Source organism: Saccoglossus kowalevskii, chromosome 17 (genome assembly GCF_978046115.1).
Source record: "Saccoglossus kowalevskii chromosome 17, keSacKowa6.1, whole genome shotgun sequence".
NCBI classification, from domain to species: domain Eukaryota; kingdom Metazoa; phylum Hemichordata; class Enteropneusta; family Harrimaniidae; genus Saccoglossus; species Saccoglossus kowalevskii.
Window position 1 is genome coordinate 14114435 of NC_140657.1, and position 288358 is coordinate 14402792.

Consider the following 288358-nt stretch of genomic DNA (forward strand, 5'->3'; position numbering starts at 1 on the left):
CGAAGTAACTGACCAATCCCTAAATTATCATCGCAAAAGATTCCTACCAGTGATAATGCTAATTTAATATGTACAGGAACCAATTACCTTTCACCTCAACAAAAATGACAAGACAAACATGGCAAACGAATTGTGGATAAAAGTTCATATTGTATATTATTGTCGATGCAAGTTTCAGTTACATCAAAGAAAAGTTGTATTGCACAGATAAGTGTTCTTTATACATTTCTTTTATGTCAACACTTACTGGTAATAATAAACAACATCATGGCATCTGATGAAATTTCTTATTTTCTCATTTATAACCAGAATAACAATCCATTTTGGATGTGTTTTAGAAATAATTACTGGATATAACTGCAAGATCAAAATCTTGGTGGTACATCACACTGAGCGTGGTATGAGTGTCATATATTGTGACTTTTCATATCATACAACTTTACTTTATATAGTAACCAATCACAATACCAGTTATGTATAAACCAGTAAAGTATGTAAGGTTATCTGTGATTGGTTATGAATAAATATTTCACTATATGTAACACAGATGAAGTGGAACAAGGATAATATTATCCTGTAACGCGAGTATTTTTGAAATGAAATGAAAGAACCAGTAACTCGTTCAATTTCTTCACATCAAATTTAATTTAAACTCAACATAATCATATAGGGTACGGAAGCACTAATCAAGAACCAAGAATTACCATATGTGACAGGGTTAACATAATATCACTAATTCAAAACATTCATCAATTAATTTTACCATTTAGCTCAGTTATTCATTCATCGTATCGTGAAGCAGTTAAGTTGACACACTGGTTCAATTAGTATGATACAGTTAACGATGGTGTTATCTAAAACATAGCATCTAATTACATGCATTAGCCACTTCCAAACCATTAAATTATATTAATTATATATTTAATCATAGACCCTCTAGAGGGTCTATGATTTAATGAATTTTTTAAGCAAAACAATTTTGCGAAAGTAACTGTGACTTTGTGTCCTTAGAACCCAAGATTAGCCGTCACTGCACTGCAAATTATATAAAAGCAGATTACAGTACATGACAATTTGTTTGTCTAGCATAAGTAAAAAAAAAATGATTAGAAACAGATTATCATTTCAAAAAATGATCAAGCTATGAATTTAGGTAATTTACTGAAACTATTAAGTTAGCCAAAAGTCTAATTCCATTCCATGCAGCGCTCTCTACAGTCAAATAACTATAGAGATACATTGATATCCAAGACGATGACTCATCAACTTACAAAATCTTAGAATAAAATAGTCACCGAATAATACTCAAACTGGTTCAAATCTAAAAAAAAAAAGTTTTTGAAACATGACGCAAATTGTAAATTTTTTGAACTACATCCAAATAAAACTATAAATAAAGCAATTCATATTCTTATAGCATTTGAAACAAAATTTAACATTGACCAAATAAAAAAAAATTACAATTCATCAAAATTTACAATATCAACGAATAATTTTGAAAATTATTCAAAATAGTTAATAATAGAGGGGTCATCATTTGTCGTTAACTTGTATTTAAACAATGATCATTTTAAAAGCAGTTTAATAAGTAAATAAATTAAATCAAAATAAGAAACAAAATAAAACTTAGATGATATGCTTCAAATGCTTCCGCCGTCTCCTTTTGCAGAAAATGACATACAAGAGCAGAACTAATGCTACACAGAATGAGTAAAGTAGGAGACACATACTCATGTCCATGCCATTGATTCCTAATCCCCATAATCCCATCTTGACATGCCGATCTTGCACTGTCTCTAGTCTATCATTTATAAACTCCTGACGCATTTCCTGTCGGTATTCCCGATCCAAAAATTTGGGGTTATGCCTAACGTCCACTTGTCGATCTGCAATTCTACTCAGTCGCTGGAGGGCGATGTTTTTTTGATGATAATACTCTTTTAAGAATCCCAGTACCTCATTTTGTTTCCATTCGTCCTCGGCGTACTCTCGACAAGATGGACAATGATCCGATGGTGGAAACTGAATTTTAGGGTGTTTTGGATCTTCGGAAGGGTCGTTGTGAAGTCGTTTGTTTGCTTGATTATGAGCCCGCCATAACCAGAGAAGAGCCTCATCTGGTGTTGCCACAGTGGATTTGATAGTTACGGCCATCTTGTCGAAGTTTGTCGCACACTCTCTGCATCCAAAGAATTGTACAATGTAACCCCTCATCGCATGTAATACTTGTAATTTCTCCTCATAGGTATCTATGATTATCCAAAATATGGAAAAAAGAGAAAAATAAACGAGAAATTGCAAACTGTGTGTCAGGATCAGGATATGTTGGAGCATTAGAGCATCGAAAATGATTCGTTACATCACATCTACGAAATATAACTTGTAGATTGAGTTTAATATGATTTATTATACATCTGTCACCGTAACGCCATAAGTTACAGCGTGCCATATTTTACAGGGTATTTTTATCCTACCATATTAGGAAATGCAAATTCCATATATGATTATGCGTGTAAGCTTCCTCTAATAATAAAAACAAACATGACTGCCACCATGGCTGCGCATCGGTCGATACTCCAGCTGTACTGTCTTCGTGCATACTTTGAGGTATTCTCGTAATAACCTTATAATATATCAAATTATTTTTGTGTCAGGTGACAACTGAGGGTTTAATTTCATTATTTTAAAAGTACCCAATTTTAACACCTAAATTTGCATGCCTTGATTGATTGCAATTATATGTTACAATTTTAATCACATTAAGACAAAGTGAGGCATTTTACAAACAATGGCCTGTATAACAGGTTTGTGCAACTATTTTACATAAAGACATTATACGAATCAAATACTGTAAAATATTTTAGCTGGAATTAATTTTCACTAAAAAGACATTTTGGCTAGTTTGTATAAAGTTTATTTTCACTGATATTGATAGGATGTATGTAAAATATAGGAAAAAAGGGGATTTTCACTTGATTATGTTTTCACTGATTTATTCCTTCAGCGATATAGCTAAAAATAAATTCCAAGTGAAAATAAATTGCACAGCTTTACAGCATACAGTAAACTCGGCATCAAACTAGTTGGCCACTTTAAAATAAGTTCAAATTACACACACTGTGAAATTAACTATCTCTCTTTGCATAAAATACATGCAAATATAATTTTTGTGTTATTTTGATTTTTTAATATACTTACAGTCTTTATTGGTGGTAGCAGCGCTCACTGTCAATGTATGGAACAGGATCCATAGTCCGCACGGATACCCTCTGTATCTATCCTGACTTCCCTGACATCCAACCCATTTCAACCGTGAAGGTAAATAGGTATCTGGTGACTGAAATAGGAAAAACAAGATTATACAGGGATCAACTATTTAATATGTGAAAGGAGGTTTGAAAGGCAGATTGGTGAATTTAAAGTCTCTGCTTAACTATAATTGACTGACTACACTTTTGTCGATTGTGGGTTGATTTTCTTTTTCAGAAAATTCTCAATTGTTAATGCCTAAAATTCTCCCTCCCTAATTTATAATGGTCCCACCCTCATTCATTTCTTGTTTCCATTTCAGGAGCTCAGTATGTGATACTCAGAACAAAAATTACATTACACTTTGAACTAGAGAGGGAGCCACCTGTATTTGATTGACAAGCCCAGTGTGTTAGGTATGCATTTTTACCTTTATTCTTAGAATAGCGCCCTCATGTGTGAAAAGTTTGCAATTATTTTGTTTTTCATTTTAACCTTAATACAACATTAACCCAAAAGTTTTCTATGATCAAGCTTCAGTGAGTTAAAATTTTGAGTGATTCTGTGAAAAAATGTTGCACGGCATAGTGTCAAAGCTAATATCGGTAGTTAAGAAAAAAAAGTGATTTAATTTTCTTTTGTATTATTATTATTATTCAATACCACAACAAGAATTTATAGGTTTTATTTTTAGTATTTAACATTTATTAAACAGTGCTTTTGAATACATGCATTATAGGCTGACTTTAATCGATAAACCATCCTCTGAAACTGAAAATAAACATTTCACCAGTATGCAGAAAAATATAAAAAAAAAAAATGTGAAAATGCGCAGGATGACAAGAAGCAACATTTTTTTTTTGTCTAAACTTACTGAAACATTTTAACCACTAAATTTGCCTGCAACATTTCTAAATTCATAAAGATTTTTTAATAATTTCTTTTTATTTTTGGACCCTGCTTACAGACAGAATGTAGATTTAATTCGTAAAATGTAACAAGTTGTCACATTCACCACCAGACTTTCTCACCCAAATTTGTCTGCACTTTTTTCTTATATTCTTCAATATTCCTGGGAATGAACTCTATTTTTGGAGCCAACAGAAATTTTTGTGTGACTATTTTGTGAATTTGTCATGAAAAGAACGAACTGGTGGTGAAAAGATTAAGAGGGTGCATAATTTTATGTATTATTATACATCTGTCACCGTAATGCCATAAGTTACAGCGTGCCGTAATTTTCCGGGGTATTTTCATCCTACCATATTAGGAAATGGGAATTCCAAATATGGAATGATTACGCGCGTAAGTGTCCTCTAATAATAAAAACAAACATTGCTGCCACCAGGGTTTGACCGGACTCCATACAAAGAAGTTCGCAGATTCTGTTCTAAACTTTTTGGATTTCGGCATTCCCATGATGTATCCTTGGAAAGATGTATAATAATAAGGTTATTATGAAGATATCTCAAAGTATGCACTCAGACAGTACGCTTTCACATCGACCTCTGCTGTGCGTCGGTCGATACTGCCGCTGTACTGTCTTTGTGCATACTTTTGAGGTACCTTCATAATACCCTCATATTATTCAGTAGTTTCCTAATAATAATTTTGGACCAAATGGACGTATTGAAAAAAAAATGTGTGGATTATTTCATGTTAGAAATTAACTTTGGTGCTAGAATCCTTAAAAAGCCTTTCAATGAAGAACTGACACCTGTATGCAAACTGTATTGATGGTGTTTACAAATTATTCTGTCATCATCAGATGTGACAGCATCCACTCAACCCTGCACAGATAGAAACAACAACAGTCTTTAGACAAAATACTGAAAAGAAGTCATCCTCATACCTTTTCTGGGTCGTACTTTTCATTGACGTATTCCAACCAATCATCCGATGTGATCTGGCTGCTGTCATTGTCTTCTAACCAATAGTTTAATTCTTCTAGGTAACTCGTAATTTGTGATCGTCCGGGGAAAAACTACAGAGGAACAAAAAAATGTAAAAATGAGTTACAAGGAGGTGAAGGAAGAAAGGTGTTGTGGGGCTTGGAGACAAGTGAAACAAACACGAAAGGAACTGAAAGACAATTTTAAAACTTTAAATCAATTATAACTTGTAGAATACTGTAAAACATGTCTTTTCAGCAAGCATGTCTTTTTAGTGCATTTAGCGAGAGAACTGATTCAAAATGTCACTAATGACTTTATTATAAATTCAAAATGGACTTGTATACAGTAATCCAGAACATAAAAATCGGGGGTTGCTTCCTAATTACACTTGACAGTTTTTCATTGTTTTTATGGAGGTGATAACTGTGCATTTGTTTCGACATGTGACAGACAAGTATTGTGAAAACAGGAAATCAACAATGACAAGAGAGATTCGCTAAATCAACATTTCGCTATTACGTCATTTTACCACAATCCGCTAAAATTGAATGTTGCTTTTTCAACATGTTTTACAGTATTCTAAGTATCTCCATGGTTACAATATTCTCAGTACAGCTAGTATATATTCTAATGATGTTTACAGTCTACGAACTAAATTTGTTTCCTTTATTTATAGAGGTGTTTGGTTTATGCAAGCAAGTCAATTGAGAAAAGTTGGTGTAGTTGAAAAAAAAACTCCAGTAAACAGGTCACTGGTACCAAACTATAGAACATAGCTGAACTCTGGTAACCTTGCCCTTTGTTATATAATATTAATTCCTTTATCATAGTTTGTTTTAATAGGAATATTTTCTCAATTTTTGCATATTTTCACACAGGACATCTATCGTTCATACTAAGGGAAGATTTTATACTGATGAATAAGGTGACCAAGTTTGAAAAAAATTGGAATAGAATTAGTAAAGTTATTGTGCACACAACAATTATTAACAACGACGCCGACAACATCGATGACATTTTCCCCTTAATATACCTTTCCCTTTCATCTTTGGTGATATAGGCAAGGTAAAAATTGAATTGAAATTACTAAAATACAAATTGTAACAAACTCAGATTCTATGTGGAAAATCATATATAAAATACATTTTTAACATTAAAATAGCTGAATGGCCATTGGATTGTGAAACAAGTGCACGTGTAAAGAGATATGTATGACATGCTGAGTGAAGCATTTTTAAAGTTTGAACATTGATCAAGGCATGTCAGAAATGTAGCTCTGAACCAGCATTGATTAAATCAGAATGGCCACCTGTCGTCCATTCGGATCTGAAAAAACAAAATGATGAGCCTCAAGGTTCCATAATGTCTAATGTGCATACCAAGGTTGAACCAAACTCATCTATACGCCACCGAGATCTAGCTTCAGAATAGCAGAAATGCTTGATTTTAATGAATTTTGAACAATAAAATGGCTGCCATTCAGCCATCTTGTACACTATGAGTACACAATGTATGTTGTATATATAAAGTTTGAACATGATCAGTCTAAGCTTTATATGTACATGTATGGACATACTGAAATCAAATAGTGCCATCTGACAATTTAAAGATATCTCACCTTTGCTAGCACATCAACAAATTTCTTCACAGCATCCAGCTTTTCACCTTGTAGAATGGAATGCATGGGTATTTCATGCCGGAATGAATAGTGTAATGTACTCTCTAAGTCCTGCATGTATACAGGTGAACTGAAAATAGAGAACAATCTCATTGTTAAAATTTAAAATCTTTGTTTTGCCTTTTCAAAAAAAAAAATATCTTTATATATTATTTGACCAGGATAGTGCATCAAATTACCATTTGATAGAGAGTTTGCCACACAGTACTTTTGTGTAGTTCCAAATATGAATATGGCTTCTGTGTCAGCACTAGCACTTTCAATTTGCAAATAATAAAAAAACAAATTGGGGGAGACAACAGTGACATTCAACATCCAGAATTGTCTCACACTAATACATTATAAACAAGCCATGCATGGCACAGTCCCAGTTATCAAATTTAAGATATATAGTTTTGTTTATAGTGATATAGCTTGAACATAAACATGTCAGAGATATGGATCCAGAAGATGATGCTTGATTATGATGATTTTGTAACATTAAAATGATTGACGTCTTGTATCTGATCATCAAATGAGGACTTGTCCATATTGAGAAATATTGCCCTGGAACAGCATTAATTAAAGCAAAATGGCCACGAGTCAGCTATTTTTAATACATCTATATATCTATAACAGGATGTAAAACGAATATATAAAATTTGAACATAATCAGTCAAAGCATATCATGAAACATGACTCTAGAAGTGCATTCATTTAAACAAAATGGCCACCAGTCAGCCATTTTGAAACCGATCTGAAAAATAAAATGATGTGCTCCAGGAAACCATAATCTCTAATGTATGTATCAAGTTTGAATGAAATCCATCCATAAACGCCAAGATCCAGTTCTGGAATGCCAGAAATGCTTGTTTTTTATAATTTTTCAGCACAAAAATGGCAGCCATTTGGCCATTTTGTATCAGATAGTCAAACCAATATATCTATTTCATGATGTATAATGAATATATAAAATTTGATCATAATCAGTCAAAGCATGGCAGAGATATAGCACACTAGAACTGCATTCATTAAAACAAAATGGCCACCAGTTGGCCATTTTAAATTGGATCTGAAAAATATAAACATAGTTGAACTCTGGTGACCTTGCCCTTTGCTATATAATATAATTCCCTTTACCATAGTTTATTTCAATATGAATATGCATTGTCATAATTAATTTTGAATACAAACAAGTTTTGGGGTTGAACCAACAGTGGGGAATCAGTCTACCGAATGTCCTTAAAAGATGTAAATATCTTACAAAAACATTGGTGCCTTATTTGTTTAATTATTTTAAGGAACATAATTTCCAGCTTTATTGAAAGTAATTGAGATATTTAGAATAAAAACAAATGTCTCATTGCAAAAAAAAGTGCTGCATTTAGATGTGAATAGATTCATAAAACATGCAAGATAACAGAACATTTTAGCTGGCTTTGGTCCAAGTATTTTGTACAGGTGTCTGTCAAAAATTAATGATTCACTGAGACAAATATGAACTGCCTCATTGTGTGACTATGAAAAGTAAAAAAAAACACCCTTTATGAATAGCTATCATGTTGCAAGCTCTACTTTGTATGCAAATCAACTTAAATAGTTAGTTGGTGTCCAGTGGAGGGAGAAGTCAACAGTACTGTTGCCTCCTGAGAATCTACATCTTCAAACACTGCAATCTTTGAAATGCGTTTTTAAACTAGCATTATAAAAAGTCTATCATTCTGTTCTAATAGCTGAAACATATTCCTGTGAGTTTTCATTTGTCGAATGAACTGTTTGTCAAATACAGAGTACATATATTTTAGAATAATTTTCTTTTTAAAATGTGGATGAAATGTTTTGCTTTTAATGTATTTTTTATGTATTGTTTTTGATTTGATAACTTTGAACTAAACAGATTTTCTATTAGCTTCAGATCTTGATCAAAGTTAGGCACCCATTTCATAGGAGTGCTTATATTGATTTTCTGACATCTTGTTTTCTGTAACGATTTTATTGGTAGGTTTGCAAATGTGTATCAGACTGTGCAATCTCTCCATAAGTTGGTTTTGAAACCCAGTATGGGATTCTGAGATACATTACCAAGGATATTATTACAAGATAAATCATTTGCTTCATTGAACACATACAACAATGCATATTTCCACTGAGATCAGTGACCTTTGATGTGTATCACCAGTGATCAGTCAAGTAGAAACAGTCAAAATATTTTATCAGATTTTCTCAATTTTTGCATGATATTTTCATACAGGACATCTGTTGTTCAAACTCAGGGAAGATTTTATACTGATGAATAAGGTGACCAAGTTTGATAAAGTTTGGAATAGAATTAGTAAAGTTATTATGCACACAATAACAATTATTAACGACGACGACGACGACGACAACAACGACAACGCCGGACAAAATTTTTCCCTTAATTAATATACCTTTCCCTTCCATCTTTGATGGTACGGGCAAGGTAATGATGTGCATCAAGGTCCCATAATGTACAACGTATGTACAAACAAAATCCATCCATAAATGCTTGATTTTGATGACTTATTAGCACAAAATGGCCAGCATTCGGCCATCTCGAATCAGATCGTGAAACAAATTGATGTGCATATGTATAATATTATCCTGCTGTGCGATTTTAATTTCTAATGAAATTGTCCCATGCAATGTTCAATTTCATTGAAACATCAAATAAAGTAATGGGCATGTGCAAAAATAACATTTTGTGTTTCGCAGGGATTAGAAAAACAGACATATAAGTCTTTCATGTCTTTGAACCAACTTTAAATAAAATCATCCAAAGTGTTTTAATACAAGAAATAATAAACAGATGGACCCAAAATAAAAGTCTTGATTTTTAAACTACTACATGGACTAAAATAATCACATTTTTAATGTCTACATCTCACTACAATCCCATGGAGTCCAACATGAGTAAACAATTTTAATTCAGGTGAACCAACTGTATAAACAAAATATCCATGAATTGCGAAAAAAGTACATACATGGTGTTATACGTCTCCTGATCACCCAAGTGTATTGATATGTAAAAAGTAGTGCGGTTGAGTAACTGAAAATGGCAGAATAACAAGAAGTGCTCTTAGGTTTCTTTTATGTTTCGTGTGTTCTTGAGTCAACACATCACAGTATACTTTGATCCAATTCATTATTTCACTCAATCAACACTTACTATTTTTTGACATATTTCAGATTTTTCAGAGCAGCAAGGCCCACAGCTTCATCTTCATCGGTCTTGTCGAAATCATCATACTCTTGTTCTTTTTGTAAGTTCAACCTCTCTGCCTGATTCGGGTAACTATCATCGTGACCCATAGCCGCACCTTGTCCCTCCAAATTTGGATCAAGTTTGAAGTTGATGCGTTTTTCAAAGTCTATCAACGACTCTCGGAAATGCTTTCTGTCAGCCTCTTTTCTGGAATCAATCAAATTTACTGTGAATCATTATTATTCTTTGCTATAAATCATCATAATGTGATACAAAACTTTTAATAATAGATCAGCAAAATGAAAACAAATGTATATGTATGCTTTCATGTCTTGTCTTCATACCAAATTTGGAAAACATTGGTATCATTGAAACTACCATAGGTGTTGACTGATATTCCATTATTTAATTTAGTACACAGTCATTGATTGGTTGACCTCCGTCTGTGTGGAAAACGCCTTAATGTTCTATTCCCTTTAAAAGTAAAATGGTAGTTCTGTTCTAGTTGTTAGTCCGTGCTCAATTGTGGGCCAGTTTAGTTCATCATGTTTTATGGTTTTTATACAAGTTTACTTATTTATCCGAAGTTTACACTTTCGTTTGAATTGTTTCGTTCGCCAATAAATGCAGTTTATGTTAACAAGTGATTCGTGGGAGTTCAAGTTCAAGTTGTTTCGCTGAAAACTCAAGTTGGAATGTGGCCAACCGAACCCAACCACAATTAGTCGAGACAAGCCTGAGATATAATATAAAGGGACAGACGCACACACAGAACCCAAAAACAAGTCCCTCTTTTAGACTACACACATATTCATTAGGAACTACATGCACATATAATAATGGAATTCGCACTGTACATTATTACAAGATAACGGGGCTAGGATAAAGATGTTTTACATCTCATGCGCATCTCTGTTATAACTCATTGACTCATGACTGCACTTTCAATCACTTACATATCAAATCGGTGATACGTTTGGTTAGGAAAGTATAGGTACATTGCTGGGAATGACTGCACCTCAAATTTCTTAATTACATCATCATTTGCGGTTTCCTTGACGACCCGCCTGATAACTAGGTTGTCATATTTCATCATATCTAAAATCACCTGAAACAAAAATCAAAGTTATTTATTTCAAAACGCTATCATTAAATAATGAAAACCGCTATGGTCACGACCATATATGCACTGCCATCATGATTTATACTTCAAAATATTGCTTAGAGATTTTTTTCCAATTTTGAAAAATAATAAAGGAAATTAAAAAACACATTTTTAATAAGGCTATTTTGTGACAGTGGCAAAAGGTCACACCATCTTGACCTATATACGACCTCTAAAGGTTGAGTTGTTTTTCTAAACCTGAAATAATTCAACTTACTTCAAATAAACCTCAAGGGTCAGGCTTTACATCTATTCATAATGTGTTAAAGGTGCTTATAAGGAAGACCCCTTAACCCCAGCCAATTTCAGCCAATTTGGGGTTTCTGGAGAAAAAGTCAGTTCAGCTAAAAACTTCACACATAGATGAAGTAAAAAAAAAACTTCAAAGTCAAGATTTTAATATTCCTGTTATTATATATTTTCAGTCATTCAAATTTGGTGTAAACAAAATAAACCCACATCATTTTTTCAATAATTTATAAAAAAAATGATCAAGACTTATGAAGAAAAAATCAATAAATAAATTATAGAAAAATACATAAACACGAGATACCAAAATTTGAGGGGTTAAATTTGAAAAATGAGTACCACTATGCAACATACCACGATACATGAAATGAATGATAGAGGGAACAGCGCCCTCATACTCACCTGTCTTCCAATGTACGAAGTACTATCTTCAAATATTACCACCAAGTATTGTACAGTTTCCTTCGATTGTTTTGAAGAATAATATCTTAATATGAAGTCTAGACTGAAATGCAACAAGTGCATTGTGGGTAAGTATAAACAAAACAGAAAATGTAAAATGAAGATTCTATTCTGCATGTACTCAACTCAACTGATTTCTGACCAATGACATCACAGAATGCAGTGACATCACAGAATGCAGTGACATCACAGAATGCAGTGACATCACAGAATGCAGTGACATCACAGAATGCAGTGACATCACAGAATGCAGTGACATGGCAGAATGCAGTGACATCGCAGAATGCAGTGACATCGCAGAATGCAGTAACATCGCAGAATGCAGTGACATCGCAGAATGCAGTGACCTCACAGAATGCAGTGACATCACAGAAGGCAGTGACATCAAAGACTGCAGTGACATCACAGAAGGCAGTGACATTACGGAATGCAGTGACCTCACAGAATGCAGTGACATCAAATACTGCAGTGACATCACAGAATGCAATGACATCACAGAATGCAATGACATCGCAGAATGCAATGACATCAAAGACTGCAGTGACATCACAGAATGCAGTGACTTCACAGAATGCAGTGACTTCACAGAATGCAGTGACATCACATAATGCAGTGACATCACATAATGCAGTGACATCACAGAAGGCAGTGACATCACAGAATGCAGTGACATCACAGAATGCAGTGACATCACAGAATGCAGTGACATCACAGAAGGCAGTGACATCACAGAATGCAGTGACATCACAGAATGCAGTGACATCACAGAATGCAGTGACATCAAAGACTGCAGTGACCACACAGAATGCAATGACATCACATAATGCAGTGACATCACAGAATGCAGTGACTTCACAGAATGCAGTGACTTCACAGAATGCAGTGACATAACAGAATGCAGTAATATCACATAATGCAGTGACATCACATAATGCAGTGACATCACAGAAGGCAGTGACATCACAGAAGGCAGTGACATCACAGAATGCAGTGACATCACAGAAGGCAGTGACATCACAAAAGGCAGTGACATCACATAAGGCAGTGACATCACATAAGGCAGTGACATCACAGAAGGTAGATGTGCTTCCAATAAAGCAATACCCAAATCCAAATTAGGACAAAGACATTTTGCAGTTAAAGAAGTCAATTAAGGTAGAGATGCATGTTTGTGGGCACTTGGAAGTGAATGTTTTTTTCTTTGCTTTTTATTATCCAAACAGTCTTGGCTATAGACTGTTAAAATTTTGTAGAATTGTGAATCGTGGAACATACTCAAAAAACGATTTTAAAATATAGATAACAGATGCAAACATTCTCCTATTTGAATGCTTAGCAAGATTTAGCAAGACTGTACATAAATAATAAAAAAGAAACATAGTGAAAACATAGTTGAACTCTGGTGACCTTGCCCTTTGTTATATAATATAATTCCCTTTAACATAGTTTGTTTCAATATAAATATACATTGTCATAATTAATTTTGAATACAAAAAAGTTTTGGGATTGAACTAACAGTGGGGAATCAGTCTACCGAATGTCCTTTAAAGATGTAAATATCTTACAAAAACATTGGTGCCTTATTTGTTTAATTATTTTAAGGGACATAATTTCCAGCTTTATTCAAAGTAATTCAGATATTTTAGTATAAAAACATGCCTCATTGCAAAAAAAAGTGCTGCATTTAGACGTGAATAGATTCATAAAACGTGCAAGATAACAGAAAATCTTAGCTGGCTTTTGTCCAAGTATTTTGTACAGGTGTCTGTCAAAAATTAATGATTCACTGAGACAAATATGAACTGCCTCATTGTGTGACTACTGTATTATATGAAAAGTAAAAAAAAAACACCCTTTATGAATAGCTATCATGTTGCAAGCTCTGCTTTAAATAGTTAGTTGGTGTCCAGTGGAGGGAGAAGTCAACAGTACTGTTGCCTCCTGAGAACCTACATCTTCAAACACTGCAATCTTTGTTTGAAGTGAGTTTTTAAACTAGTATTATAAAAACTATCATTCTGTTCTAATAGCTGAAACATATTCCTGTGAGTTTTCATTTGTCGAATGAACTGTTTGTCAAATACAGAATACATATATTTTCGAACAATTTTCTTTTTAAAATGTGGATGAAATGTTTTGCTTTTTATGTATTTTTTATGTATTGTTTTTGATTTGATAACTTTGAACTAAACAGATTTTCTATTAGCTTCAGATCTTGATCAAAGTTTGGCACCCAGTTCATAGGAGTGCCTATATTGATTTTCTGACATCTTGTTTTCTGTAAAGATTTATTGGTAGGTTTGCAAATGTGTATCAGACTGTGCAATCTCTCCATGAGTTGGTTTTGAAACCCAGTAAGGGATTCTGAGATACATTACCAAGGATATTATTAAGATAAATCATTTGCTTCATTGAACACATACAACAATGCATATTTCCACTGAGATCAGTGACCTTTGATGTGTATCACCAGTGATCAGTCAAGTAGAAACAGTCGAAATATTTTATCAGTTTTTCTCAATTTTTGCATGATATTTTCATACAGGACATCTGTTGTTCAAACTCAGGGAAGACTTTATACTGATGAACAAGGTGACCAAGTTTGATGAAGTTTGGAATAGAATTAGTAAAGTTATCATGCACACAATAACAATTATTAACGATGACGACGACGACAACGCCGGACAAAATCTTTCCCTTAATATACCTTTCCCTTCCATCTTTGATGGTACGGGCAAGGTAAAAAAGAAATGACGGGATCTCCATATTATGCACTATATTTAACTTTTAACAAAACAATAATACATCTAAATTTGGAACTGTTACAGCCATTTTAATTATGAGCATTAGCAAACTTCATACCGAGTGAATTGTTATGCAAATTAGCAATTATCTCAGCTTCTTTTTAGTGCACATCCCAGAACTTTAAAAAATATAGCTCCTAGACACTTTGACATTTTGTTTTGAAATTTTCACAAATGATTGACAATGTGTTTATCTTCAAAACGCCGTCGGGACATTGTTTTTGGTTGAACAGTGTTACAACAATCGTACAGACAACTAGCCTGGGTGTTAATTTATGCATAAACTTGAAGTAATGAAATTTGGAGGTATGTATGGGGGTCTAAAAAACTAACTCTGCGACGCGATTGTACGACTCGCCGAATGTCGATTATTGCACTCTGCGACAGGATCGCAGTGTCACTTTGCGAAGAGCACGATTCCCATTGGTTGGTTTGCCAAAAATTGTGAATCTCAATGGTCGATCGATGTAAGGGTACATAGCATGCCTTATAGAAATGTTCAGTTTTAAATGGTTATTTCGCCGACTGCTCGCGAACTACGATAAACAAGTATTTACCGACGACATGCCGCACGGTTCGGTAATCAGCAAGTATTTAACATTGATTTATAAACATGTATAACATCCCCCCGGAGGGGATGAGAGGGGTTACAAAACACATGCACGTTGGTGTTGGGTGCCTTATTACGGTGTAACACCAGGGAGCTGGTAACATTAACGCCATCTTGAAGTTGCAAGGCTTTGTCCGCAACTATGCTCATTAGCATAGGCGGCAGCTTAAAAGCAAGTAGAGCGCGAAGTACGTTTCACACGATGTTACTTCTTTTTTTTGTCATTAGCAAGTATAATTTGTTATGACTATATTCATCACTTTGAATTCCCAAATAAAGCGTGTAGCGGGTCAAACTGTTTCTAGGCAATCAATATAGTTTTATTAAGAATATTAAGAGAGGAAAAACGTAAAGCTATGTGAATGGATTGAAACTACTGCTGAAGATGGAAAACTACTACAGCAGTGTCAACGGAAAATTAGATGAGTGCACGCTCTCTGCATAAACGGAAACGATGGCTTTGTTTATTTGGCCGATGTCGACGAGCAACAGATTTTCTGTACTCACTTCCTCGTCTGATAACCGGCCCTCAACGCTCTCACGTATCGGTGTCGTCATCTCGCGTTGATGCGAATACTTCAGCCTAATCGTCCCCTTCAAACCACTCGCGAGGTTGGTCATAATATGACCTAGACGTGCTTGCTATTGCGATTCCAATGAAAAATTCTTGAAAAATAAATACAAATTGCATAAACGAGGGGTGAACGCGAAAGTCCTGTAATTTTGCATCGGAATCACAACAACGCTGCAGGCAAGTCTAAATTAGTAAATATGACCCTGAGTTGCAGATTTGTCTTTGCCTCGTCTGTCATTGGCGTCTTTGCTTTCTTTTTTATCGCCATTACGTTAGTAAGACGGTGTTATTAAAATAGAATATAGACTTAGAAAATAAAACGATTTCTCAGACGAAGTCTTGACAATGAACGTTAGATTAATATGCATTGTTTGCGACAGGAAGCTTGTCACCCGTTCTATCAGAATCGTCAACAACAGAGTATAACCGGTAGTATACATATACATGGTATAAACATTGTGCAAATATTAACGAAACGCGTACGGTAGTAGTGTTAGCGTTTGAGCACTGGTCTCTCCGCAACATTTTAAAAGATCAATATGGACCATCGAAATTTGGCGTTGATTTAAAAAAATAAACCATATCAGTAATACTGACTTCAAAAATTATGATACAAAAATAATTACATTCATACCACAAACCAACGCCGTTTTTGTTTACTTTTCACAACTGTTACAAAGTATTTCATTTCTGGTGGTTAAAATACCAGCTGATCGATCGTAAACCATAAGTTTTGAGTCCGTTTATGATCTAAACGAAGGCAGACGATTGCAAACTGCTACCATGGCAAACGTTGCACGTCGTGAATGATTTTTTTTTTTACTGCATGCAAATTATTTTCCTTGATGCACTCAACAAAGTCAAAGCTGACGTACAACATTCGTTGCAGAACGCGTGAAAAGTACTTCGCGTTCCACTCGCTTTGAAGCTGCCGCCTATGCTAATGAACATAGTCATCAGGACGAAGCCTGGCGATAAGATGGCGATAACGTTACACCGTAAATAGGCAGCCAAAATCAACGTGCACGTTACACTGTTTAATTTTTCTAGCCAGCGGTGTGATGTGTCTAAAAACCGTAAACCATGTGTCATTTGTTTGGTCTCACAATTTGTCTTCCATGTGCTTGCCGATCACCGAACAGTGCGGCATGTCGCCGGTACATAGTGTTTACACACTGTTTTTACCGTACCTTTTTTACCATTTAAAACTTAATTTTTTATAAGGCCTGTGGTGAACATCGACCATTGGGATTCGCGCTGTTCGACCAACCAACCAATGGGAATTGTGCTCTTCGCAGAGTGACACTGCGATTCTGTCGCAGAGTGCAATAATCGACATTCGGCGAGTCGCACAATCGCGTCGCAGAGTTAGTTTTTAGACCCCCATACATACATGAAATTTGGACTGCTGCCCTGCAAAATTGGTAGACAGTTTTCAAGACGGCGATTTCTTCATAGTAAACAGATGTACCCATAAACCAATTTTGACAGGAAACAGAAGCATGGTTTAGGAGCTAATTTTTTTAAATCACTTTTGACCAAAAAAGCACATTTTTGTGCATATTAAATACTAAAAAAAAAATTAAAATTCATACAATAAGCTTTCCGAAAATATATAGTTTTGTGGACAAGGGAGGTCATCTTGGTTTCCTAATTAACTAATTAAAATACCTGTCAGGTAAACTGCATCTCTACCTTAAGACTATAAAACAAAAAGATACAACACATTGGACACACAGACACACTTACGTGGGACTTGTAAAATCTGGCCAATGAGATGGCTTGTTGTCGTGCTTCTCTACAAAATCAACGATTTCGTGCCGAAAATCCACAACCATGCGTGAACCTACAGAAAAGTAAATGATTTAGAATTTATTCTAAAAGTGACATTTCACCAGACTGTTACTGTCGCAGCCATATTGCTCCTAACACCAACACAGCAACATGAAATGTCAGGACATGGAAATTCTCCCTGTCAGGTATAGTTTACTACAAATACAGTACACAGCGGTCCTACTATTTAACGCCCGGACACGCGAGGGAGTGTCCGGGCACGCGCGGAGGCGAACAGGGGGGAATACCTAACGCGCGGGGCAGCCGCAGCAATCCTTGTACTGTATAATATTCGTTTATGCTCAAAATTTGAACCGGAGTGGCGAATTCGAGCAGCTAACCACACTTTTTATGATCGACGCCCGGGCATTCCGGCGAGTCGAGTCCGCCATGTTGTTTACTAATTTTGGTTAGCGTTTAACAATAGGACAATACCATTCGATCCATGGGGGTGACGGTACGGTAAATATCGTGAACGGTACAGAGTTCGGTAAATCTCGTGTACGGTACAGAGGGGATATGTTCGTCCAATGTTTTTATACTTTGTAATGTAATTCAAACAAATAAATAAAAAACGTATATTCGTAGCCATGGACAAGACTTAAAATGTAATCAACCGTTTTATTCATCCATGATTTGTACAAAGATCGTATATTTTGTAAGTGTATAAAGCATTTTCCACATTAAGCTTTCAATATAGATTCTTAAACACAAAATATCAAATATATCTTTAAGTGTAAAAATCGATTTTTTTATTGTAAATGGTAACTTCCTGTAAAAACTTAAGATGCCTTTTTTATTTCCTGTACCAGTCACCCACCCCCTGTCCCCACTCTTACAGCATGCGGTAAATTTCTTAATGTACACGCAGTTTACGGTAAACCTCGTTTATACCTCTTGTCGAAAACACAGAGTTTGGTCAATCTCGTGCACAGTATAGCGTACGGAATATGTTACGTTTCGTCCACATATTTCAAAGTGTTGACGCCGCGACACATATTCAGCTGTGATTGACACTCTATTGTACAACTACAACAGAGAGGGGAACATACACTGTCCCTAATTCAGTTCAACCACGGTCACTATTTTTTAGTAACCGTGGTTCAACCCAAGCAAGGCACGTTTTTTTTTCAAATAAACATGACATACCAAATATGATGAACTTGTGTAATTCAGAAAAAAAAAGGTTGTCATTTGTTCCGGCTTGGAGCCTGATGGTAAGGGAAAATATTTACATAACCAGGGCGAGTTGCGTCGAGAGACAAAGCATTTTTTTTTTTTAAATCAGTGTATGACGTTGCTTTTAGTTTGAACAATTTAACTTGCCGACATGATAACACCTTCTTTTCAGAACTATTACAGAGTTATGACATTGTCTTCGGTGTGGACGATTGAACTTGCCGACATGTTAATGTTTTTTTTTTCAGAACTATTACAGAGTTATGCCATTGTCTTAGGTGTGAACGATTGAACTTGCCGACGTGTTAATGTATTTTTTTCAAAACTATTAGTGTTATGCCATTGTATTCAGTGTGGACCATTGAACATACCGACGTGATAATGCCGTTCTTTGGAACTAATGGGAGGCATGCGCAATTGTACTTCCCCGTTAATATTTTAACTTGGAGTTCTGATACTGCATTATAGCGACAACGAAAAACACGTTTATCATAGCATTGTCAATTTCGAATAATTTTGAATACAAATATTTTCCACTAGGGCGGGGTGTCTGTCTATTTACTATACATGTTTTAATTTTCGTTTTAGTTGACTTGTACTTATTTTTAATAAAAATATTTTCTAAAAGGGCGGTTTGTTTACTATACATGGTTTTACAGTGGGCGCAAACAAAGCGAGACTTTCTCAGCGGCACTGTTTTGAAAACGATTTGCTACATTTTGCGACAATCTCACTTTTTCTTGCAACACTCGATTATCGACAAATTATGTTTGGTCTCGATACGTATTATGGCTGAGTGGTTGTCTGTTTTCACATTGTAACATTATAACATTATATAGACGACCCCACCACAGCCCGGCGTACCTCCATAGACTGTACGCAGGACTACCTAGATCCATGATACGATACAATATAGCACAACAATGAGAAACATGTTTTTTTCACATGAGGTAAATAATTTCCGCGTAACTACGGGAGTCTCGCCACACTTGCACAAACTTTTCCTGTCCTTGTCCTTCGACAATGTCGGCACATTCGTAGGACTGTCACCCCCATGGATCGAATGGTATTGTCCTAGCTGCGTATAATTCTTATTTCTTTAGTTACGTTTCTTGAGTACCTGTCGCGTATTGTACTCTGCGAGCTACATGTATGTATAGAGTTGGTGCATGTATAATTGAGCAGAAACATGGCATTGTGGGAAAATTCAAATGAAGATAATATTTCTCAATACATATTTAAAGTTAAAGTGGAAGAGTATTATTTTTAATCTGCTGTATCAGCAGATGATCCAGTCATGTGATAATTCAAATAAAAGTTTTTACTATCCACCCAACAAACCCATTTCCTTCATTATAAAAAATTCAAATGCAGTTGAATCTAATCAGCCAATCAACAAGCTCAATTCATATTGTTCGAAAATCTTTGAATCAATCGGGGTTTTAACTTCTGAATTTTTAAATTATAATTATTCATCAAATTGAAAAGAATGGTTTTGTTGTGTTGATAGTATTATCATGAAGTCAACCTTGCAATGGTTTCAAATGCACTCTTATGATATAGTTTAAAAAAATATTTGAAATATTAAATCTAAAGATCTTGATTAATTCATTTTAATTTTTAATATGAATAATTATGGTTGTCGTATTTCCTTGATACAAAATGTACATCATTTCACATTAATGTCAATATTCGCACAATTTGATATTAAATACACTGGAGAAAGGAATGAATGATTTGTTCCCACGGAAAGACATCACAGATTAAAAATAAAAAAAAAATAAAAAAATATGACCATATGTTGCAAGCAGCACTGCATTTAACATCAAAGAAAGCTTAGAAAGAACTCCCGTGTGCTGAGAGTATTGAAGACACATTAAAAATTAATTCAAAATTACTTGTACATGAGATATTGATGGAAAAGCTGAAAACTAATTATATAAATCAGGTAACTAATATGAACAGAACAAAACAAAAAAATTATGAATTATTATGCTAATTAGAGAATTAATATTAATCAAAATTAATCAGGCCTGTCTATTGTCCTAGAGCATTTATGTACCAAATTTTATTCAAATGTGATGATCAGTAATTGAGATATCAGTGTTAATTAATTATGTTGATTAGGTGATTAATAGAAATAAATATTTACCAAAAACTAATTGGGTTTCTGCATAGTTCTCTTTAAAAGTTTCATTAAAATCCAATTTGTGGTTCTTTATATATCAGTGGAACATTATGCTTATTAGGTAATTAATATCCAATTAAAACTAATCAGGTGACTGCATAATCCTAGACTATCTATGTAGCAAGTCTCATTGAAATATGATGATTACTACTTGAAATATCAAAAGCTGAAAATTAATTAGTTATGCAAATTAGCTAATTAATATGTACTCATATTACCTTAAAAACTATCAGGTCTGTTCAGTGTCCTATGACATCTATGTACCAAGTGTCATTGAAATGTGATGATTACTACTAGAAATATCAAAAGCTGAAAATTAATTAATTATGCAAATTAGCTAATTGATATATACTGATATTACCCTAAAAACTATAAGGTCTTTGCAGTGTCCTATGACATCTATGTACCAAATTTCATTGAAATGTGATGATTACTACTTGAAATATTAAAAGCTGAAAATTAATTAATTATGCTAATTAGGTAATTAATATATACTCGTATTACCCTAACAACTATCAGGTCTGTGCAGTGTCCTATGACATCTACGTACCAAGTGTCATTGAAATGTGATGATTACTACTTGAAATATCAAAAGCTGAAAATTAATTAATTATGCTAATTAGGTAATTAATATATACTCGTGTTACCCTAACAACTATCAGGTTTGTGCAGTGTCCTATGACATCTATGTACCAAGTTTTATTGAAATGTGATGATTAGTACTTGAGATATCAGTGGAAAAGCCGAAAATTGATTAATCATTATGCAAATTAGGTAATTAATATTGCACAGATGTTTACCCAAAACTAATCAAATCTGCGCATTAGTTTGGAGCATCTGTGTGCCAAGTTTCATCAAAATCCAATGAGTGGTTCTTTAGATATCAGTGGAACAGTCATGGAACAGCTAAAAATCAGCTAATTATCATGCAAATTAGGTAATTAATATGCATGGATTTTTACCAAAACCTAATCAAATCTGCGCATTGGCCCAGAGCATCTATGCATCAAGTTTCATCAAAAACTGATGTATGGTTCTTGAGATATCAGTGGAACAGACAGAGACACACACACACACACACACACCCACACATACACATACAGACACACTAACTGCAAAGACTCCCTTTTTGACAAGTAAAAAAAAACATGCAACCCATACATATGTATATGGATATCACCATTCTGTTTTCAGGGAGAACTGAATGTCAGTGTCAGCTTTTTTGGCTCCGTTTGCCAATGTGAAAGGATGTTCATTTGGTCCCAAACAGAAATAACACAGAAATAATAAGGAAAATGTGAAAAAATGTGCAAACTGTTGAACTAACATTTTGATGGGAAAGAATAAAGCACCCAAAGTGTTAAACCACTGCATAGTTGAAGAGATATTTTATTATTCAAAACACATTTCAAACTGAATCAAAATAACAAATATTTTGAAAAAAATAAATAAAAAAACGCCTACAAGATAAAGCATATAAAATTGTTAGGTAGCACGGCATACAGGTGATATTGCTTTTACTAAAAATTGAATCATGGGGAAATCATGCAGGACAAGTATATTCTATATTAAACCCCTAAATACCAGTGGAACTGTCCAATTCCTAATGAGTGGGTTCTACCATGTACAAATAATGGGGGTACTAGCCTATAGATTGGGAGATATACAGGGTACTTATAACTGTAGGGACATGCTGCAAGATTTATGTACATGTTATCACAGTACATTTTCTGTAAGTCTAATGTCATTTTCAGAGGTTTGATGCTTTCATTGAATATAGAAAAAAGGATGAGAGCTGAAATGAAACATGGTCACATGCATCATCAACTCTATTGAACTTAGCTTAAATCGTATGCTACGTTCAAGTTATGGGATCTTGAAATTTTTAATCCTTTGTGTTTGCAGAAGGATTACAGCAGTTGTGTTCATGTTAGTCGGGATCTACTTGAGACCCACTCGGCTCGTGCCGAAATCATGCCCTCATTCTTCGATCAGTTATTTGATCCAAACATGGAAAACGATACGCATATGATGATAATAATAACTGCTATATTGAAATTATATCCATTTGCTGTTATGGTATTTATTACAAGTCGTCGTGCACATACACGGCAAAGAATATTTGAAAAAAAGAATATATTTCACATAGATGTCGTTTTGCAAGACAAAACCTGTTGCCGCAGCAAATAACTATGCGTTGCTGACAATGTTCTGCATTCATTTCATTCATTACTCCATGTATAGCATCCAACCATATTAAGCTGCACTTCCCAATATTGTCATCTTATACTAGTACATATAGACAATACATTAAGTATGCTATACTTGAGTTATCTTGGACACAAGAAACTGTTGTTGATGACGATGACGACGACGACGACGACGACTACGATGACGCCAGTCAGACAAGCTAACTTCTATACTTTCCCATTCATTTCATTACAGGCAAAAAAATTATAATGATATTAACTCTTGCCATATATCAACATTTCAAACATGTACCTTACAATAATTTGAATGCTATCGTTTTACAATTTACGAATCAAAGCATCAAACCTCTTCAAGAAACAAGTTAGACAAGGTGTGAATGGGCCACCACCAGAACACCACACTCGTAGACAAGTTGGAGAATTCCAGAAAATTGTTCATGTAAGGAAGGGGTCTAAAAACTAACTCTGCGGTGTGATAGTACGACTCGCCGAATGTTGATTATTGCACTCTGGGGATAGGGTTACAGTGTCACTCTGCGAAACGGCTTATTTTGATTGGAAGACCACTTGTCACAGTGTAATCATGTGTGGATGCGATATGCATGTATTGTTCATATTGATATCAGTTCTCAACATTTTGGAAACCACTTTATTCTGAATTTTGAGTTGATCCGAGTCAACATTTAATTTTCGTGGGTTTGAGCTGTCCAAGCCTTTCGCGGTGTTTAAATCTTGTGGATTGTCGAAAAATAAAACAAAGGGTCACACCACATGGAGCAGTGAGAAAATAAATCAATATTTGCATGAATTTGTGTATCATTTATCCATTGGAAATGTGTGACAGTGGGACAACTGGAAGTACTGTACTGAGAGAATTTTCATTGTTATTCACCTTCTCCTTTGTCGTGATGAAAACACTGGGAAATTGCTGTGTTTTCAAAATGTGATAGACCGGGAAATCATATATTTAGCTTCATGGACAGTGAAACTGCAGGTTTACACTTTGTAACTTCTACAGATTGTGGATAGAGACACTGTAAGATATGGCATCAAATGGCCTGACTACAGAAGTGGTCGACGGTCATTCCAGGTTGGTTTTTGTCACATGCACATTCACAGTGCATGTAATGATATTGTCTTTTTTGAATAAGTCGATTATAACCTTGTTCTGTTTGTTTCAAACTTACCCAAGGTCAGAAATACATGGAAGTGCCACGCTGTTCTCTAATTCTATTTATCAGAATAAACTAAAGTTTTAACGACACATGTGAAAAACTCGTACAGGATCACATATCAGAAAGTTGCATACCCTAATATATTTAATACCTTCTAATAATGCAATTTTAAATGAAAATGTGAAATGAGAATAAATATTCATTCTCAATTAAATTTTGTGAAAATTCTGGAATTCTCCAACAACTCTGAAAGCAGTTTCAATAATTTTTTATAAACATAACCATTTTGCAGACTTGCAGCTAAGGGTCATGTCACTTACCAAACAATGATTCTTCTGCATATTCAAGTTCTAGTCCGTAAACAAAATAAATAAATGCAAACATTTTCAAATCTCAAGACACAAAATACAAGCATGACAGACTTCAAGGCCATGCATATATTCTAATGAATCACTGAGCACTACTAATAATAGGTGGACAGCTAACACATTTAACACCAGTTAGTTTCAGAGCTGGTCAGCTAACTCAAGTGAGGTTTCAGAGCTGGTCAGCTAACTCTCATGTTAGAGGTTGTCAGTTGACTACAGTGAGTTTCAGAGCTGGTCAGCTAACTCAAGTGAGGTTTCAGAGCTGGTCAGCTAACTCAAGTGAGGTTTCAGAGCTGGTCAGCTAACTCAAGTGGGATTTCAGAGCTGGTCATCTAACTCTTGTGTTAAAGGTTGTCAGTTGACTCAAGTGAGTTTCAGAGCTGGTCAGCTAACTCTAGTGTTAGAGGTTGTCAGTTGACTCCAGTGAGTTTCAGAGCTGGTCAGCTAACTCTAGTGTTAGAGGTTGTCAGTTGACTCAAGTGAGTTTCAGAGCTGGTCAGCTAACTCTAGTATTAGAGGTTGTCAGTTGACTCAAGTGAGTTTCAGAGCTGGTCAGCCAACTCTAGTGTTAGAGGTTGTCAGTTGACTCAAGTGAGTTTCAGAACTGGTCAGCCAACTCTAGTGTTAGAGGTTGTCAGTTGACTCAAGTGAGTTTCATAGCTGGTCAGCCAACTCTAGTGTTAGAGGTTGTCAGTTGACTCAAGTGAGTTTCAGAACTGGTCAGCCAACTCTAGTGTTAGAGGTTGTCAGTTGACTCAAGTGAGTTTCAGAGCTGGTCAGCTAACTCCAGTGTTAGAGGTTGTCAGTTGACTCAAGTGAGTTTTAGAGCTGGTCAGCTAACTCTAGTGTTAGAGGTTGTCAGTTGACTCAAGTGAGTTTTAGAGCTGGTCAGCCAACTCTAGTGTTCGAGGTTGTCAGTTGACTCAAGTGAGTTTCAGAGCTGGTCAGCTAACTCTAGTGTTAGAAGTTGTCAGTTGACTCAAGTGAGTTTTAGAGCTGGTCAGCTAACTCCAGCATGTGTAAATCATGCAAGCAAAAGGGATTCTCTGTTGTTCATCGGGAATAAGACCTCTAAAATTGTTTTTTTTTTTAATTAGAAAGAATAAACCTAGAAAACAATACATGTACAAATGAACATGTTGCTCATCGTGAACTCAGAAAAAAAATTACAAATCATTCCACCCCTTTAATTCAAACCAAGCAACCCCTAGCACACCTATGGGAACACAAATATTCAGTATTAGGTATATGTATACATGTATTGAACATATTTAACCCTTTGAGCACCAAAATCAATTTTTGTCACTATTCAAAATAATAAATATTTTTTTCAGTTTTTCCCTAAAATTTTGATCACGACCTGCAGCTATTAGAAAATAATTTCCATTTTGTTTCAAAAATTATCAAAAGAATTATAGAAAAATACTTAAAATAGACAAAATGGAGCATCAAAATGCGGGCAGGAAAAATATGGTACCCAGTTATAATATATGGGTGATACAAATTATACTAGGGGGGTGTCCAGCTCCTATATTATTATTTAAAATTAACTTGCAATAACAATGAATTAAAAAAATTCTAACTATTTAGATTGCATAACATTCACATGTTTAATTTGCATAACATTTACATATTTGATTTGCATTTGATTTGTGTTATCCATCAGTTTTAAAAATAAGACTTAGTGATACTTTACCTGAATGCTTAATTCCTGTTATATTTTTTGTGATGAAGGTGTTGAAGAACTAGAAAAAAACACACAAAAATCAGTTAATTAAAAAAAGGCATTGGAATATCAATCCTTCAGTACTTTTCCTACATGGAGGTAGGTAACAATTATGTTCGACAACATATTACATATCAAACATGTGACCACCAACCAACCAATCATAGAAAAGGTTACAAACCAGACTTTTGTGGAAATAAAGCATACATGTATAAACATCAAGATCAGTCACAAAATTAAAAATAATTGCATTACATAGTCACTGTGAGTTCTCAAGTTTAAGAAATATAAAAAGTTTCAACATGAACTGTACGAGATGTGGCTTCACTTAAATACATTTAATACACTTAAACAAAATGGACACCAGTCGGCCTTTTTGAGTCTGATCAGACAAACAAAGCGACATGCATAAGGGTCCTATAAAACAGAACAAAATCTGTCTATGCTATGATTTAGATGGATTTTTAACATTGAAACAACTGCATATTAAATACATGATGTATATGCAGTGTTTGAACATGATCATTCAAGAAATGTCAGAACTGCATTCACCAAAACAAAATGGCCACCAGTCTGTCATTTACAATTCGTTCTGAAAAACAAAAAGACAGGCATGGGGGTTCCATATTGTCCAATGTTGTACCATATTTGAATGAAATCCATCCATACATAACCGAGATTTGGTTCTGGAATGACAGAAATATTTGATTTCAATGAATCAAAAATGGCTGCCATTCAAGCCATCTAAAATTGAATAATGAAACGAATGGACGTGCATGTGCAGCCACAGATATGTGATATTTGTGAAGTTTGAATCTAATCCAACAAGACAAGTCCGAGTTACAGATGGAGACGCATAGACGTACATGTGTATGCATCAGATAAACAAATACATGTATATACACACACACAGAGGTCAAAACATAAATTCCCTGTTGTTTGATTGCATTTGAACAGGTTTTAGTGAAATACCTGCTGATACCATTCTTTTCTCATTCACTGCAGTTATCCTTTCAATGTGTGAAAAATACATGTTTTTTGAACATTACATTATATAAATGTACATATAGTTGCGTAAAACACGTTGCTAAGGTTAAAATAACTAGCCCATTCATCACATTGGTACAAGTAGTATACTGAAATTACGGGTATTTATAATAATACCTGTAAAGCTAGTTGCTACATGATTCTACATGAATTAAAATTATTATACATGTCAGGCAAACACTCTGTATGTTTACTAATCTCGTTATAACTATAGGAACGACAACAAACATTGATCAGCTGAGTCTAATTAACAACACGTTCCTCCAGGGTCCGCGTTGCTACATTGTATGAAAGTATACGTCCACGAGCATTATTACAAACCACGCTGTAATCGCTTTAATTTTAAAAGATTTTCATGAATTTCACGATGTCAAGAATAGTTGGGAAATGTTTAGAGAAGTGAATATTTCACTCGAGTACTAGGGAGTTACTGAGAATGTTAGTAGAGTCCTATAAAAGAAATCAAATACTAGTAGTAGACAAATAATGCATTGCATTTCAACTACTGTAAAACATATCTTTTTCACAAGCATGTCTTTTTAGCGAATTTAGCGAGAGAACCGATGTCGCTAATGTTTTTATTATAAATCCAAATGCGTCCTGTGACCCGCAAGTGATCCTTTGTCATTGGTAATTAACATAAAATGGCGTGCTTTTTGTAAGTCTGCGACCACCACTGTCGTCCTAGATATTTGACTTTTTTTCTCTTATGGTGAGATAATAACACCATCGATTTGTTTCATTCTACATTGTGTAAGTTACAAATGTAGATGTGTGTTTGTGTACCACTACTGCTTTTCATAGGTTTCACTGACCGCGTCTCGTGATCCTTTGTCGTTGGTAATTAACATAAAATGGGGGGCTTTTTGTAAGTCTGCGTCCACTACTGTCGCCCTGGGAATTCGACTTTTTTTCAGATGCGTGTTTGTGTACCACTACTGCTTTCCTTGGGCTTCGGTTATTATTTCCTATCTCTGATCTTTATTTTTAAACCTAGAAGCAGCCTATCTCTGATCTTTATTTTTAAACCTAAAAGCAGCCTATCTCTGATCTTTATTTTTAAACCTAGAAGCAGCCTATCTCTGGTCTTTATTTTTAAACCTAAAAGCAGCCTGTAAAATAAAACAAAGACAGCATGTTACTAATTGGCCTGTCACTCAACCACATCATGCTAACTATCCCGCAGCCACCTCCCCCACACCTAAATGGTATAGTCCGACACGCAAGTTATGGGCAATTCAATTGACCACATCCTCAAAATGGCCAAGGTTTGGGGATTTGTATACAGTAATCCGGAATATAAAAATCTGGGGCGCTTCCTAATTACACTTGACAGTTTTTCATTGTTTTTATGGAGGTGATAACTGTGCATTTGTTTCGGCATGTGACAGACAAGTATTGTGAAAACAGGAAATCAACAATGACAAGAGAGATTCGCTAAATCAACACTTTGCTATTACGTCATTTTACCAAAATTGCATGTCGCTTTTTCAACATGTTTTCCAGTATACAGTATACACATATAAGTACACCGCTAAAGGTAGCGACACAATATGACAGCTGTTGTTACTAGGACTATAATGCTATTAGGAGTGTCTAATAAAGTCATCGTAGTCAGTGTATGGTCTGTGTTTTATTGGTGATTAGGAGCAGACCATTATAATCTGGGGTGAGGCGATGACAGAAAACTGTAAACATTTCTTTTTTCTAAGATGTGTTCACATAATTTTGTGTAATAATGAGATTTTTTTTTCATTTATATACTGAAAAGTATATTTTTTGGGTGTTTTGTATGAAATTTATTTTCACCGATTTTTGACAAATTGAATGTAAAATATAGAAAAAAAGGTATATTCCATGGATTTTATTTTCACTGAACCATTCCTTCAGCGAAAATAGCGAAAATAATTCCAAGCAAAAATATTTTCACAATATCTTTTTTCAGCAAATTTGTTTTCCATCCAAAACACTTCACCCCCGAGTTTCTAATGGTTTTGTCCTTAGGATATTTGGTTCTCCTATTGAGCGAGTGGCACAGACTGAGACTGCATGTGTTTCTATCACACTAGAATAAAAGCACACTATCATGACTGACCAACAAACAATAATTATAATCCTGTGGTTAAATGAGCACTGATACTGCAACCAGAGATAACATATGGCAGTCATGGCAACATTGTCAATATATACACCGACACCTTGTATGCATCTCTGCAACATTTCTTGAAATCACAGTGAACAGTGTATTTATAATAAAGTTCAATGAAATAAGAATTTCTTTTATCCAAGTTTTTTTTTTATTTTAATACCCTGGCAATTAAAATGTATATACCGTATTGTACAATTATCAATTTTCCCTGACACAAGAAGCAAAACTATTTGAAAAATTATTCTATTTATTATTCTATTTTGAAATCATTATCACATGTCCTAATATCCACATGCACAAAATATGTTTTGAAGAAATTATCTGTATGTACGTTTTGTGAATATCAATAAGAACTATAAAACAATAGCAGGCATAATTCACTCCTACATGTGCTGTAAAATACTGGTTTTCAGCTGAAATTGATTTTCGCTGAAAAGACTTTTTGGGTGTTTTGTTTAGAATTAATTTTCACTGATTTCTGACGAGTTGAATGTAAAATATAAGCAAAAAAGGTATATTCACTGTATTTTATTTGCACTGAATCATTCCTTCAGCAAAAATTAATTCCAAGCAAAAATAAAATATTTTATAGTATTACCTTGATTGTGGGATATCCACCAATGTCATAGTCTCTACACACATGAAGATTGGGTTCCAGGGAACAATCCATAGCTGCGATATTAATGACATCATGCCAATCTACGAATAAATAAAATAAGAATATTTAGGTGATTATAATTGAAAGAATTCTTAGGAGTCTGCTTCTGTTAATTTATATTTGTATAGTGACTTTGTAATTGACATGATTTCCAATGGAAACTTACATGCATCACATCCAATCCATTCTATATATATTATCTTTTAAAATCAAGTTTAAAACTATTTCTCTACGCTAAATAAATTATCTTTACGGAGGCAGTAAATCAGTTAAAAATAAAGCCAAGCAGAAAAGTTCTTCCTTCTGGTTTGCAGGACTAAGGACAAATTTATAATTTTCAGCAAATAATAAAAGGCAGTCATGAGAGATTTAAATTGAACACCAAACTTGAAACCCCAGCAGTACACAATAAAATCTGTATTTGAAGCCGTGACTTCTACTAGTATGGTACAATGCAACAGAGGGGTTGTAGCTACACATTTTGAGTGTATATTATTGGTTCTCAATTGCTCAAAAAGAAAGGGTGTGGCTTTTTTAGTGATGCAGCTTCTAATACAGTTTTTGCTGTGTTTTATATTTAGAATCACTGTTTTTAGTCGCATTATATTGTCATGATTTGTTTTTAATATGTCTTATTCACTTCAGTCTTTGACAACATCTGTTTATACGTGTTGGGGACGAGACGTCTATTAAAACAGATATGCATTAAAAATAAGACCCATTGAATGTCAAATAATTTTTTTCAACCCACAAATCTATTTGATTTTTGTTTAAATAGATGTAGCCGGTCGTTGGCAATGACATTGTTTGTCATGCTCTAAATGACACAGCTGTGACAGGGGTCGAAATACTCTGGTGCACACTGCACTATGCACATAGATTATTAGCTAGTGCATGTAAACTCAAAATATAATGTGCACGCTGTGCATGTAGAAATTAACACAACATTTTCTCATTATATTCACTAAGCCTTAATTAAGTTCAACTAACATTGTAAGACAACTGAAAAAAAAGCAAATTCGTTTGTGATTGCGTCAATCGAGAATCCGTAAATTTTATTTAAACTTTAAAAGTGGTGCATTTCACAACAAGTTAGTGCAGGTAAATTTCAAATATAATATGCACACTGTGCATGCAGAAAACAAATTATATTTCAATCCCTGTGTGATTAAACTGCCGACTCACAGATGAAAATAAATTGCTATAAAAAAAAAAAAACTCGAGGGCAATGGCTGAAAAAAATAAACAAAATATTTTTTTCCCTCACTTAGTTTAGTGCTAATGTTTGTTTCATGACGAATCTGCTGTAGTGTTTTTGTTTTCACTGTGAAATTTTTTTTGAAGATTTATGCGTGCAAATTTTTTTTTCATTACTTTATTCTGTTCCAATTTGTTACCTTCTAATTCTGTCCCCCCCAAGTTTCTATTGATCCACCCCTTAGCAACTAACACTAACAATTTGAGTAGAGAAGATTTATTTCAATATGAAAACAGTAGTCCATCTAACATATGGTGGTAATCACACAAATCAATAATCAAAGAGCCGTTGATGAGCTGTAAAACCATCTGTATTTTGTATTCAAACATTTTTCAATAAAAAAACAACATAAGGTAAGAATGATAATTGGTGCTTTGCATTGATAATTATTATACATTCCAGTAAAATATCTTCATGTTTCTATTTTAACGACGTTCGATTTAGGTCACTAGAATCATTAGTCTGTTTTTTTAACTCCTATTTCTGATCCTAAAACACAGGTATTAAAACACAACAACAAATCTCGCTTGGCTCATCGTCGATTTGATTTCTTACTACGTGTAACTCACCCCAGGCATTGTAGACTTGTTTATGATCGTCAATAAAGCAATAACAAATCCTTCCCTCCCATATCGACATTAGAAGTCGAGGATAATAAAAAACACGAGCATGACAAAGATACTGTATCAGACAACCAGACACACACACACATTCAGTTCAATTTTGTTCGAATAACAAGACATGGCGAATATTTTCTTATTTTTAGAGCATTTTGAGGTTACATTGTTTGAACAATTTTGGAAGATTCCATTTCCATAATAGGTGTGATTTCATGATGTACTGTATAAATGGTGAGATCGGAAATTGATCAAGAATTTTCTGTCCATAGAATAGATTAGAAAATGTTATATTTCTTGATTCACCTGTTCTTAGCAAGATAGAGCATGATCCCTGCTAAAATCTTCCTGTCTGGGATAGGTGGACAGGCTTTAAATAATTAATTTAATTTCAACCCCAGTATATAATATATATATATATACAACATACATGTACATACAGGTTTATACCTGTATATGGTGTTCGTTTGCAAATTTTACATGTAAATGTATAAATATAGTATAAACATGCCTACACATGATTTAAGAGAAATGCTCCCCCATGGTTGGCACGCTATTCTGCATTTAATAATATCCTCATTCAATAAGATATGAGCCTAGTACGATATGATTCTCAATCATATGCTCTATTTCACAATAGCTCTGTCAAATGTTCAAGTTGTAAAAATACATTTAACATTTATCCGGCCAGATACGTGTACTTTTATAATTACTAGATCAGATAAGGGTGAAATCAATAAATTCAGTTATGAAATATTCCAGTGCTCAAAGAATAAGGTCTCTTAAAGTGATGTGCTTTGATCCCTGGGATTGAAACGTGAAATAATGGGATATCAATTCAGGCTTTTCACATTACTAAATAAATTAATTATTTGCCAGTTAGTAGCACTTCTCAAATAGAAGCACACGTAAACCAAATATTTTGTTTATTGTATACTGGCTTTTTTAAATATAACTTCTTTTCACCATAGACACATCTCTGCCATATACTTAAAAGCGGAGGAGTCGTCACCTGCACCATAGTGTGTCGTTGTTCACAAATAAACAAATACCCATGAGCCTTTGCAATTTTAGTATGTGATATCACTTAGAACTCAATTCCCACGCATGTGCAGGTGATGACCCCTCCCTTTTGAATAATCATATGCGCTACTAATAGAGCAAATATAGTATTGAAATAATCTGTCTTTTATTGTAATTGTTAATCAGCAAGTGGATTTTCAGAGGGATTCAGAATATAACACTAAATGATGTCAACAAAACCATGTTTATTATGAAGTAGAAACAGAAATATTTGTAAAATCAACGGGCGAGTAAAATCACATATACGAGTATGCAGTGACTTTGGCTCATCTAATTGCCGTCTGATTGAAGCACAAACCTTAGCCAATCAAATCATTTGGATTTAAATGAGACCGATTTCAAATAAAAATTTAAAGATTTGATGATAAGATGATATGTCTATGATTGCCCACTTATTCAAATTAAAGGATTTCCTGATTAGATGACACTGACCTTACATTGACCTTACATTGACCATGGATTCACTATGATGTCACAACACTATAGCAGGATTGGAATTCTAACAGCCATATCGATTTTATAAAATGTTATATTTATAAAACATTAATTACATCCACATGCCATTTACAGTGTGTGTATTTATTTTATTGTCAGTGACTTCCAAATCGTATTTCCTTTGTTTCTGTTCTTTTCAACTGTATTACAATTTAAAGAACTTTTTGTATATTTTTATAATTGGTGATGATATAAAATTACCTCCTGACCTCAATTGTTGACATTTTCTAATTTGTCATTGTTTACTATATTCAATTAATTGTTTGTTTTTAAAAAATATTAAAAGTAAGTAAGTACTAATATGACTGCAGATATTATTTATTTTCAATAATGTTTTTTTTTTCATGTATTTTTAAACTGTAGATCTTGTTTTCTAATGTATACATTTAACTATAGACCCTAGGGTCGATGGTTTAACTAGTATTGACGTTCCAATGACTGTTCTCCGGCACGTAACGCTTACGTGACAGCCGTCAGTTTAAGTCTGTGAAACAGACATCATGCGATGTTTCATGGAAATACACAAATGGGACCCCATATCTAGCTGCGACGATAGAGCTAACGATGGACAACAGTCGTAGTTATACAATCGTGATAATTACCTATTTTCACTTACCTTGAATATCATTTGCTAACTGCCTCCACGTCGGGGCAAAGCGAATGCAATGTCCACACCAACTCGAGTAGAACTCGATGATCCAAGCATTAGGCTTGTTGTAAATTAATTCGCGTATATTTTCTGAATCGAGAACAGTTATATGATGACTACTGTTGTAAAAGGGCGATTCAATAATTGATTTTGATAGTGTTTGGTTTAACACGGAATTTAACAGAAATAAAAACAGCACTATTGACAGCATGGACATGTTATGAAAATCCGCCATTTCTGAACTCCTCAAGTTTTATAATAAAGACATCGGACGTGGCATGGGCTCCCCTAGTTTGTTCGCAAGCCGTGCGGCTAGCCTGGAGGTCAAAGGGAGGTCATCTAAGGTCAGTCAACTTAAGATCTCGTATACCGACACTAGGACAACTCGGTGTTTTTCAGGGGTCGACTATTTGAAATGATGGGAGGCTTGTCTGACTATACTTATTTTCTCGTAATTTTAAAGATGTTACTATAATATTTGAGATGTGTATTGTTTTAACGATCTTTAGATTTACATATGAAGGGCCGGTGGTGTAAATTATGGTGAAACAAAAAAACAAAACAAAAACTCTCACACTCACACATAAAACTGCAAGCTTGTTGACTGAATATGGAGGGGGAGGCTAGCTGGTACAGGTTACAGGAAATAAAAAAAAAGGCATTTTATGTTTTTACAGGAAATAAAATGAAAGTTCCATTTACAGTAAAAAAAAATAGCTTTTTACACTTTACATTTTTATAATAATATATTTGATAATTTGTCACGGTGTTTAAGAATCAAAATTGGAAATTGCGTAAGAATTACGACATTTAATGTGGAAAATGCTTTATACCCTTACAAAAATTAAGAACTTTGTACTAATTATGGACGAATAAAATAGCTGATTACATTTTACACTTTTGTCATGAATTTGTTTTTGCGTATCTGTTAACCGACTTAATTAGTTGATTATTAGCTGAATTGCTGTGTTATGTCTGTCATCGTTTAGGCCTATTTGAAGTTTTGGACGGAACTTGGCTCAGTGATTTGGAACTAATTACCAGATAACCGTCGCGATTCTGACAGTTGGTATCTATAGTTATTAATGTAGTGAACGATTAATCAAAAGATATGACGTATTCAGTACTTAGTGTGATTGGCTTTATGATTGAAGGTTACGCCCTAGAGTCTTTTTACTGCTTTGTAATTGGTTAGGGTTTTGAAAATGAATAAAGAGAGTTTGAGTTGGTCTTGGGGAGCAGAGCACGATAGACGCAGTCTAAGTCGAGGGAGCAGTCCTGGAGAGACTTGGGGCGAGCCTTGACGCAGTCCTGGAGAGTCTTGGGGCGAGTGTTGACGCAGTCTAAGAGAGTCTTGGGTCAGCCGTGTGATGGTCTTGGGGATTTTTCCCCAGGGCGCTGTGTCTTATAGAGTGCTCGATTGACCGACTAAGACGAGAGCTGAAACGTATTTCGTTGTGTGTGTCTTATTTGACTGTAAAGTATAAGTGACTTTCCCGATCCCGTACCTCAAGGGAACGCGATAGAAAGACGAGACGAGATCCCCCCTGACAAGTGTGGAGAACCCCAGAGAGAAGAGTTTTCCCCCTTGATACTTTGCCCATGTCTACGAATTTACGTTTTTTATTTATTTAAATTACATTATTACGTAAATAAGAACAATTGATTACAGCTTACGAAAATATCCCTTGCCGACCCTCTAAATATACATGTATATATACATGTAACTTGTAAATTGAAGGGCGACAGTCGTCGCGCCGCGTCCTGTTCGATACGAGACTCATAGCGACTTATACAACGCGTGTAAAATACATTAATTTTACATGAAAATCGAACATGCGCTTGACGACCTCGGCCCTTTAAACATTTTTTATTGCACGACTAAAAGGTAGAATGCTACTCACTGATGATGTACGCAGATTTTAGCGTAGACTTGCTTGCAGGCTGTTGAGATTCCGATGAAAAATTCTTGAAAAATAAATACAAATTGCGTAAACGAGGGGTGAGCGCAAAAGTCATGTGACTTCATCGGAATCTCAACAGACTGCAAGCAAGTCTACGTGTATAACAATTATTCGTGATAGTATTAATCAACAGTATGTGAACTTAGTAAGACATTATATATCGTTTTTTACATCATATATGTCATATCATATATATCATCATATGTCACCGAGCAAACTTTTGAGATATTGTAGACATATCCGCCCCATTGGAAACACCGGTGAAATTCTATAAAACATACAAAACAAGCCGTTTTCACTCTATTTTGTACATTAATTTTCTTCGAACCGAGTACGGTGATCACACATTTTTATTCCATGTTCTTCACTCTTGTGCAGCGTTCTATCTGAAGAAGGGAAGTCGTCACCTACGCATGCGGCATGTTTACAAACAAGCGTCTACCAATGAGCATTTGCGTTTTAGTCGCGTTGTTATCATCGCTTGGGACCAAATTCTCGCGCGTGCTCAGGTGACGACCCTCTCCGCTTTAAGTTTAATCGTTTGCATGTTAACGCCCGTGATTTCTCCAAAAAAAAAAAAAAAAAAAATGCAAATCAATGCACCCTTTGTACCAATGGTCATTACATGCACTAGATAGTTCGCGATGTGCGTCTTTCACAATCAATGAAATATTCTCTAAAATTGTGTTATATGTATAATCTCTGTGTACACTGTCTTTGACTTTACCTAATGCCATCCGCTTCCATCTTGCTAATATATTACATTTTAGTGGAACACGTGGTTGAGAACCCCATTGTATTAAAGTTAATAGCTGGCGATTGTTCAATCAAGCTCTTGAATCCACTAAATAGGTTTATAAATAGTTCTATATTTCGAGTTTAATTTAATGGTGAATAAAGACAACTATTTTGATTGTTCTGGTACGTGACAATGAGAGTAATTTTATATATTAGCTTTACTTTCAACAACACGTGATAAATAAGAGTGGATTTGAAAACGCGATGTTGGCACTGAAACGTTCTGAAATTTAAATACAGTATCAATCTCCGTAACTCAAGCTCGTATGAGATATCATAAAATCAGTATTGCATGCCGTTTTTTTAGGTGTTATATGGTCGTAGGTGGCGCAATTCACCAATAGTGAACATGCCCCCTTTTGTATTTCTCATCTGTGTATTTTTGTGCGTATGTACTGCATCACGGAGATACTTTAATTATTCGGGATTACATGACACGTACCTTATATCGTGAGGTCATGCGTCACTGTAGAGTTACCATATTCGTACGTAGAGAATTTATGAGACTGGGGACAAGGCATGTTCGCCAGCCAAGGTTCAATTATTCGGCCATCGCCTCACGGGAGAGTACATTTACATCGAACAACAAATCGACATGTATATGTTTACCAGCATTTTTAGTCTTTGTAACTTTTAAAAAGTCGGTCACGGTACATCAAAGATATGGTAATATATGAAAATATACAAAACATGGCCGCCAAAACGTGGCCAAAGTTGACCTCCGGTGGGCTAAGTTTGTCAATTGATTTGTAAATTTTGTTTCCGCGTGTGTTCAAATATTGTTTGTTTTGGGCAAAATTGCCACCTGTCATTTAGAGGTCATTAATTTGAAAACAAAAAAAAACAAATCAGTATGCATGCATAACTGAAGATTACTATGCTCAGTCTGTGTACAAAATCGGTCAAAGCGTGCCCGAGAACTAGTTAAGAGCACATAAAAGCAGAATATGGCCACCAGTCGCCCATTTTGAATCAAACCACAAAACAAAATGATGAGGATCAGTAATAAAATCGGTCCAGGCATGTCTGAGGTCTGTTGATAATTTGTACAGATTTTCGTTCTTTTGACAAAAAAATGGTCGCACGTAAAAAAAAATCGATGTGATTATGTATACCATTATGATTTGGTTTTGTACAACCTCAAAGCATGTACAAGAAATGGATAAGGGCACATGAAAATAGCACTGCCACCAGACGACAAACTGACGTGCATCAATAACCAATCGTCAATTATGCAAAGTTGGAATAAAATCGAACCGGCATGCATGAGAAACTGTTTTCATGTTCAAATTTGGTGATTAACATTTTAAAAGACAAAAATGGGCGCTAGTCTGCAAAATTTTATCGAAATCTAAAAATAACTGAAAGCAACATTTAACCCATTATATCTTACTTTTGTACTCAATTCTGAGTAATGGATAGAATCAGGGAGTGAAACATAACTATGTGCATCACTAAACTATCATGAGCGATGTCAATGTCACGCTTGAAAGAAACCAGAACAGACATACCCAAGAAACAGTTGATGACATGTTCAAAAATAGAGGGACTGCTTCAGCTATTCCCTTGTCTTAGCAGTGGCGGGGGCATCATGGGGGCAGTGGGGCGGTCGCCTCCACGATAAAATAAGGTGAAACACTTATCTATATTTGTCACTAAAATCCACCACAAATGTCGGTAGAAATGCACACCATGCGGCCCTTCAAAATGCAAGAAACAGCGTTTCAGAGGATCTAGATTTCAAAATTTTCCCAGGAGGAGCATGCCCCCGGACCCCCAAAGAAAGGTCGCGATTTGTTGACATTCACATAAAATCTTCGCCCCCACTGTCAAAAAAAGCTGCCACCGCCTGATTAGTCACTCCAATTTCTCACAATAATTGTTCAAGTTAGACAAAGTGAGTCCTTTTTACTGCCAGTAAGGTATCACCCACCAGGTGCACAGCACCTGCATGAATTATGGGTAATACCTGTAGAATATTTAAGTCTCACTCTTCCACACCGAAGCACATCAACTTCTTTAGCGCGGTACGCCAGTACCTGGGGAGGTGGACGGTTAGTGTAAGTAATTTGGGTGACTAATAAACAAAGGAGCGAGCTGAATAAACCATAGTTTATGGCGTCACTTCAATTAATACAACTATAACTGTTTAAGTTGAGATATTTGTCTAAACTAGACAAAATAAGTTCAAGTTCGAATATATAAGAAGCGACGCCACAGGCATTGCAGTTTCCTAATCCCAATGTGTGAATTCAAACACTTAATGCACAATAGTGAAGGAACATAAACCTGGGTCGGTACGAGATATGTTATTCTACATAAATATACAGAAAGCGATCTCGAAGTGAACAGAATAACATGTCTAAAGAAGCCTCCTTGCAAATGAAAGAAGTAAATATTTACATTATCCTCGGGGGCGGAGCTACGTCACGGACGTTCTACGTTGCTAAGACGCGCACCACTGTACCACGTATTTCTATGGGCTTTGTGTGCGCTGCTGTGGAACGCCTGTGGAGACGGTGAAAACTCGAGAAAACAACACAAACTCAACTTTGAAGTAATCCTGAACAACCAAATTCATATATGTTACACACGTAGGGCTAATCTGGTTACACTGTTCAGGGCACTCTCAACAACCATCGCAAAATACCGTTTTCTGTGAGTTTTTGATCTTTGTTTTCACCGCGAAGGTTGCCAGGCAGTAGAAAATGCCCGGATGACCGCCCCCGAGGATAGAAAACTCAACCTAGCTAAGTTAAGGGCCACCACAGGGTAAAGGTAAACTACCTGCAAGCGCCTGGTAAATCCCTAAGCCCAATTCCACAACAGAAAGTCCAGTAGCAGGTCACTGTGGGTATATACAGGTGAGTTTGCCACCCTCTGACCAGCAATGATAGCGTAGAGGCAGTAGAGAGGTCTCATGGTAGAACATCATAAATGCATGGGAGTTAGCTAGCTCTCAGAACATACATTTTGGCTGTAAACCCCCCCCCCCCAATAGGGCATCTGCATTTGAGTATGCAAAGCTGATCATCTCTTGGACCTGAAAAGTGTGGCACAACTAGCTGGCAATTGTTGTTTCTCCTCTGTGTAGAAAGAGTAAATTTGAGCCCTCAACACCAGTGTTTGCTTCTGGTAATACAAGATTGTATCGTCAGTGGCTCGGATATAAGCGGATAGCGGTGCATTGTGTTTGCCAGGTCCTCAGAAAAAAACTCATGCTGATCGGAGCACGAGGATAACCTGTACATGTGTATAAGTAGAACACCTCTGGTGTGATGCAGACATGTTAACAACCATGGTAAAGACAGTAGTCTTGACTCATCAATCTCTACAACTGGTCAAACAAGGATGGGTGTCCATCCTTAACTCGTCCATAATATCGCTATAGTGTCCCGTGTACCATTCAACTTCCTGAGTGTTGCTAATATCAGTCGAAACAAGTTGAACACATACACATCAATATTGACCTAGTTGATGAACCTTGCGTTCCATGCCAGTGCTGTGTCAAACGCTGTTCTTTGGGTGTTCAGTTGTGAGGCAAAGAGATTGATGGACAGTTCAGGCCAAAGATTGAAGAGTTCTGTGGCAATTTGTGACTCCGTGCCCACAAATTCCGGCTGGGTCCACAATAGTGTGTCAGCTATTATAGCGTTGTGAATAGACCATTTTCCGTACACTGCGAGAATCACGCGTTATGGTGAAATCGAACGTAAAAACAGGACAAACAAAGGTCATAGCGTCGTAGTCGCGTCAAACATCGCGTGGGATTCGACAAACGCGAAAGTATTTCGGGGACATTTCCATGCTTAATAATGTTCTGTTCACATTTGATGATAGGCAATTTTGATGAAGTAAGGGTATTCGGAAGCAATATTCCTCTGTCGAAGATGGGCCGGTCAATGTAAGCTGCGAAATAAAGAAATTCTAGTTCAAAATCAAATCGTTCGATTTTTGCGGCAGACGTTCGACGCGCGTCTTTCATGCATCTCGCGAGATCTCACAATTGTTCGGAAAATCACCTATTCTCCTGATGTGCTTGTACTCTAAGGCGATCTTTTCAAGAATCATGACCTTGTTCCCTGTTGTTGTTGAAGTAGGTCACTGTCGATTTGTTGCCTCACCTGTCTGCTTCTGATGTATAGGAGAAAAGGACACCTGGACCACGTTCAACTCCTTCCAGTTGATGTGTCTGGTAGGCTAACTGAGCAGTGTTCCAAAGACCTTGGGTCTGAAGATCTATCATGCATGTTCCCTGGCCACTCCTGAGGCATCTATCAAAATGGACACGGTTGGTAGGGGTTGTATGAAGACCATTCTGACCACTAGGTGTTCAGCTGTCCACCAGAAAGCTGTATTGATATGGTGTGCAGTGAGGCCAGAGGAACCAGAGTGTTCAACTGATGTCATCACGCTGACCATGTTTATTAATTAGTCACTTGAAAGTACACTCTCACAGTTTCAATGGGAGTACACTGTGTTGGCAAACTCAGCTAGAATTTACTCGTGACTTATTAGTTTAACCAAAGGCACCTTCTTCGTAATAGACTTGTGACGGAATTGACAAGGTAAAAAGCAAACCACAGATAAAAACACTACTGGTGCCACCTACAGTGGAGAAAGGAATCAGTATCAGAACCAGCGTTGGCATAAATAACAAACGCACACACATATTTCATTTTTTTTTATTCATTCTAAAAAAGGTGAAAGTTCACAGGTCCAGAAGACAATATTTTAGTATTTGTTTACAATATACAATTTGGTTGAATTTACAAAGACAATTTGTATTTCAGTGCAGGCATCAGAATCTTATGTCATAGAAAGTACAAGGGCTAGGGAGGCTAGGGTGTTCATTGACTAATATTTAAATAAGACCCTCCAGGTTAATACAGGAAAATAACAAGGCTGGCTTTACACTATTAATAAACTTCACGCTTATTGGTTGGTTAAAATTTCAAGAGTAACAAAAACAGCAACTTGAGAAGCTATCGTCTACTGTATAAGATTTGTTTTTACCGAGTCAGGTTAAACTGTACAAAGATTTCAGCTTTTTTTTTTTTACTTTTCTTAAAAAAATTGAAATGTTATTTTATGTTGAATGTACGGAACATAACTCTGATATATATGAAAGTTGAAACGATAAAGTTCTAGATGCTTTCTGTGATTATCAGTTCCATGTATGTCATTTCATTATGATGTACATGTACACAAAATTTTTAAACAACAACACAGAGAACACAAGTTTACCTGGATTTTAAATTCCTCAAAAAAAAAATTATAGTGAGTCTCAGTCAGGTGATCAATGTAGCTGCTCAGGTGAGTCATTGTACAATTGTGATTCGCTACAGCTGTTCAGGTGATCAATGTAGCTGGTCAGGTGAGTAATTGTACAACTGTGATTCGCTACAGCTGATCAGGTGATCAATGTAGCTGGTCAGGTGAGCAATTGTACAATTGTGATTCGCTACAGCTGGTCAGGTGATCAGTGTAGCTGGTCAGGTGAGCAATTGTACAATTGTGATTCGCTACAGCTGGTCAGGTGATCAGTGTAGCTGGTCAGGTGAGCAATTGTACAATTGTGATTCGCTACAGCTGGTCAGGTGATCAATGTAGCTGGTCAGGTGAGCAATTGTACAATTGTGATTCGCTACAGCTGGTCAGGTGATCAGTGTAGTAGGAGATCATCATTTTTAGATAACATTCTTTAGAAGAATAGTATAAGATTATATTTATGTAAAATCAATCATAATATTTCTGATTATGTTTTCAACTCTTGTATAAGAAATTAATAGAAATATATTTTGCAAATTTTGATATCTTACTAATTTTGTTTTTACAAGGTTCTTATAAATGTAGTTTTCAAATTTGTATACGGTCAGCAAATTCAGAAGAAAAGTAAGTTATCTGCTGAATTTGAACATACCATTGGCAAGATCAGGGACTGACCATTAGAAATCAAGGGCAAATAAATGCTTTTCTTTACTTAGTTTCAAATTTGATTTTTATCTATTGTTTTTTGATTTATTTGTAATCTGTCATTTTCCCGGTAGGATTTCGTCTCCAAAAATTCCACCAGCCGAGAAAAAAAAATATTACCAAATTATAAAAAAACAAAATCACACTGACATCATCCTGGAAAATAAATCTAGTCCAAAACTAAGTGGAGATAGAAAATAATTTGCACCCCTCGCAGGTTTTAATGATTCACCATTATATAAAACCTTGTAAAGCATCACCCTCAAAAGGCAAAAACAGAAATTCTCACTATAAATATAAACAGTGCCCTCATGGGGTTTAATGCTGGAACTGCAAAACTATCAGTAAGTAAAGATAGAAAATAATTAACACCCCCCCAAAGTTCTGATGGTTCACACTTTATATGAAACCTTGTAAAACAGCACCCTCATGAGGCTAAAAACAGAAATGCTAACAATAAATATAAACAGCGCCCTCATAAGGGTTTAATGTCAGTAACAATAAATACAACATAGCGTAACTATAACAACCTTATCCATTGAGAATCTAGATTAAACAACAAATGTATGGATAAATAACAAAACAAAAATGCACTCTTTCTTTGCATGGCAAAAGCGCGTATAAAAGTCCTAAAACAATGCAATAATGAATCTAAACATTTTGCATGAAAAAAATACTGGCTAAAATTCAGGTGGGAACAAATCTCATCAAAAATGGACAAGAACAATAAAGTCATCACAATTATATAAAAAAATTAATTAATATTCATGTTCCTCAAATAATACATATACTGTATTAATCTCAATTTCCTTTACAGAATAACCTAACATGAATTGTATAAAAGTTCCTAAAAAAAAATAGTACAGCAACATATTGAGAGAAAACATGGCAAGAAAAATACTAGCCAACATGTTCCTCAATTAATACTACATGTACTGTATTAATCCTAATGTAATATAACATACACCATATAACATGAATTGTAAAAAAGTTCTCAAATAATAGTGCAGTTTTATATATACTGATATATATATAAGCAAAATAAAGCAAAATAAAATCCTAGCAAGATTTGACAAAGGTGGGAAACTACACTTGTCACTTTTTTCATCTATAATGAAAACAAAATATCTTATTTAAGTGACAGATCTTGGAAAGCAAATTATTAGCATTTGGTTCAGGGTTCTCATTATCAGCAGTATAAATATCTCCATAGTGACCACTTATTTCCACGTCAAAATATGTTTTATTTCAGCCACATTATACTCCATTACTTGAAAAGTACACTTGCTAGTTACACCGAAACTGTGCATTTGACATTTCATGGTGATCAATAAGATTCCCAAATTTGAAGATGATCATATAAAAAAATTTTGAGTTATGCTGACCACAAGAAGAAGACAATTTTAAGTGAAATTTAACAAATATCTTGAAAAATATACACAGAACATGAAGCATAATCGAACTTGGCTGAGATGCCAAACTTGTAAATATAATATCAAAGTTTGAAAGAAATTGGATAATAATCTTTTGAGATATTGTAACCACAAGAAAAAGTTTTACAACGGAGTCAACGACATTAACAACAACGAGGACAGACATTTTCTTTCATACACCTTGACTTTTATCAATGATGATAAGCACGAGGTAAAAATGTGACCCCCCCACCTCCTGTTAAAAACAAAAGTGAATAAATACAAACAACTTCCTCATGAGGCCCAAACATCTCCCTTGTGAGACTCAAATAAGAGTAGGAAAACAAATGCAAACTAAAAAAAAGTCTTGTTCTATGAAAATAACCTGTGCCTCTCCAATTCACAAACTCTGAGATGTCAAATCACGTCCTGATACGACAAACTACTGCATGTCTCGCATAAATCAGTGAAATGGAACAAGTCACAGAGATATTTTGAAGTCCGCTAACCATGCATTCTGTGAGTTTGTACCGAGTTATGAGAGACACGTCCAGGTTTGAAAACTCAACGTTTGTCGTTCAACAGTCTGATATCTCAGTGAGAGTGAATACTGTGCTTTAAACTGAACTGAATTCTGTCAAGAATCATGTACTGGGACACAAGGGTAAACGGCTAAATTGTGGTTGTGGTTGTGATTTGATAGTAATTTGATAGTGTTAGTGATTTGTTAGTGTTTGTGGTTTGATTGTTACGTGACAGTGTTTGTGGTTTGATTGTTACGTGACAGTGTTTGTGATTTGATTGTTATGTGATAGTGTTTGTGATTTGACAGTAATTTGACAGTGCTTGTGATTCGATAGTGTTTGTGGTTTGACAGTCTTTGTGATTTGATAGTGTTTTTGATTTGACGGTCTGTGATTTGATTGTTTGACAGTCTTTGTGATTTGAATGTTTTTGATAGTGTTTGTAACTTGACAGAGTTTGTGATTTGAGAGCATTTGTGATTTGATAGTATCTGTGATTTAACAGTTTTTGCGATTTGATTGTGATTTGACAGTCTTCGTGATTTGATAGCACTTGTAATAACTAAAGTTCATGAAAGTCACTGTTCTGCCTAAAGAACTACATGTATTATGAAATTTTGACTTGCTCGAAAAATGTCATATCTCACAAAATTATATTACTGGTTATGCAGATCACAGTATTTGAAAACAGCAAGAAGCTGAACAGCCCCCCCCCTAAAATAATTTGGGGCAGATCATATGTAGAATTCGTTCCAGCCCAAAATTGTGCAAATGTTCAAAATTTGTTGTAATTTCGCAAATTTTAATAAAAATTTGGACCAGACAGACAGAACATGTTATTGTTTACAAATTTTGATCAACAATTTTAAATTTTCTTAATGGAAAGCAGATTTTGAAGAAGGTGACAAAAGTTGACAATGATAATGACGACACAAACACAATAACAAACAGAAACAACAGTTTACACAAATATTACAGCCATCAGGTGTAAGAAATGAAGTATGCAATTAGATAAATCCATAGAACAACACTTTTTTTTTGTTACGCAGTTATACAAGTTGCTTAAAGACAACAATTTGTAAATGTATTATAAAGCAAAAATAGACCATTTTCCGTACACTGCGAGAATCACGCGTTATGCGTGAAATCGAACGTAAAAACAGGACAAACAAAGGTCATAGCGTCGTAGTCGCGTCAAACATCGCGTGAGATTCGACAAACGCGAAAGTATTTCGGGAACATTTCCATGCTTAATAATGTGCTGTCCACATTTGATGACAGGCAATTTCGATTAAGTGAGGGTATTCGGAAGCAATATTCCTCTGTCGAAGATTGGCCGGTCAATGTAAGCTGCGAAATAAAGAAATTCTAGTCCAAAATCAAATCGTTCGATTTTTGCGGCAGACGTTCGATGCGCGTCTTTCATGCATCTCGCGAGATCTCGCAATTGTTCGGAAAATCACCTATTGAGAAGACTGCAAAGATTCTGTTGTCAAGTAATTAGTCCTATATATGTAGATGCAGAAAACAGATCACAGAAAAACAAAACAATATTGAGAACTGCAAGACAAAAACATACAGAAAGTTTTTTTTTTTTATTTCATTTTCTTAGGAAAAAAATCATACTAACATATTCATATACTTACTTTTCTAAAAAGTTAAATGAGTATATAAAATAATATTAAAATATTTTGATATAAATAATAAAAGTTTGGGCTATAAGTTAGATTCTTGTATTACACTATTATATTTTTGTCTAACTTCTTTTGATACATTGTTTGTGTTCGTTGTGCCTCTTCTTTGCATCTATATATAGGACTCGGAAAACTCCTCGTCAGAACCCGCCGAGTTACGATAACTTCTATTAATCGTGACAGGCACTGAAATTGATGTTGAGGTGACGACAATAGCGCTGTCCTCCACTACGTCTACTGGTGGGGTTAGCGTCGCTCCCAGACTATGGCGTGAGCGTTCAGGTGACGGAGCTCGGAGATGTAACGAACTGCTCGGTTTGTTCTGCATTCTTGTTGATAAAAGGTTGTTCAGTTCTCTTATTCGTCCTTCCCGCTGCAATGAACATACAACAAATATTTAGCTATTGTGCATTTCATTAGCATAACAATACAACAAATATTTAGCTATTGTGTGTCTACATTAGCATAATAATACAATAACAGTTTAGTTATTTTGTATCTACATTAGCATAATAATACAATAACAGTTTAGTTATTTTGTATCTACATTAGCATAATAATACAATAACAGTTTAGTTATTTTGTATCTACATTAGCATAATAATACAATAACAGTTTAGTTATTTTGTATCTACATTAGCATAATAATACAATAACATTTTAGTTATTTTGTATCTACATTAGCATAATAATACAATAACAGTTTAGTTATTTTGTATCTACATTAGCATAATAATACAATAACAGTTTAGTTATTTTGTATCTATATTAGCATAACAATACAACAAATATTTAGCTATAGTATGTCACTGTGTGTTTCATTAGCATAACAATGCAATAACAAACTTATAACATCTTCAACGACAGACATTTTTTGTTCACATTTATCAACTTTGTGCAATAAAAAATGTCAAATAAAATATATTCCAAAGATATCATCTCAGATTTTCAAATCAAAGATTATAGTAATGCTTATGTTTATGTATGATCAGAATAAGTCGGTATACTATAATTACAATAAATGGATTACTCAGTTTATGTGGACATCTATTGGAGCTTTACTTTTAATATTTTCTCTAATAATAGAACATGTAAGCGAGTAAAAGAAGGCTTTGATTCGACAAAGGGTGGTGGGTGATGGTTCTGAGAGGGCGCCCTCATTCATGCACATACAATTAACATTCATATCTTGTTTCTTGCAAGCGTATGAATAAAATTTAACTGTGACACGATATTTAAATCTTAGTCCCATTTTAGACAGATAAATATAGGAGTGAGATGATACGTTTTCTGAAAAGAAACATTGTCTCACCTCTGCTATTTGTTTTTTAATATCTTCATTTTCAGTTGCTAACCTCTGCTGCCGCTCCTCGTCTTCCTTGGTTGGCATCGCGGCACCGGTCAGCGTACTATTGTCGCACCCACGAGGATTACGCTTAATTTCTACAACCTGCAAGAGAAGATTTCAGATTTGATCTATTTGACGACTATCAACAACTAGAAGTATATTTATCTTGATGTGACGCAGCCTAATTCGCATAAGTAGCAATCAGACAAACATGCCCCTGGTATATGTCTTCGCACTGTGACATTATATGCTTACATTGATGCCGACCAGCATGTGACTGTACTAGCTCAAAAGCGCCAGTGACAACATTGCCCCAAAAGTTGTTTTTTTTAACAGAAACACATATGTAAATACAACAGAAGTAAATAACACTCTTTATCTGCAGCTGCAAACAACCGTCTCTTAGCAACCAGTCCCTGTGTACACACATGCATGCAAAACATAAAAAAAGTTTGCCTATACATTTATGACCATAATGATTATTTGAAAAAAAGTTTTTTATAAGCATAACATTTCTGTTCCATATGTCATTATTTACTTGTTAGCACAAGAAAAGATGTTAACAACGCAGACGACAATGACAGGGACGACAACCAACATTTTTACTTCCATACTTTTCTCTTCGAGATATCAATATGATTAATTATTTTTTAGACAACATCTGTAGTTTTAAGTGTTCATGGTCACAGCAGTCATTTTGCCTTTTAGTAAAATCATTGTTGATACAGGCGAGATCAAAATGGTGTGTGTGAAAAACTTACCTTAGGAATGAATATAAGTACTAGTGTAACAACACAGCAGAAGATTATAGCTAATGATACAAAGGCAAATGTTGCGTTCTGCTGTGTCCGTATTATCAACGTGACTGGAGCTGTTATGATACATAACACCTAGAAGACACATCAATAAACCATAATCAGTCAATTGTATTAATTAATTAATTATTCATGCAATGTTGTTTGTGAAAAAAAAAACTAGTATACAGGTTCAGTAATTTTCTATTGACAAAGTTGACCGTATAGAGCTATACATCGCATAGAAACCAGATTTCCCGATCTGCAAAATTTCATGAATACCTTATTGCTCTATTAGAAGCACATATCTCTAATAGAAATGCATATGAATAAAAAATTACATAAGGCTATATATTACTTATTTTTCATTAAAATATCACTTATTAAGATCATAGAACAATATCTGTAATTTATGCGCATGCGCTACTAATAGAGTAAATACAGTATCTTCAAAAACAGAACACATTGGCAAAATAGATTGACTAGGTGTAACTGGTAATCTGGACTTGTATCTAAGGTGTATAATTATGTCATTTTAGGTAGTGATTGGTTGAAAAAAATCATGTGATATGGCAATGTATTATGCAAATTACATCCATATATGGAATGCAGAAACAATGATTTTAAAGCATTGTGGGTAGTATATTCAAATAACAGGACTTAATAATAGGAAATATTGAGAAAGTAAGAACAATCTTAGCTGTCATAAATTACAGATTGAAACGGGCATAAAGAAGGGATGATAGTGAGAAAGTAGACCTAAAAATGTTTCCAGTCAACTTTTGAAAATAAGCAATATCCATATCTCCCAATCAAACAGAAACAATCAGCCATTATTTCATACAGGAGCCTCTTTGAATTTTTTCACAAGATGGCCCCCATTTTGGAATACAAAACAAGTAAAGAGACATTTTTTTTTTTTCATAACTTTGTTTCCATCTGTGGTTTTGAAGACTTACCGGTAATATTATATTCCAAATCACAAACAATTTCACACACAGATTTAAATGACATCGCTTACATTTTCGTAGCTAGAAGGGACTACTTTTTGGAAGGCGTATTCATAAATTACAAATACTTACCACTACATTATAAATACTCATACCAACAAATCTAGAATCGTTGAGTTCCTTCACCGACATGTTACGTGTTTCGTAAGCAAGGAAGAGACCAAATATAAGTAGAAGACCCTTAGCACCAAATATCACACCTGATGTAAAAAAAATATAAGACAAAAAATTATTTCAATAAATTATAAAAAACTGCAGCTGTTTCATTATGATGACTTTCGTGGAATAATCATTTTATAAATATGACAAAATCTGTCTAAACCAATCCCTAAAACGAGTGAGAGTATACAGTGAAGGTGTTCAGTTAAAAGAGATGTTCAGGAGACAGGTGTTCAGTTTATATGAGGTGTACTGTTTTGCAAAAGTGTTCAGTTTCCATGTGTAGTGTGTATGTTTTCAATAACACAGAGGAATTTTATAAAGTAAACAAAACAGTAATTGTAATTGATGATTTATTTATTTAGGATACATTCCATAAATTCTGAATTATTATTTAATAATAAAGTTTACAAAATGTCACCCAGACAACAGTGCTTACAGGTCACATTCATGTACCTACAAAATAAAATGACTTTTCATAATAATAATAATGATAAATAAATAATACTTGTTAGAGAAAAGATTTAGTTATGTAATTTGTTAAGTTATTACAACAATTTTTCTGATGTATCAAATGTAACAAATTCCATGAAATTTACAGTACTTCGTAACTTACCAAATGATATACATATTGACAAATCAGCTTATCACATTAGAGGGCGACGATTTAGAAATAATTTGGATGTTCATCATGAAATATATATCAAAATTGAATGAATTTCATTCATAACAGTTTGAACAATAAGAATGTAATGTTATTTAGCCACAGATAAGTAGGATGCTTTGAAAAAAATATTCAAAAAAAAGACAAAAAAAGTTAATATATGCATTTTTCTTGTTACTTATTTTTAGCAATGAATCTGATTTTCATAAATCCCACTAAAAAATCGTCTTGACTACTCTCTATTTTGAAAACTGCCCAAATACTAGCACTCAGAATTACCTTTTTAAACACAATATTTTCTCCGGCATAAATTTTGTGCATTATGTTGCACATTTTTTTTGTATTTTTCAACATTTTTTTGTGTTTTTTAATTTCTTCTTGTTTTGTTTTTTTAAAAAAAAAAATTTGATTTGCGAAAAAACGTTAACTTCGTTGATAGTTTTGTAAATATATTGTTTCATTCATTTGAGAATGTGTAAATTTTACAAAAATATACATAAATTGTAGTTTTTGGCAATCATAATTCTTGCTGCAATAAAGAATTCATGTAATGTAAAATAATGCTCTTCAACATTATCGACCTTTGACCTCACCTAACCAGACAGCACTTTGACGTGAATCACAGTATTCTAAGAGAGGTAAAATTTCCACGTCTTCTTTCCCGACTGGTTCTATTTTCTGTAGCTCCTGGATTGACCTATACTGCGGATCAAGAACAGTCCACACAGAGCAGATGACCACGTCTACCAGTATAAAAATAACTACAACTATATACAAATGCCAATCTTCAACTTCCTGTAAAAAGACATTGAATAAAAGATAAATAAATAGTGAACGACGCGGACAAGCAGACGAAGACAGAATCAATCCTTTAAAAAAAGCACTGTTGTCAGAACTGCACCTGTGTGCATTCCACTATTAGTGTCCTCCTCTTCTCCTGTATTATGTGCACTATATACAGTTCATTCAAATACAATAAATATGAACATTGTCAATAGTTTCAAAAGTGCTTCATCATCTCAGCAAAACCATGAACTATGACCAAGTTTGACACAATCATGGAATTTACAAGCTTGCTTATGAATGTGCAAATGACTTTGAGCAGAACTGCTTACTATAAATTAACCTTTTCACCACCAGTTCCATTTTTTCATCACAAATTCACAAAATAGTCCCTTTTATAGTCTGCACTTTCCTACAGCGGATTGAGATAAAAATAGCCAAATTTTTTGCGTCAAAAATGAAAATTGACTCAAATTTTGTCTGTTAGCTTGAAAATTAGGGTTCTTTTCTAGAAATATTGAAAAATATAAGTAAAAAGTGACGAAAAATTTGGAAAATCTGGTGGTGAAAAGGTTAATATGTAAACATTTATTGTTGTGTGTGCCTATGCATGGGTGTAATTCTGATGACAAAGCCTCTCTTACCCTTTGACTGTTTTTAATGCTGCAATATTTTGCCAATTTTGAGGTACATTTCTAATGTCTGTTTATTTTGAACCTTATAAACGATTTTCAACAGGTCTTGATCAAACTTTGTTACAATCAAAAATATTCTGTGAACAGCATTTCATACCACCACAATTTGGGTAAGTTCAAGTTCATGTTGGTTTAAAATTAACTAAAAAAAGGAAAAGAAAAAAGGCCAGTGAAATCAAAATTTGTGTTCGAAATGTTGCTACATCAGATTAATATTCAAGTATTTTAATTGTTATACATGTATGTGGTAACAGTGCCCTCTATAGGTAACATTTAAACACAACTATTAAACAAAACTTGAAAATCAAACACTTAATTTATGAGATTAATAAAATATGATTATGATTAGATAAAAAAATAAAAAGTGAATTTGAAGCATGAAAGAAACAGAAAACCAGACCATGACTTTTCAAAAGCTAACTTGAATATAAAATATCTAAAAAAAATATGATTGAACATTTTAATTTGTTAATATATCTACGGTACATTACGAATTATGGAATGATTCAAATGATTGGATGCATTGCATCATGTGATCACATTCAAAGCTGGCCAATCACAATCATGATTGTACAAATAAAATAGTTCAAAATCATCCAAAGAGGGCGCTCTAACCAAGTTATAATGTATGATGAAGCAAGTGTTTTCACCTATAGCTGTTCGTTATTCCAATAAATTTCACCTAATTTTTTTTTTTTTCGGTAACCCTTTTTTTTGACATCTAATTATGTGAGATTTGAAAATGAGAAAAATAAAAATGGGTCACTGAACTCACGATTCTATCAAAAGATTATAATTATATTATCCCTGCAGTGTTGAAGCCCAAAATGGCAGCCATTTTGAATGAAAGCTGTTAAATCAGGGACATTCATGAGGATGAAATAACATTGGTGTTGCCAAAATATAATACAAGGATTATTCTTAAAATTAAAGAGCTTATAATTAGCTGTATTGTGTGTGAATTACGTAGATTAGCTGCAGCTAAAGAAGAAAAAAATATGAGTTTAGTCTATGAACAGTAATTTTGAAATAACAGAAGGAATGTACCAAGTAAGGTGGGTTGAAATGGCAGTGTGGTAGGACCAGTGGCTGCATGGCTCCATGTGGGATAGGGAATGGAGGTTAAGTGGTAGTGAGAGACTGATTGTGAGTGGAGAGGGAGTGGGTTGGGCTGATTGTGAGGAGAGAGGGAATGGGTTGGGCTGATTGTGAGTGGAGAGGGAGTGGGTTGGGCTGATTGTGAGTGGAGAGGGAGTGGGTTGGGCTGATTGTGAGTGGAGAGGGAGTGGGTTGGGCTGATTGTGAGGGGAGGGAGTGGATTGGGCTAATTGTGAGGGGAGAGGGAGTGGGTTGGGCATATTGTGAGGGGAGAGGGAGTGGGTTGGGCTCATTGTGAGGGGAGAGGGAATGGGTTAGGCTGATTATGAGTGGAGAGGGAGTGGGTTGGGCTGATTGTAAGGGAATGGGGGTTAGGCTGATTGTGAGTGGAGAAGGAGTGGGTTGGGCTGATTATGAGTGGAGACGGAGTGGGTTGGGCTGATTGTGAGGGAATGGGTTAGGCTGATTGTGAGGGGAGAGGGAATGGGTTGGGCATATTGTGCGGGGAGAGGGAGTGGGTTGGGCTGATTGTGAGGGGAGAGGGAGTGGGTTGGGCTGATTGTGAGGGGAGAGGGAATAGGTTGGACATATTGTGAGGGGAGAGGGAGTGGGTTGGGCTGATTGTGAGGGGAGAGGGATTGGGTTGGGCTGATTGTGAGCAGCAATGGCAAAAGGAGAGCGGGTTAGGTTAGGTTACTCACAATTTTGTCAGTGGTTTATTTAAAAAAAAAAGTTATAGTTTATGTTACTCTTTATTTAAACAAAAAAATATTTGCACCAAAAATATTACTATACTTAATACCCCTTTTTATATTCTAATGATTTGAATGGCATTTCTAAGTCAACACTAATAACACCAAATAATTAAATATTTATCACTAGTTTTTGATTATTACTTAATCAGACACAACATTGCAAGACCTAAAAAATATTATTTGTTAATGTGCACACTACCTAATTGTGAGTTATAATCTTTTATTTCACTCACTGTAGAATACTTTATTATAGCTTGAATTCATTTTCGCTGAAAAGCTTTTTTAGAGTGTTTTGTATGGAATTTATTTTCACTGATTTTTGATGAGTTACATGTGAAATATAAGAAAAAAAGTATATTCGCTGGATTTTATTTTCACTGAATCATCCCTTCAGCGAAAATAAATTCCAAACGGAAATAAAGTATTCCACTTATATCGCCACTGCACAGCGCCCTCTGTTCACAAATTGATTAAACCTACGAAATTTGTGCGTTGTCAAATATTTTAGCAAAAATGTTTTTACAAAACAATTTTACCAGAAACATTTATTTTGTGACGCCAACATGTATACTTCTAAAGTTTTGCACTAAAATTGTTTTTTTTTATGATTTTGATGATTTGAAAAATTTGCGAAGACGAAATATGATGAATGTCAGTTATAAACATGTGACACTTGCGAACATAATTATGAAAGCAGTTAACTTATTCACCACCAGTTACCTCTTTTCATCACAAATTCACAAAATAGTCCTGTTTATAGCCTGCACTTCCTTCAGAAATTTGGACAAAAATAGCCAAATTTTTAGAGTAAAAAATACTAATTGACTCCAAAATTAGGGTTCATTTCCTGAAATATTGAAGAATACAACAAAAAAATGCAGAATGAATTGGGTGAGAAAGTCTGGTGGTGAAAAGGTTAATAGGTAATCTGCACACAAGTTCCAACAAAATACGATTTGTAAAAAAAGAGCTGAATGTAACTGATGGAAACATGGCATATAATGTGAATAAATGGAAACCACAGAAATCTGATTCTAAAATGCATTTAAATATTTAAACATGGAGATAAGAAGAGGGTACTGTCATCAACTTAGAACAGCTGAATGAGACGCTTCAATGGTTTGCAATTGCTACTCAGTTTGTGATAAAACACTTGTAGCGATACAATTAATGTAAATATACAGGGGGCCAAGGATAGAGCTGTCCGTCACACGCAGAATCCATTAGTGAACCGTGTTTCATACGATAATCATCAACGTTATTCAAAAGAAAATGCTTCCTTCGCTACTTTAAACTAAGTTTATGCTTTATGAATAAACCCGGTGCAACATGATTATTGTAATGGTAATTGGACGTTTATTATAGTCATTAAAATCTGAATATCGTAGCATTGTGAAATAGAGTACGTCTGCCTTTCTGTCAATCGTGCCGATACATCATAAAAAAACCTGATGTGAAATGTATGAAACAACTTTAAGTAGCAAACTGCAGTATTGGCAATAAAATAAGATATAAAAGTTCAAAGTTCATGCACGCCACAATGCCGTGATGAGAAGTCACGATATAAACTATTTGAAAAAGGATGAATAGCAGATTACTTTGCTAGGAATTTTTAAGGAAAAATGTCAATTCTGGTTCAAGGAATTAGTTTTAGCATCAAAATTTGCTTCAAATATCTTATTTTGTCAGTATTAGTTAAGAACATGCACACGTCTTGTTATTGATACACTACGGATAAAAACATATATTGTTGTTTGAAACTCCATATTGGAGACCAAATCGAATTATGATTCATCATAAAAACATCATTTATTATACTTAGTATTATAACCAAAACCACTTAATTATGCATGTGTAGTAATTATGATGCGTACCAAACAACCAGCACACAAGCGTATTTGAGAATATCTTTTGATTATTCAAAAATTACGACAAAAAAAAAGTATTTTTAACTCACGTGTGCAATAAGAAGGAACATGTTTGTTTTTTTCTGAGCCAAAACTGACCAACAAAAATCCAAACGAAATTTCTTTCATGACTAACTACAGTATATGTAAATATTTGTTTACACTTTTATCTCAGATATCTTAAATCAGGATAACTCGCTGTGATATTCATGAAATTAACTTTTTTTTTTAAAAACAAAAAAATAACCAGGTTTTATAATATGGATGACCCCCCACCCCCACCCTCTATGTACTTTAAAATGACTAATTTTCACTGGGTTTAAATTTAGCTGATTTATCAATTCAGGCATATTCAGTGGGTTTTAAATTCACAGTTTTATCATTTAGATAATGTGTCCTATGCTCAATTTGACATATTCAGTGCGTTTTAATTTCGCACATTTTCCAGTCAGTGAAATAAGCAAAATTAAAACCCAGTGAATAATTAAACCTTTTACAGTATTGAAGAAATCTGAATTCCAAACAGCGCCCTCTATTTAGATTTGTGATTGACACCCGTGCTCACTAAAAGAGCGGTGTACAGAGTTATCAGTGGAAAGCAGAGAGAATGAAAGCACTATTCAGCAAATGGCATGATTGAGGAGTTGAAATATCAAAAACGATTACCTGAGATGACAGAAATTAATGAAAAAAAGATGTTTTAGTAATCCCAATGTCAAACCATATTATGTATGAGATGAAGAATATAAAACAAGGAGGAAATCAGAATCAAACGGAAACAAAATACGAACAAAAACTTAACACTACCTGGCAAAGATTTAACATTCTCGAACAAGGCAAGTTACAAACACACTGAAAATAAATAGCTACAGTTAACTAAAAAACAAACATCGCAAATACAAGATCAGAGGTCACTACTCCGATAGTAAAACTGGATACATGCATTCTAAGAATCACAATGGCATAAAAATTTGTCAATTATATTTCTCAGTCACTGATACAACTTGGCAGTCAGTAACTGTAATTGATTGCCAATGTGCGAAGCTGAGTACTTCAATAAGAACTAAATGGCCACCAGTTGGCCATCTTAGATCAGATTATAACTGAGCCCATACATGCATAGGGTTGAGCTGACATGCATTAGAAGAGTGCTTTTAGGAGCATGTAAAGTTTGAATCTGATTGGTCAATGTGCTTTTAGCAGCAGGTCAAGTTTGAATCTGATTGGTCAATATGCTTTTAGCAACAGGTCAAGTTTGAATCTGATTGGTCAATGTGCTTTTTGCAGCAGGTCAAGTTTGAATCTGATTGGTCAATGTGCTTTTTAACAGCATGTCAAGTTTGAATCTGATTGGTCAATGTGCTTTTAGAAGCGTGTCAAGTTTGAGTTTGATTGGTCAATGTGCTTTTAGCAGCATGCCAAGTCTGAATCTGATTGGTCAATGTGCTTTTAGCAGCATGTCAAGTTTGAATCTGATTGGTCAATGTGCTTTTTAAGCAGCATGTCAAGTTTGAATCTGATTGGTCAATGTGCTTTTAGCAGCAGGTCAAGTTTGAATCTGATTGGTCAATGTGCTTGTTGCAGCAGATCAAGTTTGAATCTGATTGGTCAATGTGCTTTTTAAGCAGCATGTCAAGTTTGAATCTGATTGGTCAATGTGCTTTTAGCAGCAGGTCAAGTTTGAATCTGATTGGTCAATGTGCTTGTTGCAGCAGATCAAGTTTGAATCTGATTGGTCAATGTGCTTTTAGCAGCAGGTCAAGTTTGAATCTGGTTGGTCAATGTTCTTTTAGAAGTGTGTAAAGGTTGAATCTGATTGGTCAATCTGCTTTTAGCAGCTGGTCAAGTTTGAATCTGATTGGTCAATATGCATTTAGAAGTGTGTCAAGTCTGAATCTGATTGGTCAATGTGCTTTTAGCAGCATACCAAGTCTGAATCTGATTGGTCAATGTGTTTTTAGTAGCATGTAAAGTTTGAATCTGATTGGTCAATGTGCTTGTTGCAGCAGATCAAGTTTGAATCTGATTGGTCAATGTGCTTTTAGCAGCAGGTCAAGTTTGAATCTGGTTGGTCAATGTTCTTTTAGAAGTGTGTAAAGGTTGAATCTGATTGGTCAATCTGCTTTTAGCAGCTGGTCAAGTTTGAATCTGATTGGTCAATATGCATTTAGAAGTGTGTCAAGTCTGAATCTGATTGGTCAATGTGCTTTTAGCAGCATACCAAGTCTGAATCTGATTGGTCAATGTGTTTTTAGTAGCATGTAAAGTTTGAATCTGATTGGTCAATGTGCTTTTTGCAGCAGATCAAGTTTGAATCTGATTGGTCAATGTGCTTTCAGCAACAGGTCAGTTTGAATCTGATTGTTCAATGTGTTTTTAGTAGCATGTAATGTTTGAATCTGATTGGTCGCTGTGCTTTTAGCAGCAGGTCAGTTTGAATCTGATTGTTCAATGTGTTTTTAGTAGCATGTCAAGTTTGAATCTGATTGGTCAATGTGCTTTTTAAGCAGCATGTCAAGTTTGAATCTGATTGGTCAATATGTTTTTAGCAGCATGCCAAGTCTGAATCTGATTGGTCAATGTGCTTTCAGCAGCATGCCAAGTTTGAATCTGATTGGTCAATGTGCATTCAGAAGTGTGTCAAGTTTAGATGTGATTGATCAATGTTAAAAATAAAAAAAAATCTAGCAAATAGTGGCAAATATCACAAATAAGCTGAATCACAACAGTGTATGCAAGGCAGTCATGTTAAGCAGAACACCATACGAACACAAATTGCATATGTGGTGCACACAATCATATATTTATATGCAGTGTTATTTCATCAATACTCCATCATTTTGAAATATGAAAATATGCATGTGATAAATATATAATATATTACTGTATGTGAGTAGTGTTACAATACTTTGTATGTTACTGAACATTACTGTATGTGAGTAGTGTTACAATACTTTGTATGTTACTGGACATTACTGTATGTGAGTAGTGTTACAATACTTTGTATGTTACTGAACATTACTGTATGTGAGTAGTGTTACAATACTTTGTATGTTACTGGACATTACTGTATGTGAGTAGTGTTACAATACTTTGTATGTTACTAGACATTACTGTATGTGAGTAGTGTTACAATACTTTGTATGTTACTGAACATTACTGTATGTGAGTAGTGTTACAATACTTTGTATGCTACTGGACATTACTGTATGTGAGTAGTGTTACAATACTTTGTATGTTACTATACATTAATGTATGTGAGTAGTGTTACAATACTTTGTATGTTACTGGACATTACTGTATGTGAGTAGTGTTACAATACTTTGTATGTTACTGGACATTACTGTATGTGAGTAATGTTACAATACTTTGTATGTTACCTGACATTACTGTATGTGAGTAGTGTTACAATATTTTGAATGTTACCTGGCATTACTGTATGTGAGTAGTGTTACAATACTTTGTATGTTACCTGACATCACTGTATGTGAGTAGTGTTACAATACTTTGTATGTTACCTGACATTACTATATGTGAGTAGTGTTACAATACTTTGTATGTTACCTGACATCACTGTATGTGAGTAGTGTTACAATACTTTGTATGTTACCTGACATTACTGTATGTGATTACTGTTACAATACTTTGTATGTTACTGGACATTACTGTATGTGAGTAGTGCTACAATACTTTGAATGTTACCTGGCATTACTGTATGTGAGTAGTGTTACAATACTTTGTATGTTACTGAACATTACTGTATGTGAGTACTATTACAATACTTTGTATGTTACTGGACATTACTGTATGTGAGTAGTGTTACAATACTTTGTATGTTACTGGACATTACTGTATGTGAGTAATGTTACAATACTTTGTATGTTACCTGACATTACTGTATGTGAGTAGTGTTACAATACTTTGAATGTTACCTGGCATTACTGTATGTGATTACTGTTACAATACTTTGTATGTTACTGGACATTACTGTATGTGAGTAATGTTACAATACTTTGTATATTACCTGGCATTACTGTATGTGAGTACTGTTACGATACTTTGTATGTTACTGGACATTACTGTATGTGATTACTGTTACAATACTTTGTATGTTACCTGACATTACTACATGTGATTACTGTTACAATACTTTGTATGTTACCTGACATTACTACATGTGATTACTGTTACAATACTTTGTATGTTACCTGACATTACTACATGTGATTACTGTTACAATACTTTGTATGTTACCTGACATTACTACATGTGATTACTGTTACAATACTTTGTATGTTACCTGACATTACTGTATGTGATTACTGTTACAATACTTTGTATGTTACCTGACATTACTGTATGTGATTACTGTTACAATACTTTGTATGTTACCTGACATTACTACATGTGATTACTGTTACGATACTTTGTATGTTACCTGACATTACTACATGTGATTACTGTTACGATACTTTGTATGTTACCTGACATTACTACATGTGATTACTGTTACAATACTTTGTATGTTACCTGACATTACTACATGTGATTACTGTTACAATACTTTGTATGTTACCTGACATTACTGTATGTGATTACTGTTACAATACTTTGTATGTTACCTGACATTACTGTATGTGATTACTGTTACAATACTTTGTATGTTACCTGACATTACTACATGTGATTACTGTTACGATACTTTGTATGTTACCTGACATTACTACATGTGATCACTGTTACAATCTCTTTGTTTCCACCTGCCTGCCATGAAGAATGTGAACCTGGGAATTCGTTCTGGGAATTGAAGTGATATAAGAAACAAAAAACAGAAAGTATTAAATTTACCTTTTTTGTATTTTTTTTGGAATCTGTTCTTCTCTTTTTGTCATCACTCTCGGATGCTTTTTCATTGGTGCTGAGCCTGTGTACTCGCCATACTTTGCTGAACATAGCACCATACGCTAAACTAAATCCAATGCATAACACCCATGCATTTAGCTGGGAGACAAGATAAAGAGGAAAACACATGAGTTGCCATGGAATCAACATCACAAATAATTGAAATTGAAAATTACCTCCTTTTGTTTGGATACCAAGCTACATGAATAAAGGAGTGTGGGCTATCTGAAACAGGTACAAGGTAATTAACTGAAAAGTACCAAAATAAATCCACAAAGAATTGCAGTTGAAGCGTATACATGTACATTATACAAGGCAGAATTTGATAAAATGAAATAAACAAACTGCTAGCTGACTGTTGAGTGTTAGGGTTGGGTAGCCAATCAGGTACAATCTTGTGAGTAGCTTCACATTGACTTGAGAATTGTGGGTAATACTAAGTAATAAATGACCAAGGTACATCAACATAGAATTGTGGGTAATCCCGGTATACAACAGAAATAGGGTAATCAACTGAAAACACATTTTCGGAGACCAAAAAACATGTTCATGCAATCAATTTCTGGAGATTTACAAGCTTTTCGCAGTTGTAACGAGTTCCCAGTTCGTTACAAAGTACCCATCATCATATCGTGGCAGAATCTCCTGAGATACATGTAACATCACAAACATAGTTATCAGATACTGTGGAATACTTTATTTTCGCTGGAATTAATTTTCGCTGAAAAGGCTTTTTGGGCATTTTGTATGGAACTTATTTTCACTGATCTTTTATGAGTTTAATGTGAAATATAGGAAAAAAAGTATATTCGCTGGATTTTATTTTCACGGAATCATCCCTTCAGCGAAAATAGCGAAAATAAATTCCAAGCGAAAATAAAGTATTCTACAGTACGTTATAATAAACCATGTTTCCCATGGGATAACCAAAGATTGTTTCATTTGTTTTCATTTCAAATGTTGTTCATGTTGCCATGGTAACTATACACGATTCTAGATCATTGCTTTGTTGTCATAGATAGAAAACGGTCGCAATAACGCATTCTTTCCTTCCAGTCACCGCGGAGGATAATATCCTGACTTCATTTGGAACAAATCTGGAGCAATTTATTTGACCTTCTGGATAAGTAGTATATAGCCTTAATTCATTTTTGTACAAATTTTATAGATTTATTGCCCTCTTTAGGATGATTTCATAAAAGTTTAATAAGACCCTAACATATTTCATTAGAATGCTACCAAATAAAGTTACATTCACATTTTGGAAATCACTCCAAGATCAAACAAACTGAAAACATAAAATGTGTGAAAACGATGTTGTTTTTGTTAAAAAAAAAAAATATTAATAGTAGATTTACTAAATAGTATCACAAATTTTGAACTCAGAAAATTGAAAAAAGAAAAGCCAATAATAGAGTAATAAGGTAAACCAGCAGGTTATATACTTATTAGGTAATTTGCATATCTTGATATGGTAATTAGAATTTCCTTATAAGGCATTTGACATATAAGATGGTTTACTTGGTTAGAGTTTAAGCAGTCCTTTAGAAGGTAATTTGCATACATTCATACGGTAATTAGAATGGCCTTACAAGGTAAATCAGCAGGTTAGGTTAACTTACCTGGCAAATGACTGGATAAACATCAGGAGATACAAACTTGCCATCAAGACCCAATAAAAAGACACAACTAAGACACACTATACAGCCAACAATGATGAGATTATTAAGACTTGGGTGAGACAGCTGAATGTACCTGCAAATAAAGTGAAATAAACAAGTTAGTTCACAGCTATGGGGAACAGCAAGCTTGGGAGATCAGAGGAAAGAGTCATGTGCAAGGACCAGACGCAAACAGGTTATTATTTTGAAAGGCATTGATCAAAAGTGCACAAAACAATGTATTTGACATGTGTTGTACATGTCACACTAGACTCTAACAATACATGTCATATTTGTAAAAAAACTCCAGACCTTTTGCTCTTTCCGTGTATGTTGTCAATTTCCTCTGTCACAAAAAAACCATTGTCATATGATTCACTTTTTTTTTATGCTCCAACTTTATTATATTTTCATCTAGATTCCAAATAAGAATATGATTTCAATAACTTATTTATTATTATTATTATTATGATAATGACCATGTGCAAATATAGAATATAATTATTGAGTGTTTATAATATTAGTTGCCATGGAGCAGGTATTAAAATTTCATGTATCTAGACGCATATCAAATATGTCGTGTTGTATGCGTTGCAAGACACCTAAACTGAATTTAACGCATTATATATGTTGTATGGGACCAATATGGAAGACACATTGTAAACATCACATGGGACCCACACTGAACTTGACGCAGTGTGACTGACATGGTTCAACACACAATTTCAGACAGATTAATCTAGGGCTTGACCATTATTTTTGTGGGGGGGGGGGAGAAATTTGTGCTAACTTTATTTTTTAAGCTAATAGTGTAATATCAGAAAAAAATGCATTATATATTAGGCCAGACTTTTATTATCCCTTGTTTCGCGAACCCGCCGAATGTACATGAGCCGAAAATGAAATAAAAATAAAATTTTATTTCAGCGTAATTTCTCGCGCCTGCCGACTTGTTAAGCACAAAAAAAATGCTAAAAAATGTTATTTTTATGTTCATTTTTTTACCGCCCGTCGCATAACAAATCCAAGTTGCATTTTCGTTAGAGTATCATGATCAAAGTACCGAAGTGTCACGCAGATGAGAAACAAGGTTGTACATGGAATAAAATTGTATTTCATTTCTTCTCTCCGATCAATGATCTCACTTACAATTCTTTGAGAATCACAAAAATCTAATGGAAATTTTTTTTCCCGCCCTCCTCAAAAAAGTTGCCTTATAAAAACTCGAGAAACAATGAATAAAAAATGTCTGGCCTTAATAGCAATTTTTGCACATTTTATCAATATTAACATTTCCCACCCCCACCAATCTAATTTACCCCCTTTCTAACAGAAATAATGATTCATCTTTGTACAAAAGTACCTACCTTGTTTTTCTAAACCATATATTAAAAGTAAGGGAGGCCACGGCTGCAATAATAGCCAAGGATGCTAGAGCACACATGGCGGCGTACAAATTCATAGAAATGACGTTTAATTGTTCTTTCACTAGTGTCTGATCAGCAGGGGGACTTCCACCTATGGAAACACAGAACAAGAATATTATGCACACAAACAGATGACTTGGTTTCCACTGTCAATGCTGTTGTTCAATAGTAAACAACACTAAAATGAGTCAGTCGTTAGAATCAAAACAAAATAATGCATGTTAGTATGTGTAACATGGTATACAATGTAATGGCTCTAAAACAGCATCTGTTAGTACAAAATGTCTGTCGTTTGGCCATTTTTAATTCAATTTGAAAAAAAATTATGGTTCATGATTTCCAATGTACGAAGTTTGAATGAAAACCATGCATACACGACTGAGATCCGGTTTTGGAATGGCAGAAATGCTTGATTCATAAAAATGGCCGCCATTTGGCCATCTTGGATTATGGATCCATGACACAAATACCGGTAGATGGACATACTTCTCTCAATATGTATAATGTATGTGTGAAGTTAAAATGTGATAAGCACAGGCATGGCCAAGATAGGTTAGAATGCATGTTCGCGAAACACAATGAGGTCATCTATAAGTTCCTGTCTATTTTTCGATAATTTTTTTGTCAATTTGGACCAAAAGGACACTGACTACAGCTCTTGATAAACATCTTTGAAATAATTGTGCCAGTTTGTTTTCAAGAAATTTGATTTTGGTGTTCAATGGTTAGTATTCTAATATTAAAGAATAATTTCATCTTCAGTATGTTTTCCATTAGTCCCACATGAATGTATAATAAAAATGTTGTGACATTATTTTAAAAAGTAACAAATATTTTGCGTTTTTCTTAAAAAAATGAGCTTTTATGAGTTAATGTGTTCCAAACTTCATGAATACTCAATCGCAAACAACTAAACAGAAATGTCTCAAGTGGGCAGTCAATCACATTTTTATGAATTCCTTTCAAGGGTTTGTTCAAAATATGCACTCCTGCTACATAACAAAGAACTTAAAAATAAGAGCTTCGGGAAATCTGATGAAGAATCTCTGATCATTTCAAGAGCAACAAAAATAAATGAGTTTCTCTGAATTCAATACTTTGGTTGGCTATTAATCACTCTACAGAGATAGCTATAATATTGATGGATTGAACTCGTAGCATTTCCCCACCATCATCTATCAAAATCCAATTTACTAATAACTTATTTCAATCTTCATCTACCGAGTATTAGAGACATGTATTTTGATTGGCTAGTGATCTACTTATTTATAACCCTCGGCCAATAGCAGAGGTTGTTACTTACCTATCCATTTGACAGGTCTGACCCATGTTAAGTTATCACTTCGACTACCATAAAAACCTACTTTATGATATGTGCCATCTGTAAGATGAAAAAAAAAGAAGATAAAATAACTAAAATTAGAAAATGCAAAATTGCAATTTCAGTGTCTCCAAAATAAAAATTATGAAATGCATGAAAGCACAAAGGCGATCTCATACAGCTCGAGTGCATTATTTGAATATCGGGCATCAAAATAAACCGATCAGGAAAACTGATATCTCAATATTATCTCCCTTTAGCAACATAGCAATATTCTTAAGAATATTTTCAGCTATTATTTTGTTTTATCTTCAGCACTTTCAATCGCAATGAGCAGACGCTCGAGGATACGACCATTTTCAAATGACATTTAAAGATTTGGATTAAAATTGAAAAATTTTTAGGCAATCATCACAATAACCAAAAAAGCCTGATTACTGGTTAAAACGTATCATGTGATTTCTTACACAGGCAATGCATCATGGGATATTCTGTAAAACAGTTCATGAGATTTCAATAACCACAGTTGAGGGACTGTGCAATAACTCAATACATGCATCAGACAGTTCAACGATGAATGGTTCAGTTTCATTTGACGTTATAAAAGCAACTTTTTGAAAGTAACACATCGCCTATTGTAGCTTTTTCATATAATAGATATGACTATGACTACACATGTATCTCTGTTGAGGCTTTCAGAGGTTGATTTGTTAAAGGAAACTTTTTTTTAAATCATACTCGCTTTCCCCCAACACAATACGAGTTTAATACGTACTAATCATTTGTTCAATCTGCGTCCACGCTAATCTGTCTCCAGTAGCCGAGAATGCGACCGGACCCTGAAATAAAACAAAATGTAGACGTAAAGACAATTAGACCTACAGTTTAGCTAACATATTTGAGAAAAAAAAAATTCAAGGAAAAAACTAAAATCACTGTCTTCATGGCAACAAGACTAGCTATGATTTTTTTTCTAGGACTGAAACTAATTTTGTAAAACCTGAAAGTTGACAAAATACCAATGACTTTATAGAAGCAGGAAAAAGATTAATGTTTATTTTATTACAGTACACGCAACCGCGAAACTACACAGGATTACGTGTGACAACACAAGCTAAATATTATCAGAAATATATCCAATCATGACGGTATTACTTTTTATTGAGTTTTCTAACGTGCTAACTTAAAAATCTTTTTTCCTGACTTCCTTTTTAAGTCTATCATAGAGAATTCAACACAAAACAAAGAATATGTACCATGCATTGAATTCTATAATTAGATTCCCGACCTCAGGGCGATTAAAATTATCTAAAATTGTGACAATATCACACTATGCACACAGGAAGAGGTCTAAAAATAGAACCCTTTTCAAATCAAAAGAATCGGGTAAAGATACAATAATTTTACCGGTTCTTAATTTCCTGGTAACAGTGTATTAAATTTCCTCATAAAAATGCTGGCAATATTTGTGTGCACATGTAACAATTACAATTCCTGACTAATTTTTAATATTATATACACATCATCAGAATTTTGTTATATCAAATGTTTTTTTTAAATTATCAGCGCACACAAATTAACGTCAATAGAGTGAATATAGAAAGATAAAAAAAACTTTGCAATCACCGCAAACATGCATTGTTAAAGGTCACGATAAACTGCCTTCTGGAGAAAATTAAACGCTCACCGAAACTCCAAAAAAATCTGTTTCATTCATTGCTTTATAGATCTCGGCTGCTATTGTCTCGTCATAATTATAATCTTCAAGTTTCATTCCTTTTTTAGCAAGACGTTTCATAGTTCTAAAAAAGAAGTAATAAAGTTAAAGTGAAGTAATTTTATAGAAATGTATGAAACAAATATTCTGTAAATTTCCATGAATTTTGAGATGAACGAACGCATGTAATTATGAAATTTTTTAGCATTGGACAATTAACCTTTTCACAATCAGATTATCTTGCCCAAATTTTTCTGCACTTTTTTCTTAAATTCTTTATATTTTTGGATATGAAACCCAATTTTGGAGCCAACAAACAAAATTTGAGTCAATTTACAGTTTTTACTCAAAAAATTGGGCTATTTTTGTCCTAATTTTCTGAGGCAAGTGCAGACTATAAACAGGACTATTTTGTAAATTGTGATGAAGAGTTAACAGTATAGCATAACTAAGAGTGTATTACACATGATTTCTGATTCATATTTATAGAAACAGAAATGATAATTGTAGCAACAAAGCAGATACACTGAGAGTAAAGTTCAATACACCAAATTTGATTTCTTTCAGTTTTCTATAAAATAGATGTAAATTTTGATTTTTTTGCTGCGAACGAATATTTTAAAGCACTAGATCATGCAGGGCAAATTGTTGAAAAAAAAACATGAAATTTGTTAATGATACAGTACAATTTTTGGGTTATGTGTGTTTCTAAAACTATTACGGTATAATTACATAATTACGTTTACTCACTTGTCGAGAGCAAGAGCCAGGGACCAGACAGCATCATACGCCAGAGGAGCCTCAGGATAACCAGATACATTTGGATCAGGAATCTTTGTTTTGAATTCTTTTAAGAACTGTTGAGATGTCTGAAAAGATAGATATAAATGATAAAACGACACGCACAGTTGTCGCAAAGTACGGTGTTTGATATGGGTCGCTTGCAATGTATAAAAACACATGTAAAAAGCTTTGTGTGTGAATGTAACATTTTAAACATGATACAGGTGTATAATGAAGATTGGATAAAAGATGAGTTAGGTAACTGTGATGACACCTATTAACAATCCTAGGACTGATCTCAAGATCGTACCAGACATATGTATATTTCTAGAAACACTAACGCTTATTCTCATGTCCTTATGTATTTGTATTGAATTTTTTTTACATTCTTGAATACAGTCGTATGTTACTACAAACAAACATTTTCACATTGATGAACAATTTTCTGCAATGTTATTGGTTAACACACTGTTTGATTGACATGTGCATGGAACTCACATACCATAAGGTAATAAGAATTTCATACCCTCTCGAACAATTTTGAGTTTGTGCGAGGTTATTTTCGACATGGATGTTGGGAATCCTCATCAGATACACTTATCTCTTGATCACCATAGATACAACTCAATCTAACCAATACTAAATTGCCAATATTCTTTATTTTTTAATAAGATACTTCTCTAACTTTACTTCATAAAAAGAAAACACAATTATTGACCAGATTTAAGGTACATGTAGCAGCTGGCGTCGAATTAAAAATTGAACTGCGATTCATAAATTCTTTGAAAGTTACTAAGCATACTACTTCAACAACCTATATACTATCTAAAGCTTACATATAAGATCATTCACATAATTAGAAAAAGATGGTGTTTTAAATAATTTGAAAAAAGAAAAAAAAGGCAGTTTTGTATAACAGTGCAATTAACTGTCAAGTAATCCCTTAAACATCATCGTTACATCATACATATATGTAATACTGTATTCGCCTATATCTAAGCTTTCAGATGATATATAGGTTGTTATAGTACTATAAAGGGGTTAATTATTCACTGGGTTTTAATTTTTGCTTATTTCGCTGACTAGAAAATGCGCTAAATTAAAACCCAGTGAATATGTAAAATTTAGCATAGAACACATTATCTAAATGATAAAACCGTGAATTTAAAACCCACTGAATATGCCTGAAATGCTAAATCAGTGAAATTTAAACCCAGTGAAAATTAATCATTTTACAGTAGCTTGCTTAGTAACTTTTAAGTAAGTTTTTAACATATTTCACCCATGTTGTTACCAAGGAGATTGACTCACTGCAAACTGCTTTAATTAACTTTAATTATGCCATACATGTATAATTTAGAAGCAATATTGAAATCAATACAAGTATCTTTTAACTGTGTACAATCAAAACTTGATTCCCCATAACAAATATTGCAAGCATGCATCTGACTGGCCATCTTATTGCTACCAGCCAAAAAAACACACAACTTTAAATCTGAATGACTTTTCAAGGACCCACTAGCAATTCTTTTTGTGACTTTGTATTGTTAAATTATGCAATCAATCCAGCTCAGCCAAAAAATAATTGAGATTTGTCTGAAGATATTTTAAAGAGTAGAGCGCCCCCAACGTTGAGTTAATAAACTATTATATTATTGTTAATGTCACAAGAAAAACTTTTGAAGGGCGATCGTTGTCATGTAACGCTTGTTCAAATTTTGTATAAATAAACAATGTATTTCTATTCTTTGTCACATGGGACTCGAACACAGCGCATCACGACATAGAGGAAACATACACTACCCATATCAGTCCTGACTATCAACTTATTATAATGCCATTACGGCAATTTAATCCACTATTCACGTAGGCACATTTATATCCGTGACATGCTCTACCAGTTTACACAAAGTATGCAAGAGACTATTATAACTCCTATTATGATGTGTTTAGTCCAAGAACTTTTGGAGCCTAAACCACAAGATATTTGGTACACTGACTTTTTTATTTTTGGCTAGCAATTTATTTTTACTAAATGGATGAATATATACATATGGATGCAAAAAAATGGAATAAATAAATATGGATAAAAATCTGGTGACATTTTTTTTTTGCTTAATCAAAAACTATAATATCCTTTTTTTTCATGATAAGTTTTTAGCAGATTAGATTCATATAAGTTACTGCTTTTCAACCAGAGATGAAAGGTAAATTTTAACATTAAGTGGCAATAAATTTTCATGTGTCAAACCGATTTACAGCTTTCAGAGAAACTTATAAGTAATCTACAGTCTTAGTGCGGACTTCATTTAATAACGTGAATGGCCGAATATCATCAGTTGATAAAAACACAAGAATGTATCATAATTCAAAAGTAGGTTACACCACAGAGACATATGAAGTCACGACTTGTGTTTATCATTATATGTTTTTTTGTTTTGTTTTCAAAAATATTTTTTGTGCCAGGCGACAGTTCTAGACATTGAGTGTTACTGTTGTCTCTCCTGACATTTTTTTTTAAGTGCAAATTGCAGGTGCTAGTGCTGACACATAGTGCATTTTGCCACAGAAGTCATATTCATGTTTGGGACGACATGACAGGGCTGTGTGGCCATCTCTCTCTTTTTTAATGCGCTATCCTGGCGTCAACCAGGCCCGGTCAAACACAAGCACCTGCGGACCTTAACCAAGGTTCCCCCAAAGTCGCATTCGTTAGTGAATGAATCTTGGCCAGTGGAATTGGCCTTCCCATTGAGTCTGTGGCACACTCACCCAGGGTAGGGGTTGACCCCTATCATTATATAATAGGGAGGGGGTGGTGGTATATAAAATTAAAACTGCTGCTAACCGCCATTACTTGTTGACGAGACATGTCAATTATTGCTTCCTTCATGTTTGATGGATGACACAGCTGATATCATATGATATGGGAGGCAGGGCAGACACTGTGATTAAGACACGATTTCAATTCCCATAACAACTTTTTTGTTTGTTTTCATTCAACAGTTTTCACAGCAGTCACAGGATGATTTCATTTCATTGCTGTAACTTGTAGATTGATTGAACGTAAAGTTCAAACTACTGACCTGCTTTAAAGTTGACGAGAATGAGGTTTTAAATTTGCTTTTTTAAAGGGGAAGGCCAGCAAATAACATAATGCTCTACGATGAATGAGCTTCAGAAATGTAAGAGAATGAATTTTACATTTTTTTTTTATTTTTTCATTTCATTCAACCTTTCATTTTCTTGATATTCAACTTTTCATCAGTATTATTTAGTCCACCATCTTGATTCTCCAGCAAAGTATTATGGGTAAAGTAGCCACAGCTGTGAATAATTAAAATTTATATCCTTTTCACAAAAATACAAAAATATTTAATTATAACTTCACAAGTTGATTTTTAGAACTGCCCTAGCTTGATAACTTAATTTTAACCATAATCTTCGCATTGGAAGTGACAGGGTCGAAAATATACCCAGAAATAATGTAAAAAAACGATGCAATCTGCAACAGGTTAAAGGAGTCGATGACCCACAATTCAATATGTCAGGAAAAACATATTCTTCTTATTATAGCAGTTTTTCATCATACGTTAAATTTCTTAATCTTTGAAATTCTTAAAACCCTCATACATGTACTTTACTGTCACTTGTCAAATTTTCTTTTAACAGCTTCAGTAACCTTTTTACCAACCAGTTCCCTCTTTTCATCAAAATTTCACAATGTAAAAACTGAAAATTGACTGCAATTTTGTCTGTTGGCTCCAAAATTGGAGTTCATTTCCAAAAATATTGAAATATATAAGAAAAAAAGTGCTGACAAATTTAGGCACGAAAGTCTGGAGGTGAAAAGTATTTTACCCTGATGGAGTCATGATACTTTTTTTCCTTCACTTATTGTATTTAAACCTGTTGGCACTCAGCATAGAAACTACTTAAAAAGTCTATATTGGGAACATTTATTCAATTTACAAACCTAACATCGGAGACGTTTTTTGAAGAATCTTAATTATCCCCATCAAGCTCCTTTAGTACCATAATGGACACATATCCTAACGGTGTTGAAGCTGGAAACACACATTGTCTCTGAATTACAAAAAACTAATCTTAAGAAATTTTAAACTTGTCAAGTAATTGCCACAGCAATCAAGGCAAATTACTAAGATGTTTGTACTCAAGAGGACAAGCTAAAATTGAAATTGAAATTACACATGTTAAATAAATTTTAGCAAGCAGCCTGTCAGCCGAGATAGCTTCGCTGTTAGCAATGCACATCACGAAGATATCATCACAAAATGAACAAATCTGAGAAAGGTCCACATGTAGTACCTATAAATGTAATATCAAAGCAATTGCACTTGCAGTTTTTAAAAAGAAGTCGACAAATTATATAACTTTTTACCAAAAATGACAAAATATTCACCAAAATTTGAGAATTGAAGATGTCATCATAAAATGAACAATTCTGACTCAGAACTACCCCCAAGAATCTATGTTTAACGGTTTTCAAGAAGAATACAAAAATGTAAAAAGTTGACAACAGACTGCATACTACAGTACATACGGCACACGACGATGGCCAACCAGTATTATGAAGAGCTCTGCGTCATTGACTTTGCTGACAGCGGAGCTAAAAGTAGAGACACATTGTAAACGGTTTAGATTTAGCTAAATGATATTTTGAAGACATCTTTGGGAATCTGTGACATGCTTGAAACTCACTACAACAAAATTCACAAAATTGAAGTGGTTTATAGTATTAATTATATCTATATTCAGCGCCTGTTTCAAAAGATGTTTAATTCAGACAAACAAATCAGTGAACAGAAACTAAAATAGAGACATATAAATTACAGTAATGCAGTCTTATCTCTTACACATACTTCCAAATTTGATTATTTTAAACACTGAATGCCATTATATGATTACATCTTTCAGTGCTGTTTTTAGTAACGTTTTGTATTCATGACAAATGCTGTTGCAGTTATTTTCAGAAACTGTGTCCATCTGTGTAGCTGTGACAATTAAACAGTGGGTTAGACTTCTCTGCAAACTCCTTGCATATTGGCACATACTCAGCTGACTCAGTCAACCAGACTTGACCCAACCCAACCCAATCCGACTAAATACTCACTCTCCCTGATATAGTAGGCGAGTCGTCAGGATTCAACATCATCACTTCTGTTGTGAGATGTCCCTCCAATGCTTCTTTCAACTGTTCAGCTGTACAGTTGATTTTATCATCTTGAACTGTGTACCAGTTATCCGGGTACCAACCAATGATGAACCAGACATACTTTGGTCCATACAGCTTCTCTTTGTAAACCTGGAACGATCAGAGTCACCAATTAAATATGACTCACCTCACATTTCAAATCTGGCTCACCACACATAGTGTTCAAATCTGGCTAACCCTACATAATGTTCAAACTGGATCACCTCACATAATGTTCCAATCTGGCTCACCACACATAATGTTCAAATCTGGCTCACCTCACATAATGTCAAAATCTGGCTCACCTCACATAATATTCAAATTTGACTCACCACACATAATGTTCAAATCTGGCTCACATCACATACAGTATTTGGCTCACCCCACCCACATTCAAATTTACCTCACCTCACCTCACATGAAAAACCAAATTTGACTCGCCTCATATCACATAAAAACCAAATTTGACTCACCTCACATCACTCAAAAACCAAATTTGACTCACCTCACATCACATCACATCACATAAAAACCAAATTTGACTCACCTCACATCATATAAAAACCAAATTTAACTCACCTCACCATCACATAAAAACCAAATTTGACTCACCTCACATCACATAAAAATCAAATTTGACTCACCTCTCCATCACATAAAAACCAAATTTGACTCACCTTACCTCACATAAAAACCAAATTTGACTCACCTCACATCATATAAAAACCAAATTTAACTCACCTCACCATCACATAAAAACCAAATTTGACTCACCTCACATCACATAAAAATCAAATTTGACTCACCTCACCATCACATAAAAACCAAATTTGACTCACCTTACCTCACATAAAAACCAAATTTGACTCACCTCACATCACTCAAAAACCAAATTTGACTCACCTCACATCACATCACATAAAAACCAAATTTGACTCACCTCACATCATATAAAAACCAAATTTAACTCACCTCACCATCACATAAAAACCAAATTTGACTCACCTCACATCACATAAAAATCAAATTTGACTCACCTCATTCCACACAAAAACCAAATTTGACTCACCTCACATCACATAAAAACCAAATTTGACTCACATCACATAAAAACCAAATCTGACTTACCTCACATCACATAAAAACCAAATTTGATTCACCTTACCTCACATAAAAACCAAATTTGACTCACCTTACCTCACATAAAAACCAAATTTGACTCACCTCACATCACATAAAAATCAAATTTGACTCACCTCAAGCAAAAACCAAATTTGACTTACCTCACATCAGATAAAAACCAAATTTGACTAACCTCACATCACATAAAACCAAATTTGACTCGCCTCACATAAAACCAAATTTGACTCACCTCACATCACTCAAAAACCAAATTTGACTCACCTCACATCACATCACATCACATAAAAACCAAATTTGACTCACCTCACATCATATAAAAACCAAATTTAACTCACCTCACCATCACATAAAAACCAAATTTGACTCACCTTACCTCACATAAAAACCAAATTTGACTCACCTCACATCACATAAAAACCAAATTTGACTCACCTTACCTCACATAAAAACCAAATTTGACTCACCTTACCTCACATAAAAACCAAATTTGACTCACCTTACCTCACATAAAAACCAAATTTGACTCACCTCACATCACATAAAAAACAAATTTGACTCACCTCACAAAAAACTCTTCTCGCCATATTCTCATAGAAAACACCAACTATAATCCGTGCATCCTGTCTCTTTAAATTCCTAACTGCATTTGCTGGATTTGTTAAAAAACTCTGACGCATCGCAATCTCAATCCCGGCTGTCTTGACACGTTTCTCGAGATCTTCAATTGTCTGTAACAAAATTCATGAAACATGTAGCTTACATATAAATAATATATTTGTGCCAGTTCAGGACATTAGAATGTCATTTCTGAGGTTCAAAGTTGCACTCTAAATTCATTCAAGGAGACTATTATGTGAAATTATAACATTTTAATATGCACTAATTGTGGGAATTATGTAATAGAAGTTCAATGATTTTCAGTCCTTCCAATCACAACAATTATTAAATTCACTTCCCATTTGATAATTTGTTTGAATATTCATTGCAAATTGTTTTTGAAAAATGTTCTGAAAAAGAATGATTCACTAAAAACCACTTGCTTTTTTTTCTACTGCGATCCTACAGTACTCTAATTTAAAAACAATGCTGAAAATCTTGAATTTCTCATATTCTCTCTCATTACACATCAAAATCCCAAGACCTGGATAATTACAGACTGTTCAAAGCTAATATTTATATATGTATTTTTATACATAGTCCCCATAGCGTCACAGTTTCTAGCAGAGATTTTTATGAAATATACATGTCACTGTTTAAAATTGTTATAAATCACTGAATTATTAATATCTAACAAAAATCAGCATAAATATCCGACCCAGATTTTCACTTTTCAACTGGATGCATTTATTGACAAAGTAACACACCAATCGATTAATTGGCGAATAATTGGTGAATTTGCACTATTTTTAATGGTCACTGCAGACACCCTGCCTGTTCATATCCAATATTTAGCAAATTTCCAGTAACACATGTAATTGTTATTGTGTGTGTGATTTGAAGATTATTTCTGTTGATGACATTCCACAACAATTGTACGAACCAGCAGGTGAACATGTAAACGGCAGATACAGGGCAGACGATAGTGAATTCTTGATATGACAGAGATGCTCAAAATAATTAATATACTGTAAAATACTTAATTTTCACTTGGAACTAATTTTCGCTGAAGGAATGATTCAGTGAAAATGAAATCCAGCGATTATACCTTTTTTCCTATATTTTACATTCAACTCGTCAAAAATCAGTGAAAATAAATTCCATACAAAACACCCAAAAAGTCAGACTACATTCACCATTAAATACAAATTGATAATCGGACAGTAGTATTGCATAGCAGTTGGTTGCCGGGTGGGTGTAAACAGATTTTACAAATGCACCTCATTTGACGCACAAATTTACACTCGAACCAAACCATTTTTCTGTTTTTTTTCCCCTTTTCGGTTATTTCTGTCCATGATTGGATAGAAAAAAACGAACTACAAATACTCCAAGATTTTTTTGACTTCATTAAAAAATAAAATCGTTTTTGTAGGATGGAAACTTTTTGAGGTCAACCCCCCACCCCCACCCCCAAACTAAAGGATATAAGTTTTTTATCCGACATCGATCTTTTGACGTCGTCCCTAAGTTTTACTGGATACATTATATCTTTTGTGTTGTACACACCACATTTTGAGCATGCCCCAAAACATTACCATGCAACTTGTTTCAGTTGAGCAAATTCAACTCACCACACACAGAAACTGAAAAGTAAATAACCAAGATAATAAGAATAATGTATATAAAAATACTATGTTATGAATGATCCAAGAGTGCTTTATTAAACCATTTTAGCGGCCAAAATCAACTTCAGTCACCATCCACGAAATAGTTCCATTTACAGTCTTTAAAAATACTGACGAAAATTTTCAAATGTTTTGATCAAAAAGTAAAAGCAATATCATATTTAGTCTGTTTGGTCCAAAATTAAGACTGAATTCAGTGAAAATTACAGAAAATTTGAACAAATTTACACCAATTTTGAAGCATGAACAATTTGGCGCACAAAAGGTGAAAGTGCTATTATAATATAGACTGTACATATAATGCATTTAATTGCAGGAGAAAACCCCCGGAAACTATATTCCATTGAAGCAGACGTGTATCTTTCTATCATATTGGCATTATGGTGATTTAATGCTTTATATCGCACTATGTCTGCGGTGAATGCATGCAATCACAAACTGTTTTATCATATGTGTCAATTACTCATAGATCCGGTTTCAAGACATGGAATGCTAGTTTTGTTATTGTATTGCTAACATAATTGGAATGATTGGTGGCTGGATTGCTGGTTGCTTTGGTGCTATGTGAATGTAGATTTGAGTCATACACACGATATTTTCATTTTCTTTTATACCTAGGAGTTAATTTTTTGGTATAAACTAATTACACAGTGTTCATTGTTTCTGCCAAATTCCTTAATTTGGTCATATTTTTGACCAAAACGACTTATATGATTTGGCAGTTTTCGATCAACATTTGAAATTTGTAACTAAATTACCAGTTTTAAAAAAAAATGGAAGTAGCGAATTAATTGCTATAAAGATAACATTAAGGAAGGTTCATGAACTAACGTTACCACAACACGGTGTCAAAGACATTTTAATTTGCCTTATGATCCTCATCATCCCTAAAAGCATGGAGGGGGCAAATTAAACTTTCAATGACCAATTTACCCCATTAAACAAGCGAGAGAAAACGAACCTCGGTAAAATTAGCCACACACTCTGTAAATGTTAGAGGTTAGACACAGACGACGGGGAATACCCACAAGTAGAAACGATAAGGTCATATGTATGTGAAGTGATGGAAGACGATGTAAAACACAACCAGTTCAGTGTCGTTAAACATCAAGCGCAAACATATGCTCGTAACCATAATGAGCCAAACAACGCCTTGACTGAACATCTGCATTTCCCAGCAGACTTTAATAACACTTTCTTATACACTAGAAATTCGTAGAAATTAATACCTCTATCATTCTATTGAGTATTAGGTTTCTAAGTACGTGTATTTTAATTTTTCTCATACACTCATCTCGAGTGGGTTGTTTCATTTAATGCACTAAACGCCTTCATTTTTCACCAACATTACTGCACATATTCGTGTATTTCATTGTCAATTCCAGACGAAATGGGCATAATAGCTTGGTCATTGTGTTTAAAAATGAGCAGGTTTATTTTGCGAAGGGTACATGACAGACGTTGATGTTTAGGCGTTCAAAGGTCAAAGCATTATTAGTCGTTTAAACATTTTTTTTCCAGCAAGGCTGTTGTCTCTTGATTTTATATGTGCAAATTGTAAGTACACGTGCTGAATCCATGTTCAGTACTGTGTAACAGTGTCATGTGATCATCTGAATTATATTGGCATCATGCATGAACATTCAGAAATTATGTGAGATTCAAATTATGCAAATTTCACAAACCCTCGATATTAGTTGTCATACAATATACTAGTACATCATATCTAAATACATATACCGTACTCGACCGCGTTAGTGCCAAGGATCCTCAACTCAGAAAATCATGATTTTTTAGGGGTGGGCACTTACCCGAGCACCCCCCTCAGAAAAGAGTGCAAATGACAATTTTAATACATACATGTGATGCCATATACTGATTCGCACAGTGTGGATTTTATGAACGTAAACTAGTTAAATGCACTACCAAGATCTGTAATTCATATTTATTATGTTTCCTGAAGATAGAATAAACAAAATTACAGTGAAATTTAAGCCAAATTCAAATTTTGTACTTCTTAGCATGTTACTGCACATATATGCAATGCATTATGGGATATAACTTATTGTATAATGGAGGTTGATGTGACTGTGTACTTCATACATACCTTATTATTATACATTATACAAGGATACATGGGAATGCCGAAATCCAAAATGTTTATAACAGAATCAGCGAACTTCTTTGTGTGAAGTCCGGACAAAGCCTGGTGGCAGCCATGTTTGTTTTAATTATTAGAGGATTACATGCATAATCATTCCATATTTAGAATTTGCATTTCCTAATATGGTAGGATGAATATACCCCCGTAGAATACCGCGAACATTATGACACGTTGTAACTTATGGCGTTACGGTGAGAGGTATAATTATAGCTTTTATACTTGTCATTGCGCAACATTTTGAGATATGAAGAAATAATTCAATGACGTGCGTTGACTTACCGATGTAAAGACTTCTTGTGTTTCTTGTATCGTTGCTATTTGAGTCCACTCCCAGTCTTTGAACAAACGCACTCTGGTTGGATTATGTACTGTAGCCGACGGGTGGGTACGAAAAAATGTCGGAAACCGGTCTCTATTGGAGAGTGCTGGTGAACTGGAACCATATGAAAGCTGAAAATGCAGAAAATAACAAATATCAACTAACTGTCTTCAGAGCTGTAATGTCAGAATTGTACATTCAACTGTTATACCATAACATTGCATGAACATATTTGAACATTGCACATTTTTAATTATGCAAGCCAAGGTTTAAATAAATGATTAACCACATTTTTCATTCAAAAGAAGGCCCTAAACATGAATAATGTATACTTGTGCATATAATGGTAATGTTGTGAATTGTGCAATATCTCTTGATATCCCAGCATGCAACATTGGTTTATTCTATAATCGTAATTTTTTTGATTAGTGTTTATCTACAATACATGATTTTTTGTTTGTTCAGAAGAAGGCCCCAATAGCTCCGTCACACCATAACGTTTTGGTCAGCGTTCTCTGAACGTTCCAATCGTCCAATTTCCTAGTGTTCTGAAACGAGGTAGACACATCCAGCGTTCGATTAACGAGTGCCTAACGTATGACTAGCGTGTTCCTAACACACGAGAAGCGTGTAATGAGCGACCAAGTAAGATACCCATGGAAATCATTTATGTGTGCTAACGTGTCACTAGCGCGCGACGAACGACTTTAAAACGTTAAGTGAGCATGTTGACCGTGTATCTAATGTTAGGTCGTTAATTTGACGTTAGTCGCACGCTTTATGTGCGCTAGGGGTACGTTCAGCGGTCGTTGACAGGTCGCTAGTGAGTTGTTCACTGCAAAGCGAGCGATTGGTAACAACTAAGTAACGCTAGAGCAACGACTGACTAACGATTGTCGAACGCATTGAACGTTAGCAAAACGATCGAAGAACGTTATTGAACGTTTAACAGCGTTTAAAAATAAACGTTGAAGAACGCTGGTCTCAAATGAGAACTTTTGTGCATGTTCAAAACTTTTTTTTGGGATCAGCGTTCTCCGCCGATTTCCGACGATCAGCAACGATTACCGACGTTCACTAGCGTTCTCACAGCGCTCTTCTGGCGCTGTCCCAGCGACTTTGGGTGACTACCAACGTTTACTCAAACGCCAGAGAATGCTAGCCAGAACGTCATGGTGTGACGGGGCCTTAAACATGAATAATGTCTACTTGTACATATACTAGTAATGTGAATTGTACAATATCTCTTGATATCCCAGTATGCAACAGTGGTTTATTTCTTAATCGTCATTTATCTGATTAGTGTTTATCTACATCATATGATTTTTCGTTTGTTTTAAGAAGGCCCTAAACATGAATAATGTCTACTTGTGTTTATACTTGTAATGTTGTGAATTGTGCAATATCTCTTGATATCCCAGTATGCAACGGTGGTTTATTTCTTAATCGTCATTTATCTGATTAGTGTTTATCTATATCATATGATTTTTCGTTTGTTCAGAAGAAGGCCCTAAACATGAATAATGTCTACTTGTGTTTATACTTGTAATGTTGTGAATTGTGCAATATCTCTTGATATCCCAGTATGCAACGGTGGTTTATTTCTTAATCGTCATTTATCTGATTAGTGTTTATCTACATCATATGATTTTTCGTTTGTTCAGAAGAAGGCCCTAAACATGCATAATGTATACTTGTGCATAAGGTGGTATGTTGTGAATTGTACACTATCTCTTGATATCCCAGTATGCAACAGTGGTTTATTTATTAATCATCATTTTTCTGATTAGTGTTTATCTTCATCACACGATTTTTCGTTTGTTTTAAGAAGGTCCTAAACATGAATAATGTCTACTTGTGTTTATACTTGTAATGTTGTGAATTGTGCAATATCTCTTGATTTCCCAGAATGCAACAGTGGCTTATTCCTTAATCGCCATTTTTCTGATTAGTGTTTATCTACATCACATGAATCACAAGCTGTACATAGTTTATTCAAATGAGATACAATCAACCTTGAACTATCACAAAAGTTTAGTTTGAATATATTCGTTTTGATACGTGCAAAGCATGACAGGTCGAAACTTACCACGATTAGATTCCACATACGAGCCGCTTCAGCAACACGGGTGGACACAGTACTACACCCTGCACCAAGCAGTAAAATTTTCTTGGGTTCTTGGTAAAGTAATTTATATAAAGCATTGGTTCCACGGCCAGGTTTACACTGCAATTTTATAAAATAAAATAAGATTGTAAATTACATGTACCACAGAATCGTAAATTTTGATATTCAACAAAAAAATGACATAACGCACTTTAAATTTATTTTTGTGAAATTACAAGCGGGGCAAACAAATCTCACGGCCTATAGAATTATTTTACAGGCTCCAAATAAGAAGGTCATCATAACCGCATTCATTCAACATTTTATCCATGTGCATATATTGCGACACATGGGACAAATATCAAACGCACATATACAACATGTAGTTCGAACGTACAACACCCGGCAGTTTCATCAGTTTTAGCGCCTTGACATTTGGAAATCAAAGGAAGTCACTGATAATAAGCATAAAAGTATACATTTGAGACAGTGATTTTGATAAAGAGAAACATATAGGGACAACATGGCCAACAGTCAGCCACAGTATTGTTATCATACTGTGTTTAACTGAAAAAAAAAATTGTAGACAAGTATTAGAAGTTACCCTATTTTATATAATTATATAATGTCTGCCAGTCAGCCATACTTGACCAAATCAAACAACAAAATTGATATGTACACATATAACATTATGTGTTATCTATGCATCGGTCAACTGCATGTCTGAGAAATGGCACAGGCCAGATACACACACATAGACAAAAAGGTCTAAAATAATAGTCCTTTTTTTTAAGGACTAAAAACCTTTATGTGCAAGCATAGCTCTGATGTTAGCAATGCGCATTTCAATTTGAGAATTGAGGCTACATGTATCTTCAGAAAATGAACAAATCTGAAAGAGGTCAATCTGAAACATCTATATCTATAATATATCAAAGCAATCAGACTTTCAAGACGTTCGATTTTCAAGATGAAATCAAAAAAGTAACAAGCAGCCTCTCGGCTGAGATAGCTCCGCTGTTAGCAATGCACATTTCAATTAAAGAACAGAAGATATATTAGAAAATGAACAATATGCATAGTATCAATGCAATGGGACTTGCTGTTTTAAACAAGAATTCAAAAATATCATTTTTCACCATAAAGAAGAAAATATCACTTTTTACCAAAAATGACAAAAATATTCACCAAAATTAGAAAAGTAAAGATATCATCATGAAATGAACAAATTTGAGAGTGGTCCACATGTAGTACCTATATATGTAATATCAAAGCAATTGGACTTGCGGTTTTTAAAAAGAAGTTGAAAATATCACTTTTTACCAAAAATGACAAAAATATTCACCAAAATTAGAGAATTAAAGATATCATTACAAAATGAACAAATCTGAGAGAGGTCCACATGTAGTACCTACATATGTAATATCAAAGCAATTGGACTTGCGGTTTTTAACAAGAAGTCAAAAATATCACTTTTTACCAAAAATGACAAAAATATTCACTAAAATTAGAGAATTGAAGATATGATCATGAAATGAACAAATCTGAGAGAGGTCTACCCAAGGTACATATACACCAAGTATCAAAGCATTCAGGCTTGTAGTTTTCAAGAAGAAGTCGAATAAGTAAAACATTGACACAGACGACGGACAATCACTCATATGATAAGCTCCGCTCGACAAAGTCGACAGCGGAGCTAAAAAGTTGACATGGACGACGGATGCCGATGGACAATCAGTAATATGATTAGCTCCACTCGACGTGTTAACAGCGGCGCTAAAAAATCAGTTATATGGCTAAAGGTAAGAAACATGAGAATTATGTAATACAAGTTGACATCTGGAGTTAAAAATCGCTGTGACAGTACACTCTCAGATATACAACAAAAAATATATCTCAGACTTGTTTATGGTTAACAAGGAAAAATCCAATTTAGAAGACAGAAATATTATACAGATTACCTTCACTCAAATTGTTTTGGATATAATTGCTAATTTAAGTTGTTACCAAGAGCCAGTGTGGTTCATGTGATGGAGCATCATGTTCTTCACCATGTTTGTGGCGTATTTATCTACAAAAGGTATTTGTTCATGCTTGTATTGTTCTCAGATAATGAGAAGTATTAATAATTATGCATAAATGTTATAAAATATTCAGATTAAACTAGATTCATTTTTATGTTAAAATCTGTGTGCCTGTGTTACTAGACCATCTCATTCGTCATATTTTTGCCAACATTTCAGATTCTTACGAGGACACAAAACCGATAATTCCGGTGTTAAAAAATGCAGCGTTGAAACGATGATTCAGAGCATAACCTTGTAATTTTAATCATTCATGATTCTAACATTATATTCATGAATTTGTAAGACTGCCCTCCCAAGAAAAAATGAGACCGATCATCGGTAGACGTGTGCGAGCATGAATAACAAATTGATTTCCATGGCAACATGCACAGAACTACACAAGGAAATAAAACCTTAGGGTGCTGCTTTACGAAAGAAAAGAAAAAAACATTGGAAGTACAATCTTTTAACAGATTCTTTACAAAAAGAAGGCCGAGGTCGTCATTCAAACTGACAAAAAAATAATAATAACCTTAATGCTCAGAGTTGATAAGAACAATATCTGTCGCTTTATTTATTGAAACATACAAATTGTGTTAATGTCATTTTCACTCAATTTTGCACAGCATAACCCCTAACCATTATAATTCACTTTACCTACATCTACAGCTTCTCATTAGAACTTGATATGATTTCACAATGATTGAATGACAGGGATTGTCCGTGTGTAAATTACGTTATGAAGTTTCTTTTCACCCAATTTCCTGGTGGATCAGAGGGATAATTCAGTTACATGTAGCGGAGATTAGGAGGCGGTGCAAAAACGCAATGTACAATGTACACACGTGTATTTATAAAGTCTAGCAGATCAATTTCTTATTAAATTCTGATATTAATCTTCAGTTGGTAATTAAGGATTAAAAAATGCAATCAGAAATTCATCATGTTTGGTATAATATAGGCCGACGATGTCGCAAACATTTTGCGCCATTCAAGATAAAATCGGTCAAGGCATGTCTGAGAAATTATAACATACAGATGGACCCTAAACGTATGCAATAAGTCCAAGTTTTGAACTACGTCGGTCAAGGGCAAAAAAAACAACAAGATGGCGCAAATTTATGATGTCGTCGCACCATGGTATCCATAAGTTGTCACCTTGGTAGGAAAGAAATTTCTGTCCCTGTACAAATCATATGGTTACCATGGAAACCATGGTTATGAAATCCTCTCTAATACACACAGAGTATACACTTTATAATATTACAGGATTTTATAGATATGGTATCTGAAACTGAATGACAGCGTATTTATAAATCGACACAGATACGAATGTAATATACACAAAAGGCGGCTTGCAAAATTTCAGTATTGAAAGATTATACTGATATTTATTATTATGAACAAAATATTAATTTAACAAGTATATTTGAGATGAACACTTCACTCTACATGTAGACTGATCAAATACGGTAGAAATAACGCATTTCATAAAAGCTTTATTGAAATCTAGGTACTAATGAGGTATATTAGACGTTATGTGAATTTACACGAGTTGCGTGAAATATTTGAGAATACACCTGGATTCGATCTTCTTGCAAATTACTTTGGGCCTTACTAATGTGAAAGAGACGATATCTTTGTGTTCAAAAGTGTTAGCAAGGAAAATTTGAACACCCAATTGAATAGGAAGCTCAAACATTTGAAGACTCGGTGAAACGCATTGAAAATTGAACATCTCTAGCAATTCACAACAAATTCAGACCATTAAATATTTCACACGAGATTCTCAGACACTAATAGACCTCTAGAAATGACCAAAGCGGGAAACTTCAATCCTATGCAATTTTAATGAATATTAATTTTTTAAATAAGAAACAGTGAAATATTCATGAAATTATATAGCAACCAATTAATGAACTTTCAAAAATAATTTAGTATTAATGGTTTATGAATTAATTTACTGATTTTTATCCATGTATCTATGCAAATTACCTTTCTTTAACAAATGAAGTTAATAGAACGAGGCAATACAATATTCATGTAAATTCTTGCTGAAAATATTTAATATTGGATCCTGATTAACATTTATGCAAAAGTTGTTTGTTCTCAGTGTCTCAAATACAAGTGCATGCACAACTTTGGAGCATTTACAAACTGTTTAGTGCATTGCATCATGGGAAAAGTTAAAGCAAACAAAAATGAAAATGAATAACAACAAACTTTGAAAATATTATTATAGTTCTTTATTTCATGAACCCTAATTTTGAGGTCAACAGGCAAAATTTTAGTAAATTTTTAGTTTTTACATAGACCCTCTCCATAGAGGATCTATGGTTTTTACTAAAAAAAAAAATGGCTATTTTTGTCCCAAACTTCTGAAGGAAAGTGCAGACTATTTTGTGAATGTGTGATGAAAACAGGGAACTGGTGGTGAAAAGGTTAAAGCAATTTGCAGTATGACCCAGTATTTACGTCTAACTTTTCCAGGAGTACTGAAAGCGTTACATATTTACAGAATACCAAATGCATTCAAACATCAGATACATGTAGTAACTACGTTAAATATCACTGCTGAATCAAACAGATGTGAAGTATTCAAGACATTGACGATAGTCTGTAGACGAATTGCGGCCACGTTAATTTTTTTGATATATCTATGATCTTTTTCATCTTGCCTCAAGCTATTTCTTGCCCCAAAGTCTGTGGTTTTGCGTTTTTGGATTAAGTGCCATATGGCATATGTGGCCAGAACCTGCTGTTGCCGGATACATCTCAAAGCTAACACAGTCTTGATTATAATCACAAATGAACAGGTTTTCCCAGGCACCGACCTGTGCGGCATTTGGTCTCAGAGCTCTGAGCTAATATAACGTTTGAACTGCATTATCCAAAGGCTGAAAACAATCTTCTTTTGAACATTTCTGGTCACATAAAGTCAATAGCACTATTAATTCCAGGTGTATATCTCAACTGCTGTATGTTCTCCGTGTAAAAAAAAAAAATTAAGAAATAAAAACCAATTTTAAAAATAAAATAAATTTGATGATCTATTCACTTAAACTGCAAAAAAACAAAAACAGAACTTGTTTTTTTGATTGGGAATCTGCAAGATTCACCATCCGCGCGTTACACAGCTAGTGCCAGACCGGATGGTGTCCATGTCTGGGTGATATCCAACTCTTTTCACAGGAAGGACAAAATATACATATATGACATTAATGAGCTTCTCACTTCAGTCGTCAGTGTTGAGTGCTTTCATGGAAAGCAGCAAAAATTAAAAAAGAACTTTTTGTGTGAACGCAGTTCCTTTCTGTAGTCAAGCAATCAATCATACTAAGCATTAAAAAGCGTTTTCTTTGAAGAATTCAAACAAGTGATGGATGTGATTCAGAAGTATCCAGGACACCTGTGAAAAAAAACAATTTAATTACAACCGACATATCTTTATTATGGCATACCTCTAGATTGCAACCATTTTGGTCACCATGGCAATTTAATTTAACCAATGGTGATTAAAGAAAAATATCTAGGCTACCAATTGGTGACCTAAACAAAATCCAACTTGCGACAAATTTTTTGTATCGTAAAACAAATTTTAGATTTGTCAACTCCTTGTGGCATACTCTATACCCACAATTCAACACTTTGCACTTACACATTTCATTACCAACCATATTTAATAATTTTTGTGAAATGGCATGTAAGAATTACATATTTTGCAAGGCCAAGTGATAAACCATGTACAAGTAGTTTGCAGCACAAAGATTGAAGTCGAATCTCACTCTGTTAGTGAATCAGTGTTGGCCAATAATGATACAAATGACATATCACCTAAAATATCTAAATTTTAAAATATATTTGGAATTTATGTCTACCGTAGTTTAAATATACCGTATGTTTGTAAAACATAATTACTTCTGGCAACCAAAAATTTTAACTTAGTTTCCAATGGCTACCAGCAGAGTTGTTTATAGTAACTTGATTGCTCCATGTATATAGATTCTAGGCATTAGTAGAGTAGTGTATAGTGAGTGGAACATATATAGATTCTAGGCATTAGTAGAGTGGTGTATAGTGAGTGGAACATATATAGATTCTAGGCATTAGTAGAGTGGTGTATAGTGAGTGGAACATATATAGATTCTAGGCATTAGTAGAGTAGTGTATAGCGAGTGGAACATATATAGATTCTAGGCATTAGTAGAGTAGTGTATAGCGAGTGGAACATATATAGATTCTAGGCATTAGTAGAGTAGTGTATAGTGAGTGGAACATATATAGATTCTAGGCATTAGTAGAGTAGTGTATAGCGAGTGGAACATATATAGATTCTAGGCATTAGTAGAGTAGTGTATAGCGAGTGGAACATATATAGATTCAAGGCATTAGTAGAGTAGTGTATAGTGAGTGGAACATATATAGATTCTAGGCATTACTAGAGTAGTGTATAGCGAGTGGAACATATATAGATTCTAGGCATTAGTAGAGTAGTGTATAGTGAGTGGAACATATATAGATTCTAGGCATTAGTAGAGTAGTGTATAGCGAGTGGAACATATATAGATTCTAGGCATTACTAGAGTAGTGTATAGTGAGTGGAACATATATAGATTCTAGGCATTAGTAGAGTAGTGTATAGTGAGTGGAACATATATTGATTCTAGGCATTACTAGAGTAGTGTATAGTGAGTGGAACATATATAGATTCTAGGCATTACTAGAGTAGTGTATAGTGAGTGGAACATATATAGATTCTAGGCATTAGTAGAATAGTGTATAGATTCTAGGCATTAGTAGAATAGTGTATAGATTCTAGGCATTGGTAGAATAGTGTATAGATTCTAGGCATTAGTAGAATAGTGTATAGATTCTAGGCATTAGTAGAGTAGTGTATAGCGAGTGGAACATAGGCTTTCTATGTTTAAATGCACTTGTCTCTGGACAAATTGTTGAGTCCTGTATATCTATACATACACATGTAGAATATACATAAATGTACGAAATTTGGTTTTAATTGATACAGTGGTTTGCGAGAATCTAGATTTATGAATGCATGATGAGAAGATTGCACACACACTACATTAATGCATGTACGCATTCAATCGAGGCAAATAACAATTATATAAGACCAGATAATCCAGTTCTAGAATCTGTACTCTGAGATAATTCTTAAATCATTTTGGGGGGATCTTTGGGTGACTATTATTTCAAATATGTTGGTCTGTTGTGTGAATTTTGGGGAATATGCAGATTCAAATCATTAGGGCCCAAATCAATTTGTAACGAGGGGCGAATCCTCAATATCTCCAACAATTCAGGCATCCCATAATAGTCTCAAGATCCCGATAAAGGGAAGTGAATACTCTCAGAGTGAAACTATGAAGCTTGAATTTATCAGAAACCGCAGCTACATGACTAAATATATACAGATTATTTTACACTAGAGTGGACAACAATCTGCCGTGAAAAAAACTCATTGAACTGTAATGCCACCGGAACATGTAACATATTCATATTAATTTTTTCCTGTATATGAATGTTCTAATATACACATAGGTATCGTGATCTATACTTACAATGGATGAATACAGCATGTAGGAAGATATTTGTATGCAAATTTGCTACTAAACCATGTGATGAAGCTGGGAGTAAGGGCTGACAACAGAAGATCATCTACGTCCATGTACATATCTTCTAGTAGTTATAAAATGCGTGTATCAGAATTAAGAGATCGGAGAGTAGAAGAGGAAGTTTCATTTTTTTTTTCTGTGGGGGTGAGATGAGGAAGCTGAATAAATAATATGGAGAATTAGGGTGGGGTGATGGGGATGGAGTTGTTATTTGCTAATATGGCTGATTTGGAATATGGTTTTCTATTCTATTCTATTCTATTCTATTCTATTCTATTCTATGTTCAATGAATTGTGAGATTGTTGCAGTCTTCCACGAACTTGAACAATGGAATGCAAAACACATTTCCCATCTCAGAAGACTTGTTTCTTGAGATGGACAATCTGTGTTTGTAGGCAAATAACGGACTGATGGATGGATGGAAACACAAACATTTAATTCACACACACACAGTGTACTGCACTAGTGTGGGAAACATGGGGAGTGTGTTGAATATTATTAGGGGCCCAAGCCCGAAGGGCGAGGCCCCTATTCTTATTGTGCGGTTTTTTCTTTCTTCTTTCTTTCTTTCTTTCTTTCTTCCGTAACCTATTTCGTCAAGCCGTTTGAGAAAACCGCTGAACGGAATGGTCTGATAATGCTCTATACTGATAGTCCCTAATGTGAACTGGTGCAACATGCTTTCAGAATTTTGATTGGTCAATTAGTTTGGCAGTCATATTGGATTGAAATAAAACCGGAAGTGGCTGTTTGACCACTTTCTGAGGGTCTAGGCCTCTAGATTTTTTTATGGTATATAGTACAACTCATGTGTAATAGATATCAGCAATAAAAACTTTAGCGGTCATGTGACTTTTCCCGCCATTTTGTTTTTCCTAAAAACGGCAAAAAACACTAAAAAATCTTCTTCTTCAGAACCACCAAGCAGAATGCTCTCATATGTAGTATTTAGCTTCTATATATGTATCCCATTTACGTTTGAAAAAATTATTACGATTGGTCACGTGGTTTGGCCACCATTTTGGATTTCTTCTAAACAGGAAGTAGTTTTTTACTCAGACAACACTTGAGGGATTATTTTCAATTTTGCTTCATGGTATCTGTATATCAAACCCTTTCAGAAACCTAAAAAAGATTTCAGATCAGTCACATGGTTTGGCCGCCATCTTGGATTTTAAACAAAATTGACCAAAAGTTTGGGCATTTGTTTCTCAGAGGTGATTCAACCAATCTACTAGATGTTTTTATATTTACCATGCCTGGCCTTAGCTCCATATGAGAAAAATAATATTATTTTCATCAGTCACGTGGTTTGGACGCCATCTTGGATTTTGTGAAAATAGAAATTATGCAACTACATGTTTTGTATTAGTCTGATTTCTTTCATATTTTGTATGTGCATTTGTGTCATCAGATGCATCATTTTGCCCCAATAGCACACTGTTAGGCCACGTGGCTGGGCACCCATGGGGTGGGGGCTTCTAACCTCATTAATATGCATAACTGTTATAACTCAAGCACTGTTGTAGTTAGGATGGTGAATCCTGTGTTATTATGACAACCTTGAACAAGAGATTCGATTAAAATAACAAATGACCATATATGGTCGTGTGAGCTCATTAATATGCATAACTGTCATATCTCAAACACTGTTGCAGTTAGGAAGTGGAATCCTGTGTTATTATGACAACATTGAACAAAAGATTTGATTAAAATAACAAATGACCATATATGGTCATGTGAGCTCATTAATATGCGTAATCGTTATATCTCAAACACTGTTGCAGTTAGGAAGATGAATCCTGTGTCATTATGACAACAGTGAACAAGAGATTTGATTAAAATAACAGATAACCATATATGGTCATGTGAACTCATTAATATGCATAACCATTATATCTTAAACACTGTTGGAGTTGGGAAGATGAATCCTGTGTTATTATGACAACAGTGAACAAGAGATTTGATTAAAATAACAGATGACCATATATGGTCATGTGAACTCATTAATATGAATAGCAGTCATATCTGAAACACTGTCGCAGAGCTGGACATGTAACTAGTGTCATTATGAAGACATTGAATGAAAGATGTAACTGACATTAGAAATGGCTATATATGATTATGTAATCTCATTATTGTGCATAAGAACATGGCTCATTATATATCCTGAAAACCCTATTTCGATAACCAAACCACGTAAATACATGGTACCAATTTCATTTCGACCTCTTGTTACTGATAATACAAGCTACCTGATTGTCTAACATGTGACCACATTAATTATGAAACAGAATCTTGTCAGCTTGGGCCCCGGTGACGCCGCTTGCGGCTTTAATTTTGACTATTATATTGGTTTAAATAACAATTAATACAGCCACTTTGTAAATAGATTTGGTGTTTACGGTAATTAGGAGTTAGTTTAAAACAATTCCCCTGAAAACTTCCAGGCCAACTCATAATTGTGAATCCACACTTTTATTAAATTAAATTAAGGGTTAGACCAATAGCATTTAAAGGGGGTCAACAAATGTGTATGAATTCTGTTTAAAAATCAATTAGCTACAAATATTAAGTAAAATTCAATGAAATTATTGATTAGATTCAAGTTGAATTTTTCACTAAAGGAACAATACATGAGTTAATGATTACGCAATACTTCAAATGAAGATATTATCAATGAGCCTAAGGTAACATGAAGATATTGTCAATAAACCTAGGGGGCATCAACATAGGTATTGTTCAATGAATCTATGTACTTAATTGATATTATCAATGAACCTAGGGGGCATCAACACACTGTCCAATGAACTCAACACATTCAATTAACCTATAAAAGGGGCATGAATATATATATCAATGGACCTAAAGGGACGAAGAGATATTTTCAATGAACCTAGAGGATATCAACACTTTATTCAAAGGAAGGGAAGGGGATTTCATGACACGATTGACAGAAAAAAGTGCCTCATTTACGTAAATTAATATTTATAAGTTATAAGCAATGAAAACTAGTCTTTTCAGTAAAACTGTATCAAAAAAAACATGTCAGTTATCAACACATTATTCAATGAACCAAGGAGGTATTAACATATTATTCAATGAACCTAGGGGATATCAACACATTATTCAATGAGCCTAGGAGGTATTAACACATTATTCAATGAACCTAGGAGGTATCAACACATTATTCAATGAACCTAGGAGGTATTAACACATTATTCAATGAACCTAGGGGATATCGACACATTATTCAATGAGCCTAGGAGGTATTAGCATATTATTCAATGAACCCAGGGGATATCAACACATTATTCAATGAGCCTAGGAGGTATTGACATATTATTCAATGAACCTAGGGGATATCAACACATTATTCAATGAACCTAGGGGGTATCAACACATTATTCAATGAAACTAGGGGGAATATCAACACATTATTCAATGAACCTAAGAGGTATTGACATATTATTCAATGAATCTAGGGGATATCAACACAATATTCAATGAACCTAGGGGATATCAACATATTATTCAATGAGCCTAGGAGGTATTAACATATTATTCAATGAATCTAGGGGATATCAACACATTATTCAATGAACCTAGGAGGTATTAACACATTATTCAATGAAACTAGGGGATATCAACACATTATTCAATGAACCTAGGTGGTATCATCACATTATTCAATGAACCTAGGAGGTATTAACATATTATTCAATGAATCTAGGGGGTATCAACACATTATTCAATGAAACTAGGGGTATACCAACACATTATTCAATGAACCTAGGAGGTATTAACATATTATTCAATGAAACTAGGGGATATCAACACATTATTCAATGAACCTAGGTGGTATCATCACATTATTCAATGAACCTATGAGGTATTAACATATTATTCAATGAATCTAGGGGATATCAACACATTATTCAATGAACCTAGGAGGTATTAACACATTATTCAATGAAACTAGGGGATATCAACACATTATTCAATGAACCTAGGTGGTGTCATCACATTATTCAATGAACCTAGGAGGTATTAACATATTATTCAATAAATCTAGGGGATATCAACACATTATTCAATGAACCTAGGAGGTATCAACACATTATTCAATGAAGCTAGGGGATATTAACACATTATTCAATGAATCTAGGAGGTATTAACACATTATTCAATGAACCGAGGAGGTATCAACACATCATTCAATGAAGCTAGGGGGTATCAATACATTAGTCAATGAACCTATAAGTTCTATGAAGACACCATGCATGGTTACATTTGCAGCTTTACTCAGACAAACTCAGTGTGAAATTAAGATTGTAAACGATCAAACATATCTTCCAGGAAACAACTCAATGCACTGGTAATACATGCAAGTATGGTTTCAGTGATTGGAACCACGGGGAACTCGAATACCGTTTTTTCAAAATTTTAGAAATATGAATCCATACATGCACTCACATACAATGGCGTCAAAATAAAATAATGTGTTCTCTGTTTACGTCACAAATATCTTCAAAATATTAGCTGATACCAAGATATGCATATTCAGAAAATTTGTATGATTCCATTTCTTACATATTTGAGTTAAAATATGCCATTTTATGTATCAAACTAGTTGGCTTTTAAGTTTTAATATTTTTAATGTTTAAGACTCAATATCCTTCAAAAATAGCATATTTTAATCTTTTGTGTTTTTTATTTTTTTTATTTTTAATAGACTAGGAAATTCTATGTCAAGAGTTATTTTTGATCAGTTACCCCCCCCCCCCCAATGTTTATATACATACTGTATAATCTGTATTAGAAACCATGGCTTCTATAAAAATGGTGCAATACAGCAGAGGGCATATGACTTATTAGAGAATCTACACACATGAGAAATGATGATTTTTTGGTTCTCATTTATTCAAAAAGAATGAGTGCGACTTCTATTAAAGATGCGGCTTCTAATACAGATTTTACAGTAACACTCGTTTATCTCTGACTTCATTTAAAGTATGACCATGAAATTAGTTTAGTCTCTTTTTAATATTTTAATTAGCATTTCTTGGACGCTTTCGTTGTGAATAATGATGCTGTGATGTTGGAGTGAATAAGCGCAAAGCACAAAAGGATCAGACATGTCCCCATGACATGGACAAACACTTGGGTACTGTTATTTGCTCTATCAAAGTGCACGCAGCTCCAAATCAAATATTACTTTATATATATATATATATATATATATATATATACATACAGTGGATCATTAAATATAAAGAACATGAATGTTTTTTTTGTTTTTTATCACTCATAAATACATAAAAAATAGTAATTTACGCTGAACATAAATGAATGTTTTGACCATACACCATTGTCATTTACATAAAGCTAGTGAAAATGGAACCACAGTATACATTTGTATACCCCCACCACCTTCCCAAAGAAAATATTATATCAGCTGAGACAATCACAAAGTTAGCTTCCTGTTCCTGATGACGTTTCAATTTTGATTCCACTTGTGTGCAGCTATATGCCCCTAAGATATCTGCCGAGATGACATCTGTCGAGACGACATCGACCAAGAGGACATTGGCTGAGATGATTTACGGGTGAGAGGTGAAACAAATGGAATTAAAAACAAATTTAATATACTCGGAAAGTCCCACAGGTCAGTACTTAAGCCCAGCAATTTGGATTTGAAATCTACTTTTCAGAGAGTAAAGGAAACGCAAAGCATCCATGTAAAGGTAATATTATTTGTAGAGAAGGAAAACAGGAAGCAGTTAGTGATAGACATCTATTAATGATTCTATCATACACAAACTACATGTACTGAGCAGTCCAAGCATAACTTAAAATTTAGCTAGCTTTGAACAGGTCTAAGGCTAGCTTAGCCACAAATCTACATAATATAGAGTAATCTGTCTAGATATATTGCATAATAGTAAACATTTTTGGCAACAATTCTCAAATTTGTATGTATTTAATTAAACTAATTTCTTTGTTATTTAACACCAAATGAATAACATTTTGTGAAAATAGCCCACTTATCGATATACACAAATGTAATAGAATTTCTCAAATTTGGAAAAAAATTGAAGCACTGCTCAAATGCATTATTCTTCATTAACATGCAAGGTATGAATAATGTAAGGTTATTACGAAGATACCTCAAAGTATGCATGAGGACAGTACAGCGGCAGTATCGACCGACGCGCAGCGGAGATCGATGCGACAGCGTGCTGTCTGAGTGCATACTTTGAGGTATCCTCGTAATAACCTTATTATTATACATCTTTTCCCTTCAAGGATACATCATGGAAATGCCGAAATCCAAAAAGTTTAGAGCAGAATCAGCGAACTTCTTTGTATAGAGTTCGGTCAAATCCTGGTGGCAGCCATGTTTGTTTTTATTATCAGAGGACGCTTATGCGCGTAATCATTCCATATTTGGAATTCGCATTTCCAAATATGGTAGTATGAAAATACCTCGTAAAATACCGCAAAATTACGGCACGCTGTAACTTATGGCGTTACGGTAACAAATGTATAATAATACAATGTATCTGCTGCAGAATATCTGAGAAAATGTTGGTAAACACACATACAGTCAGACAGAGATCAAGATAGTAGTTCCCTTTTCGGTATGCTCTTGATGAGGACTAAAAAAACCCAAAAGATGATGAATTTATGATTATGTATTTTTCATTGCTCATATAACATAGGTTGAACCCTTGAACACGCTCTAAACTATGAACACCATGTATAATGGCCATAATCCAATATTTACGACAGTTGCCATTCTCCTAAATACTTTGATGTTTTAATTCAAAAATGAAAATGAACACAGTATACATACTGTAACATCAAAATTAGATTTCTGATTTGAATTTCTTCAGATTATCTTGATACCTGCATGGATATGTACAAATTGCGCCCTCTATGAAATTAGTTTCAACTTTGCAGAACCATCCATGTACATGTACTATTCACAAAGCTGTTCAGCAGAATTCATTATTCACATTTGGATCACATTACAAAGTCAACCTAGTTAGAATTGATACCATACCCATATACTATTGCCCTCAATCGATAAATTGACAAAGGACTTCTGAACCAATATTAATTAAATAATAATAAATTCAATGTTGCGAACCAAATCAATATATCCATCCATCTGAACATCTTTAAGATCCTGATAAATGTAAATATACGATACATTAAAAGAAAACTGTGGCTATACTGCATCTAATTGTGTTAATAAAACATAATAATTGAATTAACTTGAAAGCATACGGGAATCTCATTGCAAACATTTCAAGATCATCAGCATTTCATATAGCGACCTTGTACAATCTCATTTATCAAAACGAAAAAAGAAATAATAAATTGACAGAATATAAACCCGAAACTCGAAATTGGGGTTAAGATAACTACTGAGCTCTACTGCGAAATACCACATGGCTATTCACCATGATTGACAGCAAAAATTGAGGGTGGGGGGGGGGGGGTTGCATCTACGTAGAATTTACATTACAATGCAGTCTTGTAATATTCTTTTTTTCATCGTCATCACCGATGATTACGTAATGTGTTTAATTACATAATGTAATTTGAAGAAACGTCACCAAAGATAAACGATAAAGTAGCTGGTATAGAAGTACTATTTTTTCAAATAGATTTTGCAGGGACAGCTTTAAAGAGGTAAACGTCCTTTTAACGTTCTAGGGTGTAAGTATTGCATGTCATTTGCATCCATGTGCATTGTCTGAAATTGACATAATTTTTATGCTTCCTGTGCTGTTCAGTTAGCGATTTTTCACAGAGATATTTCAGAGGAAAATGAAGCTGTTTAGCAATCAATTCAATAATTTGAATTAAAAGTAAAAATTCAATATTCAATGATATGAATATCAAAGTAATCTAACAGTTTTGAAGAAGTCTAAAATATCATTGTTACAAAAAATGACAAAAAAGTCATTAAAAATGCAAAATTATATGTTATATATCTTCACAAAATTAACAAATCTGATTTAACTCCACCAAAGATATTTATACACTAAAAAGCATGTCAAAAACCATGGATACGCTGAATAATTGATAACACTGGCTAACAGATGGCTCTTGACCCAATGGCTCGGTGAGCTAACTAGTATAATAACGTAGGATGGCCACTTAACCTGTCAACTTTCAGAGCTAAGAACCATGTCAAAATTCAAATGCTGCAAAATACTGTAACACCAAAAAACTGCGATCAATCGTCAGAAACCGAATATATACTGATAAGTGAAGCGAGACAAAACAAGTTCGGCATACGCACGAGCACTGTGTTGATAAAGGTTTAAAGTTACATGTACGGAGGTATGTGGAGAGCGATGTACTTTTCCTATCAAGCATCAGCCTGGGATGACATGACCTACTTAGAACCATCACTCATCGTCAAATTACAAACTCCTGTGACAAGAGTCAAGGGGATCACCAGACTTTCTATTGGGACAGCAGATATCACACGTACACACTGTTCAATTCCAGGAAAGATTATGGAGACACAAAACATGTATGGGTTTATCAACCCCTCACTGCTACACGATTTTGATGGAATTCATAACATTTTTATCTTGTGAATTAATATTTACTATAAATATGAATATTTGTATTATTACGTGATTCAGTTTTCAAGATATTCTATGCAAACAGATCTTTGATTTTACCGCTGTTAAAAGTGATAATGTAAATTTCACAAATCTTAGTAATATTGACCCTTTGCTTGTCAATTAGTCAACTTTTGTTACATTTCACTAAAGAAAACTTGCATAATTTTCCCATATTGTCAAAATTTTTTATCAAGATCTGTAGGCAATGGAAAACTATGTCCATCTGGTCTATAATGAACAAGGTCTCAGTCACTTTTACTGGGGTCCCAGAAAGTCTCAGTGACTTCAGTTGGGATCCTGAGAGAATCACAGTAATGTTCACTGGGATCTCAGCCAGTCTCAGTGACTTTTGTTGGTGTTCTAGGGAGTCTAAGTGACTTTTGTTGGTGTTCTAGGGAGTCTAAGTGACTTCAGTTGGGATCCTGAGAGAATCACAGTGATGTTCACTGGGGTCTCAGGCAGTCTCAGTGACTTTTATTGGTGTTCTAGGGAGTCTCAGTGACTTTTGTTGGTGTTCTAGGGAGTCTCAGTGACTTTCATGTGGGTCTTAGGGAGTCTCAGTGAATTCCGCTGGTGTCCTGAGGGAGTCACAATGACTTTTACTAGGGTCCTAGGAAGTCATAGTGACTTTTACTAGGGTCCTAGGAAGTCAAAGTGACTTTTACTAGGATCCTAGGGAGTCTCAGTGACTTTCATGTGTGTCTTAGGGAGTCCCAGTGAATTCCGCTGGTGTCCTGAGGAAGTCAGAGTGACTTTTACTAGGGTCCTAGGGAGTCAGAGTGACTTTTGTAAAATGCTGTCTTCACAAATGCCTTTTAATCATTAGACCGCAAAAAATTCTCAAAATTCTTATTTAAAGGAGTATATACATTAACAATCTGTTTTATATTTCTAAGAAAAGCAGTAATGCAAGAAACCATTACATATAAAGTACACATGTATAGGTGAAATTAATTAAGTACACTGAACAGCAAAGATAAAATAGCCCCAAAGGCGACTGAAAGAAGCTTGCAAGACTAATGACAAATGGAAAGAACACGTTTGTGATAAATTGTCTGTGGCTCACGGTGACAGCCCCAGACTTCCATAGTCAGGAAAATGCAGACAAGGAAAGTCTAGAAGACATGCAAGACAATCAATTAATACACTGTACGTGTAAATTCTATGATAGCGTGATCGGTGGTTGCCCTATGATGGTCAACATGTGACCTACAAATGGAATTCTGGGTAAGAGACAAATCAGGATATCAAGATATAAGAGGAACAGTGCCCCTACACGATTTCATAGTAAGATTATAAGAGAATGTACTCACTTGATAAGGCTTCGGAAAATCTTGTGATTAATATTATAGTTTTAACAAAATACATAAAATTAGGTTTGTAAGATGGTAGATTAAAAGCTAGGTATCGGCCAATTTTTAGAGCTTCATGTAAAATTTCATAAAGAACCAGATAAAAAAAAACACATGTTGAATTCGGCATGATGTGAGGGCTAATTTACATGTAATCTGCATAGGTGTCTTGAGATATAAGATGCAGCCATAGAGATAGATGGATTGAAACACAAATTGCAACCACAATTAAAGAATATAACAACACTGCATAAAACACATTTTTTTCTGATTAAGAATCAGATGAGCATCCAAATTACTTTAACCACTGAACACACTGTAAACTGAAAAGAACGTGTTGAATAAAAGAAAATGGAGTGTCAGCATTTGATAGAAAGCAGTTACGAGCAATGCTCAAACAGCAATCCTAAGTTAGCAAAATTGTAATGTGCGTCATGAGTAACCCGCTTTCTAAGAAGCATAACCTCACACTGACCGTTTCGCAATGCCCTCATCACTTCAAGTTAGAAACCAACTATTCAGCAGAGATATAGCCCTAGGTAAGACAGATATATACAACTGTTATTTTTTATAATGGGCTACATTCTGTGGGTTATTTGAAAAACAAATAATAACACGGCAGTGTGTTTTCAGTTAAAGAGTGGAAAATATGTTTATTGGATAACAACATTCATGATAGAAATGCAACAGATTATTTTATACTTTTAATGGGTATACATGTATACTGAGAAAATTCATGTGAATGGCATGAAAAATGACATCCCAAAATGCAATGGTCCAATCATACAGATTAAAAGCTTCTTTTTTGAATTGAATTCGTGTCAGCTTCAAGAAACAGACCAGACACAAAATATATGATGGCAATGTACCAGGATGCATGATGGGAGTGCACTTAGATGTATGATTTGAATTTATAAAAATACATGATGTGAATTTACAAAAATGCATGATGGGAATTTACAAAAATGCATGATGGGAATTTACAAAAATACATGATGGGAATTTACAAAAATGCATGATGGGAATTTACAAAAATGCATGATGGGAATTTACAAAAACGCATTATGAGAATTTACAAAAATGCATGGTGGGAATTTACAAAAATGCATGATGGGAATTTACCAAGATGCATGATTGCAATTTACCAAAATGCATGATGGGAATGTGCTAAGATACAGACAGCAAACTGGATAAATCCTAATTAGGATGTTTCAAATGACAACAAATATATACAGTTATGGTCATTATGAAATGATAAACTTCTTTGTAGTGAATCTACTCAGCGTTCATTACTTGTATTTGCCAGAAACCAAATACTAAAAAGGAGGGTGACACAAGCAATACAATCCTGACAGTAGCTATGACAACATGTGACTGCACCTCATCTTCATCACAATACCCAGTACAATCAGTATCATATGAATTAATCACATGCCAGCATAGTAAGCTAAGATGGTAATAATGATGTACATACCAAAGAAACCAATATCAGAAACAGATTATATCACCATTCTGATTACTGTAAAATACTTTGTTTTCAATATGTAACAGTTACAATACGATATGTAACAGTTACAATACAATATGTAACAGTTACAACATAATATGCAACAGTTACAACACAATATGTAACAGTTAAAGTACTGTATGATTTTTTGCTTTATAGTTATATTAAAAAATTTGAATTATTTCGAACAGAATATATATTTAGTTCACAAAAATAAATTTGCAAAGGTATTTCTTACTTTAATGAATAATGACAACCAAAGACCTGCCAAGAATAATATTCCTCTCATTTCCTTAACATCTTCATTTGAGTGTGCATTATTTCTTTCCTCAAACACTTAGGGAAAAAATAGGTTACCCACCAGGCAAATTTTTACACTTTTATAAAATAAACTTACCTTACTTTTTCAAAATATTTAAAAAAAAATTAATCAGAAATTATGCCGATTTAGTCAAAAATTAAAAAGTAAAATACATACAAAAAATAGCACACAAATGCTGTTGGTGGCATAAATTACACTGTTCAAAGAGGTAATCTGTATATATACGCAACTAAATCTTACCGTAGGTAAGAAAATAATAGGTAGGACGAAAAGATCAACTCTGGCGGATTTAACATCTGGGGATGGTGAGCTAGTCTCAATGCCCCAGGAATATTATCATTACAGCTCTTATGTTATCATTGCCATAAATATACAATGTCAGTAAAACCTAAATCTTAAAGTTAATCTGCAAGGAATTAATGATGAAAGTTGCAGTATATCAAATGTCCCAAATCCTCAAACGAAAATACATCTCCATCATAGTAAAAACTTACAAATGAGAGAAGCATGAATTCATAATGGTGAAAACATACTGTTGTATTTATTTGAAAATTGGCAAATTTGCAAGTTCATTAAATTTTCAATTCCTCCAAAATGAAAAACTCATTAAAGGCTTGTACAGAAAACATGATTGAATCGTATAATTGCCCAGAGAGTTCAAACAACTCCCAGAAGTGGTTCGAAAATGGCAAGTTCGGTTCCTTGAAAAATTAGTAATGTGCGCAAAATGTTTCAAATGTACTTGACCTCATTTTCACAACGTTTTACCCGACAAACAAAGCCCACCTAATCACGCAAGACAAAATGTGTAATGTAATAAAATACCCATTATTATGGTAACCATGGCAACAATTTTCACAATAGCTGCAAATTATCAAGACGTAAAGTGCCTTTTTTGATTGCACCAGAATTTTGAAGACACTTGATTGTATACATTTTTATGAGAATACAACAACTTCCGCAAAAAATAATTTCAATAATTTAGTATTAAGAGTACCAGCAGCGTCTTTTCTGATAGGTCAAGCATGCCTGGGTTGAGCTTGTGCTTGATCGAGAAAGCTATTAGGAAGGATTGTAATAAATTACATTTTCCTTATACAGGAACTGAAAACAATATTACTACCATTTCAATTTAATATTTCTTTACCATTTTCTCAGCGCTAGAAATTCAGAGGAACCACAAAAGAGCATCCTTCAGTCATTTCAATGTTTATTTTTCCTGCAAAAATTTTCTTAAATTTCTTTGTTATTTTGAATCAAATGGACATAATTTCCCATTGTCTACAATCCTTGAATATTTTTTTTTAAGTCATGTTACAATCGCTATATCTTACTACGTTAACAGTATGATTGTAATAATTCAATATGGTCAGCTATTATTAATTTGATTGGTCGTTTAAAAATGCTGTCAATGCAAGTATCAATCATTTCAAAGTCACATGATTATGGGAAATTCCATGAAACCAGATTTCAATCTGACCGATGAGAGTATTTTATTTCCTAAGACAGCTTATGACACTGCTCAGTGTGTTACGTAAAAACTTGAATACGTGATGAGATATTACTAGCATTGCAGCTAGACATATTGTGAGTGGAATGTCACATAGATGTCTATGACATCCCATAGTGTGTGATGTTTGCATAAATCTGAATAGGTAATGAGATATTACTAGCAACGTACTTAGGCATATAGTGAGTGGAATGGCACATGGATGTCTATGATATCCCATAGTGTGTGATATTTGCATAAATCTGAATAGGTAATGAGATATTACTAGCAACGTACTTAGGCATATAGTGAGTGGAATGTCACATAGATGTTTATGACATCCCATAGTGTGTGATGTTTGCATAAATCTGAATAGGTAATCAGATATTACTAGCAACGTACCTAAATTTGTAGGCATATAGTGAGTGGAATGGCGCATGGATGTCAATGATAAGGCATGGTATATGATGTTTGCATAAATCTGAATAGATAATCAGATATTACTAGCATTGTAGCTAGGCATATAGTGAGTGGAATGGCGCATGGATGCTTGACAACACAGTGTTAGGTTTGCATAAATGTGAATTCGTAATGAGATATTTCTAACACCAGGAAACCCCATAGATTCTCGGCTAACTGAGCCATTAAATTCAAAAAGGTGAAAACTTTTTAACAATTTTGTGTAGTTATGGAAAGGATATAATCTAGAATTTACTGATTTAAAAAAAAAAAATTGCAGTACTGATATCAGTTTCTTCCACATTTGACTTTTATCATACAAATGCCAATTTCACCATAGAGGGTGTACTGTAATAAAAAAAGGTTGATGCAATATGTTTAAGAAGACAACATAAACATTTTGCACATGTACAGTAACTGAAATCACCATTGACTCCCCTCTCCCTTAAAGCGGGGGAGTCGTCACCTGCGCATGCGTCAGATGGCCATAGTGTGTCATTGTTTACAAACAAGCGTCTACCCATGAGACTTTGCATTTTTAGCGTGTGTTGTTATCGTCGATTGGGACTCAATTCCCACTCGTGTGCGCAGGTGCGACCCTCTCCCTTAAACAAAGAAATTAGGTTTGATATGCGCATGTTTTATTAACCCCAAAGTGATCAATGCTATTATAAAATAGACAAGTTTTCTTTTGACAAGGATTTACAAAACTATGAAGATTTACTTCCATTACCAACACATCTTTACCAGAAGCAGACATCAATCAAAAATTACTTTTATTATATACTGCACTATTAAAATATGACTTGATTTGTCCATAGACATATCTGTCACTTACGTAAAGTCGCACGAAGAGATCAAACACGGTATTGTATTTCATGGGTGTAATAACTTTATGGCGATTAACCGCAAGAAACACGACACAGAAAGCTGACGTCCCTAAACATTTACTCTATTTGTTAGTAGGATTTAACCTACATGTGTGTGCAATTTGATTCAACAATCAAGACTGCCCAACGTGCAAGGACGCGTACAGGCACTGCTGCGTTTAATGGAGGAAACGCATTAAGGGATGCACAAGAGAGTTAAATTATTGACGTATCAGCAGGGGTCGATTTGAAGACGTTGAGTGAGAAAGCATTCGTAGCAATGAAACACAAACGTTGATAACCTTGTATAACAGTATATACTACGAATATTTTCGACAGGAAGTATCACACGGAGTAATGTAGAATTCACATCCTTTCTAAAATGTTTTTTAATCAGAAATTTATAATTATAATAATTAAAATATAGTTATTAAAAGTATTTTCCATAAATGAGCTCTCCATGGTTTTTTTTTTCAAACCAGAACACAATTACAGTGAATAGATTTACCATAGAGCAGAAACCTTGCAATAACCAAAACATCTGGCAGTTAGAAACAAATCAGTACGAACAAAAAATGAAATGAAGGCACTAGCAGGAATGTTGGGCATTCTCAATTTTACACATAGGACATCAATATCATAAAAATAACACTACACGATCACACCTAGTCTTTTGAAAATTATACAATTCATTAAGCGCCTCCATTTATTTATGTTCAACACTAATCCAGAAAGGCAATGAATAATAAAGTAGAGATATTTCCAGACAACGACATTGTGTTTCTGTTCGCTCGCTGTAAATCCGTCAACGTCACCAACACCATCAACTCATCATTCAAGTTAAATAATTGATATCACAGGATTAAAATAATATGATTATAGTAATTGAAAAAAACATCTGTTGCTTTTCACATGCCAGGACTTCATTCTTCCATGACGTGAGCTTTTAAAAAAAAAGACAACTATTTTCTGAGTTGTGTATTATTGTGCTAACTAGCAATAACTAATATACACTCAACTATAGTAGCAGATTTACTACTAACAGTGATTATGAGTTAAGCTGACACCAAGAGGGATATTTACTGTAAAAGTAGATAATACGTAGACAGGAAATTCGATATTAGACTAGTAAATATACATGTAGTAAGCCAGAGTTTTGAAGAGGCATACATTTTTTTAATATTTTTAATCAAAGTAAGCCAAAATTACCCTTACGGCACCAAATGATATGTAGTGTCACATGACGTGTGTAATAATATCGTTGTAGTATTCATTATGACCGTATTTTATTTTCAAGTGAAATTCTCCCTAACATCATGCATGAATAATGTTAACAAGAAATTAAATAAATTATTTGAAAAAAACAAACAGCGTGTTAATGAAATTCATAATAACAATAAAAAGCAAATTGGTTCTTCTAATAAGTTAAGGACTTACACAATGTTTAAGAACGAGTTTAAAGCTGAAAGCTACCTTCTTGATATCACTAATGTTCAGCTGTGTGTGATCTAAAGGTGATTTAGAGTTAGTAATCATTGTATTAAAATTGAAACAAAGCAGAAATTCATATTAATAATTTTATAACCAGCAGTGAGAGTGATAAACTTATTTCCATTACGAGCAACAAACATACGTCATTTCCCATAGACAGTAAGTGTGTTTTGAATGATTTGGAAGCTTTGTGTTTTTATTTTTGTTGTTTTGATATGTATGACCATTTTTATCTTATGAGTTAATAATAAATACTGTGTGTTAATTAATTTTAATGATTTTCTAACTGCCTGTATGTGCAAAGAATGTGAACTTGGTAACATTATATTACAACTTTTAGCCTACTACACAGGATTGCATTTAAATATTTTAAAAAAATTACCAAAAACATAGCTGTTGGTGTTTTAATTTTGCAAAAACAATGAGGTTTGTTCTGTCATACCAATAGTTTAGATTTTTAAAATCCAATTTTCACTGGTTGAATATTAATAATATTTGTTGCATGTCTCCCAAAATGCTTTTACCGGTATATGTTTTTTTAACTTTGTAACACAACCAAAAAAAAGGACAATGTTTTTTGGGCCATTAATTCCCCCCTGAGTTTTTTTTTTTTCACAATGTACACATAAAGATTGGTCATATTACTGTTGGTAAATTTCCTTTCATTACGAGTACTGCCTATATAGAATCTAACTGGTTTTTGTAATGTCATTTCCTCTGACTTGCTTTCCCTGAAAAGAGAACGTAGGGAGTCTGAATTGAATGAGCCATAAGCTTTATTTGAAAAAAAAAAACTGTGGTTCTCAAGTTTCAGGAAATCATAAAAAGCTACTGTGCATTTCACATAGACATGATTTGTTTCATAGAAATATTTATGTGTTTAATAAAATTTTAAAGAGTGTTTGAAAACCTCTAGACAAATTCCCGCATTATTAATGAAATCTCAACGACATATTGCCATCGAAAATTTAAGAAATTCAAATTCAAACCCAAACGATTCGATTTTCGTAGCAGATTTTCGGTCTGCATCTTTCACACAATACTCAAAATCACACCTATTGGCTAATGACTGGAAACCCCAAAACACTCATGGGTAATAAACATTACCGAATGGCTTTGATGACCAATGGAAGCGTCTTCGTTGAATTTGAATGAAGCAAAAGGATCTTCTTGAATGTTTTATAAATATATGACATGATCAAAATATACCAGAAAACATAATATCTTTTTTATAACTTTGACGCATTGCGTGATGAACGTAATACAGGCATAAAAAAATGTCATATACAGGTATAAAAGACATTAGGTATATAGGAAAGAAATCTTTTGTTCAAGCAATGAAAAACTTTTCGGATGAATTTCCATAGGCGATACTTTCGTGAACACGGCAAATACTATAATTGTATTCAGTTCTTCAATATCTTTCCCAATATTACAATTAGTTCATGTATGTACGTTTAGCGTTCGATTGACGAGTATAGACAATTGACGCTACTTGAAAGCGAGCAAAAGAATGCATCAATTGGTACTATCCATCAGTGCCAGGGATGTTTATTGAGTTAACTTACCAACGTACACGCGGCGGAGGGAAAATCCAAAGATTAATGACTTTGAGATGCGACTTCTGGCTAAATTGATTTCCATTATTAGATCTCAATAGAATGACAGATACAAAGATGCATCATCGCGTCAGTTTCAGAAATACTTAATGGCGACAACGAGTTATCCATGCTCATTGAAATCGACGAAGCAGCATTCTGGAGCATAGTGAATAAAAATCAATTATCAAACGATTACGCACTTTTGAAGTGTTAGGTCGCATAATTGCTACGACTTGAGATGCTTCATTCTAAAAGTAGTAATTTTCGCACAGTTATTTGAAAGGAATATAGAGTATAGAAATTTGCCATATATTGCAGCCATGACTGGCAAATTTAAAACATTTAGAACAAATTAATTAAATTGTAGGCTAAAACTTATGTGTGATTACTAAAAGTACAGTAAACACATTTAACATTTGCGGCGAGCAAATCTTACAATTTCGGTTGCCATGGAAACATCCTCAATACAAAAAAAAAAATTTCATTAATATCCAAAAGCTAACCACAAAATAATTAATAAAATATAGCATACATTTAATATTCTCTTCAGTTATTTACATACAGTATGCTGAATTGTATCAAGTAGACTAAAACAAGAACCAAGTACAATTAAAATAATTGTAGAAAATATGCTAAAAAGCAGCATGGATGAAATCATGATGATTCAGATCTGGAGGCATTATTTAATTATTGTGATTTAATTACATGTACTTTTTCATTGTCTGCAAATACCCCTCACGGCACGGCATCCATTCAGCGGCCGAAAGAAATGCCATTGAATACACAATCAATTCTCTGGAGAAGGCACGATTTTATTTGTAGTTCTATAAATAAATTACAACGTGAATCTTGAAACTGTATCGTGGCAGATTTTCCACGCGCCTATAATAGGTCATCATGCCATACAACTCGGTGAATACGAGAAAATTGCTATGTAACTAACCAATGTCGGTGGCCCCGATTAATGTCCATTTCTTTTATTCAGTGTACTATTCATAACACACAATAAGTTGATGTGCAGCGTTTATAGCGTCCGCATCTCAGCGGGTTATATTCGCACGAGGAATTTACGCTATGTTATTCAGCATTCAAACATATTCTAACCATCATTTAAATCTCTATAAGCATGCTTATTAACCGTTCTGCCAACAACGTAATATGTCTGCGTTAATGGTCAGATGGTAATTATCGTTTTCAGGTTCATGAATCTACTTGGTTCATTGAAAGCGGCGACTCTGTTTATATTCATTTTCTATTGAGAACGGCAATTTTCTTGTAATGCTATCGCATCTTTACACGGATAATTTGTCGTTTTTTATTCGACGTATATGTGTATACAAAATCTACAACAGCTGAATACATAATGATCGATCATTATCTGACCAAACGCACCAATTTGCACTTCATATAAGTAAGTATAAAAAAAAAAAAAACGATAACATTTTTTTATCCCCAATAAAAGTACTCTGAGTATATGTTACACAGACAAATAATGACTTTTTTTTTTCTGAATAATTCAACGAAAATAATAGTTTCACCATTTAAATGATAAAAGCTACCCAGATACTGTTTTGCATACATTTTTATATACTGTAAAAATACTTTATTTTAGCTGGAATTAATTTTCACTGAAAAGGTTTTTTGGTGTTTTGTGTAGAATTTATTTTAAGTGAATCAGCGAAAAAAGCGAAAATAAATTTGAAGCAGAAATAAAGTATTCTACAGTAACTTATTTTCACTGCCCAGGTAAATCTGTGATAATAAACAGATTGTTACAACAACAAAAAATATTATAATTCTTCTTTTTGTTCATGATAAGTTTTTATTTTCACTGAATCGTCCCTTCAGCGAAAATAAACTCCAAGCAGAAATAACAAATTTTACAGTAATTATTTATTCAAACCTTTAACATCTTTCTATATTTTTTTTGTTAAAAATTAAGACCAATTAGAGAAATTTTTTGGAGAAAATGTGGTAAAAGTATATTAAGTATTGATTTCATGTTCTGGCAAATTCTATAAAACAATGTTTAGAACCACTGATTTCACTATCATATCTTTGACTTCCAAATATATACACCCACATGAACAATCTTGAGTGAACACATGCACTGGTAATTCAATAATTGAATTCAAAAACAGTCACATGTATATAGACTGACATTTCTCATACCCCTGGGTTAACTATTGTAATTGTATACTATACTCTGGATTTACAACTACCAGTCCTTTGTTTCCTGTTGAAATTGAAACCGTATGTACACATGTTGCTAGACTTACCAGATAAGTTTCCCTTCAAGGATTTTGTATAAATATTCGTAAATATCCACTGATGATATTTCCTGTGATATATTCTTTTTTTTTTTTAAATTTAATCTTTGCACCAAGAGACATCAATTTCAGAGAACAGTCACGATATAAATTTCCTTTAATAAACATTAAAGCTAAAGACTGTGGGTAAATTCATTTTATGTTTATTTATACTAACAAAAATGCAACACCTGTTGCAATCTATACAACGGACAATGTATTTTTACTCAAAGAAATATTGCCATGTTTTCAGATATTTTTGTCAATGTCTGATTAGGTCATCAAATCCACCATTTTGTTTATTACACTTTGAAGGGTGGAGTAACAAATACTACAAAAACCTGACAGATAAATGCTGTTTGGTGCAAAATTTAAAAGCTGGTAAATGTGTTTAAAGCGAGGTGGTCGTCGCGCAGCGTGTGTTCGAATTTCATGTAAATAAACAATGTATTTTACAAACGTTGTATATGTCGCTATGAGTCCCATATCGAACAGGACACGGTGCAACAACCGCCGCCCTTTAAAATATGGAGCAACTTCACACGAGCCAACAAGCCATCGTCGATACATAATTGAGCAGTATGCCATGCACACCTAAACTCATAAAAGGTTGATTGACACTTCTTTCTTTTTCATTACTCAAACAATGTAATATATTCACTAATATTTTCGTATGCAAAACAAACAGAAGCTGTGAGGCTACAGATTAATGAGATTAGAAATATGGTGGAATAGAGACTATCATAATCATCAATAAAACATCTACTGTAATGATCCAAAACATGCACGAAACACTATAATTATTTCTGCTTTAATAAAAAAGAAAAGAAAAATAATTTCTCATGTACGAATAAATTTCAAATATTTTGAAAATCTGGATGCAATAGGAATTGCCAAACAAAATTTAACCAAATTTGAAAAAAACTAGAATTTCATTATTGCACTTTCTGTCTTTATACTGGGTTTATTAAAAATATGCGCTTCACATGAATATCCTGGATTGAATTTATTTCGTAACTTTTCACAAATTAGTTATTTTTGTTGATGTGAAAATGATTCAGACAGCACAAAACTAAAAAATATGGCTGCATTTCTAATATAAAGCCACAATAATAATTGTTTCAGTTGACAAGTGCTTCTAATAGAACGAATACAGTATGTATCATTATCAAACTATTTGCATGATTTCAGACAAATTTTGAAACCATGGAATTACAGAAATACGGTAGTAGAAAAAACAATATGTTTAAAAAAGTGTACATTAATTTATCCACCAAGGAAAATCTAGTACCTGAACTGTTTATACATTGGGGTTTCCACCCAACGAGGAATAAGCTGCACAAACATTGGTATATTGAAATAACTAAAGAAGGTCACACATTTTTAATGTTTCAGGGTGTCTGTCGCTATAGATACACAGAAGCGCACATCGTTTTTAGAAGTACATCACTGCCACTAAAGAGATAAAAAGTGTTATAAAAAAATACTGTAAAACTGCATGTATGATGGACTAGATGCAGTATATGATTATAAGACTTTGAAAAATCTACTTAGGTGTACACTTGGGTGTACTCGTAATGGCTGAATTCCCGGCTACATGTCAGATTTCATTGTAACTAAGATCACATGATCATAGTGCATCAACTGGTATGAATGGATCTCTGCGCACATGTTAGATTTTGAATTCAGAGTAGATATATAACATCTTTCTCACTAGAGTTTGGAGAATTATCACAAGTATCTATTGATTTTATATAGCACTTTATACTTTTTCACCCAAATTAGTCTGCACTTTTTTTCTTTTATTCTTTAATATTTCTGGAAATGAACCCTAATTTTGGAGCCAACTAGCAAATTTTGATTCAATTTTTAGTTTCTACTCAAAAAATGTGGATATTTTTGTCCCAATCTTCTGAAGGAAAGTGCAGACTATAAACGGGACTATTTGTAAATTTGTGATGGACAGATGGAACTGGTGATGAAAAGATTAATGATCTACCATACTTGTATAATTAATGCAATTGATTTGGGTTTATGTGAACTTCTAGCGGAGACGCACTTCTACTGGTACAAATATGGTAATATGTAATTCACAGAAAGCAACATGAAAAGACATGTAAAATGGAAAGCATGATGAAACTTTGTCGGGAAGGAGGGGGCAATAAGAGATAAAAGCTTCTCAGGGCTAGAGAGGATAATATAGAGGGGTGCCACAAGCAAAGAAAACTTGGGACGAGTCGACTTGTGGGACGAATCGACTTAGGACGAATGTGATTTGGAATGAATAGACAGTCCTCCATGCAGGATGTGTACAAGCTCTTCAAAATATGTAGCATATTACGTTTTGGCTGATTATGTAGCACAAGAAGATTGAATCCATCTCTCCAACCTTCGTTCCATAGATGTTACTATCACGCAATTGTCATACATATAAACATTTTACACGAAAAGAATGGCATCTGCAGCTAAGTATGTATGTAGCACTGCACTGGAAGAACAGATAACACGCAGAAATGAAACTTTTATTCTAGGGTCAAATTATCTCTGCTCGGCCTCAGCCAAAGGGCACGGCACCTCAATATACGCGAGTATATCTGCAGGAAACTCATCTATGTCCTATAAATATTACAATTAGTTTTCACTTAAGGGATTTGCTGCATAATATATATAAATTAACCAAAGTCATATATATATATGAATAATATAAATGAGAATGAATACTCAGCTGTAATTTTCACAAGTAGTCGAACTACGACAACAAAGAGACCGACTTATGCATGACTCGTTTTTTTAATATTGACTTTTTTTAATATCGGGAAATATGACACATACCAATTCATATTGATTTAATATTTATGTTTACTTATTCAACATTTAATGACAACCTGCAATATATTCTACGTAATGATGAAACACGCAGCGAATTTTTTTTCTTATTGATCATCGCCTTTGAAGATGCTATTTTATTTGAGTGTGTATCAGTGTGCCTTCAACAGGACTGATTTTGTAAGAGTCTAGAGTCACAATTGAATTCCAAAAATCAAGTTGTGTCACCTTGGTAACAGCTTTGGAAAGAGGTATTCAAGAAAAAATAAATATTGTATATGACTGCAGGGAGCTTCTGAAGGCACAAAATAAACTTTCTTTCATTTTTACACTGATTTTGTTCAATATTACCAAATTATAAATTCCATAAGATGTTTTTTAACATTACGATGTCAATATATGTATCAGTTGCATCACAGGTATGCACAAGAGAATGAGCATAACTAGTTGCATCACAATGTGATGTCTATGCATCAGTGGCGCATCACATCGGCTAAAAACGCATGACATCGTATATTATGCTTCATTCCTAATTAGTACAATTTGTTCATACACACAAACATTGTCCAAATCAAATGGTTAAAAGCTACTTTAAAGCGAAAGCCTCATTATTTTGCACATGCAGAACTTGAGTCCTAAGCAATGATATCAATGTATGATAACAATGCACGCTAAAAATGCAAAGGCTCATGGGTAGACGCTTGTTTGTAAACAATGACAAACTATTGCTGCTGTCGCATGCGCAGGTGGCGACTACCTCGCCTTAAATTAACGATAATAGGATTACCTCATACAAGTAATTAATACTTTAACTGTTGTAACCAAACAAGACCATACTATCAACGATGACAAGGATAACAACGATGACAAGACATTTTCCAGCAGTAATACAGCACCTACAAACACCTACAAATTCTCAGTTCCTTGAATATTAAGGCATGTGATTGTTTTCTCTCACATTGCATCATGGGAAAGAGTTAATATTAATAACAAAGACATTTACAGCTCAAACTTACATTAAGGTAGGAGGAAAAATTTTTATTTTCATTGTCGCTTTTTATTGTAGAGCACAAAATGTGTCAAAAATGAAAGTTTAAAAGTAATGCGACCACAACCAAATTGATGAAGATTTTTTTTTTATATCCATTCTTTAGTTGTCTCAAAAACAAATATAAACAAATTTGTGAAGCCTCAATATTTTCAAATGTTTATTGAAACACTTACTGACTGTAAAATATTTTATTTTCGCTGAAGAAATGATTCAGTGAAAATAAAATCCAGTGAATATACTTTTTTTTTCCTATATTTTAGATTCAACTCACCGAAAATCAATTAAAATAAATTCCATACAATACATCCAAAAAGTCTTTTCAGCAAAAATTAATACCAGTTAAAATAAAGTATTTTTATACAATATTGTATTTTCAAGTAACAGAAACACATGTTGAACTAGTGATACATTATCAGATTCTTGTGATGGTGCTCATACGTGACCGTTAGGCTACTCAAGCTTATTAGGACACTTCAAAATTGGAGAGACGAGAAAAACTCTACTTAACAAAATTAATTCTGCATTCACGACTAATCATGTATACGTATAATTTTTGATTAATTGCCTCCGAATCATATATCATCCATCACAAACCAATATTTTCTTTTCATACTTATTGCTTTTTTCTATTCATTAATATTTTCCAATATATCAATCGTCTTGAGAAAACATAGTATCAGATTGTACGAGTATGTTCAGAAATGACAAAACACAGTTAAAAGTATAACACTAGAGGGCGCTCTTAGCCCATAAGGGGGTGCTATCACTAAAAAAAATTGTCAAATTCAGCTATATTCAAGACCAATCTTATGATAATTTTATACATGCATTCACTTTCGTAGTTATGTCTAGAAAGCTGTCCTGACCTTGTTTTCTGATTTCCAGAAAAAACACTTTAAAGATAAAGGAAAAACACCCCCTCCCCCTCAAAGGAATTCTATTTTTTAGTCTTAGAAAAGAAACATTTTAGTTTATTTGCAATCTAGTAAAGTATTGAAAGTTGGAGATAAATGTCACAAAAACAAAGTTTGTAAATGTGCATGGCTGTATTAATACTGTATATAATTGAAACATAAACAAGAACTATGTTAAAACATATAATTACAATTTCGATATTCCTATTTTGATATTCTTTACTAACATTAAAAGTGATTTTACCGGTAGATTAATTCACAAAATTTATCTTATCACAACACAAAGACAAGATGGCCGCCAATCAATTTGCTTCATTTTTCACCTAGTCGCAGATACGTAGTAGATAACTACTTAAATTTAACAGCAGGATTAAGGGATTAACGAAAACATAATACAGAGTGCCATAGATAATTGGTTTAGAATGATTTTGTATTCAACGCCAGCGAACAATGCGTGACTGACAAGAGTAATGTCACCACAAGGCCATGGGGTACAGTCTCAGCAGCATATGCAGTGACATTGTAAATTTTAATCCTGTAGACTGTAGAAACCAGTTGAAATAAAATGAATAAAAAAGGACTGTAGCTTAACCTATTCACCACCAGTTCTCTCTTTTCATCACAAATTCACAAAATAGCCGTGTTTATAGTCTGCACTTTCTTTCAGAATATTGGAACAAAAACAGACAATTTTTTGGAGGAAAAACTGAAAAATTGACTCAAATTTTGTATGTTGGCTCCAAAAAGAGTTGCAGAAAAATGTTGGCAAGAAAGTCTGCATGGTGGTGAAAAGGTTAAAGCCAAATTAGGGAAGAGGTCACAGTTTGCAGATGAGAATGGCATTTTAAACATTATAATTGCATTATTTTTTGCTTGCTATGGTCACATCTTGGCCACACCAAAAGTTACTTTTCAAGTTAGTTGTCAGAAAATTTTGAACAACATTTAAGTGTGTTATGTGACAAATGAATTTTTGGATGATTACATTCTCACTGACTGACATGCATATCCGCCATTAATGACAATGCACGCATTCATCAACGACAAGAAATCACAGTTGGTTCAAACTTAATGCATGTCTATACTGAACTGAGTATTTTTGTCTGTCTCAGTTGCGTGCAAAGTGAGAGTAGGGGACATGCCCCCTACACATTTTAAAGACTGGAAATCAATAATATTTGTGCATCAACAGAATTCTATGCAAATGATTGGTGGAATCTAGACTCCAGAATAAATATTCAAATTACATGCAAATTTTATGCAAAATAAAGTCTTGTCATTTACGAGTTGAGCACCAATGACTGGTTCATTCTAAAATCATCAAGAAATATTCTACTTTAATGTAAATTTTATGCAAATGAAGCAATCATATATACTGAATCTAGACTCCAGAATAAATATTAAAATTTCACGAAAATGTTATGCAAATGAGCCTTGATATTTACTAATGTCTGGTTCATTCTAAAGTCGTTATGAAATTTTTAGCTGAAATTTTGGAGAGCTCATGATATGATTGGTCAATTAATCCCTGAGTTGTAACTTCTGAGTCAAAGGACACTGACTTATAAATAAACCCCCAAGAGACTTGGAAAAACACCAGTGGGACTCCCCAAGTGACTTGAAAAACACAAAGCGTGTATTTTTTTATACCTTTAATTAGCTAATGGACATTGAAAGACATGTGGTAATGGAGGTCAAGCGTAGACGTGAATTTGCTCTTGAAGAACATCTTCAATATATTAAAGCACACGTAAACCAACAGTTGCATTCATTGCGTACAGGATCATTAAAATATGACTAATTTTTAAACCACAGACCCAATCTGATATTGATGTAAGTGCATGTGCAAATACGGTATCAATATATAAAAGAAGAAAATTAATTGTGAGTTAAACAATTTTGTTTTGGTGCGATTTTATGCATTGCAAACCGCATAATTTTCACTGACTTGATTGGTCGAGGCACTTGATTGGTCGAGGCATGCAGGATAATCGACTAAAGTTAATTCGTTTAAACAAAGATGACAGCCAGTCGACCATTTTTTAGTTGATTGTGACAAAAATGCATGTGCGTTTGTTCTATACGATGTCTGAAGTTTGAACTTGATTGGCCCAGGCATGTTGAAAATGTGGGTCTGGAATTCATTCTGCGAAAAGAAAATGGTTGCCAGTCAGCCATTTTTGAACTTGATCTGAAAAATGAAACTATATGCATCAAGGATCCATTGTACCAAATTTAAACCAAATCCATCCACATCCAACTGATTTGATGCATTTTTGGCTTTAAAATGGCTGCCATTCGGCCATCATGAATCAGATCATTAAACAAATCCATATGTATATGTACAATATACTGGTAATGTCTAATATATGTGTAAACTTGATCAGTCTATTAAAGCATGGGTGAGGTATACATGTATATGGATGCACGGCGGATGTACAGAGGTCAATCCGTATAATATAAAGCATATGCATTACTAATAGAACAAATATGGTACATATATTTATATATGTATATTGACACAATCATATTAGGCAGTCAAGTAAAAAAAAGTAATATGAAATTCAATCTAAATAATAGAATTCTATATTTATAATGAATGATAATATTTTTTCAATATTTTATTTGGTGCTCATTATAATACATATCCAAAGTGAACATTCAATAATTACACCTAGGAGGGGAATAACCAAAAAATGTATTTTTCTATCCACAAATGACAAGATTAGTCATCTTTCATTAAATAGTAATCCATAGATTTAGATTTTAATCACAAGTTAAGGATACTGAATATTGGAAGGTCTCTGTGACATTAAGAAATTATACCCCAGGGCGATCGAGAACAAGGGGTCCAGCGAGTGGTTGTTTTGAGTGGTTGCGCACACACACACACACATGCCGTTTGAGTGAATACTATCTGACGATTTGTTGAACAATGGATTATATTGCGGTTATCTCAGGCATCATATGTGTTAATGTGTCACTGAATACAAAGGAATAAGTCCTCTGTTAGCCATGCATGTTTGAAAAGAAATTCGACGATGTATAGATGCTTTATCTTTAACAAGAAAGACAGAATCAGTGTTTCGCTTGTTTTCATCGTGGAGTGATGATTCAGCACGTATATACAGGAAAATGAATTATATGACGATCCAGTGAAATGTACAGACGGTGTAAATTTGTATGAAATGATATTGTAGTAAATTTTCTATAATTATATAATAAGCTTAGGCAATACAGCATGTATGGGAGACACCTTCGCTAGGTTCCAGAATTCACAGCAGCAATGTAATACTTCCACACCAGGTTTTATCGCCAACAACCTGTCTACTTCTCATTTTAGACAGGCAAGAAATGTTATATGACGGGCAAAATTTCTATAAACCTGTCCGATTTTAATTGAAAATTACCCATAAATTACAAAATAATCATAAATAATCCAAAGCAAGCAGCCTGTCGGCTGAGATAGCTCCGCTGTTAGCAATGCACATTTCAATTAAAGAACAGAAGATAACATTAGAAAATGAACAATATGTATAGTACAATGTATCAAAGCAATGGGACATGTTGTTTTCAACAAGAAGTCGAAAATATCATTTTTACCAAAAATGACAAAAATATTCACCAAAATTAGAGAATTAAAGATATCATTACAAAATGAATAAATCTGAGAGAGGTCCACATGTAGTACCTATATATGTAATATCAAAGCAATGGGACTTGCTGTTTTTAACAAGAAATCGAAAATGTCACTTTTTACCAAAAATGACAAAAATATTCACCAAAATTAGAGAATTGAAGATATCATTACAAAATGAACAAATCTGAGAGAGGTCCACATGTAGTACCTATATATGTAATATCAGAGGTAAAGAGGTACTCATGGGTTACAGGGTTCAAAGAGGTACTCATGGGTTACAGGGTTCAAACAGGTAATCATGGGTTACAGGGTTCAAAGAGGTAATCATGGGTTACAGGGTTCAAAGAGGTACTCATGGGTTACAGGGTTCAAATAGGTAATCATAAACGAATACATGTACACATTCCAAACATGTACTTGTGTCCAAACAGGTATTAATGGGTAACAGGGTTCAAACAAGTATTCATGGGTAACAGGATCTAAATATGTATTTATGGGTAACAGGATTCTAACAGGTACTTATGGGTAACAGGATTCTAACAGGTACTTATGGATAACAGGATTCTAACAGGTACTTATGGGTTACAGGGTTCAAAGAGGTACTCATAAAAGAATACATGTACACATTCCAAACATGTACTTGTGTCCAAACAGGTATTAATGGGCAACAGGGTTCAAACAAGTATTCATGGGTAACAGGATCTAAATAGGTATTTATGAGTAACAGGGACCAAACAGGTATTTATGGGTAACAGGATCCAAACATGTATTTATGGGTAACAGGATCTAAACAGGTATTTATGGGTAACAGGATCCTAACAGGTATTCATGGGTAACAAGATCTTAACAGGTATTCATGGGTAACAGGATCTTAACAGGTATTCATGGGTAACAGGATCTAAACAGGTATTTATGGGTAACAGGATTCTAACAGGTATTTATGGGTAACAGGATCTTAACAGGTATTCATGGGTAACAGGATCTTAACAGGTATTCATGGGTAACAAGATCTAAACAGGTATTTATGGGTAACAGGATCTTAACAGGTATTCATGGGTAACAGGATCCTAACAGGTATTTATGGGTAACAGGATCTTAACAGGTATTCATGGGTAACAGGATCTTAACAGGTATTCATGGGTAACAAGATCTAAACAGGTATTTATGGGTAACAGGATCTTAACAGGTATTCATGGGTAACAGGATCCTAACAGGTATTTATGGGTAACAGGATCCAAACAGGTATTAATGGGTTACAGGTTCCAAACACATATTCATGAGTACCAGGAGTAATTCTGATAATCCCCATCACGATCCACAGTACATAAATGCATTGACGTCAAATAATTTTTTTTTAATTTGTCATAAAACTAGCGTAGCTTTGAATACAAACACATTTTATAGAGTATAATAATAATTTTAAGTACATCATTATTTTTATTACAACCCATCTGGTCAGCGATTACAAACAATAATTTAATAAACGGATACATGTTAATATATCTGGTTGGTATGCATGACAATATTATTCGACTATAAGTTCATTTACGGTCAAATTGCTATGCACGGTATGTGTATGTATTACTTCTGATCATTCACGCATGTCCACGTATTCAGGTTCTGTGTTCTCTGACAAACTGTTCATGTCAAATCTGTATAGTATCAGATGACATACATGTACATACAAATATTTTTTTCACCAAAAAAAAAAAAATTACAGCATTCACACTGTATTGCACATTCTGAGACAATGCAAATCTACTTTTACAAGGTGTTGTCCTATTGGCGATCCAACCCTCACATCTAACGATCAAACCAATCAGAGAGCAGCTAGTTTATTAACAGATATTTTTAATGTGTCAATTAATATTCTGCTATGCATATGCTTTGTCAGATTTCTCCCGGGTTTAAACAGGATACAGAAAGTCATCAAGAGGTGGGAGTCAAAGGTCAAATGATAAATTTGATGTAATCATGCAAAGAGGTAACCTAATAGCATAGCTTGGGCAAACATCGAATGACGACGACGAGGACACAATCATCTGTAATTTCCATTAGATTTACAATACATTTATATTCAAGAGAAACAAATACTTGTGTTTGTGCAGTATTTTTTATGATTCTATATTTTGGGGTGTGCCAGGCAATATATTGACATTCATACATGTACCAACTGTTAAAGTCTATCATACCGAAGTGAAGCAGCTAACGAGGCATAGTTAACGAGGCAAAAAGTGCATATTTTGTCCATTAATATTGTTTTATTAAAAGCTCACAGGAATTCAACTGCAGATAGATCAGTGAACAAGTTTTGAAGGTATATTTAGCCGTAATTGAAACTTATTCAATACTCATCTAAAAAAATCTCTGAAACTAATCTTCTCAATTGAAAAATATAGTAAGTAAAAATTAAGAAAAAAAATTAGTAATTATTATTTCAGAGATTAGGTATCGATCAACCGAAGTGGATCGTGGAGCCATATTGATCCAATATAAGCAATTAACCGAGACGAGGACAAATATGGTAGATATTCTAAAAACTTGATGAAGACAAATAATATATAAACTGAGTAAGAAATATGTTAATATTGGATGATGTGTGTGAGTGCTAAAGAATTTATGAATGTACTGTCAGTGTTAACGAGATAACATGAACATTAATGACTAGAATGGAACTGCTGATAAAGAAACTAATAAAAGTAAAGACAGATGATAAAAATCATTTGAAACAAGAATGTTGATACCCTGTGTATACTCATTATTTTTATAAAGTGTGGTGAATTTAATCTGATGTCACAACTGGAAGACCATGCAGATCCGACTACGTAATTTCCATCTCGTACACTTCGCGATCAGAGACAATAAGATTAAACTCAGTCCGTGTATGTATGTAATTTTCCCCAGCTTGCACACTCCGGAATAAAAGTGTATATACATCTTCAATTTTCGAAGCAATTTCCCCTTTTCATATCCGGGCGTCCCCCGCAATTGACACGGTAGACTTGGATTGATTACGTTAAATGGGGATAAAAGATGATACAGTAGTACTTGCATCGAACAAATTTACATCACTGAGGATCGGTTTGTTCCTATTTCCATGTCATTCCAGTCTCGTTATCTAATAGCTTCACTTAGAAATGCACATACATTAAACATGCTTTTTTTTGTGCTATGACCCACGATTCTAAATTATGCAGAATAGCAAAAAAGAAAGTACTGGCTGTCTACCGTTATTCCACTCATTTTTGTGCGATATCAATAATTGTACATGATGTAAGAAAACTTAAAGCAGGGGAGTCGTCGTCTGCGTATGCGTCAGATGACCATAGCCTGTCATAGTTTACAAACAAGCGTCTACCCATGAGCCTTTGCGTATTTAGCGTGTGTTGTTATTGTCGCTTGGGACTCAATTCCCTCGCATGCACAGTTGACGTCCCTCCCGCATTAATAATGTATGGTCAGGAAATACCATATCGTTCAATGTACAAGAACACTTCAAACATCACAGATGCTTTGAATGTAATCAATTTTCCTGTAAAATTTACATATTTTTTTACGTATTCTTATGCAATTTCTTTATAATTTCTTTCATAATTTTGGATTAAATGAACTGATTGTCCATTAGATGCAGATATAGATTCCAATTTTAGAAAAAAAAGGGTTTAAAAGGTTAATAGGGTGAGACTAATAATGGTCTTTTATATGGCAGTCTGTCGTAAACTATTAATCACCACAGGGAGTATGTATGTATGTATGTACACTCAGCCTACCACAGGCAAAGACAACCGACTGATTTCTAATTAACATGAGAGATGTCTTCCCAAGAAGACATGTTGAATAATGGATGAGTGGTCTAGACCACATTTATGAGATATCTAGACACTCTGGCAACAAGTTATATAAAGAAACAGAAAGGTACTTGAAGACAAAACTAACTGAATTTAATCCATCCTGAATCACTTACTGAATATATCAACTGAAATAACTTATGACCTATAGAATGTAATATACACAACTAAACACTTTAAATTAAAGTATTACTCCATTCTGAGGCTGGCTATGGTAAATTAACTACTGGAATGACCTATGGCAAGGAGGACATACATGTACGTAGAATTCTCAAATTAGAATATACTTTTCACTTTCTGATTAGTTGCACAACATTTGTTCACTTTTCTGATTGGTTGCACAACATTTGTTCACTTTTCTGATTGGTTGCACAACATTTGTTCACTTTTCTGATTGGTTGTCCAACATGTGTTCACTTTTCTGATTGGTTGGACAACATTTGTTCACTTTTCTGATTGGTTGCACAACATTTGTTCACTTTTCTGATTGGTTGCACAACATTTGTTCACTTTCTGATTGGTTGTACAACATTTGTTCACTTTTCTGATTGGTTGCACAACATGTGTTCACTTTTCTGATTGGTTGCACAACATGTGTTCACTTTTCTGATCGGCTGTACAACATGTGTTCACTTTTCTGATTGGTTGCACAACATTTGTTCACTTTTCTGATTGGTTGTACAACATTTGTTCACTTTTCTGATTGGTTGTACAACATGTGTTCACTTTTCTGATTGGTTGTACAACATTTGTTCACTTTTCTGATTGGTTGCACAACATTTGTTCACTTTTCTGATTGGTTGTACAACATTTGTTCACTTTTCTGATTGGTTGCACAACATGTGTTCACTTTTCCGACTGGTTGCACAACATGTGTTCACTTTTCCGATACAACCATTACAGTGATTGTTACAAATAAATCAACAATTCATACGATAACTTTTAAAGAAGTGACAGTAACGTCAAGAGTGAAAACGTCAAAAAATAAATAAGCATGTATAGTCATCACACAAAACACATATCATGAACAGGCTTCTATTCAAAAGTAATTTGAAACGAAACTGACACTTGCATTAGATTTACAACTTACAAACTAATGGTATCACTGTACGTTGCAAGTCAATGGCGAAGTTCAAACAGTAGCATAGCGATATAATCAAGCGATAACCAATCACAATCAAGCTAGCATCATTGATTTCCATTGAAAGCACTAATAAACGGTATTATGGCAAAGAAATTACACTTATTATAGATTTGTTCACAGTTTATTGAAAATCTTCTCTCTCATCCCCGTGGTATATTACAGTATCAATATGTATTAGTTTCACGTATTATCTTCCTAATAACAATGACTGGGAGCAAATCAGTAATATCTACACTTCAAAACCCTGCAGTTCATCCATGTTTCTCTGAATGATTTCTTAAGTGTGTGCGCACAATTTTTTTTTTCCCCAGAGTTATTTTTAGGTCTTAAGTACAGGAATTAAAGAGTTCTTCAACCAAATTCATAAGTTACGACTTGCATGAGTTAATTTTCAGTTCCCGATAAATTCAGCATCTGGTATCGTTAAATTCTTGCCGAGCATTAGCAGTTTTGAATACCACGTTGGGTGCTCACTAAACACTAAAACAGAAAGCGCATATTTGATATACAGTGAAACATGAGTATTAAACAGATATCCTAATTCAGAAGGGAGACGCCTAAGGGTTGTGCGGGGGAAGGAAAAAAAAAACAACACACGAGTCAGGTGTGCATCATAAACCATTACAATGTTTTCACAATGAATTTTGATGTTGTGATGCCTGCGAATGTACATCGACGGACTTGATGATGGTGCTCTGAGAACGTTGAAAACTCATCAGAAACGAATCTACAGAAATGCTTGGTAAATGTTGACTACAGTTATATTGCATACACAGTAACTGTTGAATTTATACCGGTATATATTAAACACAGATTACTTCATGGCAAGTGATTCCACAATAATACATGTACATGTATGGGAAATAATCTCATCCAATGTACTGGTACATGTATATATACAATTTTTTTTATTGTTATTTTAGTTTTTTTTATGATTATTTTCATATTTATTTGGTTATATATGGTGTTATTAAGTTGTTGTTTTTTATATCGATTCTCGCCTTCTTCAATATATGAAAATTTAATAACTGCAAGTAAAATCTAACAAATTTTCATAAATACACAAAAATAACAATAAAAAGAAATTATAGCCTATATCTGCATCAGATTTTGCAGGCTATAATATACATGTACCATTAAAAACTGCAAAAATTACAGTAAATCTTTTGATACAGTTAATATACCAGAAAATAATGCAAATCAAAAGCATTTTCACACTACATACCGACAAAGAAAAATATAAAATGAGTTCCAGCGTATCCATGATAATTTGGAATAAAGGTAATAAGTTTGGATTAAAATAATGATAGGCGTTACTGGAAATGTGCAATGCATGATTATAAAGAAATTTTAAAATCCCAAAAATTAATGCTTTTTACAAAGTCTGAATACATTTTTCAGACTCAGTAAAAAGTATTAGATAGTTTCCTGACTGTGCATACATTTCCAGCTAGCAAAATCACAGCTCACTTTAAAGACTTGTCTGTACAAAAGGCATTTGGCCCATCCTGAATAATCATCGAGTGAGTTCCATGTTCCGGAGAAAAGCGCAAATAAAATTGTCTGCAAAACTACCAATATGTGATGAATTGTTTTAGCTTTTGACAATTATGCGAAATTGGTGATTGTCAGATAAGTGCAAATTGTGGAAAATCTGTACTAAATGAGAATCAAATTTCGATTCAGCTTATCAGAGTTTTTTGTATCAACACATTAGGTTTCACAAATTAGCAAATTAACAGAGGAAGTTCCTGATTGGCTCTGAGGCTTCATCATTTTCTTTTGAAACAAATATCAGGCCTTGACTTTTGAAAATGGCTTGTGAGCTTAAAATGGCTCTCCTGAACGGAGCTGTGTTAATTTTGTGTGTGTATTACAATCTCTTCAAATAAGCTGTATTTTGACAAAAGTTGATTTTGATGTTCAACGAGTTAATGTAACTTTGTTGTGAAACAGATAACCCAGTACATAAGCTCAAAATATCAAAATTAATAGTGAAATTCAAATGCCAGTGAAAACAAATGATTTTACAGTATCGATGAAACATACAGTAAAAATAAACGATTTTACAGTATCGATGAAACATACACAGTACAATCAACTCAACAAATGAGGTGGCACAAGTCTTATTGGGTGTAGATAAGCATTGAATCTTGGATTTTATCTCTATCGGTATTACCAGAAATTCTAATTGCCTTGTAATTATCAAGATAATTCATAGCTGCAATTTGCCGGTTAACAGAAGTAATTGAGAGAGCAGCTAATATCATTGGTTATCTGCGGTTAAATCTTGATCGTTCAACTTCAGTAATAGGTGATTTTCCGTACAATTGCGAGATCTCGCGAGATGCATGAAAGACGCACGTCAAATGTCTGCCGCAAAAATCAAACGATTTGATTTTGAACTAGAATTTCTTTATTTCGCAGCTTACATTGACTGGCCGATCTTCGAAAGAGGAATATTGCTTCCGAATACCCTTACTTAATCGAAATTGCCTATCATCAAATCTGGACAGCACATTATTAAGCATGGAAATGTCCCCGAAATACTTTCGCGTTTGTCGAATCCCACGCGATGTTTGACACGACTACGATGCTATGACCTTTGTTTGTCCTGTTTTTGCGTTCGATTTCACGCATAACGCGTGATTCTCGCAGTGAACGGAAAATGGTCTATTACACTAATACAGAAAGCACAGGTCAAGCATTATCAGTGGTGATGTTATAGTACCATCGGGAACAAAACCTACAGTCTCCAGTGTTATTATATGATGTGTACCTAAATCAGTACTACCGGTACCAACTTTCACCTTCTAAGCACTCAATTTTTTCTGACAAAATTTTTTCTGTTTTTACAATTTTGTATAATTTTTTTCTACATAATTCTGGCCCAGTTGGACATACATTTGTACTTTTTTGAGGGGGAGGAGGGCAATTCACGATAACAATTTTGGAGTAATTATGAAAAAAATTACGTGGATTTTAAAATTGTGAAAAAAGGTGAGAACAGCTGACTTTCAAATTTAAAAGATTATTCAAATTTCAAGAGATATCATTTTCACAAGTTGGGAAAAATGTCTAAAATGTAATTATGATTCCATTAACAAGTCTTAAAACAACATCAAAATGATCTGATTAATGTTTTTGAAGTTGACAGACTCGCCCCACTAGTTTCTGGCCAGCTCAAAATGAAAACTGACATTATCAAATTATTGCCAACATATACTCGATAGCAAAGTAAATTGGAGATTAAAATAAAAACAAATCTGAGTATAAAAGACAATCACTCAAAGTACCTGTCTGACAAATACAAGTATGAATTATTTTCAGTAGAGTCGGAAATGTTAAAGAACGGTGGTTGTCGTGCAGCGTGTGCTCGATTTTCATGTAAACAAACAATGTATTTTATGCACGTTGTATATGTTGTTATGAGTCCCATATCAAACAAGACGCGGCGTGACGACCACCACTCTTCAACAAAATGGATGTGGGACAGACAAGCAATATACAAGAAACAAACTACTGTAAAATACTTTATTTTAGCTGGAATTAATTTTCGCTGAAAAGACTTTTTGGGTGTTTTGTATGGAATTGAATTTTCACTGATTTTTGACGAGTTGAATGTAAAATATAGAAAAAAAGGTATATTCGCTGGAATTTATTTTCACTGAATCATTTCTTCAGCGAAAAACAGCGAAAATAAATTCCAAGCGAAAATAAAGTATTTTAAAGTATTTATAGCTTATGATCCTTTGAGCATCAAAGCCGACCTTTGTCACTATTCACAAACTTTCAACCAATGTAATTTTTTCGTAATTTTGCCAAAATCTTGACCAAGACTTTGTAGCCAATAGAAAATTATGTGCTTTTGGTCCAAAATTATCGAAATCAAATTTTTTTTAAAAAAAAACATAAAAACAGGCTAAAAGTTGCACCAAAATTTTGACGAGAAAAATCATGGCAAGGCAGAAATTCATGACTGGCATACAAATGGAGAAATGAATGACTACTGACAAGGGGTACGGTATATACAATGTAAAAAAAAAATCTGTCAAAATAGTAGAAAGTTGTAATGTAAAACTAGGCAGCTGTATGAATGGACGGATGAGGGACTTTATACAGATAAGAGCGGTATATTGGCCGTCACACTATGACATCATTTGTTTACATTTTTGCCAACCAGCATGCAAATATCTTTTGAATTTATGACGCTCAATGATCAGTACTAGTTTGCGATCTGTTGTGAAAAGTTGTTTTATTTAATAACAAGAACATATACAAGTGTATTTAAGATCAACAACAGTGGACAATGCCATTATTTTATTGTCATGTGACCAGTTCTAACCAATCAGTATTTGCGCATGCATACAATGTGTGCACACAAAATGTAAACAAGTATGACCCACATGAAAATTGATCTATCAAGCTCATGGTTTCTGAGAAGAAGTTGAAAACCTAAAAATCTGTAAAAGCAGCTAATAGATGAATCATCAATGGACAGGCGCTACGGTAAAATCTGTATTAGAAGCCGTGACTACTATTAAAATAGTACATTGCAATAGAGGGGATCCGGCTTCTATAAAAGCATCTACACATATGAGAAATGGTGAATTTTTGATTCTCAATTATTCAAAAAGAATAGCCGCGACTTCTATTAGGGATGTGACTTCAAATACAGATTTTACAGTACTGCTGACAAGCGGTATATAGGAAAACGATCTATATATAGCTTATGATTTCGAGGAAGTGTCAAATGCAAAAGTCAAGCGATCTGATGACAAGACAGATCAATATGGACAATCAGTAATAATAAGAATAGCCCGGTCATTTTTGATGAGTGTACACGCATGAACGAATGCCAATACCAGCAATGACTTACAATCAGATAACTGCCGTTAGCGGGAATCATTCATGTCTGATTTCAGCGAAGTTAATAAAGCATGTAGTTCTAGTTTGTATTCGTGGCTTGAGATGTAACGGTACACTTGAATGGCAAGGTGAGAAGCCTTCCAGCTTAGATCAGAAACGATATGAACATCGTCTGAATCTTGTAGAATCAATGCATTATAACGTACCACATATAGCACAGACATTTTACCGTACTTCTTTTTTACTACCTCGGGCTATATTCGTTTTAACGTTGCTATATACACGCATAAATGCAAATGTACATAGACTCATTATCTAAGTGCCGATATATCAATTCATACCCCTCAGCAAAGCGAAGAAGAAATAAACCCTAATGTGAAAATAAAGTCAATTCCTCAGGCATATGAAGAAAATTTGGGTTTCAAATTATTTCTACACAACTTTCTGATTTGATTTAATATATATCTAAATGCCAAGGGTTCTTTTGTTTCTGTGTAATGATGCCCTGCAAATCAACAGAGAGAAAAACAAATTCATAAAATAATAATTTTTCAAATTTCCTGTTATATCAATATCAATTTGTGCCAGTGTTTGTATGTTATTAGTTGAATGATGAGGGGGAAATGAGAGTTACTGTAGAATACTTTATTTTCGCTTGGAATTTATTTTCGCTATTTTCGCTGAAAGGATGATTCCGTGAAAATAAAATCCAGCGAATATACATTTTTGCCTATATATCTATATAAACTCATCAAAAATCAGTGAAAATATATTCCATACAAAACGTCCAAAAAGCCTTTTCACAGTATGATGATGATAATTTTAGTAGGTGACAGGCTAAGGATGTTGTTAGAAGAAAAAGAAATGCCACTGCACTGTGCACTTTATGCATGGTCGACTACGATGTTGAAATCCTACTTTCAGTCAAGTTCACGACTGTTTTAGTTTATTAAGATTCAAAACTGAAGGTTTTGTGAACAAGGAGTTACTTTTTTTTTTATAAAATTTGTTTTAAAAATTTTCATTTTCAAATTTTAAAGTATGATGTCCCAAGCTAATAGTGCTTCCATACATGTTAATGGAAAATAGGGTGAAATTCCACTTTCAGTCAAGTTCATGACTGTTTTAGTTCATTAAGACTCAAAACTGAAGGTTTTATCAACAAGGAGTTACTAATTTTTTATAAAATTTGTTTTAAAAATTTTCATTTTCAAATTTTAAGGTATGATGTCCTAGTTAATAGTGCTACACGTGTCAATGGAAAAATAGGGTTTTCTGATTGAATATAATTACATATGTCTTGTTTCCTAGTTGCAGAAAAATGTCAAACCACAACATTTGCTGTAACAAAATTAGTGTTTTCTCACACATTTTATTTGCAATCTTTTGTTTTTTCTATTTGCTCGACAAATTACAAAATTTAATGTAATTGGCGAAAAAAATTTCATTTTCACACAGAATTACGCATATATAATGAATGTTTGCAGCCTAATTTATCTTCAATTATCTTCACTGTTGATTTAAAGAGATAATCCAGAAAAGATTGGGATCTCTTGCATGATTACACAGTGTGTGGGCTATAGTTTTCTTATCATAGGTGATCTGCTCCCTCAGTTATTGACTTAACACTACAGGGAAATCAAAATCTGTGTCCTGTTGGCGGGATGGTATGTTTGCTGAATTTATAACTAAGGTAGTTGATTATGAACAATGTTCTCTTGACAGTTTCTATGATCTAAGTGAATGGAATTACGAATATAGGTTAAAGGTGTCAAACACAGTCAGAAAACAAAAATGCAACACAGAATTTAAGGAGATTCACATCAAAATGAGAATTAAATATCCTTTAGTTCATGTTTTCGTTAATAATTGAAGTCATTGCAACGTTTTTCCCATTTATTTTGACAATCCACGAAAGCTTCCAGCCAGTGATGTATTAAGGGAGAAATTAGGATTAAAGAAATTGGGAGGGGGGGGGGGCTTTTGCACAATTTTCATCTCTAATTAAAAGCTGCAACTACAGTGTGTTTGGTATTACTTTATCTCCTAACATAGTAAAAGCATCAGAACCTTGCCCATAAAGGACATAGCAGATAGCGTATGGGGTACCTTATTTTCGAACACAGTGGAAATACCAGAACCTTGCTCATAAAGAACAAAGCGTTTCGACATTGAACTACATAAAAAAAAAGTAATTTGAGTTAAAAATCAAACCATTTGATTGTTGCAGCAGACATTTGGTGCCTTTCATGTATTACCGTACGTAGGATCTCGCAGTGAACGAAAAGTCTTCTGATATTCGATAGTCTGACCTTTTATAAATAATGTATATAAATTGTAAGATTATTAATAACTGAAATTTTAGAAATAGGAATAATTTTTTTCACTTATATTTGATATTGCAAACATGACCAAAACTTATCAAAAACAATTTGACGAAACAGACCCTCTGTTATCAGTTGTTACCAGTATAGTCAAGACTTTGTTACTGTAAAATTTGTATTAGAAACCATGGCTTTATAATGGTACAATGCAATAGAGGGGATGCGGCTTCTATTAGAGCATCTACACATACATGTATGAGAAATAATGAATTTTTGGTTCTCAATTATTCAAAAAAAATGGGTGGGGCTACTAATACTAATTTTACGGTACAATGTAGGTGAAGATAAGAATAAGACCATAAATACTGTCAATTTTCGTACGAGTTCCAAAAAAAACAAAAGCACAGTCACTTTTTCTGTGTGTTTTTTTTAAATCTTTTGTAAAACCTACACACTTGAAATCGACAGTTACATGATTAAATTTAACAGAAGTCTTCGAAACTGGACAAATACGTGCATATGTGCAGTTTAGATAACTGGGTCTTCCATACAATGAACATGAAAAAATTTAATCATTTCAGCACTGTTGCTTCAACTTGATCACTAACGTCATACATTGCATGGAGAAAAATATATAAATGAAACACACATGCAGCTGTGACAGAAACACCAAAGGTCAACTAGTAACATGTGCGAGGCAACCACTATTTTTTATGTACATGTAGTGAAATGGTGAAGAGGGATGTGGGAAAGCTTTTGGAACAGCCAAAATGTGATTAGCCAATGAAATTACTGCAATAACTTAAGATCATTAAATCCAATGATAAACAGGTGATTATCACTCAAAACAGTGACTTTAAAATTATGAAGGCTCAGTGGATTGATTAGAATTAAAATTCTGTGTGGGAGCACATTTTCATTTGATACTAAATTGTGTAAAACTGGTGTCTTTTTACAGCACATGAAATATTCATTTGATGAAATTGCACAAGCACTGTGAATACCCACAAGTAATTTACAACCTGTGTGGATATATTGGTCATATTATTTCATCGAAAAAAAGGAAACCATTTTGTAAGCAATCAATGATAAAACCTAAATTACAATGTGTACGAACGACGTGCAATACGCGTATCAAAGCATTTCAAACATTTGTATTAGGGGTTAAACTAAAAAACTGTCTGCAATTGATGTTTTGTTTTGATCCTGGTGGTTTACATGTACTTGTAGGATAATTGATATGGTAGAACCTCGTTACAAGAAACATATGGTAGATTTACATGCACCTGCTGCCTGACTGGGTTTCAAATTCAATTGTGAGCAGCGGCAGCGTAAAAACCTCAATTTGACCTAGTTCAGCATTTTGTCCTTAGGTTGACCTCAATATTAAATTTGTATACTGTGAAATATTTTATTTTCACTGGAATAAATTTTTGCTGAAAAGACTTTTGGGGTATTTTGTGTGGAATTTATTTTCACTAATTTTTGCTGAGTTGAATGTAAAATATAGGGAAAAAGGTATATTCGCTGGATTTTATTTTCACTGAAACACTCTGTCAGCGAAAATAGCGTAAATTAATTCCAAGTGAAAATAAAATATTTTTCAGTACATGATATGTGTTATTATACCTTTAGCAAGATTTTTCAATGTAACTCATTATAGTCGTCAGTGTTTAGCATGGTTATGAAAATGAAAAATGCTTGTCTAATAACATATAGGACAGCCAATAGCGGGATATTGTTGTTCACTTTTTAGTAATTATTTATTGTCATTTTGAAGATTACGAGAAATTTTCAATCAAAAGTGAACAAGCTTTTTGAATTCAGCCAGTTAAATACAATTTTGTACCCATCTAAAATGCGTAGTGTCTGTCTAAAATGAAAAGTATCGGTAGGTAGCTAAACGCCAGGCGTTTAGAATGCAGTCACGTCAAGGTCATTTACGCTCAGGATGCAGTCACTACAAGGTCATGTTCTCCGTTTACTATACATGTAAAAAATATTTGATGAGCTGAAAGATCATTGGGGTTAATTGATATGATTTGTTGTTTTCATTCAGAAAATATAGAATTTTATTTAAAATAAATTCAAAGAAGTTGATGACCATAACTATCGATACTAAGACTTTTTTGTTATCTTTTAATTAAAAATAGTTTTCTTATAATACTGTATCCTTGGTGATTTCAGAAGTATAATATAGTTAATTATTATATCAAAAATGTGCTACATGTGACCTGTGTTTAATGGATTTCAATGTATTTGATTATACCTCATACAACAACACATTAAAATAGGATGCTCTCCAAGCAAACGTGCAAAGAGCATTATCACTGACATACTATGTACATTTGTTACCATGGAAACAGCAACAAATGGCTAAATTGCATCTTCTGCTGTGTGCGTTTTCAAACTACCTCAGTTGGATATTTCCTAATGTATTTTGTAAAGTGGGTTCCTGCTGGGGAGTAAAAACTGTAGAAAACACAATTTCAAGGAAATAATCCTAGGAAGTAAAGTTATAGAAAATCTGTTAATATTTATAAACAAATAATTTTTTTTTTTAAACAGGGGAATCGTCACCTGCAAATGTGACAGACAATCAAAGCGTGTTGCTGTTTACAAAAATGCATCTACCCATGAGCCTTTGTGTTTTTAGCATTTTTATCTTCGCTTAGGATTCAATTTCTCGTATGCGCAGGTGACAACCTCTTCGCTTTAAATTGTGGCTTTAAGCAGTATATATAATGACACACCCGATATTGTAAACAGTTTAATCGCTGTACATAAACATCACAATTATATTGTTAAGAAACACAAACAAACCTGATCAGTGTAGTTTCATGATACTCCCCTGAGGTGGAGAGATGCGGTGGGGTGTTGGTGGTCATCTCCCTTGAAATTTGATGCAAAAATGCAGTGTGTGTATTCCTTCAATAAGAAAAAGATCATAGCAAAATAATATTTGTAACCACTTTTAATCAAATCTGATACCCCATAATTCAAAGAGTACTGTAAAATACAACATTTGAACTTTGACCTTGATTGCATTTACTGTAAAATACTTTATTTTAGCTGGAATTAATTTTCACTCGGAGAAGACTTTTTGAGTGTTTTGTATGGAATTTACTTTGACTGATTTTTGATACGAGATAAAGGGTTTATTTGCTAGATTTTATTTTTGCTAAAACATTCCGTCAGCAAAACAAAAATTCATTTTAAGCAAAAATAAAGTATTTTACAGTATATCAAGTGGACTATAAAGTAAATATCAAGATAGCATTTTTTAGATATAAAAAAAAAATCATCCCAAAAAAAACACTTTGCTTCTTGTCCAGGAAAAAAATTCGAAATGATGCAGTGACACGGTTTCAACTTGTTTTTATTGTCGTTTTCATTATTCAGTATCACAACAACTAGATATGTGTTCAACATTTATTAAATAAATCTTTTGAACATAAACTGAAAAAGAAAACAAACATTATTGGAACAAAAAATTCCCTCAAAAATGGGTACACACAAGGACAAGAAGCAACACTTTTTTTGGGGGGGGGGGGGCCTTAGAGGGAAAGCGTTATAAACTTAGACCATAGTTTCTTGAAAATTTAGTCCTCAAAAAACTAAATTTTAGTTTGTGAAAATATATAATTTCAGTTTCCCAAAGTTTTTTTTTTTTTTTTTTTGGTTTAACTATCTTTTATTCCATACAATAGAAATTCTTTACAGCACAATGTCAACATACAACAAATGTCACAGCTAGTATAACCCATATAAAATAGACACTGAATACCCATTAACAATTGAAGTCTCCCCACTTGTCCAGGAAAATGGACATTGTATGTCTTCTATTTGAAATTTCTAACTCTATCTTCTGTGTGTAACGTATGTCAGATTTTATGAGATTAAAGCATGGTAGTTCCTTTTTTAATTTACACGTATAGATATTTCTTTTAACAATTATAATTATATGGTTTCCCAAAGTTTGTGGACCCCATTATTAGCCAATCTCTCAGACATACATTGTATATATTCCATTTCACACTGCTGTTGATACTACTACTACCGGTAGTTACAGTAAGAGTACACGACAAAGAGCAGCATACATGTATCTGCATATTGTCAAAGTTATTGAGTACCGCTATTGGGTGTATATGATATAATACTTATTTTATTTTTAAATATTTTAGTACCAGGCGACATTTCCGGAAATTTAATTTACTGCTGTCTCTCCTAATTGAAAGGGCATGTATGCAAACCATCCTCCTACAAGCAACCTAATACCGCGTGACTGGAAGGCGGGCGGATTGTACTCAGGATTTATACTGCAGCGTGAACAGCTCGAGGAATCAAACTGATGGAACAGGAATTTGAACCACTATACTGTTGATACTAGTATTTGCTGAAACAAAGTTGAAAACAGGAAAGCCTTGCCCTTTAGAAAATAGTACTTATATGCATTAACCAATTAGAGGATTGTGTCTGTTGTACATGCATGCGTGAGTGAGTCAACATGCACACTTTAGTCAGTCTTCAGTAATCTTACTAGATGTTATAGATTTACACTGCGAATTACAGATGTCTTCCATAACACTTTCACCGCAAATTATTTGCATACCCGGTAGTTTTATTTTTGCATAATTCACAAAACTGAAATGCCATTTTGCTCAGACGTTTTCGATCGTATTAAACAATTATTTAAGATGGTTAAAATTAAAAGAATCATATCACAAACTTCCAATTGTAAAAATACTGTAAAACACGTCTTTTTTGCTAGCATTGTCATTTTAGCTAATTCACAAGATGTCGCTAATTTAAAATAAAGTATATTCTCACAATGAGATTATCAGCATTTTAGCTAAATTAAGATTTTATTAATTCATGCATTGAGTCAAATTCGCTAAAATTGCATGTAGCTATTTCAATGTGTTTTACAGTACCCCTCACTTATTTACTTTTTGGCACATTTTATGCAAAGACAAACAGAATGAAGAGTCTATCACTGTGTAGACAAATGTAAAGCAATTTAACAAATGGTCTAGTGGTGTCACCTTTAAGAGTCTAGTCTGAGCAGTAAGTCAGACAGTATAGCTTGCACATGCCAGCTGGTATTTCTCTGCTGAGCCGAAGCGTATTTGCTAAATCCCCCGTGGCATCATCACGCAATTTTTAAGTGTATATCCATAATTTGTGCAATCGGATCCGGCTAGATTTGTGAGGAATGAGAGAAATTTCTGGAGGGTATGAACATTTCAAGTGTTGAGTTAGAGGGAAGTTAATTAGGATAACCCCCGCCCATATATTTTTTCTCTCTTCGCTTACAAGTCGATAAATATTACTAATAGCGATATTTAAATCCCAAATAATTGCAAACATTTTTTTTTAAATGATGTATAACACTAAAGGCAACAATTACGTACAAAACGTAGGCCGCTTTGTGTATGTATCCTAAGATGTATCATGCCTGTGTGAAATTTGATTGGCCATATTACAATTGTTTGTGTTTTGACCAATTTTTATTTCAAAATGGCTGCCAGAGTTGAGTTAATGCAATGGGAAGATGAAGTAATTGTTGCGTCTTCAAATATTCCACATATTTCAGTTAGCAATAATATCATATCATAATTCCGATAATTGTACGCCACTGTGATGACCTCCTAAAGTTCATTTTGTGTCAAGTTACAAGAACATACTGTAAAATATGTATTTATTTATTTCTCCTATATTTTACATTCAACTCGGTGAAAAAGAAATTCCATACAAAAAAATCTAAAAAAGTTGTATTAGTGAAAATTAATTCCAGCTGAAATAAAGTGTTTATGAACATACAAAGCCAAACATATTCACGGTCACGCAACCATGCAGCTACATTGTACTAAATAAAACATTAAAACTTTCAAACAAACATTATTTCGTTTTAAGTTTTCTCTTTGTTTGATGCATGCTGGGAATCAGCAGCAGTGTTTCTATATTCACATGTAAACCTTTATTCAGGGTATAGTGACACAGTAGTAAACTAAGCGTTAATGACCCAAATTCACTCAACATAGTTGCTCACCAAATTAGATTATTATAATAATGAAGTAAGAAGTAGCCGACATTGCTGACATACATAATGATGACATATTCTATATATAAACCCTTTACGCGATCACAATTCTGTAATTTTGTTGGTCTTCATACTGTAGTTTTTATTATTTTGATTAGCCATAGGCAATAAATTTATTTTTAATATTCATCATTTTTAAGATTAAATTGCTTCCATTTACTAAAGCCACTTTCAGCATAGCATATAAATGATATTTTGCATTAGAATCACAATGTACCCTCTAATATCTTAAAGCGAGGGAGTCGTCACCTGCGCATGTGTCAGATGGCCATAGTGTGCCATTGTTTACAAACAAGCATATACCCATGAACCTTTGCTCAATTTCAGCGCGTGCGCAGGTGTCGACCCTCCCGCTTTAAATGAGCATGAACTGAATTTTTTATAAATTTTTTTAATGTAAGTAATACTGAGAAAAAATTCCACACATGTTGGGAAATGTTAGGGTATTTATGTTACGCATGTGTAAACATCCCCTAGACAGCCGGAAAATGAATTTTTGGTAACACACGTGATGAAATGTTAGAACATTCATGTTACGCATGTGTAAACATCACCTAGACAGCCGGAAAATGAATTTTTGGTAACACACGTGATGAAATGTTAGAACATTCATGTTACGCATGTGTAAACATCACCTAGACAGCCAGAAAATGAATTTTTGGTAACACGCGTGATGAAATGTTAGAACATTCATGTTACAAATTTGTAAACATTTTTTGTTGCACACATGTATGCAAGTGCAAACCTAGACAGTCGGAACATGACCTTTGTGAGGTCTAATTTACATACGTAGAGTAAAATGTAAAGCACCTGGACAACTACATGCATAAAATAAATCGATGGTCGTACAAAAATACATTTTCCAGGTACAAATGTATTTTCATGTGATAAATCATGAACAAGAGTCATATTACACAACATATCATCATGTGTTTACACATTTAGTACAACAAGCTAATTTTGGCTCTAATACTGTAAAATGACTAATTTTCACTGGGTTTAAATTTCGCTGATTCACCATTTCAGGCATATTCAGTGGGTTTTAAATTCACAGTTTTATCATTTAGATAATGTGTTCTATGCTAAATTTTACATATTCACTGGGTTTTAATTTAGCGCATTTTCCAGTCAGCGAAATAAGCATAATTAAAACCCAGTGAATAATAAATCCTTTTACATTATGTGGATAGTCATGTATAAAAAAAATTGCACTGTCATTTAATTGTTGTTATTTTATTGATTTGAAAATTCAAGTGAATGTTGACTCTGGTGAACTTTTCACAGAGCTAAGTTTTTTGATTTTAATACTCATAATTCCCAACCAGTTTACAAGTAATGTTTACACTACTGAGCATAGGTGCAATGCATTATGGGAAAGAAATTATAATTTGGCACTACTGAGCATGTTACTGAGCATATGAACAATGCATTGTAGGACAGAAAATTCAAATTTTTGCACTATTGGACATTATGGGAGTAAAATTCAAATTTCACACCTTCCGGGTACATATAATGAGCATTGAACTGAACATCTATGTGTTTGTAAAGCATTATGGGAAAAACAACTTTACAAATGTTTGCTATTTTCTAAGACATTTCAACCTCTTGCTTTCTAAAAAAATTTTTTTTATTTTTTCTATCAAAAGGCAGAAAATCATCAACATCTATTCAATTCCATTCGAACCTGTTTTCCGTTCCCATGGTGACACACGTAAAGATGACATTGTTAACGAATTGGTAGAAAAATGTAGAATACAATAGTTATTCCAACATTTTAATAATTTGTTTGTAAAAATCAGTAATCCACTCACTTGCACCATTGCCCATTACATGTACATTTACAGTCCTTCATTACATGTAATCGTAAATTCATTACAAAAGTTATTTAATGCAACAACGTTTATTCTTTGGAGACGCTACGCTACTATTAACCAAGCAGACAAACAAAAGACACTTTGACAATTTGTTGATATTTTACTGACAACAAATAATAGGCTACACAAAATGGCTGTCTCCATGGAAACAAAGCTCTCATGGTTCATAACTTGAGTTTTATTTTGAATTGAAATTTTTGAACTTTTTATTTTTTGATGATTGAACAATGGGATCAAGCCGTAAAATGTTGTGTCGTCAAAAACCATGTATAAAGTTACATAATATAGCAAGAAAATTTGAAATTAGAAATATATACAAACAATTTTATGTAAATTGGCTAGTTAATATGCATATAAGCTAGAAAAAAGAAAATGTTAAATTGCTGAAAATATTATTAAATTCATTGACTAATTAATTAATGATTGTGCATATATTAATAATTTTAATGCATCCTCAGAAATAAAATATAAAATAAATAAAAAAGAAGTAAAATGTAAATATAAAATAAAACATAGTTGAACTCTGGTGACCTTGCCCTTTGTTATATAATATAATTCCCTTTATCATAGTTTGATTCAATATAAATATGCAATGTCATAATTAATTTTGAATACAAACAAGTTTTGGGGTTGAACCAACAGTCCAACAGTGGGGAATCTTATCTTAAATCTTAAATATCTTACAAAAACATTGGTGCCTTATTTGTTTAATTATTTTAAGGGACATAATTTCCAGCTTTATTCAAAGTAATTCAGATATTTTAGTATAAAAACAAATGTCTCATTGCAAAAAAAAAAGTGCTGCATTTAGATGTGAATAGATTCATAAAACATGCAAGATAACAGAAAATCTTAGCTGGCTTTAGTCCAAGTATTTTGTACAGGTGTCTGTCAAAAATTAATGATTTACTGAGACAAATATGAACTGCCTCATTGTGTGACTACTGTATTATATGAAAAGTAAAAAAAACACCCTTTATGAATAGCTATCATGTTGCAAGCTCTGTTTTGTATGCAAATCAACTTAAATAGTTAGTTGGTGTCCAGTGGAGGGAGAAGTCAACAGTGCTGTTACCTCCTGAGAATCTACATCTTCAAACACTGCAATCTTTGAAGTGCGTTTTTTAAACTAGTATTATAAAAACTCTATCATTCTGTTCTAATAGCTGAAACATATTCCTGTGAGTTTTCATTTGTCGAATGAACTGTTTGTCAAATACAGAATACATATATTTTAGAATAATTTTCTTTTTAAAATGTGGATGAAATGTTTTGCTTTTAATGCATTTTTTATGTATTGTTTTTGATTTGAGAACTTTGAACTAAGCAGATTTTCTATTAGCTTCAGATCTTGATCAAAGTTAGGCACCCAGTTCATAGGAGTGCTTATATTGATTTTCTGACATCTTGTTTTCTGTAAAGATGTTATTGGTAGGTTTGCAAATGTGTATCAGACTGTGCAATCTCTTCATGAGTGTGTTTTGAAACCCAGTATGGGATTCTGAGATACATTACCAAGGATATTATTACAAGATAAATCATTTGCTTCATTGAACACATACAACAATGCATATTTCCACTGAGATCAGTGACCTTTGATGTGTATCACCAGTGATTAGTCAAGTAGAAACAGTCAAAATATTTTATCAGATTTTCTCAATTTTTGCATGATATTTTCAGACAGGACATCTGTTGTTCAAACTCAGGGAAGACTTTATACTGATGAATAAGGTGACCAAGTTTGATAAAGTTTGGAATAGAATTAGTAAAGTTATTATGCACACAATAACAATTATTAACGACGGTGACGACGACAACAACAACAACGACAACGCCGGACAAAATTTTTCCCTTAATATACCTTTCCCTTCCATCTTTGATGGTACGGGCAAGGCAATAAAAATTAATAAATAATTATACCTTAAGACAATTTCTAAGTTATGGTAAATATTATACATGCATAGAGTTCTTATTTCTTCTCATGCATAAATTATGGAGCTTCCAATCGTAAATTTTTTATATACCTTGGAGTATGTCTGACAATTTATATACTGAACACTTTATCTTTGAAAAAAGTTCCAATTTTTAAAATGCAAAATTGCTAATAAATATGCATATATCTTTGCCAAATGATATTTATTATGCATACAAGTTACTTAAATGTATTCACATATTGACAACAAAGTTATCACCATTTACTATAAATTTCAAATGATATGCAAATGAGCTACTGAATATGCATAAATTTGTACTAAAACCAAAACAGGATTGGATCTCTGTACAAGTTTATCTGAAATGACATCAGCAGTTCCAATTCACAATGAGACACTAATTCTGAGTAACTACAACGTATTCAATTATTTGGATTTAATATAGCTAAATTTATATGCAAATGAGCTACTGAATATGCATAGATTTGTACTAAAACCTAAACAGAATTGGATCTCTGTACAAATTTAACTAATTGTGAATGGGACCTGCTGATGTCAATCAGCAGTTCCCATTCACAATGAGACACTAAATCTGAGTAATTTACAATTTATTCAATTAGCTACATTTATATGCAAATGAGCCTTCAATGTACACAGATTTGACCAATAACTAATCAGGTACAAAGATACAGAAAAACGATTATGTCAAATTTCATTTAATGTAATCCAAGCGACTAGAGTAGACATCAGAGAGGTGGCCTCTGTTTGCTTCAGACAATACAGTCATTGAACTGTAATTGCATTGCATAATACATGTAATGCATTACGCAACACGAATGATAACATGTTTTGATTAAAAAGTATCTGTTATCAAGCCAGACTTGCTGTAAAAAGGGACTTGTAGCAAGATAGTGCGTTAATTTGAACATGTCCATCAGTGACTTATTTTCACCTTCTATCACACAAATGAGATGCACTTACTCGCACATACTCACAAAATGGACTTACTATAAATACATTGTATGTCCAATAGTAATAATTAAAATTTCATACATAGTATAATTGAAATAGTATTTCATAGTATAATTGAAATAACCACAATTTACTCATAAGATTACTTTTATTTTCGGACTTGAATTACTCACTCACTTTCAGACGTGAATTACTCACTCACTTTCAGATGTAAAATACTCACTCACTCAAATACTCAAGTTACTCACTCACTTAATTATTCATTTACTTTACTTCACACATCCACCAATCACTTTCAGATTCAAATCATTCACACACTTTGAGAGTCAAATTACTCATTCACTATCTCACACACTTTGAGAGTCAAATTACTCATTCACTATCTCACACAATCTGATTAAAATCTGATGTAGTGTACGGGCTTTAATTATTTTGGCTATAAACTTATTTTAATTTTATTTTTTATTACTTTTGTTATTAATGCCATTTTATTTCATTATTTTACTTTGATTTTGATTTTGTGATTTTTTTTAATTCTGCCCTACCTACATGATGTAGGTAGGGCGGAATTAAAAAAATCATCAAAATCAAAGTAAAATAATAAAATAAAATAAAAGGGCATTAATAACAAATATAATGAAAAATAAAATTAAAATAAGTTTATAGCCAAAATAATTAAAGCCCGTACACTACATCAGATTTTAATCAGATTGTATCTCACACAATTTCAGAGTTAAATTACTCATTTACTATCTCACACACTTTCAGAGTCAAATTACTCATTTACTATCTCACAAACTTTCAGAGTTAAATTACTCATTCACTATCTCACACACTTTCAGAGTTAAATTACTTATTTACTATCTCACACAATTTCAGAGTTAAATTACTCATTCACTATCTCACACAATTTCAGAGTTAAATTACTCATTTACTATCTCACACAATTTCAGAGTTAAATTACTCATTTACTATCTCACACACTTTCAGAGTCAAATTACTCATTCACTATCTCACACACTTTCAGAGTTAAATTACTCATTTACTATCTCACACACTTTCAGAGTCAAATTACTCATTAACTATCTCACACACTTTCAGAGTCAAATTACTCATTCACTATCTCACACACTTTCAGAGTTAAATTACTTATTTACTATCTCACACAATTTCAGAGTTAAATTACTCGTTCACTATCTCACACAATTTCAGAGTTAAATTACTCATTTACTATCTCACACACTTTCAGAGTCAAATTACTCATTTACTATCTCACACACTTTCAGAGTCAAATTACTCATTCACTATCTCACACACTTTCAGAGTCAAATTACTCATTCACTATCTCACACACTTTCAGAGTTAAATTACTCATTTACTATCTCACAATTTCAGAGTTAAATTACTCATTCACTATCTCACACAATTTCAGAGTTAAATTACTCATTTACTATCCCACACAATTTCAGAGTTAAATTACTCATTCACTATCTCACACACTTTCAGAGTCAAATTACTCATTCACTATCTCACACACTTTCAGAGTCAAATTACTCATTCACTATCTCACACACTTTCAGAGTTAAATTACTCATTTACTATCTCACAATTTCAGAGTTAAATTACTCATTCACTATCTCACACAATTTCAGAGTTAAATTACTCATTCACTATCTCACACAATTTCAGAGTCAAATTACTCATTTACTATCTCACAAACTTTCAGAGTTAAATTACTCATTCACTATCTCACACACTTTCAGAGTTAAATTACTTATTTACTATCTCACACAATTTCAGAGTTAAATTACTCATTCACTATCTCACACAATTTCAGAGTTAAATTACTCATTTACTATCTCACACAATTTCAGAGTTAAATTACTCATTTACTATCTCACACACTTTCAGAGTCAAATTACTCATTCACTATCTCACACACTTTCAGAGTTAAATTACTCATTTACTATCTCACACACTTTCAGAGTCAAATTACTCATTAACTATCTCACACACTTTCAGAGTCAAATTACTCATTCACTATCTCACACACTTTCAGAGTTAAATTACTTATTTACTATCTCACACAATTTCAGAGTTAAATTACTCATTCACTATCTCACACAATTTCAGAGTTAAATTACTCATTTACTATCTCACACACTTTCAGAGTCAAATTACTCATTTACTATCTCACACACTTTCAGAGTCAAATTACTCATTCACTATCTCACACACTTTCAGAGTCAAATTACTCATTCACTATCTCACACACTTTCAGAGTTAAATTACTCATTTACTATCTCACAATTTCAGAGTTAAATTACTCATTCACTATCTCACACAATTTCAGAGTTAAATTACTCATTTACTATCCCACACAATTTCAGAGTTAAATTACTCATTCACTATCTCACACACTTTCAGAGTCAAATTACTCATTCACTATCTCACACACTTTCAGAGTTAAATTACTCATTCACTATCTCACACAATTTCAGAGTTAAATTACTCATTTACTATCTCACACAATTTCAGAGTTAAATTACTCATTTACTAGCTCACAAACTTTCAGAGTTAAATTACTCATTCACTATCTCACAAACTTTCAGAGTCAAATTACTCATTTACTATCTCACACACTTTCAGAGTTAAATTACTCATTTACTATCTCACAAACTTTCAGAGTTAAATTACTCATTCACTATCTCACAAACTTTTAGAGTTAAATTACTCATTTACTATCTCACAAACTTTCAGAGTCAAATTACTCATTTACTATCTCACAAACTTTCAGAGTTAAATTACTCATTTACTATCTCACAAACTTTCAGAGTTAAATTACTCATTCACTATCTCACACACTTTCAGATTTAAATTACTCATTTACTATCTCACACACTTTCAGAGTTAAATTACTCATTTACTATCTCACACACTTTCAGAGTTAAATTACTCATTCACTATCTCACACACTTTCAGAGTTAAATTACTCATTTACTATCTCACAAACTTTCAGAGTCAAATTACTCATTTACTATCTCACAAACTTTCAGAGTTAAATTACTCATTTACTATCTCACAAACTTTCAGAGTTAAATTACTCATTTACTATCTCACACACTTTCAGAGTTAAATTACTCATTCACTATCTCACAAACTTTCAGAGTTAAATTACTCATTCACTATCTAACACACTTTCAGAGTTAAATTACTCATTTACTATCTCACACAATTTCAGAGTTAAATTACTCATTTACTATCTCACACAATTTCAGAGTTAAATTACTCATTCACTATCTCACAAACTTTCAGAGTTAAATTACTCATTTACTATCTCATTCACTTTCAGAGTTAAATTACTCATTTACTATCTCATTCACTTTCAGAGTCAAATTACTCATTCACTATCTCATTCACTTTCAGAGTTAAATTACTCATTCACTATCTCACACAATTTCAGAGTTAAATTACTCATTTACTATCTCACACAATTTCAGAGTTAAATTACTCATTTACTATCTCACAAACTTTCAGAGTTAAATTACTCATTCACTATCTCACACACTTTCAGAGTTAAATTACTCATTTACTATCTCACACACTTTCAGAGTTAAATTACTCATTTACTATCTCACAAACTTTCAGAGTTAAATTACTCATTTACTATCTCACAAACTTTCAGAGTTAAATTACTCATTCACTATCTCACACACTTTCAGAGTTAAATTACTCATTCACTATCTCACAAACTTTGAGAGTCAAATTACTCATTCAGTTACTTTCAGACTTAAATTACTCACTTTCAGACTCAAATTACTCACTCACCCTCAGACTCAAGTTACTCACTTTCAAAATCCAATTACTCCCTCATTTTCATTTTCAGATTCAAATTACTCATTCACTATCTCACACACTTTCAGAGTCAAATTACTCACAAACTCATTCACTTTCAGACTCACTCACCCTCAGACTCGTTACTCACTTTCAGAATCCAATTACTCCCTCATTTTCATTTTCAGATTCAAATTACTCATTCACTATCTCACACACTTTCAGAGTCAAATTACTCACTTAACTGCTCATTTATTCATACTCACGCCAGTTCAGAAATCACTATCTCACTCACTCACTTTCTACATCTTGCAGAATAATATTCATCCTTTATAAATATATATCGATATTTAAACAAATTAATTTTGTAATCGCTAGTCACGATCACAGCTGGCAAGCTGCTCCACATCCTTCACCAAACTAACAGAGCCGTCTATCAGCACTAGTCTATTCATGAAGCGCCTGAGAATAGTATAGATCTAGGATTCCTCATAAGAGCCTTGTAGCGGAAATTGCACCAACTGCCCTCAAAATAGGTGACACATACAAAGGAAAATGGATTTTATTTACAAAGGAACATTTATCTCGGCAGTGTACAAAGCGCATAATGAGGTCTACACTCAAATACAATTTCAATTCTTGGAGTATCTAATTGCTTAGTAAGGTGAATATCCAAAAAATCAATCTTGGAGGAGCAGAGAACTAGAAACAGAATCAATCAATTGATTTTTTTTTTTTAAAGTTTACTGGGTGTATCTATTTTATTTATAAATTGTTTTGCCATATTTTGGAGGAGAGTGGTAAAAGTAATATAATAATAATGTTTACTATTAGAGAAGTAGTAATCTACCAGAACAGCACACTCTAGCAGTGATTTACTGCCATCTTGAGGCGGTACTTTTGAAATGTAATTAGTTAATAAGAATAAAGTTTAAAAAAGTTTATGAAGTTTATTAAAGATAAACAAATATCTGTGAAAATATAAACACATAACAATGGTTGGCATTTAAAGGTATGAAATACTGGTATTTTTTGGTGAGGTGAGGGAGTCACTGAATTTTAAAAACACTTGGGAAATCTAAGGTGCAATGATTTTACATGTACTGTGAAATACTTTATTTTCGCTTGGAATTGATTTTCGCAATTTTCGCTGAAGGAATGATTCAGTGAAAATAAAATCCAGCGAATATACCTTTTTTCCTATATTTTACATACATTCAACTTATCAAAAATCAGTGAAAATAAATTCCATACAAAACACCCAAAAAATCGTTTCAGCGAAAATTAATTTCAGCTAAAATAAAGTATTTTTATACAGTATATGACAGCAATACCTCCAGAAATGCCAGGATGTATGACATTTGGGGGTCACGCATAATTAGGCCTATCAGTATGCATGCTGTAAACTTTTGACTATAAAACAAACTTTATAGAACGTTATTTGCAGAAAAAATACAGTAGGTGTGAAAGAAGTCCCATGTGGCGAGCCAGAATTAGTTTTTCGGTTTGTTCTTTATTTGAACTCAATGTTATTATACTTTCAGTATCGATGAAGTTCATGACCAAGATCAAGTTCATCCATAACAAGTAGTCAATATTCAAGAAAACATCAACACATTATACAGATAGTGCTGTAAACATGTTAATTATTCGCTGGTGTTTAATTTCGCTATTTTCTTTGAAAATTAAAATTCACGAAAAAAATCCCCACAAACATGCAGAATAACCATAGAATCCATTGTTTACTTGCCGAGTCCATGAATTAAAACCCTAAGAAATCACTCAACATCAAAACAGTGAAATTATATGCCAGAGAAAAATAAATGATTTTACAATATTGCGATCAATATTTGATCAAAAAAAGCAGTAAAAACTGTATTGGAATGGTTAGAAGGAAAATATTTTGAACATGACTAGATACACACTGTTAGATCATTCATAAACCTGAGCATACATGTATATGTCACCACAAGATATATACAATCTATCAAGGGGAAATTTACATACTCATAAAGTCAGACACAGTGTAATAAATAAAGCCAATAGTTTGTGTGCGGAATTCCAACTAAAGCCCATGACAAAACAAAAAGTTCATTATAAAGCTGCTATATCAGCCTCTCTCAACATCCCTCAACAGTGTTTGAAAATCTGCAAATTTATGTACTACACATAAAAACAATATGCGGCGGCACAGTATCAGTTTGAGGATTGTTGTCATGGCAACAAGTTGAGCATAATCTATGTTTGACTACAGGGAAGACTGGTTATCTGCCAGCTTGGGTAAAAAGTTACCTATGCTGGTCATGAAACTGAATGGCGAGTGAATGTAATGAAATATAGTCATTTCTATAGTAACATAAATCCAGAAAAAAGAAAGAAAAAATGTAAAATTTTAAAACTACAGATCACTATTAAAATTAATCTGAATAATTACCAAATTATTTTGTAGTTCAAACGAGATGCTATAATAATAATAATGGGATAACCTGAAAAAAAACATAAAAAGCAATTTTAACTCATCTAAACATAATTTTCTCATAATCGATTTTTACTTTTAGTGAGGTAATGAAACGCAAAAAGGAATCCGCGACACTAAATCATCTAATAAATGGTCGGCCGTAACCTGGAAATCAGCACAGTATGAAGGGGCAAAAAGTACCGCAGATTGCATCATGAAACGATCTGAAGCATCACCTTAAGATGATCAATTTAATGAGTTTCCCTGCAGTAAAAAATCCACCGAATCATAAAATTCACTGTTTCTTCAGTAGTCGTTGATCTGCAATCTGACAGTGGGATAAAATGTCAATCTTTTTCAGTTATATTAATTCGAACCAAGATATCTGCACAGTTGACTCGAAGTCTGCGAAGTTTACTCTGAATGACATGCAGGTAATACGGTAACTTGTGCAGTCATATGATATTCGTTCGAAGAAGATAAAGTATACATATCTTGAGAAGCAGATTGCAAGGAGACTGACTGTGATTGACTGGGTATTCAACTTTAAAGGTTAATCCACCTAGGCCCCAAATCTCATCACATAGGCATTTTAAGATTTACTACCCTGATACTGTCGTATGTTATTAACTATTCGTTATTTCGCTACTGACTTGATGTTTTGTGTTCCTGTCCAGACAAGTTGCCATTTAAATTTCACTTAACCCTCACTGTCACTTTAAAAAAACAAAAACAATAAAAACATGAGTAAACAAAATTATATGTGCTAGAAATTATCAGGGGTTTCTAGGAATCGTGATGAGGAAGAATTCTGTGCAAAACTTCAGTATTTTCAGGTTTTCAGGACTAAAAAAAAATTTTTTAATTTTGATATAATTTAAACCATATATGTCTTACAATTAAAAATAACTTAGCACAGTTTATTGTACTTTAATAGCTTTTCTGAGTTTCACCCTACCAGTTTTAAAGTACTAGAACTCCTAGTCTCCTTAGACACCTTGATAATACAGTGTCTACACAAACACGATGTACTACTTTCTGAGGATGTACATGTATACACTATTTATACCTGATTTGTATGTATATAATGTAACCGAGAGTTCAGAGATAAATAAACAGTTTCTGTTTAGAATTCTATATACAGCACAATCAATATTGGGAGATTGGTAGCAGAATATAATGGCGATAAAGAACCATGACTATAAGTCATTTGCATAAAATTTCATCGTAGCAGAATATGGAATGATAGCTGTTTTTTGAAAGTGAGTTTGCGTAGTCTAAAGGTCATTGTTAAGACATTTATTGATCAGAATATAAATTGACTGGCTGTCAGCACAAATCTTTCGATGGCAAATGTAAAACATTCACTCAACACCAATATTCAGTTTTCTTTTAATTTAATTTGCTTCATAAGTGAATGAAGAAAGGATATTTTTTGCTTTCTGCTTAGCCCTTGACTATCAATACTGACATGGTGAAGGCAACTCTTAATTATCAAAGCTTGCATGGCAAAGGTAACACTCTACTTTTAAAGCTGGCATACGGCAAAAGTAAACCCTCAACTACCAGTATTAAGCAAATCATATGTTCCAAAAGAAAGAAGAAAAATAGAGCATCTTTTTGTTTATAATTTGCCGTGGGTTATTTTACTTTTTTTACCCAGACGATGGAATGAAATGAGGTACATGTATACTATAATTGCCATGGAAACAGACAAATCTGTATTTCATCTCATGCACTAACCCTTAAGCAGTACGTACCCTAGTTTCTTGGTTCAACATCTCGGTTTCTTTATCCTTATAGTGTTCTCTCTTCAAAGTCAGGCTGAGATTACAAGGTCAGCCAACAGCGCGCGTGAAACACATGGAATTGGACAACAAGAGTTACGGGACACAATTTTTTATGTGGTTTTCATTATTAATCTGTTTTTTGTTTGCCTGATAATTTTAATTCATTAAGTAAATTTGCTATAAGATTTAGACTTAATGGTTGCCTGTTAAATGTTTCACCACTGTGGGAATTCTCCAATATCAGTAACTGTGATACTAATAACCTTTTTACCACCAGTTCCCTGTTTTCATCACAAATTCACAAAATAGTCCTTTTTATAGTCTGCACTTTCCTTCAGAAGATCGGGACAAAATTAGCCAATTTTTTTTAGTAAAAACTAAAAAATTGACTGAAATTTTGTCTGATGGCTCCAAAATTCGGGTTAAATTTCCAGAAATATTGAAGAATACAAGAAAATAGTGCAAACAAATTAGGGCAAGAATGTCTGCAATGCATGTTATTAATAATACATTTTACATACAAATCCAAATGTGTAATTATTTTTATCCAAAATCAAAATTTGGTTTTCAAAATAATATGGATATTAATGACAAACATAGTTAAACTATAGAACACCTAGTCTTTGGCTGTCAGTAATTTGTAACAGAAAGTAACAATTAAAATGACTTTCAAACTAATGTGATTGATGTAGAATGAATCACCGACAACAAAATGGCCGACAGCCGACAGCCATTTTGATTCCGGTCTGTAAAAAGTGATCTGAATCACGATCTCATAACGTTCAATCAATGTACAAAGATTGAACAAAATCTAATCATATAAAAAGCTGAATGCTGATTGGTTGGTTCGAGAAATTATGAGCATGTTCTGTATTTGACAGTTTTACTACCACGTATTCGATTAAAGACGAAACTTTGATATCGCGGCAGCATGTGGTGCAATTCTTCATACGACCTGTGACATCATTAAAGAATAAAACAGATTTATGTCATACAAGAAGACAGCATTGTGGGTTGACCTGATGACATTGAAGTCGCTAATAACGCAATAAGTACCGTTTCCTTCATAACAGAAGAGGCATCAGCTATTAATTGAGTTTTTATTCAAACTGGCGGTGTTGCAGAATCCGGATCTCGGTGTCGGTATATGCTATATAAGGTGATAGATAGAGCAACTGGTTTTTGACATCATCAAAGGTCAGAGCGTAGATTCTCATTATGGTGAATGAATAAATAAATAAATGAATGAATGAATGAATGAGCATAAAACTGTTATTATAATAGTAATTGTTACCAATAGAAATGTTCATGATTTTATCAAAACCATTAATTACAAATTATTGTAATCAAAGACTATTACAATATTATTATTATTATTATCATTATAAATTAAAAAATGCAAGTAAAACCTGAATTCCAATAAATGGACAAGAGATGATACAGACATGAAATGGGAGCTAAATATGTTTCCACTTGAATGCCTGATTGTCAACTTTTGTCAACTTAATAAAAAAAACAGCATTATATTTTGTTTTTTATATTATAAAAATTTGTGACCAAAACGAGTAGTTACATGAAAAACGAGTACCGGTAGTTTACATGAAAAACACAAAAAATTTACATGATAATGATGCACTAAATTTGTGGGCAGTACAGCACTTAAAACAAAATGGCAGATTTATTTATCTCTCTTCAAATACCAAAATTGAACGGTATGAATACGATTTTCCTACGGGCATTGATTCATAGCAGGATAAAGTGAATACATGTATACTGTAAACCAGTTCAATTTTAAGAACAACAATTTTCACAAGTCAGTGAAAATCATCAAATTTTGTAGCAGTGAAAATTTTTCTTGGGATCTATGACTTTTGTGTCAGAAACTTTCACAAAATTTTGTCTTCATTAGTGATATAAATTCATTAAATCAGAAAAATTTCTAGCAGCGAAAATTGAAGAGTTCAAATTAAGCAAAAGGTAAACCACAAGCCATAAACAAATCCTAAACCGTTAAAGCAGTCATCGCAGCAACTGTGAATCTCCCCTTTACGACATAAACCTTACCTTTATGGCCATATAAAAACTTACCTTTACTGCCAAATAAAGTTATACTACGTGTATGAAATCAAGCAGGTTAAATAAATTTTCTACATGATACTTTTCTTTACGAAGAGTAATCAAGCAAATAGGGCAATATAATGGCAAACACTGTCTTGTTCATAAAGCGTCAGGTCACAGTGCCTTGCGTTCCCGAGGGTCTCATGCAAGTTTAACGTATTTTGTTTTCGCCAACATTTAATGTGGGTTTAACACAAACCTGTTAAATTGGAATACCGATATATATATATAGTTATATACATGTATATTGGTTGAGTTTGTCAAATTTCATCTCTATTTATAGATTTTAAAATTTTGAGTATTGAAGTTCAAAGAATATTTTTTAAAAACATACTAAACTCTGGATAACATGACTGCTGTTAAAAAACATTTTGTGATATTTTTTTTAATTCCCTATACAAATCTGGCTTACAACAAATTTAAAATATTATAATAATACTAATTTTGGATTAAATGAATCTGAAATGGTACCTCTGATATGATAATTAAAAAAAGATAAATGCCAGAAAGTGCTCCAATGTAAAATGAATCCAATATACAGACAGGCAATAATTTCAGCTTCAGCATTGCACATGCTGATTGTATCAAAACAAACGATACACCTTGATTTAATTTGACTGAACTGTTGACAAAACAGGTCAGCGAATTGGTTAAAGCGAGGGAGCTGTCACCTGCATAGCGTGTCATTGTTTACAAACAAGCATCTACCCATGAGCCTTTGCATATTTAGCATGTGTTGTTATCGTCGCTTGGGACTCAATTCCCACATGTGCGCAGGTGACGACCTTCCTGCTTTAGGTACACTGTACTCTTGACACAATGACAACAAACTGAAATAAGTTAATATTCACAGATAGTGTCAGAAACTCAACTAGATGTACATGTATGTATGTATGTGTTAAGTTTAAAACCTAACCTAACGCAAGCCTAACAACATAATACTCCCAGACATTCAACTACAAAAACAGTATGCATGTACCAAGTCTTGATTCATTTGAACAATCTGTTTTTAGGATTTGCTGCTAAAGCAATATGCAAATTGTCTAATTAATATGCAAGAATGTGAATCAAAATAAGATTTGCCACACACATAAATTTAACCATTCAAACAGACATTGGTATGACATACAATTTTGTATCAGCCTCGATTTGAACTCTGCATGTGTAAGCCAATGAAGTAAAGTCACTCACGAAAGTGCAAAATATTCCCGGTCAGTCATTTTGAATGAAACTACAAACTCAAATTATGTAGATGCACATTAATAAACCATGCATGATATTCTGACAAATTTGATTGAAATCAGCCTAAGGATGCCCGAGAAATGGCTTAGAGCACGCTGACATTTTCTATGTTTTTTTCTGGGATCATAATGGCAAGCAGTCATCAAATTTTTATAAAATCCAACAATTAATTAATATGCGTATTTTAAAGTTCCTATCATATTTTGTTTCTGTATGAGCAAGACCAAACTGAGTTTGAGAAATAAAGCTAAATATTCAGTAATCTGCATTTATAATCTAAAAACGGCAATCTAGACATAAAATATGAATTAGAATGTGATGATACACTACATGTTCTAGCCCCTCTTGACCTATCAGTCTAGAAAGTACAATATTGCTCGATATACATTGATGAAAGAGGCTGTATGCTCTAATCATCCCAGCCCCCAGTGGCTAGAAATGTACGATACAGAATAATCTCTGCAGGATGTGCACGTGTGGAAATTTATGATGACTTTAAATTCTTTTGAAGATTAAAGAGATAATGTTTTGCATGGTGAAAAATTAGCATAAATCTCTTTCGGAAACATTTCGATGTGAAGAATTTAAGTAAGTTTTAAAATTTAAAATATTTAATAAATGGATTAGCTTAATAATGCAAATTGTTTAGATTTCTAATTTCGAAAATAATGTAATCATAAAAGAATGAGAAAGAAAATACCAATTGTCATGCTCCACATTTCCAGATATTTGGTGTTCAACAATAACTTTACCCATAATGCATTGTGGTTTTCTTTAAAAAACAAAATGGTGGCAAGCAGGTTACCGATGGGAAGTCATGAGGTTGCTAGCGACTAGGGGTTTTGAGTTTTGGTAAAAGTAAAATTGAAGCAGCACTACAACTCCAAGTTTGATTTTTACTGTGAAGGTTTTTGCAGTCGACAGAAAGACATGGGTTATGTCTGTTTCTATTAGGCTCGGTCACCATTACGGTTTGATAACAGTGCAGTGCATTGCATTATGGGAAATCACATCATTATTCTAGTGATAGTGCCTATCATTGAGCATGCACATCGTAATTGACAATTTAATACAGACACACCGAAAAACAAGCACACATTAAATTACGGCCCCCTACATGTACATTTATGTTGCCAGGAAAGTTCCCAACTTTAATTTGTGAAAGTCGCTATGTCACGAATTCTTTAAATGACATAATCTTTTCCCGCTCAAACTTCAGAGCATCATTTTGTACTGTTTATTTTTCAAAAATTTTATTTTTAATTTCGCACAAGATGCACATAATTTTTTTCATTAGCCGTATGTCTTGATCAAATTTTTGGACAAAATGAAGGTTAATTTTTTTAGCATTCCTTAAATATTTGTTAATAATGTTTTTGTGCCAGACAATAATTTCAGACATTGAATTTCAATGTTGTATCTCCTGTTTTTTTTTTTTATGTGCAAAGTTTGAGTGATGACACACAGTGTATTTTTGCCACATAAACAATATTCATGTTTGGAATTAGATAAAACGGCTGTGTGACCATCTATCGAACGACAATGTAATGCGATAACCTAGCATCAAACAAGCCCGGTCAAACACAAGCACCTGTGGACCTTAACCAAATTTCCCCGAATTCGTGGGCTTTTAATTGAGTATGTTGCTCATTCACCAAGGGTGGAAGTCAACCCTGGGAAGGATTTGAACTTGGATCTATTGATCATGTGTCTGATGCACAAATTACTAATGACCCGGCGTCTATGAAATATTGTATCTGATGAAAGTCAGGTAGTTCAGCCATCAAACCTTAAAAAAATATTTGTTAATTTTTTATGAAGTTTCTTGTCACTATAAAGAAGTTTTTACCACACAATGAATTACACAGTCAATTTAGATTCGTATTGCGTACTGCTATATTACAAAGATGCTACGTGGTAAGCAACACAGTGGGTTGACTTGGTTATTAAAAAAATACTGATGCAAGTAAATCGTGTCGGTCTGAAGAGAAACATTTGCTACATCTACTCGTACATGTACGTCTCATTTCAAGTAGGATCTCTCACGCAATGAGCAAATATACAAATCTTATTAGTTTTTGCTCGAGTTAACGTGGTGAATTAAGGTCAAGCAAATAATTCCATGGCAGTATCGGGTTATTGCCTTTTAGTGCAATTTATTGTCATGTCACACGAAATATCAACTGAGTTACTATGTAGCCACCAAAGATCAGTTTGAAATTTATCATCCATCTAAGCATGCAGCCCAGTATTCAACATTATTTGAATAAAGCCAAACAAAAAAATAGACTTGGGTCTGATCATGCACATCAGTTTGAAAACTTAAGGAAACATTAAGGGGGTGCTAAAACATTGTGAAACTGCAAGTAAAAATAAATTTCACATCAAACAAGCAGCCTCTCGGCTGAGATAGCTCCGCTGTTAAGCAATGCACATTTCAATTGAAGAACTGAAGATATCACGAAATGAACAAATCTGAGGGAGGTCTACCTGAGGTCCCTATATGTATAGTATCAAAACCATCGGACTTGCTGTTTTCAGCAAGAGAGGTCCACATGTAGTACCTATATGTGTAAAATCAAAGCAATCAGACTTGCAGTTTTCAACAAGAAGTTGAAAATATCACTTTTTACCAAAAATATTCACCAAAATTAGAGAATTAAAGATATCATAATGAAATGAACAAATCTGAGAGGTCTACCCAAGGTACATATACACCAAGTATCAAAACATTCAAGCTTGTAGTTTTCAAGAAGAAAAAGTAAAAAGTATGATAAGCTCCGCTTGACAAAGTCGACAGCGCAGCTAATAAAAAAATTAATCATCATTTGAACATCTCAAGACCCAAAATATTTTTTTTCTAAGTTGTATTAGAGCAGAAAAATTTGTTTTAATTTCTACCACTGATCATTCCCATTTAATCTGGTATTATAAAGCATCAAAACTATATTTTTTATAGTAAGCTAGATGAACAATTTTAATCACTCATGACATAGCTCCATGAATACATTGTACGCCTCATCAATAAAGATTTTGGAACCAAGATCCAAGATGAATACTAATTATAAATGTCTGTTCTGTTATCGTTTGGAGCAGACCACCTAGAATGGTGACATTTAACATTCTGAGCAGACCCCCTAGAATGGTGACATTTAACATTCTGAGCAGACCCCCTAGAATGGTGACATTTAACATTCTGAGCAGACCCCCTAGAATGGTGACATTTAACATTCTGAGCAGACCCCCTAGAATGGTGACATTTAACATTCTGAGCAGACCCCCTAGAATGGTGACATTTAACATTCTGAGCAGACCCCCTAAAATGGTGACATTTAACATGCTGTGCAGACCCCCTAGAGCGGTGACATTTAACATTCTGAGCAGACCCCCTAGAATGGTGACATTTAACATTCTGTGCAGACCCCCTAGAGTGGTGACATTTAACATTCTGAGCAGACCCCCTAGAATGGTGACATTTAACATTCTGAGCAGACCCCCTAGAATGGTGACATTTAACATTCTGAGCAGACCCCCTAGAATGGTGACATTTAACATTCTGAGCAGACCCCCTAGAATGGTGACATTTAACATTCTGAGCAGACCCCCTAAAATGGTGACATTTAACATGCTGTGCAGACCCCCTAGAGCGGTGACATTTAACATTCTGAGCAGACCCCCTAGAATGGTGACATTTAACATTCTGTGCAGACCCCCTAGAGTGGTGACATTTAACATTCTGAGCAGACCCCCTAGAATGGTGACATTTAACATTCTGAGCAGACCCCCTAGAATGGTGACATTTAACATTCTGAGCAGACCCCCTAGAGTGGTGACATTTAACATTCTGAGCAGACCCCCTAGAATGGTGACATTTAACATTCTGAGCAGACCCCCTAGAATGGTGACATTTAACATTCTGAGCAGACCCCCTAGAGTGGTGACATTTAACATTCTGAGCAGACCCCCTAGATTGGTGACATTTAACATTCTGAGCAGACCCCCTAGAATGGTGACATTTAACATTCTGAGCAGACCCCCTAGAGTGGTGACATTTAACATTTAACATTCTGAGCACACCACTTTATTTAGGGATGATAACATAACATCATTACAGCAACTTTTCACAATGAACAAATCTTTCTTTAATCTTTTTTTTAATTCAATGGATTAATCAGACAATTATTGGCAAACAGATTTTGAGTATTTGTTATTGCAATAATCAACATAAAAATTCAAAAATATTGTCCAGCTCCTCAAATTCAAAACTTGTTGAACAAATTATTCGTTTTCTGAAATTAATGTCTAAAACATGTGAAAGTGACTTTTTCCAATGTTCCAAGTTTATTTTATACGGCATTCTACTTTTTCCTTAATTTTTTTACCATACTCATTACATCACAGTTAAAAATGAATTACAACTCCTTAGTGTCTAAAAAGATGCAAAAAATTGATATTTTTAGAACAATTTCTATTGGAAGCCATGTTAAAGCAATATTTTATATAAAAAATTAATAGTAATCATTAAAATGTTCTTATAATTCTTGATAACTGTAATTACCCATCTTATAACTACCGGGTACATAATTTTGACTAAAATCAACCAAATGAAATTTTGAAAACATGATATGATCTTTTCATGATAAGAACCAAAGGTACATACAATGTAGCTAAAAAATCACCGTTTTCATTACTGTTTGACCTGCGTTTTGTGCAAAAAGTAGTTCCGTGACCAGATATTTTATCTGCGTTTTGTGAACAATAGCGTAAAATGAACGTCAAAGAAAGTCAAATCGTTTATTTTAATGGTAGCCAACTCCCAGCAAATGAAAATCCTTTAGTGAATTATGTGTGTGTACTGGGCAGACTGGTCTAACTGTCGACACGACAAAGCTACGGTTCGCTAGAGGTACATGGCTTGCTGTCAACTTTGCAAGTTACATGTAACTGAGGTCAAAAGTTTAGTTGTATTATCCCTCGACAACAAAGAGCAAATATCGCTCTGTGACAGTCAATACACATCGTCTCCATGAACCAATTGTCTGGTTGCTGTTTTTTTTTTATTCCTTTTCTGCCTCAATTGTACCATTGTGGTACATGTTATACATGTACAAATACTATTTAGGTAAATCGCACTTTTCAATTATATTCACGCTGACGACTGCGGTTTTGGCAGTAAATAAACGTTCGTAAAAGCTTGAAACATTATAAGAATCCCATTTGTATCTAGAGTCAGTTACAATACAACATACATGTACATGTATGCTGAGATATAAACACCCCCCCCCCACATTGCAATAAATTTTGTGTCATTTCTTTCATTGTTGATCAGCAAAAAACTGCTTTGACTTTAAGGCGATAAAGTCGGCTGTAATGTACATGATACTCTAGTTCATTTCAGGAAAAAGGAGTGTTTGTTTGTACATGAAGATCTATACAGAACTTCGATATTAAGCATGCATATATCTGTTTAGTTCTCAGTGGAATGTCTGGTGAGGACAAGAACTAAGAATGATTTGCACGGGTATGCCGCTTGAGTACTTAAAAATCTACAAAAATTTAATACATTGTTTGAACATTAATTGTTCGGGTGTAAATAAAGCAATTTACAATCTGTGACCAGTGTTACACATTTACTAAACCATCATTTTTGCTCCCCTTTTAATTGCATACTTAGTTACCATGACAACAGTTGAAGTACCAAAACAACCATTTTTTTTAATAACATGGCATGCAATTTATGTAAAGTAGGTAGGACATACAGCAATATTGCTATGTATCTCAAATGAAAATAATTTCATGTATGATGAATATTAAAAATAGATTCATTGCTTTGTCAATGAAGCACAAATTTAAGAAAGAAATATACGATTTTATCAAAATAGTTTTTATTTTTATCAGAAAGAAATAAGCAGCCAATACTGTGTTAGGTGGCAAATATCTTGGCTGTCACTGAAAAACAAATGAAACTGTTGAAAATGACTCATAAAATGTTTACACTGAAACAGTTTTGAATTTTAAATCAGCATCAATGATTATACAACACCACACATCCCACCAACACCACACATCCCACCAACACCACACATCCCACCAACACCACACATCCCACCCGACCCATCCTATCAAACACCCCTACAACCCACACATCCCACCAACACCACACATCCCACCAACACCACACATCCCACCAACACCACACATCCCACCAACACCACACATACCCACAAAAAAACAAAAAAACAAGAACCCTAGACCCTAATTTTCACCATCAAAGCGTGTTCACAGAGAACTGCCAATAAATCAACAATATGAGAAATGACTCAGTGACCTAAAAAGGCAGTCTGTGTAGGATTTTAGGTAATGACATCTATCACCATGGTAAATTAAGAGTTCATTCTGATTGCCCTTAAAGCAAGAATAGAGTAGGTGACTCGGCAAACTGTAACTTATTTTATCGATTTTCACGCTGATAAATTACCAACTTATGCACTACTAACTCTGATTGAATTACATCATTCGCACAGTTTATAAAATTAGCCATTTTCAATAAACGCTCTCACTCGACAGATGTCTATCTTCTGCTCATACTACGATGAAAGATTAACTCGGGATCCCACTCAGTTGTTGGCATATCACAACTCTTAGAAGCACGATACAAACATGTAGGTCATGCAAAATGTCTGAAATAAATTCTGTGAAAAATGGAAACAGGTTTAACCTTTTTACCACCAGACTTTCTCGCCCAAATTTGTCTGCACTTTTTTTCTTATATTTTTCAATTTCTGGAAATGAACCCTAATTTTGGAGCCAATTTGAGTAATGTTTCAGTTTTTATTTAAATAATTTGGATATTTTTGTCCCAATCTTCTGAAGGAAAGTGCAAACTATAAACTGGACTATTTTGTTAATTTATGACAAAAAAAGGAAACTGGTGGTGACAAAAAAAAAAAAAAAATATTTGTCTGTCCCCTCACAATTCACTCGCGTTTTAAAAAATGAAATTTTAATAATTTAAACACTTCTGCAGACATTTCAGTTCCTTTAACCTCGATATTGTGTTTCATTATTATAATTTTGAAGATTTGCATACAACTGTGCTTACCGGTACAAGTGAACTATGCTCTGACGTTTTCTACCTTATAGATATATATCTTTGGATTTTTGCCTGCTTCATTAAATTTTTTATAATCTTCAACTTTTTGTCAAAAGTATGTAAGTTTTTGGTGTGAAAGAATTGTTATGAAATATTTGACGCATAACTAATTATTAAAAAACATAATATAATTTAGTTACATTAAAAAGTGCTCCGTAATATGATTAATCTTTTACATTAAAACATCATTCAAGTTGGTGATTAAAATTGTTTTGCCGAAATGTCAGCATGTTCCGTGGCAATGTGATCAAAAACCAGGACAAATTACTGATTTTCAAAATGTTATTCATGTCTGTGTATGATTCAGTTAATTGTCATAACAGCAGCAAACAGTCCACCCATTGTTGTATTTCATATTTTGGTAATAATGAAAAATTAAAACTTCTGCACAGGAAATATAAAACAATTGATTGGGACAGGGAGGTTGGGAGGGGGGAGGGAAAGAACATTTCTTATCAAAATCGTAATTAGTATTATACAGTTCTGTACACATTGCAGATTGAAACTAGAACAAAACATAATTGTAATTTGAAACATTGTTGCCGAACAGTACATTGGGCAGTCTATTATGTCAGAGGGGCTTCTACATGTACCTTGAAATTGAAGCGACTTTATTGGGCCCACGAAATATAATTTCACATAAAAGGACACAAACAAAAGACAATAACTCAGAATACAAACTGGGAACAGACACGTACTTTAGAAAAGTTTGTATTAAAAAAGTTTTCTTGGGGGGTGGGGTGCAAGATCAAGTTACAAATGACTTGCCTTTTTGTGTGCAAACGTTTTAATGATATACCGTATTCCAGACGGAAATATATTTTCTTGCACATGCTGTAATGCTGAATAAGTGACAATACAAGATTAAACACCCCTGTCAGTGCCAGCTGGATCTTGGAGTGCTGAATATATGACAGCAGATGTCCCAGCGATGATGTGTCACACAGAACAGCCATCCAGTATTGATTTTCAGGTAGCAATAACAAAGCCACTGCGCAACAAATGAAAAAAAAAATGTCTTTCCTTCAAGCATCAGAGTGAGAATTATTCATAAGATTATATGGGTGCGCTATCGCCATGAGTGATCTATCTCAAAAAACTCAACTATTGTTTGTGAAAAAGAAGTCAGGGTTTCTTAAATAATGAGATTTCTAAGCACAGCACACAGGACAATTTAGTATAATACCCATCTTATAAGATGCCATATGATGGTCAAGGTAGAATGTTTCTAGTAACACTACTGAAGAAGCAGACTCATCTAGTAAGATGTCATTTGATGGTAAAGGTAGAATGTTTCTAGTAACACTACTGAAGAAGCAGACTCATCTAGTAAGATGTCATTTGGTGGTAAAGATAGAATGTTTCTAGTAATACTACTGAAGAAGCAGACTCATCTAGTAAGATGTCATTTGGTGGTCAAGGTAGAATGTTTCTAGTAACACTACTGAAGAAGCAGACTCATCTAGTAAGATGTCATTTGGTGGTGTAGGTAGAATGTTTCTAGTAATACTACTGAAGAAGCAGACTCATCTAGTAAGATGTCATTTGGTGGTCAAGGTAGAATGTTTCTAGTAACACTACTGAAGAAGCAGACTCATCTAGTAAGATGTCATTTGGTGGTGTAGGTAGAATGTTTCTAGTAATACTACTGAAGAAGCAGACTCATCTAGTAAGATGTCATTTGGTGGTGTAGGTAGAATGTTTCTAGTAATACTACTGAAGAAGCAGACTCATCTAGTAAGATGTCATTTGGTGGTCAAGGTAGAATGTTTCTAGTAACACTACTGAAGAAGCAGACTCATCTAGTAAGATGTCATTTGGTGGTATTGGTAGAATGTTTCTAGTAACACTGCTGAAAAAGCAGACTCATCTAGTAAGATGTCATTTGGTGGTCAAGGTAGAATGTTTCTAGTAACACTACTGAAAAAGCAGACTCATCTAGTAAGATGTCATTTGGTGGTAAAGTTAGAATGTTTCTAGTAACACTGCTGAAAAAGCAGACTCATCCGGTAAGATGTCATTTGGTGGTAAAGGTAGAATGTTTCTAGTAACACTGCTGAAAAAGCAGACTCATCTGGTAAGATGTCATTTGGTGGTAAAGGTAGAATGTTTCTAGTAACACTACTGAAGAAGCAGACTCATCTAGTAAGATGTAATTTGGTGGTAAAGGTAGAATGTTTCTAGTAATACTACTGAAGAAGCAGACTCATCTAGTAAGATGTCATTTGGTGGTGTAGGTAGAATGTTTCTAGTAATACCACTGAAGAAGCAGACTCATCTAGTAAGATGTCATTTGGTGGTAAAGGGAGAATGTTTCTAGTAATACTACTGAAGAAGCAGACTCATCTAGTAAGATGTCATTTGATGGTGTTGGTAGAATGTTTCTAGTAACACTGCTGAAGAAGCAGACTCATCTAGTAAGATGTCATTTGGTGGTCAAGGTAGAATGTTTCGAGTAATACTACTGAAGAAGCAGACTCATCTAGTAAGATGTCATTTGGTGGTGTTGGTAGAATGTTTCTAGTAATACTACTGAAGAAGCAGACTCATCTAGTAAGATGTCATTTGGTGGTAAAGGTAGAATGTTTCTAGTAATACTACTGAAGAAGCAGACTCATCTAGTAAGATGTCATTTGGTGGTGTTGGTAGAATGTTTCTAGTAATACTACTGAAGAAGCAGACTCATCTAGTATGATGTCATTTGGTGGTAAAGGTAGAATGTTTCTAGTAACACTACTGAAGAAGCAGACTCATCTAGTAAGATGTCATTTGGTGGTCAAGGTAGAATGTTTCTAGTAAAACTACTGAAGAAGCAGACTCATCTAGTAAGATGTCATTTGGTGGTGTTGGTAGAATGTTTCTAGTAACACTGCTGGAAAAGCAGACTCATCTAGTAAGATGTCATTTGGTGGTCAAGGTAGAATGTTTCTAGTAACACTACTGAAAAAGCAGACTCATCTAGTAAGATGTCATTTGGTGGTAAAGTTAGAATGTTTCTAGTAACACTGCTGAAAAAGCAGACTCATCTGGTAAGATGTCATTTGGTGGTAAAGGTAGAATGTTTCTAGTAACACTGCTGAAAAAGCAGACTCATCTGGTAAGATGTCATTTGGTGGTAAAGGTAGAATGTTTCTAGTAACACTACTGAAGAAGCAGACTCATCTAGTAAGATGTAATTTGGTGGTAAAGGTAGAATGTTTCTAGTAATACTACTGAAGAAGCAGACTCATCTAGTAAGATGTCATTTGGTGGTGTAGGTAGAATGTTTCTAGTAATACTACTGAAGAAGCAGACTCATCTAGTAAGATGTCATTTGGTGGTAAAGGTAGAATCTTTCTAGTAATACTACTGAAGAAGCAGACTCATCTAGTAAGATGTCATTTGATGGTGTTGGTAGAATGTTTCTAGTAACACTGCTGAAGAAGCAGACTCATCTAGTAAGATGTCATTTGGTGGTCAAGGTAGAATGTTTCTAGTAATACTACTGAAGAAGCAGACTCATCTAGTAAGATGTCATTTGGTGGTGTTGGTAGAATGTTTCTAGTAATACTACTGAAGAAGCAGACTCATCTCGTAAGATGTCATTTGGTGGTAAAGGTAGAATGTTTCTAGTAATACTACTGAAGAAGCAGACTCATCTAGTAAGATGTCATTTGGTGGTGTTGGTAGAATGTTTCTAGTAATACTACTGAAGAAGCAGACTCATCTAGTAAGATGTCATTTGGTGGTAAGGTAGAATGTTTCTAGTAACACTACTGAAGAAGCAGACTCATCTAGTAAGATGTCATTTGGTGGTAAAGATAGAATGTTTCTAGTAATACTACTGAAGAAGCAGACTCATCTAGTAAGATGTCATTTGGTGGTAAAGGTAGAATGTTTCTAGTAACACTACTGAAGAAGCAGACTCATCTAGTAAGATGTCATTTTGTGGTAAAGGTAGAATGTTTCTAGTAACACTACTGAAGAAGCAGACTCATCTAGTAAGATGTCATTTGGTGGTGTTGGTAGAATGTTTCTAGTAATACTACTGAAGAAGCAGACTCATCTAGTAAGATGTCATTTGGTGGTAAAGGTAGAATGTTTCTAGTAATATTACTGAAGAAGCAGACTCATCTAGTAAGATGTCATTTGGTGGTGTTGGTAGAATGTTTCTAGTAACACTGCTGAAGAAGCAGACTCATCTAGTAGGATGTCATTTGGTGGTCAAGGTAGAATGTTTCTAGTAATACTACTGAAGAAGCAGACTCATCTAGTAAGATGTCATTTGGTGGTGTTGGTAGAATGTTTCTAGTAATACTACTGAAGAAGCAGACTCATCTAGTAAGATGTCATTTGGTGGTAAAGGTAGAATGTTTCTAGTAATACTACTGAAGAAGCAGACTCATCTGGTAAGATGTCATTTGGTGGTGTTGGTAGAATGTTTCTAGTAATACTACTGAAGAAGCAGACTCATCTAGTATGATGTCATTTGGTGGTAAAGGTAGAATGTTTCTAGTAACACCACTGAAGAAGCAGACTCATCTAGTAAGATGTCATTTGGTGGTAAAGGTAGAATGTTTCTAGTAATACTACTGAAGAAGCAGACTCATCTAGTAAGATGTCATTTGGTGGTAAAGGTAGAATGTTTCTAGTAACACTACTGAAGAAGCAGACTCATCTAGTAAGATGTCATTTTGTGGTAAAGGTAGAATGTTTCTAGTAACACTGCTGAAGAAGCAGACTCATCTAGTAAGATGTCATTTGGTGGTGTTGGTAGAATGTTTCTAGTAATACTACTGAAGAAGCAGACTCATCTAGTAAGATGTCATTTGGTGGTAAATGTAGAATGTTTCTAGTAATATTACTGAAGAAGCAGACTCATCTAGTAAGATGTCATTTGGTGGTGAAGGTAGAATGTTTCTAGTAATACTACTGAAGAAGCAGACTCATCTAGTAAGATGTCATTTGGTGGTGTTGGTAGAATGTTTCTAGTAATACTACTGAAGAAGCAGACTCATCTAGTAAGATGTCATTTGGTGGTAAAGGTAGAATGTTTCTAGTAATACTACTGAAGAAGCAGACTCATCTAGTAAGATGTCATTTGGTGGTAAAGGTAGAATGTTTCTAGTAATATTACTGAAGAAGCAGACTCATCTAGTAAGATGTCATTTGGTGGTGAAGGTAGAATGTTTCTAGTAATACTACTGAAGAAGCAGACTCATCTAGTAAGATGTCATTTGGTGGTCAAGGTCAAATGTTTCTCGTAACACTACTAAGCAGACTCATCTAGTAAGATGTAATTTGGTGGTAAAATTAGAATGTTTCTAGTAACACTACTGAAAAAGCAGACTCATCTGGCAAGATGTCATTTGGTGGTCAAGGTCAAATGTTTCTCGTAACACTACTAAGCAGACTCATCTAGTAAGATGTCATTTGGTGGTCAAGGTCAAATGTTTCTCGTAACACTACTAAGCAGACTCATCTAGTAAGATGTCATTTGGTGGTCAAGGTCAAATTTTTCTCGTAACACTACTAAGCAGACTCATCTAGTAAGATGTAATTTGATGGTCAAGGTAGAATGTTTCTAGTAACACTACTGAAAAAGCAAACTCATCTGCAATGATTAAACTCCTGCGTTGCTATAGCAATTAGCCCTATAACACATCATCCCATATAGCTCCATATCAGCGGCATATCCCATCATCCTTTGTGAAATGGCAACTCTGTACTACTGACATAAAACTGGACAAAAAAAAATCCTTAGTCATCAGAACGGCTGGCATCTTTTTTTTTATTTGTGCTAGAAATTTCTTGAGCCTTGATGATGCTGCAAGATTCTCACAAACTGCGAAACACTAGGTCGAGAGTTTTCAGTACTTTTTTCTGACTGAATTCATGACCATTGTTCACTGTTCAATGTCATCTGCTTAATATTTTCTTTGAAATTCTGCATTTTGTACACCTTTTTGAAAAACATTCAAGGAGAGTACAAATGTTTAAACTTTTTTGTTAAGAAAGAAAAAGAAAATTCCAACTTTGGGGCTGTTTTTACAAAAAAAATTGATGAAAAAGATTTTTTTTTTTTCTATGGAATAATCAGTCATAGTTGTGAACTCAATAAACACAGAAATTGTCAACAATATCTTCCTTTAGCCAAAATTTGTATTGAATAAAAATTCAGAATTCGGTCAGCTGAAGATACTGAAGTCGTACAAAAAAAACAAGAAATGTTTCCCCCATTACAAATAAATGAATGGTAAAAAAGAGCAACATGTATCAGACAACATTTTACAAAATAAATTGTTCTTTCAAGAAGTTAGAAATGAGACAGTCGATGCACGACTAAATAAATATAACTGGATGAGCTCTGTGGGTGATTTAGTCGTTTTCTTAAAACATAAAGATTGTAGACAGAAGCATAGTAAAAAACGAGTGTTTCTGTCATTTTGGAAGACCAGGGTCCGCCTACATGCGGCGACGCAGACTAGCATACTGCGATAATTGTATATTGATGAAGCGTCTGGATGACAGAGGCGATGTCACCACATGCGATTAAGAGTTATTAGAGATTCACTTTTGATCATTAACCTATGGAAGCTGGTGCACTGATATGCAAATCACACATCTGGGAATATCGTCAATGAGAGAGTTGAGACTTGCAAATCTTGTGTAAATTAATCTGAAACACCGAACCAAAAATCTCACTGATGCGTTGAGCTATGTTATTTCTACTAACAATAATGTGATAACCATGGAAACATTTTGAAATGAATACATTTTATTTTAAAATACCTTAATACCATGGCAAATATGTGTAATGTGAATGTTAGATAGTGTTTCTAAGTCTTTGAAGATAGCATCACTGTGAGTAAAAAAATGATTCATACCACAGCAATGGATTAGGGTATAAATAGGTCATATTTAACATTAAAACTAATTTTTTATAACAATATGACAATATAAATCATAAAATGACCCATAAGGCTGTCATGATTTTATCAACATTTGTTTCCAATCAGATATACAGTTGGTGTTTTTATTCAATTTATGTTTATTAATATTTATGATTTGTGCTAAGCCATGAATTTTTATTTTAAAATACTCGCCGGTTTCATATAGACATGAATGTTTTTTATTATAAATTATTTATAAATTTTTGATAAATTTTTAATGATGTTTGAAAACAACTTGACCAAAAACAACACCTTAGAGAAAGCATGCTTCTCATATGAATTATTCTTTGCATTTATGGATGCAAATCGGCCACGATTGATGGAAACCTACATGGATAATGTATTTTACAGCCAATGGAAGATTCCTTTTTGGGTCTGAATGTAGAGCAAGGATCTAGTGGGGTGAATGTTTTTATAAATATTTTATAAGTTTCCATCAAAAACAAAGTGTAGAATTCTAAAACTTAAATTAATAAAATATTAGAATTATGTATCAAACATCAAGTGTCTTCAAAAATGTTTATTTCAAAAATGTTTAATTGTCCCAGTACCACAACATGCCAATATGGAATTCTTAATTCTGGCCTTTTCACAGCCTTTCTTTCGTTTTCTTTTCCCCTCTACACTTTATATAGTAATAAGTTTCCTGAACTTTTCATTAAACATAAATTATAATTATATTGCTTGTAGATTTGGATAAAAAAAACTAATCAATATTTTTTGAGGAATGGAACTATTTGTGGAAGGTTACAAAAGTTGGCATGGTGGTGAATGTATTAACATATGTATTAACAATATACAAACAGTTTGAAAGGTAAAAAAAAAAAAATAATTAACTTTTCTGTTTGTAAAATTTGTATTCAAACCAGTTGAGCAAACACGTTTGCATGAAAAAAAAACAGCTATTAGAGATGACTGAGAGTGTGAAATTTAATGAAATATCCAATACACGCTAAAATAAAAACATAGTTAAACTACACATGGCTTGCTCTGTATATGTTGAAAAAGGCAAAAAAAATAATTTGAAGAAAGAAACATGAAAATGACTGAATTCTTCATTCAAAAAAAAAATAATTTATAGACTGAAGTAAGAACATTATAAAAAACTTTCAAAATACACAGGCGAATTATGACTACAGATTAACCATATAATAGTTTATTTTAGCTGGAATTACTTTTCACTGAAAAGACATTTTTGGTGCTTTGTATGAAATTTATTTTCACTGATTTTTGACAAGTTGAATGTAAAATATAGGTAAAAGGGTATATTCGCTGGATTTTATTTTCACTGAATCATTCCTTCAGCAAAAATGTAGAAAATTAATTCCAAGCAAACATAAAGTATTCTACAGTATACAAGTTTGATAATCAGTTGAATATTATTGGAGTTATTAATTAAGCCCACAAGAAAAGTTTACAGCAACGCTGGACGATGGCTCTAATAGACAACACTTCATTACGAGCAAGCCAAGGAAAACATCCAGAGGTCACATTATTATAAAAAACTTGCATTCAAAATATTGCCAAGAAAAAGATGGATATCTATGTTTCCATAGAAACAACTATTTCAGCAGCAAGTTTCAAATAAAAATTGAGAAGATTTGCTTTGAACTTGCAGAATGAAGAAAAAGGCGACTTCAATACTAATTATAGTGCCGTGAACTACCCACTTAAAAGCAATGAAACATGCATTTCCCATTACAGTAATTTGTAGACAAAATTGCTCTTTGTACTAAGAAAAAAAAAATATGTTCATTAATAAAAGAATTCTTAAAATAAGACTAAACCATTATTGTATGTGAAAATTACTGGCCTAATTGGTTGAACCAGGGAAAAACACATCACACATAAACTGTCTGTCAAGTATTAGCAAATTCAATGAAAACTTAAATTATTCATTTACTTTTAATATGCCATTTTAACAATTTCTACTGGTTTGTACATGTATACAAAAGTGGATCAATTATTTCTATTCAGATTGTTTTGTTAAAACGAAAAATAAACCAGTAAAAATGAACAGTTCCAAATTCTAGAGGGTTTGTCTGAACCTAATGAATCCCTCTGTGTCCACCCTTGGTATGTAAACATGTAATATTGAATGTGTTGATTTCACCAGGAGGGGTGATGTCAGTAAATGTAAAAATTTGACCATTTACTAAAAAAACTATTATTATTAAAATGTTTTCAGTTATAATTGAATCAATTATTACACTGCCAAATTGAAACTTAAAAGCATTGAACAGATTTTAAACCTGGAAAATGGATATTTCAAATACGCAGCATGAAAATACAATATAGGCATTGACATGAACTAAAGGGCAAATTAATGTACGTCAGTTGCTAAGCAACAGCAAGTTAGTGTATAGTTTTGTCAATGTTCGTTGGCAGTTCGCATTAACACATCGATTTCATGGATTAACTGTAAAGTCTAAGGTGATTGCCAATTTCCAACAATTTTACAGCAACGATAACGTACTTTTTTACGGAACACACTCAAAGCCGTTCTAATAACTAGGGAGGCTGGCAGTAATCAATTACCACAACGATACAAATGTTAAAAGACAAGTTCTTACCTTTCAAGCCTTCTTAAGCTCTCAGAGGCAAGACCCCCCCCCCCCCCCCATTCTACGAGCTGCATGTAAATGTATATTCATTCGTCAGTATGTTTCTTACTTTTGGGACAAGGATGTGATTCAAATATGCACATGGCAAATATAATATTTTCGTTCAAATACACATGCAGACTGGTAATATCCCTTCCCCTCCTCCATATCCAGGTCAACGAACGTTTGCAAATACGAGAAATGCATGCAAATCAAGAACAGACAATAAATCACTTTGTCAAGACAGACGTGCCAGAAATGCATTGTATTGTATCTGAAATGCACACTTTTAAAAACTGATATATGGTGCGCATTTTGCATATACATTGATAAGAGTTATATAGTGGTAACCATGACAACTACCTTAAAATATCATTCCTACTCACTGTCACAAGAGCATATATTTTCCTCTGCACTCCAGACAAAACATGAAATGATGGAAGAGAATGAAATAAAAAAATATACATGCGATTAACGTGCATGTTAACTGAAATGTCATTCAACCTCCTTCTAAAACACTAAAAGTACATTGGTCACATGACAAGGGACGTCCGAAGATCAATGTCAGATAAGAAACTTAATTCTTTCAGTATATTCTAAAATATTATTTACTTTAAGGCAGCAAGCTTCTTGCGAGTTTTTTACATGTGCGCATATTTTAACGCATATAGCAGCGTCAACTCAAAATCTGTCTACAATTATTCGTTTTAGTATTATCCAACAGTATGTGAACATTTGTGGTTCACTGTCAATCTGTTATTTGAGAAAAACGGTAACTTGCATGAAATGTAATTTTAGCACAGTTTTCATAGACCACTTCCTCGATAAAAACCCACTAAAAATATTGTCAATTTTTTAATGCCTTTTGGACTTTTAAGACACAACATATACTTCTTTCATCATATTGAGATATATTCGTTCCATAGATTTTTCTGAACAGAGCATGTTAACCCAATCTTTTTATTCCATTTTCTTCATTTCCATGACAAAAAATATCAAAAAATGAAGAAAATGACTATAGAAGTAAAACATTTGTTTCTTTTGTGTAGCATTGGGCCATTCCAGTTTATATCTGCACCCCCCTGTTGATGTGGTAGGATTTCCAGCACTGTATGATGGGGAAAATACCCCGGATTTCCAACTGTATAAGGAGAAACAGAATCTGGAAATCTAGAAGAGTATGGAAAAAAAATTCCTGGAAATCCAGGCAGTTATTGCTACTAAATAAAATATGGCCTAGTTTATCTCACCACATACCGGTTGATGAGGTTGGATCTCCAACAGTATGACTAAAAAAACTTGGCATTTTGACTGTATATGGTAAAAAAATTGGGCCAGTATGAAATAGTTATTACTGAAATTAGATAAGGATGGTGGCACGAATGAGCTCATCAACACCGTGAATCAGGACTAGTTTGGATTTCCATTATCAAATATAAAATTGTGAACTTGGTAAATTAGCATATGATGAGAGTTATATTTGGAAATCCTACTCTGTATGGTGGCACAAAGAAACTCATCAACACTGTAAGTAGGAACTATAGTTTTGGATTTCCATTACTGTATGGTGAATGGTGATTTGGAAATAAAACTTTGTATGACTTAAACACCCATGGAAATTATACCCTGTATGAATTAAACACACAAGCTCATCAACAGGGGGGGTGCAGATATAAATTGGAATGGCTCATTCCAACCTAATATTTGACATACACACTAATTAAATGATAAACTAATTAATATAACCTTTTTATTATGACAAATGCATTAATTAAGAAATAATTAAGAAATAATTAATTAAGAAATCATTAACATCTATCTAAATAGTTTTCTTAATGCTGGAAATCCATAATACAACCACATACATACAGTACGACATTGCCCGCAACCCACTGAGGAAAACACATTGCTTCAAATGGAACACATTCCTCGTGCATCCACCGAATTATCATCACCACGAAAACATGCTCATCGTTCATTTCCACTAAAAAGAAAACATTCTCCAAACTTATTCGTTTGCACCAGATTAAATGCTAAACAAATAATCGACCAGACGTACAAATGCTCTTTGTATCCGTGTCTGCTTGACTTGGCAAATCACGAAAAGAATAAGAACGAGAACCAAAAATAGCCGTCTTTAGAAATATATTAACTGAATCAATCATTAGTGCAACCCTCTTATGGCCTTGTAGTTTACTGATAATATCCAGCATCTTCCAGGTACCATTTTACAGCGATAAATATAATTACGTTCTCTGACATCCCATCACACGCAATTTAAAACCACATATAATGATTTGCACTATTGGTAACGTGTCTCTTTCAGTGAATGCAACAACAATTAGTTAAATGTTTAAATTGATCATTAAAATAAAATTTATTTGACCACATTTATGTAAGCATAAGCTACTAATACAGAAAATTCCTCTTCTTCTTTTTTTTCAACAAAATTAGTCTTTTTTGAATAATGAAAACAAATTGCATAATTTCAGACCCATCATGAAAATGCACATAGGAATCTGAGACATGTACTACTGAAATAGATCGCAGTATGGGGGCATAGAATGAGATATGGCTACTACATGTATTCTCATATTAAAACAACAATAAACCCCATTACCAATCCTACAACATTAAGACACTGTATAATGTATCTTATCTATCCCATTTATCATACCCTCAACAGTATAAAAAACTGTGGAATAAAAAGAAGAGCAACAAACCTTCATAATTTACAGAGAACATTGTGTACATCGTACAACATACAAAAAGCAGATACAGACTGGTTTCATTCAAAATAACAATTTGCGGGCCACCAAGGAATCACCCCCACCACAAGCGGATGTCACACCTGGACAACCAAAGATTCCTACCAAAAGCGCCATGGATGTCACACCAGGACTACTAAAGAATAATGCCCACCAAAGTTGGTAGTGAATGTGACACCCGGACCACCAAGGAATCAGTTCCACTGAAAGTGGATGTCACACCTGGACCATCCAGGAATTACACCCACCAAAAGTGGCAGCAAATGTCACACCTAGATCACCAAGGAATTACTCCCACCGCAAGTGGGTGTCACCCCTGGACCACCAAGGAATCACCCCCTAGGCAAGTGGATGTCACCCGTGGACCACCAAGGAATAACCCCCACTACTAGTGGATGTCACCCCTGGACCACCAAGGAATCACCCCCTAAGCAAGTGGATGTCACCCCTGGACCACCAAGGAATCACCCCCTAGGCAAGTGGATGTCACACCTGAACCACCAAAGATTCCTACCAAAAGTGCCATGGATGTCACACTAGGACTACTAAAGAATAATGCCCCCAAAATTGGTAGTGAATGTGACACCTGGACCACCAAGGAATCAGTTCCATTGAAAGTGGATGTCACACCCGGACCACCAAAGAATTACTCCCACCAAAACTGGCAGCGGATGTCACACCTGGATCACCAAGGAATTACTCCCACCAAAAGTGGCAGTGGATGTCACACCAGAACCACCAAGGAATTACTTCCACCAAAAGTGGCAGCGAATGTCACACCTGGATCACCAAGGAATCACTGCCACCAAAAGTTGCAGTGGATGTCACACCTGGACCATCAAGGAATTACTCCCACCAAAAGTGGCAGCGAATGTCACACCTGAACCACCAAGGAATTACTCCCACCAAAAGTGGCAGTGGATGTCACACCTGGGCCACCAAGGAATCACTCCCACCAAAAGAGGCAGTGAATGTCATACCTGGACCATCAAGGAATTACTTCCACCAAAAGTGGCAGCAAATGTCACACCTGGACCACCAAGGAATCACTCCCACCAAAAGTGGCATTGGATGTCACACCTGGACCATCAAGGAATTACTCCCACCAAAACTGGCAGCAAATGTCACACCTGGACCACCAAGGAATTACTCCCACCAAAAGTGGCAGCGAATGTCACACCTGGACCACCAAGGAATCACTCCCACCTAAAGTGGCAGTGGATGTCACACCTGGATCACCAAGGAATTACATCCACCAAAAGTGGCAGTGGATGTCACACCTGGACCATCAAGGAATCACTCCCACCAAAAGTGGCAGTGGATGCCACACCTGGATCACCAAGGAATTACACCCACCAAAAGTGGCAGTGGATGTCACACCTGGACCATCAAGGAATCACTCCCACCAAAAGTGGCAGCGAATGTCACACCTGGACCACCAAGGAATCACTCCCACCAAAAGTGGCAGTGGATGTCACACCTGGACAATCAAGGAATTACTCCCACCAAAAGTGGCAGAAAATGTCACACCTGGACCACCAAGGAATCACTCCCACCAAAAGTGGCAGCGAATGTCACACCTGGACCACCAAGGAATCACTGCCACCAAAAGTGGCAGTGGATGTCACACCTGGGCAATCAAAGAATTACTCCCACCAAAAGTGGCAGCAAATGTCACACCTGGACCACCAAGGAATCACTCCCACCAAAAGTGTCAGCAAATGTCACACCTGGATCACCAAGGAATTACTTCCACCAAAAGTGGCAGTGGATGTCACATCTGGATCACCAAGAAATCACTCCTACCAAAGGTCGCAACGGATGTCACACCTGAACCACCAAGGAATTACTCCCACAAAAGTGGCAACAGATGTCACACCTGGACCACCAAGAAATTACTCCCACCAAAAGTGGCAATGGATGTCACACCTGGACCACCAAGGAATCACTCCCACCAAAAGTGGCAACGGATGTCACACCTGGGCCACCAAGGAATCACTTCCACCAAAAGTGACAGTGGATGTCACACCTGGACAACCAAGGAATCACTCCCACCAAAAGTGGCAGTTGATGTCACACCTGGACAACCAAGGAATCACTCCTACCAAAGAAGGCAGTGAATGTCATACCTGGACCATCAAGGAATTACTCCCACCAAAAGTGGCAGCAAATGTCACACCTGGACCACCAAGGAATCACTCCAACCAAAAGTGGCATTGGATGTCACACCTGGACCATCAAGGAATTACTCCCACCAAAACTGGCAGCAAATGTCACACCTGGACCACCAAGGAATTACTCCCACCAAAAGTGGCAGCGAATGTCACACCTGGACCACCAAGGAATCACTCCCACCAAAAGTGGCAGTGGATGTCACACCTGGATCACCAAGGAATTACACCCACCAAAAGTGGCAGTGGATGTCACACCTGGACCATCAAGGAATCACTCCCACCAAAAGTGGCAGCGAATGTCACACCTGGACCACCAAGGAATCACTCCCACCAAAAGTGGCAGTGGATGTCACACCTGGACAATCAAGGAATTACTCCCACCAAAAGTGGCAGCAAATGTCACACCTGGACCACCAAGGAATCACTCCCACCAAAAGTGGCAACAAATGTCACACCTGGACCACCAAGGAATCACTCCCACCAAAAGTGGCAGTGGATGTCACACCTTGGCAATCAAAGAATTACTCCCACCAAAATTGGCAGCAAATGTCACACCTGGACCACCAAGGAATCACTCCCACCAAAAGTGTCAGCAAATGTCACACCTGGATCACCAAGGAATTACTTCCACCAAAAGTGGCAGTGGATGTCAAACCTGGATCACCAAAAAATCACTCCTACCAAAGGTGGCAACGGATGTCACACCTGGACCACCAAGGAATTACTCCAACAAAAGTGGCAACGGATGTCACACCTGGACCACCAAGAAATTACTCCCACCAAAAGTGGCAATGGATGTCACACCTGGACCACCAGGGAATCACTCCCAGTAAAAGTGGCAACGGATGTCACACCTGGACAACCAAGGAATCACTCCCACCAAAAGTGGCAGTTGATGTCACACCTGGACCACCAAGGAATTACTCCCACCAAACGTGGCAACGAATGTCACACCTAGGCCACCAAGGAATCACATCCACCAAAAGTGACAGTGGATGTCACACCTGGACAACCAAGGAATCACTCCCACAAAAGTGGCAACAGATGTCACACCTGGACCACCAAGAAATTACTCCCACCAAAAGTGGCAATGGATGTCACACCTGGACCACCAAGGAATCACTCCCACCAAAAGTGGCAACGGATGTCACACCTGGGCCACCAAGGAATCACTTCCACCAAAAGTGACAGTGGATGTCACACCTGGACAACCAAGGAATCACTCCCACCAAAAGTGGCAGTTGATGTCACACCTGGACCACCAAGGAATTACTCCCACCAAAAGTGGCAATGAATGTCACACCTGGACCACCAAGGAATTACTCCCACCAAAAGTGGCAATGGATGTCACACCTGGACTACCAAGGAATTACTCCCACCAAAAGTGGCAATGAATGTCACACCTGGACCACCAAGGAATTACTCCCACCAAAAGTGGCAGTGGATGTCACACCTGGACGACCAAGGAATTACTTCCACCAAAAGTGGCAGTGGATGTCACACCTGGACGACCAAGGAATTACTCCCACCAAAAGTGGCAGTGGATGTCACACCTGGACCACCAAGGAATTACTCCCACCAAAAGTGGCAATGAATGTCACACCTGGACCACCAACGAATTACTCCCACCAAAAGTGGCAGTGGATGTCACACCTGGGCCACCAAGGAATCACTCCCACCAAAAGTGACAGTGGATGTCACATCTGGACAACCAAGGAATCACTCCCACCAAAAGTGGCAGTGGATGTCACACCTGGACCACCAAGGAATTACTCCCACCAAAAGTTGCAATGATTGTCACACCTGGGCCACCAAGGAATTACTCCAACCAAAGTGGCAGTGGATGTCACACCTGGACCACCAACGAATTACTCCCACCAAAAGTGGCAGTGGATGTCACACCTGGGCCACCAAGGAATCACTCCCACCAAAAGTGACAGTGGATGTCACACCTGGACAACCAAGGAATCACTCCCATCAAAAGTGGCAGTGGATGTCACACCTGGACCACCAAGGAATTACTCCCACCAAAAGTTGCAGTTGATGTCACACCTGGACAACCAAGGAATCACTCCTACCAAAGAAGGCAGTGAATGTCATACCTGGACCATCAAGGAATTACTCCCACCAAAAGTGGCAGCAAATGTCACACCTGGACCACCAAGGAATCACTCCAACCAAAAGTGTTGTTTTTCAGTCTGCTAAATAAGTCAGTAATCTCGAAAGACAGCGAAGTGATGATATTGAGAATATAATAGAAGTCTTCATAGAAGACCATAATTTTTTTACATCAGTGAATCTGATATAATCTGATAAGTTGAAAAGAAATAAATATCATTCTTTATAATAATAATGAAAACTAAACATATTTAGCATTTTAATCAATACATTTTTCAAGAAAGAGGTTTCCTTTTTGAGGATCAAACAACACAAAAAAAATCCTATTCTCAAGCGCCAGGCATTTTTCACTTCCTGCCAACCACCACTGGTGAAACCTTTAAGAAGTTGAGTTTGTACTGTTTTCTTGACTTTCGTTGTTTTTACTTGCTCTTCAACCGATGTTTCACTTGCACACTGCGCAAAGAATACAGTGATCCCTCGCTAAGTTGCGTCTCAGTAAGTTGAGGTTTCGTCTAAGTCGTTGGATGGCTCCCAACAATTTTAACAATTTTAATGTGTTTTGGCGGACAATTTGAAGTAAAATTGGTCATTAAAGGGCAGGAGGGGACAACTTAACATCTGCTGGCCGACTATTGATGAGATACAAAGGGTGACTTTAGGTGTCAACAGGGTACGAAGTCGCGACTTTATGTACTTCTTGGTTGTCTTTCATAAAGCTCTATAAAACTTGCTTCAAAGAGTTGAATCTATGCGGACATGAATGCAGTGATGTGTTTACATGTATTAATAAACACATGTACGTATATGTGCTTTTCATCCATTTTCAATGCATAAACTCCCCTTTCACGAAACCCTCAGTAAGTGGCACCCCTCGGTAAGTCATAATCCTCAATAAGTCGCTTTTTTTGCTTGGATCCTGACACTCGTAACTTAGCGAAGGCCACTGTACATGGTACAGTGGTGCGCGTGTTTAAGCAACATAGAACAGTCTGTGACGTACATGTAGCTATCCTCCCTCAAATAAGCATGAATATCCTTGTTCAACTTCTTAACATTATTAGTTTTATGTACAGCATACAACATAATATACATGAAACATTTAGCTATGGGATTTTGTTGACCAGGATTCTGTCCCCTGGATTCTGTTCCCTGGATTCTGTTCTCTGGATTCTGTCCCCTGGATTCTGTCCCCTGGATTCTGTTCCCTGGATTCTGTTCCCTGGATTCTGTTCTCTGGATTCTGTCCCCTGGATTCTGTTCCCTGGATTCTGTTCTCTGGATTCTGTTCCCAGGATTCTGTTCCCTGGATTTTGACTCTCAGGATTCTGGCTCTCGGGATTCTGACTCTCATGATTTTGTCCACTAACGTTTAATGCTTATACCCCAGTTTAGCCAACACTTGATAGATTAACTGCTACCACTTACTTGAAAATTACATTCTGTTTAATTACCGGTAATTAATTCCTGTAATTAATCCCTCAACAGGAATATTCTCATTTTCACACATTTGGGTCATGCCGAAGCATGGAATAGAGGCATTTGTAAGTTGAGCAGTTATCAAGCCTTTGTTTCCGCTTTCCATTCTGTCACACAAAGTCCTTGGATCCACTGGTGCTGACACCATATCGTATTATTCTGTCCACATTCCTGTGTTGCCCTATGTCATACCATGGCAAACTCAAGAAGGGTGAAACGCCATAACTCCTTTGACCACCCAGCATTCTTTTCCCATCATCAGTTATGCTATTTGGGTAAATTTGCCAGAATAATAATATGAAAATTAGCAAAAATGTCTATGTACATTGTTAAAAATTTGACAATCAATCCTCCAGCCAACACCACCACCAATATCACCACATCATCCAATTCCCGACTCAACCTCTTCAATTTTTTGTTGTTGCATGGTAAAGTGTAACTATAAATCCAACTACGTCTTAAAAATCTATCAAATCTAATTCATACTTATCTATAGGGTTAAAAAAAAATCTAAGAAATAAAAATAAAAGCATGACCAGATCGTTTTTTTTTTTTAAATAGTGCTCATGATTATGAATAAAACTTCTACGCCCAGATGTGTAAATGTACTTACATGTGCATGTAGTGTTTAAGCTCACATGTCAACTGAAGTTGAGTAGGTAGCCAAACACGAGTAAAATCTGGACACAGATGAACAAATAAGGGATTAATTAGACACTCCTTGTTAAACTGTTGATGCGTACATGAATACCATACCATACTCGTCCAGATTTTTTTTTGTGCTTTGATCTAAAGACTTCAATGGAAATTGACCAAATTAGGGCAAATAACAATATTAATGTTTCAGGTCACTGCGCTTCATTCTGGTTAGTTAAAAAACATGTGTGTCATAGTGGGTTTTTTTCAGGTTATTTTAAAAATTGAGAAAAAATTAAATTAGGGAATATTAAGTTTTCATGACAAATCATAAATTTAATTTCAGTTAAAAAAAATATAAACTAGAAACAATAGAAATAGAAACACGTTTTTTTTTACCTTTACAAACACTTTCAACAATTGCTAGAGGAGAGTCAAATGTTAATAATGAGTGTTAAAGTAAATGAACAAACTAATTATAAAAAACAAAATTACTGTAATTACTGCAAACAAATTGACAATTAAAAAGAAATTCAGTGTGTTTGAAAAATAATTAAAAAAAAAATCTACAACTTATTGCAGCATTCATAAAAAGTACCTGAGCTCCAGTTTTTATCTGAAATGGCTTGCTAGTACATTTCAACCGAACCGCATTGTCCACTTAATATTTTCAGCATATATACTTAGAACGACTGACACACGAAAAACATTGCTCTATTATACCACATTGTATGCCACGTGTTCATAATAATAATATTTTGGAAAAGTTGAACAAAGATATCAGTTATAGGATTTTTTTTTGTAAAAATAAACCACTTTCTCAATACATGTAAATGTAATTAAATTGATGAATGTGTTTCGCTTTGTTATTATTATTATATTTAATGACATTTATTCCTTTTTGACTTTATCGTGTTTTCTATCAGACTCGCATATGGTCGACATCAATGGTTATTATACAAATACTTAAAACCCTTGCAATATTCAGCCAGAAAAAAAATATTTGCAAAAAATATTATACTTGCGCTGGTTTGTACTAGAGACTAATCATGTTTATATTATCCACGCGTGTAATTCCCAGATGTAAAATTATCTACGTGCACAGCGGGTAAGCGAGCAAGAAATAAAACAAGTGAGAATCGTACCAATACAGATATCCATTAACGCAACGCTATTCTTCACTTCTGACAGCGACATCATACTTCCTGTGATGCCTTGGTGTAAAATTTTATTTTAGCACAGTAAATATTTATTAGAAAATAAAAAATATTATTCATATAGACTTTGGATTAAGAATGTATACTGGTATACCAATACAACCCTAGTATCACTAACATTGGGGAGGAAAAACAATAAAATTAAACCATTCGAAAATTCTCGTACAGATGTTCGGATGTGTTACGGTAGCATTTGTTGCTAGCGTTTTTTTTTTTTATTTGGAGAATTTGTATCACATTCACATCACGATTGAACGTTTTACTCTGTTTACATCGAACACAACAACAATGTAACGTGTGACGGAAATAGAGCATCGTCACAAGACACCAAGGTTAGTGAAGAAGCATTGACAGTACGAATTTCAATGAAATGATTTTGTTATGAAATGAGGTTGTTATCGGTCGCTAAATAACATGTAAAAACAGGAAAAGATGTATAATAGGAGAAATCATGTGAATATCGCATGCAGGCAGTTTGAGACCACATAGACCTTCACTATGGATCGATTGATATGATTGTTGTAAACATCATCTTCCTTTATGCTTTACAGCATTCCATACAGCAGAATAATTTATCTGCAGTAAAACACGTCAAAATATTTTTATAAGATTTAACATGAACGGGTTTTAAATAATTATTCTTTAGAAAAATACTTTTCTCATCTATTTATTGAAATGATAAATTTAAATTTGTTGCTGCGACAACAAAATTAGTTTTTAAATGTGAACAACTATGACAAATAATTAAAACAGCGCCCTCTGTCAATGCTCATAGACAGTATCACTATCACGTTACCATAACTTATTCAGAGATCTATTTTGCCGAGTGTTATGTATTTTTCATTAATTATTTCTTTATTAGTTTAGAACCAAATTTACATCAAATAATAAAATAAAGATGGCAGCCAACATACAGTTCAAAATTTCTTTCATTATAACGTTTTATATCTCTGCCCAACACTGTATAAAAACAGTTTCGTAAAACACATATTCACAATAAGCAAAAAACGCTCACTTAACTGAGCAGAACTTGTGTTCTTCTCACCCAGGAAGTTCCATGAAACCCACATACACATGTTAAAGTACGTGTCTGCATTAAAAATATGACAGGAGCCTTTTGGGAAAAGTGGCAGAGTAATTTCATTCTTAACAGCCACAAAAGTAAACAGACAACTGTCAATATAATTACATATAAAACACTGTCAATGAAATTAGCATTGGGTATTTGCGGCTTACTGTGAAAGCATTAATTTTCACTGGAATTAATACCATTATTTTGGTAATTGTTTATGATCAGAGTTTTAAATTCATGATTATGAGTTAGCTAGATATATTGTTATTGAGAGTGATCTGTATACATTAATAAGTGTACTCAAACTTCAACTAAAATTACGTAAAAACTCTTATAAAAATACATACTAATTCATGTATTTATGTGTGAACATAAAAGGTGTTGACAGATTTTGAGCGCATGCAACTTCTGAAATTCTTCTATATACCAGAATCAAACAGGATAATCCCCGTAGGGAATACATATGCCAAAGATAATCTGCAACTTAGTCCATGTATAATGGTGTAAGTTAACGCAATATTAGAAATTATGTAAAAAAAAAAAGGATGCATCATCCATTAAGCAATTATGGGAAACCACATGCATGCCATAATAAAAATACTATAAAGTAAAGTGGGAATACTGAAAACTTTAATTACACAAGAGATTACTTTTCGGGAATTGCAAGTTAGTAAAAAAGACAAAATTATGTTGCGGTGAAAATTTCTCAGGGGGCGGGGGTCCTAGGGCAACGAGTGGAATTGACTTTCGAGACATTTTGTTTAACAGAACTTACAGCATAAGGAAGAAAGCTAATACTTTATACCAGACAGCAGTATGATTCAAAATATTATTTCAGTTGAAACATTTTTAAAAAAATTAAAATTAATATTAAAATTGGTATTATTACACAGGAATATTACAAAATATTGTTAAAACACATAAATATATTATGATTGAGTAACAAATAAAGAAACATCATTTTGTAATACAGAATTCAATTAATTAAATAACATTAATTAATCAATTAGGTAATTAATCAGTGGTTTGACAGACTGGATAGATATAATACACGCAAATTTAATATAACAGTCAGCGGGTGATGTTCCCGGCCAGGTGTCGGTACACCATATTGCTGACATTATTCGTACATGCGGAGTTAGTTTTGTCGAACGCCGGTACTAAGGAGCGATGCTAGGAACGCGAACACAATCCAATGCGCAGTGTCAAGTAAACCTTGGCCGGCCTCGACGGCACAAGGCTAAAAGTATAAAAATACCGCACCAGTGAATCTGCCTACAAAAAATTAGCATTTCCTTTCTTAATTTAATGTTAAATATCACAGGCTCCCGTCGGATTTTTCGTTTAAAACACCGCGCTTAAACAGAAACAAAAAGTTACGGCCCACAATAAAAGTAACGGACAGCGAGAGAATGTTTACATGTGATGTGTACATAGTAAAAGCAAAAACAAAACACGTACCTTACTGTCGAAGTTATGTAACGTAAGGTTATAGCCCGGTAAAAGATTGGTTTCGTCGTTGATGTGCCGAAATGCCATCCGCGCAGCTGGTAAACATCCAACTCCTCCTGCCCAAGCTCCTTCCATCGGGAAAATACCACCGATATGTAAGGGTATGGAGCGGTTATTTGGCGTAGTCAACACTGCTTCATCACCGGACTGACACATAACGGAAGAAGCGGCGATCCACAACACCCATAAAAACGTCCTTTCCACCGGTACGTACATGAGATACATCAAGCCACTGCAGTTATTTGTCGTTTAACACTGGGCGATTTGGTTTTCCCGAACGTTTTGACGAGCTAGCATAACATTCTCTGCTAATATTAGTCATTTGATGTGGTTGGTAATGCAATTTCACTCTCGGTCTCATTCACAGTCGAATTTCACGGGAGATTGCCGACTTGCGCTTTACGTCATTGAAAAAGCTAGAGCGTCATCAGAGTTGACCTTTCAGCTTCAAATCAACCATGACCCGGAAATGATCGTTACACGTGTGTGTTTTTATTTTGCGGTGTGTGTGTGAACTGGCTGTGGTTCAAGATTTCGGGGCAATGACGACAGAAAAACGGTAGGAATTTTGCTAAAATTGTGACTTTTTATGTTGCCGTATGCAGACCACAATTTGTCGACACTCTTAAATGTTAAATTATCTGTGTCATGTACAATTTTCACGAATTTGTCAACTTGAGCCGACCATTGAGGTATTTTTACCTACACGAAGAGACCATGCCATATGTACTGGACAGACACCCACTCTCTTATTGCCATGGTTTACCCATTGTACCGTCCATGAATTATCAACATTTTAACAGTATGCTTTTGCATTATTTATAGCCATGGAGCGCTGGCACTATCAAGTTACTAACTTTAATGACCTGAAACAATGCACTAAGTTGTACACCAATTTCGCCAACGTGTTTTTTACGTAGTAAATAGCGCCATCGGTGTTATGTTTTGTTATTACTGATGACAGGGTTTGATTTTAATTAAAGGTGAATCTTTGAAGAAATGTAGTGGTGGGAGTGTCCGAAAAAATTGTATTTTTTACTTTTTAAAGTTTACATCATGTTTTTACAAAAGACACATTTTCGTGAGCTTTGGGAAAATCACTTTAGTTCGATAAATAGTGTTTTATTTTTGCATTTTGTGTAGTCTTGTGTGCAAGTAATTCACCATTCTCTGTTTAACCTTGTTCAGTGTTGAGATAAAAATTATTATGTTAATGTTGCCATTTATTTATTTTGTAAAAGTTTGTGGGAAGTCGTATTTTTGGACGTAATATTCTTTATAATACCAGCAGTCCAGCAGTCAGACAAGACAAGTACTTTCAAGAGTAGAACACAAGTTGTTTATTCGTGAACATAACATAGAAGAGCCCTGAAACAATTACAATGGATGCTTATATACCCTGGTGGGGAGTCTGAATTCGAGCGGGGAAACTTAGATACAAATATACAATACTGTGATTGGTCAATAAAAATGTTGTGGTGTTGTCTCTCACGTTCGCTCATAACACAGTGTTCAAGGTCGTATCCCGTTTTGTTACATTCAAGCTTTGGCGGTATATACGATGTATAAAGCAGTATAATAATATAAAACGATACACAATATCAGTAACAGTAGTAAACAGTAAAGTCTATCCATATCTATTTCCGACAAAGTTCAAATCTGACCACTATGCATACATGTGAAAACGGCATGTTTTTTTTCTGTTTTTTTTTTTTAATGTTAAATTTATCTGCACTGTGTGGATGAACAGGAATGGGTTTGAAGTGGACATGCAGTAGTTCTCATGTGAAAAAATATGTCAAACTACTGAAACTAATGTATCTTTAGAAATAGGTCAATAAAATCATAATTGAATCAATTGTGTTTTTACTTTTTTCCTCCCATAGAATTCCATGTATTTATTCCATGATCATAAAAAAAGAATTATAAAACGTTGTTTTTTTTACAAAATCACCGACATTTTATAGTCTTTTGATGTGTTCCAATCATTCTAGGAACGGTACCTTAGTAGTGTCCCTTTTGTGTACACATTGATTTGTGTAACAATAAAAGCTGACATCTTCGTTAATACGTGCAGCACTACGACCACCTTTCTTTAAAATATTACCATTACCGCAGCAAATAAAAGACATTAATAGTGCAATCTCTAGTACCGATAGTGACGACACTTTGAGGTCTGATTCATTCCTTCAGAGAAAATAGCAAAAATAAATTTCAAGTGCAGATAAAGTAATTTAATTATAAATTTTCCATACTTTCAGATCTCCTGGCTTCATAATAATTTTGTTGTTTAAAAATATTGTCTCATTTCAGATGCGAGGTTTGCAATGAACACATTGCCAAATATCGCTGTCCTCGATGTACATTAAGAACATGCAGGTAAAATGAGTTTTGCCATTATGGTGTATACTGTGTTGGTGTGCATGTCTACTATAATCCTTGTAGGAAGCACTTAGAAGGTCAGTTAGGTCAAATGAGAACTCAATATTACTTTTTCAATTTTGTCTTCGGTAGTTTGCCTTGTGTGAAGACACACAAACAGAACAACGACTGTGACGGCATCCGAAATAAAGTTAGTTATGTCACGGTCAAGAATTTCACTGAAAGTCACCTAATAAGCGGTATGTATTTCTTTTGTATCATACACCTTGTATTTCCTGGCCTCGTAGCTCTATGGGGAGTACGCCTTCTAATCAGGTCAATAATTTCTTGTAACACGCCCGGCCCAGCATGCTCGTCTTTCATCAATCAATAGTTATGTTGTGTGTTTGAGGTCAGGCTGTCGTAAAATTGTAATGACACCTATAAGGCATATGATAAAGCCATATCCAGTCCATACAGATTATTATGAGGTGTGACTGTGCAAGAAAGGTCATTTGGGGTGATGTGAAGGTCATTTGATGTGACTGGAATAAAGGCCATTTGAGGTGATGTGAAGGTCATTTGGGGTGATGTGAAGGTCATTTGATGTGACTGCAACAAAGGTCATTTGAGGTGACATGAAGGTCATTTGGGGTGACACGAAGGCCATTTGGGGGTGACACAAAGGCCATTTGGGGGTGATATGAAAGTCATTTGGGGTGACATAAAGGTCATTTGATGTAACTAGAACAAAGGTCATTTGAGGTGACATGAAGGTCATTTGGGGTGATATGAAGGTCATTTGATGTAACTAGAACAAAGTTCATTCGAGGTGACATGAAGGTCATTTGAGGTGATATGAAAGTCATTTGGGGTGACATAAAGGTCATTTGATGTAACTAGAACAAAGTTCATTCGAGGTGGCATGGAAATCATTTGGGGTGACATAAAGGTCATTTGATTTGACATAAAGGTCACTTTAGGTGACTGGGCAATAAAGGTGATTTGGGGTTACATACATGTTTTTCGAGGTGGCATAGAGATCATTTGGGGTGACATAAATTTAAGATGACTTGGAGGTTATTTAAGGGTTAGAAGTCAAATAATATGACAAATGCCAAATTTAGAATATTGAATTCCAGCTTGGACACACTAATTACAAAAAGTTATTGATCTTCAGATTTGAGAGGAGACAACAAATTAAATAACGATTTTGAAAAAACATTAATAAACATAACTGTCTTGATATGCGCAAACATTTTTTTCTGACAGCCAAAAAGTTGTGAATCTGTCAGAAAGTTAAAGTAAAAAACTTGGAAGATAAAAAGAAAATATTTATAAAAAAGAACTGTCAATTAGTGCTGCAGCTAAAAGTATATTTACTCTAAAAGTGTCAATGTTTAGCTTAAAGAGTTGGAAACTTCTACTCTATAATACTGTGGGGAGAACCATGATTTAATTTGCCAGCCACAAATTATTACCAATTTATATTTTAAATCTGACTGAACATAAATACGCCTGAAAATTACAATTTTTTCTACTCATTAAAGCTAAGCCAGGTTCTTTGAATTAAATTTGAACTCTGGTTCTATAAACACAGTTTGCACAGATTTCTTTCTCCTGGTTTTTGGCATCACCAGTTTCCATAGAAGTATTACTACATGTGTCTCTCCTTTTTTTACCAAAACACTATGATGTACTGTGGAATACTTTATTTTCGCTGCAATTAATTTTCGCTGAAAAGGCTTTTCGGGCATTTTGTATGGAATTTATTTTCACTGATTTTTGATGAGTTTAATGTAAAATATAGGAAAAAAAGTATATTCGCTGTATTTTATTTTCACGGAATCATCCCTTCAGTATAAATAGCGAAAATAAATTCCAAGCGAAAATAAAATATTCTACAGTAATTGGTATCAAACTATCACAGAATTAGGGGTCAGAAACTTAATTTTGAGAAAGTAGAAATAGATGTAATAGTCACTTCCTGTTAGGATTGAAAACAGCTACTAAACCCACTTATCCAGAAAGTGGTATGCATATATTGTGTATGATTTCATTGTTGATTACAAATTGCAGTCTACGAAAACGTGTTAAATTTTAAGTGCTTAAAAACTTTTATTAGCATATCTTAAAATCATCTCGCTTTGAAATTTAGAGTGATTTGCAGACTTAGATAGATGTCACTGTCTTTGTGTTGCGTCATGTTCGATATGGGATGCGTGCTTTGTGTATGAAGCGTATAAAATACCTTGTTTATTTACACAAAATATCAACACATGCTGCGTGACATTGGTGCTTAAACTATGACAAGCATGTCTCAGTTGTGAATAGTTCATATTTGACACTAGAGGGCGCTCTTTGGAGTAAGGCTTTATATTTGTCCGTACTGATATCACTCATATAGTTTCCTCTTTTTCTACAGACTATCGCTTTCTTGAGGATGTTGACCGGAAAATTGATAATGTTGCGAGGGAAATGAGACACAAACACAGATTTATTCCTCGCTATGTAGGTTCACTCTACTTTTCTTGTAGTTGTTGTAAAATTATCTTAAAAGTTGGAATGATTTGTCACTGTACTCGAGATCTGATGTGACATATTGCATTGTTTTGGAGGTGATCCCGTGGCATATAGTACAAAGCAGTTTGCCATTGTTCTAAATTACTGTAGATAGCAGTAATTAAGGTTGTCATTGACAAAGTGCTGACATATTTCTCAGCATGAGTGCATACTGTAAAATACTTTATTTTCGCTTGGAAATAATTTTTTTTTTTTGCTGAAGGAATGATTAAGTGAAAATAAAATCCAGCAAATATACCTTTTTAGTCTACGTCCGAAAACGGGGACTTATGGTTTGCCCTGTGTGCGTTCGTGCTCACCTGGATCTTGAACATGCATGGACCGATTAAGTTCAAACTTCACTCATACATCACACATTTTATGGGACATATGCACATGCATTTTTTTCATGATCCGATTAACGATAGCCAAATAGCGGCCATTTTAAGGCCGAAAATGCATCAAAATCGCACATTTTCACCATTCCGGACCCAGATCTCAGTTATGCATGGATGGATTTTGTTCAAATTTGGTACATACATTAAACATAATAGGACCTTGATGCACGGCATTTTTTTTTTGATTGGGTTTGAAATGGCCGACTTGCGGCCATTTTATTTTAAAGAATTCAGTTCTGGATCCGTATCTGAGACATGCCTGGATTGATCGAGTTCAAACTTCACACACACAAGGTACATCATGTCACAAATATGTATGTGCATTTGTTTCATGATCTCATTAACTATAGCCAAATGGCGGCCGCTTTAAGGCCGAAAATGCATTGAAATCGCACATTTTCATCATTCCGGACCCAAATCTCAGTTATGCATGGACGGATTTTGTTCAAATTTGGTACATACATTAAACATATTAGGACCTTGATGCACGTCATTTTTTTGTTTTGTTTTTTGGATCAAGTTCGAAATGGCCGACTGGCAGCCATTTTGTTTTAAAGAATTCAGTTCTGGATCCGTATCCGAGACATGTCTGGATTGATCAAGTTCAAACTTCACACACACATGGTACATCATGTCACAAATATGTATGTGCATTTGTTTCATGATCCGCTTAACAATAGCTGAATGATGGCCATTTTAAGGCCGAAAATGCATCAAAATCACGTATTTTCACAATTCCAGAACCGGATCTCAGTCATGCATGGATGGATTTTGTTCAGATTTAGTACAATGTGTTGTACATATGCAGGTGTATTTCGGATCAGACTACTGAAAGTGGGCTGAGATTTCGGTCATGATCTGCTTTGAATGTATATGTCACTCAAATATGAACGGAACGGGGACGTGTCATTGACAATGACTTGTTTCCTATATTTTACATTCACCTAGTCGAAAATCAGAGAAAATAAATTTCATACAAAACACCAAAAAATGTTTTCAGCGAAAATTAATTCCAACTAAAATAAAGTATTTTACAGTATTCACTGCTGTAAGTTTGTCTCATGCTCATTAAAAAAATAATGATCTTGATTTCAAAAGTCAGCTATTTTCGATATATCTTTTGTAATCATTACACACAACTCTTTTCACAATTGCTTACTACAAGTTAACCAAGGCTTAACCTTTTTCCCACCAGTTCCCACTTTTCATCACAAATTCCCATTTATAGTCTGCACTTTCCTTCAGAAGACTAGGACAAAAATAGCCAAATCTTTTGTTGGCTCCAAAATCGGGGTTCAGTTTCAGAAATATCGAAGTGCAGAAAAAAAATGGGTGAGAAAGTCTGGGGGTGAAAAGGTTAACTACGCATACTAATTTATCTGTTGATGTTCTTTGGTTTTCGATGTTCATTTCACAGTTGATGAATCTAATCCGTGCAGCTAAGTCCAGGAAAACAACTCTCAAGATCTTACCATTTGTGTTCACAAAACGAAAAGAGAATTCCACAATTTGGTTATCAAGGTAACTTAAACTCGGACCATCTATTTCTGTGTGTGGTGCAGCATTGTGAATTAAACACGCAGTATTGTGCAAACAGGATTCAAATCTTGCAATTCAAATTAAGCAATGATTTCAAACTACAGTCAGTGATCAACATTTTCATCATGCAAGCACATATACTGTGAGTGTATCAATGACTTGATCACACTCTTTGTTTAACAGTTACCTTCTTAATTGCAGACAAAAACAACTTTTGTGGCACGTTGAGTTGATATTTCCACACTGTGATGTAAAATACAGTGAACGAAGGTAAGATTGAGAAACACATGATTTTTTTTTTGTCTTTTTGTGTCACGGTTTGTTACCAGCCGCTGTGATGTACCCTTACTAATTTCTACTTTCACTTTATTTGTAGAGTCTCTGAGAAAATCTGTCTTAGAACCCTTCTAGAGAAATACTTGCATCCAGTGAATAGTGACCCAGTTATAAGACATAGGTAAGGACAGAGTACACATATATTGATGATGTGTCATTTATTGAGTAACAGATTTTCTGCAGATGACACTTCTGCAAAAGTTGTATTTATAATCCTTGAGGAATGATTGTATTTATCATGTGATCCGGTCGTATCGAATATGAAAGCTCATGACTGTGTCACTTTAAAATTAATGCATCCTAAAACCAGCACAGAATGCGTAATCAATTTATTGGTTGTACTTTTGCTTTTGTTTGACATCAGGTTAAAACAATACGTTTTAAGAGGATTTGATGAAATCAGAATTGTTATGAAAGTAGAAAGAAGAATGGCCAAGTCTACAAGGTAATTGTTATTCTATTGCTAGAATCAGGCATTACAGATGTTTTTTTTATTAAGGAATGCCCTCATGTTGAATTCATGGATGGTGGATGCGTAGTCCAAACCTCACTTGTCAATGAGTTCTAGACCATCAAGCCTCATTTTTATATCAGAATAACAGGCGCCCTCAACCTCCAAGTTGAGTTCATAGATGGTAGTTGCATAGTCTCAGCCTCTCTTGAGTTCTAGACCATCAAGCCTCATTTTGATATCAGAATTATGGGGCGCCCTCAACCACCAATTTGAATTCATATATGAATAAAATCATGTTCTCGCCTCACTTTTGTGTCAGACCATCAATCCTCATTTTGTTCAAAACAATTTACTGTAAAATACTTTATTTTCGCTTAGAATTTATAATTTCGCTGAAGGGACGATTCAGTGAAAATAAAATCTAGCGAATATATCTTTTTTCCTATATTTTACATTCCACTCATCCAAAAATCAGTGAAAATAAACTCCATAAAAAACACCCAAAAAGACTTATCAGCAAAAATTAATTCCAGCTAAAATAAAGTATTTTATAGCAGTCATTTTTGGAAATTTATATTGTGTTTGTTTATTTATATTAATCATTTGCAGGTATATGTTGCTAGATTTAGACAGATCCTTGGAAGAGAACTTGGCTTCTAAATATATTGTGGAATATCCCTCATTGTACGTAATATTAGCGGATCATATCAAAGATTATCCAATCCTGGGTGAAGGTAAAACATTTCTTGCATACTGCATATGTTTTGTTAGTCAGTGTATTCAAGTAAACCGAATGGTAACAAAAACATGTACGTTATGTTTTTATAGACATTTTATTGGCAAAATGTGTTACTTTCACAGACTTTCACAAATTTGCATTGGAATTCTCAACGTAGGTTTCTCTTGTGATTTTGTGATTGTAAACTGAGAACAGACTTCTCAAGGTAGAGTGAACCAGGTGAATATTGGTCACCAAATCGAGAGGAGAATATCGCACTGGAGAGGAGCACTTGTAGCTAAGGTGTTTATTACTCAACTGCTAGGCCTGGAACGGAGTCTAAATACTCACGTGATGTTCCATACAATGTATCAATATCATTATGCAAATAACTCAACTAAACGTCATAGCCTCAAATCATTACAGTGATCATCTCGCAGTTTGCATAACTTCTTAAAGTCACAGGAGATGTTCATTGCATATCACATCCTTGCATAAATTTACTCTATAAATCCTTGATATTTATCAGTAGTAGTATTCACTGAAACATTTTCATGCACTACAATTGCATGATAAAATAGAGTATAAATAAATATGAAAAAAGTTGTATATTTAGTTTTAATCTTGTGACTTAGAGATGTGCATAGCATACAATGTGCCTGTCAACAATATAGCTTGCAATGTTGGTGTTGTCCTTAGATATCCAAAACAATACAGGGTTCATAGCGTTGAGAAAATCTTTTGAAAGTCTTTGGATTTTTTGAGGTCGGGAAAGTCTTTGAGTTGTCTTTAAATTACAGGGAAAATAAAAAAATCTTTGAAAAGTCTTTAAATTTCTTCATAGTTATTACATGTAATTCATTTTATAAAGGCCTGTTCTCTCCAGGGAACTACCATATCCTCAGAACTTTGATGAGCTTTGGTGATGATGTTGGCCTGAATTAAGGGTCAAAATGTCTTAGAAAAATGCAAGAAAGTTTGGGAAAATTGTCTTGGAAACAAGTCTTGGAAATCATTTGGCTCTTGGTGCTATGGAGCCTGCAATACTACACTGACAATAAATACCTAATTCTGATAACAAATATACCAGAACTCATTTCGGTGACTTTACTAGTGACTCGCGCTATATCAAATGTAAACTTGAAATCTGTTTTGGATTCTGACTACAATAATGTGTACATTTGAACGAATATTGAGAAATAATAGTGATTTATTAGAAAGATCAAATCTAGTATTAATATGATTTCATGATATAAATTATAAATTTTGGGCATGTTCATTTTGTCCAATCATAATTGCGTGTTCGATTACACTTACTCATATGTAACTCGCATATCTTCAAAAAGTTTACCATTTTCAGCCAGCAGTACGCAAACATATAATTTGATAAAAGAATTTCTGCTATTTTTGTGTACTTTGTCACTTTATATTTCATTAAATTTAAGTGTCAGGATAAAACTATCACGTGAATGATGATTTGTCTTGTTTTGAGCTCCAGGAATAACATCAAATTAATGATAATCAAGATCGTTCAATTTGAATTCACCTCTGAGTATTGGCAATATGATTTACATAATATGGTATGTCTCTTGTAGTTAACTGTTCTATATAATTGGAGCTCTAAACAAGACAAATCATGAATACAAATTTCTGATGTAATCTAAATCACATTTAGATTTTCATAATTCATGTTTTGTTTTGTTTTAAATTGGTGTCTAGATAACGAATTTCTCTGATTCTGTTTATAATTCTAGTGAAAACAGATTGTAGCAGTTCCAGTAGTGACACAGACTCCTCCAGTGATAGCGAGAGTAACACCAGTGGTAGTATGCATGATGTTGCACCTGACAGAGGGAGGGTGAATAGTAATGGAGACAGTCCTTCGAATGATTCAAAGGACTTAAAAGGGAAGCATAACAAGCAGGAATGTGAAAGAAAAGGTATTAAACAGAATGATGCTGATGATTTTAGCGATATACTTTGTGGAAATATTAGCGTGACAAGTATGGAGGCTGTAAACAAAGTGACAACAGTGAACTTGATGGATGATGTGAACTTGTTAACAAAGGGAAATGAAGGACAAGACCATTATGACCGACCAAGAGAATCATGTACTGAACTTGAGTCCACGAGAGATGAGAAAGTCGAGATGGATTTAAATTATGATTGTGACGTGAAGTAAGACCAAAAGATGTTAGATTGAAAGGAGTTGTGAATTTGTAAATGCATTTGTTATTTGAAAGAAACAATTGTTTAGTGAAAGAGATTTGTTTGTAGGATTTCAGAAACATCTCTGAACCAATTTTGGTACAAATCTGTGCATAATATTTAGCTTAATTTGTATATTAAGCATTCTTGTTCCATTGCTATCTCAGTGTACAATTATTCAGTTCAAATGAAATTTAATAATCAGATGCTATGGCACAATTACAAAAATACTTTTTGGTTCAAATATGTGCATACTAATTAGCTGAATTTACATAATTGTATTCAAAGACAGCATTTTGAAAGACGAATGCTTTTTAAGGCAAGGCCTTTTCAGGTATCATTTTTGCACATTCAAAATAAACTCACTACACAACAAATACAAATATTTGCTTTTATTAAGATGTTTTTTTTATTTTACAGTCATGTTGCTAGTTTGTGCATATTTTAACTTGTGCAGCAGTGACAATGTTCATTGTTTTTTGTTTTGTTTTTTTACAAAAATAAAATGACAATGCAGTTTCCACTGTAAACAAAACAACTAGGACTAGTATATTTCACTTTGAATGATGTTGCAGAAAATGCAGAAAAGGATGTTTTCTCACTTTGTATTATCTGCAGAACACATCCTACTGATTATTGTGATAACCATGAAAAATGATAAAATCAGTTGGTATGGTAACAAATGTCTCATCACCAAATGAAACATAATTATTATTGCTGTAATCGCTCAAAGCCACTGAACTTTATTTTAAGAAATCTTCTAAATTTGAATTCAGGATTGTGTTGGATGAGATTTCTCATAAACCCACAAAATCCAAAGCTATAACGATATGCTCACATGGATCACGTAGGTTTTCTGAACTTACATTTGCAATTTGTAAGATTTTTTTGAGCTGTTTTAAATAATTTTGTTTGATATTACATTTTGATAAAAACATTAGGGAATGGTTATTGCAAGATAAATAATTTAATAACAAGTTGTAAATGACCTGTACATGTAGGTAAATTAGAAACACATGGACATTTAGAGTTTGGAAGCATTTCTGAATTTACTTGCTTGTGAAACAGTTTTATATTATGAAAAATCATTCCCTGATATTTTTTTCAATTTGTAATATTGTAACAAATTATATTTTAAACATTTTGAAAGTTATCAACATTGCAGCTTTAAGTGATCTGAAAACGATGACACTTTGTTACACTCCCACATTGTACAGGTAATCTCAGACATTTCAGCTGCGACTGCATCTACATATGTAAGGTGAAATGTTGCAGACATAAAAATATAGAAAATTATGTCATTAAGCAATTCTAATCTTTGTGATACTTAAAATATTATCATTTTCATTCATGGAATATTCCTCTGTTGAACCATTGAATGAATTGATGATTGCCATGGCATTCAGAACTGCAGGCTTAAAAGGCTCTTGGGATGCGATTGGCCTGCAATTTATGCGAGTACAGTACAGTAGTCTATGATCTTTGAGGTAAATGCGTAGACTTTCGTCCCTAGTTCCTGGACAATGCTAGTTAGGCTGACCAATTGTCTGTAGTCATTACGGTTAAATTAAACATCATTTCGGATGATGAAGATGAAAATAATAATGTGATTCAGAAAAATAGATGACAATCTTTCAATTTGTATTGTATGTGCTATTATTCACATTCAATTCATTTAAATATTTGATCTTTTTGTCGAGAAGAGCTAAAAACTCCTCAAGACGCATTGTTTTCATTTTTCACTCCTGGTCACGACGTCAATGTATTGAAAAGACCTTGTGTCCATTTGCATGTTTCTGTGCTGGTACATATTTTCCATCTCTCTTGTAATTTTCAGAATTGTTCCAGCCAATCTTACTTAAAATACATAGCTGTTTACTTTGTGTCTGTGTCAACACGGTCGACATTGACATTGAATAATCTGTTGATAGTCATAAGTCTGTATTGATCCATCGGGACACAACATATCCAGTTTCAACGTTCTTGCCACAGAGGGCGTGCAACACTTATTTTTACATCGTCCACAATATATAGCGGCAAACCGGCGCACGCTAGTGCATCCAATATAACGAAGAGTCACTTGATTTGTAGTCTTTACTGTTGGTTCACAAGTCGACTCAAAAAACTGAAATAAAGCAAGAAATGATTTCATGTAATGCAACAATGTTTTAGAATGAACTATGACAGCAAAATACTTTTTTAGCTAAATGTGTCTCGAGGGAAAAAAAATTGCCTGCTACTTTAAAAACAAAGTAAAAACTGTATGTTGACACTAGAGAACGCTCTTAAAATACTTGCCTTGTAGTCTGAATTTAAATCTCCTGTGAAGCACGGCCTCAGTTGACAGAGCTTAACATCTGTCGATAGCGTACAGTCTTTGCCAGGCCTTTTGATTACACGTGTTGCTACGCCCATACCACAACTACGAGAACATTCACTCCATTCCATGTCTGTGTCCTTGCAGTAAGTTTCTGAAATGAATTGCAGTTATATTAATTACAAGTTGAAGAAAAAAATTGGTATAAAAACGAAAGTGTTATTATTTGATGACTGAGGGCGCTAGTCATATTGCATTCTTCGCACATGCATGCACATTCTATATAGAGGATGTGATGTTGCATGGGGGACGAGATCTGCTCACCCTCCGGGAAATATTGCAGTCTAGACCCACTGAAACGCTATTTCCTGCATTTTGAGGGGCAAGGCAGACATTCCTCTTAAACTGTGTTGCGTCGACACAAGTACACAAAGGGTTTCAGCTTGATTGCCCCCCCCCCCCACCTGGTGCCGCCGCCACTGGTATCGCTCAACAAAAAAGCCGTGCAGTTCTGAAGCAGAACAGGCTATTTGTCTGCTTTTCCGGATCCCCAATACGTATTAGTCCCTCTATTAGAAAGGGATGCCATCTTAATACAAGAATGGTTCACATTTGGAATAAAAGTAAACATCATATATTGTCAGTTCGTGGGACGAGCCTCGCGAACATGCTATTAACGCATACCTTCCGTATGTACATTATTCATACACACATGGCCGATTGAATGCCATATTTTTTGTCTATTTCTAATGTACACTGGTTGGATGGAATGAGTTTAATATTCGTGTGAGAACCGTACAGTATTAAACGCCACGACCATCGCACTTTTTAAGTTTAAACTGAAATTTATTACGTTTGACTTGTGATTTGTTTTATTTCTATGCGGGTAAGCATTTATAGTTAGTATACTTAACCATAGAATATAAACACTAAAAATGAATCCAGGGAAAAATCGACTGGTTGACAAATATGGATCGGGTTTTTGTGAGATACAAAATGTAACAAGAAAGTATGTAAACTGAACTTTTTCTGGTGGCGAATTATTTCCATTGATCACGTGAGGATGGAGTTTGTTGACCGTAAATCGCAAAAATTGGGGGGGGGGGTCAAAAATATCGGCTGGACCGTGAAAATGGGGGTCCAAACTATACTTCAACTATAGGAGTACCTCTCTCTCCCTTCGGTGTGCGGTAGACACCAATTCTTAAAGCGCGGCGGTCGTCGCCCGGCGCGTGCTCGAATTTCATGTAAATAAACAATGTATTTTACACGCGTTGTATACGTCGCTATGAGTCCCATATCGAACAGGACGCGGCGCGACGACTACCACCCTTTAAACAATTACCTTCTTGGAGCCTCTGGGACGGCGCTGACAGGCACATCCACTCCTTGCAACAATGTCCAGATATCGAGACCAGTTGCAGATCGATACAGTCTAGCGATGGCATGAACAGTTCGTGGGGACAGGTCGACGTGCAGGCGTACGCATCACCAACACAAATACATTGCTCACGGCAGGATGGCTCAAAAGAGTCTCCGTCCTGGTATCTTACACCTTTTACCACACAATCTGCTTGTACAAACTGAAATAAAGAGGATGGAAGCAAGAAAGTATGTGAATATTGAAGTACAACATTGTATAAAATAACAAAACTCAATACAAGTAGTTTACGTCCTGTTCTGGTAGGTTTTGTCTACGTCGTTTTGAGTGAATCATTCCATCAGAAACAAAATACTAAAGTTCAATTCTGTTCATGTGCAAGTGATAAATCATAGTCATTATTTATAAACCTTGCTTTTTTATATTTACAAACAAGCAAAGTATACTGTAAAATACGCCTTTTGGCTAGCATGTTACTTTAGCTAATTTAGCTAATCTGTAATTTCGTTTATTCAAGATGTAGCTAATGTAAGAGAGTATATTCTCAAAATTAGATTATTGGCGCTCAGACTTTAGCTGAATAATTCATGTATTTCGTCGCTAGCGGGCGCAACTTACTAGGGAATGCATTTGATCTCAAACAACTGATAAATTTATTATTAACTTATTTATTAGTTGTATGAGATTGGATAAGGGAACTTTGGTCAGTTCCACTCGAATCGAACGTTATTTCCCAAGACACGCAGCGATGTTACAATTTGAAAAGGGCAACCGCATTACGGACGTTCGCGGTCAGCTGTGTATAATTATTTTGTCAAGGCAGCAGAACGCGGCGAAACACCTGTTCATTTCAACTCAGTCGATTTCAGTAGCGAGCGAGTACTGTTGGTTGTGTAATTACGGATGGCAGAAAGTGTCGCCCACAGGGTCTTGTAAACTTGCTATGTCGAAGTTACCGGGACGTAACTAAAGCGAAACTTATACAGTGAGTGTAACTTTGTACATATTCACTGTTTTCCAAAACAATCACATACAATGTGTTGAATATATTGGCCAAAAATTCTCGATGACTCACTGTATATGTAAACTTTTTTCCATTTTCCCAACAATGATTAAAAAACACACTGAATACCAATCTGGAACGAAAGTAATCACCATACATGGTTTCCCATAGAGTAAAATCAGGAGTCTTGCAGGTGTCACACACTCAGTAAGGAGTTTTTAACGGTTGTACGCAGACTTCTTTTTACAGTGTACGTAACCGGATTTACATGTACCGGCGCCAACCTAGTGTGTCAGTTACAGACAGTACAACAATGGACACTTCTGTTAGTTGCTATGGAAATAACGTCATTATCTAGTAGACATGCATTGCATAAAAAAACAAGTTGGACTAACAAACCCCGGAAGGGATACAGCAACTTAATCACTTACCTCAGAAAGTGAAATCAAGACGAACGTCAACGACACGAGCAACAGGTGGCTTTCGTGATCCATTCTACGAAGACTACGTTGTACCAACTCTTAAAATACTTATCGTCTCAAGGTCTTCCGGGGGCAACCAAATACGATCTCTGATCATGAATTGTAATGTTCCGGTACAGGTAGTGGCATGACAGCTGCGCCCATCATGGCCGTCTACGCCCCACCTAATGATTTGGTTTGAATATGTACAGGAAGTGTCCGGCAGCTCAAATCTATGAATTCAAATCAGTGAGAAATCGAAATAGTTGTTTAGGTTAAGTATACAAAACACAATGGACGGCAGTGTAATCAATACTAGTGTAAAATAACAACTATTTGAAGTGAATTTTTCACGCTGTTTTACCGCTTGTGTGGCGAGAAACGAACACCGCCACTATGGTGGATGATCTTTCTAGTACTAGAATGCACAATCTGTGGTCCCGACCATGGTGAACGGATCGCAAACCGACGTACACATGTGAATTGTCAATTATTTAACAAATTAATCAACGTACGATCCATCATTGGTATACAACATGGATGTATCCGAGGACAGACTGTGCTATATAGAAAAGTGTGCGTGGAATACTTAAAAGAGGTCGAACAGGTTTCTGACTTCGAGTGGGCCCACTCAACGTAGGGCGGCATGGTGGTTTTAAGTTGCCATGACTAAGGCACAGCCATTCACGTGTGAGACATCAAGAACAAGTACGTATGTTGAATGAAATGAAATGCCATTTGGTCTGTATTCAAGCCATGGTCGCTAATAATTCCCCGCACAAACGCCCTGTTCTAATCTATTGAGGTCACGGACGTGAGATTATGATATATAGCGACTTACACGACACATGGAACTCCCAGAAAGTTACAATTAACACATACGCTACCTACCCGGGGAAAGTCAATTGGTTTATACCATTCCCTTAGAAAGACCGCTCTCTGGTTTTGGGTAGAAAACCAAACTTTTAAATAGGTACCGACGTAACAACACCGAACACAGTCTATTTAACTGCACCAGTTTGACACGGAGAAGTCCGAATGTTGTAAAGACCGCTATTTGTATGGGCGAGGGGAACTCAGTACATCGCACAAAGGGGCTGTTCACTACCTGCGTAGAGGACAAACAAAGGTAGGTACTTTATCGCCCATGGGTCCTGTAGACGGCGTTGTATGAGTCGAGTCTTGTATAATTCTGACATCAATTAAAAAAGACAAATGCTGAATGGCCAGAGTTGATTGGGTGTGTTCAAACACTACCTCTTTCATACAGTTTTCAGTAATTCATACACAGCGCCGACCTTTCTCATGTACCTTTAAGCGAGACCGTAAATAACCTGCGAAGTATAGACGACCGCATGTCCGGTGTAAATACCCTACAGGCATTTGTGTGGAAGAGTTAATAAAACAAACAACGAAAAGAGGGATACACATTGTTGACGAAGCAGCGTGCCCTCACTCGACCAAATATCAATGATATACAACAATGTGATGGAACTTTAGCATAATTGTTTTGATAAAAACGCATTTACGGAAGATTCACAGTTTAGAGCCTCTGATTAATGATTATTCATATAGCTCATTAATATTCATCACCGACCGGCACTTCCGATGGGCTGGCGAGATCCCTGAGAGGAATATCAAGTCACATATTACTGAGCTTATAGTTAGAATTATCTGCATGAGACTATACACAACTTGCGAAGTATTAGAAGATGAAATCCACTTCATCACATCTTGTAAAGTTTACTCTTCTGAAAGAAAAAAAAAACTCTTTACGATTAATTCAACAAAATATTTACTAATTTACATGAGATGGACAAAACAGAAAACATTCAAGACAATCACCAATTTATCCGATAAACATTTACTGAAAACACTAATCCAACTTTTATTATAATTAATGTGTGTTCATGTTTATTAATTTTTACTAGTGTAAAATAACAACTATTTGAAGTGAATTTTTCACGCTGTTTTACCGCTTGTGTGGCGAGAAACGAACACCGCCACTATGGTGGATGATCTTTCTAGTACTAGAGTGCACAGTCTGTGGTCCCGACCACGGTGAACGGATGGCAAACCGACGTACACATGTGAATTGCCAATTATTTAACAAATTAATCAAAGTACGAGCCAGCATTGGTATACAACATGGATTTATCCGAGAACAGACTGCGCTTTATAGAGAAGTGTGCGTGGAATACTTAAAAGAGGTCGAACAGGTTCCCGACTTCGAGTGGCCCCACTCAACGTAGGGCGACATGGTGGTTTTAAGTTGCCATGACTAAGACACAGCCATTCACGTGTGAGACATCAAGACCAAGTACATTATGTTGAATGAAATGAAATGCCATTTGGTCTGTATTCAAGCCATGGTCGCTAATAATGCCCCGCATAAACGTCTATTCTATTCTATTCTATTTGTGTAAAATGGAATCTAAAGAACATGGACCTGGTTGGTCAAAATATAATTCCCATAATTTCCATTTTTAACGGACTGAGCTGAACATAGTTCACATACTAAAGAACACAGAAGTATCAAAACAGCAATAATTCAAGACAAGCAAATATATATATTGGGGGTATCATCGGAAAAATACAACAAGGTTTGCACCAATCGCCTTGATATGTTAGTTTGCTATGTTAAACCATGGAAGGTAGTAGGGGGAGACACTCAGGCTCCCTGGTTACTTGTATATCACAAAGACAGTACGGCAGCATGCACGTTTACTCCGTGTACAATTGCGTAACGCGAAATGTAAACATTCACACAACATTTCCAACTTACTCGCAGTATACTACTAGTATTTAAATTTTAAACATAGCATAACTATTACAACCTTGTCCATTGAGAATCTAGATTACATAACAAATGGATGGATGGATAATAACTAATGATGCACAATCTTTTCTTTGCATGACAAAAGTGACTATAAAACAGTTCTCACAAAAACAACGAATATATTTTTGTTTCCCAAATAATACTACATATACTGTATTAAAGTAAAATAGTAGAACAGCAAATACGGTGAAATACTTTATTTTAGCACCTCATCAGGGTCTATGATTTTAGCTGGAATTATGTTTCGCTGAAAAGAATTTTTGGGTGTTTCGTGTGGAATTTATTTCCACTGATTTTTGACAAGTTGAATGTAAAATATAGAAAAAAATGGTATATTCGCTGGATTTTATTTTCACTGAATCATTCCTTCGGCGAAAATTAATTCAAAGCGAAAATAAAATCTTTTGCAGTAGCTTTGAGGCAAAATTTGCCAAGAAAAGTACTAGTCGTGTCCCTCAATTAATACATGTACTGTATTCATCTCGGTATCCCTGCAGATTAATATAACACGAAGTTCATAAAATAAAATGGCCCCCGTCTACGTTGATACAGACAAAGAAATAAATACATACAAATATCTTTAGAAAACGTAAGTTGGCTGTGAAATACAAACGTTCCGAGTCGGTAATTGAACTGATGGTCAGGTCCAGAAAGGTACTCCCATACATCGTCTGATATTCCCCGGACGCCAGTCACGCGAAACCACGTGCCAATTACTTCAGTGTGGTAACATGAGGTGGAGTAACTACAAGTGTAAGATAGTATAATAATATGTTTTTTCGAAAGCTCTATACGCAGACAGTTTAATCTCTAATAATGAACCATTTGCGACGACTGTACGCAGATAGAGGAACGCTGTTTTTTGTTTGAAAGAGAAGGGACACTTTACAATAACAATTGCCGAATTGTAATATGGGATGTACATGTATAGCCTCGTTCATACATGACGACAAACACAGGACTGAACCACATTATAAACGCGCTTTACTACTGGATTAAAGCAGGGGAGTCGTCACCTGAGCATGCGTCAGATGGCCATAGCGTGTCATTGTTTACAAACAAGCGTCTACCCATAAGCCTTTTGCATTTTTAGCGTGTGTTGTTATCGTCGCTTGGGACTAAATTCCCGCGCATGCGCAGGTGACGACCCTCCCGCTTGAAACCAGAGCTCTGTACATATGTCGCAGTGCTTTAAAGCGTGGTGTTCGTCGCGCAGCGCGTATTCAAATTTCATGTAAATAAACAATGTATTTTACACGCGTTGTATACGTCGCTATGAGTCCCATATCGAACAGGATGCGGCACGGCGACTGCCGCCCTTTAAATTATAGCGCAAGTAGTATTTCACAAAAAGTCGCGAGAATATTGTATTGCAGCATAGACATACATTCCATGATTCCAGGCGGCGTCGACATCATTTAAACGGGCAGTTGTTATTTATTTAAAGATACTGAAGAAATGCATAATTTGTTGGCAATGTGAACGTCTAATAGATTTCACATTGAAGATGATTACCGCACTTACTACTTGTATGTTTCAGTCATTTTAGTGGCAGTGGTTGAAATTTAGTGGTAGGGGGATTTAACATGTCAAATGCTATACATGTATAATGAACACCAAATTTTAAACGAAAATAATCACAAAAGTTACGTCTGAGAACACAACTTTCAATAACTTGCACAGTGCTTTTACTCATGTCTGTTCTTGGTGAAGAATAGTATGTTCTTGTTCCACTTTACCGACAATGCGTACGTTTTTATATGGTTATATATTCTGATTGCTTGGAACAGTATAGCAGATAGATAAATAAACTCTTGCACTTTGGTGATTTACCACCATGTATTACATAATGTGGCATGCCTTTAAAGTTCATACATCGTTAACTGATTTGGTCATGTATTGTATTACGTGTTTTGTTTATTGAGGTCTTGTGTCGTGTACAGTTAGTAATCCAGGTTTTCAAAATTTTAGTTCCACGCAAGCATTTACACACTGAAGGAGTTTTTTGGGACGTTTTTTCAAAGATCTGAATGTACTCCCTAAACAAGTTTTTGGGACGTCTTTCAAAAAATCGAATGTACATCTTAAATGAGTTTCTTTGAACATCTGTGAGAAATTCAAATGTACACTCTAAACAAGTTTTTTGGAACGTCTTTCAAACATTTGAATGTACTCCCCAAATTAGTTTTTTTTAGAACGTCTTACAAAGATCTGAATGTACTCCCTAAACGAGTTTCTTTGAATGTACATTCTTAATTGAGTTATGATGGTTCATGGGTGAATACCTCTCTAGATGGCTCAATGTGTGAAGATGATTAATAATGTCTCCATGGGTGAAAACTCTGATGGCAATATGGACGCAGACCCTTTTTAATGGCCTCATGTGTGACGATCTGCCTATATTGATAGCTCTATGTACACAAGGGTGAATACCTCTCTTGATGATTCAGGAGATCATTCTTGATGGCTCCATGGGAGAAGTCTTCTCGATAGCTCTATGGGAGAATACCTCTTTTGATGATTCTACAAGAGATCTCACTTGATGGTTCTATGGAAGAAGACCTATCTTGATGGCTCTTCAAGCAATCTCTTTAGATGGCTCTATGGGGGAAGACTTCTCTTGGTGGTTCTATACAAGATCTCTCTTTATGACTCTATGGGAGAAGACCTCTCTTGGTGGCTTGGTGGTTCTACAGGAGATCTCTCTAGATGGCTCTTCGAGAGAAGACCTCTCTTGATGGCTCTACAAGCAATCTCTTTAGATGGCTCTATGAGAGAAGACCTCTCCGTGGCTCTATACTAATCTATCTAGATTGGTTTTTGGGAGAAGTCCTCTCTTGATGGCTCAAAAGAAAGAGACCTCTCTTGATGGCTCTACAAGAGACCTCTCTAGATGGCTCTATGGGAGAAGCCCTTACTTGATGGCTCTACAAGAGACCTTACTTGATGGCTCTATGGGAGAAGACCTTTCTTGGTGGCTCTACAGATCTCTCTAGATGGCTCTATGGGAGAAGACCTCTCTTGATGGCTCTACATGCAATCTTTTTAGATGGCTCTATGGGAGAAGACCTCTCTTGTTGATGGCTCTATGGGAGAAGACCTCTCTTAGTGGCTCTACAGGAGATCCCTCTAGATGGCTCTATGGGAGAAGACCTCTCTTGATGGCTCTACAGGAGATCTCTCTAGATGGCTCTATGGGAGAAGACCTCTCTTAATGGCTCTATGAGAGAAGACCTCTCTTGATGGCTCTACAAGCAATCTCTCTTGATGGCTCTATGGGAGAAGACCTCTCTTGATGGCTCTATGGGGAAAATGTCTCTCGACATTGGTCACTGGATGAAAACCTATCAGTCTTTCACTGGCTGGAGACCTATCAAGCAGTGTACACCTTTCTTGTATGCTTCCTGGGTGATGGAACACACCATCACTCCCTCTGTGAAAACAGTTTGCCATGATTTTCTGGGTGAAGCCTCTCTCTCTTGATGTTCCATAAATGAGGATATATCACAGTAGCTCACTGGGTGACAACCTCTCTTGATAGCTCCCTGGGTGAAAAATTCTGCCAGTAACCCTCTGATCAGTAACCACATATACATTCCCATAAAGACATAAAAAATCATTTAAATGTATTAATTTATTCAATAGTCTTTTTTTTCCACCAAATGTGTAAAAACAAAATGTAAAATAAAAACAATCCTCAACTTTTTCATGTATAATTGACTGTAAACAGAATCTGATGGGGGTTGATACAGTATTCATCAACAAAAACGCAATCATGAAATGAATTATTTTAACCTCATAAATGCATCATTACAAATACACAATGTTCAAGCTGTAGAATATGAATTATCTGCAAGCATCGACCTAGATTTACATGCGAGTAAGAAGCAATCCTATTTATTTGGAAGGAACATGTAGACTGCTCACCATTGCCAAAAGATATTAAAGCAATGAATAACAGGTTCTCATAATACATCACAATCGTGGCAGTGCAGAAGACAGTAAATAGCCACCCATATACAATATAATAAATTATTAACCATATTAACCCAACATGGTCTGATGTAATCTGCATATCAAACTGTGGAAAGCGAATTTGAATACAGTGTGACTGATAGACTAGCCTCAAAAACACAAGAATCTGGGTAATTTGTTTTATGGTAACAGTATCGAAACATAAAATCAGACAAATACAACCCATCGAACAGCAGATTTTCACTGAAGTGGGAGGAAGAGAGGAACAAATGAAATAAATCATGTAGAAACAAAAATAAAACAAACTTAACACCATAATGTATTAATAGGAGACATAAATAAGAAATTTACAAATAAATCACACAGAAGGATTATGTACAAAGGTCACATTGCTGACCAAGCAATGGTAAAAATACAAGATAATCCATCCGCTTTGTTGAAACATTACATGCAATTTAAACTACGGTAATGGTGGCTATAAAAGTAAACAAGATATTGTCATATATCAGGTTGTATACATGAACAGTCTTACTAGATGTCTCATGAATATGATTCGTCTAGATGACCGAATTGCCATGTGTTATGTACAACAAATCCTTTGCAGTATGCATAGCACCACCAAGCATTTTTAGTGGCTTTCATTAGCACAGGCTGGAAAAAAATTGGCAATGTTTGGTCTAGCTATGATTTCCACCTATCACATGTATGAGACGTACTGTGAATTGAAGAATGGGAAGGTAAATGTCAAAACCTTAGGGGCCAGCAGGTGTATATCTATCCATATGCAACTTGCCACTAATTTAAATCTGAAATAAGTTCTGCGATTGTCCAACTTGTTCTGCATACTGAATCACTGCTCAGGCAATAATTGATATCATTTTTGCAACCAGCAGAGCAAAGTTTTAACATTTTTGCAACTAGCAAAGCACTGTTTCATCATTTTTGCAACCAGCAGAGCAAAGTTTTAACATTTTTGCAACCACCGTTTACCTGGTGTTTTTAGGGCTTTGAGAGCTATTTGCTCATATGTATAGAATACTGTATAATGAATGCAATGACTTCCAATCACAGACATAGCTGCCTGCATTATCCGTAGTACAAATTGGAACCCAAAAGTTATTGTAGACAAGCCCAAGAAAAATTACTATTGGGCACCAGGCATTAATCATGTTGCTAAGAGAAAGCAATACTTCAAACGCCAACATTTAATATTGCAGATTATGTTATTCATGTTACAGGGCACAGTATTGGTGGATCAAGCGTTATTCAGTATCAACACAATAGTAGCCATTCTGTAAATCAGGAAAGGGTGGGGGGTAAGGGTTGTTTGTGTGAAAGATTAATGTCAATTTTCATCACGGTTGAAATATTTATCAGTCTTGGGGTATTTGTGCGGATCAAAATCTTTATCTTGCTGTAATCGTCTTTGAATGGTGTTTTTAATTTGGTGTTCATAGGCTGCATGCAAATCTGGATTATCACGAACTTCTTCGGTAACTTCCTCCATGCTTGTTAACGGTTCAACATTAGCCGCTTCAATTGCACGCTGTAAAGTAGTTGGTAAAATATCTTCTACTCCCCCAACAGGACGCCCTGGCTTCATCAACTGGAGGAAGCGAGAAAAAAAAAAGAATCCCAAAATAGATACACATTATGTATAAGTGACTGACAAAAAACGTTTTCGATCAATATACAAAAGAAAAGGTTATGTTTCAGTTTCACTGGCTAAGGTGAATAAATTCATTTTGCTGGCTAAATTGCATGCACAGTTAAATGTAGATAAAAATTTCAGATTTCACATGCTCTGGGTAAACGATGACAGTGGCATACAAGACATACCTTCCTTCTCTTGGGTGGCATCCCACTAAGATATGCATCACTCATTGGTGGTTGTGGTGCTTGGCGCCGCTGACGTACGATGTCGTTGTTGATTACCGGCACCCAGTCCTATTGAGGAGAAAATAAAGTTCAGGATTTACTTTGTGCCAGTTATTTCAATATTTCATATACACTATGTTGAGGGCAAATTTGCTTCATTGTGCACCCAACTCTGCTGAGGGCCAAAAAATTACCTCAGTGAAAAGTTCACAGTGACCTCCTGTCTTAAGAACCCAAGGGATATGTTCACTGTGACTTACCGTCTCAAAGACACAAGTGAAATGTTCACAGTGACTCTCTGTCTTAAAGAAACCTTCCACTGAATTATATGTTTATTTAAAAAACCATGAAAACTCACAGCAGGAACAACACTCTGCCAATCAGCTTCTTTATCAACACCATTCTCTTCCATGGATGGAGGTGATGCAGCTGCCGCTAGAGGGGGTACTTCTTCTGACATTGACGGGGAAGGCACATCAGCTGCGTCATCTTCAACCTCCATCTGAAGTTACAGAACAACAACAAAATAAAATCAAAGAAAGCTAAGAAAAAACAAGCCATGCATGGCACAGTCCCTGTTAGTTTGAGATATTTGAGATATATAGTTATGTTTATAGTAATATAGCTGGAATATAACCATGTCAGGAATATGATTTTTTTAACATTAAAATGATTGACATTTGTATCTGATCCTCAAACAAGTCCATATTGAGAGATATTGCTCTGGAACAGCATTCAAAATCAGCCATTTTGAATACATGTATATATATATATATATATAACATGATGTATAACAAATATATAAAATTTGAATATAATCAGTCAAAGTATTTAAGAGATATGGCTCTAGAAGCCCAATCATTAAAACAAAATGGCCACCAGTCAGCTATTTTGAATCCAATCTGAAAATAAAATGACATGCATCAGGAACCTGTAATGTCTAACGTGTGTTATAAGTTTGAACAAAATCCATCCATAAATGCAAGAAATGCTTGATATTCGAGGATTTTTTTAGCACAAAAATAGCACACTTTGAAAAAGATCATCAAACCAATATATCCGTATATCTGTGACATGATGTATAATGAATATTAAAAATTTGAACATAATCAGACAAAACAAGTCAGACATATGGGTCTGGAAACCCATTCATTAAAACAAAATGGCCGCCAGACAGCCATTTTGAATCTGTTCTGAAAAATAAAATGACGTGCATCAGGAACCCGTAATGTCTAATGTATGTACCAAGTTTGAACGAAATCCATCCATAAATGCCAGAAATGCTTGATATTTGATGATTTTTTAGTACAAAAATGACAACCATTCGGCCATCTTGAATCAGATCGTAAAACAAAATGATGTGCATCAAGGTCCTATAATGTCCAATGTAGATACAAGGTTTGACCAAAATCCATCTGTAAACAACCGGGAAATGCTCGATTTTGATGATTTTTAGCACAAAAATGGCCGCCATTCGGCCATCTTGAATCAGATCATGAAACAAATTGACATGCATATGTATGATATCATGTATGATGTATGTGTGAAGTTTGATTGTGATTGGTCCAGGCATTTCTAAGATACAGGTCCGGACGCACGCACAGACGCACGCACGCACACACAGAGGTCAAAACATAAGTCCCCGTTTTCGGACTGCGTCCGAACGAGGACTAAAAACTCTTGTGTGCAGAAGGTACTAGAAGCATGAAGTACAAATAAAGAGTACCGTATTTACTACATTAGAAACACATCTCAAAATTATTAAAATACGTCTAATTTTGGCCATCTGTCATTGAAATTTAAGCACATGTAAGTCTGAAGAAGCAAATACGGTATTTGAAATTATATAATCTAAAGGAATAATCAGGATGGTTCGGTAACTAGGATATAACAATTAAAAATAATTAATGAAATCCTGATCAATGGTACCTTTGTTGTATCTGATGAAATCTGGTCTGTCTCCATCTTATCAGTTGAACTGCTCACATCATCAGATATTGCCATGGAAACTGTTTCCTCACATGCACTGGTTTCTACTAATAAGAAATGACACATAGCATGTTAGCCTGATAAGTTCGTGTGAGTTGCGCCCTCTGTGGTGCTCCAAACCCAACGCACGCCTGAGAGAATGATGTAGTTTTTCTCTTTCCCGACAATGTTTTGTTGGCACCAATCAAATATCAGGAACAGCAGATAATGACAACCATCAAAGAGTAACCATACACGACAGAGTTTATTTGTTGACATAACGTGTGATAAGGTGTTACCAGGACAACCAAAATGAATATTCATTGAAACTCATTGCACGAAGGCGTGAACTTTGCAAATTTGCAATACTGATCTTGCCGATGAGACATACACTATTCTGTCAGGCGAGGGCGCCACTCACGCCTATATGTCAGGCTAGGCAAAAAGAACAAGAATCACAATCAATGGAATGTAAATAACACAAAATATTTACTTGTGTTTCTAACATTTGGCCTGTTATTTAAAAAGAATCAGACTAATTATTAGTGATATAATTCACAACAAGAAAAACAGAAGCACATATTTATTTTGAAAAGTGTAGTTTCTGGAATGCAATTTAGGATCTAGTAGAGTAAATATTACAGATGTATTCTTTGTATCGCGTGACAGTTCCTGACACTTAAGTGCAAGTCTGAAGGTAGATATTTAGTGCATTTGCCACCTATACCATGTTTGGTACTATAAGATCACCGTGATCATCTTCATATCATAATAGCATTATGGCAGAGTTAATACACAACCAGAGCTTAATCAAGATTTCCCCAAAGTCGCATTCATTAGTGCAATAATTCTTTGCCATAGAATTTGATCTCCTTATTGAATATCTGACATACTCATTCAAAGAAGGAACTGACTCCCTTTTTTTTATTTTGAGATCAACCCCACGTATAATTTGAACTTGGATCTAGTGATCATGAATCAAGTGCAACAATCAATACATGCATCCGATGATTGGTACATTTTTGCACTAAGGCACTTGAGATACTGTAAAATACTTTATTTCAGCTGGAATTAATTTTCGCTGAAAAAACTTTTTGGGTGTTTTGTATGGAATTTATTTTCACTGATTTTTGGGGACTTGAATGTAAAATATAAGAAAAAATGTATATTCATTGGATTGGATTTTCACTAAATCACTCGTTCAGCGAAAATAAATTCCAAGCGAAAATAAAGTATTTTACAGTATCAAAATGTAAATAGTTTAGAAAACTAGGTCGGTATACTTGTAAAGACATAGTTTCAGCTGCAATGTGTGAAAACAATATTGTTTACCTGCAACTGGAGGGGCTTTCCTCTTGATATAGCATGTGACTTCCTCTGGTCTGACCTGAAGTTCTTCTGTGAATGACTGCACATTCTGAGACACCATAGAAGTTATCCAAGCAATTACCCTAGTATTCATACCAGAGCTTATTGACCTCTAAAAAAAAAAAGACAGTCAGGTTATCATATACTTTAGTGTTGTTACTAACGTAAACTGCTACCATTTTTGCAATATGAAAAAGCGATTAAACTTAGAGTGGTTAAATGTCATAAAAGTCTCCTGAACCCCAGTATTAAAGATATTTATGACAAAATTTCACTTATTTTCCCTCAAGCCATTCATAGTATACTGTAAACAGCTTTTATGTTGCAAGAAAGAATTTCCGCAAATTTCGCAAGTCAATGAAAATTTTAAAGTGATTTTTTGAAATGTTTGTTTTTAACCTTTTCACCACCAGACTTTCTTGCCTAAATTTGAACCCTAATTTTGGAGCCAAAAGACAAAATTTGAGTCAATTTTCAGTTCTTACTCAAAATATTTGTCTATTTTTGTTCTATTCTTCAGAAGGAAAGTGCAGACTATAAATGGGAGTATTTTATGAATTTGTGATGAAATGAGAGAACTGGTGGGAAAAATGTTCCCCAATGCCATAAAATCTTGAAAAAGCAAAAATTTCTAGCAGTGAAAATCAAATGATGTACATACAGTATTATAGATCAGAACTTAAATTGTTTTATAAAATTTTATTGTTATTAGCACTTTTTCAAAGCCAAGATCAACTGTTTCTATGTTTTCCCCAAAAATGTTGATCATGTAATGTAAGTCAATGAGAAATTATTTACAGCTGGTCTCCCAAAATTAAGCCATACATGTACATTAAAATGTGAATACGTTGTACAAACAATTTGGTTTTGACAAATTATGACATACAAGGGGTTAATGTCTTATTCATCAAATGTCTTCAGTTTGGCAAAGTTAAATTTGTGATGAAATGAGGGAACTGGTGGGAAAAATGTTCCCCAATGCCATAAAATCTTGAAAAAGCAAAAATTTCTAGCAGTGAAAATCAAATGATGTACATACAGTATTATAGATCAGAACTTAAATTGTTTTATAAAATTTTATTGTTATTAGCACTTTTTCAAAGCCAAGATCAACTGTTTCTATGTTTTCCCCAAAAATGTTGATCATGTAATGTAAGTCAATGAGAAATTATTTACAGCTGGTCTCCCAAAATTAAGCAATACATGTACATTAAAATGTGAATACGTTGTACAAACAATTTGGTTTTGACAAATTATGGCATACAAGGGGTTAATGTCTTATTCATCAAATGTCTTCAGTTTGGCAAAGTTACTTTATATAGTTTCATCCCATTCTCTGGAGTCTATGCTTAAATGTATTCCTGATGTGTATCAGCGTCAATCAACACGAGATTCACATTGTCCATGGAGCAAGAGAACTATAATATTGTACTGCAATAGTACTGTAAAGGGGTTAATTAATCACTGGGTTTCAGTTTTGCTTATTTCGCTGACAGTAAAATGTGCTAAATTAAAACCCAGTGAATATGCAAAATTTGGCATAGAACACATTATCTAAATGATAAAACCGTGAATTTAAAACCCACTGAATATGCCTGAAATGGTAAATCAGTGAAATTGAAACCCAGTGAAAATTAGTCATTTCACAGTACTTCAACATCCCCAGTCTACTTACAGTTATATGTTGTAACATATCTTCTAATCCTTGTCTACCGTTTTCTAAACAGGATATATTTAAAGCAAACCATTCATGTATATATCGTGTAGTCATATTCAAAAATGTATTTGAAAACTGTTCATTAGAAACTGAAAACAGACAGATAGAAACAATTACGTCAGCAACATTATTTTTCCAAAGACAGCACACGATGAGTCAGTTTTAAAAAATACAAAACAAATTTCTATGATAAAACTCCAAAGGATCTGTGTGTTGTATATTTCGCAATGGTTTACTTATTCACAAGATGACAGCCAGGGTGCCAAAGTACCATGTTTTTTTTGGTACATTATTGGTACTATGGTTGTTGAGGCATAACAGTCTAAGATCTAAGATCTACTCTAAGATCATTGAATTTTTTGAACTATTTGAACTTTCTGATGGTTTGAATTGTATGAATAATAAGAAATATGTATTAAATGATAACATTTCAATGATTTCAGTGCGTCCAAATGTAGGACATTGTTTCAGCTTTGAAATAGATTGAGTAGTAAAATTACATTTGTAAACTCTTACAGAACATTGTTGCAAGCAGTAATTATGAACAAAGACCAAATCCAGTGAATCATTTAATATTTCCAAAATTCACGCATATTCTGACATAAAAATGAATTTATTACGATCACACACAGGTTTGTGGAGATGGCCATGTTAGTCTGTTTCAGCAGAATTGTACGAATCGAGCAATGTCCTTGGGTGTTGTTATATGTGAATAAATGCAATACCAGACACACCTGATGAATCTGTAGCTAGTTTGATTAATCTAGTTAAGACAACCCTTAGGAATTCTCCATTGGTTGCTAGCAAGTCAATATCATCCACAGTTGACAAGCGATTCTATGAATTTAGAAAAAAAAATTGCATGAAATGATGCGTTAACAATTCACATGGTAAAACCATGTGATCTTGATGTACATTTTGTTTTGACAGATCTAATTCAAAATGGCTGATTGGCGGCCATTTTGTTGAAAACAATACATATTCAAATGAATGCTGCTTGTCAATAGATATTAAAAGTTTCAAGTTATAGTCAGTTTCCGTGCGAGAATAGAAGGTCGAGTTCTAGCTCAAATTTATTTGCTGGTTTCCCTGGTTCCCAGTGTTCAGATGTTTACATGGCGAAGTCAACCCCCGTACACAGACGAATTTGAAACTTGTCTACTTTAGTGCAAGAATATAGAATATATATCACAAAGGGTGAAAACAATTATACACTGCGTGTCATTGTATATATTATTGGACAATTTTGTGAACTAGAAATTCAGCAGACTGTATACATTCATGTGTTCAAACTACCCCTTTATGAAAATTGTGAATGAAATTGACTACTCTAAAATATTAAGCTTGACATTGACAAATGATGCAGTCTTACCATCTCATCAGCCATTTCAATTTGTAATTGTTCTACCAATTTATTAACAGAACTCTGAAATAGAAAGAAAATACAGATTGTGAATTGGATTTGTTTCATGGGGGCTTTGCTGGTTCTCAGCGTCCCTTACGAATGGCAAGTAGGATGCAGGTAACTAGTAATCGCCATATTGTTCCATTGGGCCGGGATCCCGACCCAAAGTTACGTGACTGAGCGACATCATTTGAAAACATTCTAATATTCATTTTCTGTAAACAAGTCTTCATTACGCCATGCCCATACATTATGCCTGCTTAGACTTACATATTTGAGATGTTTCTGTCATTTCTAACTGTTTTATATTCGCCCAACTTTCGAAAGTTAAAGGAAAGCCCTGCTCTAGGGCCACGAACGCGAGTGCTGACGTCAGGTAAACAAGAGAAATAGAACAAGCAACAAGATAGTGACAGACCAATCAGAATGCCGGAACCATTACTAGTTAGCGGCCTCTTGTGGCCATGACACTTGAGATGGGAACCAGCCAACATGGGGCAATAACTTGTACAAGAATGATTTTCAGGGCCGGGAACTACTGGTATATAAAGCTATGGTTAATCAATACACGAGCATAACAAATGTAATTTCTTCATTCAACATTCACTCCTCCCTACTAAGCCAAAATAAAAATTTGCAAGTGCAAATAATTAAAACAAGTCAGAAAATTCACTCTTATCAAAGATCGGTTTCTTTACCTGTATATTATCCTCAGTGGCTTCATTTCCATCCAGTATATGCTCGTTTACAAATTGTGTTAAGTTCGGACGCACTCTGTTCAGAACATCAGCTTGACCCACATAAAGAGTAACTACATCATGAAATGAAAAACTTCTGCCAATGAACTGGAACACATCATTGAAAAAACCTGCATGAAAAAAATGCAAATTAGAAGATACTGTCGTAAATGAAATGCATTTTGTACAAGCTTGAAGAAGTTCAATAAATGAAATAATTATTAGTAGATATCAATAAATAAATAAATTAAATAATTAATAAATATACAATATACTGATTTAATTGGAAATACATTTTCATGAATCAGTCATACTTGCAAAGACAGCGTCAAAATATTTAAGTTTCTGGTAAATATTATTATTATACATATTTGTACTGAGCATAGCTCTATAGATAGCATGACTATATATAGCAATGTATGAAATAAATCTATATATTCAAAGACAAAACAGTGTACTTCTGGTCAATGTGCCATTTTGTTTAATTAATTCGCAAATTATGCATAGCGAAACAACTCATTCATGATAAATCATCTTCAGAATATTGTTCAATAATCAGACATTTATTTTCAGACTGACAATAGTTCAATTTTGATTCAGTTCAACAAAATCATTGCAATCACTGTTTAAAGTTTTAATGTTGTTTTTAAATATGTCTTGTGAAGACTGAAGCCATATTCAGATGGTAAATTGTTCCACAATTGAGGCGACATGACTGAGAAAGCACGCCAGCCATATGTTCTCAATGTTTTAAAATTATCAATACATTTTAGGAGTTCCCTTATTATTGTTTCATTTTATTGCAAAAGATGCATTTGTAATTACATTGACAGGCAATGTTGGGGAATTCCCATGATGTCATTTCCTGTTTGTAGATCAGACTACAAAAAAGTTTATTTAGGATTCCTGGGTTGAAAATGCAGCATTTACAGATGAAATAGGTCAAAAATCACAGAAACAGTCAAAAAAAAATCTCTAAATTACTTCCCAGAAAAAAAAATGTGCAGAAATCATGCATATATCAAACAAGCAGCCTGTTGGCTGAGATAGCTCCGCTGTTAGCAATGCACATTTCAATTAAAGAAGTGAAGACATCATTAGAAAATGAACAATATGTATAGTATCAAAGCAATGGGACTTGCTGTTTTCAACAAGAATTCAAAAATATCATTTTTTACCATAAATGATTGTGGTGTTTAACAAGAAGAAAATATCACTTTTTACCAAAAATGATAAAAATATTCATCAAAATTAGAGAATTTAAAATATCATGAAATAAACAAATTTGAGAGTGGTCCACATGTAGTACCTATATATGTAATATCAAAGCAATTGGACTTGCGGTTTTTAACATGAAATCGAAAATATCATTTTTTTACCAAAAATGTTCACCAAAATTAGAGAATTGAAGATATCATTACAAAATGAACAAATCTGAGAGAGGTCCACATGTAGTACCTATATATGTAATATCAAAGCAATTGGACTTGCGGTTTTTAACAGGAAGTTGAAAATATCACTTTTTACCAAAAATGACAAAAATATTCACCAAAATTAGAGAATTAAAGATATCATTACAAAATGAACAAATCTGAGAGAGGTCCACATGTAGTACCTATATATGTAATATCAAAGCAATTTGACTTGCGCTTTTTAACAAGAAGTCAAAAATATCACTTTCTACCAAAAATGACAAAAATATTCACCAAAATTAGAGAATTGAAGATATCATTACAAAATGAACAAATCTGGGAGAGATTTACATGTAGTACCTATATATGTAATATCAAAGCAATTTGACTTGCGCTTCTTAACAAGAAGTCAAAAATATCACTTTTTACCAAAAATGACAAAAATATTCACCAAAATTAGAGAATTGAAGATATCATTACAAAATGAACAAATCTGGGAGAGATTTACATGTAGTACCTATACATGTATATGTAATATCAAAGCAATCGGACTTGCGTTTTTTAACAAGAAGTCGAAAATATCACTTTTTATCAAAAATGACAAAAATATTCACCAAAATTAGAGAATTGAAGATATCATCATGAAATGAACAAATCTGAGAGAGGTCTACCCAAGGTACATATACACCAAGTATCAAAACACTCAGGCTTGTAGTTTTCAAGAAGAAGTCGAAAAAGTAAAACATCGACACGGACGACGACGGACGCCGACGGACAACCACTCATATGATAAGCTCCACTCGACAAAGTCGACAGCAGAGCTAAAAATAGTGGGTGCAATCCCAAGAAATTAGCATGCAATCCCCATGTCCTGGATGAGGCAGTGAAGAGGCTGCAGTCTATCCATACAGACACATATGTAAACTACAACCTACCAGGACGACTTGTAGTAACTGCCGAACCCATACTATTCATGAAGTCCTCTATGCTTTCAAATTGTTCACGACCTTCCGATGCTTGACGCATCTGTTCTTCTAGACCACGCGCTACAGTGAAAAACGCATGATCTGATGGCGATGTTTGAACACCGTGTCTGCTACTGCCTGCACGAGAAGCAGCACCGCTGGTACTAAACAACTGGACAAACGGATTGTCTGAAACGTTAGCTGCAAACAAACAAGATTTAATTTGACACAGCATTAATGCGGAAATAATCAGAGCAATAAATATGTCTGAAATTTGAGAACGAGTCAAATGAGATATTACACTATAATAATAATGACGTTCCCATTAGGCCAAAAACAAAATTGTTTTGTTGCCTTCAGCGGCCGACCGAAAAATATGAAATATTGGGTCGCGTTTGTTTTCCCCATATACATCGGTTATTTACGATACCCTTAGTTTTCACGAGTTTGAAAAAAAAAAAAAAAAAAAATCCGACCGACCAACCCAATTTTTCAAAATCCCGACTTGAGGGCAACATAAGTTGTTGTTTTTTTTGGCCTTATTGAGAAATACTTACCCCCAATTGAGTTTCTGAAGCGGTTTAACATACCGTCAACAACTTCATCACCGGTACTAGAAGTATCCAATGCTGCCGACGAAGCAGCAGTTGTAGTTGTAGTATTAGTACTTGTAGTAGGAGATGCAGTAGTACGAGATGCAGTTGTGGCAGAAGTAGTGTTATTGTTATCATTAACTTCATTCGGTGGATGTGGTTGTAAATAGGGATTATGCTGATTTATGAGAGAGCCAACTAAATTACCAATCATATCAGCCAGCTGATCTTCTCCTTGAAGCTGGTAAAGTAAAATATAATGTTATGAGTACTGTTATAACATTTACAAAATTTCACCGACTTGCTAAATTACAGTGGTGGAAGACTTTATACTGATGAATAAGGTGACAAAGTTTGATAAAGTTTGGAATAGAATTAGTAAAGTTATTATGCACACAATAACAATTATTAACGACGACGACGACGACGACAACAACAACGACAACGCCGGACAAATTTGTTTTCCCTTCCATCTTTGATGGTACGGGCAAGGTAATAAAGTTGACCTTTTAGACTTCACCACCTAGGCTCCATAGAGAGGTAACACATTTCTACCAGGAAATTGGCATCAAATCAAATTCTATGTCAGCCTGGGTATATTGTGAATACGATACTGACTGTGCTTGGGCTACTGTAGCACTTTGTTAAAAATTCTACGATGAAGTAATGTCCAACTGCGTATGTTATTTACAGAAATCATCGCTTGCTTAGATTTCATGTTTTTTAAATAATCAAATTCAATATTCTTTGTTGCTCACAAATTCTTTAACAGAATAAAGACAGTAGCAGCTACGTCGTCAAAATTCAATTTTTGAATCTCTGGCAAAATGAAACCCAATGATATTTTCCTGTAAATTTTTTTCTTATTTGGAGCAGATTATAATACAAGGTTGTAGAAATACCAGTAGGTTGAGGGGCCTTGAGGTGCATTCAGTAGCGTATTGTTCAATTTGAGGACAAAATGTACTTTAAAAAAGAATGAGCAAAAGTGACGTAAAAAGGTGAAAATCTGTGTTCAATATTAGGATGTTTTATATTAAAGAAATATAGTATTTGGAGGTGTATACCGAGGATGGTGCTGGTGGAGTTGGAGTTGATGTTGGGCCACTGGTTGTTGCTGGTTGTGTCTGTCTTGCAGAAGTTGCAGAGCCTGTAGTCGCAGGCTGTGCTGGTGGTTCACGTAAGAAGAAGTGACGTGATGAGCAAGGTAAGAATGGATCACGATGGATATTCAGTCCAAGGAAATTGGCCACAGGAATCTGACGTCTTCCCGAAAACGGTGACCCAGGTGAGGATGTAGACGATGTGGTGCTTGATGTTGACTGAACAGTTGTCGCAGTCGACGATGACGTGCTAGTTGGACTCGATTGAACTGCAAATACAAAGAAACACAAATGCTGAAAATACATTCACAAAGTGTCAAGGCTGAAAACCCTGAAAACTGCACAAAACATTTTCGCTATGTTGTGAAAAGCAAAAACAGCTTATAATATTATTCAGTGAAATACTACATGCTGTACTACTGTAAAGGCATTTATTATTCACTGGGTTTTAAATTCGCTATTTTCTCATCCAATGATTTATTCAATCCAATCATTGAATATAACCCTACCTGTTGTAGAGGATGTGGAGGAGGACGTAGTTGTATTTGCAGGAGTACGCCTCCTACCAGGCGTTACACTGTGAACAGTTGCACCAGTGCTCTCAATAGATTCCACTAAAGACTGCAGAAATTCATCGGATAAACCCCCTTCATCGTCAATGTCAGGTCCACCGTCACCAGTTCCACCGCCGTTGCCACCACCACCACCAGTGCTGCTGCTGATGTTGCCACCACCAGTGCCACCGCTACCACCAAGAGTGGCATAATATGCCCCAGGTCTCAAAAACGCACCTGGTCCAAAAGTACCGGATGCCAGGTTAGTAGCAGATGGTCTTGTGGATGTTGTTGTGCTACTTGTCGAAGTGTTGGAGACTGTCCTGTTACTGAGATTCACCACTATGGAATTAAAAACAGTAATTATTAAATTAACAACTTGAAATGTTGTTCTTCACTTTTGTCACTGGAAAACTGTCACACAAAACAGGTACCTACAACACTTCTGTTCATTTCACAGACATAATTTCACCTATGAGAAAACAAATCAAAATTAGACTATGACAAAAACACTGGTTGTGGATGTTTCTGGAATGTGTTTTTCACTAATAATTTATCATTTTGAGTACTGCCTGTACATATTCATAATCTAACATCTCAAAAGATATTGATTTGGAAAAAAACAATAGAATTTACTGCAGTGATTGTGCATAAAGTACCAGGATGTGTGACCTTAAGAGGTCATGGAAAATACCAGGATGTGTGACCTTTAGAGGTCATGGGAAATACCAGGATGTATGAGCATTGAGGTCATGAAAAGTACAAAGTATGATCAGTTGTCGGTCATACTTTGGCAGTGAGCGAGCGCCCTCATACAATTTACCTGACCCTGACCAAAACTGTGGGTTTGTATCTGTTGAACTTGAACCAGGTTTGTATTCTTACCCTGTATGCTATGGGCAATAGGTATCATCATTATAGAACTGCCAGTGGTATTAGAACCAGGAGGAAGTGGACCGACAGTTGTTGATCCAGTACCACTAGGATTACCCATTCGTTGCTGACCAATGTTAATAACTGCGGGAAATCCAAACATGTTGTGATAATTAGAATCTTTAAATGCCAGACGAGGTCTCATCCATGTCCTTATGAAGAAATTGTGGTGATCCAAAATTTGGTTGAGATCTATGTTTGTGACTAGTCTGTGTCCAAACTGTGATGGAAATATAAGCCATTTATGAATTCAGCTGAATTCTACTTTCATTGTTGAAGTTATGTTTTTTTTGAAGTAATAATTTCATGTTGACTTCCATAAAAAGTCGACTGACTGTTAGTATTAGTTAGTAGTTAGTAATGGCATTAGTCAACTTCCAAAATGATAAAAAAAAATTTATGAAAATATCTACATTCTGTCAGGAGAAAATTACCATTTTTTAGTCGAGTATGTTATTTTAGCACTTGACGAATGAGAACGAAATATCGGCATATGCAGACTGATATGAGCACGGCACCATTGATCACTATACACATCAAAGATTAATTCGCCAATGAGAACACGGCTAATAAATATATTTCTATTTGTTCTAATTAGTATACTTACTCCATACTTCTCAAAAAAAGCCAGTTAATCTTAGTGGATTAATGGATAACACGCATTCTAACTAAGCATGTATGTATAGAGTAGTACAATAGATTATGCTGTCAAGTGTTTGACAAGTTGACTCAATATTTTTGATGTTTGCCGCTGTCATTTAGGGGAGATAGTCCCTCAAAGTAAGACGTATTCATCGGTTGACCTCTGTTTATGGGAAGGCTTGTACAACAAATAAAACATACCCAGTGCTTTTCAACCAATCAGTACGTTCTATTGCAGGACTATATGCACTAAATGTCCTTTTCTCAAATCAAATCTCTTAGTTCTCAACTAGGACTTTTATACAATGATGCAATACTGACAAAGTTGCTAAGAAACCACAAGGGTTGGGTTCAAACGTGGAACTCATACAGCAGTCGATCTGACAGACATGCTGCTCAATATGCTATACGGAACTTGATTCTGTCATTGGCTTGTGTGCTAGTTCATTCTATGATTGTTTGTTAGATCATGAATATTCATATGTTGATTATTATGCAGATTATGCGTATACAGCCTGCCTGTCTTTATTTCAGTATGCAAATTGTAAGAGAGCAATGACCACAAATTCAGACAAGCACACATGTTCTGTATGCATGCATTGCATAACAAATTTTTTAAACCTTTTATACCATATTTCACTTGCAAATAAGGACATGATCCCCTCTCCAAGAATTTCATATGAAATAGTTTACAGGACTCAGTGAAGGCCTACAAAAGTATGAACATTTCCACAAAACATATATCCTATAAATGGCTTGGGGCAGTAGATTTTAAATCTGATAAAGCCCTCCTACTTGGACTCTTCTAGGATATAAATTTCTCCCCGTAATAAAATGACTCAGGTCAGACTATATATGCCAGAAAAGTCTTTGCAGTCAAGCTTTATCAAATATACATAAACTTTCAACATCAGTAGATTCGCTAGTTTAAATGTTTCGGACATACAACTTGTCTAATCATGTGTGAATCTAAACAAGAAATTAGGCCAAAGACGATTTTTTTTTACTGGTAATTGTGAAACTCACCTGTCCACTGGGACAAGTAATTTCTGGGAACTACTACATCTGGACAAAATCAGACTGCGAAGGACAGTTGAAAAGGCCACAATTTTGTTTCCTATATGTGACATTAGACAGAGTGGAAATTATACAAGCAGGAGAGCAAATCCGTGTGAGAATAAGATATTGACTTTACATGTTGGTGGTGACGGTGTGGTCTGCGAACTGCTAGTTGATGTTACTGATGATGTTGATACTGGTGCTGCTGCCGATGCCATCCCAGTTGACATTCTTGCTCCTAAAGTTGCATCTGTCGTGGTTACATTCCCATTGGGCTGTTAAAAAAACACACACAAAGAAGAAATGAATAGTAGTGCTAGATTAATTAGTATGAAACATGAAAAAAATTAATTAGGATGCAAATTGGTCTTAATTAGAATAAAAACTAATTAGATAATGAGGATCAAGTTTTCATCTCACATAACATCAAAATACAACAAGTATGAACAAAGAAATCAAAATGGCCACTAGTCGGCCATACTAAACTGAATCATGAAACAAAATACTGTGTTCATTGGGTTTAATTTTAGCACATTTGATGTTGCAGAGATACTGCGTTTAAAAACTCACTGGACTGGGAAGAAAATAATACATTTTATTGTTGAAGTTAAATATTCACTGGATTTTAAAGGGAGGTAGTCGTCACCTTCGCATGCATGCGTCAGATGGCTATTGCGTGTCATTGTTTATAAACAAGCGTCTACCCATGAGTCTTTGCATTTTAGCGCGTGTTGTTATCGTTGATTGGGAGGTGCGCAGGTGATGATCCTTCTGCTTTAATTTAACATATTTAACTGCCAATGAAAAAATGTGAAGATAAACCCAGCAAATAATGAAGGCCTATATTATAATATACATCTATGGCTGATAAAAGGTGAATAATTCAGTAGTAACCCTCTGGTGGGCAGATTAATATTCATAAAGGCATCAGTAATAGATAGTTTCTTCCATTTTTTTGATATTTAAGAAAAAAATATATGTATACATTTTTTAAATAAAGACAATCCATTATGAAAATTGCTAAATATCAGAGAGATTGCAAGCAACATAATCCGTAGAATAAAAGTGAAAGAAACTTTGAAAGTAGCCAGTTAAGTAGAAGCATTTATACAAGGCAAAATTTGATATGTTGAAAAATAAAAACACACAAGAACATACAATGTACAAGCTGTTCTCTGATTGGTCAAACTGTTAGGTGTTAGGGTTGAGTAGCCAATCAGGCACAATCTAGTAAGCTGCATTGCATTGCATTGCATTGAATTGACTTAAAGCAGCTTAGACTCGGAGCAGCACCAGATTATTCAACAGTGAAACTCACCAACATAGCTCCACGTGCACTCTGCTGTAACATCTGAAACGCAGGTGTTGGCGGCGCTCTTAGTATCCGTGGTGACGGTGTCATGAAATCTACCATACAGTCTGACATGCTGTGGTAAGCATGGCTGATATAGTGCAATATTTCAGTCACTAAATTACAATCTCTCTGGGCAGAACGTACAGCATTCTCCTGTGAAAATTAATTAAAGTTATCATCTTTCATCTACTAAATTGATATCTTTATTAAAGACAGAATAACAAGTGAAATCTCCTTGGCAAAAAAAAAAGCATGTGAAAAGCCACAGGTTTTATAATAAAAAGGTCCATGTATGGTTTAAAATTAAGTTCAAGCACAGTCGTTGTAAGCAGTTTCTATCAAGTGTCAGTTTTTGCCGTCTTAAGTCACTTTATACATTGTACATGTACCAGTAGGTCCAAAGGATATATAACAATGAATATAATAGCAATGACTTTATCAGGGATTTTTTTAAACAAGGGAACAGGAGTGCAGCGCCCTCATGTCATGGCCATGCGCCCCCTTACCCTGTGGAGCAGATCCTCTGGCAACCATAAAATTCTGATTGACCAGGAATCACATGTGGTAACAGTCTACAACTGTGACTTGTCTGATAGTAATTTTGGCCCCAAGGAAGCCATAGAATGCTCCATTTTAACTTAGAACTATCAAAATCTCCACACCCTGCTAGGGAGAATCTTATCTCCCCCACTTTGTGGCGTCGCTAAATTGCAGTGCTCCCTCTTGCATTTTTTCCTAGAAAAACCTGTTTATGCCTCAATTTGATAATAAATTTCCTATGTCTGGAATGTGTGTGTTTTCAATGCAACCAAAGATGTTTTTTCATAATAGGATCAAATCATTACATAAAGTGTAATTGATAAAGACTTACATTCCCAGTAAAACTAGGGTCTTGTCTCATAAGCTGTTGAAATCTGTCTAAATGTGGCCGTAAGCGGTTGTGTAATGTAGCCATTTCATCTACCAAATCAGCCATTGTTCCAACGTTGGGATGACTACAAAATGACAAATCAAGTGTTATACAGGTCTCAACAATATATGGATACCATAGCAACCAACGGTCAGTATTTGAAAACAAGACAGATGTAATACTTGGCAGTATATAAAGATATGAACTGGCATTTTGTAGCTTTTTGGAGATTTATCGTAACAGTGGATCACACACAATTTACCGGTAAGGATGTTTGTGAATTCAAATTATATTGTTACCATGGTTGCATGGATACACAGAAAACCTTTATTGGCCAGACCAATATTTTTTTTGGAATCACAATTTGTATGATTTGCACTAGAATAAATATTTAAATCTGAATATAGATTTTACCAGGCTTAATCACTACAATAACATGCAAGATTACTAAGCTCTGTACCAAGTTTATTATACTTACTTCAAGCCTAATGTTATTTGTGAAAGCAAAGAACTAGTTAATGATCTTGGACTTGTACTTCCACTGCTTGTAGTGGTAGTGGCAGTCGTAGAAGCGGTACCCGAGGAGGCTGTGGTATCCGAAGTGGTAGTATCCATGCTTTCTGTTGTACCGTTCCCTCTAGTACTTGACGGTCTGTCACCAGAGCCACGTCTGCTTGGAGTGTACTGAATGGCAAGCAAAGCAGTCAAAATGAAAATTCAAGGTATCGTAGTTGGTCTAATGACAATGCAGCTACAATCATAGGGCAAGTATGCCCAAGAATACTTTGGCGGGATAGTGAACATACACAGATTTAATATTGGCAATCTATTAACATGAGAACATGTGGACTGGAGATAGCAGGCAGGCATACATATGACAAATACAACAAAATTAACACAGGACATACATCACACTGAACATTTTTTTTAAATAAACATCTCTTAGTTCTTTCTCAGGTCATGTTTGAACAAAGATATGGTAAATCCTGTGCTGAGCAATATACCTACCTCAAGTCTGTCAATAATTTCATTTGCTTGTTGAATCATTCTTCGTACATGTACAACTCGTTGTTGAGATTCACTAAGTAGTTGTGGCGCGGCAATCTGACCTAGATTAATGTGCACATCCACTGCAGAGCCATCAGCCTGCAATCACATGAATATGAATATGTATGTGAAGAACCTTGACTTGGTAATAGGGTAGGATAGGTGTAGATACAGTATCAACATGCAAAATCATGATGTCTATAGTCATCATCAAAGGAACTTCATTAAAATGGTCTTTATAGACAGGTGGTCTTTGTATGGAGATTTATATGGAGGAGGTGCTACCATTGCAACTTGAGGAAATTAAAAATGTTTTTACAAATAAAATGCTAATTATTATTTTGTTATCTATAGTAAGCAAAGGCAAATCAGCATAAATAATGCATAAGGTGGTCACATAAGACAATTGGTCTTTATACACAGGTTATATGTTATGCCTTGAGACTTACTAAAAGTGGTCACTATACGCAGGTGGTTTTTATACACAGGTTGATAATATGTTATGCCTTGAGACTTACTAAAAGTTGTCACTATAGACAGGTTGTCTTTATACACAGGTTAGTAATATGTTATGCCTTGAGACTTACTAAAAGTTGTCACTATATGCAGGTGGTCTTTATACACAGGTTATATGTTATGCCTTGTGACTTACTAAAAGTGGTCACTATACGCAGGTTGTCTTTATTACACAGGTTAGTAATATGTTATGCCTTGGGACTTACTAAAAGTTGTCACTATATGCAGGTGGTCTTTATACACAGGTTGATAATATGTTATGCCTTGGGACTTACTAAAAGTGGTCACTATACACAGGTGGTCTTTATACACAGGTTGAGAATATGTTATGCCTTGGGACTTACTAAAAGTAGTCACTATACGCAGGTGGTCTTTATACACAGGTTAGGAATATGTCATGCTTTGGGACTTACTAAAAGTGGTCACTATATGCAGGTGGTCTTTATACACAGGTTAATAATATGTTATGCCCTTGGGACTTACTAAAAGTAGTCACTATAGGCAGGTGGTCTTTATACACAGGTTGATAATATGTTATGCCCTTGGGACTTACTAAAAGTAGTCACTATACGCAGGTGGTCTTTATACACAGGTTAGGAATATGTCATGCTTTGGGACTTACTAAAAGTGGTCACTATACGCAGGTGGTTTTTATACACAGGTTGAGAATATGTTATGCCTTGGGACTTACTAAAAGTTGTCACTATATGCAGGTGGTCTTTATACACAGGTTGATAATATGTTATGCCCTTGGGACTTACTAAAAGTAGTCACTATAGGCAGGTGGTCTTTATACACAGGTTGATAATATGTTATGCCCTTGGGACTTACTAAAAGTAGTCACTATACGCAGATGGTCTTTATACACAGGTTGGTAATATGTTATGCCTTGAGACTTGCTAAAAGTGGTCACTATAGGCAGGTTGTCTTTATACACAGGTTGATAATATGTTATGCCCTTGGGACTTACTAAAAGTAGTCACTATATGCAGGTGGTCTTTATACACAGGTTAGTAATATGTTATGCCTTGTGACTTACTAAAAGTGGTCACTATATGCAGGTGGTCTTTATACACAGGTTAGTAATATGTTATGCCTTGAGACTTACTAAAAGTGGTCACTATACGCAAATGGTCTTTATACACAGGTTAGTAATATGTTATGCCTTGAGACTTACTAAAAGTGGTCACTATACGCAAATGGTCTTTATACACAGGTTAGTAATATGTTATGCCTTGTGACTTACTAAAAGTAGTCACTATATGCAGGTGGTCTTTATACACAGGTTGATAATATGTTATGCCTTGGGACTTACTAAAAGTTGTCACTATATGCAGATGGTCTTTATACACAGGTTAGTAATATGTTATGCCCTTGGGACTTACTAAAAGTGGTCACTATACGCAGATGGTCTTTATACACAGGTTAGTAATATGTTATGCCTTGTGACTTACTAAAAGTAGTCACTATATGCAGGTGGTCTTTATACACAGGTTGATAATATGTTATGCCTTGTGACTTACTAAAAGTTGTCACTATATGCAGGTGGTCTTTATACACAGGTTAGTAATATGTTATGCCTTGGGACTTACTAAAAGTTGTCACTATATGCAGATGGTCTTTATACACAGGTTAGTAATATGTTATGCCTTGGGACTTACTAAAAGTAGTCACTATATGCAGGCGGTCTTTATACACAGGTTATATGTTATGCCTTGAGACTTACTAAAAGTGGTCACTATATGCAGGTGGTCTTTATACACAGGTTGATAATATGTTATGCCTTGGGACTTTATTACTAAAAGTGGTCACTATAGGCACTATACACATGCTATGTGTTATGCCTTGGGACTTACAATGTACTAAAAGTTGTAATTAATAGGCAGGTCTTTGTATGAACAGGTGATCACTAACATAGGCTTTACTGTATTTTGTTTTTATCTGGCTTAATGCATAAAATACTGTAAACATCTTTAATTTCATGGGAGACAAATTTCCGAGAGTCAGTGACTATCTTGTAATGTTATTGCAGCAAAAATCCACCGGTGTCCTAAAGACACATAGCCGCATCACAAAAATCATTGGAATCATCATAGCACAAACATCCTGACCAGTGAAAATTAAGTATTTACAGTGCTCTACAAATAGAAATGTTACAAGTAAAGACTTTTAATGAATACATAATCAGACTTACGGATTGCCTTGATGTGACCCGAGCATTCCTTCCAACATCACCCATCCCGCCTACTACCTGCTGTACAATACGCTGAGAACACAAACAAAATGCAGTTACTCTTGAAATACAAACTAAGTGATGAAGTCAATTTAGGGGTATTGATCCTCATTGAATTACTGTAAAAGCATTTTATATTCACACAATTTTAATTTCACCGTTCTAATGTTTTATATTCTCTGAATTTTAAACTGCAAATTTGATAGTAAATCAAGAAATTATTTTTTAATTTCACTGTCAGTGAAGTAAAAATATCGTGAAAAAATAATGCTTTTACAGTACAGTACAGTACAGTATAGTATAATTATACCCTGTATTGTAGAATACTTTATTTAACAAATTCATTTTCGCTGAAAACTACATTCACGATGATATGGAATAAAATGAAATCTGAATCTGCTGGAACCCAAAGTGAAAATGTTTGCTGAAACAAAATCAGAAAAATCAATTCAATTCCATTGCAAAGTAATGTATCATCGAATACATTTTGTTGGTAACAAATCTTCGATGACAGCAGAGCTAAAAATTTGATTAAATATTTAGTAATTAGATTTGACAAAGTCAATAAATAGCGTAGCTAAATATAGCACCGACTTTGTTTTCTTGCACACATCACCATAATTTTGTTTATATTATGACTGGTTTTCTTAACTTTGTATAGCCGATTATGAATTCCTATTCATTTCGCATGTATCAGCTGACTGGGCTAAGTGTGAAACAGAGTTCAACTGTACCTAAGACACAGTCAAAGTCTAGTAATGCAAGATAAAATGACACTAGTTATAGTAATAGTCACGCAGTTATATGAATTGCCAGTCTAGTCTAAAGCATGCATGACAACAGAATGACTGCAGTATAGTTGAACTATGACACTTAAAATTGAAAATGTCAAAAATCTGAACTTTTATTGAAATTATTTGCAGCACTTCATTACTGGATTTATTTCAATTTTATTTAATTTTATGAAGACAAACTGTCTGAAAAAATATAAATTGAACCAAGCATGAATTATTTCCATAGTTAATCTATGCATTTTCCATAAAAAATAATATTATTATTCAGAAAGTACCTTATACCTATATATGATTTTTTTCACCATACGTTACCGATCAAAATATTGAGATATGAGATGTACTTCACACAATGGTAAAAATTAATCGTGTTCAATGGTAAAATCAATGGGTCAAAAATTAACACTTTCATGATGCGTTTGATCCATTGTTTTGTGCAAAAAATAGTTCAGTGACTATGTCTTTTTATCTGGGTTTTGTGAGCAAGCAGCATAAAATAAAATCACTTTGTAAAGTCAAGAATATCGTCAACATTTAGTTGAAATACTTTTCATTTATAAATCAAATCGAAAAACCCTGACATTCATAGTTACACTGATCCAAGCCTGATGCATTACATCATTTATTGAGTAGTTTATTATCTGTCTTCAAAAAATCCTTGAATGCTGCCTAAGAAAACTCAACCACAACTGAAACAACATGTTATGTTAGGCTACCGCAGCTATTGCATTTATTACAGTACACATACTATACAACATGTCAAAGTCTTCAAACACAATTTTGCCGGCAATAAAACTTTAATGTGAATTTCATGAAGTTGATCAAACTATGTCACAATTGGTAATACTGTGCATGGGATATCTTAGTGACAGCGTAATACACAAAAAGCACATGGTATTTGGAATGTAAGAATGCTTAATTATAAAGATGGCTACATCACTGGTATAGTACATCCAACAGTGTTCTCCACCAATCAAAATGCAACAAAGTGAATTAATTTGCATATTATTAGCATAACATTGATCACATGATTTGCAAATTACATCCATATACCATATTTTTTCTATTAGTGGCACATGTAAATGCTAGGGACTATGTTCGTAATAAGTCATATTTGAAAGATCCAGTATTACAATAAATACAATGGTTCATGTGCTACAAATAGAGCAAATACGGTATTAGTTTAATATGAAATCTGAAATGATATGGAATGTCAGCTTTAATATGTTGGATTTATGATCGCTGGTTTATTAGTAAAAAGTCAAAATAAGCATGACGAAAGAAGCACATAGTCGATGTAAAGCAGGACTGAATTTGGAACAATTTTAAAGCGGGTGATCGCTGAAAACAGGGCTACATTGCCGTGTTAAAAACCCTGTGGAGAACACTGTAATGTTTACCTGGACGTGGTTAGGGTCAGTGACATCGGCGGGTAAAGTAAAAGCACCAACCACTATACTCTCTCGCGTTGTCGTAGGTGTACTTGATGACGTAGTTGTCTGTGTCCTATTTGCTGATGCTCTAGTTGCTGACGGCGGTGGCCGCTGAACTAAGTGTATCACTTTCCCGTCTACATTGTACTCAGATAGTTTCTTCTCATCCACCAAGACTCGTCCCTGGTAAATCAACCTTTGTAAGTTTGCTGGGATATCCTGAAAGGAACAAAGAATTCTGTTATTTATCTCACCTAGACCAACAACTCAAAAACTTCCATGTAAAAAATGTACTATACTATATTTAGGATAATTTTCTTTTTTACGACAGAACATCTGTTAAGACAAGCAGCCTGTCGGCTGAGATAGCTCCGCTGTTAGCAATGCACATTGCAATTAAAGAACAGAAGATATCGTTAGAAAATGAACAATATGTATAGTATCAAAGCAACAGGACTTGCTGTTTTCAACAAGAATTCAAAAATATCACTTTTCACCAAAAATAATCATCAAAATTAGATAATTGAAGATATCACCACAAAATTAACAAATCTGAAAGAGGTCCACATGTAGTACCTATATATGTAATATAAAAGAAATCAGACTTGCGGTTTTCAACAAGAAGTCAAAAATATAACTTTTTACCAAAAATTTAAAAAATATTCATTAAAATTAAAGAATTAAAGATTTCATCATGAAATGAACAAACCTGAGAGAGGACCACATGTAGTACCTATATATGTAATATCAAAGCAATTGGACTTGCGGTTTTAACAAGAAGTCAAAAATATCACTTTTTACCAAAAATGACAAAAATATTCACCAAAATTAGAGAATTGAAGATATCATTACAAAATAAACAAATCTGAGAGAGGTCCACATGTAGTACCTATATATGTAATATCAAAGCAATTGGACTTGAGGTTTTTAACAAAAAGTCGAAAATATCACTTTTTACCAAAAATGACAAAAATATTCACCAAAATTAGAGAATTGAAGATATCATCATGAAATGAACAAATCTGAGAGAGGTCTACCCAAGGTACATATACACCAAGTATCAAAGCATTCAGGATTGTAGTTTTCAAGAAGAAGTCGAAAAAGTAAAACATTGACACGGACGACGACGACGACGGACAATCACTCATATGATAAGCTCCGCTCGACAAAGTCGACAGCGAAGCTAAAAAATGTACTCACCACTGAATTTGCAATTTTCTCTTTGAACTCTTTCACTGTTATCTGTGAAATAAACAAACAACATGATGACATATCGCCACATGACTTAATAGACCATTTTCCGTACACTGCGAGAATCACACGCTATGCGTGAAATCGAACATAAAAACAGGACAAACAAAGGTCATAGCGTCGTAGTGGCGTCAAACATCGCGTGGGATTCGACAAACGCGAAAGTATTTTGGGGACATTTCCATGCTTAATAATGTGCTGTCCACATTTGATGATAGGCAATTTCGATTAAGTAAGGGTATTCGGAAGCAATATTCCTCTGTCGAAGATCGGCCGGTCGGTGTGAGCTACGAAATAAAGAAATTCGAGTTCAAAATCAAATCGTTCGATTTTTTCGGCAGACGTTCGACGCGCGTCTTTCATGCATCTCGTGAGATCTCGCAGTTGTACGGAAAATCACCTATTAACAGGACAATCCGGGACAGCATTATCAAGAGTGAATTCAAAACTGTTTAGAATAGAGCACCAACAAGGTAAACCCACATCCAGGGTTCTGCCCAGCCAGATTTGAGTGCCCGTCGATAATTAATATTCATGGAGTCATTAATATTCATGAGCTAATTAATATTCATGGAGTCATTAATATTCATGAGCTAATTAATATTCATTTTTCTACTAGCTATGATTTAACTACTTTAATTATTTTAACTTTTATTTTAAATATTTCAATGTAAAGTTAATCTGATTTGATAAAAGTGAAAAAATATTTATACCTTATTTTTGCAATCACGTCTAAAATACAAAATGTACGTATTTTGAGATATTGACCTCTAACCTGGCAGCCATTTTTTTTCAAAGCGTGTCGTCCGTTTGTTACAGGCAAAGTGGAAACAAGAATTTAATTTTTTTTTTCCCAATGGAATGCTGGTATTAAAATCACATTAATAGTGAGAAATAAGTATTCCTTGTATCGCTGACTGAATATAGCTTTATGAATTTTATGATTGAGTCATAAAGCCAAAAACATCAATGAAGGTTACTACACTCGAGTGCAAGTGCAGATTAAACTGACAGCTTGACGCATTGCTACCGATTAAGTGAGCAAGTTATTGTTCAACTCGACAAATCCCACACACAACTAAACTTGCAATGGTAATCCTTCCTTCTGTTTATTTATCATTGTCTTCCCTTCCATTATCTTGATGTACGACTTATTTCGATCTGGTTCGTTTGTTAAAACTAACAGAATGTCAATCGCAGAAGGTTAAAACAAAAACACATTAGACCGATGTCACAGGTGTACCTTGATTTTGAACAGCGGTGTCTTCTTTCATTTTTTGTTGCGTCAATTTTTTGCATTTTTGCAATGTGTTTTGTATTAAATCCAACAAGGACAATATAATGATGATCTAGTGGCCAACATCCTGTGTGTATCATAAACAAATAGAATAGTGCCTACCGCCTACCAGCGTGGGCAGATCCCAGAGTGGAGTATCGAGTACACAATATGGCACCAACAAGGTAAAACCCACATCCCAGAGTGGAGTATACAATATGGCACCCGCAAGGTAAAACCCACATTCCAGAGAAGAGTATACAATATGACACCCACAAGGTAAAACCCACATCACAGAGTGGAGTATACAATATGACACCCACAAGGTAAAACCCACATCCCAGAGTGGAGTATACAATATGGCACCCGCAAGGTAAAACCCACATCACAGAGTGGAGTATACAATATGGCACCCGCAAGGTAAAACCCACACCACAGAGTGGAGTATACAATATGGCACCCACAAGGTAAAACCCACATCACAGAGTGGAGTATACAATATGACACCCACAAGGTAAAACCCACATCCCAGAGTGGAGTATACAATATGACACCCACAAGGTAAAACCCACATTCCAGAGAAGAGTATACAATATGACACCCACAAGGTAAAACCCACATCACAGAGTGGAGCATACAATATGGCACCCACAAGGTAAAACCCACATCCCAGAGTGGAGTACACAATATGACACCCACAAGGTAAAACCCACATTCCAGAGTGGAGTATACAATATGACACCCACAAGGTAAAACCCACATCCCAGAGTGGAGTATACAATATGGCACCCGCAAGGTAAAACCCACATTCCAGAGAAGAGTATACAATATGACACCCACAAGGTAAAACCCACATCACAGAGTGGAGTATACAATATGACACCCACAAGGTAAAACCCACATCCCAGAGTGGAGTATACAATATGGCACCCGCAAGGTAAAACCCACACCACAGAGTGGAGTATACAATATGGCACCCACAAGGTAAAACCCACATCACAGAGTGGAGTATACAATATGACACCCACAAGGTAAAACCCACATCCCAGAGTGGAGTATACAATATGACACGCACAAGGTAAAACCCACATCACAGAGTGGAGTACACAATATGACACCCACAAGGTAAAACCCACATTCCAGAGTGGAGTACACAACATGACACCCACAAGGTAAAACCCACATTCCAGAGTGGAGTATACAACATGACACCCACAAGGTAAAACCCACATTCCAGAGTGGAGTATACAATATGACACCCACAAGGTAAAACCCACATCCCAGAGTTGAGTATACAATGTGACACCCACAAGGTAAAACCCACATCCCAGAGTAGAGTATATAATATGACACCCACAAGGTAAAACCCACATTCCAGAGAAGAGTATACAACATGACACCCACAAGGTAAAACCCACATTCCAGAGTGGAGTATACAATATGACACCCACAAGGTAAAACCCACATTCCAGAGTGGAGTACACAATATGACACCCACAAGATAAAACCCACATTCCAGAGAAGAGTATACAACATGACACCCACAAGGTAAAACCCACATTCCAGAGTGGAGTATACAATATGACACCCACAAGGTAAAACCCACATTCCAGAGTTGAGTATACAATATGACACCCACAAGGTAAAACCCACATCACAGAGTGGAGTATACAATATGACACCCACAAGGTAAAACCCACATTCCAGAGAAGAGTATACAACATGACACCCACAAGGTAAAACCCACATCCCAGAGTGGAGTATACAATATGGCACCCACAAGGTAAAACCCACATTCCAGAGAAGAGTATACAACATGACACCCACAAGGTAAAACCCACATCCCAGTGTGGAGTATACAATATGGCACCCACAGGGTAAAACCCACATCCCAGAGTAGAGTATACAATATGGCACCCACAAGATAAAACCCACATTCCAGAGTGGAGTATACAAATATGACACCCACAAGGTAAAACCCACATCCCAGAGTTGAGTATACAATGTGACACCCACAAGGTAAAACCCACATCCCAGAGTAGAGTATATAATATGACACCCACAAGGTAAAACCCACATCCCAGAGTGGAGTATACAATATGACACCCACAAGGTAAAACCCACATCCCAGAGTTGAGTATACAATGTGACACCCACAAGGTAAAACCCACATCCCAGAGTAGAGTATATAATATGACACCCACAAGGTAAAACCCACATCCCAGAGTGGAGTATACAATATGACACCCACAAGGTAAAACCCACATCCCAGAGTGGAGTATACAATATGGCACCCACAAGGTAAAACCCACATCACAGAGTGGAGTATACAATATGACACCCACAAGGTAAAACCCACATCACAGAGTGGAGTATACAATATGACACCCACAAGGTAAAACCCACATTCCAGAGTTGAGTATACAATATGACACCCACAAGGTAAAACCCACATTCCAGAGTTGAGTATACAATATGACACCCACAAGGTAAAACCCACATTCCAGAGTTGAGTATACAATATGACACCCACAAGGTAAAACCCACATCACAGAGTGGAGTATACAATATGACACCCACAAGGTAAAACCCACATTCCAGAGTTGAGTATACAATATGACACCCACAAGGTAAAACCCACATTCCAGAGTTGAGTATACAATATGACACCCACAAGGTAAAACCCACATCCCAGAGTGGAGTATACAATATGGCACCCACAAGGTAAAACCCACATCACAGAGTGGAGTATACAATATGACACCCACAAGGTAAAACCCACATCACAGAGTGGAGCATACAATATGGCACCCACAAGGTAAAACCCACACCACAGAGTGGAGTATACAATATGGCACCCACATGGTAAAACCCACATCACAGAGTGGAGCATACAATATGGCACCCACAAGGTAAAACCCACATCACAGAGTGGAGTATACAATATGACACCCACAAGGTAAAACCCACATCCCAGAGTGGAGTATACAATATGACACCCACAAGGTAAAACCCACATCCCAGAGTAGAGTATACAACATGACACCCACAAGGTAAAACCCACATTCCAGAGTGGAGTATACAATATGACACCCACAAGGTAAAACCCACATTCCAGAGTGGAGTACACAATATGACACCCACAAGGTAAAACCCACATCCCAGAGTAGAGTATACAACATGACACCCACAAGGTAAAACCCACATTCCAGAGTAGAGTATACAACATGACACCCACAAGGTAAAACCCACATTCCAGAGTGGAGTATACAATATGACACCCACAAGGTAAAACCCACATTCCAGAGTGGAGTACACAATATGACACCCACAAGGTAAAACCCACATTCCAGAGTTGAGTATACAATATGGCACCCACAAGATAAAACCCACATTCCAGAGAAGAGTATACAACATGACACCCACAAGGTAAAACCCACATTCCAGAGTGGAGTATACAATATGACACCCACAAGGTAAAACCCACATCCCAGAGTGGAGTATACAATATGGCACCCACAAGATAAAACCCACATTCCAGAGAAGAGTATACAACATGACACCCACAAGGTAAAACCCACATTCCAGAGTGGAGTATACAATATGACACCCACAAGGTAAAACCCACATCCCAGAGTAGAGTATACAATATGGCACCCACAAGATAAAACCCACATTCCAGAGAAGAGTATACAACATGACACCCACAAGGTAAAACCCACATTCCAGAGTGGAGTATACAATATGACACCCACAAGGTAAAACCCACATTCCAGAGTGGAGTACACAATATGACACCCACAAGGTAAAACCCACATCCCAGAGTGGAGTATACAATATGGCACCCACAAGATAAAACCCACATTCCAGAGAAGAGTATACAACATGACACCCACAAGGTAAAACCCACATTCCAGAGTGGAGTATACAATATGACACCCACAAGGTAACACCCAGAGTGGAGTACACAATATGACACCTGCAAGGTAAAACCCACATCCCAGAGTGGAGTATACAATATGACACCCACAAGATAAAACCCACATTCCAGAGAAGAGTATACAACATGACACCCACAAGGTAAAACCCACATTCCAGAGTTGAGTATACAATATGACACCCACAAGGTAAAACCCACATCCCAGAGTGGAGTATACAATATGGCACCCACAAGATAAAACCCACATTCCAGAGAAGAGTATACAACATGACACCCACAAGGTAAAACCCACATTCCAGAGTGGAGTATACAATATGACACCCACAAGGTAAAACCCACATCCCAGAGTAGAGTATACAATATGGCACCCACAAGGTAAAACCCACATTCCAGAGTGGAGTATACAATATGGCACCCACAAGATAAAACCCACATTCCAGAGAAGAGTATACAACATGACACCCACAAGGTAAAACCCACATTCCAGAGTGGAGTATACAATATGACACCCACAAGGTAAAACCCACATTCCAGAGTGGAGTACACAATATGACACCCACAAGGTAAAACCCACATCCCAGAGTGGAGTATACAATATGGCACCCACAAGATAAAATCCACATTCCAGAGAAGAGTATACAACATGACACCCACAAGGTAAAACCCACATTCCAGAGTGGAGTATACAATATGACACCCACAAGGTAACACCCACATTCCAGAGTGGAGTACACAATATGACACCTGCAAGGTAAAACCCACATCCCAGAGTGGAGTATACAATATGACACCCACAAGATAAAACCCACATTCCAGAGAAGAGTATACAACATGACACCCACAAGGTAAAACCCACATTCCAGAGTTGAGTATACAATATGACACCCACAAGGTAAAACCCACATCCCAGAGTGGAGTATACAATATGGCACCCACAAGATAAAACCCACATTCCAGAGAAGAGTATACAACATGACACCCACAAGGTAAAACCCACATTCCAGAGTGGAGTATACAATATGACACCCACAAGGTAAAACCCACATCCCAGAGTAGAGTATACAATATGGCACCCACAAGGTAAAACCCACATTCCAGAGTGGAGTATACAATATGGCACCCACAAGATAAAACCCACATTCCAGAGAAGAGTATACAACATGACACCCACAAGGTAAAACCCACATTCCAGAGTGGAGTATACAATATGACACCCACAAGGTAAAACCCACATTCCAGAGTGGAGTACACAATATGACACCTGCAAGGTAAAACCCACATCACAGAGTGGAGTATACAATATGACACCCACAAGGTAAAACCCACATCACAGAGTGGAGTATACAATATGACACCCACAAGGTAAAACCCACATCCCAGAGTGGAGCATACAATATGGCACCCACAAGGTAAAACCCACATCCCAGAGTGGAGTATACAATATGACACCAACAAGATAAAACCCACATCCCAGAGTGGAGTATACAATATGGCACCCACAAGATAAAACCCACATCCCAGAGTGGAGCATACAATATGGCACCCACAAGGTAAAACCCACATCCCAGAGTGGAGTACACAATATGACACCAACAAGATAAAACCCACATCCCAGAGTGGAGCATACAATATGGCACCCACAAGGTAAAACCCACATCCCAGAGTGGAGTATACAATATGACACCAACAAGATAAAACCCACATCCCAGAGTGGAGTATACAACATGACACCAACAAGGTAAATCCCACATCCCAGAGTGGAGTATACAATATGGCACCCACAAGATAAAACCCACATTCCAGAATGGAGTATACAACATGACACCCACAAGATAAAACCCACATTCCAGAGTGGAGTATACAACATGACACCCACAAGGTAAATCCCATATAATAATGACATATCTAAACCCAGTGACATATACAATATAAGCAGCTTTGATTGAGATCTGATTAAAATTGTTTTTCACCAGTTCTTACATCACGTTCCAAATTGGATGTACATGACAATGAATATTACAGCAGCGATTGTATGCAATAATTACGTTAATAATAAAGTGAGGATTTAGTTCACAAAGGGTAAAAAAAAACTGGCCAATAAACATGAGTATTCAAGACAGTGTACCTGATAAAATACCGTACATTTATGACTTTATGGCAGGGTATACAACTGTCTATTATATTATCATGACCATGTCCCTATCTGCATGTGCAGCACATCTAAACATGAACAAGTAGTAAATTAATGGTTGCCTGGTAACATCCACATTTTCTGCTATTTAGGGTCCTATAACATTTAACTTCGAATTCAGGAAAGTACCAATGTGAAAATCTTTTTGTAATTATAAATGAGCCTTTCTTGTCCTAAAATGATACTGAGTACACTCATTTGTGACATTTCACAATGGTGTACAACTTCATAGACCCATTTCTTATAGTTCCAATACAAAGTGGAAGAATGAACATCCACCATGATGCATCAGGAATCACTGATATTTCCTTTAATATTCCATGGCTTAAAATGAAGACAAATGCCTGGATGCCCCACATGAGTGTACTAGTGAACTAATTTTTTTGACAAACAATAATTTATTATTTCATAGTTCTTATAATACTGCAAAATACTTTATTTTAGCTTCGCTGAATAGACTTTTTGGGTGTTTTGTATGGAATTTATTTTCACTGATTTTTTTCTGAGTTGAATGTAAAATATAGGAACAACGGTATATTCGCTGGATTTCATTTTCACTGAATCATTCTTTCAGCGAAAATAGCAAAAATAAAGTATTCTACAGTACACAAAATCATTCTCTTTTAGCATATTTTTGACAGGCACAAATTCCTTTCTAATATACTGCCACATAAAATACATTGACACCATTCTAAATAATCAAATATTTTCTTCACAATATTCAGAAATGTTCTCCTTTACCTTGGAAGTAAAAGAGACCTGTTTGTGATAAGGCTATATATACAAACTCAATTCCAACTACTCTGCACATCCCAACAATCTTTAAAAAGTTAGGCCAAAACTTGTTTGCCAGTTTAGTAGTACATCGAACTGGTTGTAGAAATGTGCAGAACATGGCTACCGAGATTTCAACATGGAGCCTTACCTCATCCGGAAGTGAGAATGACTTGGTCACTGATTCCAACGTTTTAACTGTTACGTCAATCATACTTGTGTCCTTTTAGTTACCATATACAAGTTCCTATCTTGTCACTAAAATTACTGCAATATACAGAAATAAACATTGGTTGGATAACATGTACGCATGATGACCAGTCTTTCTTGATATGTTGGCATCTTGTCTGGGTTTCTGTTAATTCTTCACAAATGGTGAATTAATTTCACAGTTAGCTACAACAAACAAATTTCCGCCGTCAAAATTTAAGATGCAATTACAAACAAAGAATTATTCTGGGACAACAGGGGTTGAAGAATATGGAATTTTTCCACTGGTCCAGGACTAGTGATAAGAAAATTGTCACTAGTCCGTGTAATAATTTCACTGGTCCTGAAGTGATGTTTTAACATTATTTTTTTATTTTCTAAAAGCATATATCATTTTTAATACCTAAAATGATATACATGTACATGAGTAAGTTACTTTTTTGATACAATCTCAGGTAATGGAACATGTTCATCAGTTTTAGGTTGAGGCAACTTATGTCCTGATATATGCCTTGAAGTTGATGAAGATAACAACCATTCAACAATTGCTGGGTCAGGATTATAATCAGCTAAATCTGGTCCTTCAGACATAACAAATAATTGGTTCTGAAAATTGTTATGATTTAGTCTAGTTCTGAGTTCAGTTTTTATAACATTCACTTTAGAAAAACCTCTTTCACAAGCACTAGTACTAGGTGATACTGTCAACATATATTCCAATAATTTCTTAACTGGTGCACTAATAACATCATTTGCACTCTGTAGGATTATTGAGTATACATCTAAAAGTGTCTGTGACCTGTGTGTTTTGCAATAAAACTTCAAGTTTAACCAATCATTAATTATTGTCTCTCTTTCTGATTCACTGAAATATGACTTGACTACTGTACTGTTCATGAGTTCATTAATATCTTCATTGCCATTTGTAGTCAATTCTTGTTTATCCATAGGCCACTGATGAAAGTTCAGGAACAACAACTGTTTAAATGGTGGTTCATTAAGTTCAATAAATCTGTTGTTTATATATTTAGTGGTATTGTTAATCAGTTTTTCAAAAACTGGTGTATTATATTCAGCTGGTAATAAAATACCTTTAATTTCAATATCTCCAAATTTACGAGTTTCTGGTTCATAGCAGTCAATAAAATGTTTCATATTCGTACCAGGAACAGTTTTCAGAGCATTTAACTTCATAATAGTTTGCTCAATTTCATCAGGAAGTTCAATAACTAACAACGTGTCTTGCTGAAATACCCTTGACAAATTTGCAATAATTGGAAGAAAATCTAACAAAAAATAGAGCATCTTCAGGAAAGATGACGATCTAATCGCCTTTAAATAACCCATTGCGCGGTTTGCATCATCGGCTCGATTACCAGCAGTATAATTGTGTTCTAAGTGTTTTACAACTGTTACAATATTTACCGCTAATGACTTCACTGCGCGTTCTTTGCTTGCCAACCAGCGAACTTGTTTGACTGACGAGAAGTGTGCTAAGTCCGTCTCAAATATATTGGCAATCTCCTTAAGTTCACGTCGACGTTTCGGAGAATAGTGGTAAAAATGAAATATCCCCTTTAACGTGGCCTCGAAGTCCGATATTTGTTTCACAGTTTTACAAGCGTCCAAAATCGCCAATTCCAACTTGTGCGCCACACAATGAATACTAATAGATGACGGGACAACGTCTTTTATTTTCGTGACGACACCCGTCTTCTTTCCCATATTCACGGAGGCACCATCAAAGTTTGATGATATAAGAGATGGTTTTTTTCTCCCTATCAGGGTTGAGATTGTCCAAATTTAAATCAACACTTGATAATCCATTCGTCAAGGCATCAAAAACCCCCTGTGATGTGGCATTTTCTACCGATGTAATCGCAACCTCGCGGGTGACAGGTAACTTGGTACGTGGCCCAACATAGCGTACATAGGTAATTTCCTGTTCAATAATTGATTTGTCGGTACTACAGTCACCAAGAACACTGATAAAATTCACTGTCTTGATTTCTTTGAAAATGTCCTTTCTTAATGTTGAAGCAATGTGTTCCATAAATTCCGTACAGCCATGACTATTAACATAATTTTCTCCGAGCTTTAATCCATTTTTCTTTTGAATACCACAAATAAATTCGAAGTCAGAAAAAGGCTTTCCTGCTTTGGCGACCGCATATGCAGTGTTGAATAAATATCTCATTCGGTCTTGGTTTTCTTTACCCATTCGCGTGAAGGATTTGACGATACGAGTTTCAAATACATTTTCCTGTGACACTGGCGTTGCTGCTCGGCCATCTTTATCTCTCATGAACTGTCGGCTACAGAATAAGTGTTCGTTGATGACATCGTGAGATCGTAGCGGATCGAGTTTCAAATTAGTCGTTCCTTTCACTAAGGCACTTGACCTATCAGATGACAGCGGATAGTTTCGGCAATATTCACAGAACATAGTATCCGTAACTTCATCGTAGCGTACCCAAGGAAATTCAGTTGTCCAATGTGACTTGAAAGTCCGAACACGTTTCTCACGATCATATTTAGGGTTCTCCCCAGAAAAAATGCATAGCGCCGGGGCTAATTTGCATAATAATTTGCATATCATTTACATATCTTTCCTTCATTGATTAACAGAACTTATTTACAATTATGAATATTAGTGAGCTCAGTCACAGGGCAAATATTTTTTTTAATGGAATCAACACATTATGTTTCACAATTTAGAAAAGTTTGAAACATTCTCGAAATACAAATGCTACAGACTAAAAACAAACACAAATACACTATTGTTGCAATTTAATTGTTTTGTAAAACGTTGAAGGAAACTCATTCAAAACGTTAAGCCAGATTTATGTTCACGAATCTCATAATTTTATTCACTCCAAAAACATTCTCTTTCAAAAAATCGATCACGTAATTAATTGACGTATTGTTGTAATTTATTATTCGTACCATCAACTTCTAAAACGTTTACAATTACAGTAATGAGCGAACAAATAAAGCTTCAAAACGATCATCAAAGTTACGACGTGACATAACTTACTTGGCCATGTTATACACCAGTTATAGCAATAATTCCTCAACAAATTTTACTTCTTTTTTTTTTGATATGAAATGTAAGTAAAATCCGACTTATTTTTATCGGGAGCAATTATTTTTGATCGCTTGATCGCTTCGGTCAAAAAAAAACAGACCCGCCATGATGTTTGTGAAACATTAGCATGTGTCGTTTGACCCGATGGATCAAGAATTCCATTAACCAATCAAAATGCCGCATGGTAATGCCGGTAGAACCCGAAGTTTTCCGAATGGTAGTGATCATAAAAATTACATTGCGGAAGTAAAGCGATGTCGTAGCACGATGTGTTGGCATCGATTTCAATTGAAAACTGCATGACAGCTTTCGAAAGAGGTGATTTGCAATTTTTAAAAGGTAAATTAGGTCTTGAAAGAAGAGTTTTTACATGATTCGCAATGATAACAGTTCAAATGTATTTTACCAAATCACGCAATAAACACGTTTTTTTCTTGAGTAGCGTGAACTGATCGTGAACTCCGATTTGACCATGTTATATCGAGGTGGAATTGATTTTGAAATAATTTTAGCTTTCAATCTAAAGACTGTGTCTATCGCAGAAAGTATTTACTTACAAACAAAGAGGTGCTAATTCCACAAATTTGACTAGCCGCTACGTATCGTGCGACTAGGTCTATTGTTTATAAATTATAATCCACGACTGGCAGGATGCGTGTCGGTCGGTATGTAATTATACCAACAATCAGACAATATTCCTCGTCGGAAGCATTTCCGTGGTGGTCACTAATTTTGAGTGACGGTCGGGGCCGACCGGCGTGGCGAACAAAGCTTTTTCACATCTGATATTGGCATGTCAAATATGAAATCAAGCGCCGAGGTGGGAACACATAGCGCCGAGGTCCCAAGTGAAGCGCCGAGATTCACAGGTATAGCGCCGCGGACCTCGGCGCTAAAAAGCCCTGGGGAGAACCCTGTTTCTTGTCCTTCGTCAAGTTCGCGAGTTTCTCTGGTTCACTATGACTTGATGTCACATTGTACTTCTGTTTTTTAGACGGAACTTCTTCTGTCTCATGGTTATCACTCCCTTTAGATTTTTTAGTTTGACTAAACCCAAAATCAAACAAACTGTTACTCATAGCTGCTGTACACAAATAATGTTTGCGCATGCAAGCTTCATTGTATGCTGTCACGCACAAAGTAGGCCGACATCATTGATGTTTCCGCGCGCTATATTATTGACCAATTACAGTCTGCGTAAGAAAACGGAGAACGTCACTACGTTCCACGTAATAAATTCAGTTTTGAGACTACGAATATCAGGACTGTTTTAGATTAAATTGTTATATGCAGACACCTTTATTATTTTTTATCTATAAAATCAATGGTCCGACGGACTATTAGTGCTTTTAATCCGGAGGTCCGTCAAAGTAATTTATGAGTCCCGGACCTCGGACCACCGTATTCTTCAACCCCTGTGACAATGGTCATCATTAAAACACCATCATCACCCACATTAACCCTAACTTCAGACACCATTCACAAAATAGTTGCATTTATAGTCTTATCTTTTTCACATAAAATGTTGTGGACATTTCAATTTTTTTGATCAAATGCTATTAGTAATATCATATTTTGTCTTTTTAATGCAAAATAAAGATTGAATTCAGTTAAAATTACAGAAATCTACCAAAAAAAATGTGAGTCTCAAAGGAATAAAGTACAGCGGTTTTACTATGAATGGCAACTGAAATGTTGTGTTTGACTTTCAAGAAATAATTGATATTTTAAATACTTCTATAATTAAAAAAAATTTAATATTACTGTTAACAGCTTTAGTTCGTGAAGTTTGTATATATCACAACATTTCGTAACAGTTAAAATTCCTCTGGAATCACATAATTTTGTAAGTTAAAAGTGAACCTACTTATAAGGCTGTGTCTGATTGGCTACCCAACCCAAACAACCAACCCAATCAGAAAGCAGCATCTTTATTTTAATAAAACTTATCAAATTCCGCCTTGTATATGAGTATGTTTCAACTCAACTCAGTTTTGTCTTCACGAATGCCACGAAAGCAAATTGTAAAAAATTCCAGCATTCAAAATTAATCGGTTTACAAGTATAGACATTAGCCGCAATGGACATTTGTGTGATGAGAAATAACGCTATGCTGAAACAGACTGGGGAAGTAAATGACTAGGGCCTGAATATCCAAATGCAATGCTACAATTACCAGTAAGCTGCAGCATTATTGAATGGAATTTGAGTCAAGGTACCACAGCACATGTAGCTTCTCATCTATCACACCTCAATACAAAATCCTCAGATGTATTTTCTGTTGAGTGAAAAGTTATCGTATTTTCTCAAATAGAAGCGCATGTAAACCAAAAATTGCATTGGCTGTTATTTTGACCAAAAAAAAATCATTTTAATTTAAGTGTATGTGCTATCAATAGAGCATATACAGTATTAATATATGAAATTTCTTTTCCTTCATCATTATTTCTTTAATATACTAGTAGCTCATTAGTTAACAAGTCTAATGGCAAACAACGACGTTCCCAGATGATGGAGCTCCACAAATGTAACAGAATGCAATTTACATTTTTTTTATATCACTTTTCATTATACTTTTCATCAGTATCGTTTAGTCGACTATCTTTATTCTCCAGCAAAGGATCATGGGACCATAGCTACTGATGTAAACAATTGAGAAAATTTCATCTGCAACTTCAAAAGTGGGATTTCAAATAGGTTGATCGGTTAGAACAAGGTAGCATATCGATCATAACCACACATGGTTGTCATGGCAACAGACCTAAAGATGTTCATTTTTTTGTTTTTCTATCAAATTCTCTATTCTTCATATATTTAATACAATGTACATGTATCCGTGAGAGTAGCTTATATATTTTCTCAATTTTTCACAAAAGTAGCTATGGTGTCATACACCATTCTTTGCTAGAGAATTGAGATGGCGCACCACATAATAATGATGAAAAGTAGAATATCCAGAGAATGAAGAGTGATATAAATAAAAACAGCAAATTGCATTCTCCTACTAAAACTATTGATAATAAAAAAAACAGATAGTAAAAAAAGAATTGATTTGCCTCTAGGTGAACTGAAAGCAACATATGTTGACCTAAATTCAACAGTTTTATATCGAATACACGTTTTAGAAATGAAAAACGTGCATTTCCTTATTAATTACATGTTTGATTAATTACCTTAAATTAATTTATTCTCGATTCTTTTAGTTTTTTGCGACACAAGTTTTATTATCGATAGTTTTAGTAGGAGCAGAAGTAAAACTGTAACATATTCGATTTATGTAGATTGTTTATTCTGGAATGGGGACCATGGAAACAAAATTAGTGAGAACGATATGACACGACACGTACAGCGAAAACGTGAGTTTCATTTTCGAGGTAACAAAGTATGTATGCGTGGGCAATCATAAAGGCGTCGTGATAGGCGTAAGTTACAAGCAAGCGCAGAAAAAAAAACTAAACACGATTTTCATTAAAGGAATAACAGGTACAGGAATACTTAGTGCAATCCCACCCCTGATAATATTAACATTATTTTCCCCAAACATTTTTGGACATCTCACCTCTTTTTTACGCTCCTTGGAATGTGTGAAACGAGTAATTTGTCGTTTTAAAAATAAAACGTGATTACATCGGACTTGGACCACTGTAGGTCTGTCAAAATGGCGACCAAACCGGAAGAAGGAAATAGGACATATTTTGACCTACACAGATTAACTTCCGGATATATATATATATTTAATTTCCCAGTATTGATAGGGAATATACGACATTTGAAAAGAAAATAAAGCAAAATTATTATGCTAAGTTTACATTATTGTTTTGTTGACGTTTGAAATCTGATTTTTTTTCGGAGAACGAGGAGAACTGCGGCCACTGATTATTCAAAATGGCGGCCTTCATGTGTCAGAAACATTTCACGAAATTTTCTGAAATCACTTCACTGATTTCATAACGCCAGAAATTCTAACTTTCATCGCGAGTGGCCTGTGCATTGTGCGATTCCACCCAGTCAAATCACGCCGGGTGTTCATAAACTTGTTCTGATTGGTCATGGTTGTGACAGAATCGAATCTCTTTGAAGGAAAGATGAAGCTGAGAATTACGGATATGAAAGGGGAAGAGGGTCAGTATTTATTCTCTGCCGGTCGATAGCGATCGGTACTAGCACTCTGCGATCATGAAACAGAGCTGTTAACAATTGCACTGTGAATACTATTAGTGAATACTACTATTACTTGGGTAGAAATTCTGCATCGTCATCATCAATACACCATAATTTAACGGAGTATATTTATTTGCACCCGGAAGTGATCGCTCGCGGAGTGTTAAGCAATCAATATTTTTGTCTGGGCTGCATTTTCTTGCAAAAAACAACAACAACAAAACAATGTATTTTACCAATGACTTACCCGTACAAAAATACAATACAGAGGTGAATTGTTCGAGTTACATAAACGCCCATGCTTATAGATTAAAAACCACACCAATTTCGCAACGCCACGTCCAATTTATAACTAAATGTTTGGTAAGAGTTCCTTAGCCCCCATATCCATATCTCTAATCGTAACCCTTCCCCTCCAGTGCCCCTCCCTCATTTTAATTATAATTACAGCAAGAGGGGTTGAGTTACTCAAATGTTCAAAATTCTGAAATAAAAACAAAACAATCCCCAAAATTCATCAAAAATGAGTTTTTTGAATAGTTTACAATTGGTTCCTATGGCAAAAACATTCCATCATGTCTCAACATTTTGTACTCTGACGGATGCTAAAAAAATGATACATTGTATGTTGTGTTAATTGGGCTAAATATTTGTATGTATTAAATACATACAAATAATTTGTTTCCTTGGAAACACATCCATCTTTCTTAGAAAAAACGTTAATTATGAAAGACAAGCATGTATGTGAATCATCACACAACAATTTTTTAATTATTTTCTGTGATCAATTGTTTAATGTTTTAATTGTAGTGACTATCTTAACTGTTAAGGTTGAGTTAGTATTCATTAAATAGTTAATCTAACATGTTATAATTTGGGAATGCAAAAGAGGGCAGTATTTCTAAAATCAACTCAATGTTCAAAATTCAAAATTTCAGTAGATGATAATATGTAAGAAATGTGATATGCAATGAATGTCTTCGCGTGATGATAAAAAACCTGCAAAACGCTACATTTCTAGAAATACTATGCAAATGAGTATGCAAATGACTGTCAAAAAACTGGTTAGTATTTGTCTCACCCTGTGTCCTTGCTTACTCACAAAGCATGTATTACGTGCATTTTGCGATTTTGATTATGTGATAATCTTACTTATTTCTGATTATTGAACCTTACCAATTGTCCACATTCGATTGTGCATGGAAGTCATGAGATTTTCTACGTAAGCAAATAACACCGAATAAACGGAAAGGTAAAGACTATGTCTAATTATAGTAAACACGTACTGCGTGCGTGACTCGAACCGGCGCTCGCGTACGGCACCTAATCGCCTAGCTCCACGCCACTACACGTCTTCCCCTCGGCCACCGGGCATCCCCAAAAAAGGATGCTTAATAACCGAGCTTATTACGTGCAGAGAACATGAAACCCGTCCACGCGATCCGCGCCACACAGCGTGGCCAGAATGCGGCAAAGGCCTTCAGATCTGGCTGTAGTAGGATGGTGAAAGTAATGGTACAGCATTGTAACAGTGAATAAGTACTACGATCATCATCACGTACAGTGTACACCAATTCATACACACATGTTTAACCTTTTCACCACCAGACTTTCCCGCCTAAATTTTTTCTGTAATTTTTTTTTATATTCTTCAATATTTCTGGAAATAAACCCTAATTTTGGAGCCAACAGACAAAATTTGAGTAAATTTTCAGTTTTTACTTAAAAAATTTGGCTATTTTTGTCCCAATCTTCAGAAGGATATATAAAAGAGACTATTTTGTAAAGTTGTGATGAAAAGAGATAATTGGTGGTGAAAAAAAGATATCAAAGATGCAAATCAGTACATGTAATCTTATCTTATAAATCTTTGATTTTACTGTAACCTGATTTAATTTCATGAGACAATTTTTGTCAAATTTTGCAAATCAGTAAATTAGGGTCCTACAGCGCAAATTTTTATTTACACAAATTTCTAGCAGTGAAAAATAAATGGTTTTTACTACGTCACATGGGATCTAGATCAAATCCTCTAGTACACATGAATTGGTACGATTCAAGCCCAATGACAAGCACAGAACACCACTACTTTATTACATTAAACGCCATAGTTATTATAATCGTATCGGTAGTCATTTTAGACAGACGTAACACCACTCAAATATATAGTTCAGATTAGACTTGTTTGCAGTCTGTTGCGATTCCGATGAAAAATTCTTGAAAAATAAATATAAATTGTGTAAACGAGGGGTGAACGTGAAAGTCATGTGACCACAAAATCCAAAAATTTAATATGTAAATTTGCATATACGTCATACGGTGGGTGGAGCAGCCGAGCCACGAATCATAACAATAAACCGGACATATGATAACATTGCACGTTTTTTTTTTGAAATTCAATCTAAAATAAAATGGCATATGCGATTTGGATATGAGAAAATAGATAAAGTTTTCGGGATCTAAGTTTATCCAAGAAATTGTGTATGGTTTCTGGGGTCTCAGTTGATATGTAAGCATGTCAGAATATGCAGTGAAGCAGTGGAATATGACTGAGATCTTCTAAACACAGAATGATAATGTTTTATTTTTTTTGTTCCAGCTATCGTTGAAGTAGATCCTTCTACTCTGGTGGAAAAAGTCAAGGAAAAATTTCTATGGAATTGCGCAGCAAGTACGTATCTGGACTATCAGATTAATTTAAATGTAAATAAAGCCAAAGAAAAATAAAATAATTGTGTGGTCCTGATCAGTCCATGCTCAGTAGTGCATAGTTTCTTTTTCTATCCCATAATACATCCCCAACATGCTACATGTAAGTAAGACAAAGCTTGAATTTGTCTCCCAAATTACAGTACTCGCCGACGTTAACGCGCATGCCCAGTCAAGCGCTCCCCACTTTTGCACAATTTTTTTATACAGGGTCACATTAGGCAAAGCGCCCATCCCTTCATAATGCCACTAATTTAAAACTTGGTTTTTGATTATTGCTTAACGAATACTGGTAATCATTTTTATATCATGATACAGCATGGATATTAACCACCGTGAATATGTTGTGAATGCATAGACGGTAACCGTGCGTAAACTACGCTTCGACAATGACCTGTTAATAAAAGTAAAATGCAGTAAATATTTCATGCTGTATTCAGTTTACCGATAAAAAATTCTCTGGTTCAACCCAATCTCCGAAATTGGCTCAAACTCTCAAAGGTGGTTTTCGCGCTGTGTCCTGTTCGCTATGGGACTCATAACGACATGCACAACGTGTGTAAATTACATTTTTTGTTTACATGCGGCAACCACTGCTCTTTAATTTTATTGGTGTTCACATAACCAACTGTATATGATGTGAAATGTGAAAATAAATCAAATTTTGTTGAATATTTGTATTTATATCTTTTTAATTTAATATGTTCATTTATTTTTTGCAGTGACAAGTCCTGAAGCTTCTAAATCTGTCCTTTATTTTAAGTTGGTTCATGTGACCAGTGGAAATGTACTTTCAGATAGTAGTACATTAACACAAGAAGGAATCAAAGATGGAGGTATACCATTTGAGGATATCAGGGACTGAAACCAGAGATAATATTGAGTGATATTGCAAGATACAACCTGTGTATTTGTAATACTGTGGAATACTTTATTTTCGCTGGAATTAATTTTCGATGAAAAGGTTTTTTGGGCATTTTGTATGGAATTTATTTTCACTGATTTTTGATGAGTTTAATGTGAAATATGGGGAAAAAAGTATATTCGCTGGATTTTATTTTCACGGAATCATCCTTTCAGCGAAAAATAGCGAAAATAAATTCCAAGCAAAAATAAAGTATTCTACAGAACCTCAATTCACTACATTCAATTACCCACCATGGACTCCGGTCAGTCAAAATGACTATTTTGAACTGTAGGCATTAATCAGCGATGGGGTACAATGTACGTCCCCACCTCAGTGACGCAGACTGGACACCCTCCACCCTCTTTGTTCAGGGAATGGTGTTTACAGTCTCGGAGCTTCGGAGTGCAATGAATCAGAGGGTTCAGATCGAATCCGCTAGCCAGTTGGTCCTGCCATGGGCAAGCAGAGGGCACCCCAAGCACAGAAAACACAACGCCCTAGGGCGTTGTCCGCTAGCCAGAGTCAGCCAGGAGGCAAGCGCTTATACCCTTCCATGGGAGGGAAGGGTAGTGGCGCGCCCCCAGGGAGGTAAGAGGGAACAGGCACGTGTTCGGTGAGTGTCCAGGTCACAACTTAGTGACTACTTCAGGCCTTGGGGAACTCACCTCATGGGGGAAGGGAGCACCCCCCCCCCTCGCAACTGCCGAACACATGGCCACACATCCCTGTCGTACACAGATTGCGCCGGTGTAGTCCGGTTTGGAGATGGCGGGTGACCGATACCTGGACCTTTCCAGGTGGTGACATCCGTTTACGGCATACCGCTGAAATCTCCATTTCCCCCCGTCAGTGTCTCCCCTGTTGGGCACTGCCAGAGGACTCCCGCAAGGCGGAAGCAATCAGACAGGAAGTAGCAGTTTGCTGGGGAAAGACGCCATACACAGGGTACATCAGCCGGAACTAAGTCCAGGCTTCTACCCAAATGTGTTCGTAGTACCAAATATACAAGTGGCAGGCGTCCAGTTTTGGACCTAGACAGACTGAATCAGTACGTGCCCCTTGATCGGTTCCACATGGAGACACCATTCAGGGTTCTTCTCTCCATCCACCGTTTTGACTGGCTAGCCCCGCTAGACTTAAGCGGGCCCTACCTGCACGTACCGATGCACCTAGCGAGTTGCCATCTCCTTCGAATCGCCCGGCTGGGCCAAGTATTCGAACTTTGGTCGTTCCCCAGGCCGCACTACGCAGCCGCCCGGTATAACGCTTGTTATAACGCCAAGCTCTCCTATGGGAACTAGATAGGCGGGTTTCGATCTCGGACCAAGTGAAGGAAGCCCTGCCCTGGTGGTCGTCACTGACCAACCTCGGGCAGAGGGGCCCCCTTGGACCCGCTCGCCGCAGGTATGACTCAGGTAACAGATGCCTCCCCCCAGGGTTGGGGAGCGCATCTATTGGACGAACAAGCCCAAGGATATGGCTCCCGCATAGTTTTGGGACCACCATATCAACCGGCTCGAACTGTTTGCAGTGTACTTAGCACTACCACGCTTTCTACCCGTAGTTCGAGACCACAGAGTCCTGCTCCGCACAGACAACGCAGCGGTGGTCTCCTTCAAGAAGGGGGGGGGACGCATTCCCCATCGTTGTCAGTCCTAGCGGAGCAAAATCCTCCTTTGGTGCCTGGAATACAATGTGGAGCTAACCGCACACCACCTTCCAGGGGTGAGGAACAGTCTGGCGACGCCCTTTCAGGGCGACTCCGTCTCTAGAACACGGAGTGGCTGATACCCCAGTGGGTAGCCTCCAGGCTGTTTCGGCTGTGGATGGTCCATGGTTAGACCGTTTGCCGCACCCCGGAACACCAAGCTCCCAACATACGTAACACTCCTGCTGACTCCAGGAGCCTGGGCCAGGGTCGCTTTGCTACCCCGCGGACCCACTTAGTTGTGTACGCTTTTCCTCCCTTCCCGCTAGTCCACCGGGCACCGGAGAAGACTTCGACAGGTGCACACCTGCATATTATCATTGGTCGCACCCAATTGGCCAAACAGGGCCTAGTTTCCACTTCTGTCGGAAACGATAGTCGAAACACCAGCAGTGCTTCCAACTTACGAAAGCTTTATCATTGCGGGCTGCCAAGTTCCTGGCCAGTGCGAACAGGGATTCCACCAATGCAGCCTACATTTCTAGGCTGCGAGCATACACTGGTTATTGTAGCGGAAGGGAGATTGATCGATACCATCCCTCTATTGGCCAGGTAGCAGGCTCCTTCGTCCACCTGTTTGACGAAGTGGGTTTGTCCTATGCAGCGATTGTTGGCTACAGGTCGGCCTTGTGCCCCACCATTCAAACGTACGGGAATAAGACTAACCGATTGTCCTACTATTAGGAGACTATTTACTGCTTTCCAGACGCTGAGACCCCATGCAAGGGAACTGCCCAACTGGGACTTGTCGACTGTGTTGTCCGCTCTAAGCAGACCGCCTTTTGAGCCTCTCTGATCAAGCACCACTCAAATTTTTGACGTGGAAAATAGTCTTCCTACTGGTCCTCGCCTCAGGTAGGCGTCGGCCAGAGCTGGGGGGCATTGTCCATCCCGGATGATGTACCGCCGTTATGGACAATCAAGTTGTGCTAAAGACACGAATCGGGTTTCTCGCCTAGAACCAAATCCCAGGACACGATCCTCACCTGATCGTCATCCCCCGGCTGGCAAATATTGTCGGTCCGGAGGATCAGGAGAAATTGCTTCTCTACCCGGTCCGAGCGCTGAGTTGCCGCGAGAACCGTACCAAGTTTTCCAGACGGGGAACCAAACACATATTTTTGTGTTACGGCCCTGGCAAACAGGATAAGCCGGCTTCCCCGACTTCCATCTCCAGGTGGATTACTGCGACTGTACTGGAGGTCTATAATACAATATCCTCCTCAACACAGACCTTGCAGAGGCACCAAGTACGAGAACATAAGGTCCGTGCGATTGCTAACTCACTAGCGCTAGCGTCAGGTGCCCCCCCTCAAACACATTCTGAGGGCAGGCTTCTGGAGAACGCAGAACGTCTTCATCAACTACTACCTAAGAGACACCCAATCTATTGAGCAGGGTCTCTTCAGGTTAGGCCCCGTCGTAACGGGTCAGGCTTTGTTTGCTGACCCAGCCCGTACGACCGCAGGGGCCCCTGCGCATAGGCGATAAGTCAGTCTCGGCATTTTTGCGGGCAGATTGTCTGTACCACTAGCACTCCCTGGAAGCTCCCAGGTTTCGCTTCTTTCGACCTACGCCCTCATGCGAACTGTTTCGGTCCTACTTCAAGCTTATCACCCCCGAATTTGGCTTGGGTCTAGCTTTCTCGGGCGCACCGAACCCTGTCACCACAGCAGCATTGGTTTCTTGCTTCGGGGACAGCACAGGCAAGGTAAGACACCACCCTTTTTGGATCTTAACTTAGGTCTTTTGAGTTTGTTTTCATCCCGGACTGGGGAAAGACTTTCATCATTCCTTTTTTTTCTGTTGGCTCGGAAAAACCCGCCACCTATCGGTGTCTGACTCTGCCTACAGTTCAAAATAGTCATTTTGACTGACCGGAGTCTATGGTGGGTAATTGAACGTAGTGAATTTAGGCGAGGGTTCTCTGAACCCGCCTATTCACATAGTTCATACCCACCATTGACTCCGGGTCCCCCCCAACCTCCCCACTCTTTCCGTCACGTTGGTCTAAGTCCTCGAGGCGGAGAGAAAGGAACCAGAGTGAGGGACGGCTACCTGTGGCGTTGCCACATGGCCTCGGTCACGTGGGTTCGTGACGTAAGGGGTAAAAGAATCTTGAGGTCATGGGGCTTCCACTGACCTGGATTCTATCTCTCCGTCACCGGCAGAATCGCTGATTAATGCCTACAGTTCAAAATAGTCATTTTGACTGACCGGAGTTTATGGTGGGTAATTGAACGTAGTGAATTGAGGTTCTGTAGAATACTATGAACTATGTGAATAGGTGGGTTCGGAGAACCCTCGCCTAATTTTATCTCAGTTTCAACCATGAAAACCTCATTAACCTCAGATTAGCTAAGTTTAGATTTTAATTGTTGCTATACTCTGATTAAGTGCATGATTCATGCAAGGAATAAGAAAAGAATGAGTAAGAGAACGAAATTAGTTTTTAATTAGTGATCTTGGCAACTCATGCATTAGTGATGCTGCGACCAAAATATCAGATTACCTTGACTCTCGGAAGTATGAGAAATCCACATGTCATTCATAATTTTAAATGTTAGGTGTACCAGTTCACATCAGTCTCTATCAGCACACTACTGTGGAATACTTTATTTTCGCTGGAATTAATTTTCGCTGAAAAGGCTTTTTGGGCATTTTGTATGGAATTTATTTTCACTGATTTTTGATGAGTGTAATGTGAAATATAGGAAAAAAAGTATATTCACTGGCTTTTATTTTCACAGAATCATCCCTCCAGCGAAAATAGCGAAAATAAATTCCAAGCAAAAATAAAGTATTCCACAGTATTAAGTTTGACAATATTCCATTCAGCAGTCTTCTCAAATAAGATAACCAAAAAAATAACAAGAAAAAGAAGAATATGGCTGCAAGCCCTGCATAATTCGACTGTGTAGTGTACTCGGCAGTTTTTTGTTTGTTTTTGTTTTGTCGAATTTTGGACAAAGACTGTATTTTAGACAGGTGTGAAATTTCAATTGACAGGCTAAATTTCAACAAACCTTTCCACTTTTACTTGAAAATTAAAAAAAATAGACTATAAGTCTTTAGCTACTGACTACTATTATTGTCTTTTATTCCTACATTGTTTTTAGACGGGCACTTTTCATTTTCTGGCTATATCCTACACATTGTGATCCTGATCGCATATTTTGAATATCTAATGAATCATCATGAATATTAATGTCCAGCACTCTTTTAAAAAAATGTTTGTTACATATATGAGTATTTTTTCATCCCTAGATTATTTACTTCTGTTGAAGAGACGTGTTCCATCCACTACAAGTTTGTCAGAAGTGAGTTCTAACTGTGTATACTGCTCACATGAGTCAATACAAAGCTACCTATAAGATTGTACCTGATTGGTTACCCAACTCTAAAACCTGAAAAACAAACCAATCAGAAAGCAGCTTGTATGTTGAAGGCTTTTTTTCACCTATCACACTCTGCCTTGTATATATGTTCAAATTGTAAATATTTCTAGCACTAAGCAGTGAAAAACGGTAAATGATATTCAGTATGGCACCATATTTGGGCATTTGTGCAATGAGAAAGAGCACTGTGTTGATATAGACTGGGGAAATAAATGACCAGGGCCAGTCAGACCAATCAAGCATCTATCTCATTTTGCCCCTGCGTCACCTATTAAAATAGATATAATGCACGAAAAAAAAAGGTAAAAAGTAATTTTGTATTTTCTGTGAGTTTCTTACCACTTTCCATACTTTCTTTGTGTTTTGGGGAGAGGGGTTGTTTCAATCAGAAATTGAAATGGCATCTTCTGCTGCAATTCTGAACTACCGAGTATCACCATGTTGGTAGTGCCTAATTAGTCCCCGTTCAGACGCAGTCCGAAAACGGGGACTTATGTTTTGCCCTGTGTGCGTCCGTCCGTCCGTCTGTCCGTTCGTCCGTGCGTCCGTGATCACCTGTATCTCGAACATGCATGGACCGATTAAGTTCAAACTTCACTCATACATCACACATTATATGGGACATATGCACATGCATTTTTTTCATGATCTGATTAACGATAGCCAAATGGCGGCCGCTTTAAGGCCGAAAATGCATTGAAATCGCACATTTTCACCATTCCGGACCCGGATCTCAGTTATGCATGGACGGATTTCATTCAAATTTGGTACATACATTAAACATAATAGGACCTTGATGCACGTCATTTTTTTTTTCGGATCAAGTTCGAAATAGCCGACTGGCGGCCATTTTGTTTTAAAGAATTCAGTTCTGGATCCGTATCCGAGACATGTCTGAGGAATACGAGAGAAGTCGGCCAATCGCCAAGTCGGCCTGCAGGAGAAGTCGGCCAGTCACCAAGTCGACCTGTCGGAGATGTCGGCCGGGCGGAGAAGTCGGCCACTTCAACTCTACTAATAGGCAGGGAGACTGTACAAATCTTTGTTCGTAAGCTACAGAGCAAATTGCTGAGTTCATATAGGCTACCTACTATAATAGTACAACCACTGCATGTAGGGCTGTTGGGTACCAGGCGACGCCTACATCACAGCATTCGACAAGCAAAAATATTGACCATTCGCCGATACATGGCAGTTTTGGGACTCATTCAGGGTGATCGCATTGAAATACTTATTAGAAATGTTTGACAGATATTTATTACTCATACGTTATCATTGGATCTTCATTTTTTTAAAACGAAATCTTGCAGTGACACACATGTGTGCTATGAATAATAAACAATGCGAACCTGTAGTTGAGAGAACGTGCCGGCGGCCATATTGTTACGTGGATAGCCTGGCTTTACCACCCTTTTCACGGGGTGGCAATGTGTCGGTGCATGGTGATTACTAGAACAATGTTTGATTTTCTCTTTCAGTAAAACCTTATGGCAAAACGGGAGTTCAGTGAGGGAAGATTACCTGTAAGGTCATAGTTATTTAGCCAGAAAGGACTAATTATGTTTTGTGCATAAAATACAAGTCATTTCGTTTTGCACAGAATACATAACTATGACAATGATTTATCTAAAAGGAACAAATAATGTCGTGTTTAATCACAACTATACTCATTGTCTAAACTGTTAATATTTGAACTTGCCGAGGGTGCGAAAGTGTGAAGTTATGCATCACAATGGAAGTGCTTGAACTGCGTATTTGAACTGCTACCCGTGATGTGCGCTACTTTCATAGTTGTTATGTAAGTTTACGTCAACTCAACTGTTTGAACTGCCGTATGATTTTATGAAATGATGTACATTAGAAAACGTCATTTGTTGCCATTTATTATACACATCAATTATATTCATTTTAACGTGAACAAAAAAACGTATTTGCCGTCTTCGTTACGTATAATGTACGTTTAATCATGAAAAAAAAAACACTAGAGAAATTTATTAGTCAGCATTTAAGTTTATTTTAAAACATGAAAAGTACATAACATAAAGGTAATCAAGTTGCGATGATAAACGAAAGTAAACGGTGCTGAAAAAAAACACTAGAGAAATTTATTAGTCAGCATTTAAGTTTATTTTAAAACATGAAAAGTACATAACATAAAGGTAATCGAGTTGCGATGATAAACGAAAGTAAACGGCGCTGAAAAAAAAACACTAGAGAAATTTGTTAGTCAGCATTTAAGTTTATTTCAAAACATGAAAAGTACATAATAACATAAAAGTAATCGAGTTGCGAGATTGTAATGGCAATTTCATCAAAGGACAGAAAATACATTACCGACATGGTTTCATCATTCTGTTGTCGGTGCTGCGATGTATGACGCTGCCTTCATCAATCTGGACGTTGTGATTTCTTTTCTTCTGTATCTCCGCCATAACTTGTTTAAATTCATGGTTTTATCATTTGGATAATGTGTTATATGCTAAATTTTACATATTCACTGGGTTTTAATTCAGCGCATTATCCAGTCAGCGAAATAAGCAAAATTAAAACCCAATGAATAATTAACCCCTTTACAGTATTATAGTTAAAACATTGCTTATATGGCTATTTGCGCCTCAGCGCCCTCTGTATGCCATAAAATACTATATCTGTTAGTTAGTTAATTCAGGCTTAAACATCATTTGGTAATGTTGATTTTATATTTTAAAGCAGAATTGTTATCCGTAAAGAAATAATTTTCTCTCTAAAACCCAACAATAATATATAAAGTGCAATAAATGAAATCCCTTCAGTACTCTGTAAATAGAAAGACATGTTATTCACTAACTGTCAATTAAGTTTAGTTTATTCAAGACACAATCGCGTCTCCTGGGAGACGGATATGGTTAAAATAACAATTAAATACATTGAATTCCTAGTCTGTAATGTAATAGCTGACTTCTCACTTACTCACATTTTTTTAATAGTACGTGACGCACGAAAACACATTTTCCGTAATCAAAGTGTACGAACGCAATCTGTACTGTAAAAACCGACTTCTGACTTACGTCTATACTGTACTGGCCAACTTCTCACTTTCGTACTTGACACATGAAAAACAATGTTTATAGTCATTATGTACGAACGAAGTCTGTACCGAAATGGCCGACTCCTCACTTTTGTACTTGACGCACGAAAACATATTTGTAGTCAATATGTACAAGCGTAGTAAGTACCATGTCCAGTAATGATCGACTTTTCGAGAAAAAAAATGTAAATATGTTTGAACGTAGTATGTACATAATGACCGACTTCTCCGATGTTTCACCGGCCGACTTCCCCACTGGCCGACTTCTCGGATGTTCACTGGCCGACTTCTCGCACTGGCCGACTTCTCCGTTGTTTTGCTGGCCGACTTCTCCTGCTGGCCGACTTCTCTTGTTACCGTCTGGATTGATCAAGTTCAAACTTCACACACACAAGGTACATCATGTCACAAATATGTATGTGCATTTGTTTCATGATCTCATTAACGATAGCCAAATGGCGGCCGCTTTAAGGCCGAAAATGCATTGAAATCGCACATTTTCACCATTCCGGACCCGGATCTCAGTTATGCATGGACGGATTTCATTCAAATTTGGTACATACATTAAACATAATAGGACCTTGATGCACGTCATTTTTTTTTTCGGATCAAGTTCGAAATAGCCGACTGGCGGCCATTTTGTTTTAAAGAATTCAGTTCTGGATCCGTATCCGAGACATGTCTGGATTGATCAAGTTCAAACTTCACACACACAAGGTACATCATGTCACAAATATGTATGTGCATTTGTTTCATGATCTCATTAACGATAGCCAAATGGCGGCCGCTTTAAGGCCGAAAATGCATTGAAATCGCACATTTTCACCATTCCGGACCCGTATCTCAGTTATGCATGGATGGATTTTGTTCAAATTTGGTACATACATTAAACATAATAGGACCTTGATGCACGTCTTTTTTTTTTCGGATCAAGTTCGAAATGGCCGACTGGCGGCCATTTTGTTAAAGAATTCAGTTCTGGATCCGTATCCAAGACATGTCTGGATTGATCAAGTTCAAACTTCACACACACATGGTACATCATGTCACAAATAGATATGTGCCTTTGTTTCATGATCTGCTTAACAATAGCGAAATGATGGCCATTTTAAGGCCGAAAATGCATCAAAATCGCGTATTTTCACAATTCCAGAACGAGATCTCAGTCATGCATGGATGGATTTTGTTCAGATTTAGCACAATGTGTTGTACATATGCAGGTGCATTTCGGTCATGATCTGCTTTGAATGTATATGTCACTCAAATATGAACGGAACGGGGACGTGTCATTGACAATGACTTGTGTTCACTTTTCTCATAGCAAGATTTGAATAAAGCACCTGATGCTGAAGATATCGCCAAGGCAACAGAAGGTGTGCCTGTGAAGAACACTGATAGGAAACCGGAAAACCTTCCACCGGTAGCAGAAGTGAGTTTTTTTCCTTTCTTTTAATGTGCAAATATAAATGGCTATCGGAAAGAAGGATGCAAGTTAACAATTTCACAATGTCATAATTTTTGGGAAAGTTTTCCTGACATTTTGATTGTTAAAATGTTATTCCATGGTTACATTCAGGGAAAAAAACATTAGCCAGCCTCAGTTTTGTGAAAATATTTATTCTGATCCTATTGCGTATTTCTCTTAAAGTGGTGGCTATTTTGTACTGAAATAGAGTGTAGTAGTAGTAGACGAGTTTGAAATTTGGAAACTATTTGTCTGAATAATTAATTTAGAATCACACTTCTGTATTTGTTTGCAAACAGTACCCAGTTCCATTGCATGTATGCATGGTGCAATTGAGTCTGTTTTTTAAGTCAAATAAACTTATATTATTCTCTCTTCAACTTTGTATTATAGTTTTCGAAGGAACTCCGTAAAATTCTAATAACTCTGCTAGACACGACGCATAGGTTGCTAAGTCTTAATACTGAAGCAGTAGACTTGGTCTTACAAGCGAGTGGTAAGTGGTTATGTTACTATGCTCAGTCGTATGTATCTTACCAAAACATTGTTTAGCATTAGATAGAGCTAGTGGGCATACTGTCTGAAGAACAGCCTGATTCACTCACACTGAAAAAATAGAACTGGAGATAGGGGGTGCAGGACCTCCCAGGTGACCGATCTTACTGGCAACTGGGAGTGCTTAAATTTCTTACATAGGGCTTCTTTGAACAGTATGTCTACAAGTTCTATTCAATGTTAAACATTGGAATTTGTTGAGGTAAGTATGACTGCATTATGTGAAATTTCAAATTATCCTAAGTTGAATTCGTGTACTGTAAAATACTTTATTTTCACTTGAATTTAATTTCAATCACGGTGGTCGGCGCGTGTTCGAATTTCATGTAAATAAACAATGTATTTTACATGCGTTGTATACGTCGTTATGAGTCCCATATCGAACAGGACGCGACACGAGACTGCTGCCCTTTCATTCAGCAAAATACATCTTTTTTCCTATATTTTACTTTCAACACATCAAAAATCAGTGAAAATAATTTCCATACAAAACACCCAAAAAGTCCCCACACCGAAAATTAATTCCAGCTATAACTGAATCAAATACACATAAAATTTGGTGTATTGCTGATGGCACATTGAGTTTGATTGAATGAAGTGTTCATTTGAGTGAGCTTATATTGATGGTGATTGTTGTTTTGTTTTTATTAGAAATATTGACCCACAAAAAAGCGTCACAAGTAGATCCATCTGCTTTGAAGCAGCTACAAGAGATGGGCTTCGCTGAGAACAGAGCAACTAAGGCATTGATATTGAACAAGTAAGTTGTAACAGCATTGAATAATGCAAAGTTAACTGTCTAGTTTTCATAAAAACACACATAGTGCAGTTTGATTGCATGCATTAAGGTAGAAGCCTACTCATAAATTAAAATACTGTGGAATACTTTATTTTCGCTGGAATTAATTTTCGCTGAAAAGGCTTTTTGGGCCTTTTGGTTGGAATTTATTTTCACTGATTTTTGATGAGATTAATGTGAAGTATAGGAAAAAAAGTATATTTGCTGGATTTTATTTTCACGGAATCATCCCTTCAGCGAAAATAGCGAAAATAAATTCCAAGCGAAAATAAAGTATTCTACAGTACCCAGAATTTATTCATTTTGCAATAAACTTTATCCCAAGGCAATATAAATATATTGATCTAAAAAAAGTTGGGGGTCACCAGCTTTTTTTTTCAAGAAATTTATGGTTGTATTTTAGTGGGAAGTTGCCATTTTGACACTATTATAACACTTTTACTACAGGTTCCTATGGCAGAGATATTATGCAATAACTCAAAATCTAGCCTGGTGACATAGACTGAAAAAACCATATATTGTTTAATGATGTTGTATTGTTGTTTTTCTTTAACATTGTTTTCTATGTAATTGTTCAAAAAATAGCAATTTTCAAGAAATATTAAGACACATTTCTCAAAAGCATAACTGTGAAACACAAAATAATGCTATTTCATTGTACCATGAGACATTAGCTTCATGATTGTACATAATAAACTAATGAACATTTTCATGCGATTTATGACCAATTTTGTCAAAAATTATGAGTAGATTCTACCTTAGGATTATTTTGTTTACTTTCCTCACTGGTTCCCAGGCCCCCAATTTATGACACTAGGAAATTTGTTGATTCTGTAGCGACACATACATCTCCCGGTACAGTGATTCCATCTTCAGTGACTCTGTAATGGATTTTTTTCTATCCATGCAGAATGAACCCTGTGGATGCCATGGAGTGGCTGTTGAAGCATGACGGTGATGCAGATATTGATCAACCAATCGTTGAAATGCCCGAGTCAGTTGTGGATGACAGTGAGGGAGCAACTAACCAGACGGAAGTTGAGGAAAATTTATTATTGTTCAAGCGTTTCAGACAACGCAAATTCAAGCCGAATCAAAGGGTGAGTAGATAAATTCAGATTCCATAGTGTTTCTATTATTATTGAAAATTTGTTTTGATGTCCTGTATGCTAATTTTGATCATGGACGTTTTTGATTTTCACAAGATCGACCAAAGATGTTCCCATGCAATTTGTCCATCAGATGTTTTGGCTTGCATATGAATACTGTAAAGTATGTAAATTTAGCTAGCAAGGATATAGCTAATTAGGTAACCCTGTAATTTTATTAATTGAAGATGTCACTAATTTAAAAGAAAATCAGATTTACACTTCAGCTAAATTAATATTCTGTTAAAGTTGTGTTGTCAGCAAAAATTAGTACGGTAACATAATGTAGCGGATACAAATCTGCAAGTTATTTGCTTTGCCAATAGTCAAGCATCACCGGGTAGATCTGTTAATTAGGTTGTGTTGTGTGTTCAGTATCTTAGGGTGTCATTAAGTCACTATGAGTTTTCATTATCTTAGGGTGTCATCAAGTCACTATGAGTTTTCAGCACCTTAGGGTGTCATCAAGTCACTATGAGTTTTCATTATCTTAGGGTGTCATCAAGTCACTATGAGTTTTCATTATCTTAGGGTGTCATCAAGTCACTATGAGTTTTCAGCACCTTAGGGTGTCATCAAGTCACTATGAGTTTTCATTATCTTAGGGTGTCATCAAGTCACTATGAGTTTTCAGCATCTTAGGGTGTCATCAAGTTTTCAGCATCTTAGGTTGTCATCAAGTCACTATGAGTTTTCAGCATCTTAGGGTGTCATCAAGTTTTCAGCATCTTAGGTTGTCATCAAGTCACTATGAGTTTTCAGCATCTTAGGGTGTCATCAAGTTTTCAGCATCTTAGGGTGTCATCAAGTCACTATGAGTTTTCAGCATCTTAGGGTGTCATCAAGTCACTATGAGTTCTCAGCATCTTAGGGTGTCATCAAGTTTTCAGCATCTTAGGGTGTCATCAAGTCACTATGAGTTTTCAGCATCTTAGGGTGTCATCAAGTCACTATGAGTTCTCAGCATCTTAGGGTGTCATCAAGTTTTCAGCATCTTAGGTTGTCATCAAGTCACTATGAGTTTTCAGCATCTTAGGGTGTCAACAATCATTGAATTTTCAGCATCTTAGGGTGTCATCAAGTCACTGAGTTTTCAGCATCTTAGGGTGTCAACAATCATTGAATTTTCGGCATCTTAGTGTGTCATCAAGTCACTATGAGTTTTCAGCATCTTAGGGTGTCATCAAGTCAGAGCTTTCAGCATCTTAGGGTGTCAACAATCATTGAATTTTCAGCATCTTAGTGTGTCATCAAGTCACTATGAGTTTTCAGCATCTTAGGGTGTCATCAAGTTACTGAGTTTTCAGCATCTTAGGGTGTCATCAAGTCACTGAATCACACACTGGATTCTCAGTTTCGCGATGGGCTCAAATACAAAATCAATGTTGGATATGAATCATTTTCCATTTAGATTATTCTGCGATGTACGCTACACTCTTTTTTCCCCTGTATAGGCATTAGTTTTCTCCCTTTCAAATTTGTAGGACTAGTTTATTCATGTTATAACTGCGAGTTATTCAACTTAGAACATCAAACAGTACACACTTGTAGTTAATTGTATTTAGCGTGCACCTAAAGCAGAATCGAACAGCAATGCATGATGGGATTTATTATAATGAAGACAATAAACAACTTTAGTCGTTACACGGTGCAATATGTCAGGTTTTGATCAGTATAACTCACAAATGCATTAACTCTCCGATTTGATTTCTACTTTTAATTAGAAAGTTTTACTTACAATACAACTTTAATTTATGCATTATCCAAATTGGCATGTATTTATTTCAAAATGTCATTGACTCTCATAAAATGTTGTTTTCGCAAACACCGTCATCAAATTATGAAATGAGGCGCCAGAACTTCTGAGAACGTATTGATCGCCACGTCTCCATCATTTACATATTAAAGCACAAAGTTTGCAACATGTTTACTCCATTATCACAATACCGGAAGTTTAGATCACCCTAATGTTGCTACACCATTTATTGTATTATTTTTTTCCAGGCTTTGTTGAGACTAAAAGAGATGGGATTTGAAGAAAAAGATATCTTGGATGCTTTAAAAGTCTGTGGAAATAGTGAAAAGTCAGCAGTAAGTTAAAGTTCACATATGATAATTCATCTTTAGTTTTTACTATTGCTTTCCTGATATTTTCTGTTAACAGAAATGATGATTTTCAAGTGATTCATGCCACATTGAGGAATATATGTCATTTTCTTCATATTTTTAATTGTTATTGGTTCATTATAGTTAGGATTCCGAAAGTGTAACAAAAGTTTGGGGTCATGAAACAATATTTTGAGAAACAAGAATCAGAAATGTTGAAAATTGTTAAAATATGCATTTTTTGGCTGGTTTCTATATAGTGAAATTATTTCCTTATACTGTAAAAGGGTTAATTATTCACTGGGTTTTAATTTTGCTTATTTCGCAGACTGGAAAAACATGCTAAATTAAAACCCAGTGAATATGTAAAATTTAGCATAGAACACATTATCTAAATGATAATACCGTGAATTTAAAACCCACTGAATATGCCTGAAATGGTAAATCAGCGAAATTTAAACCCAGTGAAAATTAGTCATTTTACAGTATCTCCAAAATATGCTCAGTCACATGACATGAAAAAGTCATATATTATTAATATATTATTAGTTTTCAATATGATAAGTTTTCCATTGTATAAAATGGCAAGTTCTATCCCACAATGCACTGCACTTACATGACCTGCTCAGTACACACAATTTGAATTTGGCTCAAACTTTTTTAAAACCATTTGCATATGTTTGTCTGCAGTGTGATTGGTTGCTAGGTGACAAGACACCTACGGTGGAAGATATGCAACAAGGCATCGATCCAAAGAGTTCGTTATTTCAAGCCATTGTGAACGATCCAGTCGTACTGCTTGGTTTGAACAATCCAAGGACACTGTTAGGTTTGTATATAACTGCATCTCATTCTGTAATTTAGTTTGGCTGGATTTAATTTTTGCTGAAATAATATTTTGGCCGTTTTGTATCGAGTTTATTTTCACTGATTTTTTAAAAGTTCAATGTAAAGTATAGGGAAAAGGTACTTTAACATTTTCATTGGATTTTATTTTTACTGATTCAGTTTTTCAGCGAAAATAAAATTCCAAATGGTTTTAAGTTTGATTTCCTTCATTATGGCGAATCTCTTGGTGAAAGAAAAACAGACTATTATCATAAAAAAATAAAATTAAAGCCCAATTTGATAACAATTTGGAACTGTTTTTTCTTTTCAACTTAATACATGCAGAATACAACTAATAAATATTAATGACCTTGAATTACCATCAATAATTAACACCTTGATTAAAGCTCAGCTCAGCAGTCTCTCTGCACACTCACCCAGGGTAGGGGTTTTTTGGTGTTCAGCCTAAGGTAGGATTTGGACTTGGGTCTACCGATCAAGAGTCTGATGCGACAATCACTATGCTACGAGTCATATGTTGCATGTTACCCACATTGAACTTGGCACATGGCCACATTCACCTCTCTTCAAATAATGAATAATTTATTTGTTGATTTCTGTATTAGAATCACTGCCGAGTTATACTTATTTATTGTCTGTGTATGTTAATGTAGCATTATGGGAGTTATTTTGTAGCAAGTACAAGAGGAATGGAAAACCCTGTAATTTTAACCATTATGTAAATTACGGCTGTGACATACACGATGACATAGATGAAAGTAATAACACTCATAAGAACAAGTTTTGAATTTGAAATCTCTCGAAAACGTTTTGATCAATGTAAGACTAAAAATTGGAATAATGGTTGCATCTTTCACCTATTTACGTCATGTTTGAGGTAGTGGACTTTTTACAAAATCATTTTTTCCTTTTCTTTCTTGCTATAGGTTTCGAGCACATGCTGGAAAACCCACACACTAGTTCTGAATATCTATCAGATTCGGTGATTGGACCAGTGCTGATCCAGATATCACGGATATACCAGACAGAACGACAGTTTTCGTTATCGTGACGCTCATCAACATTTCTCTCGCTTCATCACACGAGCCTGTAAGAATACAGTTAATATCAGATGTGAACAAAGTACCACAAACACTACCTACCACAATCAGTTGTCGATTACTCAACTTTGCTTGTGAAAATGATCACAGATTTTTAGTGTTCATTATTGAATCGCATCAATTATATATTAGTGTAACTACGCCCTCTATTGGTACATGCCGCTCTGATGACAGTTATCTTTAAGTACAATTCTATATTTACAATTTTAATTTAATATAATGTAAAAATAATAAATGATTTACAGCCCCATGTACCAGGCGGAGAGTTGATTGCTATCAAGCGTGAAATCTCTAAATCCAATATAGCAGTGTCTGGTATTATTACGATAACCATCAGTAATCAAACAGTCAGCTGTTTCGTCCACAGTGATCTATCATCTGCGGTGTCTGTTTTGACTTACGCTACGTCTAAAACCTGACTGGTGTGTCAATTGTTGCGTAAAATACAATGCTGTGGCCCTGGAACATGCATGCATATATCACTCTCCAGTAAATTTGCAAAATGCACACTGAGTTGATTGAAAATTATTAACATTTTAAGTGATTAGTTTTAGATTATTTGTATAAAATATGCTTTTATTGATTTCTCAAATTACCAGCTTACAATTTTTAACCATATTAAATTCCCGAAGAATCTGCAGTATTTGTTTTTGAAGAGTACAATTTGCAATGTGTGATCAGAATGCCAGATTTACCTCAAAGTCTGGTAAAACCATAGACTCTAGGATTCGTGTGGACACATTTTCATTTTTCTGCATGAATTCAGAGTCTTGTTTTTTTAAACCTTCTGTTTTTACAACATCTTTATGTTGTTTTATCCCTGATGTGTATTTGATTAAATCAAATAATTGTAAACACATTTACATGTGTCAATGTTTTTTTTTCTGGCCACTTCTATTTTTTTCGATTACCACCTTATTGAGGACACTAGCATGCAATTGTCATGTGAAGGATGGTGCATTAATACAAGGTAAAACCTATCTAAACTGAAGGAATACAGTTTTAATTATTAAATTACAGCTCTCTAAGTTTGTGGAATTCCTACTAATATATGAATAAAAGTCGAGTATACCTGAACCACTAAATTGACAATAATATCTTAGGAGTGATGTTCCTTTCCCTGTCCTCTGAGTTAGTTAGAAATACAAACTTCTATTTCAGAGTTCTACATCATTGTCATCTTTCTCTCGTATTGACCCACTTAAAGGTGAATCTTTGAATCCCAGTGATTGCACCAGGGAATTATGGGACACAATCGTTTATATTTAAGGAACCATGGAAAAGTAAAACGTACTCCCCTTGAAAATTGAAACTTTGTAAATATAGGTAACTTTATGAAACAAGTTGTGCATACAATACAATAATTGAAAAAAATTACATTTGCTTGCATATTCAAGGATTTTCCCCCCAAATAAATAAGTTGGAGCCCAATACTGCACCTTCTCTAATATGAATCTAAAAATTTAATAAATTATCAGAGGAGTAGATGTGCAATACCGTGGCTTCCTTCCGTTGTGGATGTGATTTGGTGATGGGCTGGCTACGCTCATCGTCTGCTCATACGGTTTCATCTCGGTTTCTTATCCATTCAGAAATCTTTCTCAAATGTGTATGTGGAATACTGTCACTTGAAGGCTATAAATCCAAATAACTTGATCCGCACTACTATCGACCTCCAAAACCCATTCTCCTCGTTCTCTTAAATATTTAGAAATTTCAACGGCAGTTGAATGCAATCGGCTAATCAACGAGTACATTGGCACCATTTAAAAATGTTCTGTTATTTGATTGGCCTAGAAGCCTCTTGTTTCAGTTCATTCAAAGGGCGGTAGTTGTTGCGCCACGCATGCACAATATACATGGGACTCGTATAAATCAAAGTATAAACTTTGACTGCCTGAGACGTTACCAAGCTTTAATTGCGTATTTTTGAGTTGATTGGAAGGTATCGAAGGAGTCACTGACGGTAATTAGTACAAGTCGCGCCCAGGTCAAACCTCATACTTGTGCTTATCATTAGAAGAGCGCATTGGATTGTGGGAAAAACAATGTTTATCAACACAAATATCGCACATGCGCAGCGCGGCAACTACCGCCCTAAAATGTATAAATATTTATAATATAAAGTAAATATGTTTGTTGTATTGATAGTATTTATTTATGTAATATATATTACTGACTGATTTATTTGAAAATTAGATGTTCAGAGTGTTTGTCATAAGGAGGCAGTAGGCTGGGAACATTGCACCTTGTAAATTCAGAATGGCCATGTCAGGCTACTACAGAGGGCTACTTGTTATGTATTGTCTGAGAGTACAATTTACTTGCAAAATGAATAAATTCTGGTTATGTTCATTCATGAGTAGGCTTCAATCTGATTAAAATCTGATGTATTGTACGGCGTGTATTTTATTCTATATATTTATTTTACTTTGACTATTTTTTTTCAAATTATTTTTTCAAATTATTTTTTTTTTTACGTGCTTGTGATTCGGTATATTTTTAACTACCGCCACATACCTTTCATACGTGCCTTGTTTGGCATTCCCAATTACCAAAAATTTAAAAAACTATCTACAAATAAAAAATAGATCCAAATAAAATAAAATGAAATATATTAGAAAACAAAAATGAAAAAAAGCCAAAACAAGGATCTTATTTTAATCTGATTGGAGTAGGCTTCTACATTAATCAGTTGAAGTTGCAGTGGTTAGTGATTTGCTGTTGCACCAATACACGTACTAGTATCCTACAAGTTGCGCCCTCTAGCGAGAAGATGCTACTATGTATCGACTCGTCGCTAGAGGGCTGATTGGGAGTGAGTCCGGGGATAATGTCCGGATGGAGTACAGATAGAGGTGATTCTAAATCGGATATCAGGTACCAGAGTCAACCTAGGTGGACATCAACTTTCATCTAAGACGGTTGTGCCACGTTTATTTATGTTTCTATAACACCCAAATGGTCGTAATTATGATCTAAGATTGTTACACTGAAAGTTCAAAACAGTCGTAAACTGAAAGGATGAACACATTTCAAGAATTGTCTGAGTTTTGCGCGAGCTGCGTCACTTCAAATGCTGTAAACTTGAATGTTCATACTCGGCGTATATGAATATATAATTAGCTAAATTAAAGTAATATATTTATCGTGATTTTTATTTTTTTCTGTCGATATTTGAGCACTTTTTGTATGGGGGGGCTAGGTATTTGTCTTTACGAAAGCAGTGTTCACTTGTGTGAAATTTTCCTCACATCTATGGCCATTTTCTCCTAACATGAGTGCAAAGCGAATGTGTCTATTATTAAAGATCGAAATCGTGGGACATCATTTCCGGAGAATTCAAATAATGGGTATATTCGACAATCTTCGGCTACGCTTCAAACAACTGAACAATGTAGGTAAAAGCGTGGCTGACACGAGGGCGACCCGACGATTAGGCGTTATCTGGGTTTTAAAAACATAAAACGCCAAAAAGCGGAGAAGCGAGCCAAAATAAAATCTAAATATAAAACCATTACTCTCCCTGATTCAGAAACTGATTAGACGAATACTTATTGACGGCTATGATGAATGTGCAAATCTGAGATTCGTTCTAAATTCTGACTGAGAAGATACATTCATACAATGGAAAGAGTTCACCTGCTTCACGTTTTCATACAAAAATAGCGAATCAAATACTACTATGAAGTGAAGTCCAATGAAATATTGAAAAAAGCAGTAAATGGTCCAGGACAGATTTAGATAACATGAATGAAACGCAGATAATTAATACAAACAAAATACTAACATCTTCTGAGCAAATTATGAAAGAACAATGTATTGATTATTGGAATGACAATTAAAAAAAGTAAATTACTATTTGAAGTTATCATGACAAATTTCACCTTCGCGACGAATGACAAACTTGTATATTTAATGAGTGACGAAATTATTAACGTGGACATTGCATTTGCTAATATTATTTCAATATTAATTCAAAACAAGAGAGTAAAACCTCAATTCGTAGAAATACTTGATAAGCTGTTTGTTTGTTTATATTATTGTACTGTATTTTTTTGTAATGTAACCATTTTAATTCCTCCTGAGATGATTATGCGTTTTCAATAAAGTTTAAATTTGTCTGAGCTTCAGTGGTCTGAGTCTGATGCGGTGACCATGCATGTCGCCGTTCTATTCCTCCTATACATGCCACGAGAAAAAAATGATTTTTATCTGGCTACGATGTCTTTGAAATTATTCGGCATGTTTTGTCAGAGCACGTGTCAATGTGTTTGTTTTATGGACTTATACTCACCAGTACCTATTGTTTATTCATGTGTAGTTTTCATAGGAATAATTTTCTTGGAGGAGCTTCACAGTATATTGTGTAAGATTGTCGCCATCGATAGACTGGGCGTATATAGCCAAAACTATGAACACTAATATTAAGGCCAAAAAAAAAACTTATGTTTCCCTCAAGTCGGAAAATTGAAAAATTGGGTCGGTCGGTCGGATTTTTTTTTTTTTTTTGTAAATTCAATAAAATTTTGTGCATTTCATGTATTAAAAATTATATTTACTACTAAAAATAATGATTAAAAATAATGTTTTTATATAATTAAGAAAATACTAATATTTTTAATATTGTGCACCAACTATCCGTCGAATCGCAAATGTCAAAATGGCCTGAAATGCAAAAGACGTTTGCTCTTCAGACTTCATAGTATACGGAACATGTCAGAGAAATACAAATCAACCCGAGGTTCAAAGTCGCCACTTTCCTGGGGATCAAACAACGGTCCGGAATCGTTAATTTTTAGAGGAAATACTTGTTTACTGTTTAAAATGGTGAGTTTTTAATATTTGAGCCTATTAAAAAAAAAAAAAAAAACCGCGACCCGATAATTCATATTTTCCGGTCGGTCGCTGAGGGCAACAAAACAAGTTTTTTGGGCCTAAGATCGAACTAAGGACTATATAGGGACCAGGACACGTAATTTTATAATATTAGTGTATTTTATCTCGTTGTAACAGTACATAGCTTCATGAAAACAAATACAATTTAGAAACACAAAATATTCTTCAACTGTTATACCACTAAAGCATACTTTCAAAATAACAGCTCTAAGCTAGGAATGTATATACCCACACTTGAATAGAGTAAACTTATTTTATATATAATACCGCGCGACTCACGTGAACCACGAGAACAGAAAAACAACCAAGATGGTGACCTCAGCAATATCTTTCAACAGTGACTTCTTGTAATTCAGTTTTAATTATTTCGGGAAAACAACTTCTCTATGAGTCACGTGATCAGGTTTGAGTAAAATAAGTAATATTTAATTTCATAACCAATAGAAACAGAATAACAATGAGTCAAAATATACATAAAATAAACCGGATCGTCATCAATTAAAAAAAGAAACATATAAAAACAATACAATGAGAATACATGGCCTCAATCGCTACAATTGTTGCATACACGTTAAATAGCATCGTATAATTAAGATTATATTTAAGTTCAACTTACTTATGGAAGCCCTACAATAAAACACGACATTGTTATTTGCTTTACATCAGTTTTCACGCCGTGGCATGGCACCCAGGTTATAAGCGTGTACGCTGTGCGCTCTCATGCAGTCAATATTTTAATTTCAGCGGCCCCTCCAACTACTGCTACTGTGATTCTACCTCAGGTGCTCGCTTGCGTGTCCCGCGTATCATTCCAACCAAATGCCGTTGAGGGCAGTACACATAAGTTGGAATTCGCAGGAAATGTTGAGACTATACTATAACATGCATTTAGGCGAGAAAAATATGATATTCCTGCCGATCGCACCCTGATATATAATAATGTCATTTCACCGGAAATATGCATAACATTATCTATGAAGGACAATATGCCGCATTTTGATTTACATCGCTGACTAACTTTAAAGGGGGCAGAGGTGTGGCTTTTGACACACTGTACATGACATTTGAGATCTATGAATGAATTCTGTCGATAAAAACAACTTGTATGTGCTGCGAAATGTCCTAAATATCGGGTATAAAACGGGCTGTGAAGCAGACGACAAACATCCGCTTTGCCTGGCGTTATTTCGCCTCTAGAGGGCCAGTTAACTGACAACTTAAAAGTTGTAACATGGCGAGGTGTTGTACGTATGAATGCCATAACGATTCATGTAAGTACAGCGTTCTGGCTATAGTAAACAATGGGTGAATACATATTGTACGAGTTAAAACTAAATTAGAAATATGCTAAAGAGTTTCTACTAGTAGTAATTGCAATACAAACTGACAAACGTGGTGATATTTATTTCTGTACATCACCACGTGTGGGCGTTGTATTTCTACAGCGAAACATTGGAACTGTTCGTGTATCCGCGCAAAGGACCATGGGAGTTTCCAAAGTCAAAGGTAAACAACCCCGTGACACGGGGTGTATTTGTTTTAGGTTTTGAGGTGCATTATATTCAAGTAACCACATAGTACAGAGGCGGTGGCAGCTTTTTTTGACTGTGGGGGCGAAGATTTTATGTGAATGTCATTTTATGTGAATGAATGTCAACGCGACCTTTCTTGGGGGTTCGGGGCATGCTCCCCCGGTAAAATTTTGAAATCTAGACCCTCTGAAACGCTGTTTCCTGCATTTTGGGGAGCAAATTTTGATGGTACACTTAGGTATATATCTCTTACGTTGGGCCGCACGGTGTGCATTTCTACCGACATTTGCGGTGGATTTTAGTGACAGATATAGATGAGTGTTTCACGACCGCCCCCACTGCCCCCACGGTGCCGCCACCACTGTAGTATGTGCCCCGCTCGTGACACCAGCCAATACATTCAGAACGCGCATGCGTCTGATGTAAGCAGGCACGCTCAAGTTTATTAGGCGCACTTTTCACAATATGGGTCTTCGTTCTTCTTGAAGAAGGATTCGCCCTCCAGCGATTTTTCGCATCCCTAAAAAACAAAAGACACGGTTAATTCTGTGAAACATTTGTTCGGTATTTTATGTGTCTTGTAAAAACAATGAAAAGTTGCAGTAATGTCCTTGTTGCAACCACGGTTACTAAAAACCGTGTTGCATCCTAGTACATGGTAAGCCCCGTCGTTATATACTGCGCCCTCGTCGTTGTGTTTTAGACATTTTAACGCGTAACACAGGGGCATCGTCCGATCACCCTCCCCAAAAGTTACCCCTAACTGCATAATGTTTTCACCGTTCGCCAGGCGCGCCCCGTCAGCCCACAACAAACAAATTGACAAATCAATTGACAAACTCAGCCCACCGGAGGTCTATTTCGGTCCCGTCAATAGGAGCGCCCCACCCCTTTATACCGAATTTCTGGATCCACCAGAAACCCTGCTCACCTTGCATTTAAAACACCCATGATGCCATGCGTATCCTAAGGCCTTTATCCACTTGTTTTCTATCGCCTCCTTGCATCCATGACATTCCGTCGGCTTCTGTTCACCTCCCATAAATATCTTCTCATAATCTGTCAAATTTAGACAAACAACCCCGCGTTAATTTCTGAAGTATCCACCACTGTCTCAATTATCTCCTGATGCGCCCTCATAGTTGAGTTCTACAATTTACAAGAAATTCAACGTCGGACGAAAAAGGTAATATTTATTGAAAACAAAACATTTATTTGAAATGTGAAGTCAACACATGTTTACATTTTATCTATTCAATATGTTATGTGATAAACGATTAGTGGGGCATGTCCTCGCAAAATGAACTCCACGACGCCTCGATTTTGATATGGTCCCATGCGACGTACTAGTATTGAACGCGTGTAAATACATTGTTTGTGTACATGGCTGAGAACGTATGCTACACGACGAACGCCGTCCTTTAAAGGGCGGTAGTCGTCGCGCTACGCATCCGCGAGATATATGGGTCTCATTACTCTCCATCCCAGAGTTCTTAGCGCAGTCAGGCTAACACCTCTGCCACACATGACTTTCACGCTATGATTGGCCACATATCAAAAAGCAGGTGTTGTTCAGTTATTCAAGACGGCGGCCCATACCCAGTTGGCAAGGAAACTATTAAATCTTTCTCTTCCCACACACTTTTCATAACTGCTTTAGTTTCAATTCCACGTCAGAATTGTATTCATTTTAAACACGTTTTAAAGTTCCCGCGAACTCCGCCATATTTAAATATAGTTCGGGTTTGACCCTAACAATGACCCTTGATTTACATAAATGCATAATCAAGCGTGGCAGAGGTGATTTGAAGAATCGTGCGTGGAGATTGGGGTCTCATATATACAAAGATGGCGACTTTGACTGTTGCGCAGACCAATGAGTGCTAACTGAGATGTACACAAGCTTTAATTAGATATTGTTCAGGTGATTGGAAGGTATCGAAGGAGTCACCGACTGTAATTAGTGCAAGTCGCGCCCAGGTCAAAACTCATACTTGTGCTTACCATTAGAAGAGCGCATTGGATTGTGGGAAAAACAATGTTTATTAACACAAATGCGCATCGCAACGACCACCACCCTTTAAGCTTGCAAAAAGTACGACCACACGTAAATACTCCCATGGAACGATTAATTGACTTCGGGTAGACGTTCTGAACTCCAATTCAATTACAACTTCCCCTCCTTTACATGCAAACAAAAGAGGGATTCCTAAACGAAACCACAAGACTCACAATGGATACATTCTATGTGTCCTTTCATTCAGTATGAAACCTATTAAACTGATCTGCTCGATTGAACATTTCGTGACCAGACTTTATAAGTGTCTTATTATTTTCCCGTCTACGCCGTCCCATAGCAGTACCGTGGCAATAAAGCTGTTGGTCCGTAGTAATAAAGTTGGGGACTTTGGCGGGAAGCTGTCGTTAGCTGCAGTATATGCCGTTAGACAGAATTTGACGTCGCTCATAATTAATGCATAAATTAAATTTGTTCAATTTTATACAAAAAAAAAAAAGAAACCAGTAGCAGATCCAGCAAGAAAGACTTGTCGGATGACTTACCAGGTTTGCAATACGGCTTTCCTTCTTTATGGAAGAAAGGACCATCGAACGGCTTCTTACACTCGGCGCATACAAAACATTTAGTATGCCATTTCTTTTCCATAGCGGAAATAATCTCCTAATAGAAAAGTACACGAGAATAGTATAATACCGCTGTTGACCATTGCCCCGACTACCTACCGTAGTTCCTGGCGTTCAGTGAATGACAAGTACAAATGGGAGTTTGACTGATCAACCAGAATGCCGGTAAAAAAAAAACAAAAAAAACATTACTTTGTGCCAAGATGGAATTCTATTAGTTGTATGTTTATTTCATTCATAGTGTGAAATAAGTGGAACGTAAAATCATATTTAGCATTTTGGATTACATGCATCTTGTGGAAAAAATACTGGTCATCAAATACAATGTATTTATCGAAGCATACGAACCAGGAGCGCCGACTTACCCCGATAACCGACTCATCGCACCCAGCACACTTGGGAGCTTGTTTCTCGTAGTCTTCCACGCAGAGAACGCCTCCGTCTTTGGTTTCGTAGAATTTTTTCACTTCCTGTTTGCAGACATCGCATATTTGAGGGCCGCTACGGAGAGGGTAGAGTTCAATTAATTAGCGTCTGCTGCGGGGGATGAGTGTCACTAGGAAACAACTAGACATTTAAACGACAGATAATTGTACCAATATCAATCCGAATTTTATTATCGAATGTTTAAATTTAATCATCATGTCCCATAATTAACAATCCCATTGGTTGACAGTTTTCTCTTTTAATGTGACCAGGCCACCAATTTAAAGCGAGAGGGTCGCACCTGCGCACGTGCATGAATTGAGTAGACTATGGTTTTCAAGTTTCCAACGATTCCATCAGATCGGAATAAATCTGTCACCACGAGTTGAATAGAATTATGACCCATCGGCTGCTTTGTAAACCATATCTTGTCGGATTCTTCGTATTTGCGCCGGGGTTTCACGTAGAATGCTTTATGTTTTCCCTCGGGTGGGCAAAATGATGTGTACTTCTTGTACATTCTAATATGGTAGACGATTGTTTGTTAACAATGAGAGGCTTTTTTTTCTTGTTACCATTTGTTTTTCAGTTGTGTGTGGCTTACTTTTGTTATTATTTTTAAGTGTTTCTTATTGTTATTATTATTGGGTAAATAACAGAGAACGCTTGACATTAACAACAACTTACATTCGTTTCGCCGACTTTTCTTCTTCGTCGTCATCAACCGGGCCACTGTAAAAATAACGATATTGTTATTCATGTTAGGATCCATCTTGGTTAGAGCGCGGTGGTCGTCGCGCAGCGCGTGTTCGAATTTCATGTAAACAAACAATGTATTTTACACGCGTTGTGTACGTCGCTATGAGTCTCACATCGAACAGGACGCGGCGCGACGACCACCGCCCTTATGTCTGTCACTTCTCATCAAATTTGCCACAGTCGTCACGCGGCGCGTGTTCGAATTACGTGGCAAGATTCCACTGACGCGAACTTGATAAAAACAAGCAGCCTATCGGCTGAGATAGCTCCGCTGTTAGAAATGCACATTTCAATAAAAGAACTGAAGACATCATCAGAAAATGAACAATATGTATAGTATCAAAGCAGTCGGACTTTTTTAACAAAAAGTCGAAAATATCACTTTCTACCAAAAATGACCAAAATATTCACCAAAATTAGAGAATTGAAGATATCATCACGAAATGAACAAATCTGAGAAAGGTCTACATGTAGTATCTATATATGTAATATCAAAGCAATTGAACTTTTGGTTTTTAACAAGAAGTCGAAAATATCACTTTTTACCAAATATGCCAAAAATATTCACCAAAATTATAGAATCCAAGATATCATCACGAAATGAACAAATCTGAGAAAGGTCTACATGTAGTATCTAAATATGTAATATCAAAGCAATTGAACTATTGGTTTTTAACAAGAAGTCGAAAATATCACTTTTTACCAAAAATTACAAAAATATTCACGAAAATTAGAGAATTGAAGACATCATCACAAAATGAACAAATCTGAGAGAGGTCCACATGTAGTACCTATATATGTAATATCAAAGCAATTGGACTTGCGGTTTTTAACACGAAGTCGAAAATATCACTTTTTACCAAAAATGATAAAAATATTCACCAAAATTAGAGAATTAAAGATATCATTACAAAGTGAACAATTCTGAGAGAGGTCCACATGTAGTACCTATATATGTAATATCAAAGCAATTGCACTTGCGGTTTTTAACAAGAAGTTGAAAATATCACTTTTTACCAAAAATGACAAAAATATTCACCAAAATTAGAGAATTAAAGATATCATTACAAAATGAACAATTCTGAGAGAGGTCCACATGTAGTACCTATTTATGTAATATCAAAGCAATTGCGCTTGCGGTTTTTAACAAGAAGTTGAAAATATCACTTTTTACCAAAAATGACAAAAATATTCACCAAAATTAGAGAATTAAAGATATCATTACAAAATGAACAAATCTGAGAGAGGTCCACATGTAGTACCTATTTATGTAATATCAAAGCAATTGCACTTGCGGTTTTTAACAAGAAGTTGAAAATATCACTTTTTACCAAAAATGACAAAAATATTCACCAAAATTAGAGAATTGAAGACATCAACATGAAATGAACAAACCTAAGAGAGGTCTACCCAAGGTACATATACACCAAGTATCAAAGCATTCAGGCTTGTAGTTTTCAAGAAGAAGTCGAAAAAGTAAAACATTGACACGGACGACGGACGACGGACGACGACGACGGACGACGACGGACAATCAGTCATATGATAAGCTCCGCTCGACAAAGTCGACAGCTGAGCTAAAAAAAACTGTTTGAGGGCGTTATTACCTTGCCGGGAAGACATTATTTTCATATTGTCCTTTTATGTTGCCAGCAGGTAGATAATGACCGACAATAAAAATCTTTCCATCAGCATTCTTTGTTTTACCAATCCCGAACTCCGTACTGCTCTTCCACACCATCTGTGTGAAATGTCCTAATTTAAATAAACACGTTGAAAATAAAAAATAAAAAAAAATAAAAAAAGGGCAAATAATTTTCAAATAAGTTACGACTTCGTTCAGTCACCGTGGCAGATAACACTTTGATGAGATTGCTATCCCATGGTAAATGTATGTATCGGTACGTTTCTTCGAAAGAAAAACGAATAAATTAGAAGCCTATTCATAAATAAAACGACAATGTTCATTGGGTTATTATTTACTGCCATGGAGCTAGTGCCTCATGGCACCCTGAAATAGCATTTTTTGTAGTTTCAAAAATCGCTACTTTTATAACAATTCCATAAAACATAATGTTTTGATACAATACGTTAGGCCAGCAAAAAGAAATCCATCAGACACAATATATAATTTTTTCAGCCTATGTCACCAGCCTATAATTTGATATATGGTACAATATCTGTGGTATTGAAACGTTATAATACTGACAAAATGGCCACTCTGTCCTCTAACATACAACATCATTGTCTCGGAATTTAAGCTGGTGAACCCCAACTTTTTTAAGTCAATATCATTACATTGCCCGGGGAACATTTATTGCAAAATGAATAAATTTTCAATATTTTCTATTATAGGTAGACTTCTACTTTAACTTACTCCTACCATTCATATAAATAGCGCCATCGCGCGACAAATCACTCAAATGACATAATAATGAGAACAAGGAACGTTGTTATTTTCCCCGTCAATATCTTTTTTGATCTGAGGTCACCAATCAATAAAACAGATCTTTCAAAAATTCTATTATGCTCGCATCCTAAATTACGGACGACTACACAACCAAGTTATTTACAAAATCGTGTCTAATTGGCTGGCCAACCCTAACACATAGCAGTCAGACCAATCAGATAGCTTATTAGTGGACAGGTTTTTCAGGCGTATCAAATTCTGCCTAAGATATAAATAAGCTTTGACTCTACTGTAAAACTGGGAATCTTTGAGTTTGGTGATTACATAGGCGTTACACCATAATGAAATTATTTGTTTGTACGCAGGGAAATAAAGGAGTAATTTTGTTCTCCATGATGGCCGCCAATACGTGTTAATTTATAGAAAGTACAGCGAAACCCCGTTTGGTAAGGTTGGGTATCCAAATCACCGTCCCTCAACACCTGAGGGACGGTGCTCAAATGTTCCAATCAAATTAATATAATGGTGTATAACCTTTCAACTATGATATCGGATCAGCGGCAGCACACATACATCCATTCAACGGAAGTAGACTTGGACTGTTTACAATGATAACGGCGACAGATATATCTTACGATGGTAAGGCGTATCTGGTGGCCATGCACTAACACCCAGTAAAGTAATATTGGGCTCAAGGTCATGGCTAGCTGCAGAGCTCATTCATTCGATGATGAAATGAAACAAAATTCTTTAAAAATCCGAATTCTGAATGAACACTAATAATTGTGAACTATATGATAAATTCCTTGCAGGTGCAATGTGTATATAATAATAAATTTAAATTATATCGATAGATTGGCCGACTGTAAATATAACTGTAATATAACGTCAGCATTTCAGTTTCTATCATGATATATTGACGACTACCACAGCTGTTATTTACGATGTCCCGGATGTTGGTATCACGTGGTATAGAAACGTTACAAGACAGGTATGCCGTAATTAAGTGCGCGGGGTTATAGTTATTGTCATACTCACTATTGCCAAAACAGTGTTTTATTAAATGGGAAGTTTAGTTTGTACATGGTATGATTGGGCTCTGGGAAGAGAATTTGAGGAATAGTATCGAAATGAACAACCCGCGTTTTTTTATTGAAGTAATTTTATTGGGAATGTCGACAGATTTAATTAAAGAAACTGTCAGATGATTGTCACGTGATCACAGTTTTATCTTTATTTTTATTCATGGAGCTCCATGCTCTATTGTTAACGAGACTGTGTTGTACCATAGACTCTCTTTCTAAGGTCTATAGTTGTCGTTGTGTCGTCACCGGAAGCGCTGTCCCAGCACAAACCTGTGTCATATGACGCCTCACTAGCCGATTTTGGCTAAAATTCCGCTCCGCCGCCTCTTTATAATAGTATTCATACGCGGAACTTGATATTGCTTTTTACAATTTGGGTTGCCTTTGAATCACATATTTTAGTGAAATATTGTTTATAGAGTGAAATATTATTGTCATACATAATTCAATCTTTGAAACAACAGAAACTAACACATAATAACGATAATCAAATTTGTGTTTGAAGTTCGAAAGTAGTTGCGTTATTTCCGGTTTCAACTAGCTCGAAAATAGAACGTCCTTGAGCGCAATAAAATCACGCGTAGAACTCCATCCGAACCAGACTCTAGCAGCGTAAACTTATTGCAATTTGCGCAATTTGGGCCCAGTTTGATCTTACAAGTTTTCTAAGTTTCATTTATCATTATTTAGTAAACAGGTCTCTGGAACGATTAAATATATCCGTAAAATACGTGCCAATCGACGATTGACTTCGAAACGTTCGAAATTTCGAACAAACTCCCGGCACACCTTGCGCGATATGCGTCAGATCGGTGTAGAAGACGCCGAACTACAGCGTCAATGCTATAGTTGTAGCTTGGGAGCAGCGAAATGCATGCCGGTAGACCATAGACCGAAAACAAGAAGCTATGGGTATGAGCACTTATACTAGTGGATATAATTATCAATTCGACACGCGATCAAATTTTAGGAGGCAGATGCTTTACACAGCCAGTCACTGCAATCATCGCTGAAAGAATGACTGAAAATCACAGATATTCCAGTATGATACGAGCAAATGAAGATTCAGTCTGAAATCACGTGGTCTGAAATCTAGCCTGACAAGGTCGCGTGAGTTGCGCCCTCCGCGGTGCTCCAAACCCAACATGCCGTTCGGCCGGCGAGGGCGTCAATCGCGCCTACATGTCAGGCTATCCGAAATCGTGCTGCGGTCATTATTCAACTGAAATGTCCTCCTAACACAACCCCGTTGTAGTAGTTTGGTGGTATATTTCGGTCTCTTTACCGGGAACTGAATAGAAATGTTCACTGTTAATATTTAGGAAATACATGTAGATACACCAGTCTTTCACTGTAAACTATCCCCGAATCAAGTGTCGGTTTAGTGTTCCTCGTAACAATGGCAAGAGCCAAGGGCAATAACTACAGCCAATTTCACTTTCAGCCAATCATTTCGCTTAATTATACGCGTTTCAATCTTGCTGAACGCCGGCCTGAACAGAGAATGAATGTTTTTTTCAGGCAACTTCACATCACTTCAAATGTTTCAATATTTGTAAATGTTTTTTTTTTCAATTTTTATCTTTGATTTAATTTTTCGAGAAATGAGGCCATGAAAACAACTTTCTCTACAACGTTTTAAAACATGTGTGTTTATATAGAAGGATATACGGCTTCGGACACGGTGATTAGTATTTTTTTTCACGTGCATTCAAGTTACAAATTGAAGTTGGTTGACGCAATATCGTAGTGGTTAAAAAAAGTAACATTTTAGGATTTTGTATTGTGGCGTTATATCTAGAGTCAAAGACATATAATCAAGATTAAGTTTGAAAGATGGGTCATGGGTCATGGGTCATGGGGCTCGGAGACATATGCATTACAACTTACGTGCACTGCATTAAACAATACCACCAGACAGAATAAAATAAAATAAAATATATAATTACGAATCTGCTGGGAATAATCAATTAGTACAACTCATCATCAATGAATATTCGGTCATTGACATATTAAAAAAAAGGCTTCTATTTTACGTTTAATAATTAAAACGGCAGAGGTTCGATGATCTCAGGTGCATCAATCAAATTTAAATTAGAATACTTGTTTACCCCAGGGTCTGTCTGGATTATTGACATTCTCCACAAAACATGTCAATTGACACGTAATGTATTTGGAGATGGGAGGATATTTTCACTGAGGTGACTGGATGGAAAATTTCGGAAAGACTATATTTTCATGTGCTAGTCAAAGTGTCGTTCATTTCACTGTGAAATGTGTATGGACTCTCGGGCACTATTTCCCATCATGCATTTAATCTTTCAGTGTCGATCTTTCTCTAAAAAATGTCGTTTTTTATTATCTATTTCTAGCCGCCCAGCGTATATATTGGTTCGACCCTTGGCGTGGGCGTCATGCACTATCCGTCTTTATGCACGCTCGTGTTCATCGACGAGGCGGGAGCTAGCCGACCGCATAAATGATGAGACAGTTTCCATGGCGACGGGAATCCTATTGTTAGGTTACTCCGTGTCATAACGGTGCATGGTATTGCTAATAAACTGTCATCATTCAGGTACACTATATTTGTTTCACGTTATTGAGTTAATGTTGCGTCGCGAGTAACAACCGTTGCTAAGAGATAGTGTCTAGACTCTGAATCCGAGAACTAATTGGGAAAATATAAAGAACGACGAATGTGATGTGAATAATAATCATCCTTTTCACGTCATAATCGACATATATGTGTGTTCTTTAAAAAAATAATGGTGAAATTCAAGAACTAAGCTCCTATGTCTATTCTGAACGATACTTTCACTATTTGCACCATTAGTTGACATTATGATAATTGCCCAATTGAGAACTATTAAACGAGTCAAATTCCTCAATTTGTCGTGGAATGTCATACACTGTCTGTTAAAGTCGCGTCGACGGGTACTTGTAACAAACCACTTGCTTGGGTTTATTATCGCGGGCAACTAAAACAAAACAAATATAATTTCGTTAATTTCCAGGAAACGACGCTCTTTCTCGCGATCGCTTGGCGGTGGTGGCATTTGGTCACGTGATTCGCATTCGAATAAGCTCAATTCGTCTCTGTAGGGAACTGAATTATTCATTGCCAAGATGATTCATCATAATCATAATGAGTGTCTGTCGAATGAGAACAACTAAATGTTATATACTACCTATATCAGATCAATGTCACATCACTGTCCATCAAAGTCACGTGATTTAAAATGCATCTCATTCAGTAAGTCTTAGTGCATGATGTGTACCATATATCGCTAAACACAAAATACACGTACTAGTATTCATTTTTGGAATACTTTTGGCGTATCTGTCGAAACGTTTCGTCAATTTTAATTATTAAGAAATTTATTGTAATTTGTCTATTGCCTAGCAGTCCTACGTCACTAATGACGTCGTATATTTTGAGTAATTGTATTACCTCCTGCACCCCACACTGGATTATCAAAGTCGTACTTCTTGTAGTCTTTGTACCACATAATAGAAACGTCCTTGCCTGAAATTGACAATTAAATTAACATAAAATTAGCATATTTAACGTAATATTATAGATTCATTATTCTGGGTGTTTTTTTGTTTTTTTGTAAATATAAATGCTAGTGGGCCCTCGTAGGTTAATGTCCTCGGCGATGAAAGGGGCGTCACGTTATGAGCTGTTATCCGGGACTCTCTAAAACATGCTAACAGAGTGGGTGACAATATCGTCACGGTGTACTCCAAAATTATTTTCCCGTCATCCAGAAACACAATCAGCGAATATTTGAAAAATGAACTCAGTGTGTCCTCGTTTTTTCCATCGTATTAACATGTTTGAAAATAACCAGTCTAAATAATTCAACCTTTTTTGAGCCATCTGCCGCTGCATGTGACGCAATTACTAGTATGGCACTACTGCAATGACGGCCATTTTGAACACTCGTACAGTCCGTCATCTCTACATACATAAAAAATGAAAAATCCGAAATCCACCAACCTCACCACTTACAAAATCGCGGTTAAATACTATTAGCAGAGAACAATACCAGAGAACAATACGTAAGAACTATGCTCATATACAATGCGTATCGTACTCGTTAAATTTACCGACGTGACATCATCACGTATATTAGTGACAACGTGCCTGGGCAACGGTGTTGTTCGTTAGTTGTGGCGATTAATAATATTGCACATCACTCGTCGGCGTTCATGAGCGCGTACCACGTTTAGAGCTGAATGACTCTTCAGTAAGTTCATGTCGTTCGCCATTCATGTGACGTTAACAAGCTTTCGAATGTAGGTAAGGGGCGTTAATGGAAGGTGTTCTGAATAGCTTATAATGTAGTGGGAAGCGAGGGATGGAAACCCGAATATTAATTTTGGCCAGAATTATTGTTGGAGATATTATTGTATGTAGATTATCGATATCCATATTACCATATGTCGCGTGTAAGGGGCGTGGTGCTTATTTAAAAGTCGGTTCTCCCGTGGACCCTGCAAGATTATGGTTCTCCGCGCTGCGTTCATTGACTTTGTACTTACCAGACATATCATAGTCCCCACTGCCGCTCCCAGAAGCGCAGTTCTCGCCGTACTCTGTTTTGTCACTGTGTTCAAGCGTTCCCAACTTAGCAAGTTCCTCCGCCCATTTCTGGGCATCTGCCGCGATAATCTGACTGTATTTCAACTCCGGCACCCCGTGGCGTCTTCGGTACCGGTTATGGGTTTCCAGGGCTTCTTTCTCAAATTCGTTCATCTTGGAGCTGTATTTTACCCAAATAAAAAACAGGTCAACACTGTCAAAACTTCAAAAAGGCTAATGTACAATTGATAAACGTAGTCTGTTCAGGTCTTCTGGGGCAGTTTGTGTATCAATCGGGTTAAACCTTTCAGTGGTTGTACGATCGATCACGGCGCGCCCACCAAAATGTCAACTCCACTTGATTAATCGTTGTTGTTGAATAGAGTTGGAAACTGACAATGGGTTACTTTACCTTCAAGCTTGATCGCAATATGTTGGACTTCGCTAACGCTCAGACCGCAACCGTGACGGCAGTAAAAATTCGCACTGTGTGATGTGTGTGGTATACCTATTAAAGCAGGTACAGGGGGGTATACTCCTATGACGCAAAGAGCAAAGCCCGGGGGCAGTGATGGCAGTCGGCCTTGTTCACATCATTATATATTTTCCAACAACTATTTCCGGCGGAGATTCGGATAAGTTTAAAATGTTAAATATCAAATACATGATATCAAAGTGTTGTATTCATGTTGCCAGACTCACTGATTAATTCAGTGGGACACACAGACCATTTCGGGTGAATTTGATGATGACGTCACGGTGTTGTTATATATTACTATTTTAGTAATCTTTATATTACTTGGGCGGGGGGGGGGGGTCTATTTTTGTTATCACTTCAAACCGGTTAATAAAGTTAGCAATTTATTATCCATTGTTTTATTGTCGTTATTGTTAGTCTTTCATAAGCAGGATTTGCAGATTTTTTTCCGTTTGAATAATAAATAACCTTTAACGGTGTTTATGATCGGTACATGCACACTTGCAAGCACATCGTTTCCATTTCATTAGCGTGTCATCTCTCGGATTTAAAACCACAACTCGTTTAACCAGTCACGATCTTACACATCGGAAACACTTTCTCCATTCAGATTAGAAAAGGATAGATATAGCTGAATAAATGTTGGCGAGGCGAATATGATTAGATATATCGGCGGTGGATCAGGTGGAGTTCATTGCTCGTGAGCCCTAGCCCTGAAAGACGGCTGGAACTCAACGACCATTAACAATATTATTTTCCCTCAGTTGTTCCGGACGAGTGCTAAAGAATACGGCATTCAGCTACAAGTATAAGCCGATGTGTTTGTTTTGCTTTGCACTGTCCTCGCTGACAATGCAGTGTTACATAGATCATTGTGTTGGAGTGTCAGAGATCAATCCACAACCTGGTCGCCAAGTACTGTGTTGTTTGATGGGGTCAGCGAAACCTTGCAATAAAAAGTAGAATGTGAAGGGAGGGTCTAAGTATGGGTACGTGTGATTTTAAGTCTTCTTTTAAAGCGTGTTCGAATTAATGTATTTGACAGGGGTTACATACACACGGGTCCCGTCAGATGCCGGACACGATGAAACTGAACGACTAGGCCAAATAAATTGTTTTGTTGCTCTCAGCGACCGACCGAAAAATATGAAATATCGGGTCGCGTTTTTTTTTTTAGGTCCAAATATTAAAAACTCACCATTTTAAGCAGTAAAAAAGTGTTTCCTCTAAATTCAACGATCCCGGACCGTTGTTTGATCCCCAGGGTCCCCGGAGGGATAAGTGGCGACTTTGAAACTCGGGTTGATCTGTATTTCTCTGACATGTTCCGAATACTATGAAGTCTGAAGAGCAAACACTTCTTTTGCATTTCAGGCCATTTTGACATTTGCGAGTCGACGGATAGTTGGTGCACAATATTATAAATATCGCTGCACCAAGTATTTTCCTAGTTGAATAAAAACATTATTTTGAATCAAAAACAATACGTTTGTTGTAGTAAATATAATTTTTAATACATGAAATGCACAAAATTTTATTGAATTTACAAAACGTGACATTTTATATTAAAACTCTCATCCGCTTACATCACAAACAAAACGACGGCTTTTGCACGTTGCTTTAGCGCTGTCAGTATTCTCACTTCCGGGTTTGTCATCGTGTGTACGTACATGTGTACAGCGATGGCGAACAAGTTTGATGTCTGCATGACAGCTAAAGCTGGGTCAACTATTAAATTTAGCAAAGTCGCGTCGCTTAAAAAAAATCCGACCGACCGACCCAATTTTTCAATTTTCCGACTTGAGGGAAACATAAGTTTTTTTTTTGCCCTATGGTACATTAATCTTTAGGTGCCACGGTGGCACCAGTACTAGTCGCATAGTGTTGGTGGAGTCTAACCCATTACAGTAGGTATTCTATTGTATACTGTGACAGCCCACTATATATATTCACTCATTCACCACCCACATCGTCCTTACATCCAAAAAAATGGGGCAGTTGTTTTAATTAATGGGTGCATATCGCCTTACAATAAGTAGATCAATGGTAGAAGCTATCCATATTGCCTAAGCTGTTACAACTTAACTGGAGCGCGAATTTGAGTATTAGACTTTGGACATTATCGATTCAAAGTTAACCCGCACCCACACGTAAAATTTGGACCAAAGTGAGCAGAAAAACAAAGTCGTAAACTTTGTTTTTTTGTTACCCATCAATCCTAGTAACAATACCAGGTACAGCCAATAGAGCTGTCCATTGGGAAAGCTGTTCAAAGCGATTTTTGTTGAGGGCAGGGGATTTTTTCTATTTTTTGTAGGTGGCGGGAAATATCAGTACCCCCCTCTCAGTGGGCAGAGCAGATTTCTTTAAAAAATGCAAGGACAGGGAAACTGTTTTTAGTGGGTAGGGTACTTACATAAAAAAATATCGCAGGGTGGGCAAAACAGCCTTTAGGGCAGGGTATAATAAAAAAACGCATTGGGGGAAATAACATCTGCTAAATGTAGGCAGCCGTGTGCTATCAATAACTGAAAATGCGAGTCACCCACTGATCTGCTGAGTGGTTAATGTATTCAAGAAGCCCATAGAAACAATGACTCGATGAATTACGCCACCAATCAGCACAGCAATGTAGGTTCTGTCACTGTGAATATTCACCCGGGATATTCACAAACATTCTACTGCAAGCAGTGTAAGTGAGGAATAGAGTTTATAACAGTTGTCATCACTTTGAATGTACGAAGTTGATGTTACACTTCGGCAGCGGCTGTCTGACCTTTCATAAGTGTCTGACCTTGTAAAGATGTGACACAACCCATAATACAGTGTCACACGGGGAAGGCAACACAACAAGAGAAGAGCAGGGGGAAAAGCGCTTATTAATGAGGGGAGGGGAAAGATGAATTTGGTCAGCAGGAGGGCAAGAAAAGCAGGTTGGCGGTGGGGGAGTAGGCAAAAAAGTGTATTTTAATGAGGGCAGGGGAAATTTATTGCTCGTTGGCAGCACCTGCAATACGATATAACACCATACAATACAATGACCACCCATACATATACACACTTTTTATGACATTTTGTGCGGAATGATTAAATGAACCATCTCCGAAATGTCAACGTGTATTTGCTGTAAACGACAATGACATGACGTAATGTCATTTAACTAGTCACAGAAATTTAACTAGTCAAAAAGGTTGCAAAAGTTTCCGAATACACGCGATAGACTTTCACAACTCGTAGACGGGACTTTCTTAAGCGGTGGCGATCGTCGCGCCACTCATGCGCGAGATATGGGTATCATATAAACAAAGATGGCGACTTGCGCAGACCAACGAGTACGAATGATGCCAGGGAGTCCCTGATGATGATCACGTACCCGGGGTCACGTATTTCTTCAGCCTGGTCTGCTCGAAAACGGTGTATAAATATATTCTATAAGCTAACTATGTGTGCTAGTTACCTTTCCCATGTTTCCGCACAACCACGAACATTTAATGACTTAGAGACTTTGAAACAATTATGCCGAGCCTATTATTTTGGCAATGTGAGTTCGATTATGTCACGTGACTATAATATACTATTATTATACCCGTATTTCAATCACCTGAATGATTGGTCTATCTTTGTGAACATTACGGTCTTTTACTGTGAACATTTTGGCCCACCACTGTGAACATTTTGATCCATCACTGTGAGCATTTTTGTCTACCTTTGTGAACATTTTGGTCCATCTATGTAAACATTTTGGTTTATCTCTGTGAACATTTTGGTCTATCTTTGTAAACATTTTGGTTTATCTTTGTAAACATTTTGGTCTATCTTTGTAAACATTTTGGTCTATCTTTGTAATTATTTTGGTCTATCTTTGTAAACATTTTGGTCTATCTTTGTGAACATTTTGGTCCATCTATGTAAACATTTTGGTTTATCTCTGTGAACATTTTGGTCTATCTTTGTAAACATTTTGGTCTATCTTTGTAAACATTTTGGTTTATCTTTGTGAACATTTTGGTCCATCTATGTAAACATTTTGGTTTATGTCTGTGAACATTTTAGTCCATCACTGTGAACATTTTGGTCTATCTTTGTAAACATTTTAGTTTATTTCTGTAAACATTTTGGTCCATCACTGTGAACATTTTGGTCTATTTTTGTAAACATTTTGG

General features: G+C 35.3%; 7 protein-coding genes across 11 annotated transcripts; 2 read left to right on the top strand and 5 right to left on the bottom strand.

The window, feature by feature from the left end:
• Nucleotides 1-621: 621 nt before the first annotated feature.
• Nucleotides 622-34770, bottom strand: LOC102800482 (sulfhydryl oxidase 2-like). The gene is made up of 12 exons (XM_085491893.1): nucleotides 34491-34770; nucleotides 30362-30462; nucleotides 26538-26586; nucleotides 24794-24823; nucleotides 17638-17734; nucleotides 11841-11943; nucleotides 10981-11132; nucleotides 9989-10231; nucleotides 6763-6892; nucleotides 5102-5233; nucleotides 3199-3337; nucleotides 622-2249 (listed from the first exon to the last, which is right to left on the bottom strand). The coding sequence occupies exons 1-12, from the start codon at nucleotides 34756-34758 to the stop codon at nucleotides 1627-1629; spliced, it is 2067 nt and encodes a 688-aa protein (XP_085348019.1). The 5' UTR covers nucleotides 34759-34770; the 3' UTR covers nucleotides 622-1626.
• Nucleotides 34771-43446: 8676 nt separating this feature from the next.
• On the bottom strand, nucleotides 43447-181858 carry LOC100329084 (GABA b receptor). Of its 2 annotated transcripts, XM_085491758.1 has the most exons (18): nucleotides 181453-181858; nucleotides 81131-81268; nucleotides 79002-79172; nucleotides 74834-75001; nucleotides 73050-73241; nucleotides 67883-68001; nucleotides 67103-67217; nucleotides 66191-66254; nucleotides 65398-65475; nucleotides 64035-64185; nucleotides 62629-62761; nucleotides 60953-61105; nucleotides 56912-56956; nucleotides 51460-51661; nucleotides 50116-50243; nucleotides 49001-49129; nucleotides 48204-48341; nucleotides 43447-47264 (listed from the first exon to the last, which is right to left on the bottom strand). In XM_085491758.1, the coding sequence occupies exons 1-18, from the start codon at nucleotides 181726-181728 to the stop codon at nucleotides 47004-47006; spliced, it is 2661 nt and encodes an 886-aa protein (XP_085347884.1). In that variant the 5' UTR covers nucleotides 181729-181858; the 3' UTR covers nucleotides 43447-47003. The 2 variants fall into 2 exon arrangements, with proteins under 2 accessions (XP_085347884.1, NP_001164698.1); NM_001171227.1 differs by lacking the exon at nucleotides 56912-56956 and having other exon boundaries at nucleotides 46796-47264.
• Nucleotides 181859-181959: 101 nt separating this feature from the next.
• On the top strand, nucleotides 181960-192617 carry LOC102810358 (box C/D snoRNA protein 1-like). The gene is made up of 10 exons (XM_006819281.3): nucleotides 181960-182062; nucleotides 183817-183882; nucleotides 184018-184124; nucleotides 186290-186375; nucleotides 188242-188345; nucleotides 188565-188633; nucleotides 188740-188820; nucleotides 189064-189144; nucleotides 189763-189887; nucleotides 191626-192617. Exons 1-10 carry the CDS (start codon nucleotides 182046-182048, stop codon nucleotides 192051-192053), a joined length of 1164 nt encoding a protein of 387 aa, XP_006819344.1. The 5' UTR covers nucleotides 181960-182045; the 3' UTR covers nucleotides 192054-192617.
• LOC102800596 (CCN family member 1-like) lies at nucleotides 192457-198613 on the bottom strand. Of its 2 annotated transcripts, none has more exons than XM_085492240.1 (5): nucleotides 198133-198613; nucleotides 197212-197474; nucleotides 195742-195979; nucleotides 194378-194550; nucleotides 192457-194204 (listed from the first exon to the last, which is right to left on the bottom strand). In XM_085492240.1, exons 2-5 carry the CDS (start codon nucleotides 197272-197274, stop codon nucleotides 193971-193973), a joined length of 708 nt encoding a protein of 235 aa, XP_085348366.1. In that variant the 5' UTR covers nucleotides 197275-197474; nucleotides 198133-198613; the 3' UTR covers nucleotides 192457-193970. The 2 variants fall into 2 exon arrangements, with proteins under 2 accessions (XP_085348366.1, XP_085348367.1); XM_085492241.1 differs by lacking the exon at nucleotides 198133-198613 and adding an exon at nucleotides 197606-197822.
• Nucleotides 198614-203696: 5083 nt separating this feature from the next.
• On the bottom strand, nucleotides 203697-245071 carry LOC100374026 (large proline-rich protein BAG6-like). Of its 3 annotated transcripts, none has more exons than XM_085491778.1 (24): nucleotides 244963-245071; nucleotides 238257-238372; nucleotides 229874-229915; nucleotides 228692-228892; nucleotides 226411-226482; nucleotides 223662-223799; nucleotides 223132-223337; nucleotides 222615-222738; nucleotides 221708-221896; nucleotides 220526-220664; nucleotides 218641-218772; nucleotides 217711-218097; nucleotides 217166-217470; nucleotides 216063-216339; nucleotides 215476-215706; nucleotides 213090-213259; nucleotides 212359-212412; nucleotides 211721-211823; nucleotides 210945-211075; nucleotides 209234-209381; nucleotides 207863-207969; nucleotides 206292-206435; nucleotides 205895-206002; nucleotides 203697-205661 (listed from the first exon to the last, which is right to left on the bottom strand). In XM_085491778.1, exons 2-24 carry the CDS (start codon nucleotides 238317-238319, stop codon nucleotides 205401-205403), a joined length of 3732 nt encoding a protein of 1243 aa, XP_085347904.1. In that variant the 5' UTR covers nucleotides 238320-238372; nucleotides 244963-245071; the 3' UTR covers nucleotides 203697-205400. The 3 variants fall into 3 exon arrangements, with proteins under 3 accessions (XP_085347904.1, XP_085347902.1, XP_085347901.1); XM_085491776.1 differs by having other exon boundaries at nucleotides 207863-207966; nucleotides 228641-228892; XM_085491775.1 differs by having other exon boundaries at nucleotides 228641-228892.
• A 216-nt stretch (nucleotides 245072-245287) lies between these two features.
• Nucleotides 245288-267730, top strand: LOC100370701 (ubiquitin-associated domain-containing protein 1-like). Its single transcript, XM_002733001.4, has 11 exons — nucleotides 245288-245525; nucleotides 248164-248235; nucleotides 248996-249109; nucleotides 254156-254208; nucleotides 258675-258782; nucleotides 259212-259314; nucleotides 260025-260133; nucleotides 261083-261272; nucleotides 263325-263411; nucleotides 264117-264255; nucleotides 265202-267730. Exons 1-11 carry the CDS (start codon nucleotides 245453-245455, stop codon nucleotides 265324-265326), a joined length of 1173 nt encoding a protein of 390 aa, XP_002733047.2. The 5' UTR covers nucleotides 245288-245452; the 3' UTR covers nucleotides 265327-267730.
• A 2624-nt stretch (nucleotides 267731-270354) lies between these two features.
• Nucleotides 270355-284217, bottom strand: LOC100371303 (uncharacterized). Its single transcript, XM_002733005.4, has 9 exons — nucleotides 284130-284217; nucleotides 283678-283898; nucleotides 282581-282655; nucleotides 277242-277389; nucleotides 275563-275607; nucleotides 274815-274950; nucleotides 274369-274486; nucleotides 272738-272865; nucleotides 270355-272326 (listed from the first exon to the last, which is right to left on the bottom strand). The coding sequence occupies exons 2-9, from the start codon at nucleotides 283889-283891 to the stop codon at nucleotides 272252-272254; spliced, it is 939 nt and encodes a 312-aa protein (XP_002733051.1). The 5' UTR covers nucleotides 283892-283898; nucleotides 284130-284217; the 3' UTR covers nucleotides 270355-272251.
• Nucleotides 284218-288358: the final 4141 nt, after the last annotated feature.

Coding starts and splice junctions, on each gene's coding strand:
- LOC102800596 (XM_085492240.1), bottom strand. CDS start 197,274: ATGGATCACGAAAGCCACCTGTTGCTCGTGTCGTTGACGTTCGTCTTG. Junction 195,980..197,211: donor TCTTGATTTCACTTTCTGAG/GTAAGTGATTAA, acceptor TCTTTATTTCAG/TTTGTACAAGCAGATTGTGT. Junction 194,551..195,741: donor GTCCCAGAGGCTCCAAGAAG/GTAATTGTTTAA, acceptor AATTCATTTCAG/AAACTTACTGCAAGGACACA.
- LOC100329084 (XM_085491758.1), bottom strand. CDS start 181,728: ATGTATCTCATGTACGTACCGGTGGAAAGGACGTTTTTATGGGTGTTG. Junction 67,218..67,882: donor CTGGCTCTTGCTCTCGACAA/GTGAGTAAACGT, acceptor CTTCTTTTTTAG/AACTATGAAACGTCTTGCTA. Junction 66,255..67,102: donor CAGATTTTTTTGGAGTTTCG/GTGAGCGTTTAA, acceptor GTTTTATTTCAG/GGTCCGGTCGCATTCTCGGC.
- LOC100374026 (XM_085491775.1), bottom strand. CDS start 238,319: ATGATTGACGTAACAGTTAAAACGTTGGAATCAGTGACCAAGTCATTC. Junction 228,893..229,873: donor AGAAAATTGCAAATTCAGTG/GTGAGTACATTT, acceptor TGTTCCTTTCAG/GATATCCCAGCAAACTTACA. Junction 226,483..228,640: donor CTGACCCTAACCACGTCCAG/GTAAACATTACA, acceptor TTGTGTTCTCAG/CGTATTGTACAGCAGGTAGT.
- LOC100371303 (XM_002733005.4), bottom strand. CDS start 283,891: ATGAACGAATTTGAGAAAGAAGCCCTGGAAACCCATAACCGGTACCGA. Junction 274,951..275,562: donor GAAAAGTCGGCGAAACGAAT/GTAAGTTGTTGT, acceptor CCCTCTCCGTAG/CGGCCCTCAAATATGCGATG. Junction 274,487..274,814: donor GCGATGAGTCGGTTATCGGG/GTAAGTCGGCGC, acceptor CTTTTCTATTAG/GAGATTATTTCCGCTATGGA.
- LOC102800482 (XM_085491893.1), bottom strand. CDS start 34,758: ATGGCGGATTTTCATAACATGTCCATGCTGTCAATAGTGCTGTTTTTA. Junction 24,824..26,537: donor AACAGGAATTAAGCATTCAG/GTAAAGTATCAC, acceptor TTTACGGACTAG/AACTTGAATATGCAGAAGAA. Junction 11,944..17,637: donor CCAGATTTTACAAGTCCCAC/GTAAGTGTGTCT, acceptor GTTGCATTTCAG/TCTAGACTTCATATTAAGAT.
- LOC102810358 (XM_006819281.3), top strand. Junction 183,883..184,017: donor TGTACATTAAGAACATGCAG/GTAAAATGAGTT, acceptor TGTCTTCGGTAG/TTTGCCTTGTGTGAAGACAC. Junction 189,145..189,762: donor AGAATGGCCAAGTCTACAAG/GTAATTGTTATT, acceptor AATCATTTGCAG/GTATATGTTGCTAGATTTAG.
- LOC100370701 (XM_002733001.4), top strand. CDS start 245,453: ATGGTTGTGACAGAATCGAATCTCTTTGAAGGAAAGATGAAGCTGAGA. Junction 259,315..260,024: donor CTTGGTCTTACAAGCGAGTG/GTAAGTGGTTAT, acceptor TGTTTTTATTAG/AAATATTGACCCACAAAAAA. Junction 260,134..261,082: donor AAGGCATTGATATTGAACAA/GTAAGTTGTAAC, acceptor CTATCCATGCAG/AATGAACCCTGTGGATGCCA.